At 36.9% G+C, this 288,358-nt stretch overlaps 1 protein-coding gene across 2 annotated transcripts; it reads left to right on the top strand.

The window, feature by feature from the left end:
• Positions 1-90,959: 90,959 nt before the first annotated feature.
• Positions 90,960-282,195, top strand: LOC150092514 (MOB kinase activator 2-like). 2 transcript variants are annotated; one of them, XM_090414652.1, is made up of 5 exons: positions 90,960-91,063; positions 240,547-240,710; positions 267,824-267,920; positions 270,632-270,756; positions 281,448-282,195. In XM_090414652.1, exons 1-5 carry the CDS (start codon positions 91,017-91,019, stop codon positions 282,005-282,007), a joined length of 993 nt encoding a protein of 330 aa, XP_090270778.1. In that variant the 5' UTR covers positions 90,960-91,016; the 3' UTR covers positions 282,008-282,195. The 2 variants fall into 2 exon arrangements, with proteins under 2 accessions (XP_090270778.1, XP_090270779.1); XM_090414653.1 differs by lacking the exon at positions 90,960-91,063 and adding an exon at positions 112,580-112,990.
• Positions 282,196-288,358: the final 6,163 nt, after the last annotated feature.

The following is a 288,358-nucleotide window of genomic DNA, read 5'->3' as shown; positions in this document are numbered from 1 at the left end:
ACCGAAGGAAGAATCTCAGTCGCAAAAGAGAAAATACTGTCATTTCCGTCTAAGTCTGGTGGATGTTTGCTTTGGATCTTGTTATAATGCTATAGCATTATTCTCTTTCTCCTATTTAATGGCTTCGAAGTTTGAAACAAGATTGATTTATTTCACACGAGTGGGATTGATCTTTCTTTTTATCGCAATAGATTTACTTTGACATCTATTTGAATAGCTGTAGGTCTTACGATATGCATATAAGCCTACTACTGTCTCAGCAGTCCATATTGGAAAACGATTGTTTCAGGGGAGTGCTGGAACAGTAGCTTCCAACATGTGGTTGCTTTGTGGTTTAAAGGCGAAGAGTTGTTGGCCGAGAATTTGCAGTGCGATGTAAAATTTTGGTATAATGATATTTTATTAAATGTAAACAGTCATGCAGATATCTGAGGAACTCTGCCTGTATGTGGAGACTGTTTAAAAGGAATTTACCGAATTCATTTGCATATATAACTGGAGCAGTGACCGAAGGCATTTCGATTTCAGCGCAGGATTCTTCGATAAGGAACTGCCAGCTATTTCCCACATTGCTAGTGTTTTATTAATATTGTATCGTTGTTGGCAAGGTAACATTACGCGTCTCTGTTGCATTCAATATATTTTTTGTTGGGACATGTAAATATGAAAATATCTGTCCCTCCCCCCCCCCCACACACGTATCTCCTTCGTGACGTCGGATGCTTGTCAAGAGTTAGTGTAAATGCCACAGACTAGACACTAGTTTTTGTAGATACTGTGAACAGCAGTTAAATTATTTCTCACAATTAATGTCATTTAGTGCTTTTTAAGTATACTAATGGACGTTTACATTAATTAGGTTAATAGTGAATGTGCCGGTCTGTAAACATTTGTCTTCATTTCTTATCCAGAGGATAGACGTGCTCTCTCATTATAATTAGTCAAGCATACTTTTCGTTCGAGGTAATGTTACGTTCCACTTATTGAAACACCAACCAGGCATGATTCTGACATACGACTGAAAAGCCCGAGAAAATTACTTTCATCAAGACTGGATTTGAATTCGCTCAGGTTTTTTCCCAGTCTAGTGACATGTGGCGAAACTACTTCATTGAACAGGCCTGCCTTATAAGCTAAATTCTTCTTTGTCTTCTCTTTATTTTTTTCCCCGAACATCCAGAACTACAGGTATGCTTTCCAGTAGCAATGTTTATTTATTTTTTAATTCAGACATGTATTTTTGTTAAAGGAAAATAAAGATGTTCATTTCTGTCTTCTGAAGAACTGTTACAATGGCTTGCACTAAGTGAAATAATGACAGAGAGAAAAAAAAATATCCCCAATACTCACGTCATCGATTGGTACACACAAGTTGGGTGACATAGCAACTGAGTCAATGAACTCATTAGCACATGCGTTGCCTATCAACCAATAGACCAACTAATAGCAACCAATAAAAATAATAATACGCACACGCATACAATGCATAACTTCAGAATGCCTTTGTGCTATAATTGTGATGCATGTATATAAAGGCAAATATCGTTCTGTATTTGCTTTTCTCATACTCTAGCTTTGTTTGCCAACATAACCAAATGGATAAGAAAACGTTGCAAATTTAGAAGTAAGCAAACATATGAAAAATATAATCCCTTCCCCTAGTACTCTTAGTGGGACAATTAATCTTCCTCTCCAAGTGCAATGATTCGTCCTCAATGTTTATTGCAGAATATTTGAAGTTTGGTAATACATCCTTAAATATGCACGTAAAACTTCAAAGCTGAACAAATAGGTTTAAAAAGTTTCAGTTTCTCTAATTCAGTTTCTCTCTCTCTCTCTCTCTCTCTCTCTCTCTCTCTCTCTCTCTCTCTCGTGTGTGTGTGTCACACACAGAGCAACATTTGAGCAACAGACTGACGGGACTAATATTTGCTTGTCTGATTCACATTCGCGTTATGTGGTCCAACTATAATACATCGTTACTTATGTCAAATATTATTTTGATATGGGTTTTTAAGCAACGTAATGAACTTCTAAAAGACAGTATTTTATCAAGTGCCCCAAGGAGCTAGTAAAATGACAGTCATTTTTTATTTATCATTTTTAACTAAACGAAGAAAAACAATTTTCAACGAGAAACCGAAGTTGCTGTTCGCGATAACATTTCTTATATCATACAGATGCACAATGCAGATCTCTTCGTTTGCTTTTTTAATAAAATACTGATTTTATCCTTCTTTGACTTGATGAAAATTCTCAAGTCTAAATCTTTTCAGGTGTAAAAATTCGATGTTGCCAAAATAAATTATCTAAAAACATCGAATTTTAACGGTAGGAATTCACCTAAATTTTCTTGTAAAAATGTATATTTTAGTTCTCTATGTAAAGCTATCTGTATAAAAAGCAAAATAAGCCGAAAGAGAATTAACTCGCTCATTGTTTAAGAAGGGATGTAGAAGTATTGAAACCAGGAGCATCGCCCGAAATTCGGCATGTCTTTTGAAGATTGTGTGCAAGACCCATCGCAGGTGACCTTCAAGGTCAATACTGAAAGGGCGCGGCGCGAATCAAAAAGAAAGGCCCGTAGGCAAGATTAAGGCAGTAAAGGGAGGAAGTAAGATTGTCGGCGAATTTTCGAGAAACATTATACAGGGTTCTCCAAACTACTAGCAAGACTCGCACGGGGACGCTAGGGGTCCCCAAAACTTAATCAAATGTGCAGGGACTCTGGTGTATAAAAGGGTTGTTTCGAAGATGAGAAGGGCTTCCTTTTCTTCATCCTGAGTGATGCATCCACGAGAGATCGAGAACCGAGGTGTAAATTCCGGTGGGGAAGACGGAGAGGCTCGACCACTGATAGTTGTTCCAGTCACAGCCGAAGATATCCAGAGGTGATAAGTTAAGGAGAAGTCTTGCCGTATTGGTCCTGACGTCGAGTAAGCACGCGACTTCTTGACCTACGCAGAGATCCTTCGCCGGACAGTTCAAGACGCAAGAAAAGCCTACCCTATATCCCGCCTGCTGCCGCGGCTATTCATCGGTGCCCTATAACGCTTCAAGGAGAATTCCAAAACACGGAACGGAGGAGAGAACCCCCCCCCCTCGAGCGCCGGAATAAGGAAAAAAGGACGGAAGACACATGCAAGATTGGAAGAGACCCATGTGAGTCTATTTATTCATAATTTGTTTGTGATTTAAGAAAGAATTCCCTATCGAACTGCTAAATTGTCTAGTTAAGGAGACAGTATTTATAGTGTTAACATTTCTCATAAAAGTGCAAAATTGCTAATGAGTGAAACATGAGTGCAGTTAATTTCCCTTGGAGAAAAGACTGAGCTATTGAAATTTCTTTGATTGATTATATATGTATTCATGATTGAATTTTGTGCTAGAGTATGTTCCTGATATCATACCATTGGAATGTTTGAAACCCAATGAGGTGGATTGTATAAATATTATTGCCTAGATTATGATTAAGTACTTGAAAGGAATGAGATTCTGAGAGAGATATTTGTATACATGTATGTTGTATTTTGATAGATACTAAATTGGGAATGTCAAGCGCACCTAACCAATTCATGTTATGTGTATAACTTCCTGATAGTTGTAATATAAAGTATGTTGTTTGAAAGTCTAAGTGCGAAAGAATATAGAAACCAATTTGAATGAGTGAGAAAGACTAAGAATTCCCTTTCATAAATGAATCTTGTGACTACATGTGATATGTATAATTATTTGATCAGAAATTAAACTTGCTATTGTTGATAAAAATAGTTGTCCGATTCAATCTTTTTTGCAATGCACTGATCCAAAAAAAAAAAAAAATATTTCGGACCTGATAGTGGAACCCCAATGATTAGTAGTGATTTATGAGTAAATTTTGCCATGACTGCAAACCTTGGCTAAAATTGGATATAAGTGATTAATTGATCTACTAGGGTATAAAAACTTTCTTTTGCCTATAGGGGAATTTCAGAGGCGCAGTCTTCAATCAAATAAATATCTGGAGATCCCAGGCAAGAAAAATTATAATTATTGTAGAACAATAAAGAAGGGAAATAATAGAAAACGAATATTAAATTAAAGAAACATATATAAGCTAAAATATAAGCTTATATAGAGAACAGTACTCCCATATTATTACACAAGCTTTCTTTAAAATAACGATTGGATGGTGTTTCTGTCTCTGGCTGATAACGACACATTACCAAACATCCTACTGAAAATCGAAATTAAGATATTCAACAGGAGTTAGCACTAGCACTGCAGTGAAAATGAATGACAACCAAGATAACTTCTGGCAAAGGTGGAGCAGTCCCATTTGCTATCGAAAACATAAATATTGTGGAGTTCTATCCATCCAGTGCTATATCAAATCCTTCATCGTCATTAATTACCTTACTCTTCGTCACACTAAAATTCTAGATCAGCTAATGACCTTTTATGCCCACGTTTAAATGAGTTTTGATCATTCCTTTCTTTGGAACAGGATAATGCTGTGACTGCATATGCAAGTATTTACATGCCTACATATGCCGACTCCGGTGATTCATGCAGTGAAACATCGAATAAAGACAGTGGACAGTAGAATGGGAGCCTATAGTGACCAGATCAAGATCAAGATAAGATAAGGAATCGTGACGTGATTGGTTGATGACGTCATTGTGTGCATGGCTTCATGGGTCTGGAATGTTTGGAATTTCCCTGTGGGCATATGTGTCACTGGCTTCAGCTCTTGTGTTTTGGTTCGCGTATGGGATTATAGGTGATGGTAGAGATAAGGATTCGTGTTGTGATTGGTGGTGCACTAGTGACAAGATGAAGATCAAGATAAGATAAGGAATGGTGACGTGGGTGTGTGTTGTTTTCAGATGTAGATAAGTGACGTCATTTGTTATTTGTAAATAAATGTCGTCATTTGTTATTTGTAAATAAGTGACGTTGTTGTTTTGAATGGAAAGGATGATATTAGTGGATAAGAAATCATGTCGTGATTGGTGGGACACTTCTGACAAGATCAAGATCAAGATAAGATAAGGAATCGTGACGTGAATGTTTGTTATGAGATGTAGATAAGTGATGTCATTTGTTAGTTGTAAATAAGTGACGTTATTGTTTTGAAAGGAAAGGATGATTTTAGTGGTTAAGTAATCGTCTCGTGATTGGTGGGACACTTCTGACAAGATCAAGATCAAGATAACATTAGGATTCGTGACGTGAATGTTTGTTGTTATTGAGTTTGGAATGATAATTTAATTTAACTATATTCTATGTCACACAAACATACAGTTTTTTTTTTCTTCTATAGATGGTTGTACTAATTTTCCAATACATTTTGGGTATTTCTTTCCTGTTAAAGTGTGGGAATTCTTAGAGAAAGTCGTGATGGCTCTCGTGTTTCGAGCTTTTCTGAATTATTAATTATATACTTAAAGTACCTGTCATTAAACACACACACACACACACACACACACACACACATACACATTAGACATAAAAATCGCTAATGTGTCCATGTTCATACTCTAATATATACCCTATGATTATTCTTATGGGGAAAAAAAATACTATTCAGTATTAGAATTACACTTACCAAACAACATGCGATCAGTTATGTTTAAGTTAAAAAAGTACTTACAGCTTTCCAGATGACTCTTCTAAATACGAATATTTCAAAATAGTTCAATTTTATATCCACAACACAACACAAACACAAAAACCACAAAGAATGAAATTTCTGTAAATACTGTAACCTGAACTAGTTACTTCGTCCTTTTGATTACAGACCGTAGATGCTGTGGTTTCGTCATTTGCAATATCCTCCAGCGAGCGGTTTTCTTCAAAGGGGGATGACATGAGTCACATCCGTAAATTGGGTAGCATTTCCTCAAGTTTGGATATTTCTCAAATAATTACATATGACTAAGGAATTAGTATCAAGATGTTTGAATAACACATATCCTAAAATTATTCATTCTTCGTTACCGTCGGGATTCATTGGTGTTGTTAATTAATGCTTACATTTAATTTTATTTAGAGTAGTATCCGATTGGTTGTCTGTATTAATTCTTTCCCACTTGGGAAAGTCTATGCGCCGTTTTGTTTAGGGTAAGTGTTATTTCCGGTTTCGAATTCCGATTGCTGTTAGAGTATGGAATTCAGACAAGTGAAATTTTTATTATTTTTTTTTCAATTGATTCGTTATTTTCTGTATTTTACTTTTACAGGTCATATTCTAACAGAATAACTGAGCAGAATTAATAAATATATAAAGTATATGAGAATTTATTTCCAACACTGTATATTTCTGATTAAGTCTTACCTTTTAAGGTATCTATCTTATCCGGTCGCCTTTTGTTGTACGTAGGTGAGAAATCGTGTGTTTTGTTTTGAACTCTTGGTTTCCGTTGGGAAATTACCAATATAACTATTAATTTTACCTTCAATTCCTTGTGCTCTTAACCTATTTCTGTAAGTAGAATTTATTTGTGAATTATTTTCCCACACTGTTAATTTTCATTCATTAACCTTGTTTGTAGATAACGAACAAATAAGACTTTTAATTCAATGAATCAAAAAAAAAAAATTCTCTGGTTACTTTGTGGCATGAAATTTCACAAGGGGAAAAAAAAAAAAAAAAAAAGTTATCTTCCTTCTTAAATTTGTATAACACATATACGACACCCAATTTGTTCATTTAAATTTACACATTTTATTGAACGAAATATTATTTACAAATTGTATTTACTGAATCTAACAATACAGAAAATAAATAAATTGAAAAATACATCAAAGATTCTTCCATGGTTGTGGAATTGCCATCGTATGGTTTTGACAATGTGACTCTCATCTGAAAGTTAATTTTTCGTTTGGCGTTCGTTGGGAATTTATTACTGTAGTAAAATTAAGGGTTGTGTATTTATTTCTTTGAAACCAATACGTATACTTCAGAGAATTATTAAAAGCACAGAATCTTTCGTTATGTTTCCAAAAGCATTTAAAAGTACATGTTATGTTTTCACGTTTTGGGCATCCAATTTCATTTAAATCAAGAACAGGCTTCCCTATTAACTTCGTTAATGTTTTTGATTTTTCTCTTCCTTTGGCAAGTAATATATGATATTTGCTTGTTGATTCTATCATCCCATCTCTTAGTTTGTCCAAAGCTAGTGAACCAATTTCCCACTTCAGCTGATGGTTATATTTTATTAACCAAGAATTCTGTTTTTTAACTCTTTCAGGTAATTCTTTCCTACTACAAGGTGATTTTGTCACTGCATATCTTACACTAATTCCATCAGAAATACAAATTTCTTTAGGAAATAAATTTGAACTCTTATTCAACAAAAATTGTACATCAATTATCCCAATGATAACTGAAAATTCGTATTTTTCACCCACTGTCGATTTTTCATAATCGTTTTCCTTCATTCTTCTTCTTCGATTACTTCATATGGCACCACAAATAAATAGTTATTTATTATTATTTCACTGATTATTAGGTCTGATCATATACTTTATGGTAACATTCGTTTACAAAATTCTAAACAATTAGAACTTTTCACAAAGAAACTTTCAAAGAATTTGTGGCTCACCCATTATTTTTGCATTACCAAACACATCACAAAACAGCAGCTGCAGTAGATGAACGATTACCTTAAGTCCAAAGTCACTCGACTCTCTGGTATTTTCTTATAGTACTGTTTACACTTACCATCCCCTACCCTGACCGTTCCTTCAAAAATGAACCTTTTGCGCAGATGACTCAACGACATGTTTTCACATGCTGTTGGATATACTGTTGGTGTGTTTTTATCTTACTTTGTGTAGGGAAAGGTAAAATTTGTGTATGTGTTATCTGTAGAGTACAAACATTTTCTCTATGCCAAACTTTAAAGAAGTGTTAAACTCACGTTTTGTTGGTTTAATTAGGTGCTTCTCTATTTCTCTCTCTCTCTCTCTCTCTGTAAAAATAACCAAATTCTAACAGTTCGGATTTTCGATTATGTGAACGATTTGTTTTCAGATAACTCAAATAATGTCAATAGGTAGCATTAGACAATTTCTAAAATAATCAATACATGGATTTTCGTTTTCAACACTTTTTTTTTCCTCTCCTGGCATTAATTTCACAGTTGTGATTTTTTAAAAATAATTAAACAGAATTGCATTAAGATATAAAGTTGTGGATTTAAATATCAAGATCTAATCAGAATAACTGAGTAAAAATTCACTGTGGAAAAACACAACAACAAAAACACACATCTTTGTTCATTTAAGTTTACAAATGCACATTTTATTTTGCTGAAATACTATTTACAAGTATATTCACTGAGAAAAATTCGAAACATGTAATTACCTAAAAATATTTCACAATATTTAGTTTAGACTCTTAACATTTTCCAAAGAGTTCAATGAATAAAATTTTTGTTACTCACTGTTTCTTGGTTACATTACATCAAAATAGCTGCTCACGCAAAAGAATTTTTAAATCAGATACCATGGTAACCACACTTCCATACGTTTGATATTGTGTCAGTCTGGAAATGACACCATGCCTCGCTAAGCATTCTGTGTATTCTTTTGTCAGCAAATATACACAAACAGTTTTTGTAAAATGTTCGTAAATGTCCCAAAATAAAGAATCTTTATCGAATTGGATAAAAACTTTAAAGTCTAATTTTACCATTGATGAATTTAAATGTTGAGCAATAATTTTTCCCATTATACGGACAGATGGTAATTCAGTTTCCAAAAATAGTAAATGATTATCAATGTCGTACATTTTTGTTGAAAATCTCTCAGCTTCTTCACAACTAATAGAAAAAACCTTACTTCCATCAGCTCCTGTATCATCAAGTATTAGTTCCCCATCTTGGCATTTCAGAATATAACAATCACCGAGGTCCATTTCGTAGTCAACTCTTCTTTGCAAGTAGCCGAGGATATCAGACCACTTCCTGCATAATTTTTCCCAAGTGGTCCGGGATAAATACATCACAATGTACGTGTCTTCTAAAATAATAATCGGTTTCCATCCTTTTAGAGCTAGGTGAAGAGTTTTGTCTCGTGCTATTTTCCTGAAGAAAGAAAATTTCAATGACTTTTGTGGCTCACCCATTATTTTACTTTACTTTACTTTCCTGGATACCAATCACCACAACACAATACGATAACTTCACAGGATGAATGAATTGTCGTAACTGCAAAAACACTTGACTCATTTATTTCTCCTTATAGTACTGTTTACCTGACCCTTAACCCTGACCGTTCCTTCCAAAATGAAACTTTTGCACAGATGATTCATGGACATGTTTCTACATGGTGTTGGATAAACCATGACGACAATGACGGATGTGTGTCACCCTGGGAAAATTCCGAGATATCTTATCTCAAAAACATCACCCACAATTCCATAGCCAAACAAAACATGACAACAATGTCGTTATGTGTTTGGATATTTCTGGGGAACATATGTCTCTCATACTGTGATATCACAGAGGGTGACAGATGTCTTCCCTGCAATGCTCCCCCACCTAACCCCATCACCCTAGTCTCTCACCATCCCCTCTCCTCCAGAAGATGTCTGCTCAGCCTAGTGGAGATGAGTGAGCTCATCGTTTGCGGATATCTTTTAGTGATGTCACCTCCAATTGATACTGATAACTTTTTTGGGAAAAAAATAAATTTAAAAAACTGGTTTTTTATGATAACTTTTTAGGGAAAAAATGCATTTTTTATGAAAACTTTTTTGGAAAAAAAATAAAAAAACGCGTTTTTTTATTCTTAAAAAAAGTGTTGAAAACGAAAATCCATTTATTGATTATTTTAGAAATTGTCTAATGCTACCTATTGACATTATTTGAGTTATCTGAAAACAAATCGTTCACATAATCGAAAATCCGAACTGTTAGAATTTGGTTATTTTTACAGAGAGAGAGAGAGAGAGAGAGAGAGAGAGAGAGAGAGAGAGAGAGAGAAATAGAGAAGCACCTAATTAAACCAACAAAACGTGAGTTTAACACTTCTTTAAAGTTTGGCATAGAGAAAATGTTTGGACTCTACAGATAACACATATACAAATTTTAGCTTTCCCTACACAAAGTAAGATAAAAACACACCAACAGTATATCCAACAGCATGTGAAAACATGTCGTTGAGTCATCTGCGCAAAGGTTCATTTTTGAAGGAACGGTCAGGGTAGGGGATGGTAAGTGTAAACAGTACTATAAGAAAATACCAGAGAGTCGAGTGACTTTGGACTTAAGGTAATCGTTCATCTACTGCAGCTGCTGTTTTGTGATTTGTGTTTGGTAATGCAAAAATAATGGGTGAGCCACAAATTCTTTGAAAGTTTCTTTGTGAAAAGTTCTAATTGTTTAGAATTTTGTAAACGAATGTTACCATAAAGTATATGATCAGACCTAATAATCAGTGAAATAATAATAAATAACTATTTATTTGTGGTGCCATATGAAGTAATCGAAGAAGAAGAATGAAGGAAAACGATTATGAAAAATCGACAGTGGGTGAAAAATACGAATTTTCAGTTATCATTGGGATAATTGATGTACAATTTTTGTTGAATAAGAGTTCAAATTTATTTCCTAAAGAAATTTGTATTTCTGATGGAATTAGTGTAAGATATGCAGTGACAAAATCACCTTGTAGTTGGAAAGAATTACCTGAAAGAGTTAAAAAACAGAATTCTTGGTTAATAAAATATAACCATCAGCTGAAGTGGGAAATTGGTTCACTAGCTTTGGACAAACTAAGAGATGGGATGATAGAATCAACATGCAAATATCATATATTACTTGCCAAAGGAAGAGAAAAATCAAAAACATTAACGAAGTTAATAGGGAAGCCTGTTCTTGATTTAAATGAAATTGGATGCCCGAAACGTGAAAACATAACGTGTACTTTTAAATGCTTTTGGAAACATAACGAAAGATTCTGTGCTTTTAATAATTCTCTGAAGTATACGTATTGGTTTCAAAGAAATAAATACACAACCCTTAATTTTACTACAGTAATAAATTCCCAACGAACGCCAAACGAAAAATTAACTTTCAGATGAGAGTCACATTGTCAAAACCATACGATGGCAATTCCACAACCATGGAAGAATCTTTGATGTATTTTTCAATTTATTTATTTTCTGTATTGTTAGATTCAGTAAATACAATTTGTAAATAATATTTCGTTCAATAAAATGTGTAAATTTAAATGAACAAATTGGGTGTCGTATATGTGTTATACAAATTTAAGAAGGAAGATAACTTTTTTTTTTTTTTTTTTTCCCCTTGTGAAATTTCATGCCACAAAGTAACCAGAGAATTTTTTTTTTTTGATTCATTGAATTAAAAGTCTTATTTGTTCGTTATCTACAAACAAGGTTAATGAATGAAAATTAACAGTGTGGGAAAATAATTCACAAATAAATTCTACTTACAGAAATAGGTTAAGAGCACAAGGAATTGAAGGTAAAATTAATAGTTATATTGGTAATTTCCCAACGGAAACCAAGAGTTCAAAACAAAACACACGATTTCTCACCTACGTACAACAAAAGGCGACCGGATAAGATAGATACCTTAAAAGGTAAGACTTAATCAGAAATATACAGTGTTGGAAATAAATTCTCATATACTTTATATATTTATTAATTCTGCTCAGTTATTCTGTTAGAATATGACCTGTAAAAGTAAAATACAGAAAATAACGAATCAATTGAAAAAAAAATAATAAAAATTTCACTTGTCTGAATTCCATACTCTAACAGCAATCGGAATTCGAAACCGGAAATAACACTTACCCTAAACAAAACGGCGCATAGACTTTCCCAAGTGGGAAAGAATTAATACAGACAACCAATCGGATACTACTCTAAATTAAAATTAAATGTAAGCATTAATTAACAACACCAATGAATCCCGACGGTAACGAAGAATGAATAATTTTAGGATATGTGTTATTCAAACATCTTGATAGTAAGTCCTTAGTCATATGTAATTATTTGAGAAATATCCAAACTTGAGGAAATGCTACCCAATTTACGGATGTGACTCATGTCATCCCCCTTTGAAGAACACCACTCGCTGGAGGATATTGCAAATGACTATATATGGCAAATGACAAAGGACGAAGTAACTAGTTCAGGTTACAGTATTTACAGAAATTTCATTCTTTGTGGTTTTTGTGTTTGTGTTGTGTTGTGGATATAAAATTGAACTATTTTGGAATATTCGTATTTAGAAGAGTCATCTGGAAAGCTGTAAGTACTTTTTTAACTTAAACATAACTGATCGCATGTTGTTAGGTAAGTGTAATTCTAATACTGAATAGTATTTTTTTTTCCCCATAAGAATAATCATAGGGTATATATTAGAGTATGAACATGGACACATTAGCGATTTTTATGTCTAATGTGTATGTGTGTGTGTGTGTGTGTTTAAGGACAGGTACTTTAAGTATATAATTAATTATTCAGAAAAGCTCGAAACACGAGAGCCATCACGACTTTCTCTAAGAATTCCCACACTTTAACAGGAAAGAAATACCCAAAATGTATTGGAAAATTAGTACAACCATCTATAGAAGAAAAAAAACTGTATGTTTGTGTGACATAGAATATAGTTAAATTAAATTATCATTCCAAACTCAATAACAACAAACATTCACGTCACGAATCCTAATGTTATCTTGATCTTGATCTTGTCAGAAGTGTCCCACCAATCACGAGACGATTACTTAACCACTAAAATCATCCTTTCCTTTCAAAACAATAACGTCACTTATTTACAACTAACAAATGACATCACTTATCTACATCTCATAACAACAAACATTCACGTCACGATTCCTTATCTTATCTTGATCTTGATCTTGTCAGAAGTGTTCCACCAATCACGACACGATTTCTTATCCACTAATATCATCCTTTCCATTCAAAACAACAACGTCACTTATTTACAAATAACAAATGACGACATTTATTTACAAATAACAAATGACGTCACTTATCTACATCTGAAAACAATACACACCCACGTCACCATTCCTTATCTTATCTTGATCTTCATCTTGTCACTAGTGCACCACCAATCACAACACGAATCCTTATCTCTACCATCACCCATAATCCCATACGCGAACCAAAAGACAAGAGCTGAAGCCAGTGACACATATGAATTCCAAACATTCCAGACACATGAAGCCATGCACACAATGACGTCATCGACCAATCACGTCACGATTCCTTATCTTATCTTGATCTTGATCTGGTCACTATAGGCTCCCATTCTACTCTGTGGACTTATTTTGAACAACTTTTTCACATTGTCATAGTTTCCATCATCTTCAACGTTGGGTGTAACTAAGTTTCCTCCCATTTGACAAATACACAGCTTGGAAAGAAATTAATGGACACCCCCCCCCCCATGGGCAAGGTTCATCTTGTTATGTAACGAGTCATGTATTTGTAGCCGGTATACATTAGAGCGATGTGATGCTAAGAAGTCAGTGCAACTGTGTCCGGATGAAATGCCTTCGAGAAGGGAACTGACGAGGCGCTGTGATAGCATGCCATGTTGCAATCCTATCTGTTCAGCAAAGTGTTGACCAAATTAGACCATCCCAGGTCAACAATCAGTGATGCCATAGTGAAAAGGAAGCATATGAAGTCAAGTGCTACCTGCAGTACATGACCCACCATACTCACCGAATGTGTCCGTAGGGTGCTACGAAGGATTCTATGTAAAAACCGCCCATTCGTTAGCCGACACGTTGAATGCGGATTTCCGGGCATCGACTGAAACACGAATCTGCACAAAATCATTCAGAACCGAGGATCACAACATGGGTTTCCATGGTAGGACCGCAATATGCAAGCCCTACATTACCAGAACCAACATGCAGCGTCGTTTTCAGTGGTACAAAGAGTGTACAGTGGAACGTGGAAGCTTAGAAAGTTGTGCTATGGAGTGACGAATCACTCTATACACTCTACCGTCCGAGCAGATGGACAGGTGAACGTATCTTACCAGAGTGTTTAACCCCAACTATGAAATTCGGACGTGGCGGTATGATGATATGGTCCTCTTTTTCCTGGGTTGGCCTTGGACCTCTGTTTGTGGTGCCACAAACATTGAACTATGAGATGTATCTGAACATTCTAGACAATGTAGTACTTCCTACTTTGTGGTGCTGAAGGAGACAATGGTCAGTTACAATTACGTAACTGATTATTGTCTCTTTCAGCAAGACAATGCACCATGTCATAAGGCTGCTGCTGTAACTGCGTGGTTTGTGGACATGAACGTCGCTACTCTTGATTGGCCTTCACAGAGCCCTGATCTCAACCCTATTGAACACCTCTTGGATGAACTGGAGCATCGGGTGAAGTCAAAGGACGTTCACTCCACAATAGTCCAGGACCTCATTACATGTCTACAGGAAGAATGGTCCAAAATTCATATTGATCGCTATCATATGCTTGTGGAAAGTATGCCCATAGGATTGCTGCGGTCATCGCAACGAAAGGAGGTCCTACATCTTATAAGGAGAGCGCCATGGCCGTTGACTTCTTTCCAAGCATTTTATAGTATCAGTTTGAATTTCAGAAAAGGCACGAACGCTTACCTCTGTTGGATTCGTTTTGTGTGTTCGTCCGTCTCTACGCATGCAAGTTATCTTAGGGCTCTATGTTGATATACTTTATATTAGCATTTGAAATTCTTATGAAAATTTGTTGAACCATTCCAATTCTTGTTTCAGTTTGGTCTTGTTTGGAGGTCCAATGGGGAAAACGTGTCGAAATTATCTATTGAAACAACTTCACTGTGACTGGAGGAAATTTAACGAAACAAATCTACGTGTTTCAATGGGATCAATTTTACTTGCAAAATTTAACAAACGATTCGAAATGATACTAATCAATTCGCCCTAACTGGAATTTAGCATTTATATTAGAATTTCGATTTCATTGCGACGAATTATGCAAACAAAATTATATCCGTTCTGTATATAAGTTTGTTTTGCATCATCCAAAAAATTTGAACCCGGTTTAGCTTATTTGTACATAGGCTAAAACGGGTTTAAATATCATAAACTCGCTGTAACTTTTGAAATGGTGATAAGTTTTTTTACATACGTGCCACCACTTGATGGAGCTCTTTGAATAATTCAAATTCACATGCTTCATGATAGAAAGCAATGGAAACATCGACTGTTGAAAATTCAACTGTGAACAGTTTCAAAACTGTGTACAATAAAGCTCGCAGCTGCAATCTACTAGCTATATTGGATTTCGTTTATTGAAAAATTACAGGTTTTCATGTGGAATTTTTAAAGTAGTATATACTTTATGAAGTGAATTTTCATTTAATTGTGCCATTAAATGGTCCACTTGGATGCAAAATCAAAATTTTGTCCGGAATACAACTGTTGTGGTCATGAATGTTGCTATTATTACAGTAAAGCTACTTACGAAACACCTTTTTATGATTGTTACCCACAATCCTTTCTTTACTTTGTTTTTCTGTAATAACTTATTCTGATGTTTTAATATTTATAATCCTTAATCCTTCTAAATTTTCATTCTTCTTCTTCTTCCTTTCATTTGATATCCTTCGTCTGTATTTAATAAGTATCATAATATAGTCTGCAGCATGCTCAGTTGCAGTCAGATTTCTATTATATCCGATTCATCTCTTCTGTCAGTAACGAAAATGCTTGGCAAGTTACTGAGTTTATTTATGTCGTTATACTCCCCAACCTCATATTTTTTGGCTTTTAAAGCAGTGCCACTTTCCTGAGTAATATTTTCACTTACTCTTCATTAATTACATGAGTATTTTGACCCGTGCTTCTACCACAAGCACTTTCTTTCTTTAGTGAAGTTAACTTACTCAACCGACACTCTTATGTCAAAAGACTGTGCTGAATTTAGATTGTATACCAGAAATAGTTAGAATGCCATGATAGTCATATATTAGTTGATGGGATTGCAACACAATTAGGGCATGTGATCAACTGTGTCTTTTCTTGCTCTTAATTCTTCTCAAAGGTGCTCTTTAAGTCACCTTTGAGAAGTGGACAATTTCCCCGTATAAGGTTCAGATCCGAAACACTGTCAGAAATGGATTCAACTTCAGGAATGTCAAACGTTCGATGCCCATAATTTTCGGGGAATAGACAAGGAATTGCAATCCAAACCAGAAGACCTTTCCCCTCCCCCACACCATAACACCACACTTAACAAACGAGATGGTAGATTTTGGTAAATAACATTCCCCTCTAAGTCATACTCAAACACAGATACCGAGGTTATAGAATTCAGTCCGTAATGTTCTGGCAGAAACCTCTAAATTTGAAAACGACGCTCCTGGTTAGCAGAATCCACCGATGTACGATGGGAGGAATGCCCCCCCCCCCTTTAGCACTCTCTCCTGTCCCTGTAAAATAATAACAATTGTTTAAGCATTAAATGAAAAGTATTCATATTATTTTACTTGTAAGAACAAAATTTAATTTGGTATGCAGAATACACATAACAGAAAAAGAAGATATATAAAATTAAAAAAAAAAAAAAAAAACGAATTGCGAAAACTGTTGGATTGCCCTTGCAGGTAGAACCCAACAACATTCTCAAGCTCGAACGCGAGCATGATAGACGCTGTGCCAATTCCTAGCGCATGATATCTTCCAAAGTCGAAACTCGTGACAGACCATTTTTTTAGGAGCAGAAGGAACTGATGTCCTTTTTCGAGTGGTCCAGCGTATCCATTCTCCAGCAAACAGAGTGCGGGTTCGAATCCTCCGTCAACATTGATGTTTAAGAATGTCTTTATGTAAGAGATGAATTTTTCGTCCCTCTGAATAGGCAAACTGGATTGTTGAAGCCGGATTTAATTGACCTGGTTAAGAAGACGTCACATTTTTAGTATTGAGTTCGGCTGACAATATATATCTATTGCTTGTGACTGGTCCGTAAACACACACTGATCCACAGTCAAAAATATACACTTCAGATCCCTCATTGGAGGGCTCAACCTGTCCTAAGGGACGGATGAGGGAATCCCACACGACAACAAGAAGAGATGAATTTCATCGCCAGTGTGTAATCTCGCTTATTGAAAGCCTGAAGTGGCTTGAAAAACTTCCATGTTTAGTTTCTGGAGCAGGATTTCCCGATTATATAATAAATAAATAAATGAAGCTTTATTCCATCCACGACACTTCATGTTTACAAATTTTCGTAGTTGGGAGCAAGGCTCTCTAAACCACTCGCCACGGGCGAGGTATCAGGACATTTTAGAGGCGACTAAATTTTTCAGCCTCACTGCATTCAAAATGTGTGGCCTTATATTCTCCGCATAATTTAGACATTTTTTTTAATTTTAAAATATCATCTCATTATTATTATTATTGTTCCGGGAAACTCCAAGGAGTCGACAGACTCATCGAGGGAGGCCCTAACATCATGTCAAGAACAACTATTCAACATTCACACAGTATCTATCATACCTTGCCTTGAACTCATTCACGGTCGTAGCACCCACAACAGACTCTGGAAGCTTATTCCACTCATTTACCACTCTCCAAGTAAAGAACCTAGCTCTAACACCCTTGTCAACCACGCTCTTGCCCAGCTTCCATGCATGGCCCCTAGTCCTCCCACCACCAGTCATATTTTCAAAAATATCTTCTGGATCAATCTTATAAAAACCCTTCAGTAATTTGAATGTCTCAATCATATCACCCCTCCTTCGCCTATCGTCCAATTTCTGCAACCCACAAATCTTCAACCTATTCTCATAAGGTTCATTCCACAGACCTGCTATCGTCTCTGGACCCTCTCCACTTCCTCCCCATCACGAAGAAACCCTGGTGCCCATAGCTGGGCACAGAAGTCCAGATGGGGTCTTATCAAGGCTCGATACAGAGGAACAACAACTTGTTCGTCTCTGCATGTTAAAGTATTTTTCAGAAGCCAAGTGATTTGGTGAGCTGTTTTAGTTACTTTTGCAATGTGCCCCCTGAACTTCAACTCCCTATCCACCAACTCTTCCAAATCCCTGGCCTCATCAATCTCCTGGAGTATGGTTCCACCAATGCGATATACTGCTGCTATTCTTTTCACCCCAAAGTGCATAACCTTACACTTTACCACATTAAATTGACATCCATTTTTCCTAGCCCAGTCCTCCAAACTATCCAAATCATCCTGTAAAATTTTGACATCCTGTGCACTCACAATTGCTCTACCCAACTTTGCATCATCAGCAAACAAGTGAACACTTCCTCTCAGATCCTTTCCAATATCATTGATGAACAAATTGAAAAGCAGTGGTCCAAGAACAGAGCCCTGTGGCACTCCACTAGTCACAAGACGTCTTTTAGACTCCACTCCTGAATAAACCACTCTTTGATATCTCTCCTTCAACCACCCTCTTATCCATCTCACCAACCCTATATCTATACCCATCTGCTCCAGTTTACTGATTAGGGTTCCATGTGGTATCCTATCAAAGGCCTTGGCAAGGTCCAGTAGTATCACTGTAAACCCATTACCCCTATCCAGTTCAGCCGTCGCTGTGTTATAAAACGTGAGCAAGTTACTGAGGCATGATCTACCCTTCACAAAACCATGTTGTCCCCCATACAATATCCTCATCTATCCAATCCTGTATTCTTTTCTTGACTAATTTCTCTAAGACCTTGACAATGATTCCTGATATGCTAATCGGTCGGTAATTTACAACAGCAGTCTTGGGACCACCTTTATGCAGTGGAACTATTTTCCCCTCTTTTCACCCGCTCGGGACTAACCCAGACCCGAGACTCAAATTAAACAAAATGGTCAAGGGTACTGACAATTCTTTAGCTGCTTCTCGTACAACACGAGCTGGTATACCATCCAATCCCACAGATGTATTGACATTGAGGTTATGCAATAGACTACTCACCTCCACTTCATTAACCACAATTCCCGTATAATCTACTGGTTTATTCGTTTCTGCAATGTCACCACCTGGATGATATACTTTTGCAAAGTGCTCACTCAGTAACTCAACTATCTCAACTGATTCAGTTACCTCCCTACCATCGGCATTCTTTAAAATCAATTTGCCATGTACATTTTTCCTTTTACTTGCTACATATCTAAAAAACTGTTTAGGATTCTCTTTAGCCTGCATGGCCAATGTTCTTTCGTAATCCTTTTTTGCTTTTCTTACCACACTCGTCACCCTTCTGGCCTGCGCTTTATACCGTTCATGTGCCTGCCGGTCACCCTTCTCCTTAAATTCCCTCCATAGTTGTTTCTTTTTTTGCAACTCAAGCTTAATGGTGTTATTCATCCATTTAACCCCTACTTGATTTATTATTCGGACTCTAGGTATACAGTCAGCCATTGCTTCATGCAAGCACTTCTTAACTACCTCCCATGCACTATCAACTTCTAGTCCTTGCAGTTGTACATGCCATGACACTGAACCAATCAAACTCCTAAGCTTGTCATACTTTCCAGCCCGATAATTCCACATGTACCCTGTCTTAATTGAAAATTCTACACCTTTAGCCGCCTCCCAAGTTAAGACCCTATGATCACTCTCACCGATTGTTGGCAATGTGGTCATATTTGTTACAGCCAAATCCTCAGATGTAATTACTAGGTCAAGCACTCTCTGGCCCCTAGTATTTTCCATTACATGCTGTCGCAGATAGTTATCCCTTAATAACCGCATAAAATCCAGTTCCTTCCTCCCGTGTGTCCTCTCCTCACTCCAATCAATGCGACCATAGTTGAAATCTCCCATAATAATCACCCTCCTTCCACCCATTTCTTCTATTTGCTTGTTCATACTGTCACCACCATCTTTTCCATCACCTGGTCTATAGCAGCACCCAACTGTATATTTAGTTCTGCTAGCCACAATCTCACACCAAATGGCCTCAAATGTGCTCTTTTCTCTATCCTGCAATTCAACTTCTATTCTCCTTGGCTGGAGCTCATCAGCTATCATCAACAACACTCCTCCCCCCATTTTATTCTCTCTGTCATTCCTGAACACACTATACCCATCACATTCAATCCCACTAGTTTTTTTTTTCAATTTTTCAGGCTCTCTAAACCACTCGCCACGGGCGAGGTATCAGGAAATTTTAGAGGCGACTAAATTTTTCAGCCTCACTGCATTCAAAATGTGTGGCCTTATATTCTCCGCATAATTTAGACATTTTTTTTAATTTTAAAATATCATCTCATTATTTGATATATTATGATAACTTCAAGTTATTTGATCACGAGCGACCTTCTAATTAAGAAGTTTCATTTTCAATCAGGAAATATTGTCTTATATACTTAATAAGCTAATTTCTTTGTCCTTGCCCAAAGTTAGTTTGAACGGAGATACTCTCAAATATGCCTTGCCGCTGTTTCCGAAATCTAAAGAATTCCTATCTATTACAACATGCGGCATTATTCTGTTATAAGTTAAAACCTACCCTGCGTCCACAGATTAATTTTGAAATAAATAGTCGGATATTCTCAAACAGCGTTTTATTTTTCATAACTTGTGGGTCATGACCATTCCTACAAAAATCATTGATACCATTAAACCAAACAATAGTTTAAGAAGATCGCTTTTCATTTGTTTCACTGCCAAATGTAATTCTCCCCACGCACTCTTTCATTAATCCTAAAGTAGGAATGCAGTTGTAATGTAGTATTTTCACAATTCATTACATGAATTATCTTATGTAATTATGTACTTGAAAATACATAATAAAAAGACTTTTTAATAGGGTTATTAAAAAAAACCCATTATCTTGCAAAGACGAATCGGAGACCTGAATGTGTTATTGACATGACATCGTGAAAAGCTATTCTGGCTCCGCTGCTACTTCACCATTTTCTGTTGTTTTTGTAGCGTTGTTTGTTTTTCCTATTAAATTTTTTATGAATAATTTATATAAATGCATCTTTCATTGTGGATAATAAATGAAAGGAAATTATGCGAAGTACACTTTTTAGTCTTGTGAAGTGCAAACTTGAAGATGAAGGTAAGGGACCAGAAAGTATTAAAACACTTGAGAAGAGAGTTCTATTGTGCCATCAACTAAAAACATTAAGCACGTCATTCAAGACAAATGACTCAAGGAATTCAAGTGGCTTTTATGAAGGCGAAGTTTCATTCTGTAATCTTTAAAAAAATATCCTTGGACTGATGACAGAAATTCTAGATTACTACAAGGTGTTCGAGGCTTCTATAAAGCGGAGAAGACATTTAGGTTTCATGAGCCTTCAGTTTTCACAAGGAAAAAAATGCTCTGACCCACTCTTGGTTAAAATCGCTCGTGAAAGATAACTCTAGCTACTTTCCAACGAAACAAAATGTTTAAATACTTGAAGAGCCTTTCTAACACAGCTTGTTTATGAAGATAAATCCCATAAACCATTGATTGACTTCAAAAAGTTATACGCTCAGTAACAGAACATCACGAAAATGTAAAGAATTTGTGTCGATTATTGCTGATGTCGTTAAACAGTTAAGGAAATGAAAGACCATCTAGATGCATCTTCAGATATTTCAAAATGAGGAGAAACTCATCCATTATATGAAATGCATACATAAAAATCGGAAGAAGCATTTATTTTCATAATTTTTCTCCAGTGTAGTTTGATAGAGACAGAGAGACAAATGAATAAATTCTTCTTGTCATGGAAGAATAGTAATTGGTTAGCAGGCAAGTAGAATAGGGGGAAAATGCAATAGCGACAAAATTAAAGAGTGACATGCCATATCTCACAAATGTTTGCACATAATTTGAATTTGGTTGTTTTAAATCCTGTTATTAGTGATTTTAATGATTACTGCAATCAAAGAGATAACATTTCATCCTTATTAATGAGACTTCAGGTGTAAAAACGAAACGTAATAGACAAATTTAAAGATTAACAAAACGCGACAACCACCATGCAGCTATATAATAATCTGGTGATTTTTTAAAAATATTTTTAATTATGAGTTGCATTTCTGAGGACGTTGTGCTTGTTTACTCATTCACGTGCACATATTTGGCTAGCTCTGGCCAGGATGTATTCCGACAGGTTGATACTTGGGTTTTAGATCCAATAAGTTTTCTAAGGATTCCCAAATTCTTCTCTCCGATATATACAGGGTGTTCGGGATAAATTTGACATATTTATAATTAATTATATTTTTCCGTAAGTTACATGTATTAACACACACTTCTCTTCATTTAAAAGTTTGGACCCTTCTTCATTCATATACAAGATGTCAGAAAGGATGGATAGCTGGAACCCACCTGAATCATGGAAGAGAATAACTTGTATCATGATGATTCGTGCCCGCCATCAAAATAAGGATATTACGACTGCTGCCCAATGCTCCCTGAATACAGTAAAAACAATCAGGCATGAACTAGAGACTTGCAATGGTGACTACGAGGATGTAGCAAGAAGAAAGATCCCTAGCAGACGATCTGATTGCGTTCGTACAGCAGAATTCCTCGCAAATCTGCAGGAACAGGTGTTGAAGAACCCTGACATTGGAATTCGGGCTTTGTTCGTGGAGTTGCTAACTGTAGTCAAGCCCTGGATAACAAGGGTAGCCAATGGTAGGCCGTATGTATGGCAGCAGGATTCGGCCCCTTGCCACACCTCTGGGAAAAGTCAAAAATGGTTGTCTGAAAATTTCTACGACTTCACCAGTCCAAATGTTTGGCCTCCAAACTCCCCAGACCTTAACCCCATGGATTATTTTGTATGGGGCGCAGTTGAAAAAGACACCAATCGCACTTCCAGTAATACAAAAGCCCAGTTAATGGATAAAATTAAAACAGTTTTTGCGGCCCTTCCCAGGGAGACTGTAGCATCAGCTTGTTCGAGGTTCCGAAGCAGAATTGAAGCTGTGATCGATGCTAATGGTGGTTATTTTGAGTAAATCTTGTTGATAGTATTGTAATTAACTCTGCCTGTAATGTTTTTTTGTCAATTCATTAAATTTAATAGATACAAAGAAGATTTTCTTTTTCCTTACGAAACTGTCAAATTTATCCCGAACACCCTGTAAATATAAGAGTTTATTACATATACATACCTTTTACCGCAATTCATATTATTGGCGAGTAATTTTTTTTTGTAACCAGCAGATTTAAGTGGTATTTCTGGAGCCCTGGGTGGGTGTCGAATAAAAAAATCATTCGCCGGTAAATATAAATCGACATATTTTTTGATATCTACCTGCACATGAAGTTGCTCATGAAGGGGATGTACGCATGTGGCGAATAACGCTTGAAGGAGCAGAAGCACATCCACCTGACTACCTATTCTGATGATCAAGTGCATGACGCTTGTATTTTGCCACGAATCTCACTGAGCCTTGGATTCTTATTGAAGTGTGATATCGCATGATATCACACTTCGCTGCACTTGAATGCTGAAAAAAAGAAAAAATATATTGATTTTAGTCAAAATTTCTGGATTAAATAAGTCTTTAACCATCCAAGGCACTATTTATGCTACTGACTCCCAGCTTTGGGTTTCAAAATGAGATATGAATTCGAAGATGTTCTTCACAGCATTATTCCAGGTGGCGATCATGGTATCACCGTAGACCAAAAGCAGATCAAATGAACATTTGATTTGCTTTATTCGTTTATTCGCCTTATGAAGTTGTCTCCTTAGCGCAGTCGGGAGAACGAAATGTGCACTTGGAAAGATACAGATTCGAGTACTATCAAAAAAAAGGTTTATCAATCGAAGCAGAGTTATCTGGTCTCAGACGTAAGTTTTTTTTTTTTCTTTCTGAAAAGAGGAGTTCGCCATTCAGTGAACACACCTATTTGGCAGACACCACACTTGCATGTACTTATGATATTAGCTGCATCGCTGTTAATTCTGAACATTTCAACCAAATCTAAGAAGTTGCTGTCTGTGCTTGGTACAGGAAGTGTTGTAATGACATATTTCTTTGTCCCTCAACGTTCTCTGTTGATTGTGTCTGCACCGAAATGACACATCAACTCTCGAAGATGCTGGAAAATTAACGATAACTTGAAGCCTTAATAATTGTCGGATTTACCCGGAATACAGTCCATACAGTTCTAATCCTATTAATGTGAATTTAATTTCGAGGCACTATTTTTGTTATTATGTTATTATTCCAAGTGAAATGGTATAATTTGTTTATATTTAAGTGTTTGGTCATTTTAGCACTTCAATGTATTTTAATATTCATTCAGATGCATGACGTTTTTCTCATTTAGCAGAATATATTCCATTTGAGATCCACTTATTTTTTGGGAACACATCTGACTTTTACTTTAAATTCAAAATCGTCAATTAAAATTATGATACGTATTTGGTTCCGCAACCTTGCGGCCACGAATGATTCGGCTCTCGATATGCGTAGGCATAACACCGAACTAACAGAAGAGACGCATAGCGAAGTTCTCGTATGTTTATTAGTTCATTTTACGGTTCTGCTATCAGTGTTTTAATCTCATTGGTTCTCTTCATTGGTACTGAGGAACCTGGTATTTAGTTGATAAGGCAGTTTAATAGAATTTATACGCATTGGTTGGGTCACCCTGTAAAGGTTGCTTCTCCTACGGGGATTTGGAATGTACACAAAAAACATCTGTACAGTTGGGGGAAATATTAAAATGCTCGAAAAACTGTTCGTTTAAGTAACTCCAAACTTCAACAATTAGAAATTTGATTTTTCTTCATTTTTGTGTTTAAGAATAATAAAAAATATCTTAAATCTTTTGATTATTATTGTTAATATTTTAAAGATGAATGTTCAGCTAACGAGAAAATTTTATATTTACCCAAATTAAAAATCAAAAGAAATTGATTCACTTTGTTAACGTCGTTGTATCCTTCTAATTTCTTAACTTATATACTTCTTTAACCTCTATTATCTTTTCTTGTGTGTAGCCTAACTAGATTCTACCTAGGGTTATTTCCTTTTCAGATACTGGCAAATTTGTATTTATACTGCGCCAGCCAGTATCCTATAACAGGAATTTATTCAAGTTCAGGGAAATATTCCTAGATTCATTGGCATACACTCTAACACACTTAAATAGATATCAGTACTTTGCAGTCGTGACTAATGATCTATTCTTAAACATATATATATATATATATATATATATATATATATATATATATATATATATATATATATATATATATATATATATATATATATATATATATATATATATATATATATATATATACACTAAAATTTCTCCCGCTATGGTTCTAATTTTATAAGTAGTAATTTGATATCTCGAATTCAGGCATGACTCAGGCATATGCAATAAAACATGTAATTGTCATTTAGTTCCAATAAACAACTAAATTGAATGAAAATACTAAAACTTCTAAATCTCATCCTAAGATAGTTAAACAATTCTAAAATTATCAAATTCACTTGGATAGATCAAAGTATTAATCATACAAAACAATGGAAAGCAATGACAATATCACACTAAATTAGAATCCTCTCATGCATGCTATTCATGACAGCAAATTCTGTTTGACAATTCCTTGTCCAACAGAATTTGCTGTCTCAAAATACGAAATCTTATCAATGTTCTCTAAGGATTGTCCACATTACTTAATCAAACACAAATTTTTATCTTCTATCACTTCCCTAACAAATAACAAAGATCTCTGCATTACCCAGTTCTTTCGGAAGGTCTATTAACTAACGAAAGAAAAGAGTGATAGAGTTAGGATGGTGAGTCTGTTGCCGCGGTATGACAGAGAGGAGTTTAGAAGGAGGGCCATAATCGCAAATGACTTTATGTGCAGGTTATGCAGACGGTGTTGTGTGGAATTCGTGGACATGTGGAATGAGTTTGATGGGCGAAAGGATTTATACAAGATGGATGGCCTGCATTTGAATGGATTTGGTGTGCGGAGACTGGAAAAAGTGTTGCTGGATGAAGTGAAAATGGATGTGTAGAACCAGGGAAACTAGAACTACCAAGGAGGGGGGGGGATATGCGGACATCAGTGAGACAGTTGAATGTAAGAATGTATATATAATGTACCCGAGCCAGTACTAAGGACAAGGAATCGGAATGGGATAGTTAGAATAACGCATCAAGATAGGGGTGGGACAAAGAGACCTCTGCATTTCATGTATACTAATGCCAAGAGTATTAGGAACAAGAAGGAAAATTTTTTTGCCTTCATTGGCTCTTCCTGGCCACAGGTTATTGGCATTAGTGAAACATGGCTGACGGAAGATGATATAGTTAGTGGGACATAATGTGTAGGTTATAGTGTGTTTAGAAGGGACAGAGAGAATAAAATGGGGAGAGGAGTGTTATTGATGATAGCTGATGAACTGCAGCCAAGGAGAATTGAAGTTGTATCGCAGGATAGTGAATAGAGCTCATTTGAGGGTATTTGGTGTGAGATTGAGACTGGCAGAACAAAATATACAGTTGGGTGCTGCTATAGACCAGGTGATGGAATAGATGGTGGAGATAGTATGCATAAACAAATTGATGAAATGAGTGGAAGGAGGGTAATTATTATGGGGGATTTCAACTATGGTAACATTGATTGGAAGGAGTAGAGGACACATGTGAGGAAGGAAATGGATTTTATTCAATTATTAAAGGATAACTATCTGAGATAGCATGTAATTGAAAATACTAGGGGTGTGAGAGTGCTTGACCTGGTAACAGCATCTGAGAATTTGACTGTAATGAATATGACCATGTTGCCACCTATTGGTGAGAGTGATCATACGGTCTTGACCTTATGCTCACTCTCACTTTATGTTCATAAGGTGAAAATTCGACACCTTTAGCCATCTGGGAGGTGGCTAAAGGTGTCGAATTTTCGATTAAGACAGGGTATATGTGGAATTACCGGGCTGGCAAGTATGACAAGCTTTGGAGATTGCTTGGATCAGTGCCATGGCATGTACAACTGCAAGGGCTGGATGTCCATAGAGCATGGGAAGTGGTCAAGGATCATTTACAGGAGGTTATGGCTGATTGTATACCTAGGATCCGAATAGTAAAACAAATAGGGGTTAAATTGATGAATAACACCATTAAGCTTGAGCTGCAAAAAAAGAAACAAATGTGGAGGGAATTTAAACAAAGAGGTGACCTTCAGGCACACGAACGGTATAAAGTGCAGGCCAGAAGGGTAACGAGTGTGGTAAAAAAAAGAAAAAGTGGACTATGAAAGGAAACTAGCTATGCAAGCTAAAGAGAATCCCAACCAGTTCTTTCAGTATGCTGCAAGCAAAAAAAAAAAACTGTACACGGCAAAATGATTTTAAGGAATGACGATGGTAAGGAGGTCACTGAATCAATCGATATAGTGGAATTATTGAGCGAGCACTTTGCAAAAGTATATTATCCAGGTGGTGACATTGAAAAAATGTAGGAACCATTAGTTTATACGGGAATTGTGATGAATGAAGTGGAGGTGAATAATCTATTACAGAACCTTAATGTGAATACATCTGTGGGATTGGATGGTATACCGGCACGAGTTTTACGTGAAGCGGCTAAAGAATTATCAGTGCCCTTGACCATGTTGTTTAATCTGAGTCTTGGGTCTGGTTTAGTCCCGAGCGTGTGGAAAGAGGGGAAAATGGTTCCACTGCATAAAGGAGGATCCAAGACTACTGTTGCAAAATACTGATCAGCATATCAGAGTCGTTGTCAAGGTCTTGGAGAAAGTAGTCAAGGGAAAAATACAGGAATGGATTGATGATAATGAGATACTGTATGGGGAACAGCATGGCTTTGTGAAGGGTAGATCATGCCTCAGTAACTTGCTCACGTTTTATAACACAGTGACGGCTGAACTGTATAAGGTTAATGGGTTTACAGTGATACTGATGTACCTGGCTAAGGCATTTGACAGGATACCACATGGAATTCTAATCCGTAAACTTCAACATATGGGAATGGATATAGGGTTGGTGAGATGGATAGGTGGGTGGTTGATGGAGAGATATCAGAGGATAGTTTATTCAGGAGTAGAGTCCAAAAGGCGGCCTGTGACCAGTGGTGTGCCGCAGGGTTCTGTTCTTGGACACTGCTGTTTAATTTGTTCATTAACGATATAGGGAATGATCTAAGAGGAACAATTCATTTGTTCGCTGATGATGCAAAGTTGGGTAGGGCAATAGTGCAGAGGATGTCAAAATCTTGCAGGACGACTTGGATAGATTGGAGTTCTGGGCTAAGGAGAATGGATGTCAATTTAATGTGACAAAATGTAAGGTTATGCATTTTGGCGTGAAAAGATTAGCAGCAGTATATACCACATTGGTGGAACTGTACTGCAGGAGATTGATGAGGCCAGGGACTTGGGAGTATTGGTGGATAGGGAGATGAAGTTTAGGGGGCACATTGCAAAAGTGGCTAAAACAGCTCATCGACTCACTTGGTTGTTGAAAAATACTTTGACGATCAGAGACAAGCAAGTTATTGTACCTCTGTACCGATCCTTGATAAGACCTCATCTCAACTACTGTGCCCAGATTTGGTCACCTAGGTTTCTTCTTGATGGGAAGGAGGTGGAGAGGATCTAGAGGCGAGTGACCAAGGTAATAGCAGGTCTATGGAATGAACCTTATGAGAACAGGTTGAAGATTTGTGAGTTGCAGAAATTAGTTGATAAGCGGAAAAGGGGAGATATGATTGAGACATACAAATTTCTAAAGGGTTTCTATAGGATTAATTCAGAGGATATTTTTGAGATCAGGGCTGGTGGTGGGAGAGCTAGAGGACACCTGTGGAAGCTGGGAAAGAGTGTGGTTAGCACAGGTGTTAGAGCTGGGTTCTTTACTTTTAGAGTGGTAAATGAGTGGAATAAGCTGACAGAGTCTGTTGTGGGTGCTATGACGGTGAGTGAGTTCAAGGCAAGGTATAATATATACTGTGAGAATGTCGTATAGTTGTGTGGACATGGTGTTTAGGGCCTCCCTCGATGAATCTAAGGACTCCCTGGAGTCGCCCGTAATAATAATAATAATAATAATAATAACTACCACGTGTTGTTCTGGTTATCCTTCGATCGGCTATTTCGGCGCCTGGCTTATGGCTATGTCGTCCTTTCTACTGTTGCCGGACTCGAAGTATTTTCTTCCGCGACTGAGGGCTATCTCCTCTCCTTTCCGATGGGACATCCAGCGACTGGTACGATTCTGCATAAGCTGATGATTCGCGTACTGCTCCGCGTGGTATTTTCTTCAGCATAATCAGGAAAATGGCCCGCTGGCCGACATCGTAGAACCCTGTTTCGTCCTTTCTCCAACCACCGGTCAAGAATCCTCGAGATGAAATCCGGAACAAAAGAAAAAGCCTTGCAATATGGCGCGCCTTGCCTTATATTCTGTGTTCTAGCACCCTCTTTTTGCTGTATCCTTTTTTTCGCATGACCCTTAGTTTTAATACCCTTAAGATGATCTTTACTCTCCCTATTGCTGTTAAGTGCTGTCTTCGAGGAAAGCGTGCTTAAGTAATTTTCCGCGTACTCTTTAGCCTCTGGCGTTACGACCGATACGTGCGTTTCATACGCGACCTTTGCACTGTTACTCATTACCTGTCTTGGGACTTACGTTATTTGAGACAGCTTAATAGGACACAAATTTAAGCTAATATTTCTTTTACATAGAATCATTAATCTGACATAATTCTCTAGTTTAGTTTTCCGTTTTGGACTACAAATATTTCTAATACAATTCACATATTAATACACACATTCTCTTATACAACAAACCGGGTCTTTCTGCTGGTGTGCAGGTATTATCTTAAATTAGTTAGAATTTTCATGTTAGATTCTGAATGAACAACTTCTTAGAAAATCCTCCATTCAGGATCTAACAACTTGAGCTTGAAACTTTGAAAACAACAAATATTTGCACTAAAAGTTTTACACAAGTGTCATAATTACCCGTTCGTTTCAGATTATGTTTTCTACGTTTACTTCGGTCTTCGAAGAGGAGACCAGTTCCCATCAATCAAAAGATCCTTGAGAATAAGTAGAGCATGCGTTTTCTAATACTCTCTTCATAGTTATCAGCTTAGCAAAATTTGTTCACGGACTACCGTGTTCAGAAAGCAACACCCACAGGAAAGCGCGTCGCGAGAGTGAAAGGCCTCTCTTATCGTGGCGGTGGAGGACCTCTTCATGATGAAGAGCTGTGTTCATTCCGTGCTGCGTTTTACTCCTGAAATATTGCTTTGGGGATGGAAGCTCTCGCTGAAGAAGAAAAAAATCTGCTGACTGTGCTCAAATGAATTCTGTTCGTGAGATGCCTATAGATAACCTATTTTGACTTGAATTTTTTCTTCAGACACTTGTGCATAAGAGCATCGTATTAAATAATTTGGGTAAAAAAAAGGACCCGAGCAACCATCTCATATCTGCTGACCCACAAGTAGAGCCTCTTATTCTAGACTAAACATTACGGGAAAGGATCCTCATTCTTTTGTGCTAATTTTGTTAAGAAAACTTGCAAAAGTTTATTGTGATCACACGAACTCTGTCTGTAATGCTCCTTTTTCGCTGATTTTCTCTTTAGCGTTGTCAGCGATTTAAAAAAAAAAGTTTAGTGGAATTGCATACTTATCTAAACAATCTCTCTCTCTTTTCCATGTACTGTACATGTATAGAGAGAGGTCTAATTTCATGACACTACATGTAGACTTCCACTGAGCCATTATTTTACATTCATTTACAAGTAAATGATTGCCGTATGCTTTACTAGCTTTGTGTCGTAATGATCATGGATGTGCTTAAATGTGGCGAAAGAAGAAACGCCAACAGGAGAAATTGTTAACTCCATTTTGTATGACACGAGGAGATATCAGCAACGTGAGAGTAAAGTACGAGAAGGAAAAAACAAATAGCCAGGAATTGGCAAGCTGAAGTGAATTGCACCCCTGAACTCGCCAGTATCTTTCATCAGCTCTTAAGCATTACAAAATATTTATTATAAATTTAAATAAATGTTTTGAGTGATGGTTAGACGAAGCCCTTTGGTTGGAAAGACCTAGTTTGATTCCAGTCCAAGACGTGAGGAACTTTTATCCGGTCTCTTTCGACTAAAGGCGAGTTAGCCAGTCTTATACTGAGATAGGGTTTTTTTCACCCGAAAACTCGGGTTTTTCGTCCCCAGAACAGGCAAACCGGCCCTGTGAACACAAACTTCTACTCATAAAAATTGTTCTCCCCCTCCCTGTACCCAGCGCCAGACTCTGCGACAAGTTCGGTTGGGGTTTCCCACAGTCGCATAATCATAGCCGACCCTGCACCTCAGCGGAATAAAAGCGCTACGAAGAAGTGATGGTTTTCCACCCGATAGTTTCAGATAGTGGCAACAAAATTACTGTCGCGATTATTTTAAAATTAAAGGATTTAGTTCAATGTTATGGCATTTTAATTTGTTAACACGGGTCTTATGAAAGGAACGTATTCGAAGCCGAATTTCAGTTGCATACTTGCCCAGTCATCATTATTTTTGCGGATCTTTTCTCACTTATATGTAATAAGTGTTTTTAGATCTTAATATTCATTAACACATATTATAGTGTTAGAAATTTAAAACTTTATACTGTTTAGGAAAAAATATATTTCGCACATGTTGTTAAAAATCAAGTTTCGGATATCTGATTTAAGTCTTTCCCTCAAATAAAAGTTGAGTTGCTAATTTTTATCTTCCGACCGCATTATGAAACCATATCGATTCATTAAAATGTATTGAGTGTTGATAGTGCACGCACATTTCGAATGACTATTGTACAGTTTGCATATACAGGGTGTTCGGGATAAATTTGACAGTTTCGTAAGAAAAAAGAAAATCTTCTTTGTATCTATTAAATTTAATGAATTGACAAAAAACATTACAGGCAGAGTTAACTACAATACTATCAACAAGATTTACTCAAAATAACCACCATTAGCATCGATCACAGCTTCAATTCTGCTTCGGAACCTCGAACAAGCTGATGCTACAGTCTCCCTGGGAAGGGCCGCAAAAACTGTTTTAATTTTATCCATTAACTGGGCTTTTGTATTACTGGAAGTGCGATTGGTGTCTTTTTCAACTGCGCCCCATACAAAATAATCCATGGGGTTAAGGTCTGGGGAGTTTGGAGGCCAAACATTTGGACTGGTGAAGTCGTAGAAATTTTCAGACAACCATTTTTGACTTTTCCCAGAGGTGTGGCAAGGGGCCGAATCCTGCTGCCATACATACGGCCTACCATTGGCTACCCTTGTTATCCAGGGCTTGACTACAGTTTGCAACTCCACGAACAAAGCCCGAATTCCAATGTCAGGGTTCTTCAACACCTGTTCCTGCAGATTTGCGAGGAATTCTGCTGTACGAACGCAATCAGATCGTCTGCTAGGGATCTTTCTTCTAGCTACATCCTCGTAGTCACTATTGCAAGTCTCTAGTTCATGCCTGATTGTTTTTACTGTATTCAGGGAGCATTGGGCAGCAGTCGTAATATCCTTATTTTGATGGCGGGCACGAATCATCATGATACAAGTTATTCTCTTCCATGATTCAGGTGGGATCCAGCTATCCATCCTTTCTGACATCTTGTATATGAATGAAGAAGGGTCCAAACTTTTAAATGAAGAGAAGTGTGTGTTAATACATGTAACTTACGGAAAAATATAATTAATTATAAATATGTCAAATTTATCCCGAACACCCTGTATATCATAGATCCGTTACGTTAGGTAACTGAGAACTTAAATGAAATAAAAATCTTGATTTGGTAAACGATCCTCATTATTTAAAAAAATTAGGTCGTTAATTTTTTCTTAGACCATCTTTTCTCTTGATATGAAAGAATTTTCATTATCTTGGCAAAGTTTAGGACAGCATATATAGATATTCAGATATTGAAGCTGTTTTCATTTACCAGTGCAATTAACAGACAGTTTCTAGTTACAATGAGTTAATATTAAGACCTAGAATTTTAGCAGAGGAACACTCTAGATGTGAGAGATTATATGGATGAGGATCGGTGGGTTGAAATGAAAATGTTTACTTTTCAGCAATACGTGAATGCAAATACAGCTTAGTTCATTTTATTTCACGCAATAAAGCAGCTAGAATTCTGTAATCATTAAATTCAATTAAAATAAGTATTTTCTCAAGTCTGTGCAGCCATATCGAAATGGCATTTGTATTCATAGACCTAGGCTGTCTGGAAAACGGTCGTGGTAATTTCAATTCTGGTCGCCGACTAGAGGAGCTTTTCCTGAACCTATTTACGACTGGCTTCAAGGTTGGTAGATCTATGGCCAGGCTAAGTAAGGTATTACTTCCCCCACACTATTTCAAACAATAATATATTTAGTGTTGTAATGACCACGAGATGGCAGTTATTACCATACTCTCTTACCCGATGCATATTAGAGTGACTGAAATGAAAATGTTGCGATTAAGCTAAATAATGCTATATGTGAATATTATAAAGGCAATCGGACTGATTTCATTCTTATGGAATTATACTTGAAATTCGAGAAGAAAGCAAAGAAAGATGGCAACAATAAAGAATAATTTTTTCACATTCTTTTTATGCTTTACATTTTAAGCGTAAGAAGTTTAAAAAAGAATCTTAACTGTATTTCTCATGATGGCCTATCATGCTAAAGCTAAATGATACTTTCCGAAAAATAAATAATTCGCTAACGTCTTTTATTCGCTAAAGGAAGCAGACGCTAACTTAACTAACTTTTGAAGAAGAGTGGAAGTCGTTTTCCACCCTTAGTCATCACAATTGTTAGCTCAAGGCTATCAGTCACTCTAATATGCATCGGGTAAGAGAGTATGGTAATAACTGCCATCTCGTGGTCATTACAACACTAAATATATTATTGTTTGAAATAGTGTGGGGGAAGTAATACCTTACTTAGCCTGGCCATAGATCTACCAACCTTGAAGCCAGTCGTAAATAGGTTCAGGAAAACTCCTCTAGTCGGCGACCAGAATTGAAATTACCACGACGTTTTCCAGACAGCCTAGGTCTATGAATACAAATGCCATTTCGATATGGCTGCACAGACTTGAGAAAATACTTATTTTAATTGAATTTAATGATTACAGAATTCAAGCTGCTTTATTGCGTGAAATAAAATGAACTAAGCTGTATTTGCATTCACGTATTGCTGAAAAGTAAACGCTCCGTATAATTACTTTTTGTCGTGACTTTATTTCGTTCGGAATAATTATAATACCGTACGGTTTTTATTTATTATGAAACTAAACTGAAAAATCGGAATTACCTTTCTGGCCAACATAATAATTGGTTTAACGAGTTACTGTTTAATATTATCTGAATCGGTTCATCTCTTCGCATAAAGAGGATTCGAATGGGAGTATTTTAAGTGGTTTGGCACTATAAAAACGGACAACCTGTGATCGCACTTCCTGTTTTCCAAAAATGATTGGTTCAGTTTCATTTTTAATAAAATCTTTTCGCATTTTTTAATAAATCAGCGACGTACGAGCTATTTGTTTACAGCGAATTACTGTCTTCGAAAAATATTTTAGTATTCTGAATTAACCTTTTTTTTTTTTTTTCAAAATTGAAATTTTAGTATTTCAAACCTTGTCACAGAAAAAAAAGTTTCTAGTTTTATGCTTTTAATAAATTTATTGTTTTCTTTACTAATAAGCCATGTTTACGTTATTTTAGTATTTAATAATTAAAATTAATAATCAAAGTAATTAAAGTACTTTGTGTTTTTTCTGGCGATAGCACATTTTCTTAGCTCTTTCGGTTTTTCCATAGGAATATCATAATTACTATTCTGTCCATTAATATTTCATTCAGAATTCCTTACATTAACAGTAAAATACTGTCGGTTATCCCTTGATGAATCTCTTTCTGTATTATTGCATTTCTGGACCTCTGCTCGCGCTCATTCGAGCTCAAAACTTGCAATCAGTGTCTCTGTAACGTGCAGCTGCTTATCTTGATCGTTGAATGATCACCTAAAATTGGCTCTTTCGATTCTGCGGTAAGACAGCCCTGTTCAGTTAGACGCCACAGATTTACGTGATACTGATTTATTAGTAGCTATCTTCGTAGAAAGAGATGTTAGCTTAGTACAGTGTTGCAACGCACGACACAATGAGAGATGCAGTAGTTCGGAACTAGAAATGTGTACTGTTTAAGGAATTATTTTGCATATGCTAATATGAAATAAGAAAAATTGAACTTCTTAAATCTTATATATTAGAATGTGTTAATTTTCAAAAACAATAAATCATTCTTTGAGAGACCATAGCAAATCAACATTCCAATAGTAGGAAAAATTGACATTAAATAAAGATCATTTAAAGAGAAAAGTGGATCAATTTGTTCTATTATGTCAAATAAACGCTAAAGAATTATTTTCTGGTGGGCCATGCGTCATATTCTTCAGAATGGGATAGGCAACCAAGCTCATCATCTCAAAAATATCAGATAAATGAAGAAACAGAGAAATACCTCCTGTCTGCGAATGCGATTAGATGGAATTTGCGATGGAGGCAATCTATTAAACAGATTGCCATCTTCTAGATATCATCAAGCATTCTTAGAGAGGTTTTGGTACGTCACACCAGATGTGAGAGAAGTATACTTCAAGGTTGAGCGGATTAGGGATTAATAATGTGTTAGAAGTTCACAGACGAGAGATAGAAATAGTATTTTGAACGAAAGAACACACTAAGCTTTTAGTAGATTGACGGGGACTATGGGTGTGTTTCATTAGCATTTAAATTCAAATTAGTTTTATTCCCTTGAAAACGGTGTAATCAGTGTTGAAAATATTGGTTATGGCAGATCTTGAAGCTCGAATCATTGCAACACTAGAAGATTTCTCAAATGAATGACAATGGAGAATATTGTCATCAGCAAAACTATGTACGTGATTTGATTAGTGAGAAAATGTCATTTATGTGTATAGGAGGGAAGGGGTATTAACGAAAGAACAGATCCTAAGGATATTTCGTTAATGACAAATCTGATGATAGAAAACTATCCATTATAGCACGCATTGAACGATATAAGGGAGACTGAAATGGTATCTTGGTAAGAAGACCATCTATGCTGGACTGGATCAAATGTTTAGGAAATGGTTTAGTTGAAGAGCGGGTTTCTTCAGAGCTTTCCATGATTGGTGTCCAAAGTTGGTCTGTTGGCTCGGCCGAAACAGAAATAGAAAAATATGATGCTTTACTTTAATTTTTCTCTTAAATTATTTTAAATATTTTAAAAAGTATATAATATTAAGCATGTATAGTATTGTTCCTCTCCTCCGAAATCTCCCTCGACATGATAATAATGACGAGAAATATTCATTATCATCAAAGTCATTTAAATATGACGTAAACGAAAAAAAAACCTTCCAATTGCATTTCGATTTTATTTATCTACATTTGTAATTAGTTCGCATAATTTTATTTTTTCAAAATTATTTAACTTTAAAATGTAAGAGAAATGCAACTATTTCTTTCCTCTCATGCCGCTGTTAATTACTGAAAATACACCTCACATTATACTTGAGCAAAAGATGCTTTCGTCAACCCTTTCCCAAATACCAGCTAACTCACTCTAGTACTGAGGAATAGCAAAACTGTAAACCATCTCCTATTAGTATTTCCATTTAAAAATATGAGGGGTGCTTAAGGGTCAGAGCTGTATAACTGGGGGGAAACCTCCACGTAGCCTTTAAAGGAATGCGGAGAACCGACCAGGGCTTCTGACCTAATGTCCAATCCTCACCTTCTCGTGGTGCACCCTGTTGGGTATCTACCTGGATACTGAACGAACGAGGATGGGCTGGCAATTTGGGATTTAGCTGACTAAATTGTATTCTTTTTGGCTTAAACCAATATACAAAATGATACATGACAAAATTTCAAGCCGGCTGGGGCGTCGCCCGGTTAAACAAGGCCCCTCGTTGTTTTCGCCAGGGAACCAGGGCGAACAGCGAAAAGTCAGCTACTGGAACAAATCTGAAAACACACCACAACTCAACATCACAAGAGTTCAAGATTGGTACTACCAACATAACAAGCCTAAATGGAAAACAAATGGAGCTAGCTGAGGAATTAGATAAGCACCAGATCGACATAATAAGGGTGACTGAAATACTGGTGAGATATTTCTGAGCAATAAATACAAAATGTTATATTCAGGCAATGACAATCAAGGAAAAGAAGGAGTAGCCATAGTATTCAACACAAAATACGAGGCTAATCTTCTTGAATGGCAGTCAGTCTCAAGTAGAGTAATGTGGGCAAATATCAGAATGGGGAATTGGACAATGAGACTTATTTGTGCCTATGGTCCAACAGAAGGTTCTACTAAGGTAGAAGTGGAAGAATATTTTGAGACTCTAGAGAAAGCTACTGACACAATGAAAAAGGAAAAGTTGGTCCTTGTTGGGGATCTAAATAGCAGACTAGGAAGTGATTGTCAGACATACAAAAATATTTTGGGAAAATTTGGAGAAAAGAGCAAGGCTAATAATAATTGCAAATGCACATTGGATTTCTGCTGAGGACTTGGACTGGTTATTACTAACACAATGTTCCAACTTATATAAAAATGTGCACAAATTCACATGGAGAGAAGAAGAAAGGAATAAGAAAAATCTCATTGACTATGTTATTGTTGATAGTGATGTTTTCTCCCTGGTGCAGGACACCAGAATGTACAGAGGATTTGAAATTGAAAGCGATCACTATTTAGTCTTGAACAGGATAAAACTGAACTTCATGTTGAAAAGAATGATATGTAAGAAAGTTTTAAAGCGAATAAAAGTTGATCAGCTCTCCGATGTGAACTGTAGACTAAAATGCACAAAGATTATTGAAGAAAAGATGAAAGAGTTTGAGAACAAGAACCAAACCTTGGAGATTCAGTGGCAAACCTTGAAGAAAGCCCTGATTGATTCAGCTAGAGAGGCATGTGGTGAGGTTGTCTGCAAGGATAGAGAAATCAGAACTCCCTGGTGGACACAGGAAGTTAAAGAGGCAGTGAAGGAAAAGAAGAAAGCATATCAAAAGTTCCTGACAAATAAGTCAGCTTGTGCTCTTAGAGAATACAGAGACAAATGTAAGAAAGTTAAACACTGTGTAAAGCTAGCTAAACAAATGTCATGGGAGGACTTTGGCAAGAACGTAGAAAATAAATATCAAGAAGGTGGTAAGATATTCTGGAGGTTGTTCAAGGAGCTTAGAAATGGAGGAGAGAGTGCTGTAAAAGGAGTCAGCGATGATAAAAGTGACATGAAAACGGGGGAGGGGGGGAAGATATCCTTGAAGTATGGAGTAATTACTTCGAAAAATTGTTAAATGAAACAAGCAGTGATAGCACAGTGGTAAAAAACACTCCACAGGAATACAGTCAGGAATACATATCCATACTTGAAGTAGAGAAAGCCATCAAAGGCTTGAAATGTGGAAAGGCAGCAGGAGTAGATGGTTTTATACCACCATACCAGAAATGCTGACGTATGGTGGTATAAAAGTCTTACAGTGGCTGCACTGCATAGTTCAGAAGGCCTGGACAGAGGGACGAATTCCTGATGATTGGAGTAGAGTTGTAATAGTACCAATATATAAAAGAAAAATAAAACTGAATGTGTGAAATACAGAGGTATTTCCCTACTGAGTGTTCCGGGCAAGATTTATGCCAGTATGCTTGAGAAACGGTTTAGAAGAATTGTGGAAGAAAAGCGTGGTGAAGAACAAGCTGGATTCAGGCCAAGTAAAGGCTGTCAGGATCAGATCTTCAATTTTCGACAAATAGTTGAGAAAGCATGGGAATATAACAAAGATCTGTATTTAAGTTTTGTCGATTTGGAAAAGGCATATGACAAGGTGCCAAGAGAGAAACTATTCAATACTCTACAGTTATATGGTGTCAATGGGGCATTATATCAAGCAATACTTAGTCTTTATTTGAGTTGCAAGTCAGCAGTTAGAATTGAAGGAAGTACAGGAAGATGGTTTACTGTTAAATCTGGTGTGAGACAAGGATGTACATTATCCCCTCTGTTATTCATCATCTATATGGATCACATTATTAAGGAAAGTGGAATAAACGTGATATCAGAATTGAAGATGTTAATGTCAGCACTTTGCTTTATGCGGACGATGTTATACTTCTAAATAAATTCGCTACAAGTTTGCAAGATTCCCTGTCTAAATTGAATAACTGTTGTAATAGATATGGTATGAAGGTCAGCAATAAAAAGACAAAGACAATGAAAATAGGTAGAATCGTTGAAAATGTCAACTGTGTTGTGAATGGAGAACCTGTGGAACAAATAAAACATTTCAGCTACTTGGGCACGATGATTTTTAGTGAAGACGGTAAATTAAATATAAAAATAGACAACAGAATCAGCAAAGCTGGTATGGTGGGAAGTCAATTGAATAAATTCACATGGAATAAGAGAGAAATTAGTCGGAACACTAAATTAGCTGTCTACAATACGGTGTTCAAACCAGTTTTAACTTATGGATCTGAGAGCTGTGTCAGAAGTAAAACACTTGACCAAAGACCAGAGACTGCAGATATGAGAGTCCTGAGAAAAATGAGGGGCACGAACAGATTTCATCAATGACAATATCATATTAAAAACGAGGATATTAGAAAAGAACTTGACATTGTCAGCATCCAGGAATGCGTTAGCAGAGCTAATCTCAGGTGGTATGGTCACTTAAACAGAATGGGTGAGGTAAGATTAGCAAAGCAAATGTTCTCTGCCAGGTTGGCAGCAAAACGACCCAGAGGAAGACCAAGATATAGGTGGATTGATACGTACAAAGTGCCTTAGACGATAGAAATATAAGATCTGATAATGTTGGAGTCTTGACAAGTAACAGACTGATTTGGAGGAAAATTGTAGATTGGAAGTTAGTAATGATGTTAATTTTTCATGTAGTACTATCATATCCTGTACACCCCCTTGAGGGTACATGGCAGGAATTTTGATGATGATGATGTTTAAAAATACGACTAAGCATAAATTAAGAATGAATTTTTAAGAATAAATGTAGCAATTGCTTACTCTAAGGAATGCATTAAACTTAACTATCTTCTGATTTATTGATATTTGTCGCTCTGATAGAAGGTGCGTTTTATGGTTTTCTTTTTTTTTTCTTTTCTTTTTTTTTGGTTTTAATATTTAATTATTATTGCAAGTAGGAATTTAGAGAGTATGTTAAGAGGAAAAAAAGTAATATTCCTATCATGAACTGATTTTTGCAAATTGTTATTTGGAGTGTGTCTATGATTGGTTTAATGGAAGTGCCCAGAAAATATTTAATGAAATCTTAGTCTCGTCTCCATTTTTAGTGGGGGGGGGGGGGAGGTAGAGAAGGTAGTGCAAAAATTGCGCTATTCTTCTGTTTTTATTTATGGCTAATTCTTTAGGTTTTTCCAACAGTGACTTCAAGATTAACAATACAACACAACTTCTTTTTGGTAGCTTTTCCTCTGAAAATGTCACAGTTCCCATTTATAGCAGCAATGACCTAAAATAATAAAGTTATAACTCATAAGCTTATATCATTAAAGGCCTCAAGGTCTCTTACGCACTTCAAATTTCTCCTATTAAATGAGAGCAGAAAAAAGCGAATGCTCTGACTTTTGATGTTCTATACCTTAATGCAGGGATAAGTTAGGAATTTAATGATCAAGAGCCATAAAAGACAAAAAAAGGGGGAAAAAGCGATACGTAAATCATCATTATCATTATTAAGAGAGACCTCCAAGGAGTCAGGGACTCATCGAGGGGCGCCACATACTACACACACCAGCTATCATGCCTATTCTTGAATTCATTCACACTGCTTGCACTAACAACATCCAATGGCAATTCATTCCAATCACGCACCACCCTCTGAGAAAAAAATCTAGCCCTCACTCCCTTCAGCAGCATTCATTCTCAGCTTCCAAGGATGCCCTCTCATTCTTTCCCCTCCCTCCATAAATTGAAAAATTTCATCAATTGACATCCTCTATAAACCTTTCAGAAGTTTGTAAGTCAATCATATCACCCTCTTTCTCCTGTTTGCTAGTGTCTGCAGTCTACAAATTCTAAATATGTCTTCATAATCACTTTCACAATCCTGATATTTGTGATCTTTGCTACATGGCCCCTGAACTTCAACTTGCTATCTACTAACATTACAAAGATCCATAGCCTCATCAGTTTCTTCTAGCATAATCCCACCAATGGAATACGACAAGTGCATGATTTTTCATTTACTGACATTGAACTAACATCCATTTTCCCATGTGCACTCAGATCATTCTGCAAGTACTACATATGGGCATCTTTCCTGATTACTCTTTGCACCATCAACAAGCTGTCAAATCCTTTCCAATGTCATTAACGTTCTGATTGAATAACAGTGGACCAAGAACTGATCCTTGTGGTACGCCACTGGGTACTTTAAATCTTGCAGATTCACATCCTCCGTATACCACTTTTGGTATCTGTCAGCCAGCCATCCTCTTATCCACGCTAATATTTTATAAAATCCAAATCCATATTCTCCAATTTATGCAACAGTCTACCATGTTGTATTCTGTCAAAAGCCATAGAAAATCGAAAAGTATCATGGTGTATCCGTTCCCGTTGTCTAGTTCAGCGCTTCCCAAACTTATGGATGCCAAGGCCCCCTTTGGAAAAATTAAAATATTTCAGGCCCACCCATCGAAAAAAAATCGTAATACAGACATATATTATTATAATATTTATTGTATTTATATTCAATACAATTTATATTCAAGATTTTGATTTGTAATATTTTTTGTGTTACTTATCAATACCTTTGAAACGAAACTTATATGAATAAGCATATGTTTACTAATATTCATTAATCGCCGAAATACACAAGAAGCAAAATTAGTGAACCAACACCGTGTGATTTTTCCATTAAAATATAAAAAAGAACAAAAAAAGAAATAATAAATAATAAAAATTAAATACGTTTCTTTTAAGGTTAAAAAAATCTACATAGTCTTAAAACATTTAAATGTTTTCATTATTTCACGGGTACCCTCAACAAAACTTACGGCCCCCAAGGGGGCCACGGCCCACAGTTTAGGAAGCGCTGGTCTAGTTCAATGATAACATTATTACAGAATGTGATCAAGTTGCTAACACATGTCCTTTCCTTAGTAAATCCATGTTGCTTATTGCATAGTAGAGATTCACTGTCAACTCATTTTTGAATGCGAGCCCTAACTTCTTCTTTCACTACGCGTTATTCCCGCTTCCTATGCAGGGTCCGCGTGTTACTTAGATGCGACTTCTTGTTAGTACCACTCCCAACCGACCTGTCGCCTAGCCTGCCGCTGATGGGGGGGGGGGGTATATTTTGACTGTAGTAGCGTATGTTCATGGGGCCGGTTTGCCTGCTTGCGGGATGAAAAACGCCAGATAAACTGGCGGAAAAAACCCTACAGCCCACGCCCAAGACCGGCTAACTTGGCTATGGCTGAGGAAGATCCTCAAATTCCTCACGTCTTCGACGGGAATCGAACCTGGGACACTCCTTCCCCAGTCATATGGTTGCGAAGCTCAAAGCCACTAGGCTAACCGCGCGGGCGAATGCGAGCCCTAACTAATTTTTCAAAATTTTCACCACCACGCCTGAAATACTGATTGGTTGATAGTTGGATACGTTGGTCTTTGCACCACCCTTGTGCAAAGGGATTACTTACCATACATTTTTTCAGTTCTTTCGGAAACTTCTCTGTTTTGAAACTCAAATTATATAGCCTAGTCAAAGAAATAACCAGTTTAGCGGAACACTCTTTTAGCACCCCTGCTGATATTCCATCAGTCTCTATTGCTGAATTCTTATTCAGTTTGTGAAACAGTTCTAATACCTCCTCTTTTAAACGTAAGTTTCTTCATCTAGTGAAGCGGTAGTAGTGAACTCAAAGTTACATACACCAGTTTGATAGCTGTTTAGCAAAATTGCTACTCATTAGTTGAACAACCTCTATCTGTCACCCTCATACCATCTGTATTCAGTAGAGTTATTCTTTCTTTTACTTGCAGCATATCGATAAAATTCTCGTGAGTTGTCTTTAGCCTGCAGAGCTAGTTTCTTTTCATACTCAGACATACCTTTCCGTACAACAGTTGTGACTCTTCTGGCCTCCTGCTTATAATTTTCATAACGGACAGACAGCATCCCTATGTACACGGTATTCCTTCCATTTCATCCTTTTCGTACGAATCTTTTGCTCAATAAGATTACGCATCCATTTGACTCCTATCTTATTTATTCTTTGAACTTTCGGGACTCATTTCAATGTTTCATCATTTAAGTATTTTTAAATGCTTCCCATACACTGTCGATATTCTTTCCATCCGACAACCGATACTATTGCACTGAACTCGGTATAACCCTCAGTTGGTCATAATTTCCTGCTTTATAGTTCAACATGTAACTTTTTCTAAATGGAAAATTAATAAACTTAGTCACTTCCCAAGTGAGTACCGTATGATCACTGTCACCAACCGGAGGCAGAATAGTTACGTCTTTAAATGAAACGTCCTGTGACACTATAATCAAATCTAACACTCGAGTGTCACATGTTGCTTGAGGAAGATAGGTCTCGCAACAGTTCAATAAATTCAATTTCATTCTTCTCATGAGATTTTACTGCTATCCAATCAATATTTGGATAATTAAAGTCCCCCATTATGATTACTCTTTTCGCTTCCATCGTCTCTAGTTGCTGATGCATTTATTCATCACTAGCAACCGATTCACCAGGTCTGCAACAACATCCTGTTAGATTCCACCTCACACCAAACGGCTGCACACTCGCTAGCACATGAAATACTGTTAGTGGCAATACTACAATCATAGGTCTCAACTCTAAATGGATTCTAGTAATCCGATATCATTAGCAACATGACCCTCCTCTCTATACTTCCTAAAAATACTATACCCTTTACACTCGATACCAGTTAGCATGTCTAATTCTGGTAGCCGGGACTCACTAATGTCTACAATCTAAGGTCCCAACATATTGACAAAGGCAACAAAATCTACCCCTTTGTTTCTAATACTCCTAGCATTCGTGTACAGACATAATAATCTACCTGAATGTTCTTTTGTATACTTTTGTTTGCAGTCTGCACGACACAGTTAGACAACTTGCGGACAGTGGCGCACCCAGGGAGGGGGCCAAGGCCCCCTCAAAAAACAAAAACAAAAATGTTTTTTAACTTTTTCGGAGTTTTTTTATTTTTTTTATACTAGAAAATTTTCTAATATACTTTTCCTAATTAAAATTCAATTTTTATTTATGTTGTGTCATGTATTCTATTTCAAAAATGCTTATGAGTTAGGGGTCACATAAGGTAAGAGAACCCCATAGCATGTTTCTCAACCTATGGTCCGCGGACCACAGGTGGTTCACATGCTTAAATTAACCAAATAAATCTATATATTTTAATTATCCAAACAAAATAAATTAAAACTGTAAAACTAAGTAAGTAAAAATTATTAAAATAAAATGAAAACTTAAAAAACAAAACAAAAAAAATTGCGGCAGAATGTTCATTCTGCCACTATTTTAATTTGCAACGGCAGAAGGACGAGTAATAAAAGAGGGGTGAAGTGAAAAACAATATGGTTTTATTGTTTCCTCCTTCCCTTGCTGTTTTGTCAGATTTAAAGTGACATGTGTTATCCACATGACCACATTTCTACCAATTGCTTGTTGTTTATTATTTTTATTGTTGAAGGGTTTCCTCCTTCAACCAAGGCTCAATATATCTTCAGAAATACTAAGTAATAGTTAGACAAAATGTGTTGTGAGTTAATTCCAGTATTTATATATTTTTCGGAAATCGCGCGAAAAGCAAGCTGAAAATTGAGTTGAAATGCTAACTCTCTTCAACCTGATTCCAATAATATGTGAAACTGCCATAACACCATTCACTATATATATATATATATATCTTAGTTTTAACACTTTTACGAATTTTAACAATTTCGGTTGAATTTTATTGCTGCCGAGCGGACTCACATAATCTAATTAATAACAATAGTTTTTAGTTAGATACTGTGTTTGTCGGTGCAACATATGGTTTTGCTTGAGTCTATACATACAGCATAGTTTCTGTATGAGGGGACATGTGATTCATTAATTAGTGTCGTTTTTATCCCAGTTGTCTCTAATTGCACTATTTGTCGAGAAATATATTGCGCAGACTGCTTATACCTTGTTCACTGACATAATAAAAGTACTTGTACTTGTTGTGTTTCTTGCCTCTGCAATATAGTGGGGGAGGGCGTGTTGTTTACCGTGGGAGCAAGTTATTATCGCCCTGCTCTGAACGTGTTTCAGCTTTTTTTCATTTGCGATGTACATGCGAAACTTTTTAATTTCTTTTTTCGAAAAGTAAAATCAGGGGTGAGAGTTATATGCGAGTAAGTACGGTATTTCTATTATGGATAAGTCATTGCCTTCTTTAAACGGAAAAATATCTCGGATGACAGTGATAATACAAAACGAGTTTGTAATGACAGTTTGTGTGTAGTTTCTGAAGAGAAAAAGGTCTGTAACGAATCCACAGAAACACAGGATTCCCATCAGTTGCAATGCGATAATATTAATACGCTTAACGGAAGGAAAGATTTGCTGACTTGCTGGACACTCGACCAGTGAATCGCATTCAAAGGTAAATACAATTGTTTAGATTGTAGGAACATTTTTCTGTTTTGTGACTTTTCTCCCTTTACGGTAATTATGCTTACATTATTGTGTTATTATTAAAAAAATGTTTACGGTTTTGAATGTGTTTATCAAGTCAATATCAACAGTAGTCTGATTACGAACGCTTGATGAAAGGGACAGGGAGGTTTGGAGCTTTCCGGATAGTATTCAAAAGGTAAATACAATTGGTTATTTTGTATAGGGCCCCGAAACTTATTACTTTAGGATTTAACCACTGGGAAAGGGTTTGTGTCCGCCTCAAAACTCTGAAACAGAATTTGGAAACATTTTCCGAATAACTTTTTATAAGAAATTTCTGTGATTTCACAATCCATTTCAAGCTTACAGTCACGAGAACGACCTTTTTATCGAAAAAAGATCAGCTAATTGAGCTTTCAAGTGACAGTGGGCTTAAAATGCAATTCCGTGATCGTGGTTTGGCTCGATTCTGGATCTCGCCTTCAGTGAGAAGTGAATTTCCCGAATTATTTGAAGAAGTCGAAAATCGTCATGCAGTTTTCTGCAACCTATCTTTGCGAGAAACGATTTTCATCGCTCCTTCAAATAAAAACAAAACACAGAATTCGTCTTAGTGTGTGTGCCGATCTTCGACTGAAGTTGACCAATATTGAGCCAGATATCCAGCAACTCTCCAAGGGCCGAGAAGCTCAACCATCTCATTGAAAGTAAGTAGTAACATAATTATGTCATTTTATTTATTTGTTTCATAAAAATTAAAACTTTGTTTTAATTTTTATCCACAAAAGTTTTAATTTTTATCCACAAAATTTAATTTTTTATCTCTCCAGCCAAAAGGCTGCGAGTTCGAATCCCGCCATGTGGATGGATGTTTGTGATTGTCTGTGAAAATACTAGTCGTAGTGGTCGGCGGTAAACAGCGTTGGTGTAGATGATGATGATGATTGTAGTTGTGGTCGTGTAGACAGAGAATTGTAGATTAGGTGCCCTTCCTCGATATGTCTTTGGACTACCTGGAGATGTTATGTAATAATAATATCGACAAGCTTTATATGTTCATTGTGCATCACATAGTTTGAATTTGGCACTTGGAAATTCTATATCTGTGACAAATAGGAAATTGCATTGGCATAATTGAAAAGGTACACAATTTCTTCAATACCCCTAAAAGACAGGACGTCCTTGTTGCTTTTAATATTATAATATTAATATCTTTTAAGATTTATAATATATTTATTTAGCTTGAAAAAAATATTTGCGTGCACCTTACCACTGTCTAAAATAATGCAAAAATCTGACAGCGACCTCTTAATTGCCCTAAATTTTGTTGATGATGTTGTAACTCCATTAAATACCGTTCGTGAAACACCAGATTCTTCATTTAAAGATATTTACGATGAAGCATGTATAAAAGCCGATAATTTTAATATTGACATTAAAAAGCCAAGGACTTCAGTCACTTCATCAAAACAAACATTAAGGTCCAATGCTCCAGCCGATTCTGTAGAAAAGTATTTCAGGAGAACTATTTCATTCTATTTATTGACCAAATATTCACTAAACTTCATGAACGTTTCACTCAGCACCGCAACATTTTGAAATATATTTTTTTCTCTTCTATCAAATGGAAAAGATGCTCCAACAGCGAGTGCAATGGAAGATGTTCGTCAATTGTGTGAATTTTATGCCGGTGATTTGCCCTATACAAATCCAGCAATTTTGAACGCCGAATTCAAGTTGTGGTATAAGAAATTTGGAAAACCGTTTGCAATAGCTCCATGCAAAAATGCCGTTGATGCAGTTTCAAAGTGTGACAAAATATTTGCAACGCTTCCGGTAACAACATGCGTCAGCGAAAGGTCATTTTCTAACTTACGCCTTTTAAAAACCTATTTAAGATCTACCATGACGCAATCACGATTGAACGGACTGACTTTGCTATACACACACACACACACACACACACACACACACACACACACACACACACACACACACACACACACACACACACACACACACACACACACACACACACACACACACACACATTAATGTAACCACGACTGAAATAATTCAAGAGCTTTGTAAAAGGAAAAGAAAACTGGATTTTATTCTTTAAATCAATTTTTATAATTACCTAATGAATTTTATTGAATGAATGAAATTTAGCGAATTTTAGTTGAACGGATAAAAATATTTTTAATGCAAATTCATTGTATTAAAAATATTTTTATCCGTTCAACTCCCCCCCCCCTCCCCAAGATTAAATCCTAGGTGCGCCAACTGCTTGCGGATCTCTATTCTTCTCTTAGTGCCTTACACATATAGACATTTTTGCACACCTTTGATGGGTCCGAACCAGACGAACACAAAGTCGAAATCGTTCTCTCCTCCTAATCCATGATAATGCCCATTCCCGTCATTAACACTGTTATATAAAATTGTCGCTCTTACACTCATATTCTGACTATTCCTCCCCTTATAATTTAGTTTTCCTGTCTCTGTATGTTTGCTCTCATACCAGTTATTAGTTTTTCAAGACTCCTGATACCAAACGCATTCAGGCGCAGGACCGTCCCTCTTATACAAATTGAATCTTCCCTCAAACTCATTCCTCACATCCAAAAACTCACCCATTCCTTCTTCGCAGCCTAAGCATCGAATCGTTTGTCATCACAGCCCATCTTGGTAATTCATTTTTATCAAATCGAGGGAATATACTTACTATTTTCACTCTTCACTCTCGCCTCTTCCAACAACCCTTTCATGTCCTTTTTCGTACTGAACTTATCACTAGTTAAGTTCGGTACCTACAATTATGATCCCATTTACTTTTCTTTTGTGATTTTGAATTGCATGTGCTATATTTTTAATTTTAGCTCCTAGAAAACTTAACGTTATAACCTGCTCATCAACAGCATGTTTTATGATAGAGTCGCCATACAAAATGACATCCTTTTTACAAACACCGTTACTTTCCTGATTTTCGTTATTATTACTTACTTGATTCCGTGCTTTGTTGTTTCTTATTTTCCTGTTTAATTTTCTTATCCTTCCTATGTTCATTCAAACGCCGCTCGACTTTCCGTAATTCCACGTCGTCTCTCTGATAATCTGCATTAACCTTGCTGTTTTGGACTTTAATTCGTTTTCAATCACTCCCTCAATGTCCTCCTTAGCGAGGCAAGCCTTCTTATTATCGACTACTTCGCTGCCCTTCTCAGTTACGCTTCTTGTGCGTTTTTGGCGCCCATTTTAAACTATATTTAATATTGCAATATTTTAACAAAAATATGTTATGAAACTCTAAATACACTAAAAACACGAATATATACACCAACATACTATAAAACACTAATTTTCTAAGGAAAAACCCAAAAAAACAGATAAAAATCACTAACTTTACACGAGCGCCAAATTCGCCGACCAATCACTATGTGGTTATACTGAATTATACTTCATTAAAAAACCTAACGCTTGTTAAAAATAAACAGTGCCACTTTATACAATAAGTTTGTATTGATGATGATAATAGTAGTAAAAATCGCTCGCTTCACACATTATGTATGTTTTCGTTAGTGAGGTATCTTTCGTCAGCTGGAACAAAAAGTAATTAAAAATTCTTCTGACAAATATTGCTTTATGACACAACTGTAATAGATCTAAAGCATATACGGTATGTAAAACTCAGTATCTGTTTGTTTGTTCTCTTTTCAAATTTGCACTGTCGTACACATCGCTACCAGATTTTGAATGCCTCATTAGACTAGTCGAAGGCAATAGATTACGTGCGAATCCTTTTTTTTTTTTAATCCCAGAATAATTCTCTTATTACTCTCAGTAAGGTATGAATACGTGTTATAAAGAGAATTTACGTTTTTGACACTAGATGGAGCCACGAGCTATATAGATCTATATTTTCATACACGGTAGATCTAAATTAAAAATAATAGACTTAACCTTAACTCTACCCAATTTTAAAGTTTATATAAATTGTTAAATAGAAAAAAAAAAAGGATTCGGCTAAATCAGTTAAAGATAAATATGAAAGCTAAATTTAAAACGAGTACGAAAGGTTATTTATAAAAAATTCTAGATGATTAAGACGAGTTACATTGATCTATTTAACGATCAACAGAACCAAAAACTGGAAAACAGTCTCGTATTGCATGGTGCCTGCTATTACTGTTTTCAAAATCGCATTCTAAAAGATATATATACACAGTGGCGCACCCAGGATTTAATCTTTGTAGGGGGGGGGGATTTGAACGGATAAAAATATTTTTAATACAATGAATTTGCATTAAAATATTTTTATCCGTTCAACTAAAATTCGTTAAATTTCATTCATTCAATAAAATTCATTAAATGAAATTCATTAGGTGATTATAAAAATTTATTTAAAGAATAAAATCCAGTTTTCTTTTCTTTTTACAAAGCTCTTGAATTATTTCAGTCGTGGTTACATTAATCTCTCTCTCTCTCTCTGTGTGTGTGTGTGTGTGTGTGTGTGTGTGTGTGTGTGTGTGTGTGTGTGTGTGTGTGTGTGTGTGTGTGTGTGTGTGTGTGTGTGTGTGTGTGTGTGTGTGTGTGTGTGTGTGTAGCAAAGCCAGTCCGTTCAATCGTGATTGTGTCATGGTAGATTTTAAATAGGTTTTTAAAAGGCGTAAGTTAGAAAATGACCTTTCACTGGCACATGTTGTAATTGAAAGCGTTGCAAATATTCTTAATAAGCTATAGATGTTAGGATATATCATTTTGTCACACTTTGAAACTGCATCAACGGCATTTTTGCATGGAGCTATTGCAAACGGTTTTCCAAATTTCTTATACCACAACTTGAATTTGGCGTTCAAAATTGCTGGATTTGTATAGGACAAATCACCGGCATAAAATTCACACAATTGACGAAAATCTTCCATTGCACTTGCTGTTGGAGCATCTTTTCCATTTGATAGAAGAGAAAAAAATATATTTCAAAATGTTGCGGTGCTGAGTGAAACGTTCATGAAGTTTAGTGAATATTTGGTCAATAAATAGAATGAAATAGTTCTCCTGAAATACTTTTCTACAGAATCGGCTGGAGCATTGGACCTTAATGTTTGTTTTGATGAAGTGACTGAAGTCCTTGGCTTTTTAATGTCAATATTAAAATTATCGGCTTTTATACATACTTCATCGTAAATATCTTTAAATGAAGAATCTGGTGTTTCACGAACGGTATTTAATGGAGTTACAACATCATCAACAAAATTTAGGGCAATTAAGAGGTCGCTGTCAGATTTTTGCATTATTTTGGACAATGGTAAGGTGCACGCAAATATTTTTTGCAAACTAAATAAATATATGATAAATCTTAAAAGATATTAATATTATAATATTAAAAGCAACAAGGACGTCCTGTCTTTTAGGGGTATTGAAGAAATTGTGTACCTTTTCAATTATGCCAATGCAATTTCTTATTTGTCACAGATATAGCATTTCCAAGTGCCAAATTCAAACTATGTGATGCACAATGAACATATAAAGCTTGTCGATATTATTATTACATAACACCTCCAGGTAGTCCAAAGACATATCGAGGAAGGGCACCTACTCTACAATCATCATCATCATCTACACCAACGCTGTTTACCGCCGACCACTACGACTAGTATTTTCACAGACAATCACAAACACCCATGCACATGGCAGGATTCGAACTCGCAGGCTTTTTGCTGGAGAGTCGGCCATCCAGGCCGGATATATAGATAAAAAATTTAATTTTGTGGATAAAAATAAAAACAAAGTTTTAATTTTTATGAAACAAATAAATAAAATGACATAATTATGTTAATATGAAATTAATGTGAAATTAATACCAGGAACGGGGACACAAAAAAGTTTTGAAAACTGATATTCATGTATTGATTATTTTAGAAATTGTCTAATGCTACCTATTGACATTGTTTGAGTTACCTGAAAACAATTCGTTCACATAATCTAAAATCCGAAATGTTAAAATTTGGTTGTTTTACAGAGATATAGTAGATAATTAACCCAAAAATGATTTAAACTCTTAAAGATTGGTATAGAAAAAATGTTTGTACTCTCCAGATAACACATATACAAATTTTACCTTTTCCCACAAAAAGTAAGATAAAAACACACCAACAGTATATCCAGCAGCATGTGAAAACATGTCGTTGAGTCATCTGCGCAAAAGGTTCATTTTTGAAGGAACGATCAGGGTAGGGAACAGTAAGGGTAAACAGTACTATAAGAAAAAAACTATATAGTCAAGTGACTTTGGACTTAAGGTAATCATTCATTCACTGCAGCTGCTGTTTTGTGTTGTGATGTTTTGTGTTTGGTAATGTACAAATAACTGGTGAGCCACAAATTCTTTGAAAGTTTCTTTGTGAAAAGTTCTAATTGTTCAGAATTTTGTAACAGAAAGTTAACATAAAATATACGATTAGCTAATAATCAGTGAAATAATAATAATAATAATAATAATAATAATAAATAACTATTTATTTGTGGTGCCATATGAAGTAATCTAAGAAGAAGAAGAATGAAGGAAAACGTTTATGAAAAATCAACAGTGGGTGAAAAATAAGAATTTTCTGTTATCATTGGGATAATTGATTGCCAATTTCTTTTGAAAAGGACTTCAAATTTATTTCCTAAAGAAATTTGTATTTCTGATGGAATTATTGTAAATTATACATTGACAAAATCACCTTGTCGTTGGAAAGAATTACCTGAAAGAGTTAAAAAATAGAATTCTTGATTAATAAAATATAACCATCAAATGAAGTGGGAAATTGGTTCACTATCTCTGGACAAACTAAGAAATTGGATGATAGAATCAACATGTAAATATCAAATATTACTCACCAAAGGAAGAGAAAAATCAAAAACATTAACGAAGTTAATAGGGAGGCCTGTTCTTGATTTAAATGAAATTGGATGTCCAAAACGTGAAAACATAACGTGTACTTTTAAATGCTTTTGGAAACATAACAAAAGATTCTGTGCTTTTAATAATTCTCAGAAGTATATGTATTGGCTTAAAAAAATAAATATGCAACCCTTAATTTTACTATAGTAATAAATTCCCAATGATCACCAGATGAAAATTAACTTTTAGATGAGAGTCAGATTGTCAAAAACCACATGATGGCAATTCCACAAGCATGGGAAGAAGCTTTGGACAATAGTGCAAATTTAACAATAAGAAGATTAAGGAACAAAATAAAAATATATTGTATTTTTCACTTTATTTATTTCTGTATGTTAGATTCAGTAAATACAATTTGTAAATAATATTTCATTCAAATAAAATGTGTAAATTTAAATGAACAATTGGGTGTCGTTGATGTGTTATACAAATTTAAGTAAGACCACTACATTTTTTTCCTTGTGAAATTTCATGCAAATACTAACCAGAGAATTTTTTTTTGACTCACTGAATTGTAAGTCTTATTTGTTCATACAAGCCATCAAATATTTCAAGGAACTGTCAACTCTTGGAAGTGAAAGGAATAATCGGGTATTAAATTAATAGCCAGAATTTTAGTGGGGAAGATTTCACTTGAATAGTTACAATACTGTAAGAATTTGGCTATTTTACAGAGCCATTTGTTAATAATATTACAGTAAAATAAAAGGTAACATAGAAATTAACAAAGTATATATTACAGAGCTAACATTCATTTTAAACAATAAGAAATAACTATTTATTTGTTGTGCTGGCAAAAGAAATTTCTAAAAGAAAACACAATGGCGAGTTCAAAACCTTGTTTGTCGCATATCTGTTACTTAAAATTACTAATTATAAAGAAAAAAATAAATAAAATAAATTAATTTCAATTACAGAAATAGGTTAAGAGCACAAGGAACCGCAGGTAAAATTAATAGTCAATATTGGTTTTAAAAAAATAAATGTAAGCATTAATTTACTACAGCAATAATTTTCCACTGGAACGAAGAGTTCCAACTTAAACACATGATTTCTCACCAACGTACAACAAAATTGGCGACCAGACAAGAGAGATTGCAGAGCTAATATTCATTTGAAACAAATTCCAGTTTCCTAGCTACACAAAATGTAATCAAACAAACAAGCCATCTACTTGAAAACAATAACTGTATAAAATCCTTAATCAGGAATGAATAATTTTAGGATATGTGTCATCACAATCATGTGAATGCTAATCACATAGTCATATGTAAGTATTTCAGAAACATCCAAACTTGGGAAAATGATACCTTTTGAACAATACCGCAATTTACGGATGTGACTCATGTCATATTCATGAAAAGATCCCTTTGAAGAATACCGCTCGCTCGGGGATATTACTCATGATGATAACATAGCATGATCCTATGGGCTGAAATCTAAAGGAAGAAGTACTCAACTATTTCAGGTTACCGTATTTACAGAAATTTCGTTCTTTCTGGTTTTTATTTGTGTTGTGATGTGTATATAAATTTCAACTATTTTGGAATATTCGCATTTAGAAGAGCCATTCTGGAAAGATAGTAAGTAATTTTAATTATCATTAGAATTTCTAGAATACATACAAAAGGTTTTGTAATCCATTTAACTGTGCATTTATCTTAATTTATTTTAAAATGCCATAGAGACACTAGCATATAATTAAATTATTCATAAAAGCTTGGAGCACAGCTGCCACTAGACTCTACTCTACTCTAAGAATTCCCACCCTTTAACAGGAAAGAAATACCCCAAAATGTATTGGAAAATTAGTACACACATCTATAGACAACCAAACAGAAAACATGATGACAATGACGGATGTGTGTCACCCTGGGAAAATTCCCAGATATCTTATCTCAGAAACATCACCCACAATTCCATTCACAGACAGTGGTGATGTCTGTAAATTCCTATTTTTGCATATTATATTGTAAATAATATCTGTGCAATTTTCGAAATCGCCATGAATTCACACACAATTTGTTTATTTATTTATTTATTAAACTTCAAGATCTTAATTTTAGACAAATCAAAATATTCGGATGAATTATGAATAAAATATGAATTTGAATTAGAATATGAATATAGAAGAATATACGGATGAGCTATGGAAAAAAAACTATGTTTGAGTGACATTAGCATATAATTAAATTATTCAGAAAATCCTGAACACGACTGCCATCACGACTCTACTTTACTCTAAGAATTCCCACCTTTAACAGGAAAGAAGTACCCCAAAATGTATTGGAAAATTAGTACACCCATCTATAGACAACCAAACAAAACATGACGACAATGACGGATGTGTGTCACCCTGGAAAAATTCCAAGATATCTTATCTCAGAAACATTGCCCACAATTCCATAGCCAAACCAAAACACCATGTGATATAATTGAGAGACATATGTTCACCAGAAATTTCCAAACACAACGTCACGATTCTTATCTCTAAATATCACCCATAATGCAATAAGTGAACCAAAAACACCACGTGATGTCCCTGACAGATGAGGGCCCAGCGAAATTCCAAACATTCCAAACTCTATAACAACAAACATCCATGTCACGATTCCTTATCTTATCTTGATCTTGTCAGAAGTGTCCCACCAATCACGATACTATTTCTTATACACTAATATATCTCCCTTTCCATTCAAAACAATAACGTCACTTATTTACAAATAACAAATGACGTCACTTATCTCCATCTGATAACAACAAACATTCACGTCACGATTCCTTATCTTGATCTTGCTAGAAGTGCACCACCAATCACGACACAAATCCTTATCTCTAATATATCTTCCTTTCCATTCAAAACAATAACGTCACTTATTTACAACTAACAAATGACGTCACTTATCTACGTCTCATAACAACACACACCCACGTCACGATTCCTTATCTTATCTTGATCTTGATCTTGTCAGAAGTGCACCACCAATCACAACACGAATCCTTATCTCTACCATCACCCATAATTCCATATGCGAACCAAAACACAAGAACTCACGTCAGTGACACATATGCCCCCAGAGAAATTCCTAACATTCCAATCTCATGACGTCACGACCACAATGACGTCATCAAATAAACAACCAATCACGTCACGATTCCTTATCTTATCTTGATCTTGTCAGAAGTGACCAGATTACTACTTACCTTGTGCCTGTAAACTAGCTTACTTTGGACAGACAGGCAGGTCAGCATCTATTCGGTTAGAAGAACACAGATCTTACATCTGCAAAAGCAATTATGGTCATCTGGCCTTGCAGACCATGTTTTGGATACTACTCACAGGAACTCCTGAAAAAAAAATGACCATGCTCCAACATAGTAAATTCAAAAGAGAAAGACTGTTTTTTGAATCTGCGTCGGCACTCAGGAATCAACCTAATTTAAACAAATACGGTTGTATTAAACTTCCCAAAATTTGGGGAACATTAATTATTAGATATCCCTCTTTACATCCTAGGCCACCTGCAAATGCCCATACAGGGTGCACCACCTAGATACAACTTTAGTTTCACTCACTGCTGTATTGCTTTTATGTATGTGTGTTGTTACAAAAAGTTTTTTGTAATCCCTGAAGATGTCTCTGTGACAGACGAAATATTGGAAGTATTAAAATCATTTTTAATCCTTTCTCAGTGCTGATAATTATTCCATTAACACTTTCATTGCCAAGCTGAAAATTGGAATTTCGTGTGGTGGCCAAATTTTTTTTATTTTTTTATTTAGTTAGCGACGTCCACGCGATAACGCGTGATCGGCCGTTTGGTGAGAACTCGCATCGCGTGATTGGCAATGAACGTGTTAAACCACCAACATGAATTCTGCACAGCACTTAAGCCTCAACACACGGAAACAGGTAAGTCAAGTTTGCACTTGAAGTATTTTCAGGTCTTAGGCAACTCGTGGTAAAGGTGGAGTAAGCTCTGATCACTTTCCTTAGTATCTCCCATAATGCAAAGCACATCTCCTTGCAGACATGTATGATGCTATGCATTAAGGGAAGGGCCACTACCCAGACCGGTTTCGACCTTTATAGGTAAAATTTATAAGTTCTGCATTACTTCAACCTTGGCATCTCAGGGTCTGGCTCCCACTGACGAGACCTCAATAAAGGTCGAAACCGATCTGGGTAGTGGCCCTTCCCTTAATGCATAGCATCATATCAGATCTACTTCTATCAGATAGCTCACTGTTCGTGAGGATAGGCGACTTCTTCTATATTTTATTATTGATGCTAGAGTACCTCCTGTTTCTTTCTCTCTTTTTTTGTTTTATCTGTTCTAGCCCTTCTATAATATCAATGACCATCTTTCACTAACATGGGGATAACAGTATATGGCACTTGCTTTTCTTATTTCACAGATCTTTTGCGATGTGCCAAAAATATTAACAAGCACTGCTACCATTACTTTTGAATGTCGATATTTGTGCTACTTTATAGCGTCACAGCAAAATAATAGAGTAAAACCTATATTCGATCAAAAGAAAATAAACTACCTTTACAGATCTTACAATGGACAGCAACCAAATCTTCAAACTAGACAAAATCCCTCCCCCTTCTCTCTCTCTCTCTCTCTCTCTCTCTCTCTCTCTCTCTTCATGCAAGAATTCTATGGCTTTTCTTAGCAAATTATTAGCATTACACATAAAGTGGACTATCTTTTTCACGCTAGGTTACCTCTTTCTCCCAAATAATTCATTCTAACTTGGAATGCTTTTCTCGTATTTGAGGTAATCTCCCTAAAACCCACTTAAAATATTCTTTGTTTTTTTGTTCAGAACAGGCCTTTGCGCTAGTTAATTATTTTCCTTTCACTGGATCGCATACACTGATTTTATGTTGCATGTGTAGGTACTTTCCTGGTTGTTCATTTAAAACTGCATTTGTAATTCACCACGTTCTCCAGATCTGCTAAACTGTGCTAAAGAGATCCTCCTCCATTTTTCTCAATATTTACTCCACTATAATATATAAACTATATATGTGTTTGTATAATTTTTTCGTGTATGGACCATCACAATGCTGCTTACAGCACTTGTTATGCTACTGATAAACATATTCTAAAATACAAGAAAATAAGCCGTCCAGATGACTTTTACAGAAAGATTAAAATGCTTCTAATTCTTTACAGAAGTTGAATACCTGGTTATATTTTTCAATTGCAAATAATATTAATTTATATACTTCATTTCAGATTAATCTTTGTACATTAATAAGAGGCGAACTGTTGCGAAATCGTATTGAGCGTCCAGCAGTACTTTTATTTCATTGTAAGAAATAGAAACTCAATAATGAGAGACTATCAAAACAGCACGTATCCAGCTTCACTACTCTGTACACCACTTGTTGAGAAAGTGGGGGAAACTTACTTTGTCAAGCAAGACTTGCATAAATCATTTTTGCAGTATGAGTGGAATTTTCTAATCCATTGGGTATAATTTCGTTTTTCCCATTGCTTGCGAAGGCGTGAGCAATACTTCGCTAGAAATTTTGTGATTTGCTGTTGGGCGGATGTGTGAATTGATCTGCCAGTTTACTTTAAGCAACATTACCTGCTATGGTGTGTGTGTGTGTTCCCTTAGAAATGCTTGTACACAGATAACAGCAGAGTGGTGATTACTTTATTTGGAAACAGTCTTGATTGTCATGTTTTAAATAAAATATTTTAAAATGTATTTATTCTATCACCTCGATTTCAGTAACTGCTGCTCTTTTGACTTCCTGTCTAGGCGGAGGAGTTACCAACTCAAGATTCTCTGGAGAATTGATTGGAAATCAGTGTGTTCCTACCTTGGAATGGTCCTTTAAATTCACAGTTTTCCAAATAGAATTTTATACATTTCTTCATTGACCATGTATATTGATGAAACCTTTTTTTTTTTTTTTTGTAGAGTGTACATTGCGGATGAGATTTTTGTTATATAATCGAGAATAATTTTAAATTTAGGTTGGGATTCCATGAAGAGTACTCGGACAAGGTGTACTATTGTACTGTGAATAGGAATACGGACTATTTTGTTAGCTCCTCCTTGTCAATTGGATCGATTTGGGTTCATTCCCCGAGAACCATAAGTTATACAGTGCCCATCACGTGAAAAATATTTGCGTGGTGAGAAAACTGCCACAAATATCTGTCTGGATATTTTCGACATTTTTCAAGTTTAATTGAAAATTTCCTAATTATTCACATGCATGCCACTGGCATGTTAAGAATATAAAATTGCATCACGCACCAGATATATGCTACTGCTGTAGGGTATGGAATAATCTTAATTAATCTGAGTACAACATAATATTTAACTCTGACTAGTTAATAAACAAAAATTCATTTCATGTAAAAGTTAATATAATTTTAAGTCATAAATTCACATAGAGATATAATTACATGTACTGTAGATAATTTCAGCATTCACATAGCCATACATAAACAAAAGCGGTATCTGTAAACATTACTTTAAGTTTGTCCTTCAACAGCTGTAAATGCTTGACAATAACAGATAAATTACAGATTATTTTGCCCAAATAAATGAAACATTTGTTTCATATCTTTGTGCGTACATGTAAGTGTACATATATCCAGTTATTTTTATAACTAGATGTATTTGTAGACTGATAATTAATCTGATTTTTTAAGGACGGATATGATTCTTGCATTGTTCAGCAAATGAACTTTTTGGTGCTGCCATCTATAGTTTAAAACTCTCAGTTTGTGTCCTAAAAAGTTTGCACTTATTACAACATTTACAATACGTTTAAAACGCCTTCTCAGTTTTTTTTCTCTGATAAACAAAATGTATTTTTTAAATAGCATTAAATAGCACCCTCCTCTATAAGCAATTTCAGTAACTGAAGTAGTTGTTTTTTTTTCACTTTATTCCCAAATCAATTTGTAATAAAACGATAAGAAGGGGTGTATAAAAAGATACCTTTTCGAGATTACGTGCACGTATTAATAGCATTGCATAACACTTAAACAAGCTTGTGAGGCCAGTGGCAACTGGTCATGCACACCAGTCATGAACAGGAAATAACAAAACTTTTATAGTAACGTAGCTGCCGCTGCATTCCAACATAAAGCTAATTAGGTTTTGACTAATTCAAATTTCTGTATATTAAAAAAGAGTATTGAATATTGATATAACATGCCGGCCTGGGTATGTGTTTCTGGAGATAGGAACGACAGAGTACTTGAAACCGAAGCTGATTGAGTCAAAAAATATTATTTTCAAAAAAAAAAAATAAATAAAATAAAATAAAATATTGAGGATGAAGAATTAATGTGAGCATAGAAATATATATCCTAAATGAAACATGAATAGACCCAATAACGAATAAAATAATGAATCAAATTTTAAAAGTTCAAGAGAATTTCAATAAACTTAAGAAGTAAAAAAAGAACCAAAATTGTAAAAAAAAAATATTTAAAAAATGTAATATATATATATATATATATATATATATATATATATATATATATATATATATATATATATCAGATTTTAGATAGAGAAAACTAACCATGAGCTTGCCGTTTAAGAAATAATGTATTAAGAGGAGTTCGGGGCACCCTGAACTCCTCTTAAAAGCTATATAAAAGCTTTGTTATTTCTTGTTCAGTGTCTAAAATTAGGAGCTACACTAAAAATATTAATAATCAGAAAATCCTAAGCATCAACTCTGCACCTGTTTTAATTAAATTTTTAATCTTATGTTTTCAATTAATTTTTCGTAAGATAGCACCCTTTTTTTCCCCTAGGAAATGTGATGATCAGCCGATGCTTGCCTCCTGGTATACTCTGTGCACATAACGCATGTCCTGCCGGTTATCATGTCATGTAAATGATTATGCGATGGAATATAAGTAACATCCATGTACCAATATGCGTATGCATACAGTAAAGTGAACGCACCGAGCTTGAGAGTGTAATGAGAGTAGAGCACCACATGGCTGATCTTTCCACAGGAGGTGTAGTCCATCGCTGCAACGCCGGAATACACTACTGTTCAAAAGCTAAGAACGAACTACATTTTTACCTGTATATGAAAAAAAAAATTCATGACGACAGCCAAAAGTGGACATAAATTTATTGCCAGCATACTAATAAATTATATTACACAAAACAGTGTTATAAATTTCTTACAAATTAAATTGCAATACGTTTTTGGCAAAAGTTACAAATTTCCTAAGGACGTAGTTAAGGATTTACTGTACAGTGCTTACAGAAATCTATGCGGAGAGACATTTAAGGATGTAATATGTCCACCCCGAACTGCAATGCAGCTCTAACAGCGTCGTACCATGCTTAGCACCAGGTGATTCAGTGGTTCTCGAAGCAAACTGGCTCACTTCTCCTTCAGAGCAAGGATACATGAATTCTTCACCTACAGCACCACGGAACAATCGAACATGATGTTGAAGAACTTCGATGCAATGTCGTTCACTAGTCATGTCCCTTTTTTAGCACTTGTAGCTCGGTGCTTCCATTAAGCGTAATACCTCCCCAAACCATAAACCCAGCACTGCGGTATCTATTCCCTTGAAGGACATTTTCACGATGGTAAGCAGTACCACTTTCACGCTAGGTCAAATGTCGTCTTGAATCGGAGGAAAGAGGAAATGGGTTAATGCACTCTTTAAGGAGTACATTAGCCCATTGGTGTCTTGTCCAATTTTTATGGATACAATACCACTGAAAACCTGCTCTACGATGAGCTACGTATAAAGGGGCACAGACTACAGGCTGTCGGGCGTATAAGCCTACTTGTTGTAGACGTCTTGCCACAATTTGTCGAGATATCTGCGTACCTGTGCCTGAATGGAGCCGACTTGCAAGCTGACCTGCCGTGGTGCGTCGATTATGCTTTGATGTTATAACAAAAAAAAAAAAAAAATTGTCTTCATGCGCCGTGGTAGAGCGAAGCAACCTCTGAGCAAATGTCTCCAACACATTCCTTTGGCTTGAAACGCTGCGCAGAGCCTGGATACAACGCTATGTGAGATTCCAAACTCTCTGGCAATATCAGTAATTCTGCAGCCTTCTTCAAGCTTTCTGATGATATTTCCCCGCTTGAAATCATCTAGTGATGTCTTCGAGACATTACAAGACATCTAAGTTTGCAACTTTATTCCTTCACGAAAAGAGCTTCCTTCAAACATAATTCGCTTAGCGCAGCCTTTTGGTTTTTATCCTGTTGAGTGCCTCCACGTGACCCATTTGCGCGTGATTCCAAAAGTTGAATGTGAACCCTCTTTCTACTCTTAATTGTCAGCTATACAAATTGCCACAAACTGATTCGCCTGAATTTGCGGTTGTAATATTCAGAAATAGTGCTCGTCCTTAGCTTTTGGACGCCAGTGTATCTATCAAAGTTATCTGGCAGAAAACATGCCTAGGACACTCGAAGTATGCACCAAGGTCACACATAAGCCACCTTGTTATTAGTTTGGTAAAATAGTAAACATTTACTGTTGGTAGTAATATGGTACCTTCATGTGGGATCAATATTTCATTGCAAAGAACATGGATACTTTTCTTCACCTTTATTTTTTCGGGTTTACTTAATTATTTTTTCGATTATTTGTAATTAATCGCCTTTGTGGTCTAAGTTTAATTGAACCAAACTTTAAGTATTCTTTTTAATCGCTCGCAATATCATTGGAGATGGAAAACAAATGGAGCCAAGTAGTTCCAGGATTCTTCCATGTGGTGGCTTTTGATATTTCTAAGGTCTCCCTTATGATTTTCTTCCTGCCCTTTGTCTTTAGATTGCCATCTTCCTCTTTGGTCGTTCATTACGTGTCATGACGGATGGCTTGATCTCATCCTGATCTATAAACATTGCACCCACAGTTTCCAAAAAAAAAAAAAAACTAAATATTATTTTTCGTTCAAAACACTACTTCTTCCTGCTCTACTCCTGATACTTTCAATCTTAAATCCGGCAACCCTACAATATTTTTTCTCACATTTTGGATGATGCTCTTAAAAGCAGCAAAGATTTTTTGCTGTATCCATAGGAGGTCAGTCCGTCTAATGCTTGATCCCTTTCTCACATACACTGCTTGGAAAGAAGTCAACGGACACCAACGTGTGAGGAACAAACAGCCATGGCGCCCACCTTAATAAGATGTAGGGCCTCCTTTCGCTGCGATGACTGCAGCAATCCTACGGGGAATATTTCCTAGAAGCGTACGATAGCGATCAGTGGAAATTTTTGACCATACTTCCTGTAGGAATGTAATGAGGTCCTGGAATTTTGTGGGACGGACGCTCCTTGACCCTCACCCTTCAGTTCAGTAGAGTTGAGATCAGGGCTCTGTGAAGCCCAATCAAGTGTGGTGACGTTCATATCCACACACAACGCAGTTACGGCATCATCCTTATGACGCTGTCTTGCTGAAAGAGACAGTGGTCAATTCCGTAAGTGGAAAGCATTGCATTGTGCAGAATGTTCAGATACCTCTCGGAGTTCAATGTTCGTAGCACCACAAACACAGGTCCGAGACCAAACCAATGAAAACATTACCATACCATCACACGGCCACCTCCGAATTCCATGGTTGAAGTTACGCACTCTGGTAAGAGACGTTCGCTGGTCATGGCTACACCCACACCTGCTTGGTAACGGGTGTAGTTTGATTCGTCGCTTCATAACACGGCTTTCCAAGCTTCTATGTCCCGCTGTACACGCTCTTTGTACCACTGAAGACGACGTTGCATGTTGGTTCGGGTAATGCGAGACTTGCATATTGCGATCCTATCACGGAAATCCATGCTGTGAGCTTCGGTTCTGAATGTTTTTGTGCAGATTCGTGTTCCAGTCGATGTCCAGAATTCTGCATTCAACGTGTCGGCTGACCGACGAATGGCCGTTTTACCATATCCTTCGTAGCACCCTGCGGTCACTTTCGATCGTCCACTGTGGGTAACACTCACTGATTCCCTTCGCTTCCATCTGAGAATGGTGTCACTGATTGTTAACCGAGGATGGCCCAATTTGTGAACAATTTGCCTAACAGATAGGCTTGCAACATGGTATCCTATCGTAATTACTCTTTCAAACTCTGTCAGTTCCCTTCTCTCAGCTATTTCACCCGGACGTAGTTGCACTGACCTGGATGCACCATATTCCTCCAATTTATACCTCTACAAACATAACTCGTTATATGGCATTGTGCATCTTGCCCGTGGGAGTGACTTCTTTCCATTGACTTCTTTCCAGGCAGCGTACACACATTCCCTCCAATCAGTTTTTAGATAGGCGCTCTGTTTCTGCATCATGTCTTTTTATAGGTACTTTCATGACATTGTTTCACCGAACTATCCACCACCACGACCATTTTTCCGCTTTTCTGCAATAATGAAAGACTACTACTGGTCAGTGGTCAGCATCCATACTCAGTTCATTTTCACACACAGCTTTCTGGCTTGTAATTTTCTTCATTCGTTTCTCTACTTTTTGAAACAGGCTTCCTCCATACTGTTTTTCCCAATATCACAACTCCTGTGTAGCCAAGAGTCCATCCCAACCTTGTATAACATTTTCGGAAAGAGTCAGTACGTTAGTTGTAGCGACCAACGTCCGAATTCACTACTACGAGTAACAACCGTTTTGGAGGAATAGCCTGTGTTGTGATAAGTATTAAGACACGGCCTCCCTTTTAAAATAATATATGGTGATATGAATATGTTGTCGTCACACGTGGCCTGTACTACAAAATACTTGGAAGTAGGTACTTTTTAGTGTTTGGTGGAACATTGCTACTTTGCTTATACGTGATCCGAAGTGAGTATTGACATGTTTATTGACACAGCGCAAAATTTCTTTCTTCTATTCCTCTTATCTTCTTACATGAAGTGTGGGTATTTCCAGAGCATTTGAGCGAGTCTTCCGTGCTTGACCTGCTTACCAAATTAATGTCTGAAAGTCTGCCTTCTATCCTTTGCAGGCGAATCACCTATTTTCATCTCTGGTTATTCGCTGTGTGTTATGATGGGGAGATCTTCTCGTCGTGCTGTGCTACCTCAGGCCTCCATACTCTTTCCAATGCCTATACATAAATGATTCTCTCTCTCTCGCTCACTAACCTCCAATTCTACCCGTAGTGTTGCTGACGAGAGTGCACTCTGTTCGTCTTTTTCATTTGACACACCTTGCTCTGATGAAGCATTCAGGTATATTCCAACTTTTTTAAGGTATTTTTTTTTCCCAAATCCTGTGCCTTAATTACTGATCTGGCTTGCCATTCTCCACTGAAATGATTCAACTTCGTCAAATCAATGCTACTAAAGCACAATTATATTTTTTCTTACGAAAAATCTTATTTTTTCACAAGGACGATCTCATTTCACTTCTCGTCCTCATTCTCTAAAAACTTGGTGTTTTCCAATCACGACACTGCTTCTCATATGTACAGACAGTAATGCAGTATTCTGCTTATTCTATTGCGAAAAAGAAATGTGCCATAAGTAAACAGTGTGATTTGCACTGCTGTAGAATTTCTGCTTTTTGTGCTTATGAACAAATTACACTGACCGGTCCTGTGTGTAAATCCTTTCAGCCGAGCCGTACGTTATGCGACTTGTGTTGGCTCGTATTGCTAATGACAAAAGTGACCCTGAAAACAGACGCCTGCAGATTAAGGCTATTATCGTAATTTTAGCAGGCTACACTGCATGAGCTTTTATCGTCAGTTATATATGAGGAAAAAATGAACCGAAAAAAGAAAAAAAAAAAGACTTACGTCGTAACATGCTCGGTAATTTTTTCTATGTCAGCAGTTCTAACTTTCTTTTGCAATTGCGCTCCTTGATGAGATTACCGGAGAAGTCAAGAATATGATCGCCATGGCAACAATTTTTTTTTTTCCCCTTCTCTCTTTGTCAAATAATCCTCGCGAGCTTAACTCGGCCACTTTAGCGTTACACTTTCGAAATTCGCCGAACGCAACTGAACCAAGACTGCAAATCGGCTTCATAAAATAAATCAGGCAGTGGTTGAGATTTTAAGTGCTGATCATAAAACTTTCTCCTGCGTTTTGAAAACGGAATCGAGTTTCATTCGAAGAACTCCACTGAGGTATAACTACAAATGATTGGATGAAATATTTATTGACACTTTCGTTTTATTTATTACTATTAGATGGAAAACTGTTTCTCTTCTGGTGCAAATTGCAGAAATTACTTTTATTAAATTTAATCCTCCCATCACGCTCCCTTGTGCTTTGCTAGATTAGATACAACACGCCTAATGCCTAACGGGAACATAAGTCCTGTTCTAAAAGAAATCAAAAGTGATCCAATTCTTGGTTCCCATCTGCAACAGCCAACTTGCAGCATCAACTCCATGCTGATATAATTGACGCTTTCTCACACGAGCAACGGTGCAGGAAGCCAGAAGCAGATGACGTTAAATTTAATAGAAATGAAAGAAAATTTAAAGAAATATATAAAATCAATGGAGGTTTTAAAGCACAAGATGTTTCAAAAAGAATGAACCCCTAAAATAAACTTAAAATAACTTTTAAATTACTATTTTTTGTTTTATTACGCATGTAAAATAAATAGCATCGTAGTGTAAAGGCACATTTTTATTACTATTTACTCTCTTTTTTTTTTTTTTTACTTTTGGAAAGAAGAAGAAAATAAAAACAGCTGTGCATTTCGTGTCCTTGCACTTAAGCCATTGAAGGTCGATCCCGGTGAAAATGGATCGTCAGTCTGAGTGACCGAGTGAGCATTTCTTGTCTGCAATCAGCGAACCAAAGCTGTAGTTCCTGAAAGCCGAAATCGTCTCAAAAATATAATTCGTTCTCGCATTATTTACTTCTTAATTCATTCTTAATCCATTAACCCTTTCTGGGCGCAATTACCGTAAAAATCATGGGATCCGTAGTAATCATATCGTTAATTTACAAACTTGAAAGCTTTCTGAGCTTCCTCCCCTAATCTTCATTGGACAGAAGCAGAATGTTCATCTGGAATAGAAACACAGCGCCGAAGCGTACTCATATAATTTTCGTCAGAATAATCAACTTAGGAAATATGCAGAATTACCGTAAAATTACCGTGGGCACAATTAAGTAATTTCGTTCTGTTTCGTAATCATGAATACTTCTGCTCTACCACCAACCCGACTCCATGAATCCCCTACGCAATGAATCAGGAATTTCAAGCTCAGATGAAACTTATTATAATAAATAAGTCGCAGGCGCCCAAATTGTCGACGACAATATAACGGAACTTCAGTACTCTATGGATGGCCCTTTTGGAGTGTGCCCCGTCAAGGTGTGTGCCCTTGAAACTCTCAAGGCACACACCTTGACGATTCTGAGTTACACAAAAGTAACGATTGATGAGAATTTGTTAGTGAATGGTAGAAACCTGTTATTATTAAGACATCTGTTATAAGCAATAGCAGTATAACGGAGGTGGTTACTACATAACAGTGTGGCAAACAAAAGGTTAGAAAGTCAGCTGAAAATCCCGTATCACCGAGTTAGATCGTTTTCAGCAATATTATTGGAGAAACGTCTGATTTTTTAAGTAAAGCATGAGGAATGTCTTACTTGAACTAAGAAAATAAGAAGTTGGCAGATTAATGTATAGCTTCTGTTATCATCAGGCAACCTAACGGCTTCGTTCAGACTTCTGAACTGTGGAACACTATTACGAAGGCCCCTGTAGCTATTTCATATCAACACGTTATTGGTTCGAGTTTGCGTGCATTCTTCGCTGGCTTGCTTTTGCAATACCAGTAAACAAAGCGTCAGATTTCTTTTTAAAAAGTGCAGTTGTGGATTTGAGAATACATCGCTTTTAACACTTTTACATTATATATTATCATATTAGGATTGGTTGGAATTTTGTCCAATGCGGCTGAAACTGAGGCCAACACACTACATCTGTTAATCGTTATGTTCTCTTCAGTTGGTATGTCTCTTTTCTGGATTAAAAAAGTGTTTCACGAAGGGAAATCCCTTCCCTCCTTCCTTCTGTGAGATCCAATAACTCACCTTCAGTCGAGACGCTGTTAGATGGGCTACTCGCATTCTAGACGGATGCGAGCCGAGCTCGTTCAATACTTAACTGAGTATTGAATAGTTTTGAGAATGAAGCAGATAAATGCTACGTGTGGAGGGGAGGTTAAATTTTTTTAAAAAAATTAAATAATAAGAAGTGTGCGGGTGTTGTATCAGTTTGTATAGTTCATTTAATTTGGACTAACGATTTATTCATATTGTCGCCAAGCAAGATTATTAGCATTTTAGTAGAATTGTCTCCCCGCATATTTGTTGAATAGTTTGCATTGATAATGTGTCTCGAATCTCAGATAGGTCAGATAATAGTCAAGAAACGTGTTATGGATATTGTTCATTTTACTGATAAATTCTGAACGATAGTTATTATCCAGTTCACACGGAAATTAAGGATGATAATAATAAAAAGCGTGCTGGGTGTATTAGCTGATGATGATGACTAGTTTGTACAATGAGGATTAACTTTTAAATCATATTAGGACTAAGGAGGGTTATTGTAACATGCTTTATCTCCCGCTGTGCTGTGTTGCTGAATAAAATGTCTGGTGTTATTGCTGCTAAGTCACTAGAGCGACTAATTAAGTGGGAAGAGGCGTTTTATGGATATTGTTAATTTTTGTAGACATTCAAGTAAAAGAGTGATTAGATAATACAAAATTCCACTCTAAACATGGTAATATTTGGTTATACAAAAATCAAGAATGAGAAGGAATACAAGGGAGACATTATGAATGAGACATCCTTTCCGATTGGTGAATGAGAAAGATAACTTCCTGATCAATAGTTGCCTCAGTGATGCTAATATATAGCTTAACCTGTTGGTGTTGTCTTTTCAAAGGGTGCCCGATGTTTTCCTTTATGAAAACATATATGTAGTCTAAAATACTATTTTAAGTAGTTGAGAGTTAATTCGATGGCAATCCCCGATGGATTTAAGTCTCCTGGTGGTAATTTGAAGGAATAATATTTTCACGCGAAACATAATAATCTTTATTTGTGAGATCTGCCTATCGTCGATCCTCTGAGTATGAACTCGAAGGATGGGGCAACTTCAGTCGGTTCTAATGCCGAAATAGAGCATCGTGTACGGTTGATTTAACCAGTAGTTAAAAGGGTTTCGTCAGCAAGAAAATCACTGGCTGGTTAATCGATAAAACGTGTGTCCTCGCGGTGATTTAATGTGACCGAACGCAATGCATTTCCTGGAATCGACCTCGGATGAACCACCCACACGTCTTATACTTGAAATCCATTTTAAGCGTAAAAGTAATTTCTTTGGCGCTTGTCTCACGTCTTGCAAATCTTACGGGAATTAAATGATCTTTTAGTTGACGAAAAGTTATACAATTTCTCAGTTTTTGTTATAAACAGACCAGTGTGATTGCTGCATTCTTTCATTCAAATCCAAACTGCTTTTCTCCTTCGCTTTGCTCTCCTCGAGAGAGAGAGAGATTAATAAGGGTCACGTCATTGTATTGGGCTACGTAAATTTTCCGATGTCCTTGACGGTCACTTATATGCGATCATCTCCCACCGTGCTGAATTGTGCGCTTAATTTCGGCCCCGAATTCCAAGAAATAGCACTTATCAGATAACTTTCCACTTACCACGATGGTCGCTTCGTCATGCTCGCGAGATATGACAATTAACGTAGCGTGACATGCCAGACTGCAGGTTTTAGTATTATTTTGAATGTTACCTTGGCAACGCCGAACCGTATTGGCTATTGCGTAATACACGAATAACGGACTGGCGAACTTGTTTTTCCCGGGCAGCAGTTACAAAATCTAACACCTGCCGACGGTGGTGCCCAAATCTGGAGGGTCACGCGATGGCCCTTTCGAAACAGTAAAGTTTGATTTGCAACTTACTGTACTAATCTATTATTAGTGGGGTAATCTTTTTTTTTAATTCAATCTAAAGAAAATCGTTAATATTTAACTCAAAAAATGCATACAATTTGTGTATTCCTCAAATTAATTGCTCAAAAACATCTGTTCCATTAGTAATAAGTTCAGCCCTGCGCGTCCAGTTGCGATGTACTTCACCTTTAAATTCAGCGTGAACTGTTCTTTCCCCACTTTATTTTTTAAAAATAAAGAACACGAATCTGCATAAAAACAGTCAGAACCGAGGCTCATAACATGGGTTTCCATAGTAGAACCACAACACACAAGCCCCGCATTACCAAACCAACATGCAGCGTCGTCTTCAGTGGTGCAAAGAGGGTGTACAGTGGAACGTGGAAGCTCGGAAAGCTGTGTTATGGAGCGACGAATCACGCCACGCCCTCTACCGAGCATATGGACGTGTGTGGGTGTGCCGGATACCCGGTGAACGTCTTTTACTAGAATGCGTGTGATGGTATGATCCTGTTTTTCCTAGTTTGGGTTCGGACCTCTGTTTGTGGGAACAAGAACATTGAACTCCAAGAGGTATCTGGTCATCGTGGACAAAGCAGTGCTTCCTACTTTGTGGCGTTTCTACGAAACCGACCATTGTCTCTTTCAGCAAGACAATACATCGTGTCATAAGGCTGCTGCTGTAACTGAGTGGTTTGTGGACATGAACGTCACCACACTTCACTGGCCTCCAAGAGGCCTGATTTCAACCCTATTGACCATCTGTGGGATGAAGTCTAGTGAGGTCAAGGGACGTCCTTCCCACAACATTCAATTACTTCATTGCATGCCTACAGGGAGTATGGCCCAAAAGTTTCACTGAATGCTATCGCATACTTGTAGAAAGTATGCTACGTAGGATTGCTGCGGTGATCGTAGCGAAAGGAGCTCCTACATCTTATAAGGTGAGCGCCATGGCTGTTTGTTCTTCACACTATGGTGTCCGTTGACTTCTTTAAAAGCAGTGTATATTTCTTTGCATATCACAGCGCTCTAAGAAGAGCTGCAGATAAAAGTTAAGGGGATAAAAATCCCTTATATCAACCTCGCCAGAAAAAAATAGCCCCTTTGGCTTTTCATCTTAGTTAAGAGCTGCAGATATTGTTCAATGCCATAAAAAGCAACAAAGGATGAACCTGTGGATATTGAATCACATATGAAAGTGGTTATAATATCATTTTCTTTATATTGTTCTTTATATATTATCTCTCTTGGAGAAAGCTCTCTTTTTTTCTCTGAGCAAGAAAGCTTTCGCTATGCTACATGTAGAAAATCATCGTCATTTATTCATATAACAACTCATGGAGATAAAGTTGCTCTTTTTCTGCCATATGGTAAATGTCAGATGGCTCATGAACCTCATCATCAAAAAGAAGTTTGATTAAGTATTGCCAAAACCTTTTTTTGGTCTTCTTCAATGTCCATTAATTCGCCTGTGGAGAGGAGAGAGCAAGGGCACTGAACGTAGATGTCTAAGTTGATATCCCAACAATCTCAGTTAATTTTTCGAAATTCTTTCTCTTAGAGGTTTTGCTGGCTTTCTTCAAGTACAGTATTAACAATGCGACCTCGCCATATACACTGCTCAAAACAGTTAGGGGATATTTTAGTTTCTGTCGGATAATTATAAATTTCTGCAAATAATTATAACTATTGGGCACTTTATACATTAATAAATATTTCTTACTTACGGATAGGGTGTAATTGATGAGATATTTTTTAAATAATCGATATTTATTACAAATTTAACAAATTATACATTTTAGCATGAAATAGTTTTAACAAGAACAGCCAAAAACGCCTTTGTTAATTTTTAATAGGGCATATGTTCTCCATTAACAGCCAAAACAGCGGTACATCTTGATTGCATGGACAGGATAAGATGATCAAACAGTTCCTGTGGGATATTTCCTCACTCTTCTGTGAGAGCAATTTCTAGCTCTTGAAGCGATCGTGGTGGCACCAGTCGAGCAGAAACGCGCCTACCTAAAGCATACCAGGCATGTTCGATTGGATTACAATCCGGTGAACAGGCAGGCCCGTCCATTCGTTCAATACCTTCTTCCTCAAACCACTCTTGTACCAAATTTGCACGGTGTAAACGAGCACCGTCATCCATAAAAATGAATTCTTGGCGAATTGCAGCAGCATATGGACGAACTATAGGTTCCAAAATCTCATCGCGATACCTTTGGGCTGTTAAGGAACCGTTTCTGATAAAATAGAGATCAATATGGCTACCTATACGTATTCCAGCCCATACCATCGAACTCCCACCTTGATGTTGGAGTCTTTCACGAACAAACTGTGGATTATTTCTTGTTCCACTTTCACGCCATATCAAGTACGTCGGTTATCTGGTTGCACACTGAACTTGGACTCGTCACTAAAAACTACACGAGCTCAATCCTCATTCGTCCAATTGCGGTGTTCCTGTGCTCAAATTCTTTGGACCCTTTTGTGATTTGCAGTGTTGTGTAATGCAAACCATTGGTCTTCGATCATATACAGCTATGGTATGAAGACGATTTCGTACTGTCTGTGTCGATACCAGCTTCCCTGTTGCTGCGGTAAGTTCGCTTCGAAGTTGTGATGCGTTAAGTGTTCGATTTCTTCTGGTAAGTAATGGCAAATACTGATCGTCTCTTGGAGTTGTTGGGCAACCTTGACCTTGTCTTCGGCAAACATTTCCCGTCTCCAGAAAGCGATTCCAAAGTCGCGAAATTACGCTTTGAGATACACGACACGCTAGAGCAACAACTTGCTGCGTTTGTCCTTCTTCTAATCGACCAATGCTCTCCAAGCTATGGATTCCGGGATATCATGTTGCTCTACCATTTTTAACAAAATAATGGGTGACACAAGTTTGCAATTGAAGTGACAATTATGCATTGTGGAAGTGAGTGCAATAAGCCACGTTTTTATACCCCTCATATGCTAATACTACTAAGACACGTTTCGACAAGTCTTAACATGATTTTTGTACGCAGTTGCGTGTTCTACACTGTTGTATGTTAAGAATATCTTAAAATAAATGTGTTACATTTGAAAATTATTTTTATAACTTGATAATTTACAAGAAAGCCAAAATATCCCGTAATTGTTTTGAGCAGTGTATATCCTAGTATTGTTCGAAGGTATTTTGTCGCAAATCTATTGATGATATTAATGCTCGTCGAGTAGTAATGTTCTGCGTCTGAGCACCGTATATAAATATGGTTTGACTCGTGGTTGATACAAACGAATTTTGGTATTTTGTAATGATGAGACTGGATTTCCAGATATAAGTTAGACTTTTATGGAATTGAATCGACTACTTACGTGGGGTTTGTCCTGCCGAAAACCTTGGAGAGTTATTCCGTACCCATTTCTTGTGAGTCAGAATACATAATTATGGGTAATGATATAAGGATATGGAATCAAACGTTCTCCCTGAAGAACTCCAGAGAAAGCTTACAATCATATGATATCAAAGGGTATGCCATAATAACTGAGAATCGTGAACAGCTTTTTTGTCTGTTGATTAAATTCATAGCTTTTGAGAAATCTATGAAGTACATTAATGGATTAAAGGTGTTTATACCTTGCTCCTTTTAAGACAGAGGATGTGTTCAACAGTGCTTTTTTTTTATAAAAAAAAGGAAACCTGCTTGGCTTTTGAGTATAAGAGATCTTAGATGTGGTTCCATTAGGTTTAAAAGTCCTGTTATAGATTTTCAGTGTGGTAGAAAGTAGTATGTGATTCCATCTAATTTTCTAGGTTATTTAGATTGCCTTGTTTGGGTATTGATATTATTAGGCCTTCTCTCCACTCTGACGGAATATTGGGTGTAGCTGGAGCTGTGTTACCAATATTTAGCAGTCGTTTCCAAAACTCTTTATCTCCGTGTTTAATAACCTCTGCTGTTACACCATCCAGTCCAGGTGCTTTCTCATTCTTTTGGATTTTAGTACAGTCATATTCTTGCATTGTAAAATTGTTACGCCTAATGGGAAGTTATTTTGGATTATTATTACTGGCAAAGCATCTGTAGTCAAGTTCACTGACGAGTTATTGAATAATTTTTCGAAGTAGTTCTTCAACACTCGGAAGTCATTTACGCTTTCAGGTATATGATGGCGTTTTCAGATTTTATTCTTAGTGTTTTGGGCTTCCTTTCTTTTGTGAATAAGGATTAGCTACCCGATACATTTCTCTTGTTTTATGGGCATTTTGATAAGTTCTAATCTTTGACGGATAGCTTGAATATGGATTTCCTTGTCATTTCGAAAGGTCATATATACTTGATTATGTAGCAAAATCGGAGTACTGTTAGAAACACAAAATACGTAAAGACTACATACTCTTCAACAAAGAAACTGATCAAGTAATCAAGGGATCTTCCCCCCCCCCCCCCAAATAAAACATTTAAAATCATTTGTTTGTTCTCTCTCTCTCTCTCTCTCTCTCTCAAAGTAATTAAAACGCTTGATTGTATAAAATACATTTTAAAAATCGAAACTGTGCCCTTCTTTTACGTACGCCGGAGTCAAATGTTTTGAAAAAATCGCAGAGATCATGAATCCCCTCTCCTCCTCCAATTTTCTCTTATTGAAAACATGAACCGGGATCTGATTCGAGTCACTTGGGATTGTCAAACCTGTTGACTCTCAAGCATGCATAAAAATTAGAGGGCCTCTGTAGGAACTACGAGAATTTCGACATTTGTCCCCTTAGAACGACGTAAGTTCCATCTCGGACATGGGAAATCTTCATCCGGCAAAATAGGCAACCCGGCAAGAAGAAGTATTACACGCAGACATAATATACTGACCTCACACCCTCAGTTGCTTCAGTCGTAATTAAAAACCAAAGTGGACTGTGAAAAGCACTGAAAAATCAATTTTTACCGTTCGTTGGCTGTTATAACTGAACAATGAATCACCACTTTTTTCCTCTTTTTGTATGCGATAGGAGTTTAATTATTTACAAGTCATCCCGAAGAAGCTACTTATAATAAATAAAGAAACATTACTGCAGTATGTTTATTAACACCAATGTACCGCGTGAAATTTTCTGATTGATCTTATCTCGTATTAATGATCAAAATTTCAGTTCAATTATTTGACCAGTGGGATTGTTCTCACTAATTTTAGAGACGATTAACGTTTTCGTTATGTTGATGCAATAAATACATCCTTACTGTAGTGTCATTTATTCCTTGAGAAAGTCATATGAAACTCTCGTGATTTGTGACAGGTTAATGACTTCGCTCGACCTGAAATGAAACCAAACACTCTAAAAAAGTCTTCTTTTTTTATCATTTCGGTCCTCTTTTGAAGCGTGACTCTCCTTCTCGCAACACTCCAACTATGTTTCCGCGAAACGTCAACACGAAGAGATCTCACTGCTTAAGATCTGCTGGAAGAACAAGGCAAATCGAAGAAAAAAGACGATCTTTTTTGGATTTCATTGCATTTATTTATATTGCATTTAATGAAGCGAGAGATCATTAGAGGGTGATTTCTTGATCACCGGAAACTGTTCCACCCAGACAAATGAGCCACCCGTCATTAGTTCAAGACAGTGATGTGACACTGAATTGAGTCACCGCAGAGATAGAAAGGGCCATTTGCTCTAATTAACCACGCGGTAGGGAGTGAGGGGTAGCGGTGATCGGCACAGGTGCTCTTGAAGTTCATTGGCCCACTTGAGAAAACCATTTCGGCTTTTGTATGGAGACATCTTAATTGCTGCCGTACACAATTAATGCTTACTTGATGTCGCCATTATGTTAGAACCGGAAGGGCGTCTTTGTAGAATTTGACAAAGCAGGTTTACTTTTTCGACCACTTGCTGATCGCGCATAAGTTTTTCTTGGTCTTCTGCAGAGGTTTTGTTGTTCATTGATTTCAAATCTAAATTATGTTTTAAACAAATTCAGTTTCTAAAATCAGAATACCACATAAACTTATTCGATAATCTTATATCCTGTTTTAGTACTTCTTAGAAAGGCATAAGGTTTTAACTGAACTTTTTAATCTGCAAAAATAAGCAACAAACGTTATATGCGTACAGTACATAAGCTAAAAACGTTAAATGGTTCTAACAAAGAGTGGAATTCGCTCTGGAATTAAATTTCTTGGTATGGGGGTTCTTTCCCCCTGTTCCTCAAACGTCCCTTAAAACTGGTTGAACCCTCCTAATAAGGGAATTATGTATTTTATGACTGTAAATCCGTATGTGTTCACGGGCTGGTTTACCTGTTCTGAGGGACGAAAAACCTGAGTTTCCAGGTGAAAAACTCCCTACCACCGTATATGAGACCGGCTAACTCACCTTTCGTCAAAAGAAACTATAAAGGTTCCTCATGTCGTGGCCGGGAATCGAACCCAGGTATTTCCACCTATACTGACTGAGCTAGGGAGGCTCTCTGGAATTAAATTATTACGAAAGACACTTTTTTGACTATGATTAGAATAATTTTCTTACTTACTAATGATCTTTTCCCTAACAGGTATGCTTTGCAGAATTTCAAAATTTGTTCCAGTTGATCCCAGTATTTTTATTTATTTATTGATAATAATGTAACTCGAGACTGTAGTCCTGTTTTTTTCTACTTTGTAATAACATGAAGCTGAATTTCATCGGTTCCAGGCAGATGGATATTTGACATGCGTACGTTAAGCCCATTTAAAATCTCGTGAGTGCTCCTCATTTTGCTCGTTCCTTATTTGAAAATAAGGTATGAGCGCTCAGTCTGTGGGCATAGCGAACAATAGTGAACCGTACCAAATGTTATTTGGTACGGTTTATTATTTCCGTATTGTTCATTTTGTTCGAAGTAGTGTGGAACGGATGATCACTCCTTTTAAGTGTAATTCTAACAGACGCGTTCGCTCGCGCATATTCCCACTGTGATAAGTTGTTCGAATTGAAGGCATAACTGTTCATCGTTTGTGGTAAATCTTGATAAAATCGGATATCATTTACTAAACTACACACGTTTAGGATTCGGTTGTCTAATATTTTGATCACTTTTGATTACACTGGGATGGCCAATATTTCGGAAAGGTGTAATCTGACAACTGGTGGCAGAAATCTGCTTCTTCGTTGCAAACATTAGCTTTGATTCCTAATGACGTGTGGGTTTTTGTGATGCCCTATCAGGCTAATAGCTTATAGGACTATTTTGTTGTTATTTTATTAAAGTGCAATATTTTACGTTATAAAATTTACGTTTCTCAAACCTTTTAGCCCTTAGGCGTGCAATAAGTAAAATGATTATGAGTTCCGATTTCGTTTTTTGCATCCTCCCCGAAAGGATGTATGGCTGTGGGTATTTAGTGTTAGTGCCACTTCAAGCCTCCATTAAGCAAGGTAGTGGTTGAATTTCTTCTGCCACCTGAAGACATTCGCAAACATCCATGTCTATCCCGGTGAGATTCGAATTCAGAACCTGTTGGTTACACTGAACACTCTGCCATTCATCCGGCAATTTATTATCTATTGCTTGTTTAATTTTAATTCTTTATGCGAAGTGTTTTATTAATAAAATATTGATGAATTTCTTATTTGTGAAGAAACATTCGAACACCCTGATAGAATATTCACACCTGCTTTCTACTGGTGGACTATCAAGTTCGTTATTCATTATATTCCAGAAATGTGGTTCGACTGGTCTAAAGCGTATTTCATTTTTGATGATATAAGGGTGAAATCTGAGAACTTTCTCAAACTGCTTTAAAGATAATGTTTTACGTCTCGCATTATTATCAGGAATGAACATCCCTTTCAAAATCTTTAACCTCACTCTCTCCTATTTGAATGCGCTACAGTAAATAAACTGATCCTGTGGCTGATACACTGCGTTTGCTAAGAGCGAATGGAGTATGTGGTTCTGGTTCGAAACACGGAGAAGAAGCTTTAAATGCTTCCGAAGATTTTACTTTTTTTTTTTTTTTTGAATGAATGGACATTTTAAAGTTGCACTTGATAAGTTAATAACGCCTGTCTGTGCAGCAATTCGTTGCGAAAAGTATACACGCTGTCTGTTATGCGTAATTTATAAACCTTCGCGTGTGTTTTAGGGGAGAAAGCCGATGGTCACTTTCTCATCCTTTGATACCCTTTTTCTCCTTTCGTGATGCGATGTAACCTTCGAATAAAAGCCAACAGGAAGTAGTTCATGCGAACCCGACGTGTACGCACGCATACTCCTTGAACCGTTTTTGAATTTGATCCGTTCATAAGCTTCTGCAGCTACACAGTGGATGATTACGAAAATCTTTGCATGTCTGTGAACGTGGTCCATCCCCTTACCCTCCACTTTCCACCTCTTCCTTCTTTCCGTGCTCTGATAGCCATCTATAGACGCTTTTCAAAGGAAAGGAAGTGCATTGTTCCTACTCTACATCCACCACTTCCCTTCCGGCCCAGTTTCATATAATTATTTTCTTTTTCGCACTAGGGAGTTTGCATTTATTTCTTGGGATGACAGTAAAATTAGGTTTTTCATAAATCATATAGAGGTTTATCTTGTTAGCAGTGAGCTGTTAAGTCTTACTTCCGATTTGGAAAAGAAACAATTAAATTTTATTTTTTTTTAAAGGAAAAATTGGTTGAGGGGACGAAAAACATGAAAATATTTGGTTTCAAAACACCAGACTTTTATCACGAAAAATACACTTAGTTGGATAAAACTGTCTTCCACCTTGATATTCTGAAATGATGCTCGATTAATTTTTTAATTGGTAATTTAATGCTTTACATGATTAAGGAGTTCTATCGACAAGCAATGTAGCTGTGTGATCTTATAAACCTTTTCGCTGTTCGTTCGCCACCTGCTATGCCAATAACGGTCGATGAGTCACGTCAGGTGTTTCAAGGACATCTGATAGACAGGCTGAATTTCCCCACCTGTCAGCCGTAAAGGTGTGTGTTGTGTTCTATGTGACACATAAGGCGATAATTTCTGATTGTGTGTATGGTGGTATCATATTTATCGTTTCAATGTAGATATGGTGGACTTTTACTTGCACTTCTTTCCTTTTTTGTGCGTTTATTATTAACCCATAGAGTTCGTATGTTGCTTGAAGATTTTAATAGCTAATGCTGTATGGTACTTGGTGCCACTCAGTTTCTTGCTGTGCAGTCCTGAAAGATAATCTTGATTATGAGTAGAGCAGAGAAAAATTCTACTTCACTCGCGACGAGAAAAATAACTTTAGAAACCACACGTAAAAAATAGAATTACTTTATTTTAATTAAAAGAGCATTTTCATTGAATAACATTCTAGCTACTACTACTACTACTACTATCTTACCTAGTCATGCACTTTGCACGGTCTTTAACTGTCGAGCACACAGAGTGAATTAGCGTCCCTCTTTACATCACGCAACGTTTCGAGACCAGATTAGCATATTCCAATAAGGCGTCACGCAAATTGTACCTACTAAAGTTTAATTAGGCTCTCTTCGCAACAGTTCTGCGATGTGATACTTCAACTATAGTTTCATAGTCTCTCCGTATAAAATCGGAGTTGTATTCATATGTGTATAATGTAAAACTTCTGTTCATATGCAATTCTCCGAATTAAGTTAATATCTTTAGGCTTAAACAAAGAGTATGGTCTAATTCATTCAAAAAATCACCTGTTCACAGACATATTTCCTCGCCCGACTTCAAACTGAAAATTACTGAGAGTTATTACACCACCAATAGTCGCTAATTGCCGCCTCTCGACCATACTTGGACAGAGCGTAGCGTAAGCCAGTTTGTGGTTATCCAGCATTTATTTATAAGTGGGTTTTGGAGCGCTTACAACTGTTTTTAATAAATTAGAATCAAGTAGTAATTTGGAGAATGAAGATTCTCCAAAATAGAATCACTCTCTTTTTCTCTCTTTCGGAGGATTTTAGGTGAAATTGTCTCTAGTTGCTGAGTTCTCATACATCCATTTTCTGCAACATCTGCTGACCCTGTCTTCAGAACGATGTCCCAGTTTCATTTAATTTTTTAATGCAAATTCCACCAGCGAAAGAGTGTAAAACTATAATTACTACCATGGTGGCATTGGAGTTAGGCATTCTTGCTTGCCATCTGGAAGCTGCTCTACAGAATGATATGGAATTCATTCATTCATCTTCAAGGCCCACTTTTTACCATATCAATCCACCTATATTTTGGTCTTCCTCTGGGTCGTTTTCCTGCCAACCTGGCAGAGAACACTTGTTTTGCTAATCTTACCATACCATACGCTAACCATACCACCTGAGATTAACTCTGCTGACGCATTCCTGGATGATGACAATGTCAAGTTCTTTCCTAATATCCTCGTTTTTAATATGATATTGCCATCTGTTCGTGCCCCTAATTTTTCTCAGGACTCTCATATCTGCAGGCTCTAGTCTTTGATCAAGTGATTTCCTTGTGATCTAGCTCTCGGATCCATAAGTTAAAACTGGTTTCAACACTGTCTGGTATACAGCTAATTTAGTGTTCTGACTAATTTCTCTCTTATTCCATATGCATTTATTCAATTGACTTCCTACCATACCAGCTTTGTTGATTCTGTTGTCTATTTCCATATTTAATTTACCATCTTCAGTAAAAATCGTGCTTAAGTAGCTGAAATGTTTTACTTGTTCCACAGGTTCTCCATTCACAACACAGTTGACATTTTCAATGATTCTGCCTATTTTCATTGTCTTTGCCTTGTTATTGCTGACCTTCATACCATATCTATTACAACAGCTATTCAATTTAGTCAGAGAATCTTGCAGACTTGTAGCGGATTTATTTAGAAGTATAACATCATCCGCATAAAGCAAAGAGCTGACATTAACATCTCCAATTTTGATATCATGTTTAATACCACTTTCCTTCATAATGTGATCCATATAGATAATGAATACAGAGGGGATAATGTACATCCTTGTCTCACACCAGATTTAACATTAAACCATCTTCCTGTACTTACTTCAATTCTAACTGCTGAATTAACACTTTATTCACATCACGTATACAAATTATACATATTATACTATTCAACTTGTATAATTCTGACAATATTTCATAATACAATTCAATGCACAGTGCAATATTACAAAATAAAATTCAAGTATTCCTATCATATTCTGTTGGTACTAACACTTATTTTGGCTATTATTTTATTATGGTTAATAAAAAGTTTTCTCATATATGCAAGCAGAAAATAATATATTTCGAATGGTTTCATAGTTATGATAAGTAACTGGTTTAGAGTAATGTAAGTTACTTAATGCAAATATGTGTAACCAAGGGCCGTAGCCATACTGGTTGCTAGAGAAGTAATTAGCTCAAAACAGACACTGAGAGTCCGGGGACCGCATTCAAAGAGGGCTCTCTTACCAGTTATAATAATGTACATGTTGATATTTTAATACCTAATTGAATGAAACAATTTGTAAATCAATAAATTTGAATTACAACTCAAATAAAGACTAAGTATTGCTTGATACAATGCCGCATTGACACCATATCAATGTAGCGTATTGAATAGCTTCTCTCTCTCTTGGCACCTTGTAATATGCCTTTTCTAGATCTACAAAACTTAAATACAGATCTTTCTTATATTCCCATGATTTCTCAACTATTTGTCGTAAAGTGAAGATCTGATCTTGACAGCCTCTATTTGGCCTGAATCCAGCTTGTTCTTCGCTAAGCTGTTCTTCCGTTTCTCAAGTATACTTGCATAAATCTTACCCAGGAACACTCAGTAGGGAAATTCTACTTTAATTCTCACATTCAGTTTTATTTCCCTTTTTATATATGGGTACTATGAGAGCTCTACTCCAATCATTGGGAATTCGTTCCTCTGTCCAAGCCTTCTGAACTATGCAATGCCACTACTGTAAGATTTTTATACCTCCATACTTCAGCATTTCTGGTCGAATATCATCTACTCCTGCTGCCTTTCCACATTTCAAGCCTTTGATGGCTTTTTCTACTTCAAGTATGGATATGTATTCCTGACTGCATGCCTGGTCAGTGTTTTTTACCACTGTGCTGTCATCACTGTTTGTTTCATTTAGAAATTTTTCAAAGTAATTACTCCATACTTCAAGGATATCTTTTTCTGCAGTTTTCATGTCACCTTTATCATCTCTAATTCCTTTTACAGCACTCTTTCCTCCATTTCTGAGCTTCTTCAACAACCTCCAGAATATCTTGCCACCTTCTTGATATTTATTTTCTATGTTCTTGCCAAAATCCTCCCATGACTTTTGTTTAGCTAGTTTTACACAGTGTTTAACTTTCTTACATTTGTCTCTGTATTCTCTAAGAGCACAAGCTGACTTATTTGCCAGGAACTTTTGATATGCTTTCTTCTTTTCCTTGATTGCCTCTTTAACTTCCTGTGTCCACCATGGAGTTCTGATTTTTCTATCCTTGCAGATAACCTCGCCGCATGCCTCTGGCTTTATCAGTCAGTGTTTTCTTCAAGGTTTGCCATTGAATCTCCAAGGTTTGGTTCCTGTTCTCAAACGCTTTCATTTTTTCTTCAATAATCTTTGTGTATTTTAGTCTCTACAGTTCACATCTAAAGCTGCTCAACTTTTATTCGTTTTGAAACTTTCTTACATGTTCTTCTTTTCAAAATGAAATTGAGTTTTATCCTGCTCAAGCCGAAGAGTCCATTTAGACTCAGATTTAGTCTAAATGTACTCTTCATTTACAAATAATCTTTCATGGATGGAACAACAAAAGCAGGACGAGTATCATCTAGGACTGCATTGTCAGAGCTTTGGATCAGCTTTGAATGTTGAGTTTTTAACTAAGTGAGCAGAAGTACCTTTAGGATTTAATTTAAAGTTGCAGAAGCTACTTCCAATTCGAGAATCTGACTTCAACTGACACAAGTCGCATTTTATTATCAGTGATGCTTCTTTTGATTTTTACTCCATGATTTTTCCATTCTTCTTTCCGTTTTTGGATCCAATCATTTATTGACTATAGTTGACAATTTTCTTTGATTCGTGTGTTTCTCATTTTGTTTAAGATTGCTATACGTTCAGCTACTTCAATAATTCCTTATTAAAGTAGCTGATTGCTAATTCCTTATTGTTTTCATCTCAACGTTTTCATTTATTTGTGTAGAAGTGTTTTCTTAATTGGGAGTTGCCTAAACATGCCACTGATTTGTATAGGCTTCTCATATGTAGGAGTGCGATATAAAAGAAATCCGAGATTATCTGTGGAGGAGTCATTAAAAGTTAGAAGCGTGAATCTGACCACATGGATGGATTGAAACGCTAGAGAGAGAGGAAAATAGTTGTGCATTCCTGCGTTGTTATTCAAGTCTATAAACGAGGCAGTCAGATCTTCCATAACTACAGTTGAGGAAGTTTGGAATTGGGACAAAATAGCCAAAGCTGTCTGGGCAGTGTATTTATGTCTCTTAATTGCCTGTGTTCTTTTGTCCGGTTCGCCTGATTTTGGAGATGAAAATACCTTTCATCTTCAAATGATATTTGGAAATTTACCTACTGATGAAAAGCTTTTATAAAAGGTCTCTGAACCGAGACCTTTCAACCAAAGAACATCGTCGATACGACTGAGCTCATCTGTTTTCCAGCATAAACGTCTAGCTGAGGGGTTTATGCTAGAACATTTACGTACTGCACTCCATAGACTTGGTTTCTGACGAATGTCGCACCCAAATATTATTCCTAAACATTAAACATTACCTAGAGTACACTAGTACTACTGGTGGACCAATGATGTTTTCTTCTGTTGTTATTATTTTTTACTTTTTTTTTTTTTTTGTTCATTTTTCCCCAGTCCGGAAACCCTGCTCTACAGACCAAACACGAAACTTTTTCAAGCTACTTCTGACTTCCAATAAGAAGGGCTCACACTGGGCGATGGATTTCAACTCTCATCTAAACACAGCCACGAACATCCGAGCTAATGGCAGGATTCGAACCCACAGCTCGTTAGTTGAAGAGTGGATACGCTAACCCAGTGTTTCTCAACGTGGGGCGTACGCCCCACAAGGGGGAAATTTAAAGATTTTGGGGGGGGCAATTAGAAAATGTACATGTACATATTTATTCATATTTATATTATACTTTTTCAGAATTTGGCTGACTATTATGCTAGAGGGGGGCATCAAAATCTTTGAGACGTGAGGTGGGGCATGATCCAAAAAAGGTTGAGAAAAGCTGCGCTAACCGCTTGTCCAACTAGACCTGAAAATCAGCGATTGGAGAGGAATGCTTCGACTGATGAACCATCCTTCTCAAATCGGGTGGGCGAGTTTGAATGTGGCTTCTATCATGTGGTGTTCTTTCCCTTCTTGATTTAAAGAAGTTTTTAAGACAAGGATGTGATATTAACCAATGAAATGAAATGTGGTCAACAGAATTATCAAAAATTACGCTCAAAGAGTAGTAGTGGTGCTGGGACCGCTGAAATTAGTTCGTGCATTTTTTTAAAATTAGTTCTGTAGATTTCAGAGATTATTTCTTCATCAGATCTTGTTTATCATTGATATAATATAGAAAAAATTCAATACTGCCTTACTCTACTCTTTTTTTTTTTATTTTAGTTCTAAACGCCATGAAAATTTTACCATTCTCATTGTGGGTCTGTCAAAGAGTTTGTTGGAATACTTCACTTTACCGAGGGAAGATTACACGTCTTTTACGATGATTCAAAGAGTTGAACAATAGAATGCCAAAATGATCTTAATATTTTTTTCATGATTAAGATGAACGTCGGAGATCCTTTTCCGACGTTCATCTTCAGCGAGTTCATTCTTCGGGCATTCTTTTAGATATTGGTAAAAAAAAAAGCAAAAATACTTGCAAATACTCAGAAATTGACTTTTTCTCCTAAAAGCGCCGTACTGTTACAAACACTCTCAAGTTTCGCCTAGTCTGCTTGTTATTCGGCCGGTCGCTTCAGTCGTTGCATGTGATTGATTAGTCATACCTATAGTAGGCCATGGCGTACAACTTAGCTGCCCCCTCCTCCTGCGACGCCTCCTTGGTTTTATTCCAGAGCGGCTCTTCCTGAGTTTCATAAAGCAAAGCTGAGGCTGAGTTAGACAGTTTCAAGTGGATTTATGTGTTTATTTAATGTCAACATCTGTTTGTTTGTTTTAAGTGAGTGAGGAAAGAGAATAGTTTAAATCTGTTACTCTGGTATGAACTCGGCTGACTTACACATCAGACGAAAAATCTATATGATGAATTTGAAACTGGGGCTTTCTTACCAAAGGGAGCGAAGCGTATCGTTTTTTCAGCTACATTTCAGAGATCGTTTTAGGCAGAGATGAAAAGGATTATTTTTTTTCATCAACCACCACTTTTGTGCGCGTTTGCCCATTAACTTATGCCTATCGTCGCACACACACACACACACACCCTAACATCTGATGTGGTTGATTGGATTACTTTCGCACTATTCCGAGTCAGTCACTCTTCTGGCTACAGAGTTTCAGTAATAAGATCTCCCGGTTTACCGTTCCTAATTCATAATTAATAAATCAATGTTCTGCTTATCCAGAAACATGTCTTGAACAGTTCCACACAGTGTAACGTAAATCCAGTAGAAATAAATACATACTCTGATCACGAACAGAGGAACTAATAACACAATTTCTGATAAATGAAGGAAGCACGATTCATGGCATAACATTGATTCCGGACCATTCACTTATGCAGTCAAGTCTTACTCGTTTCATACCTATTCTTACTACCACTAACTCGTACCCTCAACTTCTCCTGTGGATTTGAATATACTTGCAAATAAAGAATAGCCAGTCTTGTGGAGATTAACAGAATTAAGAATACTGCACTATATGTTAAATTAAGACTTCAATGAGAGCTGCGCGATTTGTTCAACCCTCGAAATAACCCAAACACACGAATACATTTCGAGTATGCACAAAAATGCAAGCTCCTAATTCTTATTTTAAGCTCCATTCTTTGCGCATTGCTTTCTCTTATCGATAATTGATGCAAATGATGCGATCGAACTTTATTTATCTCATCTCCTTCTCTCACATCATTCTAATGCGGCTAGTAGATTATACGGATTTGAAATCAAATGGATAGAGAGAGACCGAAAGAAACAAAATGAAATTAATGGTATTTTATACGTGGCACGATAGAGCAAATGATTTATGATGACAAATTAGTGAAAAAAAAAATTCTCTGAGTCGACTGCATTACCTCACCCAGAAAGTGAGTAATCTTTCCAAGTCACGTTTTCCATGAGACACTGCTAAAGAAATGACTTAAGCGGAAGTTGGTAGCTGGTGGGAAACTTGCAGAGAACCGGTAAGATATATATTACTAACCGATGATTCAGTGTTTTTGTCGCAGCCTTGAATTGCCATGGTTACCCAAACAATCGTATCTTCTGCAGTCATGGTGACTTACGACTACAGTTTGATGACCGGAGGGTTGCTGATAAACAGGTATACTCTCTCAAAGCAGAGTCACGTGCTTCCATCTGCAGCCATGCTCCACATTAGCCGGAGAAAAATGCCAATATTTGAAACAGCGGCCGATGGTTTCGTGATCTGTTTGGGGTCGCAGACAGTCTCCTTTTAATGTCTAAAGAATACGAAGACCAATTTAAGGACTGCGTCATATCAGATAGAAAGAGTGAGGAAGGAGTCGTTGCTATTAGCAGATCATCCCTAGGTATATTTGATTAGTACTGTCAACTTGACAGTTTTCATTATTGGATTCCTAGATTAAGCATTTTCTGTTCCTCTGGAGAAAGGATTAAAAGCAATGTTACATACCTTAAACAAAATGCAAGATATCCAAAATTCGCAGCGAATGATTAACAATACTTCGGGAACGATAACTGCTCTACTGTCTTTCTGAAAGTACCATTTTGAAAAACGAATTACAGGGAGGTTAACTTAAATGCATTTGTTTACATATCGTGCTTTCCTATAAATGTTTTAATTTAAATCACCGCGGGAGAGGGGGTTGCCGAAATCGACAATCAAGTATTGTGATCAATACACCGACGTGCAGGGAACTCCCATCGCTAAGTAGCTTTTTGAGAGTACAGATCGTATAAGATGGACTGGCCTGTCCCATCTTCTACTCTCAAACTGTTAAAGTAGGTTCACATACAAGCACATGAATGTATCAATTCTCAGTTCTCGCATTTTATAGCTACCAGTATTCTTTGATTCTTCGTCTTAAAGTAGTTCTCATAAAGCGAAACTTTATGAGAACACAGACAAACGACCAGACAATATACACAATACGTTCCCCTTCGTCCTTGACTTAATAAGTAACCATACTTTTCGACCTTTCTGAGTATGGAGTAGTGACCTATAATTGAACCTAAATCTCCAAACTATGTAGGTTTCAACCTCATTGAGGACTTTAAAGTGATTTTTCCCTAAGATTTGTTCTCCAGTGTGAAGCTAATCGCTCTGATGAGAAATCATGTGACTGTTTTCATCTCAAGGCAGAAATCTTATCCAGTTTATATTTACAGATACGGCACCCAGACAAATCGTGACATGTGCTGCCTTTCGACTAAGATAAAAATCGAGTTCTCATTGCTCTCTCAGAAATGAATAATTCCTAAAGCCCTTCTTATTCAGTTCATGAAGAATCTTACTTTTCAATACTGTCTTCTGACGAAATAGTTGGGTATTCTAGTAAGGAAAAGAGAACAGGCCACCCAAAACTTTGCGTCGTTTTTTTATGAAAAAACACCTCGATTCTCTAAGGACCAGCATTTAACGCTTGCATTGGCGATGGGGCTCTTGTCAAAAAAAAGTCAGAAATTTGGAAAATGAATTGCGACACAATCGGACCTTTCCATTCCTAGAATCAGCTATGATTCTAGGACACAAACAATTTATAGTTACAATAAAAAGGGGAAATTTTCAGTTTCAATGACAGCAGGGGACATCATTTTTAATTGAGCACGAGGCCGAAGCCGCACTTTAATTATCTGATCTCGCATTACAAGAAAACACAATACTTCCACGAAACTGCGTCGTTCTCATTGGCTACCACACTCTCAATTCTCAAATTGAATGGCTCGGAAGACTTCTGATCATCATTATGAAGGGAAAATTTCCCCAAAATGCGAAATTTTTCTTCCTGTGTTTTATGAAGCACCAAAAAAGGATAAAGGTGAGTTAGAGGATTGTTATCGTTAAGCAAAAGCTTCACGTTTTAGATTAGTCTTGCTTCGCGTCCGCTGCAGGCTTGCAAACAGCACATGTAATTTAAATTTGCTATTTGACCATTTAGGATAGGAAGTTCATTTGTATTGGCGCAGCGTGAAGTTCCTGCTGCATGATGAAGCTTACACAAAATCTTTCCCTTAGAAGATTGTCTTATAATTTTACGTGGCTCCTTTCAAGTGCCACGAGAGTGACGATCGTTATTTGTGAGATTACTGACAACCTGGTGAACCGCTGCTTATTCCAGTATTTTCATTAACAACAACACAGAAAACAACAGAGATAATTCCTGATCAAATGGCTAACCATTATTGATAACCTCCAAGATTCTTCCCAGCTCTACCAGGAAAATTGCTGTACAAACTTCCACAAGACAAATCCTGAGTATAGAATCCTAGTTTCCTGAACTCGTACACCCAGTATCTCGGGAAGAGATACAAATAGCCTTAAAACTTACCAAGAATGGCAAAGCTGCAGGAGTGGATGGTTATACTCCCTGAGTTCCTAAAACATCTTGGTCAACGTGGCCAAACATGGCTGGCTGCCCTTTTCTCAGAAATCATCATGACTGGTAAACTACCAAAGCTATGGCGGGAAGCCAAAATAATTGCCGTGCCCAAACCAGGGAAAGATCCAAATGATGTGAAAAACCTGTGACCTATCGCCTTGCTTTGCTCCACCTTTAAGCTCTTTGAAAGAATTCTCCTTAAAATAATTTCACCACTCATCGAAAGAGCGCTCCCTACTGAACAAGCTGGCTTCAGGCTAGGAAGAAGTTGCTGTGACCAAGTCCTGGCCCTGAACTCAAATTGAAGCAGGCTTCCAGAAGAAACTTAAATCTGGAGCCACTTTCATTGATATAACATCTGCTTATGACACTGTCTGGATCAGGGGCCTCCTCCTAAAACTAGGAAATATTATAAAGTGTAAAAAACTTTACAACTTTTTGATTCTATTCTCTCGACAGAAAGATCCGGGTCCATATTGGCGGAAAAAAGAGCAGGCCTAGATTCCTTCACAACGGTCTTTCTCAGGGCTCTGTGTTATCCCTTATACTTTTTAACATCTACGTGTATGATCTACCTCATACCAGATCAAACAAGTATATGTATGCCGATGACCTAGCGATCCTTCGTCAACCTACCTCCTTTCCCAACCTGGAATCACTCTTGAACACAGACCTGAACATCCTGGAAGAGTACTTCAAGCAGTGGAACTTGAAGCCAAATCCAACAAAAATTGTGTCCTCAGTATTCCACCTGTACAATGCAGAGGCGAATCGACAACTCAACCTTCCTTTCTGTAGAAAAATAGTAGAATATGAGCCTCACCCAAAATACCTTGGGGTGAGCATGGACAGAAGCCTAGCCGATAAAAGGCACATCATCAACCTCTCCATTAAAATTAAAACCAGAAACAATATCATTTCAAGGCTTGCTGGAACAACCTGGGGTTGTGGTGCAGAAGTCCTAAGGTCGTCTGCACTAGCCCTCGCCTTGTCTGCAGCAGAATATTGTGCCCCTGTTCGGGAAAGAAGTACACACAAACATTATAGACACCCAGCTAAACTTTACCATGCTCACAATTAGTGGGACAGTGAGAATCACCCCTCTCTCCTGGCTGCCTGTTCTATCTAACATTGCTCCACCACACATACGGAGAAGACAAGCCTCGATTAAGGAATTTAATAAAGCAATGAGCAACCCACTCCTAACCCTACACCAGACTCTCATAAACCCACCTAGTCTTCGCCTCAAATCTAGAAAGCCTCTCTGATCCATGGACGAACTCTCTTCAGCTGCGCTGCCATCTGACATATGGAGAGAATACTGGTCCAACAAACGTCTTCCTGGTAGAGGATCCCTGTACTTCGCAGCCTGATTTTGGTCTTCAAAGGAAGATTTGGTCTTCCATAAACAGGATCAGAACTAGTCAGGGAAAATGTAGCTATCTTCTACATAAATGGGGGCTGTCAGAATCAATTGTGATTCTCTCTCTCCCGTACACTCATATTGTGTACGACTGCCCAAGGCGCCAATTTCACGGTGGTGGCAGGACATCCACAAAGTGACAGATGAGGCCTTAAATTGGCTTTCCAGCCTGGACCTTGGTCTGTAGTTGATGTGGCGGTGGTTATGGAGGAAACAGAAAATGACTGTCCCGTCTCACCACGAAGACGTTATTCTCGTAGTCACTTTCATAGTCCTCGTCATGGTATCAACAGAACTCCTCCTCATGTTAGAAGATGATGTAATGTGCTCTCTAATTAAACCTAGGATACTGCTACATTTATGTTGTGAAGTGTTGTGAGAACATGCAGCCTTGTCATACCTGTTACAGTGGGACGATAATTGCCCCTGGCTTGATTATTACAAGTTACTTTTGCTTTATTTAAAAAAAAAAAAAAAGAAGGAAAGACTTAGAAAGCTGGTTGTGCCTTTTATGTAATGAACTTTTATATGTTAAAATTTTCATCATTTGTTGCTGGAAATTGTGATTGTATTTTTCGTTTACCAGTTTCAAGCATAAATAAATAAATTAATGATGAGCGACTTAAAATTAAGGCAGCAATAAAGAAAAAGAAAAATAGAACTTGAAACTCGTTACACAACACATCTGGAAAGTTGCGCGTATTGAGGAATAGCAAATCCCATTTATGGGATTTGCTTTTCCCTTTGTTTTCGGTATTTTCTCTCTCTCTCTCTCTCTCTCTCTCTCTCTCTCTCTCTGTCTCTCTGATTAAACGAGTGAATCATTTTTTTCAACAACAATATGGCTTGCAGTGTTTATCATTTGGTCTTCACTCTTTAGAGCTGAAGTGGTACAAGTGTACGATGATAGCACGCCAGATAACTACATGAAGTCTCTGGTATCATTTCAGGCAACACTAATCATTGGAGAGTCATGTGTAAGTGTAGCCTATGAGGCTGCTGTCTCTGATAAGGTAAGTTGTTGGCATGTTTGTACCTTTCTGTATTTCAGTTGAATGAGTGCTTTCCACTTAAAAGGAATCTGTACACCTGGAAAGGATCGGAGAACAATTTATCAGCGGAAGGAAGTATAAGGATGTCATCGTTTAAAGACACAGTGGCTCGTTTTCCTGCTTTTCTCAGGTCTGTAATTTTTATTTAGTGATTCACGACAAGTGTATGTTCCTCGAAGTATTGAAAGATAAAGAGGGGGAATAATCACAATAAAAAAAAAGTTCGTGCGCTTATTTTTGTGCATAAGATTTTACTAAAATGTATTTGTACTTTTTTGGTACCTTCAGATTTATCAATCATCATATAATAACCAGAAAGAGCTTGTTTAAATGACAGCCAAACAGCATGTGGGTTGGAGAGAATGTTCTGTTAACATCGTCTGTCGTTGTTGTTGGGCTAGATGAGCGATTATCGAATGGGCCTCTGCTCCCACGTTTCACACGCGGCTGCAGTACGAGATGTTTTTTCAGCGAATAATAACTGATATAGTCGAAAGAGAGTTTTAGGCTTAGTATCAGGTTATATGAACAGTTGTTAAAAGAATAGGCATTTACCGAAGACATGCTGCTGGCTCAAATATATATATCATACTTCGCTTTCTCGAAGTATGATGAGCCATAACGTCGTGCTCGAGGCTGGGATTACAGAGTGTGGCAATCTTGCGCAATTCCACATAACGCAAATATCCTGGATTGTGTGCAACACTGCCGTGTGGAGACAACTAGCCTCTGTGACTAAGTCCTTGCTGTACAGTACCAGAGTGTATGCAATAGCGATTGAAATCGCTTTCCTGCGAAAGGGTTCATCACACTATTGATGTGAGAATTACCTTTATCACTCGTCTATCCTAAACACTCAAACCTCTCACGAACAATGCCGCTCATTTCGTCTTTTCATAACCTGTATTTTTTATCCATGGTCTTGGGTTTTTTTCGTAAACTTATTTTTACAGCGGCTTGTTTGACGCTCGCCCACTTCACCGCCTCACTTTTTGTCTGGACTGGTTTGTTGGGATGCAGTATTTAGTAGGTATTTGCATTCCTCATAGATACAGTTATCGGCACTGCACGCCCTCTCTGTTGATGTTCTGTTCAACCAGGCCATCATAACAACCATAACTGCAGCTACCGAACACAATGAACTCGTTATATTAACATACCTTTACTGTTGACTGTGCAAGCTGTCAAGTTCATAAAACTCATGATGCAATGCAAATAAATGGCAACATTTATTTATAAGAATAAATGTGAGGAGACCTTTAGCCATAATGTAAATAATGTTTTGATAATAATAATAATAATCCACAGGAGTCATACTAGAGTGCTACGTTGTTAGACTTTTTTTATGTCATTTTGTGGTACTAAAAATGATACTCAAGAGTCGGTGTCATAATACTGGTTTTGATTATAATATCAAAATATCATTGTAAAACTTTACTGTACTAAACGACTTTCTACTAGTTACTGGTTTCGTTGAATGGTTAGCGCACACGCTGTCCAGTCACCACCTGCTTGCTGGAATCCCCTCATGAACATTGATGTTGTGGATGTCTTTAGGCGAGACATGAATGTCATGGTCCGGTGGGTGTGAGGACGTCCCCCTCCCCCGCTTGGAGCTCTGAAGTGGCTTGAAAAAGTTCCACGTGTGGTCTGTAGAACAGGATTTCCAGATTACGTAAAGAATAAATAAAAAAAAAACAGAAAAAATAAATAAAATAAAAATCTCTTATCCCAACCACGATTACGAATATACTATAGGTTTATGACCTTTCATGTGTGGGAGTCACGTAAAAATTATGCCAAACGGTCTCAACCATACTTTGTCTTTTAGTGAATTGGAAGGACGAGACCTGAAGCAGTATCGCATCACATCGCATCACCCTTCCTCCCCCCTTCAACTTTATTGCGATGATACTCGCCGACAGGTGATGTTCTGGAGCTGTTCTCCAAATTGCAAATATTTTTGGTTCTAATGACCTCTCATTCAAAATGTGATAGCTCGTAGTTCGGTAGACATTGTGATGCTCTTGAATCATGAGGATCCCTTGATCATTATAATTCCTATTTGCAGAGTTAAGAGAGCTGAAGCGCTCTTAAGGACATTACCTGTGCGCTGTGCAAGCATTTCTAGATTAATCAGTTTAAGCGATGGCTCAATCTCACTTGGGGTTTCGATGTCAGTTTTTGTGAAGACGAATTATGCAAAATACTTTAAAAGCTTCCGAAGTCTAGTGTGAATTCCCTTTCTGCTGAATGTTTCTGGACTGGTATATTCGCCATTAATCACGGTCAAACATTGACCTCATGCGGTCCCAATTATTTTGGACCGCATGAGGTCAATATTGTGCCCAAAAAGGGAAGTAGCGACTATCGTATTTTTCTTTGAAAGCCTTTCTCTGCTTCGCACTGCAATGAATCCTGGAGTGTGCTGCTCTTCCTCCTGCAGACTTTTACGCCCCCTCACACTCTCGGCGACTGTTCTGACCAACTTGAATGCTGCACTTTAAATTCCGTTGAGTATCTGCGGAATCGTTCCTTGAAATCCTTGTCAAGTAGTAGCAATTTCTGTCATCAAAAGGCAACATCACAACTAATAAATTAAAACCTAATATAAAAGCAGTAGATTGCTGTCACTCGAAAACATTAAAAATGAAAGTCGCTTACGCATTTGTTGTTGTGCACAAAGTCTGTTATATGAGACCGAACAGACTGGATAAGAAACACACGCACGCACACGCAAGGTTATGCCCTCATAATATGAAAGCAGAGATAATCTCTAACAAAATAAAAGAATGAGCGAGTGTTATTAGTCTTTTGTTGATAGAGAGAAATTAAAGATTATTGGAGCCAAGCACTGTGGACATCGTTGAGGAAAGATGCTAATGAAGTGACGATAACAAGAAAGTTTATTCTCTCTCTCTCTCTCTCTCTCTTTTCCACTCACTCGCTCAAGGTGATCTTTTAAATTCGAATATTCTGCGTCATTACTATTTGCACATTTCTTCGCTTTAGTGGATAATTAATTTGTTTCTTATTTTAAAATATATAATAATTATAAAAAAGCATTATTTCCAAATGAAATTATTTCTAATAAATAAACAATATTTGTGTTAAAGATACCAAGTAATTTTATAACCTTGGTTTTAATCCTTTTTCCCAAGCAAACAAACAGACAAGTAAGTCAAGTTTGCGCCTGAACGTGGTTCAAGGCTTATGGTGGTGCAACACCAAGGCAACTCGTGGTAAAGATGGATTAAGTTCTGATCACTTTCCTTAGTATTTCCCATAAATGTAAAACACATCTCCTAGGAGATGAATGATGTTATACATTATGGTGGGGGTCACAACCCAGACCAGTTTCAACCTTTATTGAGGTCTCATCAGTGAATAGGCAGCCTCTGAAATGCAAAGGTTTAAGTAATACAGAGCTTATCAATTTTTCCTATGCAAGTTTCCACAAGGTGCTTTGACCTTATTAATTAAGAATCTCCGGATGAGAGAAAGATGTGAAAAGTTTTTTTACCTTGGGTATAATATATGTTAAAGATACCAAGTAATTTTATAACCTTGGTTTTAATACTTTTTCCCAAGTAAGCAAACAGACAAGTAAGTCAAGTTTGCGCCTGAACGTGGTTCAAAACTTATGGTGGTGGTGCAACACCAAGGCAACTCGTGGTAAAGATGGATTAAGTTCTGATCACTTTCCTTAGTATTTCCCATAATTAATAAGGTAAAAACACCTTGTGGCAACTTGCATAGATAAAATTGATAAGCTCTGTATTGTAAGACCTTGGCATTTCAGGGTCTGCCTACTCACTGATGAGACCTCAATAAAGGTTGAAACCGGTCTGGGTAGTGACCCCCACCCATAATGTATAACATCATATATCTCCTAGGAGATGTGTTTTACATTTATGGCAAATACTAAGGAAAGTGATCAGAACTTAATCCATCTTTATCACGAGTTTCCTTGGTGTTGCACCACCACCATAAGTCTTGAACCACGTTTTCAGACGCAAACTTGACTTACTTGTCTGTTTGCTTACTTGGGAAAAAGAATTAAAACCAAGGTTATAAAATTACTTGGTATCTTTAACATATATTATACCCAAGGTAAAAACCTTTTCACAAACAATATTTGTTTTTCAAGTTTATAAGATTGTCAAAAACATTATCTTAAAAAAATTCGCCAATCATAATCGTGTATCAGAATGTCTGAATTATGATTATTGAAAAAAACTGTTTTTACATTAGTCCGAAAGTTTTACGCGCCATGAGAGATGGAATTCTTTTATCCTTTTCACTTTTCGCTGACGAAAAGCTGTTTCAGAACGCTACTTAAAATGTTAGAAATGAAGGAAGACTCACAACGACGAGCGATTCCCATTTTATGGTTATCGCATTTCCATCTATTGTTTGCGCATTGTTTTCTGCGGCCTGTCTTCCCAGTATCTTAAAGTTACTTTCTCTTTATGTTATTATTATTATTAAGAGAGACCTCCAGGGAGTCAGAGACTCATCGAGGGAGTCCACATACCACACACACCAGCTATCATACTTATTCTTGAATTCATTCGCACTGCTTGCACTCACAACATCCAATGGCAATCCATTCCAATCACGCACCACCCTCTGAGAGAAAAATCTAGCCCTCACCCCCTTCTTGGCGGCCTTCGTTCTCATCTTCCAAGGATGCCCTCTCGTCCTTTCCCCACCATCCATAAATTGAAAACTTCCATCAATTGAAATCTTGTATGACCCTTGCAGAAGTTTGTAAGTCTCTATCATATGACATCTTTTTCTCCTGTTTGCTAGTGTCTGCAGTCTACAAATTCTCAATCTGTCTTCATAATCAGTATTCCAAATCCTGATATCATTTTTAACACTCTCCTTTGTACTCTCTCCAATATATCAGAATCACAACGGAAACCAGCAGACCAGACCTGCGCACAATAGTCCAAGTGAGGTCTTATCAAGGCCTTGTAAAGACGCAAAATAACATCCTTATCTTTACATGTGAACGTTCGATTCAGCATTGTGATTATCTTTTGAGTTGTATTTGCAATCTTTGTCACATGGCCCCTGAACTTCAACTTCCTATCTATTAACACTCCAAGATCCTTAGCCTCATCAGTTTCTTCTAGCCTAATCCCACCAATATAATACGACATTAGATATCTAATAATACCGAAGTGAATGGCTATACATTTACTGACATTAACTGACACCCATTTTTCCATGCCCACAATTCCAGCCTATTCAAACCATTCTGCAAGTACTGCATATCAGCAGCATTCCTGATTACCCTACCTATCTTTGCATCATCAGAAAATAGCTGTATGTCGCTTGTCAAATCCTTTCCCATATCATTAATGTACAGATTGAATAACAGTGGACCAAGCACTGATCCTTGTGGTACACCACTTGTTACCTTAAACCTTGCAGACTCAAATCCCCCGTATACCACTTTTTGATATCTGTCAGTCAGCCATCCTCTTATCCATACACATATATATATATATATATATATAAAGATAAAGTAACTTTATGACTATATGAAGGTCTGACTATATGTCTTTCTCTCTCTCTCTCGATGCCTATAATCTTGGCACTTAGTATATACACACACACCAGCCACTGAATTAGGAATATTTATGCAGATGTACGTAAACGTCACTAACGCAGAGTATATGTATTCAAAATACTTGATCACATGCATCACACGTGTTCTAGGCAACTATGTAAGAATGCTGCTGGTCAGTAATCGTCAACAGTGTTGGAAAAACAAAGGATCTTTCCGAATTCGATAAAGGACTTATTGTGAGTGACCGTCTGCCTGGAGTTACGATTTTGAAAATAGCAGAGCTGACTGGTTTTTCAAAACGTGAGATATGAAGAGTGTTTAATCAGTGAATTAATTGAATTAAAAAAATTGAATAACAAACAGAACTTCCTGTGTGTAGAAGTTGATCGAAGTATTCAATGAAGGCTGTTCTTGACCCATATCTCACTGAACTATGCGCAGAGAATTGAAGAGGGTCGGTACTGGCAGGCGCATGCCTATACGAAACCGAAAATATACGAAAATTTTTTAATATAGTGGCCGGTATGCGTACCTTCACAGGTACAATAATAAACTGCATTTAAATGAACATTACCATGTTTATAAATGCAGGCGGAAATAGTATGAAGGGAACGAAAGCTCTTTTCTGTATTACAAAGACAGAAGAAAGATGACATGTTTGTAGAGTGCATCTCCTCTTGGCACAGAGGGTTCTTCTTTATATAAACCCATTTTCAAATCAATTATAATTTTTAGCATGTTTGTTTCTATTTGAATTTCAGTTGTGATTTAATGCTTGTAGATGTTTACATCGAGCATGAGTGCTGTGTGGATGATTTCTAGCTCATCCTTCTAACGAATGAGCTAAGCAGTCCGTCTCATATTGACATTTGAATTTGATGGAGGAGATGAGTTATTACTTCGAGGACCTGCCATTATGCTAATATCCATCTAGTTATCGATCATTGGCTTACTTTCCCCTCAGCGAACAAGTTTCTCGTACTTTTCTTCACATCATATTTCGTAAAGTTGCTATGGAATTCTGTTCCACTTTCAGCATTTTACTGCGTGGTCAAGTATTGCCGATGCAAATATCAGCAATATCTCGATGTAGCCATGTGCACAAAAGATGACATCACAGTAAAAGCCCTTTCGTGTGTTGGAAAATCGTAAATAGCATTTCACTTTTTGAAAATGCAGACTTTCACATGCATGTACTTCCATTGAAATGGCCGATTTGCAAATGACTTTTGATACTTGTGTTAGTAAACTTCATTTTCTGAAATGACTGTAAAAAAGATGCATTAATAGTTTTCTATAAATCTATTTGTAATTTAAGGTTTCATTGTTCATTTGTTTCATCCTCTGTTATTCACGAAGCTTCTCGGAGGATTCTATTACTCCCCCCCCCCCCAGAAACCAGTAAATCGCATTTCACCTTATGTACAGAAATATGTTTTTTTTTTTAAATATCATTTTACTTTTTATAGACCGAATAAAAGTACAAATATCCAAATTCAGTCTAGAAATACATAAAGAACTTTTAACGTTTTGCCTGAAATAATTCTAAAGAGGATTCGATGCAAAAAAAAAAAAACTATGATTTTGCGGAAGCTCCAATTTAGGACAAATATTTACACATAGCAGAGGGTAAACAGAGTTATTCTTCATTTCGTATGATTTAACAAATGCGGGCGGAAGAGAAGAATACTCCGAGCATTCAGTCTAAATTAATACTGATATAAAGTATGAACCCGATTGACTCTTTTATTCTGGATTAGTTAACACTAATTGCCCATAGAATTCCATTGCTTTTAAACTGCATTCACTGGAAAAAAACCTTATAATTGTATGAGCTTGTTTTCATAAAAAAAATTACAAACTGAAGTAATCAAAATTATATTCCTTATGTTTTACTTATGTTTGTATCCGGTCTAAAATGTATAAAATTCAATATGCAGATACTAGCCTCCGTGGTTCGCTTGTTATTGACAATGCTGTTCTGCTGAAAAGACTTGGAATCAAATTCCGTCCAGATTGCATTTGAAACAGATCTTATAAAAGGGTCTTTTTGGACGGAAGGTGAATTACAAAACGAACAGTCAGCTAAGAAAGCATTCTTTTGACGAGCATAGCAGACAATACAGATAGGGTTAACTGTCCTATCGTGGCATGGCATTACTCAGGTTTATATGGAGTTATGTTATTGAGCTGTGACAAGTCTTAAGCTTAACGTATTAAGGGAGAGATAATGATGAAATATATATATGTGTGTATGTGGGGGAGGGAGGCAGAAATGAATGCAAATACATGCGAATGCCATCCTTCAGTGTTTCGTTGATGTCAAACGCTATCCAGACATACGCGCCGTATGTAATCTCTCCAAAGAATCGAATCATGTGCTGAGATCTAGACTTCTCGATGGCCATTACAGCGAGTGTGGAGGTGTTGGCGATGCTCGAACAGGGCATCGCTCAGGAAATGGCAATTCAAGAACACTTGAGTCATTAAGACATAAGCAGTACTGCGCTGCTACAGCAATGCATCATCTTTTATGGCCAGAGTGTGTGGGGGGGGGGCGGGGGAATTCGTATCCTGATGGGTGTGCTCACTTACAGGACCTGCGAAGAAGCCAGGGCCAATCCATTGTCAGTTGTTGACTGCTGGGTTCATCATCACATGTCACAGCCCTGTCCAATCTCTTCAAGATAATTAGGATTTTATTTGCACCAGAAGAACATATTTTTCCAAAGCTTACTGCGAAGATGTGTGCGCACCCATTAACGAACTGCCCGCTTTAAAACGAAGCACATTTTTATTTATTTTGTTGTTTTACTGTGACGGGCGCATATTCCTCTGTGGAATGCCGAGCTCTGCAGATTTTGTTTTATAGTAGATGTCTTGGTTAACAAATGATCGATTCTTCGGTATTTTAGAATCGTCACGGATGCTGCCAGTCTCAAACATCTTCCTCGCCCATGTTCGGATGTCGTTTATGAATTTATTCCGTGCTGTTCAAATGTTACACTAGTAACAGTGTTCCTGTGCATGTTATAAATCGTTCTTCAACTGAATTCACTTGTATCGGCCATCATGTCCAGTCCGAAAGAGGAGGGGAAAGCAGTTGATTTTTTGTACTTTTGTATCAGAAACTCTTCGTCCTGGTTTAAAGGTCTTCATGCTTTCGATATTGCATAAGCAGAACCAAAATATTTCTTTAAACGCCGCTACGACACCCGCTTCTTTAAAACCAGACGTGCTGAAATCTTTAACGAGATGTTTGGAAATTAATAAGCCATGTAATTCTTATCCATCGCAGATAAACCTGAATTTTAATCAGAATGTAATGGCGTGTAACGTGCCATTTAAATTATGATGGCGTTGCGAACCCTGTTTACGGAATCCGCCTTTCTTAGTTGCATATTACGTTTTAACTAGTCGAGGTGCTGGGCGTTGTAATTAAAACTGATTAATAGTTTTATCCAAAAACTAATAATGCGCCTAAGTGGCAATGAATCGTCGAGTTTCCAGATTGGCCGTGATCTTAATTAGGCATTCTGCCAGCTCGCTCTGGCGCCCATAAAAATGGGCGATGGTGACGGATGACCTCATCGTTTATTATGCAGCCTCGCTTATTACACAATACCATTTGGATTTAACAAGGTTTTGTTTCGATTTGTGCAGTAAATGAAAACCCAGTTTCGGTTCACAGTCGACAGCTGTAAGCATGTTCCGACTGCGTGTGTGAGGTCAGGGAAACGCATTCGATTATAAAGCAGTAATTATAATGTCACAGCACGGCAGAGGCCAGTTTCGCGATTCCCGCTGTTCTCTGGCATAACTGGGTTAGCAGCAGGTAATTGTGCGATAGCTGAGTGGCCCGGAGACCTTGAGCATCTCTTTTATTAAATTTGACTGAGCACATCGCAAGATTTATAGCTCAATTTCATGTACAGTGCTGGCATTTTACTACCTCAGTTTCGCAAGGATAGCGAGCGAGACCAATAATTTGTCAAATAACATGAAGGTGTTTAAGCAGCATGTTCAGCTCGTTTGACAGAAGATTGCCACGGAGGAGGCTACGAAAATATCGAAAACTGTTTATTCTCCTTTTGTCAATTCTCCAGTGTTTAGAGAAGCAGATTTGCCTCAATGTACGACGACTGATATCACACTTCCGTGCTTATTAATCCTTTCGGAAGTGCGACATCCAACGAAACCAACGTAAACGTACGGCGTATGTGTGTGTTTATATTAATGTTAACATTATTCTGAAAGTAGAACGGCCCCTTAAGCGATTGTTGTTCGTTTAGCACCACATACAAACAATCTCTCTCAGCGTTTAAGTATGCATTTATCTGCGATTGTCGTGTTCTTCTTAGTCCACGTGCATCTTTATTCCTTTTCTATATACTGTATATATATATATTATCGTCTTTAATTCGTCTATACTTTTTTATGGTTTTTATACCAATGTGTAAAATCCTCAATATTGTATATTGAAGTAGCATAGCTGAAACTTTGCAGATCTTAATTAATTAAGATTTGCAAAGTCTTAGATCGAAAACTACGATCTAAGAGTTTCATGAAACTCTTAGATCGTAGTTTTCTATCTCAGAGTTTCGCATACTGGCTATAAAATAATAAGGGATTTTTATCCCCTTAATTTAATTAACTTCGCCAGAAAAAATAGCCGTTTGGCTTTTTATCTGAGTTATAATTTATGGGCACACCTTTCTGGCATTCGTATAGTGAAGGTATGTAAGTTCTTTTCACTTATCTTGATTGGGGGATGTTGATTCATTCAATCCAATACCCTTGGAGGGTAATGGATGGCAATGCTGTACCAATGAAGTTTAACTGAGGTTCGGCTGTTGCTGTTACCCCCAGGGGCGCTGAGATTCGAGAGTTTTGAGTTCGCTCTCTTAGGGTTTTTGCCTTAAGTGAGCAATTTGAGTCTCCGGGGAAAGTGTTCTCCTGCACGCCCGCTGAGGGGCTTTGTCGGTGAATTATTTTCCTCGGAATTTGAGCGGTTCTGCTCAGGAGTCGGGGAGCCCATCGGGGTGCTAGGATGGGGCGGCCGTCAATGAGTGGAACCAACGCTGAGACATGGACGGTCTTTCGCCCACTATGGAGTGGCCTAGAGATCGTCCGATTTTTTGAGATTTTACCCTTTACTTACTAATCAGGGTAATGGATGGCAATGCTGTAGCTAATGAAGTTCTAACTGAGGCTCGGCTATTGCTGTTACCCTCCTGCCATGATCAGAGCTTTAATAGCTCAATAACACCTTATCCCTACACTGTCCTCTACAGATAACGGGGAAGATGAAAAGCATTCTTGCTTCGCCCCTTTAAGCCAGTCCTTATAAGGAAATAAGGACTTTGATATCGTGGTGAGATGCGGTGATGATTAATAACCTTGGAGGGTAATGAATGGCAATGCTGTAGCCAATGAAGTTCTAACTGAGGCTCGGCTATTGCTGTTACCCTCCTGCCATGATCAGAGCTTTAATTGCTCAATAACCTTATCCCTACACTGTCCTCTACAGATAACGGGGATGATGAAAAGCATTCTTGCTTCGCCCCTTTAAGCCCGTCCTTATAAGGACTTTGATATCATCCAGGTCTACCTACTCACTGATGAGACCTCAAAAAAGGTCGAAACCGGTCTGGGTAGTGACCTCTCCTCATGATGTAAAGGAGTATTACATCTGCTAGGAGCTGTGTGTTTTTACATTATGAGAAAATATCAAGAGTAGTGAGGGAGCTTGCTCCACCTTTGCTTCGAGTTGGGTTGGTGTGGTACTACCAGGTGGTCACTTACGCTTGGATTCGCCGATAGTTCGTCGGCATGAAACTCTTAGATCGTAGTTTTCGATCTTAGAGTTTCGCATACTGGCTGTAAAATAATAAGGGATTTTTATCCCTTTAATTTAATTAACTTCGCCAGAAAAAATAGCCGTTTGGCCTTTTATATTTAGACCATATTAAAACGTCCGCGTGCAAAAAGCTTTTAAAATCAAACCCGCAGATGCACAAGTTAAGCCTTGGGATGAAAATCAATAGACTGTATTTAATGAGCATTTAACAGAAAACATTCGCAGATATCGAACAAATGTAGGATTTAAACTAGTAGATTATTTATTTCACACACACACACACACCTATTCGCGTTGAATTAGTGTTTTTTCATTTACACACACACACACACACTTTCGGGTTTTTTTTTTTCAATGTTAGAATTGTAACTACGTAACGTACCCGTTATGGAAAGTGAAGTAATGAAGGTAGAAATGGCTTTGTGGCAGAGTTACCACAACAACAAAACTGCACGTGATAATAAAATGTTCCTTGCGAATAACATTCCATCCAGTCGCTTTACAACACTGAGTACATCCTTTCCACAAGTCTTTTTTATTTATTTTAGGTAGCTAACGGAATTCATATCCTTTCATGACAGATGTTCCAGGAACTGAATCGTTTGAACCACGTAAGCGGGTGAATACGCTCAAGTTCGCCATGGCCACGTCACTCAATTGACTTAGCGAGCATGGATGTCACTGGGTACTCCTACCACATAATTTTATATGGTTTTCACAATATCTACAAAGTGAAAAACCATAAAAAGTTTATACTTAAGTTTTTAACATCCGGTTATTTACCATCAAGTTAAAGATTCAGTCATGAAAAAGAAATAAAAGCACTCGGAAATTTCTTGGCTAGTAAATTAGTATGCGCTTTCGAGATGGAGAAATAAATGCAAGAAACTTATGTAAAAATAGCTAATCAAAAGTCATGGGAAGAAGATACTGTAAAAAGATAAATATCGTGAAATGGATAAAATATTACGGAGGCCATTGAAAAGTTAGAAATGGAGGAACTCTAAAAAAGGAAAAGATGGTCATACGAGAAATATAGATGAAAGATATTCTGAATGTTTGGAGTAACAACTTGGAAGGATAAAGATTGCTGAATGAAACAAGAAATTACAGAACTAGAGGAATGCAATCTGGAGCACTGATTACTTGAGGCAGGGGGGAAAAAAAGCTGATTTGTGAAAATGGATCTTCTGTATAATTCAGAAGATCCGTTCTGGACGATTGAAGTAGAGCTCTCGTAGAAAGATAAAAAAAATTGTAAAAAGATAAAACTGTTTGTGAGGATTATAAAGGAATTTCGCTACTGAGTATTTCAGGTAAGATTTATGCAAACGTAATTGAGAAAAAACGAGGAAAACTGGAAGAGAAACTTGGAGAGAAAGGAGTTAGTGCCAAATAGGGATTGCCAGAGTCAGATTTCCACTTTAAGACAGAGATAGTCGAGAAATCATTGGAATATTAAACGAGAATGACATAAATAGCAAGCTTTGACATAAGAGTCACGGCCATAACTCTCTCATGGATTTTCTTAATCATCTCAATAATCAGCATCCTAATATAAAATTCACAATAGAACTTGAATATGACAATTCCCTACCATTCCTGGATATAAAACTTTCACGCTGCTCTGGAAAATTTAGAATCTCTAAATTTTCCAGAGCATCTTCACAGTCAGTCCTATTATTTTCCTCCACAAAAACTTGGAACTATTTCTACCTTGGGACATAGAGCGCGCTCTCTTCTGAATGACCCAGAGATGAACTTCAAAAAGAAATTAATTACCTCTCTCATGTCTTTAGACAAAATTGATATTCTGATAAAACCATTAAAAACTTTATTCTAAATCCTCCTAGCCACCGCACTGAAGAAATAACTAACTTTAAGGGTAACATCTCCATCCCATACATCAGTTCAGTTTCCAAAAAATTAGCTAAACTTCTTAAAAAGTATAATACCAGGACCTTATTCACCACACTTCCAAAAATCCGCTCGCTAGTAAGCCATCCAAAGCCTCGTCATCATAATCTGAAGTATCATGGCGTATATAAGATATCGGGTGATTGTAATATCCCTTATTTTGGTCAAACAAATAAATCTATTGAATTACGTATGGAGGAACACAAGAGAGACATTTCTTACAAAAGAACACATGCCAGTGCCTTGTCTAGTCATGTTCTTTTCTCGAACAATCCTGATGATGAACACCAGGGTCATTCAGTCTGCTGGGATAGATCCGAAAACATCATTCGTTGCCATGATGAGTTTGAGAAAAAAATTGTGGAGTCCAGAGAAATTATCCTTAATTGTGAACATTTAAATAACAATTTGAGCTACAACATCCCTGATAGTCACTCTGCTGTTGTTCGGTACCGGCGTTCGCCAGAGTCTGCAAACACGCGCTCAACAAACGATGCCACGTTTGTAAGAACAACTTAAATGGAAATACAACGTTTTTTCGTGTCAATTATGTAGTGCAATTTTCCTGTGCTTCACAGCTTTAAACTTCACTGTTTTTATTACTGTTTCCTATTCTTAGACGACACCTGAAGAAGGCTGTCAAAAGTCGAAACTACTTGTGTTTTTATTTCAATAAAGCTTACTATTATTCTCGGTTTTAGTCATTAAATCTTTTTATTAAAAAAAAAAAAATATATATATATATATATATACAAAGTCTGTTCAAAACACCTCACTTGTATACGCATAGGGCATTATATATAGCATTATGTGTCCTATATATACATCCTGTCTGGAGAGAGAGAGAGAGAGAGAGAGAGAGAGAGAGGTTGTATAGTGTTATGTATGCCTGAGTCACTGTCGAGGCTGTTGTTAGGGCTGATCTTAAGCCATTTGGACCGATTTGACCCAATGGAACGCCTGCTCTATGTCATGTCGCAAAACACTTAAATTGTGAAGATTTTATTGAACAAAAAAACACAAAAATTTCTTCATAATGAATTAAACTTTTTTTTTTGGGGGGGGGGGAGGAAGTCAAATCAATAAATATGAAATTTTTAATATTGTTTACTAACATACATTTCCTACACCTAAGTATCTGAAATTTCCAAAATTATTCCATTTGAGCTTTCATATACCTCGGGTTCGGTCCTTGGACCATTGTTGTTCGGTCTATACATAACGACATCAAACAGGGTCTAACATCAGATGTGCAATTGTTTGCCGATGATGTGAAGATAGGCAGGGTGATCAGGGATGCTACTGATATTCAACAATTACAAAATGATTTGAATGGACTGGAAATCTGGGCAAACGAAAATGGCTATCAGTTTAATGTTAGTGAGTGTGGATTTATGTACTTTGCCGTGATTAGAATTCCAGCAGCATATTATATTGGCGGGGTTAAGCCACAAGAAACTGAAGGGGAAAGGGATCTTGGTGTATTGGTGGATGGGAATTTGAAGTGCAAGGGTCACATGGTAAGAGTTCAAATACAACTCAGAGGATAATTGCCATGTTGAAGCGAACATTGACATGTAAGGATAAGGAAGTCATTTTGCCTCTATAAGGCTTTGATAGGACCACGCTTGGATTACTGTGCGCAGATTTGGTCTCCCGAGTTCCAAGGGAATAAAGAAACTGTAGAAACGGTGCAAAGAAGAGTTACAAAGATTATATCCGGATTATGGGATTTAGATTATGAGGACAGATTGCGAGTATGTGGATTACAGACTGGTTAACAGGAGAAAGAGGGGTGATGTGATAGAGGTCTATAAACCTTTGAATGGGTGTTATCGGATATCAACTGATGAAATTTTTCGTTTTATGGAAGGTGGGGAGAGAACACAGGGCCTTCCATGGAAGTTAAGTTTGTTTACAGTCAAGAAAGGGGTAAGAGCTAGGTTTTTCTCCCGGAAAGCAGTGAGTGAGTGGAATAATTTGCCCTTACAGGTAGTGAGTGCATCTACGGTAAATGAATTTAAGGGAAAGTATGATAACTAGTTTGGGTGATTTATAGCCTTCTTGACTCCCTGGAGGTCTCAAATAATAATAATAATAATAATAATAATAATAATAATAATAATAATAATAATAATAATAATAATAATAATAATAAAATAGCTAGCATGTCTCTAATCTGATAACATTTCTAAGAGTCCGTCTCCTTCCACAGCATGTTCCACTTCTTCTTTTTCTGTTTAACTCTGAAATAATCGCATGAGTATAAACCCAAATAAACGGAGTGCGCTCTGGTTTAAATTTGAAACGAATTTCATCTGCTGTCTCTACTGAACCTCCAGTTCTGAAAACCTTTCGTCCGCTTTCACTTCTTATCCCTGAAACTCGATTTCCAGCAGTCCAGCTACCCCAACAATGAACTCATCTTCCTTGGCGAATTTAATATCCACAACTTCAACTAGCTCCCTTTTCCTCTTCCATTAACCAAGCTACAAGAGACGCTGGGATTTTTGCTGTTAGTAGTGACCTAACAGCTAAATTTATGGAAATTAAATCTGCGAAGCAGAACACCTGATAAACCTCTCCATTCACCAAAGCTCAAGCTCTGTTTTTTTTTCTTAACACGTTCATTGCCAATCGCGCGATGCGAGTTCTCACCAGACGGCCGATCACGCGTTATCGCGTGGACGTCGCTAACTAAATAAAAAAGTAAAAAAAATTTGGCCACCACACGAAATTCCAATTTTCAGCTTGGCAATGAAAGTGTTAAAGAGTTCTCTATCCAGGCACACTGCCGAGGTGACCACTCGTCTTGGTAGTTCACATCACAATCTCATCTAAGTTTCATCTCTTCGCTCTCTCCTCATCTATTCACAGCCCGGTGACCTTTAGCACCACAACACCAAGTGGAATATCCCAGAGTTACTTCTCATTTCCATGGATTGGTGCAATCTTGTTACAGAAATTATGCACGTTGAAAATAGGACCTTCATCTCACGCTGGTAAAAGTTCTCACCCAATACCTAATACAGAGACAAATGTAAGAAAGAAAAGCACTGTGTAAAAGCAACTAAACAAAAGTCATCGGAAGACTTTGGAAAGAAAATAGAAAAATAAATATCGGGAAGGTGGCAAAATATTCTGCAGGGGATTGAAAAAGCTTGAAATTGAGGAAAAAGTCCTGTAAAAGGAATCGATGATAAAGGTGATATGAAAACTGAAGATATTCTAGCTAGAAAAATTTATTTGAAAGATTGCTAAATGAAATAAGCAGTGATAGTACAGTGGTAAAAAACACTCAACAGGTATACAGTCAGGAATACATATCCATACTTGAACTACAAAAAGTCGTCAAAAACCTGAAATGTGGAAAGACAGCTGGAGTACATTATAATCGACCAGAAATGCTCAAGTGTGGAGGTATAAAAGTCTTACAGTGGCTGCACTGCATAGTTCACAGGGACGAATTCCACATAATTGGAGTAGAGTTCTCATAGTACCCATCTATAAATAAGAGAATAAAGCTGCTGAATGTGAGAATTACAGAATAATTTCTCTACCGAGTGTTCCTGCTAAGAATAATGCAAGTATTCTTGAGAAATTGTGATGGAGAAGCTTGGAGATGGACAAGCTGGGTTCAGGCCAAACAGAGATTGACAAGATCAGATTTTCACTTTAAGACAAATAGTTGAAAAATCATGGGAATATAACAAAGATCTGTATTTAAGTTTTGTAGATCTGGAAAAGGCATATGACAAGGTGTCCAGAGAGAAGCTATTCAAAATGATCCAGTTATACGGTGTAAACATTATATCAAGAAATATATAATCTCTGTTTAAGCTGTAAATCAGCAGTTAGACTTGAAGGAGGTAGAGGAAGATGGTTTGATGTTAAATCAGGTGTGAGATGGGAGCATATATAGCTCAGTAGAAGTGGCGTTTGCACTATACGACGCTTGACCGCACGACGAAAGACTTTGGTTCTATTCTAGTCGCCGACTAGAGGAACCTTTGCCAGCCTGGCTGGCTGAGTGGTTAGCGTATCCGTTCTCCAGTAAAAAGGCTGCGGGTTCGAATCCCGTCATGGGCATATATGTTTGTGATTGTCTGTGAAAATACTAGTAGTGGTGGTCGGCGATAGTTGGCGTAGATGCGGTTCGTTGTAGATGGAGTTGGTGATGGAGACGGAGAGCTGTAGAGCAAGTGCTCTCCCTCGATGAGTCCATGGACTCCCTGGAGGTGTCATGTGATAATAATAATACAAGGGTGCATATTACCTCCACTGTTATTCATTATCTATATGGATCACATTATTAAGGAAAGTGGTATTAAATCTGATATCAAATTTGGTGATGTTAATCTCAGCTCTTTACTTTATACAGATAATGTTATACTTTTAAATAAAGCCAGTACAAGTTTGTAAGATTCCTTAAATTTAATAACTGCTGTAATAAATTTGGTATGAAAATCAGCAATAAAATTACAAAGACAATGAAAACAGGCAGAAACATTGAAAACATCAACTGCATTTTGAACGGAGAAGCTATAGAACAAGTAAAATAGTTCAGCTATTTAGGCACAATTTTAGTGAAGAAAGCAGATTAAGTGTAGAAATAGACAGCAGAATCAGCAAAGCTGGTATGGTAGGAAGTTAGTCGAATAAATTTATATGGAATAAGAGAGAGATTGGTCAAAACATTAAATTAGCTGTATACAACTGGGTTAGAAATAAATTTCTTGATCAGAAAAACCACAGATATGAGATTCCTGAGAAAGATGAGTACTGAACAGGTATCAATGGCAATATCATATTAAAAACGAGGCTATTAGAAAAGAACCTGATATTGTTAGCATTGTGTGTAAGCAGAGCTAATCTCAGGTGGTATGGTCACTAAATAGAATGGGCGAAGAAAGATTAGCAAAACAAGTGTTCTCTGCCAGGGTTGACAGGGAAAAACCCAGAGGAAGACCAAGATATAGGTGGATTAATACGGTAAAAAGTTCCTTAAAAGACAGAAATATATAAGATCGGAAGTTAGTAATGATGTAAATTTTTCATGTAGCACTATCATAATTATCTTGAGGGTGCATATCACGAATTTGATTATGATAGTTCTTCAAGGAGTGTGACACAGATATCTCTGTTTTTTTTAAACCCTATCGTAAGTGGCTTGAAACAAAAACTCCAGCTTCATTCACAGCCTATACTCTAAGCTACAAACCTTGCAAAACCATAATTAACAGGCAGTCCGACTTTGAAAGGATTGAATGTAGTACTCACCTTCTGCACCAATGTGAGTCGTTCCCTCTGATCTATTGTAAAAACTGTTTGGCGCAATTTTTGCCTATCTGCTTGTTCTTTTCTGTCTTTGGGTGATGTTGTAATATTGCCCAAATGGCAATATCACGCCATCACCCAAAGATAAAGCTGATATCCTGCCATCATCCTTCTCATCCAACTTTTGCGAAGATGACCAAGGTAAATAAACTCTTATTTTACCTGGAACATTGCTTCACATGTTTTAATAAAATAAGCGATGATTTTCCTCCTGTTGCCATTCATCCACCAGAAATATCAGAAGAATCTTGTACAACCTGGATGCCAAAAAAATTCTTTTGGTTTCGATGATATGATCCTGAACTTACGCCTGTTCTTTGTCATCTCCACACTAGTTGACTTCCGCCCCACTGCATGAAACAAGTCCCTATGTAGCTAATTTCACAACAATTAATAAATTACCATCAAAGTATTTACATATTGTTCTCGACTCTCTAAAGAAGAAGGTTATCGACAGTGAACTTCTTTGACACCTAAGGAACTATCAACCAATATGAATTTCGCCAATATTCATAGTAGATCTCCTTGCTTACAACACGAGCCTCTGGACATACCACGGACAAGTATGGAGAAATCTGTGCTGTTGTGCGAGACACTTCAAGGCATTTGATAGAATTTGGCATCAAGAGCTTATGAGTATATGGCTATCGTATGGTCTGCGTTCACCTTTTTGTCATCGGATTGCCATTTCTCTCTCTTTCTTTTTCTCTCTAGTTGTTCACTGCATAACGGTGAAGGTGTTGCTTCTTTCTGCTTTTCCTATTAATGCAGGTGTTCCCTAATGCTCTGTTATTTCAACTACTTTTCCTTTTATAATAATTGTCCTCTCTCTGACCTCAAACCCAATAAACAATTTTGTTGATGATAGCACACTTTCCTCTCATACGCGTACAACAAATCCTGCAACTTTCAATCTCAAGCTTCTAGATCATCTGCCTTAAAACACTGATTTTTCATACCATGCTTCAGCAGAGTGATAACAACCTAGTCACTTTCAATGGTCCTAAAAATATTTTGTCATTCTCTCCCCCTTAAAACACCTTTGGATCATCTACCCTTATCTTTGCTAATGCTCAGCTCAACAGTCAAGATTAGATCTAACTTTTCAGACTATTTCTTACTTCGCGTATTTCCTGGCATAATCACGTCACTTTTTCCAAGGAGTGTGACACAGATATCCCTGTTTAAAAAAAAAAAAGCATCGTAAGTGGCTTGAAACAAAAACTCCATCTTCATTCACAGCCTATACTCTAACCTACAAACCTTGCAAAACCATAACAGGAAGTCTGACTTTGACCAAAAAAAAAAGGCTATGTATCCTTTTTTTGTTCAAGACGGGCATCCTTGGAATACTGCTTTCACAAGGCGGTGCACCTAAGACCTCTCTAAAAGTTGGTGATGCTGTTCAGATGAGAGCATTTCAGTTGATTAATGATTCCTCTCTCTCTCTCTCTCTCTTTCTCTCTCTCTCTCTCTCTCTCTCTCTCTCTCTCTCTCTCTCTCTCTCTCTCTCTCTCTCTCTCTCTCTCTCTCTCTCTCTCTCTCTCACACAGACTTTCTTCAGCCACTGTCTCAGAGATGGTCAGTTGGGGCTTTAATGCAGATTCTTCCATGGGCGCATTTCAGCACAACACGAGCAGCTGCTGCCCAACATTCTTTTACAGTTGAATTAGTGACTCACCGAACTTGTAATTCCCATTTCTCTTTCATGAAATAGTCCCTGAAGACTACAACTCGAACTATACTGAAAGAATATGTTCGTTTAGGTTCCCACATCCCACGTTTATTTGTTATAGGCCTTGTGACCTCTCAGTATGGATACATGTGTATGACAAATACCATTTGTAATATATGTGTAGTAACAAATTTTCATACAAATTTGTTACATACAGTACTTATTCAGTTTTGTTACACTGTCCTGAAAGGATTTACTTAGAAGTATGAAGTAAAGTGCTGAGTTTAAAGTGTTCGATTTTATATCTGTTTTTTGTCATACCGTAATGTGATAAATACAGATGATCAATGGCATAGGAGAAAGCTTGCACCCTTATATTACACCTGATTTCATATCAAACCATCTCTCTCTCTCTCTCTCTCTCTCTCTCTCTCTCTCTCTCTCTCATATATATATATATATATATATATTCGTGATTTCCATTTGGGAAATTTTATAATTCGACAGTTCAGTTCTAAAAAGCGTTCGCATATTCTGACAGTTTCATTTTTTGCGATGCTAAATATGGGGGGTGGGGGTGGGGGAGTGGAAGAAAATATTGCATTGCTGAATATAAGATTTAATTAATCGTTTAGTCGATTTTTATGAGAACCGCTGCTCTCATTAAAATCGACCCTCTATTAATAATAGCCGTAAGTAATGAGGAAGGGAGAAAGAGAGAGAGAGAGAGAGATGAAGCAGAAAGAGGGACATACGAAATTCATTTTCCACTTCATGCACGTTTTTTGCGCCCGTAACCCAAAAAGCAGCAGAAACGTGCTGCCAATCTATAATAACGGACGATTTTTCAAATGGCGTTATAAATAGATGTAAGGCCACACCACACAGTCAATGCGGCATAAAAAAAAAAGTTTCAAGGACACCTATTGGAAATGTCATAGAATCGGTGCACGAATAGTGCACATGGCGAGGTTCCCAGTTTGACTCTTTTTATATTATTATTTTTTCGAGTGACCGTTGTTAGTTTCAGGATTGACAAAATCACGCGTATATTTTTCTGAAAACGTCGATTCAAATATTTAAAACGCTCTCTGTCCGCTGAGTGACAACGCGATGAATACCTATTTCCACCAGAGGGCACCTCTGCCGCCAGTACATTTATTATGCAACCACCGTAGATAGCGACGGCATGTCAAGAGTGCGTTGTGGTAGGAGCACGTAGTTTCCTCGCTAAAGGTAGCATGATCTAGTTTGAGTGAGTGGAGGATGTGATCGCGCGAGTCAACGTTCTTAGAAAAGAAGCGACTACGCTGGTCTTCGGAAAAGTTTCCTCGTGAGGTCAAAATCATACTGAGGTCAGAATAGCCGACGATATCGGATTTCCAGAGGAAATTGTAAACTGGTGCATGTTTACATAATTGTTGGATTGGAGCGAGAACGTGTGTAGTTGTTTACACACACACAACTTGTTTAGTTGATCTGCCTTTTGGCCTGCCCCGACGTAACCAGATTGTTTATTGTGAAAACAGCTTCCCTCTTTCTCCCCTTCTTTCTCTTTCTCTCTCTTTCTTTCCTTCTGTCTTTTCTTATCCCTCTTCCGGTCGAGAACTGCGCGGGACAAATAGAAGTTTAAGGCCTTCATGAAGTATTGGTTTAACGGAATGTTCGTATTGAATTTCGTTTGGTGAGTCTCTTTTTATATTTATCTTTTATTTTGCTAATATTGGCTTTTCGAAAACATGATTAATTGAGCCTGGATTTTTTTAAAACACCAAATGAGCACACACACACACACACACACACACACACACACACACACACACACACACACACACACACACACACACACACACACACACACACACACACACACACACACACACACACACACACACACACACACACAGAGAGAGAGAGAGAGAGAGAGAGAGAGAATGTATATATAATTTATTAATTAATCCTTAGTTATTTTATAAACGTTTCAAATTTTTATATGAATAAGAAACTATTAAGTTTTTAAGTTTTAAATGTAAATAAATACAATAATAATTTGACAATAACTAACTAGTTACTGTCTGCCGGTATCATAAATATGAAATTATTCCAAAAAGACATTTTTTCTAGTGATAAAAAACCAGTTTTGTGAATTCATTTAACGCCGATCACAGCGTTACATTTGAAATACAGTAATACACATTAATTAATTGTTACTATGGTAATTACAATTGCGATCTGTGTTAAAAAAAAGTGTATTTATTATTAAAAAGTTAAGATTTTTGTTGATTTTCCTACATAAATGGCGTTTTGAAAATTTCTTTTCAATTCAATTTTTGCTTTCGTATTCATCTTCTAGTTTCTTAGTAAAATAGATTTTACTAAATTCAGAGAAGTCGAAATGCTGTAAATATTGCTTTTTTTTTTTTTTACTTGGACATTTTTATTATCCAAATACAGTTATTACGTAATTCCATAAACGAATGCATTACATCATTCTTAAAGAACTCAATGAACTGTAAATATACCCCTACCGGATCTTTTTTGCACGATACGTTTTCACATTACCAATGTAAACTTACTTGAGGCCGCAGGTACTACATAATTTTTATTATTCCCTTTTCGCCTTGTTCAATTATATACCGAGTTGGTCCAATCCATAATCGGCGTTGTAATACTATTAGTGTAATATAGTATTATCTTTTATAATAATTATCCTCTTGCTTTGTATTTTTTTTCTCTATTAAACCAAGAAAAATTAATGAACAGGACATTTTTGCTTTGCTTGTTACGTTTATGGCGCTTGTTACCGTCTGCTGTACTGTAGGTCACTATAGCAACACTCACGCATACGCCTTTGCCCTTAGCAACCGAAATTGAAGTCCCATATTGAATGGTTTGTTCTAGACGAATATTGCTGTTTGGGATCATTTTGTATTACTAACAAAAGCATTTTCAATGTGCTTTAAAATTTCAAAGTAATTATTTTAATGTTGCTATTGTACTGGTATTCTGTTTGAAAAAAAAAAAGTTGGTCAAACTCACAACACCATAAAATAACTGGAAATATTAGTTGCGTATACTAATTTGAATTAATATTTGTGTTTTGCACGTAATTTAGAATTTTATTTATTTGCAATTCCCAAATTTCGTTTTAACTGCTGGTCTCTAGCTTTTATTATAAGCTGCATTCGACACCAATCCTTATTTATTTTTCTCTTCCTAATTATAATTCCCCAGCATGACTGGGACTGTTCTGTGCAGGTTGTTCCGTTAATAGATTTCTAAACAGATACGCTCATATTGAGGTCAGAAGGAAATGTGTTACTGCTAGTTATTACAAAGACATTTTTGTACGTTGCATTTTTATGATGAAAACAAAAAACAAAAAACAACCCTCTTATGTCCCCTAATGTTGCATATTACAGTTTATGAACTGAAAGGGTTCTTTGATGTTCTTACATATCATTACATATTGTGCATATGAAAGAAACCTAAACTATACGTGATTATGAGGATTTAGGCGCTTTACCTCGAGCGCCTACATAGTGCAATCGTAAGAAACGAAGATGAAAAAATCCTAGCCAGTTTCTTTTCTTCCTTCCGCACATGCGCAGTGCATTTGTGTGCGCGCGCTATGCTTGATCAAATTTCCTTTTCCAGAAAATTCTTAAATATGCATACGCGCATAATTTGCTGATTTCTGAGATGGTTACAAAATGTTTGCATATTTCTACGTGTAGCTTTAGAGCACTTTGTCCCGCAGTCTTAAACACCCTTTCCTGGCGTTTAAAAAAAAAAAAAAAAAAGCATTTTTGTCGGAATATGTGATTATCGGAACCAGGACATGTTTTTGCTTGCATCCGAGTTAGTGATGGCTGCTTTCTGAGCTGTAACCAGAGCAAGGGCGGCCAGTATTTCTTTTTATTAATGAAACTGACTGTTTGGCAAGACATTGCATCAGCCCAATAAGAAAATAAATAATTATGGGGAATAACTTAATAAATAAAACTTGCTAAAGAAATTTTAATATTGCTGTTATTGAGTTGTGTTGCGACAAACCTGGCTTTATGTTCACCTACGCTTGGTAATGATAAGGGGTTTAATTCTGTCATCAGAGTCTGGATGTGGGACCTCCCTTTTTTGAACTCTGCTTTTTCTGTTCCATAGGAGAAAAATATCAGTTCCAGTTTTCACGAAACTTCAGTTTCAAAGTGCTAATAGTATGGACTGGATCGGATGAAGGTGTTTCCATCTAAAGAGTGGTTGTCGTTATGAACTGCGCAGTGGAGGCCCTCATTTTGAAAATGTGTTATCATACGCATGTTTGTCGTCGTTTTAAATTTAATGTTTCTTTTCTTAAATGACTTGAGTGTGATTTTTTCTCTCTGGTTATTCCATGCGTATTATATATAATAAACTGCTAAGATATATCCTGACCTATGCTTGAAGTATAAAAAGACTTGCCACCTTTTAGTGATAAAGTACGCAATACAGAACGTGCTGATGTACATGCCAGTATATATTATTTCGACTAATTCAAAAAAAAAATTTTCCTTATATATACAAGTAGAAAGAAAAATATCATTCCCTATTTCAACTAATTTCATTTTTTTAAACCCTGCTGTAACTATTTTTAGACTTTAGTAAATATTTTTGTAGTTTTCCGCAGGCTAATTCTATCTTCCTTAAACTTTAAGCCGCTGGAAAATGGATTATTTGAGTTAAATACAAAGCCAAAGTGCATGTTTTGCCACACTGATAATATTAACATTTCGAATTCCTACTTGAGATTTTTTCCCCTTTCCTTCTCTTTTTGTGTTTCCCAGGCAAGAATAAGCACTGTTCTAGTCCACACCACATAGGGAAAAAAAAAAAAAAAAAAAAAAAAAAAAAAAAGGCGTCACAAGATTGCTGTCCGGATGGGCAGCACCCTCTTGACAATTTCTACATTTCTTGCACCACCTGCGTGCACTCTTTGTGTTTTTAGGTGTTTTGCAAGCGGAAACAGAAATGGTTACCAAGAAGCAGAAATAGTTTTCTGAATGGTTCACGTTGGCGACATACCCTTCTATAACCTGTCTGCGTCTTTGTTGAGCTTACGAAAGACTGTTGCATGCAGAAGGGAGGCGATATCAGCCTGACGACCGACCTCATGACCGCCACTGTAAAAATAAAAAAAGGGTTATGTTAGGAAACTGCAGGATGTTCAGAGGAAACAAAAGTTGCAAGCAAATATTAAGAGCAGCTGAAATGTTTTTATTTTTAATCCGGAAACTCTCTCTCTCTCTCTCTGTGTGTGTGTGTGTGTGTGTGTGTGTGTGTGTGTGTGTGTGTGTGTGTGTGTGTGTGTGTGTGTGTGTGTGTGTGTGTGTGTGCGTGCGTGCGTGCGTGCGCGCGCGCGCGCGCTCGTGTAGCTGAAGTAGTTAAATTCGAAAAATTCAATCAATTTCTTTTTCGCAGTAATTCACAAGTCTTTCTTCTTAAAATAACTCGGTGCACGACAACTTGTTTGTTTACTGTTGATGGGAGAAAAGATAGGTGAGCATAAATCTGGCACCTCCACTCCGACTGCCCCACTTAGCGTACAGAAAATAAACAAGCGTCCACTCGAACCCATATACAGGCACATCGTGGTCGAAAATATGACACTGGGGAAGTGTACCTATGACTGACCCCGTTTTTGTTCGCATTGCGGTAGTCGATGCTGCTCCACACTGTTTAATTAGAAGGATTAATTTATATTTACGTAACGTAGACGAGCACTGCTTCCCAGCACTGTAATTAGCCATCGCAACCTCTAGTAAACACCACGTGAGAGCCTTCCCAGAAAAACTAAAATTAGTTCGCTGATTAATTTATTTCAAGCTTATTGTTTTAATACAGGAAGAGAGAGAGAGAGAGAGAGAGAGAGAGAGAGAGAGAGAGAGAGAGAGAGAGAGAGAGAGAGAGAGAGAGAGAGTCCTTTCAGTTGAAATATTTACTGGTGTGGTATTTGTTCACGCATACATTTTAACGTAACTGCTCTAGAAGGTTTCGCAATCGGGAAGAAAGATAGTTGATGTAATCTCTGCTCACTTTTTGACTTCATTCTTGAACACTGGTCGAAAAATAAACTCAAGCTATCGAATTAGGGACTCGCCATTACAGCAGAAAGTGTACAAAATACAAAGAATGTTAGGCTGGTAACTTGGATACAATAATTGTTTGTTATATGCATTTTATTGCCATAATAAAAGTCAAATCTACTTTACCGAGAGCATAAATCGTTTCAGTTGCGAGTGACAGATCAGCACTTTCAGTAAATCAACTAAAGGAAGTCCTTGAAAAGGAAACGTTTTAAGGACAGTATTCTCGAGAATGATTCTTTTCAGTACAGGAATCTAAAATTTTTGTGGATTGGGGTTCGTTTTAAATTTTTTTGGGTTGCTATATTTATCAATAACACTTTTTTCATTACGTTTCTACTAAAAATTAAACTATGCTTCCTTTTTTTTTCTGAAACTAAAAACAGTTTGAGATGCTGGGACGACCCTCCATTATATATGCGGGAATTAAAAATATCTTTTGAAAATTGTAAACCGAAAGAAATAGTTAGTAGCATTTTACATATTCCAGGAAAAAAGTTGCCCGAACTGATAATCAGCTACTTCTCGAGAGCTTCAAGTTATGGTAACCTGGGCGAATTTTCAACCACACCCGCTAACTTTTTGTTTGCTCGTGAGTGAACTTTACAAGCTTATCTGAATAGCGAAGTTCCAAAGTTCACTGACTTGTCATAAAAATGAAGTCGCCCTTCTGTCTCCCTGTGAGGGTGACTCACTGTGTGGCGGATTCGTAGGAGCCTTTAGAGGAGTGCTGCAACGATGACATAACTTGAGGAGAGTTGCGAACAGTCTTACTGAATGAGGGGGAGAACGAAAGGAATCATATTTCTCTGTTAAGTAGTTATACCACAAGTACGAAAATGTTCTCAAGTTCCTCCCTTCAGTCCCATATTCTGTCTTGTGTTTCCTTCACCTACACTGCTACGGAAAAAAATATGTTTTCCACTAAGGTTTTATGTAGCGTACTTGAGTTCCACTCAAACTATCGTGTGTTTAGTCCCATGGGATGCTAAGTTCTATAAGATGTTCTTTAGCCACTTCAGGCCTCCAGTAATCTCGTATCGAATAGGGAAAATCTTCTACTACTAAAAGTGTTCACATCCATTGCCACATCGGGTTTCTAGCCGCAATTGTTTGTTGCAACTGGATACGCTGTTCCCAGGCTAACTGGGAACAGCGTATCCAACGTATCCAACAGCAGTTCTGCTTCTCAAAACTGCTGCACAAAAATTACTCAGCATTTAATTACATTTCGAGTAGTTTTGTGCGATATCCTCTCATACAATGAGAAACATACAGGATATAAAATATAGAAATACTAAGTTATTTTTATTAAACAAATTGCGTTTTCGCTTTGTGTCCTTTTGTAGCACATTCGCGAGAACAACCCAACACGACATTGTCCGGATCTTAAGCTGGGTCGCGAGGATTATTTATAAGGACTTTGCAACCAGAGGTGAGTTAGTTGGTCTCATACAGAGTTGGAGTTTTTTATCCGACAAAGCGGCCAAGGAGCACGCACAATTTAGACATCATACATTGGTTTCATTGCGGCTTAAACTGCATTGAAACCAAACGAACTCTTACTTTATTTAGAGTCCATAAATTCTGCAAAAGTAAAGGATGTAATGAAACCAGGATATCCATTTTTTTTTCGCACACTTGATCAGCAGTTAGTTAATGTCTACAGGGTCGAAGCGTGTATGCTCTTGTAATGATGGGGGGGGGGGGGGAGAGAAACTGAATTAGTTTGGTTTAAAGACAAATTGGCATTCAGTATGCTGTTTTTAATGTGGTGGGAAGTCCACTATCAAATGCAGGAAAGAGGGATACCAGTGTATCTTGAAGTGATGCTACGGTATAAAATGTGAGAGTAGAAGGAAAAGGTATCATCCATGGGATACCACAAAGGATTTTCGCTTATTATGTTTCATAGAACCACTCTTCCCAGGAGTGTGTGGCAGTCTTAAGGAACTCTCGTTAATAAGATAGTGCCTTCTTGATTTTTTGCAGAATGTCCAAATCAGTATTTTCTAGCAAGTGGGGAAAGGGTTTGGGTGAGACCTCGAGGACACTTCGCTCCGTTGGATTGCTCGTATCCGAATTCAAGGAAAAGGTTGACCAGCATCTGTTACATCTGCTATCGATATGTTGCACTTGATCCAACACGAACCTAGATCCTGGTTTTTGCGTCGTCATTATAGATAGACTCGCATCAAATCGGGTTGGAATTTCACCAAAAACGTTTTTTTTTTTTTTTTTTTTTTTATGGCATTTCCACTCGTTTCTGACGTTTTTCCAATCCATTTAACTATTTTTGTAAACGATGTTAAAAAATAGCGAACTTTTTAACGATTTTTGTTAACAGAAAGAAATTAGTAGTCAAACCTCAACCGTAGCGTAGCAGAAGCAGTGAGTCTATTCGGAAACATTTCCGTGTCTCGAATTTTTACGATGCGAGAGCGATTTCACAGCCAAATAATATATTAAAAAAAAATGTAAAAAAAAAGTTTGATAACTTTACACTCATGTGGGTTATGAATTCGTTTAAAATGTATACGTTAGAAGCCATTTGGAAGTCAGCAATGACCTTGGCTGTAATTTTCGCTGCAGTGATACCAAAGATGCAGTTGCAGCCTGAGCTGATATGCCATAAACTTTTCCCTTTGGAATGTTAAAATACGCAACACCCTTCTTCGGAGTAATCTACAAATCACAAAGTCCTCGAAAGAGATGAAATGATTCCCAGTTTCTATTTTCTGCATTCATTTTGATCATGCTATTATTTTTGGAGAATTTTACTTTTGGATATTATCTGAATTCAGTCCTCTCATCCAAACTTTTAAGCCTTTTCTTTTTATATAAAGAATGCAATTCCGATATTGTGGCACAATAGCTTCTTAGGCAATCGAGGATGAAGAAAAGGCCGCACGTAAAGCGCCACAGACTTAAATAAACGAAACCGCTGATCTTCAGAAGCACACACAAAGTGGTGCGCATATGTTAATTGTATTAAGAATAATTTATTTATTAATATTTAAAAACTTATTCTTGATTTGTGGGGAGGGGAGTATGCAATTATGGATAGATAATAACAATGCTATGAAAGTAAAACATACATACAAGAAACATATACAAGCTTAGAATTCATCAACTACTTATTTCACTTTTCTGGGTTTACCACAGAAAAGGATTTATCATTATTACTATTTTCTACTTCCATGAGCAAAAAAAAAAAAAACTAATAATAATAACCTTAACGGCAAGCACCAGAAATGGCGAATAGCAAATTCAAGAATCGGAATATATTTTTTTTACATAACAAAGAAACAATTCCGGAAACTAAAGCAACAGCAAAGTCTTAATTCGCTGTGTTCTCCAAAACTTAGTATAGGGAATACTTATAAAGTAAAACATAAGAACAGGATTAAGTCGATTACAGTTACCATCTAAGGCTATGAGGCCAATATATCGCATAGGTTCTTCTGGTTGGTTGCAGAATGAAAATCGCATTCGCTTCTCTGTACTACTAACTAACTCGTCTTCACCTGAAAAGCTCTTATAGTTAGGTTCCTCTGGTTCTAGACGGAATGCAAACCCACTGCTATACCTCAGCACACGCTGTATATGAACGAGAGTTATTTGATCTACAAGGCAAATTAGGTTGTTGGATGATTGTTTAGTATCTCATTGAGCAACAAAAGCCATCGAGGCCAGTACATCACCGTACGTATTTCCTAGTTGTCTTTCAACTATTGTATGATTTCTCCGGTTCATCTGTGTATTTTTTGGGCCGAAAAACCAGTATTTTTATTCTTTATTTTCGTAATTTGTTATTGATTGTGGGGATACTTTGCATGCAATCTTTGTATATAAGGAGTAAATGAAAAAAAAAATTCTATGCCGTGTGAATATTGAATATTTACAGCATTTAGTTTATGATTGGAAAACCAGAACAATCGCGAAGGAGCTCACTGAGATCAGCTAACATATCTGATTGAAATTGCCCCCCCGAAGAGTGTCCAAGCACAGATGAGAACCGATCAAACTAAAACACTCGTAATCCTCGGCAGCGACGTTGGCCCATTTTTGAAATGGACATTCTAAATATAGAGTGCTAAGACTTTCAAATTGGAAAGCCGTGTACTTATCCTTCATTCCAAGAAGTGATGTTGAAATTTCTGTCAATCATGGAAAAAAAAAAAGGAAATTAAATACAACAAGTTTTTTTTTTTTCTTGCTGGATTGAATTTTGCCTTTCGTATGAGTTAGAAAACTTAGAAACCTTTCAGTTATCGATTTCCATAATAATATTTCAGACCACTTATCTCTAACAACGATCTATCCCGCCAGCAGGCTGTGGGTTCGAATTCCACACTGGGTATGATGTTGGTGATTTTCTTTAGGTGAGTGATCATTTCCGTGTGAGACCAAATGACACAAAACTAGAATGCCATCGAGTTACTTCGGCATTAGTTTGAAATTGTTATTGATGACAGTAGCTCGACCGCATGCGTGTGCGTCGGTCATTCTGTAGTGACCTATAGGTGGCGTTTCTGCAACGCTGTACTGCTTACGCAAGTGTAATAAAATTTCCGAGCCAAGTAATCCATCTGATAATTTCTACTTCAAATGTTGAACGAAGGAAAATGAAAAAAATATTTCCCTCATCATTGCAGTATGATTTCGATCTTGCAACAACATAAATTACGATGTGAAATACGAGAGATTATTTGTTCCAATAAAAATGCTATCTCCTGGGACGATCGAAAGGTCACACACACTAGCAACAGTTTTGTTTATAGGATTGAATAATCATTGATCTTCTCTTCCTCCAGCCTTATCATCTGTTCGGTTAAAAATAATTGCTTAGCGTCTAGACCTTCGTCTTTAGGCATTTGATGTAATGTCTCGTGTCATACACTAGTTATATGAATTCTTTAGTGGTGAGTTGGTGGTGGAAAGTGAAATTGTAGGCATCCTTTCTCTAGTTGTTCAAAACGTGCTAAATAGATTGCACTCACCGAAACACTGTTCTTATTATATTTCTGCCATTTCATGACGCTTATGACATGCATTTAACTTAAGATGTTTAGTAATTTTTACATTAAAACAATCATTTGAATTTTTTTACGAAACTATTCGTTGCTAATATAATAAATGTCATTATATACATATTTGCTGTATTAGCAACCAAATATTATTCAACCATCACTAACTTGTTTTGGATATTCTTACTAGCTGTGCTATATCATGGCTTCTTGTTTGCGTTTCGGGTAAGATGAGTCACTGCTTTGTGAGGTCATGCTGCCAACAAGAAAAAAAAGAAGAGGAGAAAAAAAAGATGGAACTGCAAACCTGTATTCATACGACGCGGTCGTTAGTTACTCTTCTAAACGTGTGCACGCTGGGCAGTCGGAGTGTTGTCGCCTGTGCGAAACCATTCAGAACTGGGTTAAGACACCACGCCTGGATCCGATGACGCAACGTATTTTACTTGCATGCGACTTATCTTAGAACAGGTTCCACGTCCTCGAGTTTTTGTTTGGGCGTTTCTGTGGGGACTCGTTTGTTTCAGTCTCGGTTGATGTCTACTTGTTAGTACGAGGACAATGCGGAAAGTTCAATGCCGTTATTCAAGGGAAGTGGATTGAATAATACTTTAAGAACTCTTAGCGTTAATGACGGCTAGTTCCTATTAATCTGGGAAGAAAAGAGAAGGGGAGGAAACATTTCATTAAAACCCATTTTCAAAAGAGGCCTTTATGGAATCTTCCTCCTCCTATTCATCCCAGATGTTACACTGTAGGCATTGCTCGCCTCGATTCTTCCCTCCTGCCAAGTACCAGCTGGAATTTTAAGGAAACAATAATCAAAGTTCAAAATGGGAATTCATGCAAATCTTTAAACACCTGCTTAAGGAGTTTTAAAACATCACTAATAAAGTCCGTAGAGAACGAAACTCGAATACAAAGTCGATTGAGAAAAAAAAACTCTTCAAAAAGAATCTTTCAGAACTAAGCAAGTAAAATTACTGTCATGAAATGTACACTGCGTTTCAAAAATTATCCAAACGCTTCCGTTTTCTCGAACATTGCTTAGTAGTAGATGAAACTACCTGGCACTAGAGAGGTATACTTCACGTAAATTCATGGATGCATGCCGAATGCCGTTAGCGTGACATACGTGCACAGCGTGTACATTATAGTTCCGTTGGTTCTAAGTTAAGTGTTTTCCTGAGCGAGGTGTTCATAAACTGTCGAATTCATGAAATTGCAGCGCATTTAAATCATCTGAGATTAACGATGGCTGAACTCATTAAAATACGAAAACGTGGTGCTACAAAAGAAAGACAAATGCAGTCAAGCAGACCGCAGGTTGATGGAAAGGGATAGAAGACGAACAGAAATTCTTCCAACACTTAAAGATATCAATGAGTGGATTAAAAGAAAGCAGAAGATTATCTTATAAATTCAATAATAATTTTGTCACAGTCAGCGAAACCTCGAATGCCACTCGTGCTCTTAAAAGAAACGATAGTTTCAGGTATATTTATGTTAGGAATTGGCCCCATGACCAGATCTCCTCCTTCCTTTTGTATATCCCTATTTATTTCATTCGTTTATTTCTCAAAATACTCTTTCCATCTATCTAACACATCCATTTCTTCATACAGAACAGTACCATCCTCTCCCTTGATCATCATAGCTTGGTATGTATCTTTAATTTTCCATTTCTTTTGTCTGGCTATCCTGGGGGACCTTTTGACACCTTCATTATCCAGACTTTCATACAGGTTAGCATAAGCTTCAGCTTTGGACGTTGCTACTGCTCTTTTTGCCTTTTTCTTTTCTTTACTGTATTCTATTCCCATGTGGCCGTTACCTATGTATCATCCAGTCTGTTAAATGCGATCTCAGTGGTTTAGTGTAATCGCGAAGGTGTTGCGACATCTTCCTTCTATTGTAAAGCTGGATTCGCATTCTCTTCAAGCGAAAGTGAATTAGCCTATCACAGAGGTGGTAGAGGTTTTCATCATGGAGACCAAGGTATGGTTTGCAGGTTATGCAGACGGTGTAGTGTGGAATTTGTGGACGTGTAGAATGAGTTTGATGGGCAAAAGGATTTATACAAGATGGGTGGCCTGCATTTTAATGGATTTGGTGTGCGGAGACTGGAAAAAGTGTTGCTGGATGAAGTGAAAATGGATGTGCAGAACCAGGGAAACTAGAACTACCAAGGAGGGGGGGGAGTGGATATGCGGACATCAGTGAGACAGTTGAGTGTAAGAATGTATATAATGTATCCGAGCCAGCACTAAGGACAAGAAATCGGAATGGGACAGTTAGAATAACGCATCAAGATAGGGGTGGGACAAAGGGATCACTGCATTTCATGTATACTAATGCCAGGAATATTAGGAACAAGAAAGAAGAATTTTTGTTCTTGATTGGCTCTTCCTGGCCACAGGTTATTGGCATTAGTGAAACATGGCTGACCGAAGATAATATAGTTAGTGGGATAGAATGTGTAGGTTATAGTGTGTTTAGGAGGGACAGAGAGAATAAAATGGGGGGAGAAGTGTTATTGATGATAGCTGATGAACTGCAGCCAAGCAGAATTGAAGTTGTATTGCAGGATAGTGAAAAGAGCTCATTTGAGGCTATTTAGTGTGAGATTGAGACTGGCAGAACAAAATATACAGTTGGGTGCTGCTATAGATCAGGTGATGGAATAGATGGTGGAGATGGTATGCATAAACAAATTGATGAAATGAGTGGAAGGAGGGTAATTATTATGGAGGATTTCAGCTATGGTAACATTGATTGGAAGGAGGAGAGGACACATGGGAGGAAGGAATTGGATTTTATTCAATTATTAAGGGATAACTATCTGAGACAGCATGTAATTGAAAATACTAGGGGTGTGAGAGTGCTTGACCTGGTAATAGCATCTGAGAATTTGACTGTAATGAATATGACCATGTTGCCACCTATTGGTGAGAGTGATCATACGGTCTTGATCATAAGGTCACCTGGGAGGTGGCTAAAGGTGTGGAATTTTCGATTAAGACAGGGTATAGGTGGAATTACCATGCTGGCAAGTATGACAAGCTCAAGAGATTGCTTGGATCAGTGCCATGGCATGAAAACTGCAAGGGCTGGATGTCCATAGAGCATGGGAAGTGGTCAAGGAGCATTTACAGGAGGTTATGGCTGATTGTATACCTAGGGTCCGAATAGTAAATCAAGTGGGGGTTAAATGGATGAATTTAACCCCCACTTGATTAAGCTTGATTAAACACCATTAAGCTTGAGCTGCAAAAAAAAAAAAAACAACTGTGGAGGGAATTTAAAGAGAAAGGTGACCTGCAGGCACACAAACAGTATAAAGCGCAGGTCAGCAGAGTAGCGAGTGTGGTATAAAAAGCAAAAGCGGATTATGAAAGGAAACTAGCTATGCAAGCTAAAGAGAATCCCAAACAGTTCTTTCAATATGCCGCATGCAAAAAAAAAAAAAAAAACTGTACACGGCAGAATGATTTTAAGGAATGACGATGGTAAGGAGGTCACTGAATCAGTCGATATAGTGGAATTACTGAGCGAGCACTTTGCAAGAGTATATCATCCAGGTGGTGACATTGAAAAAATGAAAGAACCATTAGTTTATATGAGAATTGTGATGAATGAAGTGGAGGTGAATAATCTATTGCAAAACCTTAATGTGAATACATCTGTGGTATTGGATGGTATACCGGCACGAGTCTTAAGTGAAGCGGCTAAAGAATTATCAGTGCCCTTGACCATGTTGTTTAATCTGAGTCTTGGGTCTGGTTTAATCTCGAAGGTGTGGAAAGAGGGGAAAATAGTTCCACTGCATAAAGGAGGATCCAAGACTACTGTTGCAAATTACCGACCGATCAGCATATCAGGAGTCGTTGTCAAGGTCTTGGAGAAAGTAGTCAAGGGGAAAATACAGGAATGGATTGATGAAAATGAGATACTGTACAGGGGACAGCATGGCTTTGTGAAGGGTAGATCATGCCTCAGTAATTTGCTCAAGTTTTATAACACAGTGACGACTGAACTGGATAAGGGTAATGGGTTTACAGTGATACTGCTGGACCTGTCTAAGGCATTTGACAGAATACCACATGGAATTCTAATCCGTAAACTACAACATATGGGAATGGATATAGGGTTGGTGAGATGGATAGGTGGGTGGTTGATGGAGAGATATCAGAGATTACTTTATTCAGGAGTAGCGTTTAAAAGACGGTCTGCGACTAGTGGTGTGCCGCAGGGTTCTGTTCTTGGACCACTGCTGTTTAATTTGTTTATTAACGACATAGGGTAGGATCTAAGAGGAACAATTCATTTGTTCGCTGATGATGCAAAGTTAGGTACGGCAATAGTGAATGCAGAAGATGTCAAAATCTTGCAGGAAGACTTGGATAGATTGGAGTTCTGTGCTGAGGAGAATGGATGTCAATTTAATGTGACAAAATGTAAGGTTATGCATTTTGGGGTGAAAAGATTAGCAGCAGTATACCACATTAGTGGAACTGTAATCCATGAGATTGATGAGGCCAGGCACTTGGGAGTGTTGGTGGATAGGGAGATGAAGTTTAGGGGGCACATTGCAAAAGTGGCTAAATCAGCTCATCAACTCACTTGGTTGTTGAAAAATACTTTGACGATCAGATACCTCTGTTCCGAGCCTTGATAAGACCTCATCTCAGCTACTGTGCCCAGAGTTGGTCACCGAGGTTTCTTCTTGATGGGGAGGAGGTGGAGAGGATCCAGAGGCGAGTGACCAATATGATAGCAGGTCTATGGAATGAACCTTATGAAAACAGGTTGAAGATTTGTGGGTTGCAGAAATTGGTTGATAGGCGTAAAAGGGAAGTATGATTGAGATATTCAAATTGCTGAAGGGTTTCTATAGGATTAATTCAGAGGATATTTTTGAGATCAGGACTGGTGGTGGGAGAACTAGGGGACATCTATGGAAGCTGGGCAAGAGTGTGGTTAGCAAGGGTGTTAAAGCAGGGTTCTTTACTTTTAGAGTGGCAAATGATTAGAATAAGCTGCCAGAGTCTGTTGTGGGTACTATGACAGTGAATGAGTTCAAGGCGAGGTATGATAGATACTGTGAGAATGTCGAATAGTTGGATGGACATGATGTTAAGGGCCTCCCCTCGATGAGTCTAAGGACTCCCTGGAGTCGCCCGTAATAATAATAATAATAATAATAATAATGATACACTGGCCTCATGGCCTCAGTTGCTTCGGCTGTAAGTACAATCAAACCGACTTCATTCAACGCAGTGCTGTATAATGTGTGTGTGTGGGGGGGGGAGATACTTCCCTGCTTTGAAGTGGAAGGGGAGCCCTTGTTGCAACTACAGGGAAAATGAATAAACGTTAGATTGGTACTCCGGACTATTCTACTTTGTCTAGCCATGGCAGTTTCATGAAATATAAGCAGTTTAAGTATTGCTGTGATGGTGTATCATGTTATTGTGCCAATGGCTACGGTGGCAGTTAATGGGAGTGCAAAGGTTAGTACAGAAAACTGATCTGCACGGTGTAGAGCATTTCGAAGTCTGCAGAGGATAAGACATCCAACTTTATTACTGAACTGACTGTTGTAGTGTTCTAGAAATATTGATGTTCATTCATCATCCTTTATTGGAAAGTCTGCCCAGTTTAGTGACATCTATAATAGCTGCCATGGAAGAATAAAAGTCTGCGAAAATAAAGGCTCGGTGAAATACTCATTTTCTTGTAATTTTTTTATTTTAATTATTATTAATTTATTTTCAATTTTAGTACATTTAATGTACTGGTAACAGTGGAATCCAGTTACTGTATCACTACGGCAGAATTTCATTTATCATTATAGTAGGGCTAGCTTAGTTTTCTATTTGAAAAATATTTTTGATCAGGCAGCTGATCTCGCGGCGAGGAAGGATCCTTCTGGAAGCAGACATGTGTTCTTTTGCATAATAAGACAATTCACCGACGAAGAATAACGCAAAGTAATTTTAAGGTATAAAAGCAAGCTGCATGACATTTGAACGTTGCTTAATAGGATTCTTGTAATTTATTTTTGGGACATGAAACTGATTGCAACAATTTCCATAAAGACTTGCCACGTGGAATGTGTCTAAAACTTTGAATTTTGGTGCGGCGGAAATATGCCCTTCAAATGCTTGGTCTGAACCGAACAATTCGATCTGTTGCTTGCCATAAAATGTCGAAAGAGTCCCTTGATATAAAAAAAAAAGTTCCACGTTTCTGTTGATAAGTCATTCACCAGCAAAACTTTCCATGGTAGAAGTTTCTTGCAATTAACGTGCAAATCCACAGCTGCTGTTTCTTTTTCTTTTTTTTTGTCTACTTTTATTCTTATATTGGTTTTTCATTTATACAGTTATATTGAAATGCTATTCGTGCTAGGTTGACTATTATCAAGTTGTCTGAGATTAACATACGAGGGGGCTGAAAAGTTCTCATAAACACTTGGAACATAAATGACTGTTTTGTGCAACAAGGGAAAGAATTTTTTCTCTGAGGATTGCCAACGATGTGGCAGCGTTGTAACAAGTGATGATACTTCGTGGGGAATATGTAGAATGTGTAAGTTACGTGGTTCTATCTCAATTCCTTCATGGCGATTATCAAAACTTCTCAACATCCCCTCGTAATGATTTATTCGTTAATCCAAAGCATATTTTCAAAATGTACTTTGGTTGACTTACTAGATTGTACTTTGAAATCTTGCATTGCTTTTTATGGCCCAGAGTGATTCACACAAAATGTTTCAAATTGCAATACGCTTCCCAAAGGACTGAGAATATTTGCTTCACGTAAAACTTGCATATTTTCCTTTGTTAACTTTTATACATTTTTTATGGAGTGCAGAGTTCTATCTTGCTTTGTGTTAGGCTGACAATAGTCCCTTCTGTCAACTTACAAGCACATCGCTGTGCACGGCACACCTAGAGAAGGTTTTCAAAGAAATTCTGTCGAAACAGACTTCCTTGGGATCACGGGAGCGTTAAGCTGTTTGTGTATTAGATCACTCCCTTCCGGTTAAGCATACGCTTTGTTATGAACGCATAATAAGAAAGGGAAGTGTGCCATTGCTGTATTACTATTTTTATTTCAGGACTTCCTCGTGTCATTTTGATTCTGTCTGGTGCACCATTCTCGATCCTTCAATTGCAAACTATCACTGAAACAAGAAAAACTCTTGCTTCACTTAGCGCAGTTTTCGAATGGAGAGAGAGGATAGCAGAGGTGTCTGGCTCTCCGCACACGTGCCTGCGTGTCGGGTGATAACATTTCGAACAGGTCGTCCAGGTGAGTTCAGAGGGAGGGGAGAGAACTTTGGAGAAAAGAATCATTCATCTGTTGTTCTCTTGCACACGCGTCGCTGCTTTGTTAAAGTGGCGTAACTGGACCGACGGTGAGCTACTGTAGTGTCTTCTCCTGGGGGTGAGGAGCGGGGCCACTGACCCCCCTTCCTCTTCCTTACGATCTCGACGTCGTTCACTTCCTCCTGCTTTCTCAGCTGCTGTCGACAGCTGCGCGCAATCACCACTGGAGAGGACCGAGAAGAGATTTAAATAACAAGAGAACGCAGTTTCAGCTGCGATGGCGCTCGTGTGTGTGCGTGCGTGCTCGTGTTGGCTTATCTGGTGAAATTTTACGGCCAAATGGCAAATAACAGCACCCATTATATGTATGCATAAACCTGTGTTTCTGAGAAGATTGCCATTCTTTTATTATTATAATTTCGGTTCTTGCAGGGTGCATTTTTTGTTGTTCCTTTATAAAACCTGTTTGTTGTTCTGGATTCTATGCAAAGCAATGGCACGCACCATTGCTTTGTTAAAGTAATGCAACCCAAACTGCGATATTTGAACAAAAGAAAAAAAATTAATATAGGTCTGGTTTCAAACATGATTTCCCCATTTCTATCATTACAGTCCATTATTAGAGCTAATATGTATCAGTAAATGAATAAAACTGTAAAATAATAACCTTAATACCTTCCGAGAAGATTGCCATTCTTTTATTATTATAATTTCTGTTCTTGCAGTGTGTATTTCATAATAAAATGAACAGTTTTGAACCTTCGCAACTAGCATTTGCAAAGCTAAAGCAGTTCTGCATATTCTGCACTCCAACGTAAAATGCAGAAATAATCACTTTGTCTGGAGATCTCTATCAGCTAGTGCACACGTTAATGGAGTCCACATACCCTTCTGAAGAGAGGCTGTCGTTTTCTAACTTCATTCCGACAAAAAAAAAGCATCTTAAATGTGTGAAACCACGAACCGACGTTCATTTTATTTGATACTAAACCTTTAGAAATTCATCTCTCGCTGTGTATCATGAGAGTGGCAGGAACTGAAAGGCATTTGTGCACATTTAAAAAGAAGTTGAATGTAATTGTTTGTATACTCCCCATTCATTTGTATTAGGGGTTCATGTCAAAAAATTCTGTGCGATCTAATCGTCTGTGGACATTTCTGCTAGAATTAATTCAGTTCGACCAAAAAACTCTGGGATAAAAATGAGCTTAAAACAAGATGCCATTGTTTTAAGTTCGCGATGAAATTTGTTAACATAATGAAACTTTAATCTGTTGGGAAGAAAAAAAAGTCGAAGATGTGCTAACAATTAACATTAGATCACGTAATGGTTGGATGAGGGATACAGTTCGGCGAGAATAAGGGCAGCCTCATCCATCCTACGGCATCGTTTTTGTGCGATCTGCGTCCGCAAAACAAAGAAATTGGCTTCTCACCTAAATCCTGAATGATCTTGTTAGTCGCTGTGCGCTTGTGGCTGGTTACTGAGTGGTTGTTGTTGTGTACAAACACGTGATCGGATAGCCCGAACAGAAACACGTGCTTTGGCTTAACGCCAAACATCTCCAAAACGCGAAGCACGTGCTTTGTTTGCTTTTACTGCACTTCATGTTTGTTCTTTTTTTGCTTAGAAAATGTTCCTGAGGATGGAAGTAACGCACACACGATGCTGTTATCTCCCTTTGATCACGTGAATGAAATTCGATTTCCTACTACTTTTAGTCCGTTAAAGCTTTCTTAATTATCCTGTGATCACGAGAAGTTTGAATGTACTTGTAGTCCGCAACTGATTCATTTCCTTCATATTCGACTTGTGTAGCAACAGCAAGCGGATTAGACTTGAAAAGTTTCATGTTTGATCTCTAGACTAGGGTTTGTGGATTATCTAATCCTTAACCCACTTATGGTACCTATGTTAATGTACTGTAGGACAACAGTCTTTCCTGGGTGGGATGTAAATCTGGAAACCAGATATTTGGTAAGAAATAAAATGGAACTCAAGTATTTCAGAAACTAGTCAGTGGAAAAACGATTGCCTTTTACAGCGGATAAGGTTGTACTTGATCGTTTAAGTAAAGATGAATTTGCTTCCTGAAAAACGAGGTGAATATTGGCAAAACTGAAAATCGTACACATTTGCTATAATGTTAGAAGCTTTGTTGAAAATGTATTCGCGTTCCTTCTTGCTTAACGAACTGCCATAAGAAAATACGTCCCGAAGAAAAACGATAGCACAAAATGTTATGATGACCTATCTGTCATTTTAATAAATAAATAAAAAGTTTCGTTTGAGGCGACACGTAAATTGGACGTAATATTTCCGTGATAACAGTTTTTTTTCGCTTTTAGTGTCTGTTATCATCTCCTTCTGAGTTGGTAAAATGCTCCCAACATCCAACTTACGCCATCAACATTCTTCTCGATTAATTTAGCGAACCTCAAGGATTAATTATTAGGAATTATGTTGAGTGGATGACTTGTGTTTTGTCGCATAACACGTGGATTTCGGTCGGAGGGTGGAAGGACCTATGCATTCGGGTTAACTGAATATCGTGCCAAGAAAATCTTTGTTTTTAACCTTGAATTGAGAATTTCTGGAAGGATAAGTTCGCATTCTTCACCCAACGACAACAAACCCGCTTTGAAATCGAACAGCGTTGTGCAGTCGTGATTACAGAGGTGTCATTACGACGTGCTAGTTGTAGTACTGCAGCGATGTTATTGCGGAAGCGAACCGTATATATATTACGACTGACCAGGTCACGATGGCAACAGTAATATATATACGTTTCGCTAATAGTCCTGGTGGTTCATATCCGTTATTTTGTGTGCGCATTCATGTACCGCGTGCACCCCTAATGTTCCTTTCATGGGGAGCCTTTCGCGTGCAAAAGCGCAGGGGCCACTCGATCTCCTGCAAGGTGATCGCTTCGTGTGGGTTCTGTTTTTAAGGCACGTCCGAGAGAAGGGATGACCAACGAAGATTGAACTGCTTCGAGTCATCTGTGTCAAGGTTCTCCAAGAGAAACGCAATATCTCGTGTTGTTGCATGCAGACATTTGACACCTGTGAACCATAAATCCGCCATCTCCTCCCTTCTCTATCCAGCCCGCACTGCATTTCATCTAAAATGGAAAACGGGGCTTCGGAAAAGCTGCCTTGAAATTATTTTACTTGGAAAGTGTTATACACACTGTTTAACATAGCAAAACTTTGTGAAAGGGGTGTCCTCCTTTTTTTTTTATTCCACATTTCCATAACTAACGTGAAAAAGAAAGCATCGGCGCTTATTGTTGTTATACATCCCCCAATGCTTGTTTATATACGAGAGTTGTCTGAAAAGTTCTCGAACATAGATGGGAATACTATCGGCACGATTTTTTTTCTAAGTTAGTACATCTGTAATAAGCATTCATGTGAAATTGCAAGTTATTCTATGAAGTAGTTTGTTTCATACAGCTGTCTGAAGCAAAAGTGTTGTCTGTATCCCTTGAAATGGATAAAATTGAGTAACGTGCAGTTATAAAATTCTTTGTAAAAGAAGGTTTAACACCAAAAGAAATTCATTCGAAGTTCACAAAAGTTTATGGGCACTCTTCTTCTTCGTTTTCGACAATTGCGAAATGGGCTGCCGAGTTTAAACGTGGCCGTACCAGCCTTGAAGATGATCCACGTGAAGGACGTCCAAAAAAGTGTAACAACAGAAATCATTGATCGTGCACGATATGGTATTGGATGACTCGCGAGTCCAAGTGAATGAAATTGCTGTAGGCATTTCAAAAGAACGTGTAGGATATATTTTCCATGAAGAATTGCAAATGAAAAGGTTTTGCACAAGATGGGTGCCGCTCTTGCTCACATCAGATCAAAAACGCACTCGCATTAAAATCTCTGAACAGTGCTTGGAGCATTTTAACAAGAATAAAACTGATTTTGTGCGTCGATTTATTACTATGGATGAGACTTCGATTCACCATTACACACGAGAATCCAAACAGCAGTGAAAACTGTGGACTGAAGTCGGTTGTTCAGCGCCATAGAACACAAAGTCGGTTCCATCAGCAGGAAAGGTCATGGCCTCGGTGTTTTGGGATGCTAAAGCTATTTTTTTTATTAATTATCTTGAAAAGGGTAAAACAATAACCGGAGAATATTATTCCGATCTTTTAACCAGACTAGTGAAAAAATTCGTGAGAAAAAACCCGGTTTGCAGAAGAAAAAAAATCATCTTTCATCAGGACAATGCACCTGCCCACAAAGGTGTTTTGGCAACGGGAAAATTAAGGGATCTGCACTATGAATTGTTGGAACCTGCACCCTATTCCCCAGACTTGGCTCGCTCTGACTTCTATCTCTTCCCAAAACTAAAACTTCCTCACTGGTCTGCGTTTTTCTTCGAATCAAGAGGTGATTGCAGCTGTAGAGGGATGTTTTGCAGATCTTACTGAGAACCATTACAGGGATGGGATAATGGCGCTGGAGCATCGCTGGAATAAATGTATTAGTCTTATGGGAGATTATGTTGAAAAATAAAAATAATTTTGAAATTATAAATTCGTTTTTTCATTGTGAGACCGAGAACTTTTCAGACCACCCTCGTATACGATAAAGTGCAGTGCAATGCAAGAATTTGTGTTTGCATTATTCTGCTACTGAGTTGCTTTGTCATCCTCCTAACATTTTTATGAATTTACTGTAATAAAAAAGCAATCTCCTCCAACGTGGATGGAATCGCAATTATGGATGAGGAATTTCTTTTTGAATTCTTGTCTGGAATGGCTCTAAAAAGTGGTTTCGTAGGATAGTAAAGTATAACGAGTTCGTGACCACAAGTTCATCGGTAAAGTGTCTGAGCTGACTGACGCCTTCTTCTTCATCTACTGAAGAAATTCCCATTAACGAATGTTTTTTAATTCCTGGATAAAAATTTGTTGCTTACAAGTCCTGTTGCCACACTGATCGATAACTTGGTATTTGCCTCTGCAATATCGGTAGACGCGACTGTTTGTTTGACTCGAAAAGAATGCTTCTACGAAAATGAAAACACTTGTTCCAGTCTGGAGACACAAGTTATCTCAAGGCTGGATCAACAATTCCTTTATTTTTTTTTCCGAAAAAAAAAAAAAGAAAGGAAAGCAATGATGCCGAAAAAATCCCAAGATTTTTTCGGCATCATTGCTGGAGTCTTTAAATGACTCTGCGATTGTGTTTATTAAGTGTCCTGCAAATGCTTTTTCTGTGACGTCGCGTTTGAAGTCTTCGGATATTTACATGAAAGTGTATTTCGGTGCGTCTTTATCAGTAACCCACGCCGAAACAGGTTTCGTAGCTGACTTTGAAGAAGGAACATGCAAGAAGAGAAAATGCCTCATGAAACTGTGAACGACCTTGCTTTCAAAGAGGGCGCTCTTAAAAAGGGAGTTGGGGGAAGTACATGAACTGTACGTGGCCTTTCCGAGCTTAATAGATTACTCAACAGCGGGTATATTCGCCATCTCTAATTGGACTGCTGTGTCAACAAAGCATCGTCGTCTTCCCGTCCACGGTTTAACCATCTTTCTCCTCTACTAAACACACAAGCCATTACAGGAGTTGTGCTTTCTTTCTTTCGGATTCTTAGGAAACTTTTGATCCGTCGTTGTGTTATCTAAACAAAAATATACACAGGTTCTTATCTATTTGTTTATCTCTTTTATATTTGAAAAATATAAATGGGTTATATATCAACTAAGCAAACATTTTGTTATTTTTAAATTCAAGTTTAATAATATTGGGGTGCTGATGGTTATTAACTGCTCACATTATTCCTGCTATAAGCTGTTGTGAAAGTGGACGTTTGAACTGCGATTATCCTGAATTATTCGGACAGACATGGTCTTGAGAATACGGTAATAAACGATAAAAATAAAGTATCTTTAGAAAGTCATAGTCAACCTAACTTTAGACCACTTAGGATTGTCCTTCATAAATATTTCTTCTCTCAGTGACGAAATGTTGTAGCTCTGTGATAAAATGCCTGCAACTACTTTTCTATCAGTCCCTCGGAGTGTGATAATTTTGCACACACTCCGAGGGACTGCTATATGTGTGTGCACACTTACACAAGACATCCGATTAGGAGTTGGCTAACAGTGTTCTCGAACCACAGTCTACCAGATGCTTTATTTCGTGGACCATTACGTACGTTCAAAGAGTTCCGTGATTGATCAGAAACTTTACATAGTAGGGGTGTCCAAAATGTCACAGGATATTATCGTCTGTATTCTAGTAACTGTGATGGTCTCAGTTACTAGATGGTCTCAGGGGAGGGTTTCAATTGTAGCAGATTATCAAACACCCAAACTATCGTGATATATCAGCATTGTGGTGATAATATCCGACTCAGAATAGATATCTCCTGTTCCTAAGTGGAGATACTACCTCAAATAAAGAGTGGGGATAACATTGAGGTTTGCTAGTCAGTTGTTTCGTGGTTGTGATGATATGTTGCCTTTCATCTTTCCTTATTTCCATACGTCACTGAACATTCGACTCGAGAAGACCGAACTATTTTGCAATAACATATCGACTTCTGATCGAAATGGTCGCCGAAGATGACTCCAAATGCCCACGGCCGCTTCATTGCAATCTTTTCCAGTTTCACTCACATCGCTGCTGTTCAATGCATACTTGGTCTCATCTGCGTGTGGATTTCAGAACCACATTAGGTTACTATGACGACCAGCTTCATTATATCGAAAACGGTAAGGGTAGCGTGTCAAACTAATGTCTTTCACATAAAATCCAGCTGATTTTATAAACGTGTTAATCAGCTAAACTGAGCAGTAAGATTCGCAAATTAACTGAATAATGCACCGAGAATGTTCGCTAAATGTCCAGACTGACTTCCCTGCATGGAAACTCGGTTGGCCATTACCACTCAACGCATGTGGTGGGACACAATAAACATGCCGCATCCAAAGTGATCCTCTTCAGTATCTAACATACTGGTCTAGAAGCGAAAAACAACAGTGTATTGCTTTGAAATTTTTCTTCCAACTGCTGACAAATGGCAACTGAATTATACGATGTGCCTCTAGAGCGCTCCAGCCAGAAGCGATGTTTTCCGATTGTTGAAATAGCTGATGGAAGGTAGAAAGAGAATTGTAAGGAAAAAAGAGTTCACAGTGTGTGTGTGTGTGTGTGTGTGTGTGTGTGTGTGTGTGTGTGTGTGTGTGTGTGTGTGTGTGTGTGTGTGTGTGTGTGAAGGAACACATTGGTGTCACAGAACAGCGCTGCAGTTCTGTTCTCGAGACCCCGATTACGTGCACCCACACCCACACACACACATACCTATGAGTAGAAGACATCAGCATATCAAAGCCGCTGATTGGAAGCTACATTACGATAGCCAAAGACTTCTTTTCACTTCTTGCCCTAGAAAAATCGAATAAGTAGCACATTCATCATCCCTGACCTCGTCCCACGCGACTTCCTTTTTGACCCCACTGTTCAATAACGAATACGTGAATGTCTGAAGGTCCTGAGAAAGGTATTAAAGCTATTGAGGCGACTTTGAAGGGCGTATCAAATGATGTGTTCGAAGAGGGCGGACAGCACGCATGCGGACGTTAATGCGGTGCACTATTTGCATATCAGTAATGAAAAAAAGTTGTGGGGATGTAAACAAGTTTGCTACCAATATGCCAACGGTGTGGTGTAGTTTAGTCGTAAGACTAAATAATAGGAGACTCACGCTATGCAACAAGTTTCTCCACTCGAATTTTTCCGTATTGCCAAATTTCGGAGTCAAAAATTACGTATGTGATGAACTTTCACATTTTAATTTGAGATGGCTTTGCATATTTCTTTCTACTTTTCTTTAATTCGAGATCTTACCATCAACTGCCTGCTTGCGTGACATTAAGATTCCAGTTGCTGTTTTATTAAAGCAGCTTGTTTATCTATATTATTTGAACACAATATTTCATTTTTCTTTCTGTTTTACACGAATGACGATCGCTCTTTCGCCGATATTATGCATTTTCTTTATCGCTCTCCGGAGCTTTGTTTTGTGTTTTCATAACGCTGTTGTTTGAAGATTGTTGTCAGTTGTGCAATGCCCTTCTCCATAAATACTCAATTGTGGAGAGTCTATTGTTGGGTTATCAATTAATGTTCGTGTTTGTTTATGATATATGCCTTTCAGCTATAGGGAAATCATGCGGCTTAAAAAAAAAATGCCTGATTCTTATCGATATCTTATATATCGCGAAAATGACCATAAAAATTTCCTCTTCCATAGAAGAGGAAATACCTTAATATTTCCTCTTCTCTGAGACAAGGAAGTACACATCCATGCTTATGTTTTCGTGTCAAGAATATTTCAGAACTAAGTGAATAATAATAACATCACTTGACAGATTTATTTGTTATTTCCTTCAGAATGTACTTTTTCCTCACATTCATGAGAATGTTCTTAACATCTTCCAATCCGCATCCTTTTATCTTCAAATTTAGCTTCTGTAATGTAACAGAAGTCTGCACGGATAAACGTTTGATCCACGATGGTGAGGGAACTTTATTTTCCTCACTGGAATGAATTGAAACTATTGTGGCTTGTGTTGATTCTTCTTGAAGGATAAACCAATCTCCGTTGCGAAAAATTGAGATCACGCGCTTCAGATTCTTGGTGGCATTCGTTTCATACTATCTAAACAATATTGGTCAATTAAAAAGCTGAATTAGTCGAACTAATTCGTTCCTGTTTTGTGTGGGGAATTTTTCTTCTTTATCGAGCTTAATCTCATGCTTTGTCTTCGTTTCCAAATCGCTTTGAACACCCATCGCTGGTAAAAATCAATTTGAGAAGAATAAGCTAAAAGGGCGCAGATTTGCAAACATTGAAGACGTCCAAGCGAATGCATTTCGGAAAATTATACGAGTGTGTAAGAAACGCATCGATTGCAAAATCCCATGAAAAGAAATGAGACATTTAAAAAAAATGGTGTTATTTTTATTTACTTAGTTCTAGAATATTTTAGACACCTCTTGCAGCAAATGTATGCTCATCTTCAACTTGAGAGGTTTCTCCGTTAATACAATTCGTTTCCCGCTGATCGAATAAGTTGACACGTATTTGCGAGCCTCAGTTTCTGTAAAAGTCTGCACATGAGGATGTTTTTCTTTGTGCATGTGTGCGTAAAGTATTATTTCTTAGGAAAATGCAGCTCATTGGCCTTTTAGATCATTCATTTCAGTTTCTTGAAATTGTTACTCCTTTTGCTTTGAAACTTACACACAAGAGTCACTAAGTAAGTTCGACATTCTTTAGAATTTTCAGTGAATCTCTGAAACACTTTTAATATCTCATATAAATTAAAGATGAAACAGAATCACTAATGCAATGCGATGATAATGATAAACTGACTTGAAATATATTATACGTTATACCACAAATATAGTAATAATAATTCCTCGACTACTTCATACTAGTGACCTATCCCACAGCACAGCACAAGTAAGCTTGCTAAGACAAGGAGGTACGCTGATTTTTTTTTTTTAACCTTCTCACTTAAAAGGCTATAAACCTATCGTATATTATACTTTAGGTAAGAAAATTGTATAATAATCCGGAACCTAGCTCTACAGACCATACTCGGCACGCTTAAAGGAGCTCGGGCTTCATGGGGTTGGTGTGACACCAAAGAATGAAACTCATTTACCACCCAAAGCCATCCTCAAATTTCAATACCTGCACTGGATTCAAACGAAGTTGGAAAACAAAGATACTACTACTCGGGTGGACCAATGGCTGTTATTATACAGCAAAGGTAACGGGACTTCCAGCAAAGTGTCATGGTATGTTGCAATATCACGCTAATATAGCGACATGCCATATTATCGAAGTGGGAAAAAATAAAGCAGCATGTTACTATGATAAAGAGCCAATAAGCTATTCTTTCCGGTGGCATAAATTAAGTTAAGGGGATAATAAATCCCTCATTATTTTACAGCCGGATACGCAAACTCGGAGATCGAAATCTAAAGAGTTTCATGCCGAAGAACTATCGGCATATAGTACAACACTAGGGCAATTCGTGTCAAAGGTGGAGCAAGCTCCACCTTTGTAATACCCAAGTGATGACTTACGCTTGGACTCGCCGATAGTTCTTCGGCATGAAACTCTTCAGATTTCGATCTCCGAGTTTGCGTATCCGGCTGTAAAATAATGAGGGATTTATTATCTCCTTAACTTAAAGCAGCATGTGTTCTTCACCTCGTACATAGTGGTGCCAAACACTCCCGCAGTACGCGCGTTCGAATTGTGTGAGTTTGTTGTAATTCCATAGTTGGACCATTGAAACCAGACTGCTCTGAATTGTAGTACACACTTTCAAATCAGATGACTGTTTGGGAATGGCATCTGATTTGAAAGATTTGATTTGAATGGCTTCTAGAGAATGTTAGAGAAGTGTGTGGTTTCCTCTGTTATGTGATGGCGGTGGTGTGTGGATGCTTCGGATTTGGACGATACCCATTACTGCAGTGCCAGCGAAAAATAAACACTGAATGTTTTATCAGAATTCTGGACCAACACCTCGATGATTCTATGTACGGTCAACCAACTTGGATATGTAATGTAATATGGACATGTAATGAACCATATTATATTACAAGAGCTGGATTTAAAATATTAGATCTGCTAGCACACAGTCCCTATCTGAAGACCATAAAATACTTTTTCGTACGAGTTAGATGATTTGAAGAGGGCTTCAACACTTTCAACTGCACTACAGAAGGAACTCTTAATATCAGCGCCCATGTACTGATGTCAGCTCACGAGAGTTCAGTTCTTTTGCTACCAAAGTGGGTGAACGTGTATTGAGTTTGTGAACTACTAATGTACCGAAGATTTTTTCAAAGTAATGTATATTCACGATGATGAGATACATACTTCGGTGTTTTCTCTTCTTGGAGGGATGGGGTAGGGGAAACATCCGTCCCACAGGCTGAAGAATTTAATACCAATAACTGCAAGGGTCAAATAAGCAGCTGCCAATCGCGGAACTTAATTGTTAATTTTTTTTTGTTTCTTAGTCTTCCATAATGAAAGTCCAGTAGTATTTTTTGTTCCCCTACAAAACATATTTATCTCGTTTAATTTTTTTTTCAAAAGTCCCCTGTTTTTTTTAATAAAAAAATTTCCAGCAGGTATTCTCTTGCTTAGATTCTGGAGTTTATGAAGCGTGTCTTTTTTAATGTAAAAAGACGAATAATAAATATTTACTTTTATTACAAGCCATTAATCTGCTTTTCTCGAAAACAGAAAAAGTTATTTGAATCGCAAGTTGGTCATAACCCTGTTTCTATGAATGTTCGCATGAATTGAGTTTAGATATTAAATGCATATTGAATCCACATATAATACTGCAGCATTCAGTGTTGAAGTGCCTCAAGGATATAGGGTGAAGGTTTATTAATGACGTGTCTATTCATTCCATAAATTGCCTTTCGTTCGACGATTTAATTATGTAGCACAATCCCGCTTTGTGCTGTCAAATCGCACTAGAAAGAGGAAGTGATTCACGAGGGAGAACCTCCTGCTTCAGTAATAGCAGAGACCATCTGCACGTCCGGGAGAATGGCTTTACAGTAATCTTCCTTGGAGTAAATCTCAGTCAGCAGGTACTCGCTGAGAATGGAACGAAAAAATGACTCGGGCGCATCACCTTAGCTAGGACTTTGACCTCCACCTACGTGAAATCATCCTCTTGCAGTTTGAACTCTATAGCGTGACCCCGACAGCTAAGCCTCTGTCTACTCGCAGTCTAAGTTTTTATTTACGGCTTCCCAGCCCATTTTTGTCAGTAGCTATTGACAAATGACGAGAGACACTGAGAGTGTGTGGCTAAATAAAATGGGAGATTTTACGTGAAGTTTGAAAAAAAAAATGCTTAAAGAGACCAAAAGAAATTCTTAACTGCTCTTTTATTCGCATTCCAACTTATCAGCTTTTCTCGAAAAGTCAAATAGACAGTAAATATTTTACTAATCACGAGTTTTTTAAAATTCATTTTTAAACAATTCACATTATTTTTTTTATTCATCTGACTAAATTAATTGGGAAAAAATTCTTTAACAAAACGTCTGAAGCTATTGGTTGGTGCATTTTGCTTTTAAGATTTTAAAGAACATTTTTTATCTGTTATTAAAATATTTTCATTTAGATGAGTTCACATCTCCGAAAGATTAAAAACATCAAGAAAGGTATCATTTGTAGTAAAAATCTTTTTTTTAGACCTGTTATTATCCTTCAGTTTATATTTATTCTGAATTCAAAACGTGTAAAACGAAACTAAATTAAATTTATGTTTTAAAAGTCTGAGAAGCTTCACATTTCTTCACTAGAACTAATATTTATTGTAAGGTTAAGTTTTACGGAGAGTTAATCTCGTCCCACCTTACTTTTTCGCTTTAATCATCGTGGCAAACCTGTTTCGGGTTGAAGGACATCAGGAACTCGAAGTTGACTAATGGACGATTTAAAGTGTCGAAACGCTTATTTTAACAAATACAAAATTGAGTGGTTTTTCATTTGTACTGTTTGCAAATCTCCTAACTTTCTTTAAAGTAAGGTTATTTGGCCATGAACCTTGAAAACTTCCATGTAGTTGTGAGTTGGCGTGCATTTTTGTGGGCAGTAGAAATTCGGCCACTGAATATGTTAAAGACTTCGTGGATCCCTGAACAGTTTTGAGCACTTCCCCTAATACTGTTAGTTAAATGAACAGATTTACTTCGTAATATCAATATACTGAATTTCATTAAATAATTACACCAAGCAGGTGTGAAACACTGCTCAACGAAGGGTACAGGAAGTACCAAAAAAAAAAAAAAAAAGCGCTGTCCAAATTATGCATGCTTCCATTGGAGGCTTGAATTAAAATATGAAAGTGAGGTCATCATCGTTTGCTATTGTTTTTTCTTGCGTGTTTTATTTAATGTTAAGACTCGCTTTTAAATATGTTGGCATACATTTAACGCCACATTTACTGCCGACTTCGGTGAACTGTAACGAGCAATTAGTCTATATTTCTTCACCAAAATTCTGACTCTGCTAGTTTCGGGACCATTACGACACCTATAAATGTCTGCATAAGCTGCTGCATGCTTAGATTGGCTTACATTCAAAGCGACCATTATCTTTATCTTGGGTATCGTATTACGACCGCTCATCACTATCTGGATCGCTCAACACTTCTACTTTTCGAGCTTGCTGACCTTGGACTTTCGTTGATATAGTTGCCACGCGAACTTTGTATAACCCAGAAAGCAAGAATGTTCCTCAGCAGATAGGTTCTCAAATGCTAAAAATCTGTACAAACGCCAGTACAGTATTGTGAATAATATTCATTCAGAATTTGGATAAAAATCAAATAATAATTAGCTTCAGTAAGCAGAAATCTTATACACCTATATATAAAATGATATTACGAAATCATTTGCAAAATGACCTTTTCCAAATGGGGATTGCATTTCTAAAACCTTTGACTTAAAGGGATCAAAAGAATTGTTGCTATTCAATATGAAAAGGAAGTACGACCTGAAGGAAATGTCCTTCTCTGAATGGTACTTCTTTGAAGTTGAATTCTTGGTACGTTTACATAAAAAATTAAGAATTCTGCAACTTTAGCAGAGACTGGTTAATTCCTTGAGAGCTAACAACTGAGTACTAAATGACGCGATGCTGTCAAATTTAAATTTAGACTATTCCCATAATGTCAGATTTTCTTTCATTCGGTGGTCTTTTGTGAAACGTTTACTTTCCTGTGTTATTTTGTTTGTTTATTTCCTGTGGAATTTTATTTTGTTAAAATCAAGATTGCAAAATGGCGGACTTTCTGGTATTAATATTTTTGACAACCTTTTTTGTATTATCTCAGTATATTTAAATAGTAGACGAATTCGTCGCTCGCTGTGATGTCACCACTATGCTTACTGAAGGCATGAAATGGATTGGGAAAAAATTATACGTTTGGCCTCTAGAGCAGGATTTCCGGTTCGTCTAAACCTTAGCCAATCCATGGTATTAATGGTAGGTTTCATAAACTTCTATGAGTGAGATTCACAAAAAAAAAAAAAAACTAGTAATAATAATAATAATTTTATGTAATTAGCATAACGAAAAGCTTTTCCAATCAAATCTATGGACTAAACGGAAGTTCCAATTAACGATTTTTAATTAGAACTCGCAGGTAAATACAGTATCCCTTGATTAGAGTATGGGTATATTTTAATAACTTTTAATTAAATTCTCGTGGTGATCTCTCAAATGCGCATTATAAAACCAGTGAGCTGCTCAACGGTCTCTTTGTGCACATAAAGCGCAATAAATTCTTCAGCAGGAAAAAAACAGAACTCTTGCGAATATATAAACTCGACTTTTATAGTACGAGTACACAAAACTGCATGAGTAGCTTGCTAATTGTATATACAAGAAGCGAAGTCCGTTAAGTTTTTATCTGATCCATTTGAAATCAGAATGGAAGTGCGAATTTTGATTGGAATTCGAATATCAAATTTCATTATCTTATATCGAGGCAGACGCATTATTAATCTGATTTTAATGGTTTTGCCGTTATTTTGGCCCCACAATAAGTTGTCCCCCACAAACGAATACTGAGATGGCTGGATCAGTTTTTTTATGGAGCTTCCCAACACAGCATTTCAATAAAATCATTGCGTTTAGAACCGAGGGGCATCGCTTATGGACGATGAAAACAAATCGAATTGGCGCTTAAGCATTTTGCAAAAAGGACTTAAATATGCAAATTATAGTATCCGGGTCCTACGTAAATAGAGGGTGGTCACCAGATGGTATAAAAAAATGCCCAGATACGCTTGGGATTTGTCGCACATGATTACGGTGAACTTTTTTTACATATACCTTCGGGAGGCCACCTTCGTTCTTGCCAGGGCGTGGAGGTGAACCAGTAGATTAATTCTCCCTTATCTGCACAGTTCCGTTGTCTGTGTAAAATTAACGACCACAATGACCTGGCAGGGAGCCAGGGACGGAAATGTGGGCTTGAATCTGTCACATCTCAACGAGGATGTGCAGGTGAATGTACGTTTCCGTGAAACTTTTTTTGTGAAGATGATATTTAAAAAAAGTCACCAAGGTATTTCGTCTCTATATTGCACAGAAATCAAAACAATAATATAAAATAAACGGACAGCAGCATTCAGTATCATTGCGACACTTTGCTCGAATATTAATGACAGAGCTAGTTCACGATTAAATGCAGTAATCAACACTGCATTGATGCTTTGTTAGGAAAAGAGGGAAATCAACTGAATGTTCTGAATCTAGTGACAGTCACCTTGTTGTCCAGGTCTTGGAAATCTTTACATCTCACATTTTGGTAGAGAAAATCTCATACATTTAAAAGCAAGCATTTCTAGTCCTTGTGGTTAGAAAGGTTGACCATGAGGCTCCAGTTGACTTTCGCAGATAAAGCAACTGATTTCCATTTTCGTCATTAATTCCCTCCCCCTTCCATTTCCCTTGACCATCTCAGTTCTTTCCCCCCCCCTCCAATCGCTGCGAGCATATCATTCTCTGTCGGCATAGCCCTGATTCTCCTTGTCTGCTACAACTTTTCAGCGATGGCTGTTGTTCAATCATAGCGAGCTCTGCATTATACTTGTCGAATCCGAGTATTGTTTGGCTTCTGTGTAGCAGTTCTTCCATGGAAATCGAGACTGGAGTATGGAGCGGTTTCCCAACATAAACTTCTACGGCTGTAGATGTTCGAGTTTCGAGTTGAAAATATCGCTGTCAGGAAAGCACAACGCTTTTCACTATCACCTTCCTGTTTTTTGATGACGTCAGCTTCAACTGATTTAATTTCTTAAATTACTATGTATGCCCATGATAACACCCCGTCGCAAGTCGGATAACTCTAAACCACGTCTCATTTCCAATATTTTACACAAGCACAATCACTTACATGCACCTTTACTAGTAAAGAGCATTTGACAAAAATGGAAGTGTTTTCATATAATTGTTGCAGGTTGGTGTTTGTAGAAGGAAGAAAGTTTCGTGCTTGGTAATTATTAGCTCCAGGAAATGTGGAGCAAGTCTCATTTGCTAACACCTCGAAAAACTTCGATTTCTTTAAACTTTCCTTTACTTGGTTTACAAACAAAACTTCACGAAATATTAGAACAGTGTTTTGAAGGACGTCATTCGTATGCTGTTCCGAACTAAAATGACTTAAGGAAATTTATTTACTAAAAGATGTGTTATTAATATCTCATTAATTCTTTTTGCACGCATTGCAGAAAGTCCATTCATATGCACATAATCGGGAAAAAAATTAAAATAGAAAACTAGACCAGCCTCTTACTTGGATTTTAAATAAGAGCTTCGAATGGAACGAACATATTCAGATGACAGTGAAAGATGATTCTTTTTAAGGTGAATTAACCTTTGATTTCGTCATCTGACTTGGCCAGGCCTCTTATTTTCATAAGAAAACGCCTTGTCTCATATTCTCTTAAAAGTTCCAAGCCTAGCTGAATATTTCATGTGCCATTTATTTATAGTTTTCCCTGAAATACAATATAGTGTACACGGATGACATTGACGGAAGATTGTTCTGTAATAGGAGTTATGGTTTGGAGAGAGTCTTCTGATGATGTTTCAGAGTTCTAGAAGGAAGACAGGAATATCTGAAATAAAATACAGCCACTTATGTTCTTTTTTCCTCTCTTATTTTATTTCCTTCTTCATCAATAAGATATATTACAGTCCAGTAAACACAAAAACTGATCTTGTGTTTACTGACTGTAAGAATTCATTACAAAATGTAAAGAATTGTCAAACTCTGAGAAAAGTTAAAACATATTTTGGCGTCGTTTGAAGGATGTTTACAAATACTTTGAAAATCAAATCGGAATTCGTGACTGCGGAAAATGGATAATTATGCAACTAAATGATGTACGCGAAAGAGAAAAGAAGCAAGGAAAGAATGGAGATTTACCTCAAAAAGAGTTTTTGAGTGTGAAACCGGTTTCGTCTATCGCACACTATTTGATATAATATTCAGACCTCATTGAGTAATGTCAAGAATTTAGTACTGGATTTTGAAACTTTCGTGCTGTCCTTCATTGCTGCAGCAAATAAATTTAAATCAGAATGGAAAATAGTGTTTTATCCCTTTTTTTTTTATTTTACCCCCTTGAAACGGAGTCGAGCTTCACAACTACCCCCCCCCATTCCACAGTTTGGAAACCATCGTTTTAACCCGACTGATCCGTTAACCCCAGATATAAATATTTAACTTCATTCTATCTTTATTTCTCCATCTTACTAATAGATATTTTCAAACATAAGTTTCTTTTTTTATATTAGGTTGTTTCTGAGTGGGCTTTACAAGCATTCATGCCTTGTAAAAATTCGAACCCATAACCTTGTTCGACAGATTAATCGATGGTTTATAAACTGAGCTAAATCAGATACATTTGTCAGAGTGTGTCCCAGCATTTCGTTTTTTGCTACGTTAGAACTCTTTCAAACGAGTTCTTAGTCTACACTTCTGCCCAACTTCATTGTATCATAAATTAGTTGTTTTGTTTTTATGTTAGGCAATCTAACTTTAGTTGGTTCATTAACAAACAAATAAATCGAACGTTAAAGATGACAAATGCAAACTACGCATGAGGTTACTGAAAATTATTGTTGGGATTGATACAGACTTCGTAAACATAATATAGAAAATTATATTAAGGAATTATTGTATATGTGCTTCTGATTACATGGTTATCACGTTGCTTGGCTTTGATATTTATTTTCAGTGTAGTCCGAGACACCAATGTTAACTACCATTGCTACGCCTTCCCCAACTAAGATTCCTTTGAGTTCCTCAATTTGTACCATCAATCCTCAGGTGCCTTACTATCATGGAGGGTTTTTGGTACAACAGTCCCGAAATCCTTTTGATTTCGCGAAGGACATTCCCGGACCAATAATTGTGGAACTAAGCGGCTCAAGTTACCAGTAGAATGTAATTTTCTGAACGGTCTAAGACTTGATCTGCCCTACATACTGAAGTAGTCTGTAGGTTAGAACCAAACTCTTTAAAAATGGAAACAAAAAAACGACTTATGAATCAGAGGGCTAACCTCCCTTGCCTTGATGAACACCTCAGTTTTCAACGTAATTTCTTCGTTTCAGTTCGATTTCGGGACTGTTGTACCTAAACAAAAATTAAATTTTGGACTTCTGATCCGTTTTTGGCGTTAACGTGGACTGTTGTTTGGTTGGCCGCAGAACGCTTCACCAAAAAATAGTAAATAACAGCTGATTAGACCGAAGATGCATACTGTACAACAACAAAAAAAAAAGGTGATGCGTGTGTGTCGGAGGTTCCTGTTTCCTTTGTTAGTCCTAGTATCGCAATTACACACTTCACACTAGACTCTTGTGTGTGACTGTAGAAGACCTTAATTAAGATATCTCATTATAAAAACAGAGCGAAGCAGTCTCCGTAATGCAAGAATCTTTGAAGTTTTCGTTTCAGTAATCTCGCTATGCTTGTAAAAAAACAGAAGCACGCTACACTTCGCCCCTAATGATTCCTGGGGTGGTAATGCGGCCCAACTCAAGTCGAAATACCTCTCCCAGAGTGAAAATTTACGGTTTGCTGAGCACAGTCGGAAAGTTTACGCTGTGCACTTATTAGAACTTCTAAAGTATAAAATTAGGGTATGGAAATATAGTCCGGAAAGCGAGTTTATGATAATGGGTCTTACACCTGAGATCATTGCTGCAGATTGCCTCGGCTGGTGGCGAATTTTTTCTTGTCACACTTTCAAAATTAGATCGGTGAAATGCGATTGCTTTTGCCAAGCGGGGAAAGATTGGCAAGAAGGGGAAAAGTGGTATCAAGGCGCGACTAATTTCAGCGCGTATTGCAGAAACTAATCCACACAAAAAAAGCTGTCGAAGCAGACAACACGGAATTTTCCTTATTACGAAAATTTGATTAACTTGGTGAGAAAATTAATTTTGCAAAGTTAGGTTATTACTCTGTTCGGCAGATGAAAAATTGGATTTTGATGAAATGTGTAGAACTCGAATGGAGGAGACGAGGAAGTATTCGCCTTAAATTCGTAAAATACGAAGACCTAGTTTATTTATAATAGCCCAGTGAAAGAGCTTTTATAATGCGCCATGAAATGCAGCCTCTAAGCTGAATTGTACTTTGTATTCAGTGATGGAATAATATTCGGATGAAAAATGTATTATCCAATGTCTGCTTAACACTGGGAAGGAGGGGGGGTCACCAATCCGGTGTGGCAATTTTGCGAACAGATCGCAACATTACAGAACGTGACTACAATGTAAATTCCCTTTTTACCTTTCGATGATATCGAGGTCATTTTTGTGAAGTGCGTCATACTGTTTAGGTGCGAGGTCTGAAAAATGTGTTGGGAAATCGAGTAATTATTTCCCCAGTTATGTCTTTCTTTCTTTTATTTCAGACCATGTTTATACACCAAACAACAATATTTCTTCTGTTTTCTGCAGTAAATATTTGCTAAGTGAAATGACGTTTTCCAGGACTTAACGTAAAAGTATATTAAGTATAATTACGTGATGATACTTAATTAAAGAAGAAAGTGCTAAATATGGACTTAAACTAAACCTCAAAAAGACAAAAGTTATGGCAACATGTGAACTTAATGATTTTGAAGTAGATGGGGAGAAAATGGAAGCAGTTAACAATTTTGTGTTCCTAGGATCCCGAATTGATAAAGATGGTTATTGTACTGAAGAAGTTAGAAGAAGATTATTACTCGGAAAGAAAGAAATGACAGATTTATGCAAGATCTTTAAAGATAAAGATATTAGCCTCACAACAAAAATCAGAATCTTGAAAGTAATGGTATTCCCTGTGGTGCTGTATGGATGTGAAAGTTGCACCCTGAGAAAGAGTGAAAGAAGGAAGATAGATGCTTTTGAATCTATGGTTTGGATAAAGCCAGATTGCTCCCTCGAAGCTATGATCATCAAGCAAAAATTGTCATACTTCGGACATATTATGATGACAGTCTGGAGAAGATGCTTGCTAAAGTTGATGGAAGCAGGAGAAGAGGAAGACCAAGAATTAGATGGGTGGATGGAGTTAAAGACGCAACTGGAGTGCGCTTAGAAGTTCTGAAAGACATGGCCAGGGACAGATCGGAATGGAGAGTGTATCTTCATGGAGTCGTCAGGAGTCGGAAACGACTCGATGGATCATAACACACACACACACACACACACACACACACACACACACACACACACACACACAATTACGTGATGGGTGAGGTTGTTGGAGGGGCTGTTTAGATCACGCGGCAAAGGTGAGTGAATTATGTCTGCAAATTTCGTGTGTTCGGTTTGCATGTTATGTGGGATGAAAAACCGGATATTCATATTTCGGAATAAAATCTTCCACCCTCCGTGCGAAACCGACCGTCTAATGACGGCCGGTTTCGTACGGAGGCACTCGCCTGAAGGTGAAGAGGATATGAGTTCCAAGATTAGCTTGATTGGGGTTCTCATTATATTGAAGAACTTTTCGACATTGAAAGTGAGAAAGTCATAGACGAAAATGAAGTAGAATTAATAAGAATTTTTTTGACTTATTAATAACGCAATAAGTAAAAACGTTTAGTATTTTAATCCACTAAATCGCCTGCAGTAACTGAGATATTTTCAAGGATAAAGATAACAAAGTGAAATTGAACAAGAACACGAAATTTCAAGTAAATATTCAAATATTTTGACTTCACCCTTTTAGATTAGGAGTGTTTTGTAGAGCACAAGCATATTTTCAGAATAATGTTTCGCTATAAACGTGGGGTCTTTTGAGATACCATCTTTTCCTTTAGTGTTACACGGTGATCAGCATTCATTTCAAACAAATTATGGAGACTACAACCATGTTAAAAATAATTACTTTAATTTCCTGACGTTTCTACCTTCATATAAGGTCATCATCTGGAGTATACACATATATATATATATATATACAGAGACAACCTAAATTACATTTCACATAGTATGCTGAAGAGACAATGATTTGATCAACGGTTATTCTACTGGCCTGACCTCTAGTGAAAAAATAAAATAAATAAATGAAATAAAATAAAATAACTACATCAAAGCTATATTTTGTTATGACATCAGAGAAAAAAATGGAAGGCACATATTCTACCCGCATAACCTTTCTCCCTAAGAGTTAGTTATAAATAGGACTATAGGTAATCCAGGATCTTAAATCTAATATAACAGCCCATGTTAAATTAGGACATCACTTTTGTTGTAATAACTCTATAGGAGAAAAAAATTCTCTGATGTTGTTCATAAACAGAATATAGTTTTGATGTAGTTATTTTAGTTCATTTCAGTTATTTATTTTATTTTTTCACTAAAGATCAGGCCAGTAGAATAACGGTTGATCAAATCATTCTCTCTTTGGCATACTGTGTGAAATTTAATATAGCTTGTCTTTGTATATATGTGTATACTCCAGATGATGACCTTCATATGAAGGACGAAACGTCGGGAAATTAAAATAATTATTTCTAGCACGATTGTAGAGTCCATTTTGAGCTAACAGTTTTTCTCCGTCTTTCTTCGTGTAGGGTGTGTGTGTGGCCCGCTAATACTTTGTCCATGTTGGTTCATAATTACCTCCGTTCAACTGCAGATCTATCAGACTCCTCATCATAAGAGGGAGCTTCGACTCCTGTTATACTCCTGGCACTGATGGTGGTGGTATGCAGTTAAGAGCAGCTCGTTTAAATATCGCTTTCTAAGCAGTTTGTATTTGATACTTATTGAGTGTTTTTTAAATATTCTTTTTCAGAAACTCCTTTAATGTAAGGAACTACGACTGCTTTCAGCTAATTTCGCTCTCTTAATGTGCCTGCTAATAGATTCAGGATTAATCTTCTTATTTTTAGGATCATTATCAGTGAAACCATTAAAATGTATTGCAATTCTAAAAAGAATTGCAATACATTTTGCAATTCTAACAATACGTTGTAATAGTTTCACTAATTGTGCATACGGATGCTAAAAAAAGTAAAATTATTCAGTTGGGTGGTTAAATATTGGCCTAATAACAGACGGACGAATACAGAAGAATTGGATACTCCAAAACCGTAGTTCCTTACGTTAAAAGAGGCTCTGAAAAAAAATTCTCAATAAAAATTATTACAAACTGCTTATAAGCCGATATTTAAACGAGCTTCTCTTATCGACTGGCCAAAAGTCCACCCCTTATCAGTACAAGGAGTGTACGTGTATTTAGTCAACTCCCTTATGAAGGGTCTGGCGGATCTGCAACTAAACCAAGAAAACACCAAAATTATATAATTATGAACCAATATGAGCCAAAGGGACTATGGTGCTCGACACCCTACATGCCCGTAAGACGAAGAAAATGGTTACCCTAAAAACATCACCCTTAAAGAGGAAGAATTATTCTGGAAAATACCTCGGCTGTTGTAGGCGAATCGACAGATTAAAATATTAATTATTTTACTTATTGCGTTGTTAATAAGTCATAAGACGTGTCTTTTTAAATATACAGCCAACATAATTTAAATAAGCAGAATTAAGAATTGTTCTGATAAGAAATATAAAGCGGAAAAGATGTTATTGACTCGGATTACGCGCTCATAAAATAGTTCGTCATTTCCAACAATTCTTTTAATTGCTTTGTAAGTTAAATACGAATGCATGGCTTATTGAAACTGCTGTTCAGAATTCAGTTTCCGAAACTATAGAAAGCAGTATAACGTATTATTCAGTTGGTATTCAATTTTTATTTCTTAAACCTTTCTGAGATTTTTTTAACGAATACGGTGTTAAACATTTGTGTTTTTAGTGAGCAATTTTACATTTAAAAAATATTTAAAAAAAAAAAAACATATATAATGATTCAATTTGAGAGCTTCGTATCCGATTATTAAATTAATCAATGAAGAAAATATGCAACGTTTCAGGGTTTTTTGCTGTGGACACTGTTGCAAACTAAATTCTAATTTGCAATTAGAATTTAGATTGATTTTGCGGTTTACTACAGACGACTAATTTTTTCATGGCGGCTGTTATATTTCTGGTGCTTTGTAAATCATACCGAAGAGACTTAAAAATATTAAGATGAATATTAAATTTGGATGGGAAGAGAAAATTCTGTTGTATTTTGCTCCATTCATTCATGAACGTATATAGCGTCTTCATTTCTAATTGATCCGTTGAATTAGTTACATGAAGGGTGCAAATAAAATAAACCATAATAGAAGAAAGTTTTGATTGTCTAAACTTCAGTACCTGGCTCCACCCAGTTCGAAAATTGTGAAAAAAAAAAAAAACCCACTTCGATTGGCATCTCCGAGTGAAATAGTCTTTTCGATGCTGTCGAAGGCAGGCATTCTCGTAAAAAATCAACAGGCTATATTCTTAACATTTCTAAACATGTGAATGGTGAAAATGCAACATTTAGCATTTTGTCGTATACCAAATTTCCATAAAACACCTGAGCATCAACAACCACACACGTTACGCACTTTAACCCAAGTCTATTTTTATTCCTGAAATTTTCGATTTTTGCTGTTCACGTGGTGTTCGTTATTACTGTTTCGTATCCCTGAGATGGGAGGCTACTTACTGAAAAATGTTCGGAAATTGTGGGTTCTGTTCGGATGCTTTACTTTGCAAATTGCTGATGTTTTTCCACAGGATGAACACCGCTGCTCTTGTAACTTTGAACCACGGTACATGCGTGGGGGTGAGATACGTACGAACTGATCTCGCGAGGAAACGGGCATGCTATCTCCGGCACACCATTTCCGTTCATTGTTTTATACGGACGGGCAAGTCTGTCTGCAATTTTGCCACTTCGTGTAGCCGGAAAAACTAAGAAACTATTGTCGACCGTAAACAGAGCACGAAGTGAACTTTCCCGTGTCGCCCATTCGTACTACTTTGTTGCCTCAACACCGGTTTCCAGGGGGGTACGAAGCGTTTCTGCACGAGTGGCCATTGTGGGTCCAACTGAAGTGTCGCAATCGTCAGCAGTGCGTTTCTGCCATGTAGTGGGCGATAATCCGACCAAAATTGGTTCTCTTCTGATATTCATGAGAAAAAATATTTACTTCCGAAGATTTTTAAACTTGCATTATTAGTGAGAAGTCTTTTGGTCTGTTATTTTTAGCCCTCGCTTCTATTTTGGGGATCGTGCTTGTAAATGTGTACGTTTTCTCAGACTGGTTTGCTTGTTTTGTGAGAAGCAAAAATTCTTTCTGTCGCCTAAGACCAACGAACTTAACCCTTCCTGAAAAACACCGACAAGATGCCTTCCCTCAGATGCGATTCGACCCTCGCTCTCTTTCTAGGACAAATGACGAAACCATTCAGCTACTGAAGCCCTAATATTAAAAGTTCTCTGGATTTTAAAACTTCCTGCCCTTAAAATATTGAATCAAGAGTATACCCATTTCCTAAGCGTAGGGAAGTCGGTCGGTTGCGCAAAACCCGTACTCGAGCAAAGTTTCTTTCTCAAATCTGAAATCTAACTGACAGTGTCGAGAAATGAACGGAAGTGTAAAGTTTATGACAAGGAATCATTTGAATGCGATGACTACATTTTGGACCAAAACACTAATCAAAAATGGAATGGCTAAGTCCAAAAAGGCAAATAAAAAAGACGATAAGGAATTGAATCAACACGATGAATAAAAATAAAACAAAACATGCAAAGATAAATGATGGTGCGTTGTTATCCCACAAAAAACAATTCTACCAGGAAGAAACTGAACAAAATTACATGAACAAAGAAATAGCGTGTTGAAAATAAAAATCCCAGTTGGGGATTACAGAGGAAAATACAGAGGAAAATTTTAATTTAATCACTACTGAAAATGTATAAGCAAAAGATGAAAAAAAATTAAAAAATAAAAACCTGTCAAAGAAAACAAAATCTTGTGCGAAAAACATCACAAGTTAATTAAACTAAAAGAAATGCAAAAATAAATAAAATAATCAGGAACAATATTGAAGAAGATAAAATGATAAACGAAACAATAGACAATAGTAAATACGAAAGTATTACTGAACAATCTCGCAATAAGAAAAAAGAGAAATTAAAGTAGGCGTAAATGGAATGATATTAAAGATAAAAAAGGCACACTAGATAGAAACATGACAGTTTTGCTGCGAAAGAGCGATTGGAGGAATATTAACAGTAAAATACTAAATCATTTTTGATATGCGGATGACGTCATGGTAATAAGTTAGGAACAAAATAGAAGTAAAAAACGACTGAAACTAAATACATTTTTATATAAAGTAAGATTGCATATAAGTAGAGAAAATTAAAAATGACAAGTAGTGAAGTAAACCAGATGAGAAAAAGTAACAGTAGATAATAAACCACGTGCAATATCATTCATACCTGGGAAAAACTTGTACCCTCGCAGAGAGAAGCGCCTTTATAGAAATAAGAGAAGACTTCCGATAGCTTCTGACAAACTGAAAGAAAAAAACAAATCCCGCAGTGGATTTTCTACAAACAATGTGTTTTCTCTGTTATCACGTCCGGATTAGAGACATGGCCCATGTAAAACAAATGCTGTAAGAATGAGAAAAACGAAAAATAAAACATCGGATTGTAAGACAAAGAATGAAGATAAAGAGGAGGGGGGAAGTTACTTGGGAATTGGATTTTAAAATTAAAGTGGAAATGGAAGGGAACATCGCAAGGAAGAAAAAAATTACCTGTGTACAACGACCATCACCCGATTTCCTACGAAAGAAGATGATTGAGTGAATACCAGAGAGAAAGAAGATGGAAGGATGATCTAGCGATGGCTGGAAAACGCTTGCATCGGGAGATCAAGAGAGGAAAGTGGAGACAAATTGGGGGAGGCTTAGAACCAAAAGTGGTTACACAAAGGGTTTGCAAAAGTTTGCCAACCTGGTTGGCCAAGGGATTAGCGTATCCGCTCTCCAACCACCAGGTCTCGCGGGTTCGAATCCCGACATGGATATGGATGCGTGCGATTGTCTTCAGGCGGGAGATGAACTTCTTCGCCTGGTGTGAGATCAATCCTCGCATATTGGAGGCCTGAAATTGCGTGGAAAAGTTCCATGTTGGGAGCTGCAGTAGGGATCCAGGACCATGGAAAAATATAAAAATAGGAAAAAAATCCTTAGCCTATCCACGGTACGAATGTACTGTAAGTTTAGAAAGCCTTTCGTGAGTGGGAGCCACAGTAAAAATAAATAAATCTCGGGGGAAAAAAATTAGTATATCTTTACTTACTTCCCACTTCGTCGAAGCGTAAAGCACGTGAATTTGAAATGCGATGGATAGCAACTTTACACACACACAGCGTGGCTTAGTAGGCAGCAGTGACCACCCTCTCGGCTTGATTGTCGTCGCAACAGAAGAAGAGTCTTTAGGAAGTTTTTCAAGTGAAGGGGAATTAGTCGAAATCCGGTGGATCTTGCTCCCTGAACGTTGGATTTTTTCATCAGAATAACTTCAGCGTGCAGGAGAACACGTGCATTTTCCCAGATGCACACACTTTCGGTCACAATGACTTTGTCTCAATGTGGACAACAGTCAAGTCAACCTTCTTCCTACAAAGCGAAGAAACAAAAGATCTTTAAAAAAAATGGAAACGATAAACATTTTTGTTATTGTTTTTTCCTTAGTAAATAAGCATTCAGAATATAAAAATAAAATAAAATAAAAAATAAGTAATAAGCAAGCACTAACTTGTGATATGAATGAGTACTCTCTTATGAACACGATGTGATAACTCCAGATCCCCAAACATACTTTTTTTTTTGTTTTCCTTTTGTAATATTAAAATTGCTCGCAATTTCACGAAAATAAAGCTATCGCCCAAAAAAATACATAGAGCCGAAAAGATAAAAACATTTGACTTCATTTCCGTACAGTAATATTCACAAGAATGAACCCTCTTCGTTTTTACATATTTTGAATTCGCAATTGGCGATTCAGTTGCCCCCAAGCGGACAAATGGTAAGCTTCACTTTCGGCTGCAAGGCTGTATTTTATTTTATTTTATTTTATTTTTTTTTTATTTCTTCCAGGGATCTCTGATCCAAACTGCTTGAAGCCTTAAAATACATCACATTGAAAGGTCAAATAGGGTTCTCAACAGGATCACGTGTTTCAAGAATGCTGTTTCATGGGAGTCAGTTCGTGACAAAGGGAAGCAAGCTCAGTGTACGTGTTCTGAGCTCACCTTTCTTGGTGCTATCGTCCGTTCGTTCGGCTGAGAAATAAATTCATTAAATGAACGTTAAGCGAATTGACCTCCTTAAACGCTTTTGAATAGTCCACTAAATGGAACCAACAGAGTGACATTTTGTTTCTTACACACACGAATTCTGTCTGTCGTATGCTTTATTATTTCAATGTACTCTTTGGATTTAATGCAATCCTTTTTTTAAGATAATCCTTTTATAGAAGATTATAAAAATAAATAAATAAAAACAGTAGAAAAACGTATTACGTATTATTGACATGAGATGCGTCAGTTTACGATACCGTAACGATGAACTTTACTTTTCCTTGGGAAACTAGAATTCGGGTGAGTGAAATACCTCAATTCTATTGATATCTGTATAGCCTTAAGTTGCGTAGCGTTGTTGCATTTTGTTGCGATTGTGTTTCGCAGTTTTTGTTGTTCTGTCAGGAATCGCGTCACGAACACATTCGTGTTTTATGGATCTCTTTCCTTCTTTGGCTGCCTCTCATACTTTGCCTCCTCCCATATCTTATCGTCCAAGCATTGCGATTCTATTGCGTACTTATCGTATTCTGGAATGGAGGATGTTACTTTGAAATACAAACACGACGTTACATGCAGAGTTGGGGGGATAAGAGAAGATCCGATTAGAAAATAAATACTAGCCCAAGGGTGAAAGCTAGATAGCGTAACATTTCCAAATGTGTACGTTGCTGTTCGGCAAACTGACGAGAAAAATCAGAGCTTTGATTACACACGTGAAAGTAGTTCGCGGTGAAAGAACCCTCGACTCCCTTGGGGGTGAAGGTTCTAGACGGTTTTCCTCGAGAAGGAACATCGATAGATTGTGTTACGTGAACTGACGCAATCAGAACATGACTAAGTAGAACGTGCAGACATACAAATCCCTGGCGGTATGTGCGCCGGGAATGTAAATCTCACCGCGAAAAAAGATTCCGTCAACGCTTACTTCCCGAAATGCACGCCGCTATAAATGAAACAAATGAACAGAATACAAGTCTAAACTACCACTAATTTTTGCAGCACAGCGGAGAAGCAAGGCAGCTGCGCTGAGCTTTCGTTTGTTTTTAAGTTCTTGACGAAGCATCGAAGCTTATGAGACCAGTCCAGTCTAATGATGTATGTTAATTATATGCGTTTTTTTGCGGCTACACTTGTTTTACTGAAGGAAAATCAATTGCACTTCCCCCTCTGGATAGTTTACCTTCCGTTGAAAGGCTCCTGTCCTAAATTGGATTCGAACCCAGGTCTTTCCAGGCAAAGAAAAATTTCGCGTCGTCGCAGGGACGGCCTTGTTTAGGATTTCAAATGATATTGCTATAATGGTGTAATAATGCAGATCTATTATTTTGCTCACTGCCTAGCAAATCTAAAGAAATGTTTTAATTTCTTTTTATGGTTTATGGTTATTTAATATCTGTTCATGGTTTCCCAAAGATTGGAGAAGTCAAATCTGAAGTCAAACATGCCCCTGCTTGTTTAGTAATGTAACTATCGAATGAAACTATTTATCCTTTGTTGGATTTAAAAAAGAAATTCACTTTTATTGAATTAATATAATCGTGAAAGTATATATGTGTGTCTGTCTGTCTGGCGATTTCAGACATGAAAGGCTATAGACCTCTAGGCGATGCGCGGTTGCAAGCGCGAATCAACTTCAAATTCATGCCTCTATAGTGAACTGCTTAGAAAATACACGCGACAGACAGAGATTGTCTGAAAGGAGAGTAGAAGATAAAAAATGTGCAAAAATTAAGATCATTCTGTGAATTGAGAGTCAAAAACTGTGAATGGATGTCGATATTAATAAAGATGTAACACGTGACAGATTGTTGAGAGAAGGAAATTCTGCTTTAAAATTGATGTCTGCCACGAACTCTCCTTCATATCAGTGAAGTGAGAAAAATCCCATAAATATTTTCCTTACATCGCTTGTAATCCTTGGGAACCCCGGACTATTTCAGAGAATACGCAGAATGAAGAATGAGCAACAGAAGCTTGTTTGACGGACCTCTGCGTGGGCGTGAAATTGCCGACCAGTTTCGCTTCGTCTTTTTATAGGTTTAGAGGAAAGTGGAAGAATTATGGGTGCCAGCTCCGGTGAACACTCTCGCTCCAGGAACATTTCTAGAAAAGGCATATAGAAGAAAAAAGGCCGTCACAGAGAGAGAGAGAGAGAGAGAGAGAGAGAGAGAGAAAGAGGAAGTGATGTGCTGACCGAAAAGAACATTCGTCATTCAGTCTATTTGCTCTCTTCTGAACAGAATCAGGAAATCCAGTGCTTTAAAACTCTATTACAAGCGCACTGCTTCAACCTAAAAAAAAAAAAAAAAAAATCACGAAAATGTGCTTTACTACAAAAGTACTTTAAAAATTCTTATCCACTTCTGTTAGGAACTTTCTTTTTGAGATTTTTAAATTGTATTGTTGGCTTATTTTGTTTAATTCGTAGTAAACTGATTTTTGAAGGTCATCTTCGTTGTATCGATAACAGTTCTGGTTAACTGGATACCTTGTTTTATTGTTGTTTTCAATATTTTAATAATCTAATATATATTGAAAAGAGTTGGAGATGAGGTACATTCCTGTCTGACTCCCTGATTTATTTGTCTGTCAACATTCCAACATTATCAGAGCTTTTACTGTATCAATTCATCCAGATCTTCATCTTCTCAGTCTTTTCCTCCCATCTTCGCTTCCAACACCTGTCTTTGCTAACGTGTCTTGACTCATTCTATTTAAGTGGCCTTTAACCACCTTAGATCAGCTCTGCTCACGCATTCTTGAATGCTGACAACGTTGAGTTCCTTCTTAATGTCTCCATTTTAAATATAATTCTGCAATTGATACCATCTATTCACTCCCTTAATTTTCCCCCGATTTAACTCTATATATATAGTTTCTAGTCTTTAATCAACTCTTTTTAACCCATCTGTCAGATATATGTTAAAATTGGCTTGAATGCTGTCTTGTATGTTGATTAATTTTCCTCTTATTATTATTCCAGCTTTGTTAATTCTCTTGTCTATTTCCAGATTTAATTTGCATCTTCACTAAAAATTGTGCCTAAATAGCTGAAATGTTTTACTTGTTCTATACGTTCTCCATTGGATGCTGTTGATGTTTGAATGTTTCTGCCCATTTCATTGTCTTTTTATTGCTGACCATCGTACCAAATTTTTTACTGTTATTATACAGCGGTTTAGTTAAAGAATTCTGCCACATTTCACTTGATTTATTTAGGTAGAACATCATCTGCATAAACATCTCCAATTTTGATATCAGGTTTAATGCCGCCTTTGCCGACGCATGGCTTTTCTACCCCAAGCATTGATGTATACTCTGACTTCATCTTTCTTGTCATCAATCCTTCAATAGCATTTCTTGCTTCATTTAAGTCTTTCGAAGTAATTATTCCAGGCATCTAGAATATCCTTCAGTTTTTATGTCACCTTTATCTTTCATTCCTTGTACAGCACTCTTCCTTTCATTTCTTCAGTAACTTTAATAACATTCCTCCCCTTTTTGATTTTCATCTTCTGTAGTTGTTTAATCCCATGATTTTTGTTTAGCTATTTTTACGCATTATTTTTCTTTCTTACATTTTTCTCTGTAATTTCTCAGAGCACATTCTGATTTACTGCAGGAAATATGCTTTGTTCGTTTCATGACTGCCTATTTGGATTCACATCCGTAGATTCTGTTAATTTGGGGATAGACACACCAAACAAGCCCGCTAATACTACACGAATGTGTGGACTTTGGAAAAATTTTAGAGGAAATTGTTTTTTGCATATTTTTTGGGTCTTTTTTTTCCCTTCAGAGTAGGAATGTGAAGGCTTGTGTTATTTTTCATGATACAGAAGGATTGAGGGGCATGCAGTAAACAGAAAAGCGCACAAGTCTTTTGTATCTAGTTTGATCTTAACATTTCTCCCATCTCCTACATGTTTGCTTCCAGACACAATCCTCTCCTTCCTTCAATAGTAAATATGATGAGTTTTTCCGTGCTTTATATTCATGGCAGATGTCATCATCTATGAATTGGTTCATTCGGTAGCGTCTCCCTAAAGCTATGAGAATGACTCATTGATTGGGAACACTTGAGTCGAATCTCGTCTACGACTGGAGAAACATGAATAAGAAATTCGCAGCAGATGATGAATTTTCCGGTCTCCATACTCGGGCGGAAGCGGAGATGTTTCTGCGGAAAAGTAGAATTCCCTCGTAGACAAAACAGACACGCTGACAGAAATTCACGTGACTCAATCTTAGTTTCTTGGCATAATACAAACAACAAAAACAACTGCTTACTAAAGGGCTCAAGTAGTTGTAATCACGTTTATGATCCAAAGTATAAGGCTCCATCTCCTTATTACTTAGCCTTTAGTCGCTTTTTTTTTTCATCCTGGAAGTTATACCCCACCCGATCCCACCTTTTCTAATAAATAAATAAAAACGGGGCCATGAGGGGGAAGTTGCTGTCGAAGTATCGTTTCATCACTTTGTTCGTATCCTCTTCAAATAACGAAGCCATTGAATTTTTATATTAAAATAAATTAAAGACTTAGTTCTGTATGTTAGTCAAGTAGATAATAGTTTAATATCCGACGTTTCACTGACTGATATCTGTCAGCATTTTCAAAGGAAAGGATACACTGGTAAGCAATAGAAAGTAACAAAAACTAGGAAACTAACCGACAGTTCTGAAACCATTGAATGTTCTTCACCAGCTGGAAACTCGCCGATCACCTCAGTTATCAGCAGCTCCTCTGGATGTCGTCTGGGCCATTTATCTCCAGTTGGCGGTGGATCCAGACGGAATGCCTATATGGGCGATCCAGAAATCCCACAGCAACTGTGAGTTAAAATTCACAACTCACAAGTACCGAAGCTTGCTTCTGACAGTTTCAGTGTATTTGATTATATCTGGAAGGCTGACGCCCTGCAAACTGTTTCTTTTCCCTTTGCAATTGGTATCTGCCTCAGTACATGCCAATAGTGGACAGCTTTCTATCTTGAAAACTCGTTAGTAATCCCCAGGCCACAGTTCTTTCACTCTCCCTTTTCCTCCTCCTCTGCTCTTCTACAATTCCTGTCACTTACCACAACTGTTACTCGTACTTTTTTCTCATCGCCTTTTTTCTCTTTCTCATTTGTAAACATTGTATTAGGCAAACGGCGAAAGCACCAAGAATATCCACAACCAGTGCAGTAAAGAAATCCACCGTCACGTTGCCATTTTACTCTTCACCAAATCCTCCAGCATGATTAAATATTTCCTCTCGTACTGATGTTTGTTCACTGGCGACAAAAACACGTCACATCCCCAAGTGTTCTGAAAACTTGCCTCTCATTTCACCATTCAAACCCCAACCACCCTTAGAACAATGTTTTCACATTTGGGGACGGAAATGCAACTTTTGATTCTGTTCAAAGGGCAATTCAGCTAACTAAAGACCACCCTTCTGTCAGAAAATCAATGCTTTATCTATGAGGGAATCCTACATAGTTTTTAATACTGCTTTTGATTATACTTTTTATTATGCAAAGGTATTCTATTGTCTTTTTTCTATTCGTAGGCGCTGTCCAACTCAGTTAGTATCCATACTGCCTTGCCTTTGGTGTATGTCTATAAAAACGCGAGCAGCAGCTTCATATCCAGTCACAGTCATTTCATCTAGCTTCCCTTTTCCTTCTTTCATACCTTCTACATATATTCATTGGAACAGTTTGCCCTCAATTTCCCCCCAAGTATTATAATCTTCAACTGTCCAGGAAAATCGTGAAGAATGTCATTTTCTGTTCTCATTGGTATCGCTTACCGGTACTAATGAGCTAATCTTTGGCAACCTCTCAGTGTTTATATATGTGTGGGAGGGGGAGTTGATACCTGAGAAATACCCTCCTCTATAGACAGGTCTACGAAACTGTTTCGTGACTAAGAGAAACACGAAGGTAGTTCTTTTATACTTAGTGGGATTTCTTTAACACCTGTCATAAATTTCGTGTTCTTGTTCCCTCTGCTCAGTCACGTTTATCTCACCCCAGGGGACTATAAAACTAAGAGGGACTTTTCAGAATACTTCGAATATCTTTCACGTAGTATTGTACGTTTAGTTCTTTTAAGGAAAGTTTCCTTTCTTCTCGATTGGCATAATTTTCCTTAATAATATGTGACCATCTTTCCTCGAAGGTCAGATCGTGCCACTATGACTTAAAGCATGGGAATTCAGTTCTTTTAAAAAGGGGAGAAAAATTATCCTGTTTTTATTACTGATAGTATCTATGAGCATTACTTAGGAGATAATTGCTGGACGACCGCTAAGCCTGTGGGTATCCAGTAAGAGAAATGCGAACTTAACAAAGTAAGATTGCAAAGAGCTAGTCAGGATGCGATGACTAACTGCTCGGGCACCAGCGACTTTTCGATCTTTATCGTAATTTAGTGGCGATGTTTTATCTTAGCAGTTTGCTATGGGGAAGTATCTCCCCTAGGCGTGTTAAGGAATTTTGGAGAAAAAAAGGAAACGCTAGTCATCGAGAATTTACCAGTTGTGAGTTGAAGAAAACTACGATTGCAAAACTGAACGAATCCATAATAGCACTCTCAGTTGTAATTATTGCAGAATTCTGATCCCCGTTTTCAATTTCTAACCTGTTTTTTAGTAAGTTAAGAACTGCTGAAATTTAAAATGAGAAGGTCGATGGCGTAACTTGAAGCTCAGTAATTGTACTTGTGGGAATTTTGAAATAAAAGTAGATCCGAATAAAGAAAACTCAACTATTCTGCAGGGCCAAACTCTCTAATAATGGGCAGCAAATTTATTGCTAACACGAGATATTTCTGTTGAAGGTTTTTCCTGAGGAAACTCTCAATCAAGAGGCGCTAATTAAGCTGAGCTGTCCGGTCACTTTTCGGCATCAGAGATGCTCGCTGTTTCTTAATAAATTACGACATCTTGAGTAATCTTCCATGTATTGATTAATGCCCTTTTAGCATCGCATCCGTGCTCATAGAAGTGTACCGAGCTAATTGAAAGAGCGAAGGTATTATCCTTTCTCTTTTTCTTTTAATTGTGTTCTCTGAAATATTGAAGCAAGCTTGGCTTCCTCCATTATCACATTTCGATTTCTCTTTTGTTTTGCATCCCTTAATAAAGATAGAAATTCTTTGTCTAGCAGGTGTCTCGCTTTAAAGGTGAAAATGTAGGACACGGATCTTGAATAACAATACGACCCTTTTTTTGTTAAATAGATGTACACATTAGGCTTATTCACATTTCAGTAACATGAAAAGGCTTAATTTTAAGTCGCATTCATTAAACTTGCATGAAGATAAGAGCATATCAGGTTAATGATTTGAATTACACTTCACCGACGATAGACCTCCCTCTTAACATATGTAAAAGTGTTTTGATTTCAGTTTATCATTGAAAGGATGCTAACAAAAATGTTTTAAATTAATTAATAAATCTACACGGAAGTTTCTAATTTTATCTCTTGTCTATTTATCCGTTTCTTTTTTCTTTTATATGCTAACAAATGGAAAGAAAATGGTGAAAACCTGTTTAAATGCTGAACTCATAAATATTGCATTTGGTGTATAGATGTCTCATTACGTTCAACATATAATTGCACTATATTTCAAGCGTAAAATGACTATTTCCTTTAGCCTTATTCAGCATGGGTACTGTGTCTGATTTCCGGCTTCAATCCACTAATGATAAATCCCCCCTGGCGGTGTCGGGTCATTGTCCAGTTTTCTTTGGACTATGCTCTGACGTTTCGGCTCGCTGCATTATTCATTTGCGTATTGCCTTGGAACATCCACCGTTAAGGCGACACGTTTTGAAGCACCGATTTCCTCATATATTGGTTTGCTATTGTATAAATGTAACGCCCGCTTTAGCAAGTGTCCGCTTCAAGCCTGAGAAGATACATCAGAAATGCTGGAAAACAATCAAATTTGTGAGGCTTCTTGTTACAAGTGCTTGTTTTGGGCTTTATTGCTTGGGAAATTTTCTCTCTCTCCCCAGCTGTGTATTGATTCTGTATTCTGTTTATGTTGTGGCTTATTATGCTATTTTCGTAGACAAAAACAGAAGAAAATGCAAATTCTCTATCACTGTACATACAGTCTCTAAATAAAGCACTTTTATGAGATTTTATCACGTAGTAAGTACGTTTCCTTATTGGCGAGATTATATTTCGATAGCGCACTGAGATATTGCTCGTAGATATTTCCCTGATGCAATTACAGATAGCGAAAACTATTGTATCTGTCATACTTCGTTATTTTAAGGAACAAATTTGCTCTTCCTCCTTTAATGGGATAGAATTTTGCTGGTTTCTTCCACGAAAATCCTCCGTGCGACTGGAAAGTGCAAGGACCTTCACGATGTGCTTTCACGATACGTCTGCTGCGAATAGCTGTCAGAATCGTATAATTCCATCAGAGCGTAAACGTGATGGGAACATTTCTGTTGATGTCCGTAAACCACGAGACCTTGATTGTCGGTGACGACCCGCATAGGGAAAAGCAGAGTTCGAATCTCATTGAAGAACTTTTTTTTTTCAGTTTTTCACTTGCAGTTGAACTAATCACTTTTCAGGAGAGTGGAGTACTGGGGTTTTCCTGGAGAAATATTATTTATCCTGGAAAACTTTTATTTTTAAAAGAAACTCATCCGACAACTATAAGATTTACTGGGATGTCAGTTGTACTTGGATCGCCTTATTCAGTTTTTTGAAAATAATCAATTCACATTTTTTGGCTTCTTCTATTCCTAAACTAAGGAGTAAAGACGTAATTGCTTTAAGAGTGTTTTTCTATTTTTACAGAAACACGAAATTAGTGAATTAATTGATGGGGAAACAGATTTAAATGAAGAGGAAGTGGTACCTATAATAAACTATGCATAAAAATGTATTTCTCAGTAGATTTGAATTGAGGCCTTTGCAAGCAAATGGGCCCGTCTCATTTTGCTTTGGTTCGGATCAAGCAACTAAGACCACTAGGCAGGTGGACCACGTAAATTTCTTGGTCTGTTGGTCTGTTTTCCGGGATGAAAAACTGAGTTTCTTGAAGGAAAAACTTCCACCTCCGTATGAAATCAGCTGACTCATCTTCATCTGAAAAATCTTTTATAAAAGATTCCACTCGTTCTGCACGGAATTCGAACCCAGGGCTTGGAAGAGGGGCAAATGTCGCCACTCCATTGTAACTGTTTTATGGATTGCACCACGGAAACTAGGTAGGCAGCAGTGTGTAACCGCAATGAATTACAGGTAACCCTATAACGTGGTACTTATACAACACGGTTTCGATAAAAAAACAGGGTCTACAAAAGACCGTGTTTTTATCGAAAAAATATCGCGTATGTAGTTATAAGAAGCGAATTTATATTAGGGGAAATACCCTTTAGCATGCATGTACCTCAATTGTTTACCGTATAAAACGTTTATTGTTGAAAATTATCTTCGTTTTCTGCCAGGAAAGCGCATTAAAATTCATAAGTGTGTTCATCTCAAGCTGAACACTTTATTTTCTGGTGAGTTACATGCAATATGTAATGCTTTTTTTATGTAAAAAATTATTTTTATAGTAATGGCCACTTTTTGCGATATGGTTGAAAACGAAATTAGTGAATTAATTGATGGGGAAACAGATTTAAATGAGGAGGAACTAGTACACTTAATAGATGACGTCGAACCAAATGGCGGGGAAAGTTCTGAAGAAGATCCTGATTGTGATGAATCCGTTAAAGAATTCAGTTTAAAGAAATTAGCAGAAGGATTGGACTTGGCAAGAAAGTTAGGGAGCTATTTTACGGATAATGATCCCTCAATGGAGCGCTCCAGAAAATTCAGGAGACAACTGGATATTTGTTTAGCTCCATATTATGTATGAACTTAATAAGAACTTGCAGCATAGTGGTAAGCAAGGTCTTATTACTGACTTCTTGATAACTAAACCTGCCGAAGTATGCAATGAGAATTACACAGATGATGTCCAAGAGATTTCAAGTGATGACGACGTAGGGTCACTCGTAAATAAAGAACATCTACGAAATGTTAGTTTTGAAGAGAGTGATGACGATTCAAATATAACTTTATTTTATTTTGCCTAAAACATTTATGCATTATGTGCAATGAAGTTTACGTACAATTTGTATTTTTATAAGTTTATACTACGTATTTGTTTCATAGTTTATATGGTTTCTTAACTTACATGAATTACCTGAATTAAATAAAAATATTTTTTGTTGGATATGTCATTGTTGTTTATATAATTAAAAAACACAAAAACGACTTCGGATCATAACCCTACTTTTTCTGTGTGATCTGAGTCTCGCATAACGCGGCATTTCTCTGGAACCTAACATCCGCGTTATACGAGGGTTACTTGCGTATATACAATGTGTTTTATTAAACAAACATTTCTGCGATGTCATTGAATATGAGAAATATTCAGTTTTTTATCTGCTATGCCGAATAAAAAACAAATTTACCAGCAGTTTGAAATTCTAACATGTCCCCTGTTTGTTTTTTTAACTTCAAATAACCTGCATTTTTTTTTTAAAAAAAGAGGACATATTTTGGTATTTTGTGCTTTTCCTGTTTCATAGCGTATCGTAAGATTAAAGCCATCAAAGCGCCGTTTTCCATGAATCGAGTAAGTTGTCTTTGATAAAGCTTCATGCTCCAGATATCATCATTACCTGTGACCAAAGCTCCAACGAGGATGACTACCAACTCACCCATATCCTGTTGTCATCGACACTCGTACACTAGTCTTTTGTTCAGCGATGTTTGATGCACCCACGTGCACCAGTGTGTCTGTTCTGAGAATGAACGTGCGTTGAGGGCGAGGAGAGAAGGAAGTGGATAAGAAACTGGAACTGCAAGGGAAATAAATCTCTCATGGAAGCTCGAGAAAGACTGATTAATTATGGACGTAAACGCTATGGGGTAGTTAGTAAGCACGCAGATAATTTAGCGAATCAGCCATTGAACCTCTGATGTAAACGGGTGGGGGAGGAAAAAAAAACCATCCGTTTTATGACCTAATTAGTCTATTTGGGATTTGCAGCAGTGGTTATAAATTAGTTTCAAAAACGTAATGTTTTTAGCACAAGCGTTAATTGAAAATTAGCTAATGGTTTAGAACAGTCCTTTGGACTCTTCAAAATTGAGCTGACGCATTCTGGGTAACGCACCAGCATTCCGCGATGTCCAACAACCGTCTGTGGGTTGTGATTACTGGTTTCAACCTGGCTAGGAGTTCAGTAAAAGGCGATTGTAATTAGGGAATATGTTCTCTTAACAAGTAGGTATTAGGATAAGAGACCATCAAGTTCGTTTTGTATACAGACGTCATCTAAAATCAATTTGGGATACAGTAATGCGATTTTGCAACAAAACGAAGAATAATTGAATAGTGGAGCCTCGAACTAGGGGAAGTTTGTTTTCTTTCTCCGAAAGATTTGTCGAACACTTAACATGATAAAGGGGATTGATTTAGAAACGCGACGAACACGATTCAAGAATCCTGAGCAATGAAAATTGCATTACCATCCAACATAGTTAGGATTTAAGATTTATACATGTAAATCATAAATCGCACATGCTTTTTTTTAAATTTAGTTTAGAATGATATGCCAGGTACATTTCGAGTTATATGTCATATCATTTGAATGTGTATAAAATAAAAATCGTGAAGTGAATTTAGACAATGCACGAGGGAGGAAATGCATTCGCCTGTTTTTCTGTTCCGTCTCAGAATTCTTCGCCAGTTTTGAACAGTTTGTACATTTATCTTAGAAATGAAAGGTAGTTCTAAGTTTACCATACACCTTTTTCTTTTAATTATTTTTTTCCTATTGAGATTCGAAAGATTTGAGGTAATTGCTGCACACTTTCAATGTGGGGTTTCCCCATTTCCTCCACCGTCCCTTAAGACTGGTTGATCCCTCCTCATGAGGGATTAAGTATGTATTTTATGACCGTAGACCCGTGTGTGTTCACGGGCTGGTTTGCCTGTTCGAAGGGATGAAAAACCCAAGTTTCCGGGTGAAAAAAACCCTATAAAGACCGGCTAACTCACCTTTAGTCGAAAGAGACCAGATAAAGGTTCCTCACGTCATGGACAGGAATCGAACCCAGGTCTCTCCGACCAAAGGGCTTCGTCTATACCGACTGAGCTACGGAAGCCCACGTGCAATTAACAAATATAATACCCTAGTCTCTCCTTATTAGTTATTCAGGGGAATTCCAGTCAAAGCAAGAAAAATCCTGGTGCCCCCCCCGTATGAAACCGACTAATTCACCTTCATTTGGAAAGTCCTGATAAAGAAGTCTTAGACGGAATTCGAACCCAGATCTTTCCAACCAAGAGGCACCGAGTGAGATACGAAGACTGTTATCGTGTACTTTAAAGGCATTGTGATCACGCAGTGCACTTTGTATTGTTATATTCGAGTGGTTGTTGCCAGTGTTACGCTGTCGCAATCGTGAGAAAAATTCAATCTAATTGATATTCTCTTGGGTACCTAACGAGTGCTAAGTGTGTGTGTGGGGGGGGGGGGGGTTGAATAGTCGCATTCCACTCCCATATTATGTATTTTTCATGATCTGATTCAAGCTGTTGTTAAACTAAACGTTTATTTAAAAAAATAAATTCGCAGGCCTTTCAGTATACTTTAGTCTCCGTTCTGCGTTATTACTGTTGCCCACCGTAGGGAAGTCTTGTATTCCTGCAAGCAAACTTTTTTTTTGGTATTTTCGATAAGTCGGTTCAGTTCGCTAGAAATCTCGTCGGCAGTGAAGCGTTTTTGATTTAACAGTTCTTTCAACTTACAGCAGATGGAGGTCTGCAGGTTCACGTGAAGATTGTACGGGCAATGTAATAAAAAATAAAATAACACCAGCAAAACTCCAGAATTTTTATCCCTCATATTAAACATAACAACACACACACATTCTCCGTAAAAGCAATCGCGGAGGTGAACGCTTTCGAACTGTAATCCCTGTAACCATCTGATTTAAAGAGTGTCTTGATTCAGCATTCCATACCGAATTCTCCGACGTTTTGCTGCGCAATTACACGAACTCTCATAGAAGTCGAATCCAAATATTGTTTGACTCGTGCAAAGCCGAACACAATCGTGCTAGTTTCCGTTTGTCCACGAGAGTGTTTCTTAAATTTCTCGTCTCCGCGAGTCCATTTTTGAATGCCACAAGTGACATCCAGCACTGTGCTGACTAATACGGCATTCCGTGATAACAGCTCGGTGAAAGTAGGTCAACTAACCCATCCTTGCTACCCTGTACGTCCATTGAGCATGCATCGCATCCCTGCCTTTACAATGTGCCACTTGGTTCGTCATCGGTGCGACTAGTGTTTGAAAAAAAAAAAAAAAAAAAAATGGGGATGTCCTCGTGATGTACGGAGTCCATCTGGGGGTGGCAACCATGAACTCCACGAATTACTCAAGTTGATTCTTCCTGCTTGCATTGTAAATATAATGTTTATCGGTTTAACGAATTTTTTAAGGCTTGTCGTTATTTTTTTTTTTACTTAATTGCGGTCGGATTAATTTTCTTCGAGCAGTCGCGAGCAATCATCGATTTTCGGTTGAAAGGTTTACTTAAACATTTTCGCACTAAAGAAAGAAAAAATAAGAACGTATTAAGCAGCTGAAGAATACATCTTTTGCGCAAAAAGATGTATTCGTCAGCTGCTTAGAAGAATGCATTTAGGTAGTGACACAAATGTGCGCATGCATTGTGTCTTTTACGCATTATAATCTGTGTAGGTATTATGTTGAAGACAGTAGTTGCTTTCAGTCGTAAGAATAATGACGTGTGGGTCGAATTATGGGAGAAACGATTGTGTCGACAGCCAGTTACTGTTTGCAGTGCTAATTATAGACCACTTTAAGAATCGTGAAAAAAAAAAAAAAAAATGAAATTCTCCGTGAACGTGTCTATCAGATGTTTACGAATCTTCAGAAATGTGGCAGACGACAGACAGCCCTGTCACGTGAACGTAACACCAGAAGACTTTTCGTGACGCCTCTGGCCACAGCAGTACCGCACTGTATCTTCCGCGGAGCTCAGCCTTACCGTGAATCATGGCGTGACCTTGCCGTATCTTTCATTAGGGTAGACCTTGCTAAATCATTCCCGTGCTGCTTAGTTCCGCTGTCCACGTTCGGAAAGTGTACCTGGAGGCACTTGTTACGGCTGGTGACAGGACAAATTGATAATCATCGAATTAGGGAGGAGTGAGCGACGGTATCGGTTCTGGTGGAAGAGAAAGTATACGAGCATTACGTGCGGCTCCAATATCAGCTTACAGACGTCCGCTGGGCTCGCTAATAAAGCATCCCCACCGGAGAGTGCATGGAAAGTATACCGTGTGCATTTGCTTTGATTCCCAGACATCAGATGAAGCTTCCTCCATTTGCATAAAAGCTGTCTTAACGAAAATCACTCCAACATAATGCGCGATCCGTCTGATATTTATTTCCAAACTCCTCTGGGAATTAGCTAATGACGATTACAAGAAACCTGCCCCCCCCCCCCCCCGAGATGTATTTTTTTCCAACAATTTTTTTTTATAATACAAATAATACAAAATAATAAAAATAATACAAAACATGATTTGGTTTATCTTATCATAGAATTTTATCTGGTATTTTTTTAATAAATATCGAGAGGATAAAATATTACCCAATAATACTGATATTATGACATCAGCAAAATAATTTTTGTTGTTTTCGTAGACACTGAACTATTTTTTGTCTCACTAATTGCTCTGCTGTTGCAGTCGATCCGGTACCTCCTCTCAGGAAGTATCGTCCATACCACCAAAGTTCACCAATGTCTGGATGCTTTAAGTTTCAATATTAGTGATGGATTCGATATTTTAAACCCGGTATATTTGCTAATGAATTTTAAGATGTTCTACTCAGGCCAACCAAATTGGTCTGACGGTTGGGCTACGGAGTCACCATCGTATGGGGCATACATATCAAGCATGCATTTGTCTGCGGTAAACCTTATAATTGGGGGGCGGGGGGAAGCTTGTAAAGAAATTGAGAATAATTAAAATTAAGGAGGGGAATCAAATTCACTTTCCAAGTTTCTTAAAAAAAAATACGACACATCAACGCTAAGTTTTGAATTTTTGATTTCATATGCAGAAAGAAGGGAATAAAAAGATAAAGGAAAATGTCGATAGTATTGCTTAAAGTAAAAGAACATGGCTTTCGCAATGCACGTTAATATCTCCCCACATCGTCAGATTTCTTGAAAGATTTACATCGCAATAGTGGGTCAGGTCAAGGAAATGCGATCTTCCACATAAGGCATGCTTTGGGTGAAACCTAAAAAAAAAAATGAAACCTTTCCAAGTACGGATTTGTTTTTTTTTGTTTTTTTTTTCTTCCCCGAAGTTAGTTAATCAGTGACAACACAAACCTATCGTTTCCAGTCGGTAACTCCATTATGCGACCCTCCGAACACCCACCCCACTCGGTAACAGCTGCTTCGTTTCGGAATCAACCTAGTTAACGCGCTCTCCCGGATGTGGACGGACTCGTATTAGCATGCCGCTAATGGAAAGTAGGGAGCTGTTTCGCCATGCCGTGTCGAAACCCTTTAACGCGCGTTAAATATTGCGCAACTCTCCGAGCCACGTCACCTGTTATTAACGTGTGTGTGCGACACCAAGGCTGGCATTTAATGGTGCTAGCCTTGTTTTTAAACAAACTTTGTTTCAACAAAAATAACACACGCGCTGCTTTGTGTTTGGGTGACGAAACTGCTGCATGGGTTTCGACACTCGAGAATACCTTCGTGCAGATAAGTGAGTTTCGAATTCCTGATCTCGCAAAAAAGGCCAACAACACTTGAAATTAGAATTGGGAGGCATTAAAAATGGGATGGAACGGACCTGCCTGCTTTTCTATAGACAGTGACTACATTTTTATTAGGGCCTATTAAATAATGAAGTGTTATTTAATAAATAATTAAACATTTGTCCGTTCCACTGTGGAGTTTTTCGCTTCGGTTGGTAATGAGGGCATCGTTTGTTGCGGATCCATTTAAGGTTGACCTCAACTTGTCAGCGGCGCGTTATACCCTGAATGGGAGTGCATCGTCCATCTTCTCTCTCATCAGACGAGACCACGCATGTTAACAGAGTGTGTAAGGGACCGTCTTGTGTGGCAACAAAGGCGAACAATTTCGCATTCACCGCATTAGTGCTCGACTGACGCGAATAGAATGCTTTGAAGCAAAGACTCGTCGTCCCTCAATATGCAAATGACAAGACGATGAAAATGCCTGCTGGCGCTACCGAATGGTCTTTTTTTTTAAGCGGGCATCCCACAGACGTGCCATCTATTGAGCCGTTCGAAAGACTCGACGACGCACTTTCAACCATCGGTCCATTACGTTTCTAAAATCTTGCTAACCGTGAGGAAAGCAGCGCCGAGTCCACCGCGCTTGACCTAGCGTGTGTTAATGACCTGTCAGCTGTGTGCGCACGATTATTACGAGCGATACAAACGGTGATGAGTGTCCCGCTTTATTACACGGTCGCTGTTTAATATGTTACCTAGCAACGCCAACTGCACAGAGTTCGTTGTCCACCAGAGCAGTCATAAGCAATAACCCTCTGGTGCAGTTCCTCACACGCGTTCTGGTTGGCCCGTGCATTTCGCTGGCAGAAAGTCGGTGAAATACAAAAATAGGAATTGTCCATGTTAAGGTGGTTGACGGTTCTTCAAACGACTTGACGTTTCCAGCATGTTTTTGTTTTAAAAAAATTAAGAAAGAAAATAAATGTGCACTGACTTCCATTTTTGTCTTCCTTATGACGTAACTTTCCAGGAAATAACTGATAAAAGATCATAACACGATTGATGGGGGGGGGGGGGGTAAAGGAACGACACTGTCAACTATCTTTAAGATTTAGGGGGCTCAGGGTTATTTGGGGGTAATCTCCTGCTGAGCTAACATGCATGAAAACATTCGTTATAATTGTGAATTATAACAAATATTTTTACTTTTTGTGGGACCCCCAAACGCAAGAACACTTTCATGGAAATGTGCAAAATAACACAAGTCCATCGTGGCTCTGAACAGCGTATGATATGTCTGTGAATAAACCTTTCGTTTCCACAAATGGGCATCTTCTTGTTGCATGTCTTTCCTTCAGTGTGTGCATTCGTAGCAGCTATGAATATTTCGGGCAGTTGCGTGTTCAAAGATGTTCCGAAGTGTAATGGAAAACGTCGAAATGTTACTTTGCATGTAGTTATAAAAGAGGGGAAGACAGATCTCTCAGAATAAAAAATAAATAAATTTTCGAATTCTCAAAGCATTCTCAAAAAAAGATGAATGTACAGTATTTTATTTCACGCAGAGACTGTATTTGAGATTTCGTAAAAATGAATTGAGTGTGCATCATACCTATGACGAAATGCACTTAAAATGGTCCTCAAGTATGTCTGATTGTTTTCTCAAACTCTGAACCTGAGTTATAGAGGTCTTTTTAATACGAATCCCAATATGAAAGCCTGTTAGCTGGTGTGCCATTATGTTTAGAAGGTAAATAGGCATCGAACTCTGTTTCACTAGAAATCCTTGACTACACGGGAAGATGTTACGTCTTTTCTTTCAATGCTAAGAAAACCGCACCTGACATTTGCCTCTGCAGTCCTACCTTTTCTCTTCATACCGACCCCAAATACCTAACTTAACGTGTGGGGGGGATCACATTGGTCCCCTCACAATACATTGCGAAACCCCACTTCTCTATAATAACACACCTACAGTTTCCGAAAAAGATTTTTACTCGCCATCGTAATCTTCTCCCAAGAAAACCAGCGGTTCTTTTAATGTACTTTAATAAACAAACAGTTGTCGATTGATCCGATAACCACTTTTTGTCCATTTGCCAACTTTTTCTCCATTTCGCTCTATCAGAACACCAGGGACCAAAAGTAATTTGGCCCAACAAGATCGAAGGCCTTTTCACAATTACTTTTTCGATGAACAATTTGCCGAAGGGACTTCTGATTCAGTGAAAATAGCTGCAAGCCTCCTTTACCGCTTCTTTGTCAGCCTTGTCTCATCCCCCTCAAAAGAACCGACGACACCAATTTGGTATAAAACAATCTATTTTGTCATTGTACTATCCGCAAACGAACGGTCGGTCGTCTTTAGATGGTTTTTTTTTTTTTTTCTGTTGTATTCTGAGTAGCCTTGCATTGTTTCAATTACTTTCTTTCAGATGAACTCCAATGGCTATTTAAGAGAATATTCTTTATGAAATATATGAATTCCGGTCAATAATATACGCTCTCTTGTGTGCTCAGTATTGTGCTAAAAAAAAAAAAAAAAAAAAGCCTCTGTGTTGGGAGGGGGGGGGATTAGAAGAGGAAGAACTGTTATTGCCTTTTACACACTATTTTAAGAAAGTAGCTTAAATAAAGACCACGAACTTAGTCTTCAAAATAATGGATTCTCATTTTAAAATGTCCAACGTATTCTTGGTATTTTTACATCAACCCTCACACGCGAGAGGGTTCAACACGTAGCATGACAATGAATGCGGTGAGGAGAGTGGTACAAAACAACTAAGGATGCTAGTTTTTTTTTTTTATGGCTTTTTATGATTCGTCAATAACAACCACATTATAATAAGGAATCATTTAAATATAAATTTGTGTAACTCTTATTTTAGGATACTGAAATATTTTTTCCCCCTCCTAAACGATGTAAGAAAGCACGATATAACATTTCTGTACAAAAAGACACCGGCGAAGTTTCATAATTTAGCACAAATCGCTTCACAGATTTGGATTCATCTCTTTTTGATGTTGTGCACATATCTGTTGGCTGGTTGATTATTGGGTCTTTTTCCTAATCAGTTATTACTTAGGCACCTTACTGTTTCTGCGGACTCTAATTTAGGTCACCAACTTTTCTCTCCCCTAGTCAGGTTTCCGATAATTAAAGTCCTATGCAAGTACCTCCTGGCACAGCTGTAGGTCTTTTGTTCGTTAGGCATTCGGCCCACTGTTACATGACCCAGTGTTGGGGTTTCGTTCACTGTGAGTTTTAAGAACTGTTTGGCTGTACGCAGAATCCGGTAACATTGCCCTTCTGTGAACCTATAAATGAAAAAAAATAAACAAATACCCTTTTGTTCCAAAGAAAGATTTGTTCAGCGAGCGAAGTAGTCAAAGGGTGCAAGCCGTGTTATCCCAGTGATTCGGCTTTGAAGCACTCTTATAAGGATGTGACATTTGAGAAATTTAACTCGTATACAGTTCAGATGAAGAGAGAATTAAACTCGCCGAAATACAGAACGCTAGTAACAAATCACTTGCTTTTGTGAAAGAAAGCTTTGAACTGCATCAAGGAAGGACGAGTTGATTCGTTGGATGGTGCTGAGATGGAGGAGCTGTCTGTTTCCAAATCAACCCGTTTCGTATTGGCAAGAACCCCCTTGCTTGGTTCACTTCATTCGGTAAATGAAGCTAAAGATTCAGTCGTTTCGTAGTGAACAATGTTCGGATATAATACAGAAAGTGCGATTCATTTATCGAATCATCACTTTGCACTTAAAAACTTTGGACGTAAACTTTTCTTTTTCTAAAAAAAAAAAGAAGTAAAAGTCTTTCCCATAGTTACCTTCGAGTGCCGGAACCCAGGAAGGAGAGGATCCTGCTTGGCACGACTTTCTTTCCCCCCTATGAGAAAGCTAATCTTAAAATTTTGTAGGGAGAGTGTGACCCTGAATTTTCCCCTTCTGAAAGGGCATTATTGTATCTCGAGCATTCTCCGTCCCCCTCTTCCCTCCGACCTGTTGGTCGATTAAAGAAAGGGAAAACACAAGGAAAGTTTTTTTTTTTTTTTTTCCGCTCTTCATCCACCTCCGAACTCGTCTAGAAAGCATTTTTCAAAACAGTCAACAAACGTGGAGCAAACGCTTGATGGATGTCCTGCCACTTTTTCTGTATGCACAAAAACGAAAGCTCTCTCGTATGAAGCGTGCGTCCTTGCCCGCAGCAGAAACCGTAGATAAATTCGGTGTTCGAAGTTCAGTTTTCGCGAGTACAAAACTCTGAACTTCTTGAATTTTCTGACCTGTGGCGTGTTTACTTTTTTTCGGCCGTCCCCAAATGGATATCAAGAAGAACAACGCAGTTTGTTTACGGTAGTTTATTTACTTCCTTGTTTGCTCGCGCAGGCACACCACTCGGCTTCTGTATGGTAACTGCCGGTTGCACATTGAGACAGCCGACCAGAAAGCCTTGACCTCAGCTCACTTCTTGAGAAAATGCCGTATCATGCGTATGATGTAACATGTTGTCTAACGATCGGTACGTCAACCGAATGTGTGGCGTGCTGTGTACGTCATGGCTGTTTGGGGGATTGAAACTGGGATGGGGAGTGGGGGGGAAGCAAAGCAGGATGACTAAATACTGATCGTGACTGCCGATATCCGGCTGTAGCAAATATTGGAAGTGCCGTCGTGTACGATGAAAAATAAATTCAACTCGCGCAACAGATAAACCAACATGTTGTATGTGAATGGAGGAAACTTATGCTTTGTTCAAGCACATAATCAGGTTTTGTACAGATATTAAGCAGGAAAAGGGGAATTAGGGATTACCTGCTGTTGTCAGTATAAATGATCGATTTTCTTATCATTCTCCTTTGGTGTAGCTATGATTTTGAAAATTTGAATTCTGTTATTATTTAGAAAGCTTCGAACTATTCTATTTAAAATGTAATAGAGTTAAGTGACTAAATGATGTTGGAGATGCATTAAGTTTCTATTTATTTTAAACAGATTTTGAAATAGATTGTTTCTGGTCACACGAGGAATATTTCTTCTCAGCATCGATATTGATGCGGAGAAGATGCAACGGATAATCATGTCCTCTCTCTGACTCTTCTCCATTAATCACTTTCGGCGCTTCTTCCTACTTTCAACCATTTTGGCATTACCACAATTTCTTGATATAAATAACTTGACATCCCTCCATTCCAGTTTTTGTGACTCCTGTTGAAGACAGATTTCATATTAAATGAAGCAAAATCAACACTTCTTATCAACGCTCTGCGGTTTGGTTTGACTTTGTCATTACAAATCTTGTAGATCATAAAGTTGCATTTTGATTTATTTGGCGATCCCATGAACCCAGCCTTCGTAGCACAGTCAAGAAAAAATATTTTTAAGGGCTTCGGAACTGAAGGCGACCTAACCAGTCTCGTATGGACTTTCTTCTAGAAGGAAAGTTAACTTGGGATTTTACTCCTGGAAAACGAAGAACCAAGCAATTATTCTACTAGATATACACTCTGCTTGTAGTTCTGATTTGAGTGGCGAACAACTGCTTGGCAATTCTTTTTATTCTGTGACAGTAGCTTCCGCGGACCTGAATTCTCTGAGTGTCAGTAGGATGTCTCGTTCACCTCCTATACACGCGTATTAAGAGAATGTGCATTCGAAATATTGCATGGAATCCTGTATGTTGATGCTTGGCAGCTAATCGGGGTTTCTTTCTTTGGTTATCTATAGTTTGGGCAACTATTTTTCCAGTAGGAGTGTGTTGTATTTTCGTAAGATGTTTACTAATCAGGAGATGACTATACTTTTCTTCACAAATCATGTTTCTGAAAAGCAGATGATTAGTGACGAAATGCGAAAGTTTTTCTTTCATCTATTTTGGATTAACAGACCTTCAGAATAATGGAGGTCTTGCTTTCGGAGCGTGCGATGAACGTATTTATAATTTCTTGCTTCTGTTCTAAGTGATGGCCGAGTTATTAGAACTTTTCCAAAGTGTAGGGAGCGACTTCCTCCATTTCTGTTGTGAATTTTCGTTTCGATGTGTACAGTTCATGTACTGGAGGATTTCATCTGATCCAAACTGCGAACAACACGTTATCTACGTCTTCAAGTTTATATCTTCAGTGCTTGCTCCTGGAATGAATTGGTCACAGATGGCGACGGAGGTTGGCAAGGGAGGTCACAGCCTCCCTTGCCAACTTTGCTTTCTGTTTGTAGTTCGTCGCTCCGCGTGAAGAAGCCCAACTTTTATGCGCCCGATTTAAACATTTAAAAAATATACATCTGTGTTCAATATATCTTCCTCTAGCTATTACTGTAACTTGATGGCAGCCAGCATTACTTTTAGTGGCAAATAAATCAAATTAACTACTGTTAATGGAGAAAATCTTATCTGTAAAGTATTTGTAAGCTGTAATGCTTGAGTCTGAGAAGTAACAGATTGTCGGTGGAAACATTAAACTGATTCGGAGGCATCTATGAAAACAACTGAGCCGAGTTCAACAATCTGAGGTAAGTCATAAGTACACACACACGGAATCATGAGTTCTTTTCGTAGTACAAGGAACGTATTATTGCCAAAATCGTGCCAGTATCTTACTCTCAAATGCCGGATGGATTTCGGTGAAATTTGGTTTGATCCATCAATCTTCAAGGCTAACAAGAAACTTTTTTCCCAACAGAGAAAAAAATTGCTATCAGAGGCTCATTCTCTAACATAACTGAAGAAACTATACATAAACTGTCGGGCACAGTGTAACCAAAGTAAAATTTATCTTCAGTAAAAGTACAAAATACAAGATCCCTAAAAGCACTGTATTTGAAATATAGCTTTTCGCAACGTACACTGCTAGTTTTTCGGCAATCTATACACACAGACACGTTTCTTATATGTGAAATTCCACTTGTCTTTTACATAATAAATGCAAAAAATATCCGAAATACGTGCTTAAGGGTACTGGAAAAAGAGGAGCTCTCTTGACATGTCCAAAGTGACATACCGTATTAGAAATTGTTTGAAGCACGTGTCATAAATCAGCTGAAGGGCATGCGTATGGATACGAAAGCTCACATTTCTATATTAACAGATGTGAAAAGCATAGCGTTTAGTTTCAAACTAGGTTAAGCGGTTTTAATATATTCGACAGTAATGGCAGGAATTTTTTCCCGAGTTTTGAGTTATACTGTGCCTTGGCAAAAGAGAAAAGTTATGGACATCTTATAGAAATCGATAGCCCTTCGAATTTAGTGCGTTGTTGGATAAATGCATCTAACACAGGGTGACAATCTGTCATTTTGTCGTGAACAGTATGGTACGAATAGACTATTTTAGCAAATTTCCGAGCGGTCTTCTTTGTATCTCTCCAAAAACAGCAACTATTATTTTAAATGCCTTAAAAGCAGGTCTAAAACGTTATGTTTGAAATATTCGCGTGCAGGCAACATTCACGTGTCGAATGCAGGTTAATGACATGTCCACACATTAGCTGTGAGTTAAACCATTTCACGATTTGACTGAAAACTAAGTGGCAGGGAAAGGAACACTGGAGTCCCGAGCTGATCAATGCATAATGCGTTTACAAGAGGCTTTATACTTCCTTTACCTCCAGGCCATGTGGTAATGTCATTTAATCTTCGAGGTGCTGACTAGCTCGGTTGATCATATTTGCATCCTGCGTGGGCATGCTCATAGAGCAGCGTTGCAGGGATCATTCGTACAGTTTACAGGCCAACCTCTCTCTCACACAAGAGTAATGTTTCCTGGATGCAGACTGTTGGAACACACGGAGGTTTGTGTTGCCTCGAGAGAAGTGCTTCGATCAACTAACTCTTCGGCTTGCATTCATTATTTAACAGAACAGGATGTTGCCACTTGCATGTGGATGGAGCAAGCAAACGCTGTACTTAAACATCTTAAGTGGGTCTGTAGCGTTCAGAATAATAGACAAAGCATATTTGGATCTCAATCACACAGGAAATTTACTTCAAGGATTCTTTTAATCTGCGATATTTGGCGAGATAAACGTACGTAAGTGTATCCTATACGTTCTGTGTTGTTAATAAGAAGGGATGATTAATATTTGTTTATTTTCATCCCGAACTGAATAGCAGCATCCGTATATGAAAACACGTGCAGAATAACTGCCCAAAATGCATTCAGTAGAGAGCAGAGGTGAAGTTAATGGACAAAGTGGCCTCCCGCAATGAGGGCACGAAATTCCATGAAGGTGCCAAGGAATCAGCAAATGTCGATGATTATTGTGACACGACACTAGTTCTCTTTTGTTGGGTTTAAGCAGCAAAGTAGTTATTTATCTAGTAAGCCATTGAAGTAATTGCTTAGCAGGGGAGTGAAGTTAAGATAAAATAATGTAAAAGATTTTCTTCCCTTTCAAAATGATAGCTTTTACAAAAACAACAAACAAAACTGACGATCAAAATTCCACCTCTAAACAGATTCAACTCGTATTATGTGAAGTCTGCTCTTATGTCAAAGTTCGCAGTAATTTTCCAGCAAACTTAGGGAAAGCAGAATTATGTGTGCATGATTCCTAAAAACACTTCTGGGTGCAGTTGCTGTGACAGCGATTAGCAAACGCACTTTACAGTTATTTTCTTACTTAGCATTTTCTGTTTTTTGAAACTACATCCCATCTTGTGTTGAATTTTTTCTTGACAATTATTCATAAGACTATTACACCTCTTTACTGATATACCACATCAACAACGTGATGACGTCCAATACATCAGTACAATTGCGATTCCTTTTGTCAGCAACATTTCCAAAAAATTAGCTAACCTTTTAAAACCATATAAGATCAGAGTGGCATTCAAACCAATCAACACTATTCGGAAATTTTTAAGATCACCAAAAGATCCTCACCCATTCTACAAGTACTCTGGAGTATATAATATACCTTGCTCATGTGGTATTAGTTACGTAGGTCAGACCTCTAGAAGCTTTGAAACGAGAAAGAAAGAAAGAACACATAGGATATGTCAGAAATAACAGACAAGACATCTCAGGCCTTTCATGCCACTTTGCCTCTACTAACCATCACATTGAGTGGGATAAGAGCCTTATGCCATACATAGAAGATAACTACCATTCAAGAACCTTTAAAGAAGCAGCGACAGTCGCCCGTAAAACTGAAAACCTAAACAAGAATCAAGGTCTAATTTTACCAGAAATTTGGAAAACTTTTATCAGATCATTAAACATCAAAGAAATGAACTTTCATAACAATTACGTCATGAGCCATAACGAATAAATCACGTTAACGAGACACGCACATTGTCACGCACAATACCAATTTTTTGTATCTTATAACCATCAGTTATAACCTAGTCTGTAACCTTCATTTTTATGAAAGTTACAGACTAGGTTTACTAGTTTGTATTCCCTGAGGATGCCAATAGAAAAATTGGCGAAACATGTAGGAGGATAAAATAAAGCTACTTGACAAAGATTATATAAAAAAAAAGTGTAATAGTCTTACATCCCATCTTTTTGGCGTCCTCAGTTGAAAATGTCTTATGAAGGTTCCTCGCTCGCATTCTGGATGGGAAATGAGCCCCGTGGTTTCAACCAAAAGGCACATACTGAGTAATGGCGATGCTTTGTTTATACCGAGCAACAAGTAAACTGAGAAGCCCAGATTGAATTCAGTGTTTCTGAATCAAAGGACTTCGCTTTCGCTTTTTTGGGCATTTTCATAATTTCTCCATGCCTTAGATGAACATCCTCAAACCATTGGTCGTCTTTACGAGATATTTCATGTACCCCCCCCCCCGGAGCGTTGTACAGATTTTTTCCTTTTTGTAAAGTTAAATTTATGAAGAAGGTTTTAAATTGCAAATAATCCTTATTACAGTGAACAAATACGTGCAGTAGTTCATGAATAATAATAACTCCTCGCAAATCTGTCTTCGTTTGCCACAACAGACTGGTTCTGTCCGAAGCGTTGACGTGTATGAACTAACTGAAATGATTATTTATTTGGTTTGAATCATCACGGAATCGACAAAACAGTTCGCAGTTAAAAAATGAAGCTCGTTTTAGTTTTAAGAATTACTGTCATTGATCTTTCAGAATCATTTATGCAGTCGTCCTTTTGTTTCTTCGTTTTTTTTTTGCTTTCTTTCATCGCGGTTTCCACAAGTGATCGCTCTGTAGAGGAATGGGAGACTGTGTTTTAAGAATCAAAACTCTTTCTTCCTGGATCATTCAGAAGGAAGTAACAACACCAAAAGTTTATCATTAGTCAAATTTGTTAATAAAATCGATTGGTTTTTATCTCATATGTTTCAGTTATCTTTTCCATTCCTGTTTTTATCGTTCGCTATCCCTTTCACGCTGCGGGCAATAAGAAAGTTCGGGTTCTGAGTCAGATCAGATAATTGCAGTCATTTATGATTCATCTATCGGGGAAAAACATTTTAGTTCGGCAATAAATAAAAGTGGAAAACGCATCAGAATTTAACAGTTCGTTTCGATTTGTTGCTTTAGATGGCCGAGAATGTGAAATCATGAAATGTAAGAAATAAAAAACTGCAGTCCGATGATTCGCCTTTCTCTTAAGCCTGAAGCTTCATTTTTTGTCTTAGCAAAAACTTTTATTTCTCCCCTCTCTTTTCCCATCCTAACAGGAACTTCTGCAAATTTGCTTATCAAAGTGCTTTAACATTGATTTTAGTAGTGTTCATGTGCAGCACGGTTGCTATCTTTCTGTATCTTGGAGGAAGCAAACGAATATTTACTGATTGCAAATGGCTTTTCCTGTTAAAGGTAGCAAAAAAAAAAAAAAAGAGCTAGCCGAGTCTGCCTTGAAATAAAATCAGCTTGGGTTTTATAGCTTGAGTTTGTGAAATACATAACATAATAAGAGGGATCGTACAGTTTATCGTATTTCGTTTTTAGCAACGACTGACATTTGATCAAAATTGCTTTTTGTAGTCTGTTATGATATTTAGCCGATCGCACTGGAAGCTCAGGTAAACGATGCGTTTCAGTATCGGGTTGAATCTGTAGAATAATTTGTTACTTAAAAAAAAAAAAAAAATAAGGAATCTCTTGGCTTTTTTTCCTTTTCTCCCTCGAGACAAACAAGCCTGATATTCGAATGCGCAGTGTTTCCAACAAATCACTCAGTCCTGAACTGTTTTGGTTAGAATGGGATTTCTCATCAAATGGTTTATAACTAACCTTTTCAAGCTTAGTTCTTTAATTTTCTGATTTACTCTTCTTTTTTTTTTTTTTTTTTTTTTGTCCATTTTTCGCTTTAATTTCCTTTTTCTGATGCCTGTTAAATTATCCTTTCTGATTTCGTTCAGCATTTATCTAGCAAGCATTTCTTTCTCTCTCTTTCCAGTTAGCCTGTTAGGAATTCGTCTATTGACGAAGTTAATAACTTTATTTTATGCAAGCTCAGTTTTCTTTTTGCATTAAAAGGCAGATCGTCAGGAAACCACACGCACTTAACAGACATAACACGTGCATATAACGAATGGCCTTGTAGCTTTGGTTGCCTCTTCCGTAATTCGAACCAAAACCAATTCAAACTCAATGTGTGATTTCTGCAGAGGCTGTTACTCTTGCTGTTAGCGACGTTACTCTTAACTGTCCTAAACTTGTTTATGTTAGTGATAGGGGTGTGCCGTACTCTGACACGACTCGCCATGGTATCCTTTCATTCAAGGTAGCATGTGTAAGGCAAAATATCACATTTTGCTGATGACCATTTGTTTCACTGTGATGAACTGGCAATTACTTAATCTGATGAAATTTGCAGATCACTGATTGTTTTATTTTATTTTTTCCTTTTTTCGGTTGGCCGTTGGAGTGTTATTTAGCGGTTTCATTGATAAATTAAACTCCAAGCGATTGTGCAACTGTTTCCTTGTTAACGAGCAAAGTAATGGTAGTGGCGCCATCTATTATCAAGGAATGGTTATGAAATCAGTGTCGTTCTGTGCCAACTGATCGAAGTTAAATACAGTATTTGTGACGCTAGCTAGTTATGGTTACCTTCAGAAATAACTTTAAAAATGATTAAATAATTTATGTATTATGAAAATTGACTGCGTTGTGTTTATAAATCGATACCCTTTTACTGAACAGCAACAGAATAAACTGGAAATGGGACATGCAGCTTGATTTGTACAAGGGTGTGATCATAGGCTGCTACCGTATTAGTCATCAGCTGTGGCTGCTGAAACACAATGGTGAAAAGCAACCCAAAAACAGTCAGGCAGACTACAGAAGAAACATTTATGGAAAAGAATACATGCTGGGAAAGGTTATGCGTTTCATCAATAGATTACCTCAGCCAGGAGTTCAAGTTGTCTACTTGAAAGTAACCTCTACAGTACGTATCTGTAGAGGTTACGTTCTTTACCGAATTCCGTTTCGACAAAAGAGTTGCTGCCTAATCACGGAACGTTGTTAACCGCTGAACGCTGTGTCTATTCTTGGCCAATGGGGTGCTAACAGTTGTGAAAATAAAAGGATTACAAAACACTCTGGTGTCCATCATAATTTTTGCACTATAGTGTACGTGTGCTTCTCGCTTGAAACAAACGAAATTTGTGAAGTCTTCTTTTGACGAAATAGAAGATCATTTCAATTCGATGATTTAATCTTCTTATCCAATATCGGAATTCCGTTTGATCTTCATCTTTGACCTCAACAAACACAAACCAATTCTTTCTGAACTACATCGTGTTTCCACTCATAGAGAAATAGAATAAAATTTCAGATTTGTGTTTTAAAGTACAGACTAAGATTCTGCTCTATACTGGTTTATTGTTTGCACTGAGAATCCAAGATTTTTTGTTGTTGACTTTTATGGAAACTTTAAACTGTCTTAGTTTGCTTGCTGAGTGTTGCGCCATCGCCATCCCTACCTAGAAAGTTATTACACCATCTCCTGCTAACCTCGAAAATCCACGAGAAAGCAGAGTTGAAATTTTATGCTTCTTCTTCTGTTTGTCCGTCCCCTTTCAGGCCAGGTTTATGTTTCTCACGCCGAAGTTTCTATCATTCTTTAGCGTGGCTCCGAATGCAAACAAACTGATAAGCGATACCCGCTTCCCTGGACCTGCAGGTAGTCGCTAAGTGCACGCACCACTTACGGAGATCGTCGCATCGTATCGCAGATGTTCATCAGTCGCCGATTGGTCGGAATGACGAACATGTGTTGCCGTTCCTACTCATCATCGTTTCAGGCAGCCTTGATAGCACGCGTTTCCAATCGATGGCGGTCCGAGTGTGTTTGCTTCTCTTAAACTTTGTGCCGATTTGGAATAGCGATAAAGCCACGCGATGGGAATTGCCTAAATGTGTTTAATCATTACTCGCGAACCGCCTGGCTTCTTCTCAAGGGTCCGACGGGCTAACAGCCTTTGACAGATCATTTATCTTCCTTCTTTGCGTCAGCGTGTGCATCTCAAGAAAAACATCCGAATTGGAGGAGCGTTCATATAGTTTTAATTATTCTTACACTCATTAGAACATAAACGAAGGATTTTGAAGGGAAAAAAAACGGAAAAATAAATTTAAATCTACAAATTTAGACGATCAATGAATATTTCCTCAAGGACCAGAAAGTGGATAAAGTAAAAAACTTTTTTTCTTTCTTTTCTTTGAGAAAAGGCTAAATTAATTTTTGTGGAAAAACTAGATGTACTCCAAGTTCTCTTAATGCACGTGGAAGGAGGAGATTCCTATTCAGTCATTTTCGTCGTAGTGTCCTTGATGTTAACCCCGCCCTTGCTCAATGAAATACAGGATGACAAAAAATATATTTGCATTTCAAAATGCAAGCACATTTCTTGAAATAAGTGAACCATAATTCTGGAACTTTAGTTCCAATATACCTCTTACTAGCCAACATAAAAAATATGCAAACGAAGAATGAACTCAAGACTTATACAAGCTTTAATTAGGCACAACTGCCAACTAAATTGGCTTTTTATTTCAATGTGTTCCAATATCTATTGGATTCAGAGTATGAACCGAATTTTGCAGAAACAAATAATATTTTAATAAAATGAAGTCTGGTTTCGATAATTTGATGTTTGTGCATAATTTTTTGTTATAAATTTCCTGTTTAGTAAATGAAATGCATAATAAGTATAGACATTCAAAATTTTATGAATTTACTTCCTATGAGCGGACTCGAACAACACATTAATACCCCCATTAGTCAGCGATAATATATCGTGCCTAGATAATGTTCGGAGAACTTTAAGTAGAAACAAACTTCAAGCAACACTTCTACTCTAACTTCTCACAGATCGCTTTCCAATCGGAAAGGAGTTCGCGAGGTTAGATTTGATTAAGTAACAACTGCAAGTAAAAATCAAAGACAGAAACCATCCTTTACCCAACAGTTAACCATTGAGTTCTGAAACAAAACTTAAGCATTGTCTCTTGGAAAGAGATAACGAGAGAAACAAATATTGATAACTCCTATCATAAATTTATTGAGATATTAAGTGGTAAAATAGAAGACTCAGAGATATAAAAAATAGACAAAGTGAAAGAAACTAACCCCTGGATTACACAGGATATCAGACACGACATAAAAATTAGAGATAAAGTGTATAAAAAGTTTAAACATTATCCACACAATCAAAATTATGAGCACAGTTTCAAGTACTGTAGAAATCTAGTACGCTATAAATTAAAGGCAACCAGAAAACGAATGCTATAGAAATAAATTCCTAAAATGCTAAGACAGCTCCTGGCAACAATCGAAGTTTGTGACTCAATCGGCAGCGATGTGCTTCAACGAATCCTTCCTAAAGGTATCAATGAGAATGGAGAAAACGAAGACAATGATTAGCTGAAGAATTCAACGGTCACTCAGTCAGCGAAACCTACTAAGGAATGTTAAAACCACTCTTGGGAATTATACTGCTTAAAGAAAAACTCGGCGTTTTTTTTTCTCCACTTGTGAAAACGAAATCAAAATTGTCATAAATAGCCTAAAAACAAACAAAATTTCAGGATACGATGGTACATTAACACTAACATTGTGAAAGAATGCCAAATATACATTATGGAACCCCTAATGTATAACGGTAAGTATTTTTAACTTATCACTGATGACAGACACGTTTCCATCGGAATTTAAGAAGTCCGTAGTTGTGCTGATTTACAAAAAAGGAAACAAAAATTATAATTAAATTGAAATATATATTGATCCTTAATTGACCATATAAACATCTAATACCAACAAGTTTCGCCGACAGGGCTGTCTGGCTTCTTCGAGACTTATAACGATAAGAGAAAAAACTCAAAGTGGCTAGTCCAGAGAAAATGGAGTAACACTAATCGAAACAACGAAACAGAAATTACTTGAAAATTGCACACCAATCTCCCTTCTTCTGGATTTTCTCTTCGAACATAGAATGCTGATCTTTTTAAAGTACCAAACTGGTTCCATTCAAGCAAACTTAGTCTGAATGTCTTAAAAAGCTAAATATGTAAATTTTCATTTGCCAAATACAACGTATTAAATGAATTTCTGCATACGATTATTTTTACCTGATTGGAATTATAGTTGTATGGAAACAGTAAAAGCGAATGTAATTACTTATTTGGGATTAAAAATTAATTGTAATTTAAGTTGGAAACCACACATCACCGATGTTGTAAATAAAGTGAGGATTATGTTAAACAGACTTTACTACCGAAATAGATTCTTAAATTTAAATATGTCAAAAATATTATATTCTGCCTGGATTCAAAGCCCACCACAATATGGTATATTAATTATTTAAAGGAAATAAAGTAAAGAGCCAATAGGCTTCATTTCGGCGATGTAAAATATTTTAAATAAGGGGATATTAAATCCCACATTGTTTTAAAACCGAATAAGAAACTCAAAGATCGGAATCAAAGAGTTTCATGCCGAATATAGTATAACTATAAACGTATCGGCGACTACTAGCGTAAGCTAAAGCACGTAGTTCCAATATGTAGTACAAACTAGGGCAACTCGTTGCAAAGGTGGGAAAAGTTCTGATCTCAATAAAGATTGAAACCGGTCTGGGTAGTGACCTCCCACCATAATGTATAATATCATACATCTCCTAGGAGATGGGTTTTACCAGAGCCGGCACTAGGGTCTTTGCCGCCCGCATGCAATGTCCATCTAAGCGCCCCCTGTAACGATCTGGGCGTGTGTGGTTCTTTTACGATAATAAAAATTTTAATTATTTAAAATTTCTTAAATAAATTTTGGCAGAACAACCACACGTTGGTTCGCTAAATGTAACGAACCGGGGGTGTTGACTAGGCAGGATAATCCTTAAAAACAAGAATATTCAAAAAATTCTCAAAAGTTAAAGCAAATTTTGATAAAGCCACTTCACTTTAATCGCTGAATATAATGATACAGAGATTATAGCCTTCTCACCGACCCGAATCGCTAACAAAATTAAAATGAATTTTAATTAAAGTTAAAATTTATTTGAACTAAAGTTTAAAAAATTCTTGCATTTTACAAGTTACTAAATTCTTAGTAACTTGTAAAAAATTTTTTAATAATTTTTATAAGTGGAACTATCTTTTAGAAAAATAAAAGAAACTCAAGATAGATGAGAAAATAAGAAAATAATTCAGAAATAATTAGAACATTTAATATAAGTATTCAATAAATAACATCTTTACAGAATAACAGAAAATAAATTAAATTACATAAATATTCTTGAAATTTTTTTACATAAAAATTTTAGGATTTTTATTTCATATTCATAAAATTAGAAATAATGGTCTTGACGTCTAATTCCGCACATACTGTATATCATTTTCAATAGCTATTAACGCCAAACTAACAAGCCTTTTTTGTGACATACTTGTTCTTAAGTAGGTTTTAATCAATTTCAACTTGGAAAAGGAACGTTCACCGCTCGCTACACTAACAGTTAAGGTTAATAGTATTCTTAAAGCAATTGAAAAGTTCGGGAAAGATAAATTATTGGACACAATAAAATTAAGAATATCGAAAGGGTTTTGAATATTTAAATTATCCTTTAGAAAAATATCCTGGAAAGCACATAACTCGTCATATAGTTCTATTGCATTTACGTCTTTATTGTCGCCGTCCTTCAAGAGAATCTCTAAATCGTCACAATTTTTTCGTAAATCTTCCTTATTAATTTGTAGTATACAAGAAATTGAAATTATCATAATATGTTTTTAGTTGTTCAAAACGTTCTATTAACGAACACATTGCAACGTGTAGAAGTGTATAAAACACATTCACTCTAAATTTATCTTCTAGCGATTGTGGCGTTTCGTCATGATGCTCATAGTCAAATTGTCGTGTCTTCTTTCGTCGTCGGACTTCCGTACCAGTTTTAAATTCTTGTTCTCCGTCCACCTCTTCACTCAGTTCTTTTGCCGTTTTAGAACTTCTTTAAAATTTGTATCTGATCGATACTCTTGTAAAAATATTTTTAAGTTTTCGATAGATTCTAAAGCAAGTTCATAATTTTGTAAAAATTTTCGAATTTGATTCCGAATTTCATTCGGAATCAAATTCGAAATCAAATTTCGAATTTGATTCCGAATGAAACTTCGGAATCAAATTCCAAAGTTTCATTCGGAATTTGATTCCGAATGAAACTCTTCGGAATCAAAGAGTTTCATTCGGCATGAAACTCTTTGATTCCGATCTTTGAGTTTCTTATTCGGTTTTAAAACAATGTGGGAGTTAATATCCCCTTAATTAAAATAATGGTATATTAACTTGGAGAGGAATCTATCGCACTACGCTGAAACCTCTAGTTTCGACTCAGATTAAAGAAATTCACAAATCTTAACAAGTACAGAGACACTGCAACGTGCAATAAACACGCCATGCTAAACATGCTATTCATAAAAAACAACGAATACATAAATAGCAAACAAGATGCTTTCCTTAGTAGACCTAAGGACAGAAAATATATAGTTTCTAAATCAAACAAAGAAGCACTGCAAAAACATACTTATTTAGGCCCAAAAATAATCGATACCCTATCTTTGACAATAAGAAATAAAACCAGAACAAATTCAAAAATATAATCAAAATTTTTTATTTTTATACAGAAAGGGAAAAAAACTCTGCTTAAAATAGTTATATGAATTATTTAGGGAATCGTTTCTAGCAGATTGATTTATTCAAGGATCTAATCTCATGTAAAATGTAAAATCTGTAACTTTATGTGTATTTTAAACTTGGACGAGCTGTTACCTTTAGGTCACACATATCATTATCAAAAAATTGTTTTCTAAAATATTAAATTTAGGGGGGGGGGGTGGAGAATGTGCTATTTCAAGCTACTTCAGTTGGTCATACCAACACGTAAGTTAAGATATACAATGGCCTCGTAGTCTGAGTGGCTTTGGCCGTAGCCGTATTTCAACTAAACTCAGACCCGCTAAGCAAGACAGTGGTAGTACTACACTGGGCAATGAAGTCCATGCCACAATGGAATTCGAGTATGTTGGTCAGAGCGACAAATGATGTTGTTGTAGGCATAGTTACAATATCTCAGACCATGAGCCAGTTATATCCTGCTGATAATTGTTGTTCTCTGGCTTTTTTTTCCTTCCTTTATTTTCCTTATAAAGGTCCCCACCCCCAAGGTGGAATTCGACTCAGGTCTTTCCGAATAAAGAACACAATCGTTCCCTCCTGACTACGCTTCTAAGGCCTTTTAAAATTCTTATTCTGTTATTTGAGCAATAAAGTGAAACTGGACGAAGATAGTATCGTCAATGTTTGGAACAACAATTTTAAGTAATCTTGGTGGAGTTGGGTTGTTTTGAACTAAGGCCGAAACAGCTAAGACTACGGACTAGGGTGTTATCTGTTATATTGTGTTTGTTCTTTTTTTTGTTGGAAACCCTGGTAGTGTCTCCATATCAAACCGGCTAACTCACTTTCACCCAAAAAATCATTTTGAAGATGTGTTTTGCTTCCTAAGACGGAATTCGAAAACCTGGATCTCTCCAAACGACGGCCATCGTCGATACTAACTGAATTAAAAATTTACTTAATTACTTAATTTTAATACACTGAGAAATGAATTGGTATATTTTAATCAACTAGGGGAAAAAAGCGGACAAATTTTACTCTTTCCGACTTTGCACTTGGTGAAAAGGTTTATGAGGAACTAAATAACTAAACCAAAATCCCTTGACCTTCATTTAGAGCCTCTTATCTTAATATGGCCGGTAAAGCGATTCTCTTAAAGTGGTTATGGTAATAATTCTGCGAAGTTAACAACCATTAGAGATGAGGAAACTCATTTAAAGGCTGTTCTCAAGTGTAATGATGTCCCGTAAAGGCCCAGAACCAGCACAGCTGCTTTCCCACTACGAAAACGGAAGTAGGTCATAGAAGTTGCTATGGCTGCACTTGAAAATTACGGCGTGGAGATATTAGTGAGGTCTCTGTGCTGCATGGACAAGACTTTGAGTCGAACGGCAGGTATTTAGCGATAAATGCGGCTTCGTACAACGTCGGCTCAATCGTGTTTTTGGCATGGCGCCGCCTGACGCTATCATTGTTTTAGTTTGCTTTGTACGATAACAGCCCTGGGATTTCTCTTCTGAGCTAGAGACGGTAATTATGGATAAAGCTCTTTTGCAATTAGTTTCCATGGTTACATCCTAAACACTGATCACTCAGAGTGAGGTATCTCATTCTTTATCGCACATGTGACGTTACCATTATTCTGATAGCTTACATGGGCATTGTTTTAAAACCAGATTTTATTTATTTTATTCGCTAAAGCAAGAGAACTCCGAAAGGAGGGCACCTAGAATGACCTCTACTACTGATGCACGATCTCTTATCCCGCAAAGCACGGGACTGGGTGGAATTTTTAAAGAACATCGTGATCTTTTTATTTCTTCTGACGATAAAGTTGATAACACTCAAGCTTATTATTATACCAGACTTGCATCAGTCCATCGTCTCAAAGCATGTGCAATTGCCCATCTCCTTAAAGTTTTTTTTCTTTCTTTTACTTGGACGTGGGTTATCTGCTTTTCAGCAATGAAGAAAGGAAACAACAAATGGGACGATCGCTCCCCCCCCCCCCTCCTTTAAACGAATATCCAAGCATAAATGTTTGAGGATGTTCGTTGAAGGAATCAATGGATAAAAAGGAAGAAAATAAATGAGCTTTGAATAAGTTAAAGATTGGGTGGTAGTGAAGCATCTGATCATTCGTACAAACAGCTGGCTAACACCAAGAATGGTATCACATGAGATACTGAATATGAAAAATCTTCCTTAGTTTATGAAACATAAATCCAAACAATCTAATACCGGTGATTCGAGCCGAACGTACCGGAACCTGATTTTGTTACTAAAACCGAAACTGGTGCACTTCAACAAACTCTAGTAAAGATCCCCAAAACTTCTGTAAAATTCGTCCTGCCAGAGCGGGTTAGAAACATGTCACAAAACTGGAAACATCAGTACGGTTATCATTATAAGCTGGGCGCAGTCTGAGGAATGTTTTTGGTCGATTCAATTAGCAACACTGTTTTTCACTTTTACCTGCGATGGTCTCCCATCCATCAGTTAATTTTCTGCATCATTTTATCGCTTCTCCATCGCTGCGCTTATTAGTACGACAGTGCATTCGAAGATTTTCCTAAAGGGAACTAATTTTTGCTTTGGCGTTGTCATCGATGGCTTGGGTCTGGCAATGATAGTACTCAAAGAGTTCTTTATGATCAGAGTGACTTGATTGACAATCAGTTTATAAAAAAATAAGCAGAACGGTGACCAATTTATTTATAAAATACGGTACTCTTTTGACTTATTTGACCCTTTTTCTATCATCAATGCATTTCGATGGGGGAAGAATCATCGACGGCCTCGATAACCCTCCCTTCACCTTTCCTGACCCGGATTTTGTAATTCCACTCCTTGGCTGGACATTGTCTTCCGGTAATGGGGTATGAAGCAAGTTCCGGGTCATGTGAGCTGCGAATGTGTTGAGGAACAATGGCTGATGGCGAACATTGGAAATGTTTTGAGGTTAGCCTGGTTTGTGCTCACCTTCGCCATTCATGCAGGTTCTTAGCATTCTTTGAAACGAAGGAGTAGATCGCCAGCTGTTTTCTTTATTGGTGAGGAATGCGAAAGATCTTCATATGCACTTTTATTCAAGAGATTATGCACGAGAATAAAAGGCGAACATTTCTTATTTGTGTGTGCCTTTCGGTATGATAAATGTTCTTACTCAGGCATTTAAGATACGAAATTTACTCGTACTTTAATTTTTGCTTGATACTTTTATCAAAATTAATATTGACCCCCTTCGCCTGTGGTATTGATTACCTCCGTGTAGGATTAAGTACCAAACTTTTCTCGCAAGTAATTAAATAGTCATTCCGTGCCTTGCTCTCATATCCGAAATGCATCTTAAAATACGACATAGAACTCGAGGCTTGCTTGACGATTCTTTCAGCATTTGCGATGTGGCCAAGGACAATCCTCTAATTCTACAAAACAGTAGGCCACGCCTGTCCTATCGGGCAAAACGCCAAATAAGCGTTTCTTTCTCTTTTTTTTCGTTTTGTTTGACCTACTTCGGTCATTAAGATACACCTGGATTCGCGGAACAGCACCATTATTCTGAGTAATTTGTTTCTGCAGATGTTAAGAATATTTTTATACTCCCTGCATCATCAGGGGACGTGTACTTATTGAAAGGGGATAAACGTTAATATGACGTACGTGTACTGTGACGTTCAAACGTTAAAAAGCTACTATTATCTATCGAAGTAAAATAATAATAAATCGTTACATATGAATGTGCTCCGTTTACTTTTATGTGCCGATTTAAAACCACGATTTAAAACCACGTCTAAATATCTAATCCAGATATTTAGACGTAGGTGAACCTCAGTGATTAATTAATGCGAGCTGGCAATCAAAAGGCACAAATTGAAGTTGTAGCTGCCTTAATAATTAAATGAGGTATTTTGGTGCGAAACTGACAGCTCATCTTCAGTGTAACTGACAGTTCAATGGATCAGTTACGCTGAAGAGATGATTTGCAAGTTTGGGATCAAATATCCAATTATTTAATCACTGATAAAGTTTTGTTGTATCTTGGATTGCTTTCAAATTCATAGGAAAAATATTTTTTTAATAAAAATTCTAATTTTGTGGTTACGTATTATCAAAACATTTTTCGGAATTTTCGGTTTGTCCCACCAAGAGCTCTATGCGAACTAGCAACATCTTAACCTATGGAAAACCTAGTAAATTGTTTAGCCTTCATCTAGTTACGCACGCACTCACCCCCATGGTAAATGGAATTCACCAGTAACACCTGTGTCTGATAATTGTTGGCAAGCATTAGCTTTTTGAACAAGCTTCGTTTAAGTGCGTGCGTGATTATATGCAATGGTCGTGGCCTGGGCGAATGGAATAAATGGACCTCAGAACTTCGTATGCCGAGATCACTTGCCTGTCGCACCCTGCCGATAAGAATATATCGGAAACAGTCGTCCAAAGGCATATTTCTCGGAAATAGAATGATGAATAAAATCAATGTCCGATATGTGGCTGGAAACCGTCCATCGATACGATGGATGGTCTAGAGATCTGCCGAATCGGAAAGTCCACTAGAGTAGTCCAAATGGCTACTCATCGAACCTGCAAAAACAGCACTTAAGTGAGAATTCGGTTCTTGGTGTTCGGACCATTTCCACTTTGTCATACATGAATCAACAAGTTAATTAATTTTATAATGTTTTCCCTTTCCATTTGCTGAGCTAATTAATAGCACATCTGTGCGTTAGATGGTGTATGCTTATCTTCTCTTCCCATTTTTCTGTTGGACTAAACTTCCTATCACAGCCAGCGTCCTAAATTAGTTACAACATCTCTGTGTAATGAAAACGTTGGGGCACAGCTGAGAACTAGGAACTGAGGCGGAGCGAGAAGGAGTTTATTCTATGGAATTTCCCCTCAAAAAACTCCAAATTGCAGGCAGCGTCAGTATCGAATTGTTTTCATTCCAAATAGCGGACTGTTCACTTTGAAATAACAGTAAGCATCGCTGATGATACTGGCTCATAGCAGTGGGCCTTCATTGATAAGTGTGGCTAAGCCACATTGGGTCAGTATTTGTACCTGGCGGGTGATCACCTCAAATATAGCAGCTGTCGTTTGACAGTGTGGAGCAGCTAGATTGTTGAATGCAGAAATGGAGGTGATTGGAATGATCATCCGGTATGAGCCCAACACCATACTTACTGGAGGCCAGAAGTGGTTTGTAAAAAACAACAACAGTAATTAAAATGAATAGTGAGGGATCTTGCTCCACCTTTGCTTCGAATTGCCTTCGCCGATAGTTTTTCGGCATTGAAACTCATACATCGTAGTTCTCGATCTTGAGTTTCACTTACTGGCTATATAACAACATAGGATTTTTATCCCTTTAAAAAACAACAACATTGTTCTGTGTTTGTAGAAGTGATTTCTTGTACTTCATATTTACATCCCTTTCATGGATGGGACTATCATTTAAACAAGTAAAGAAATTACTGCATACACCCATAAAACTTTCCATACAAGTATTCTTTAGTAATTTTATTTTATGTATATGGACCACTTTAATGCTTATTTTACATTAAAGTGGTCCATATACTGGGGAGCGGGGATAAATAATTTATTATTATTATTATTACATGACACCTCCAGGGAGTCCAAAGACTTATCGAAGGAGAGCACTTACTCCACAACTCTCGTCTACACCATTCAATCCACCAACTACAACGAACTACTTTCATCATCCACACCAATGCCATCTACCGTCCACCATCACTAGTATTTTCACAGACAATCACAAACATCCATGCCCACTGCGGGATTCGAACCCGCAGCCTTATGGCTGGAGAGCGGATACGCTGGCCGAGTGGTTAGCGTATTAATTTTCTGAAATAAAAACGGAATTATAACAAAAGCAAAACACCTGTGTCTTTTTTTTATTATTATTCTCAAAAGAATCAGGAAAGGTCTTTTTAGCCATAATCTTTGGAAACTGGGGTGGGGGTGGAAGGTGATATCCGTCCTTAGCTATCATCGAAAGCTAAGTCCAGGGCTATCGATAATTTTAGCATCACTGGGACGAGAGTATGGAGAGAGACACTGCCGCTATCTTATGATCAATAGCTATGAAAATCCAATTATATTTCGCTACGGCGTATCTTTTGCACCACCTCTCAACATTAGGCTTAGCATATTTTTCTACAGTTTTTCCCAGTTGTGGAAAATATTTCCGACAAAATTAAGCAAAACAGAATATTAGAAAACGAATCCACCTTGAAATAAGATGATTGAGGATTTAACCATTCTCGTGACATTCAGTTTAAGTAGAAATGGTTATAATACCATTCTCTTTTCGAAACTTCAACAGAAAGTTCTTTATTAATTAATTAATAACATAAAAATCATTTCTTCTGTAACCGATGTCTCTATCAGAATTTGGTAGAGGACGGTATACTAGTTGAGCGACCTCGTTACTCGTCTCATATAGATTTGATGTATGACAACCTAATCACCAGAACAAATGTGCTTCACGGTTTGTGAGAATTAGACTTTGTTTTTCCATCTTAGTATTTCAGTTGTTTTGTCACACATTCTAATATCGAAGCACAGATGGATCTGTCTCTGTATGTTGCACTTTTATTATTCAAGTAGTTATAGCAACGGGACATAAATTAGCTCCACTGGTTTGGCTAGATAACCACCTTTGCGGATAAAGTTGGCAACTGCATCTTTTGACGCATGCGTATTTTATTCCCTTTTCTGCAAGAAACATTCTGGCGTGTGAGTTGTATAATACTCGCGTTGTTCAGTTTTATGACTGTCATAGTATTATAAGTTTTTTGTGTCCAAGGAGATTACACTCAATACGCCTTTGCTATTATGTTAATCGGATTGAAACATAACTGACCAGATTGGCCTTACTCGTTTGTCAACATGCCTTATTTTCTCAGTCCACAACTGCACTGCAGTTATGGAAGTAATTCGAGTAGATCGTAAAAAGTTATTGCTTACTTCTTCGGGTTTAAATCAAACTTGAAATGCGTTGATAAATTCTAGTCAGGAAGTTTTATTAAATTTCAGCGACATTCACCCAACCTGAATGGATATGTTACATGCACAACAGATAAAGACCACAGCTGTTCTCACTTTAAATCCAAACGCAAAGTAAGAAATTCCTTATAACCTACATCAGTTCAAGTGACTGTAATATATCCCTACTGCTAGAAAAAACGATTATATTATTTTTTTAGAACATTATTAGTGGTCAAATAAATAAACTTGGCATTCATACCTTTGATCACATTTATAAACTTCTTTCTGCGAACTCTCCGATGCCATTTGGAGCAATCGCTAAAATGTCGACCATTGAGGAACTTGGTCTCCACTTCAGGAGAGATTGCGTTTTCGAAGAACAATGATCCAAGTAATGGAATGGCAAATTTTCCATTGATTTAACTTTTTATTTATTTATATTTGCAAATTCAGCATCAGCTGCAAGGTCGTTATCGGCCATTGCATACAGAATGCAAATAAAAGCTTGGAACTGCATCTGATAACGCTTTGAATATGTTGCCAAATGTTCAACTAAACATGTATTGAAGCTTTCACTAATTGGATTTTAGTAAAATTTTCTAGGCTCTGATCTAGATAGCAGTCATATACAATTTGACACCACTGCTTTAAATAGAAAACTCATTTTAACAATTTTCAAAGGGAAACAATATTTCCTTTCTGTGCCATGTTATTATCGTTATTGTTATTACCCAAGGACTCATCATGGGAGGACACACACTGTACACCACACAACCCACCATGGACACTATCTGATTCTCTATCTGCATTCTGTGCTGCTATGCACCATCTACGTACTACCATCTACCTGCCCGCTAAGAGTACTTTTGTCTGTTATTCTATATTAGATGTATTCGCATGTTATGTATTCGAGAACTACTATTCACTTAAAATTTGTATTATTTCCAACTTCATTTAATTGCAAAGAAAGAAATAGCTTATTATGCCCATTATATATAATCGAGAGCCTGTGTAGTTCAGTGGATGTGGCGTTTGCACACGGCGCTTGGCCGCACGAAGGAAAACTTGGTTTCGAGTCTAGTCGGCGACTAGTGGAAATTTTTCTAAGCCTTTTTTCGACTGATTCCCGAGTTAGTCGATCTCTGGCGGGTTTTTCCTCCCGGAAACTCGGGTTTTTCGTCCTGTAAACTCAAGAAAATCGACCGTAGAACCCACATTATGTCAGACATTAAATATATTGTGTTAGGGTTAGGGACCACGAGATGGCGGCACATTTGAGCCGTCTCTCTTCACTGTGTTCCGCTAAATTAGTGATAGCCTTGGGCCATCTATCTCCGATTGGTACCAGTGGAGATTGAACTGCCCACTCAGTCTCCAAAAGTTAGATACGGCTAAATGGCCTCGCCTACTCCCGTATACGGGAATAAAAAGGCGTCAGCTGATTTTTTTTTTTTTTATATAATCGAGAATGACCATCATAATGACTGGATAGTATACAGTCATTATGATGTTTCTTGATTTTTGTTTTAATTTTTTAATAAGAATTATTACAAAAGAAAATGGAAACTGACTGCCAAATGAAACAATATTGGCTTGAGATATGGTTCGTTCCCTCTCCGAAGGCAGGAAATCCTCCCTCTTTCTTCCCTTAGCGTAACTTTGCTCGCCATTTACAGTTGGGTCTGAAATCAAAAATAGAATTCTGCTATCAGCTGACTTATAAATTAGCAGGACGAGTTTATGTTACTTTGCATAGCTTTGAACAAAAGTGAAGTGAATTGTTGTAATCCTAGAAGGCCTGGGCGTAGTTTCTGGATTATTAATTGATTTGGTTTTACGCTGACAGATCGGATTATTAGCAGCGCATTTCGATTGTTCATCTATCATTTATATTGAATATTCGGATGGGAGTCTCCGCAGCTAGTTGGTTTAGACGGAGTCTTTTGATTGGAAAGATCTAGTCGAATCTCGTGAAGAACCTTATCAGGACTTTTCAACGAAAGGTAAGTTATGATCTCATTATGAAGGTGGAGGGTTTTTTGTTCTTCTAAACAGGAGGAACGAAATGTAGATTTGTATTCAAGCCGGTTTGAATACATATCTACAGACATAGAATACAGTTGAACAAGGAAGGCAACGGGAAACCATCTTCTTCTATAATAATTCCCTAACAATGTACAATTTCCACCCCACTAACCATTGGGTTGAGGGAAAACATGTTCGGATCGGGAAGAAGTTATTGGCAAGATCTTTGTTAGACAAGATTTTCATCAACGTTGTTATGATTATTTGAGGATTAGCTTTCTTTGTTAGAAAGCTAATCCTGCACCAATATCGTATAAAATAGCGAATATAAAGTAGGTCCAGAATAATTAAGGTTATTGACGCTTAATTATCTAAATGATTTTATCAACACATAACGACCAGCATGGGGTTCTCTTTCTTTCTTATCTAGGGCAGCGCTCAGAAAAGTTAGAAAGAGAGAAATGTTTGCCTGGCCGCTATTATTGGCACTCGATTCGAATTCACAACTAATTTCTAAAAGCGGCACCTATAGCTGCTGAAAGTCTTTTGTCTCACCTCATTTCTAAGGAAGGAACAGAATGATCCCCCCCCTTCCCCTCTGCCCATTTCACTTAGTGGGCATATTGTTGGTAGAACCTGTCGGAACCAGTTTTTCCACGGGTCAGTGGCCTCTTCCTCGCACTTACTTCCGCTTTCATTCATCATTATAATTAGTACACTGTGCATACACACACACACACACACACTTGCATGCAAGGATCGAAAGAGTCACTAATCCTGCACCAACCTCGAGAACAATTGATTGCATGAACATATTCGTGTGTATGCAGTCAACATGAAACTTGAAAATAAGAAACGTCTCCGTTTGAAAAGCCTGCAGTTGAGAAGCTAACTAGGGTTACTCCCGTGAGATTTTTTCGCTGTTATCTGAGCACACAATACTGAACGACAAAAGAAGAAAAAAATCTTTTTAATACTATGTTTTGTTTAAAAGTAATAAAGATTTGATAAAATATGTGTCAGGAGTCACGGCAGTGACTCTTAAAAATGAGAACCGAGGGGAGTCATCGACTGTTCTTATTACAAGAATCATTAAGGCCAAATCCAACTCTGCTTCCGGATAAGTTCCCAAATTCTCAACTGGTGTCTCTCTTGTGAAGTCGGTCTTAAGTTTCATGCCCTCTTCCTTTAATAATTATAAAAAAACCTCAGTATTATAAAAATTATAATTACTATTTTGTAATCAAACTTTAATTATAGTTAAGTTTAATATAAAAATATTGTAATTAAATTTAACAAAAATGTGTAATGAAATTATAACAGTCTGCTTTATGCACCGCTAGGAGGAGCTACAAGAAATGTTTTTTTCTTGGAGTTTTCCCTCGAAGTTCGTATTTAATTTTCAAGTTGAGTATGGATGTGGTGTTAGCTTGTTAGTTCACGTACTGCTGGACGAGGTCCATCCCCAAGGACGATCCTCGTCATTGATGACGAGGATTTTAGTTCAGTAGTTGATACTGCTGTATCAACTACTGAACTATAAAATAATTTCCATTTCTGTTTAAAACACGACACAAGCTCGAGATTATCGTAAGGAAGGAGCATCGACCAGTGCAGTTATGCTTTCGAATATCCGAGAATAAAATTTTTCGTAATCTGAAAAGCAATACGGAATAAATGAGTTCTGTACCTCTTTCAGATGGAGTGCATTGTGTAAACTACATGATGATGAAACCGTTAGTGTCATTGAGCCTGAACAACTGGTGCAATCTCTCATCTGGGTAAGACATTTCGAAAGGACATCCGGACAGGTCTGATTTGAATACTGTTTCAGTAAAAACAGCTTTCAAATGATAACCGAAAAACATACTGTGTTTAAATTATGTTAAATATCCATGATTTTGTAAAAAAAATAAACATATTAAAAGTCGTAAAATATCTGATTCTCAATAGAGAATCAGATGTTTCTCTATTGATAGAGAAACATCTGATTGATAGATCGTAGAGTGTTTCTTGTTGGGATGGCCTTTTGTGCCAAGCAATAGTTCCTAATGAATCGAGACACGAAGCATCCATTTATGCACCAGTTTATTTTTAAGTAACGAGCATTGCTTTTTTATGATTATCGCATGGCCCCACCATGTAGTCCCATGACTCATCGCAGAAGGCTACTTGACGCTGTACACTGCATTTACTGCCCTCCACTACATAATAGTTTCGGTTAACTTTGTGTATACTCTGTCTACTTTGTCTGTTTTGCAGAAAGATAACCCCGAGTTTCTAGGAGAAAAAAAATCGAACTTGGGTCTTTATCTAACCGAAGGGCGCATTGTTCTGTTGTTTTTCCATCTGCGCTTCTGAGGTGGCAGTGAAATGCTTTAGATGATAACTTGAGAAGACATTTTAGGTACGCATGGAGAATGGTAGACGCATTTAATTGGTTTCGAAACAACTTTCTATAAGGAAAACACCAGAATTCAACGAGAATGCCTAATCTCCCTTCCAACATGCATGGTTTCAATCGTGTGGTGACTGCTGCCTCACTGTCACAAATACAAACCTCAACTTTTGCTGTATTGCGCAGTTTTCTTACCTTTAGCACGCAATAAAGATGCTTCCGTGGCTTGTGTGTGTGTGTGCGTATGTTGACGTCAGAAAGGACATCCGACCATAAAACGAGTTCCAGCTATTATTGGCATTCCCAAGGAAGTCAGCCTCGGAATAGCGAACAACCAGTTAAGTTCCTTTTATTTATTCAATAAAGACCGAGTTGGCATCTTAGTTTTGGTTACGCTTCCTACGGCTAAAAAAGAGAAACGAACTGATAATGGCTTTAGTGCATGCACCTTAGGCAAATATTAGTTCTCGTTATCACAATTCAGGAGACAATTTTATACTTGTAAAAGGACAATAGTGCTCTAACAATGTTTGAAGATAGCTTTATTATCGCCGTCTTTTATTATCAAATGTTGAATATTGCCAAAGGAGGATTTGGAGTTGTTTTTTTAACTACTGGAAAACTTTTATTTGTGCCTATTATTAAACATTTCCTCTATTAAAAAATTCCAAGACTTTTGTAATTAATGCTTCTAAAGTTTATTTTTCAGTGAAAATTAGGGGTAAGTTGAAATCGCAATTCGTGTTTGATCCCAGTCCACGCGAATATTTCACCTGGTAAAGAATTCAGCCATAAATTACTTAATTCTGTGTTTCAGATTTAGAAAGTCACCCTCTCCGAGCTCTGTCCCTAACTAACACGCATAATAAATACTCCACAAAATGCAACAAATAGCTATCTTCTCTATCGTTATAATCCAAAAGAAATCGTATCTTGGTTTTATAATATACATAACTAGCATTATTAGTAATTTACATAATGGTCTATTTCAATATGTTTACTGATCCTTTTTATTATCGAAGTATAAAAATTCATTCGATGAATATTGGATACCGGAAAGATAACATTTTAATCGTCAAAGCGAACTTTTTTTCTGCCGCTGTTGATGTGAGGTGGGGTGCACGAAAGTATGCCCCTATCCTTGTTTTACCTTCACTGAATTTTAAAGAGGGTTACGAAGAACCAACGGCTGTTTTATCTCCGCGTAGAGCACTTTGGCTAGTAACGCTGGTTGTAAGTTGTAATATCTTTAGATTTTGCCTACGGATATTCCATGGTCTCATTTTTAAGCCTTTGACTCGCCCTTTGAAAAGTGTTCAAAATTTGTATCACTTTTCAAACGTCATTTGAAAATGGACATTTTCAAATTACATTTTTTTTATTTGTTTTTATAAATTCATAAAAATTCGGTCAAATCCGAGAACCTTTTATCGTTTCCTGACTGGTGTTCATTGGCTCATTTAACATTACATATTTATTTATTATTACGTGACACCTCCAAGGATTCATCGCGCGAGGGCGCTCTGCTGCACTATACACAACTCACCACGTCCCCTACTTTTTTTGAAGAAAAGCGATAAAACTTATACAGATTATATAGCTCCAATGAATATAAACTGTTCATTGATTGTATTCAACAAATAATGCGAGAGAAGTCTTGCTTTTTTTTTGCAGAATGATACATATTTATTGTCTAACATGTTTAAGCCCATCTCTTCTTCATTGTCATAAAATCCCACCATCAAAGCTTACCTTGAAGTGTTCTCCGCATTCTAATAACATCACGTGATTATGTCAATATTATGCTGTCATAGTTACTCGGCCGTGTGTGTGTGTGTGTGTGTGGAAAGTTTGTATGCTAATTTTTCCATGTCCACAGTAGCAGCCATTTAAAGTGATTAGGGGCGAAACTCCACAACGTAAAAAGAAATTCTGGATTTGATGCGGAAATTGCTGACAGGAAGGGCGTTTAGGAGATGAAGAATAGATAGATAGATGTAACACAGCGATGATAATTATGTAAAGTAAAGAAGGATATCTGCTTCAACAAAAATACTTCTCAGAAAAGTTCCCATACAAATAATAATAATTAAGTAGTAACATGACCATGAAGTTGTATAATAATCCTTGAAAGAATTATTGTACCATGACGTTGCTTAGCATCGCTTTCCAAGAGTTTTGGAAGCGTTTTCTTCTTTAAATTTCTTAAATTTTGCATTAGGAATAGCCATTAAATATTTTTGGATCACGTCCGAAACTTACCGAAAATCGCAAACGCTACCTTTTGTCGTTAGTTCACACGGCATGGAAAGTCTCGGAGCTGCATCAAGACGTCTCTGCTTTACGAGAAAACAACTCGGTGGAAATGGCATATTAAAAAAAAATCAATAACAAAACGAGAAAAGTTCAGTACGAAATCAGTTAACTTAATATGAAGATCGCAGGAAGTATAATCTAAGCTACTAATCGAGTTCCCTTACGACTTGATGAAATTAGGTTTTGGCGAATGGAGCTAACAACTCCCAAAGATCGAAATCTGCCTACTTAGTAGGAAAACTTGTTATGTTTACTAGTATTTCTGTCAATTACTATCAGAGTTAAATTATATTAGCATCTCAAAAATGTGACATCCGAGGAGAAAGAGAGAATTCTGATAAAAATTGAGTTAATAACTTCGGTCTGGTCTACACCTCTAAAAATAATAGATAAAAAGCTCATTTGTTTGACAAAGAAAAATTTCCAAAAGTAAAGGTTAAACGTCTCACGATTGTTTTATGGAGTAATATATAATTGGCTTTATCTTGTAAATGTTCATTTTACGTACTTTATTTTAGTGTTATTCAAGAAAAGTCGGATTATCTACCATTTAGCAATCGTGCATTCCTAATAACCAGTATGTTTTTACTTTAAGCTTTAAATTCAGCTTATAACAAATACAAATTACTTAAATCGCAAAACACTGCCGGAAAAAAAAAGGATTCTGATCATAGTACTTTTCTCGACACCATTCACTTTTTAACGCTAAAGACAAAACGGATTTGTTACCCTTGCAATAAGTTTAAAGTAGAGCCTAGAAGAATTTCAAGACTTATGACCCTACATAATGATGTTAGTGGGCTTACTGAAGAAGCCGATGTACATGGATTTGTCCAGTTACTTCATCGTTGAATCCATCGCAAATTAACGACACAAACTGAGAAATTAAATTTGCAAAGGATGATTTTGTCTACGAACTCAGCAACTTATAAGCGATTCGGATATGCCGTGTTCGATTAAAATGTAGATGAGATACATTTAACTGAGGATGAAAATTGCAAAGACCAATATATGAAGAAGAATTATTTTGTTATTCTGCTTTGGCTTTCAATACACTGGTGTATTGTATACACTGGTGTCTAAAACTAACGACGAACACTATTTCTGAAGATTACAACCCAAATTCAGAAGAATTGGTTTTTTGTAAATTTGTATAACTGACGATTTCGAGTAGAAAGCGGATACACATTCAGATTTTCGAATCGCGCGCAAAGGGGTTACGTCAGTGTTTCTCAACGTGAGGCGTATGCCCCACAGGGGGGCAATTAGAAAATGTACATGCACATATTTATACATATTTATATTATACTTTTTCAGAACTTGGCTGACTATTATGCTAGAGGGGGGGAGCATCAAAATCTTCGAGACGTTGAGGTGCGGTATCAAGATCTTTGAGACGTTGAGGTAAGGGCATGATCCAAAAAACGTTGAGAAACACTGGGTTACGTGGTAGCACTCAACAGGATAAAAACCAAAAGGCTGCGCTAAGCGAACTGTGTTTGAAGGAAGCTCTTTTCGTGAAGCCATCCAAGTTGCAAACTTGGATGACTTGTAATGTTTCGCAAACCTGGGGAAGAATTTTTGGAAAGCTTGAAGAAGACCGCAGAATTACTGATATTGCCAGACAGTTTAGAATTTCACATAGCGTTATGTTAAGGCTCTGGCAGCGTTTCAAACCAATGGAATGTGTTTCAGACGTTTGCTAAGAGGTCATCCTCGCTCTACCATGGAGCATGAAGACAGATTTTTTTGTTAAAAGAGCAAACGTAACTGACGCCCCACGTCAGGTCAGCTTACAAGTCAACTCCATTCAAACGCGGATATCTCGACAAACTGTGGCGTGACATCTACGACAAGTATACCCGAAGTCCTGTAGTGTGCGTCCCTCTGTCCACAGCTCATCTTAGAACACGATTTCAGTGGTTTTGTATCCATAAAAATTAGACAAGACTCTCATCTGTAAAGAGTACGTTAGCCCAATGGCTAACGTACTCTTTACCGATTTCGAGAATATTCTTGAAAGGGATAGACACGGCGGTGCTGGGGTCATGGTGTGGGGAGACATTATGCTTAATGGACGCACCGCTACAAGTGCCGGAAAAAGGGACTATGACTGGTGAACCATTTTCGAACGAAGTTCGTCATCATCGTGTTCGATTGTTCTGTGGTTCTGTAGGCGAAGAATTAATTTTTATGGATGACAATCCATAAGAAAAGAAATTTCTGAATACCGAGGATATTAATCAAATCGAGTGACCAGCATGCTATCCAGATCAGATCATAACTTGATAGAACACGTTTGGGACTCAATAGGGGGACGCATTGCTGCTCGAAATTCCCGTCCAGAAAAATAAAACAAGGCCTTATCCTTGCTCCGAAGGAGGAGTGGGCCAGTTTGCTTCAAGAACTCCTCAATTACTTGGTGCTAAGCATTGTGAGAGCTGCATCTCAGTTGGGAGTGAACGTATTCCATACTTAAATGTCTCTCCGCATAGTTTTCTGTGAGCACTGTACATTACTTCCTTAACTACGTCCTTAGGAAATTTGTGACTTTTACCAAAAACATATTGCAATTTAATTTGTATTTGTTCGAAATTTATAACACATTGTTTGTGTATTATAATTTATTAGTATTCTAGCAATAGATTTATGTCCACATTTGGCTGTAATCATGAAAAAATCTGTAGTCACGATATACAGGTAAAAATGTAGTTCGTCCTTAGCTTATGGACACCAGTGTAGTTATGCAGTTGCACGTTCTCTGATATCTGATTTTTACTGAAGAAAGCAAGTGCTAGCTGTGGTACTCGATGACAGTTGAGTAGGATCCTTCATAACGAACAACTTCAGCGGATAGATTTCCATCGGGGCATCAATCGCGGTGATATTTGCTTTCCGTTAGCCAAGACTTGTGCAAGGTTCATACACATTGATGAAAGAAACCTTTTTTAAACTGAATGTTAGTTATCCAGTCTCATATGGAGGTGGCTGGATTTTTCTCCTTGAAACTCGGTTTCTTAATCTGGCTAAATAGTCTAACCAATCCAAGAATACGCAAAACTAACAGACATAATACAACTAAGGCTACGATGAAACCAACCCATATACGTTATAAACAAGCAAAATTAGTTTTAAGTAAGGGACGGTGATCTCCCCCAATTAACCAGCATCCAGCCGGGAAGGGAGGGCTGTTATAAGCATCGGAGGAAACTGTGCACTTTATAAGTTCTGACTAAATATCTATAATTAGAATATCGTTGATTATCTCTGTGTGCAACTATAGATCTTCGGGTACTACGAAGTGAGGAATCGCTTGAAGAAATTGGTTTCCCATCATTTATCTGAAAACAAATGAATAATCCAAAGATGTTTTCATGCTTGTGTGAAAGTTTTCATAAAACGCGCACTGTCTTATTTATAATATCTTTAAAGACAGAAGTGTTTGAACTGGATCTGATAGGCTTGGTAGAGACAGAAATTGTTAGATAAAGAGTGAACTATGAATTTGCGATTTGTGTGTAATCAGGTAAGAGAATAACAGCGAAGTGAAAGCTTTTCAATGTGATTACAATACAAGTATGTACTCAACGAAACAAACCTATTAGAACAACGCAGTAATAATACGATTCATCTTTGATATTTACAGAAACAATGGTTCTTGTAGCATTTAGCACTGTTCACCAAAATGTGAAGAATGTACATAGTATACACTGCTTGAAAAGAAGTTAACGGACACTACAGCGTGAGGCACAAACAGCTATGGCGCCCACATTAATACAATGCAGGACTTCCTTTCGCTGCGATGACTGCAGCAATCCTACAGAAATTTCGACCATACTTCCTGTACGCATCTAATGAGGTCCTGGACGGAAGTCTCTTGACCTCCCCTGAAGCTCCACTTCATCCCACAGATGTTCAATAGGATTCAGATCAGGGCTCTTTGGAGGGCAGTCAAATGTGGTAACATTCATGTCCACAAACAACGCAGTTACAGCAGCAACCTTAGGACATGTGCATTGTCTTGCTAAAAGAGACAGGTCAGTTTCGTGAAAACGTCACAAAGTAGGAAGCATTGCATTATCTGGAATGTTCAGATGCCTCTCGGAGTTCAATGTTCGTGGCACCACAAACAGAGGTCCGAATCCAAACCAGGAAAAACAGGACCGTAGCATCATATCCCCACCTCCGAATTTCATAGTCGGGGTTACGCCCTCTGGTAAGAGACGTTCACCATCCGCGTGATTAGTCGCTCCATGCCGACCTGGTTGGCCAAGTGGTTAGCATATCCGCTCTTCTGCCAAAGACTAAAGGTTCCAATCCCGCCGTGGGCATGGATGTTTGTGATTGTCTGTGAAAATACTAGTGGTAGTGATGGTGGGCGGTAGATGTTGTTGGTGTAGTTGCGGTTCGTTGTAGTTGGTGGATTGAGTGGTGGAGACAGAGCTGTAGAGTAGGTACTCTCCCTCGAGGAGTCTTTGGACTCCTTGGAGGTGTCACGTAACTAATAAAAAATAATAACACACTTTTGCAAGCTTCTACATCCCACTGTACACGCTCCTTGCACCGCTGAAAACAACGTTGTATGTTGGTTCGAGTAATATGGGGCTTGCATATTGCAGTCCTACTGTGGAAACCCATGTCATGAGCCTTGGCTCTGCATGTTTTTGTGCAGATTAGTATTCCAGTCGATGCCAAAAACTCCTCATTCAACGTGTTGGCCTATAAATGGCGGTTTTTGCATATTATCCTTCGTATCACCCTAGGGCCACGTTCAATGAGTTGTTTATTGCGGGTAGCACTTGCAATTGACTCCCTGCGCTTCCATCTCATGTTAGTATTACTAATTGTTTACCTGAGATGGCCCAATTTGTCAACAACTTGCTAAACGGATAGGCCTGCAACATGGCATCCTATTACAAACGCTCTGTCAGTTCCCTTCGCGCAGCCATTTCACCCGGACGTAGTTGCACTGACTTGGGAGCATCATATTCCTCCAATTTATACCGGTTACAAGCACGTGACTCATTACATGGCACGGTGCACCTTGCCCATGGGACTGTCCGTTGACTTCTTTCCAAGCAGTGTATTTCCTGATTATGCAACTGGTTCACAGTTGATTCTCACGTTTAAAACATTCCCAGTGACTCACTCTTTTTATTTGAGCACTTCATAGCAATCGTTGCAGTGTATTTGAAATCTGAATTAATTGTTTGGCTAGATTCTTAATGCATCGATCTTTTGAGATCATAAATTGTTTGAATCGAAACTTGCATTCGATCTGTTCTAGCTCTTGCTGACTCCTTTAGTAAGATGTGTTAAGAACGATGTGTCTCCAGTGATGAAAATAATAATAATAAAAATAATAAAATAATCCTAAACTGCAGCTTGATTTTAATATACGCCAATTTTTGTTCTTTGAGGTGTTTTTTCGCAAAGTTGAGATGGAAAGTTCTTTAAGCAATATTTGTTTTATGTTACATAAAAGAGCTCATTTTGATTCCTCTTAATTATATACACAGTTAGTAGCCACTGAATTGGAAACTTTTGCTCAGATGTACTATATAAACATCACTTACGCAGCGTATTTGCAAAATACTTGGTAAAGTGCATCACCAACACGTGTTCTAGGCAGCTGTTTAAGAATGCTCGTGGCCAGTGATCGTCAATAGGGTTGATCACAACGGGAAAAACAAAAGATCATTCAGAGTTCGATAAAGAGATTATTGTGGGTGCCTGTCTGGCTTGAGCCACGATTTTGAAAACAGCAGAGCCGATTGTTTTCCCAAATAGTGAGATATCCAAGGTGTTTAATCAGTGGTAAAATAACCCACATTGCTTGTCTAAGAGGCATAACTGTAGTCCTAACACAGTCTGTCAGGAACGCGATCGTCGTCGGCTGAGAAGGCTTGTACAGACAAACAGAACTTCGTGCATGCAGCGATTGACCGAAGCGTTTAATGAAGGCTGTTCCCGATCCATACCTCACAGTCCAATGGGCAGGTAATTGAAGAGGATCGGTATTGGCAGTCTCATGCCTATACGTAAAATAAGTTTCTAATTCACTGGCCGGTATGTATGTACATCTGCACGTATGTGTATGTACGTGTGTATAATTTATGTATAATTTAAATTTGTGTGTATATATTTATATGAAAATAATTTTTAATATAAATATATTCAAAAAATCTTCAATAAATGATTAGATGGGTGCGATGGTAGATCTAGCGTTTCGCTAGGTGTCATTCAAAATCCTTCACCTGTCATATAACAGGCGTATTGCTGGTTCGCCATCACTGCCCTTGTCAGTAGTTAGTTCGCCTGTTTGGTAATCCGACCCTGAACTGAACACACAATCAAGAAATAACTGAAGCTTGTTTCTTGAAAGCCACAGTTCACTTGGAATGTTGTTTTGTTAGAACAATGTTTGTCTTCATGCATATTGTGGCCTCAGTGCTTTACAATATCATCTGTCAGTTTCCTTGAACTAGATCCCTCAGAAAAGATTAATTGTGACCTCCGTAAGGTTAACCATTCATCTTTCAGCAAGTTATTTTTTTTTAGAAGGCCGAGGGTGGAGGACTAATTCATCGTACTTCGTGCGTTACAATTCTCCCCCTCTTCCCCCCACTCTTATGTTTACGGATGTTTCGGAATGCGCGGTTTTTCGAATAATTTAAATTTTTTCGTTTATCTCAGGTCGCGTCTCTAGATCAGATTTTTATTATAATAAGATCAATTTAGGATATGGCCTGAAGCATATATGAAGTAGTGACCCATAACCCGCTGTTTACAAATCATATGGTTTGATGGTGCAAGACTCATCAACATTACAACTCGTTAAAATCTTTTATAAATCAAAATCTGTTGTAGATGGGTGCGATGGTAGATCTAGCGTTTCGCTAGGTGTCATTCAAAATCCTTCACCTATGAGGAGCTTGTGGAGCAGACAGCCTCTCCGTTTTGTCACTAACAGGCTAGTTTTGCGTGATGAAAAACAGGCAAATCGGCCCCAGAGAACTCTCACAATATCAGATGAAAAGCCTATCGCTTCCGTATGATACATTGACTAATTTTCCTTTATTCGTGATATTCAGCACTCAAGAACAAATCTCGTATGCTCTGGATACTAGGGATTTTATGATGCCATATTTTTGGGATGGTTGTGGGCTGGCCTGATGTATTGCGGAAATAACGACCTGAAAAGGTTGGTTTCCGGTTTATTAGAGCAGCATTTAATAACAAGTAGAACTCCCGTTTGCGGGAGTTCTACTTGTTAAGATCGGCCTATTCTCTGTGGCATTGATTCGAAGAACCTCCTGTACGGATCGACCGATGTATAGGGGGGTCACTGTCCTGGATAAAAATGACTGAATCCTACAGCACCGACGCTGCTGTAGCTGTGGCCAGAATTGCTTATCATATCGCAATACCTCTCGACAGTAACCGAGCAGGTCAAAGGACCCGACTGGCGAATGGCTTCAAAGAAGATTGGTTCAATGATAAACAAAGCTGTAAACCCTCACCAGACAATAACTTTTGGTGAATGCGAAGTAATTTGTTGGATTGCTGCGGGTTTTGCGTACTCCATAGCCAGCAGTGAATATTCGCTGCTCCTTCCAGGTGAAAGTGAACCTCATCTCCCCCACAAAATCAACACAGCCACTTAGCGTCCAACTCCACTTTAGCAAGGAATGTTAAACTAAATGTCAATCGAAAGTCCTGCGGGTGCAACTTCTGTGTCAGGGTTATCTTAAATGGGTAAAAATGCAGAATCTTCTTAGAATTTTCCGGACAGTTGTGTAAGGCACAGTCTTGATACGGCACGTGCATTGCAGGAACCAAAGCTGTTATTCATGCCTACTCCATAAGCCACTTCACTCACTTGTGAACTAATTGGTTTGTAATCTCTGCCAGGTCGAACTCCCAACGATCCCGTTTCCTCAAAACAACTAATCGTTCGTCGCAGAGCACGTGGAGATAGTCGGCCTCGTCCACATTCGTTCAGGCGACGAAATTCGCGGAGTGCAACAACAGTATTGCAATTGCTTAGGATATACATCTCACGAGCAAAGTACTTTGGGGAAAAATTAATGCCATCACTGTGGATGGTATTCCTGACCATACCCATAACTACGATCCTAATAATAATAAAGATTCCAGTTAGTACTTAGGAGGATGACCTCGAGATACTGGCTGCTGTTTACAAAGTGATTCGATTCTTTGTCGATGTGGTTAGCTAAGTGATAGGGGTTCACTTTCCATAACAATAGAAAAGGAGGAATAGAGGTGACTGAGATCGTTGCGTTTGGAATCCTCAAAATGCTCGAGGACATGAAACTGAGAATGAGTCAGTAGCTAATAGGAGACCTGCCATAACTGTATATTTGAAAAGAGAGTATAAGAAGAGGGAAACTGTGTGAGCACTGTGCTGAAAGTTGTTTGATATTCTGGTGAGTAGGCGAACTTTCTTGTTGCTGATGGCAAACATCTTGGCATTCTTGCCTGATGGATCAGTGCAGTTTCAGAGGGGAAACTATGGATTTGTTGTAAACGATAGTTCATAGGACGATGACATCACTCTTCGGATATTTGTAATGCAGAAAGTTGAAGTTGTAGTGATTGTCAGGGTTTGGAGAGCAGTAGGCACATCAAATTAATGTAAGGCAAGGAAATTTCGAACTATAATATATTCAAATGGGAATTCGAGTTTTGCATTCTTTGACATGAGATGTTAGTTTTGATGAGTGCACGTGCAATGCTTTGTGGCAGTAAGAATTGTATATGATATAGTTTAGGCAGTAGACTCCGTTAGGAATAATAGTACCTGATTGTCTGCAGAAGATTCACTGACCATACTAACCTGTAGTAGTGTGCACACGTAAGAGACCACTGCGAAATCCGATCACCTGTCAGGATTTTTGGATTTGTTTGTACTAAAGCTGTCACGGTCACTTCTAATCTATTAGTGTTTTTTTAGCATTGCCATTCAAATATTGTACGTTAATAGCGTGTGAGATGGCACAGCTAAAAAAACTCATTGCAAGTGACACTTAATTCTCGGTGAAAAAGTGAATGTCACTTCTGTATCAGCGACAGCACTGAACATGGCTACCGAAAGTGAATTCAGTTTCTGATATCGTTAAATAAAACCGATGGAAAAATCCGTTCCTCAATTGCGAAATCAATAAACATAAATTCGATTGCTGTGTACAAGATGACTCTTGGTTTATCAGCTTTCTTATTGAGTGATGTGTGTGTGTATGGGCGTACGCAACGCACGATCCTCCTTTCGTGCAGACTGCATAAGGGCGCTCTTGATACCCATGCGATTACCCTACAATGATTAGATGGCAAACGCAGAAAAGTCTTACTAATTGTATTCTAACTTCAGTTTTATTAGATCTCCTTCCCACACAAACGCTTTTGGCAATAATAGGACTTCACGAATAGTATCACAAAGACCTGCTTTGCCTGTTATTAAAAACGAGTATTATCGTTAAAGCGCTAATTAAAATTCTAATTAGTAGGCATTGAAGATTACATGCAGAATATTGGGGTATCCGAATTGCATGCTAGGGAGGGACTCTCATCTCGCTAAATGCCAACTCTTCCTACGGTATTAATGAGTGAGCACCGATGCTGTTTGACGTATCTAATTATGTGCGAAGGTCGTCCGAAGTTTATTTGAAAGTAAACACCTACCGTTATGGAATTAATCACACAAACCACGAGACAGTTTAATGCTAGCGCAACAGATGCACGCAATTCCAGTTCGTTCCTCTTAATCCCAAACTATTTCATCTTTTTTATTTTATATATTTTTATTGTATATTCTGAAAGATCCGATTATTTGTATCTTTCAGGTAATAAAGTTGTTGCTTTAGGGTATAACTAAAACTGAGCCAGAATGTCAAATATCGCATCATGTATTTTAGCTTCCGAAATGTGTAATTGGGAGGCATATTCTGAAGTTTTCTTTCAATTTACTTTGTGGAAGTACTTGGAGACGTTTAGTTATTTTCTGTTCTTGTTTTAAAGATTTAAAAGATTCGTGGGCAAGAATAATAAGTATTAAAAACTCCCTTTGTTTTAATAAAACGCTACAGATTAACAGGGAAGGCCACAATATATTCTCTATATCGACTATAGGAAGATTATTTTAGTTTTCAAAAAGTGGAAATCCTCGTTAAATAAACAGCCGAAGAAGTCGCCCACAAATAGCCAAACGGCGAAGGATTGCGAGCATTTTATGGAATTAGTAGCGTCAGTATTCCTGTGTTTAAATCTAAGTAGTTCAAGGAATATTCAGTGATAAGACGTATTATTATGTAGGAGTGAAGATGTTAACATGCGTGAACACTTCGATGTGACACTTTTCTTCAAGGACGTCTTCCAGCTGCATTTGTTTGATAATATCCCGTGCTGCATGAGTTCTGCTCGCCCATTTCTTATTGAATTGGAGTGACCTACTTAATTTAGATATGCCTGTTAAGTTGAGGGTATAGGTTGTTCGGAGATCAGATAGCTTGGTTATCCTGATGTCATCGTTTTATTTTCTGTTTGTAATCATAAGGTCAAGAACGAAAGTGCTGTGTCGGCGCGCATGTCCAAACTGCACCTGCGACACAAAAGTATTTGAGAGGGAGGGGAGGGGAGAGGACAAAATGCGTCGACTATGAATCTGCACTTTTTCTTCTGTGTGTAGGGTGGGTCAGCAAACACGTCCTGATTATTCTGTGGACTGGAGTACGGATATACCTGGGTTACACAACAGGGACCAGGACGTGCTCGATAGAAAGACCGCCACTGACTTACGTAAATGGCAATAATTATATGCTTTCTCCACTTCCCCTTGAAAGTAGGGAACATCTTGTACATATTCTCCTGTACATGTTCTCGCTCTTGTTATAGAAAGGAGTGGACGAACTTTGGTCAAAGTCTGCTTCCTTTGGTTCCGTTCCCTGTTTGCATTTCACCATCGAGGAGTAGGCAAGGCCGATAGCAGCCTTTCTCTGATAACAAAGTTTTATCTTTGGCTTGGCGGCCTCTTGCTTCTCGGACCGCTTCATACACCCTCAGAAAAAGCGGCGATTCGCAGCACGTGCCACAAAGGATGAGTGAAGATGTGTATACCTGTGGATACATCAGGTGCTTGGATTGCTTGCAAATAGAATTATGGATACTGTCGTTGGGGTGTTGACGAGATCGGTGGAGTTTGCTTTCACTACCTTATGTCCCAGGTATTTATAGTTCTGCTCTGTACAGATAATCATGTGTGTGTGTGTAATAGAGTGCGTGTTAGTCATGCTTAGAGATCAAACGGTTATTAACAGCTGGCTATAAGGAGGTTTCTCTCTCTCTCTCTCTCTCTCTCTCTCTCTCTCTCTCTCTCTCTCTCTCTCTCTCTCTCTCTCTCTCACACACACACACACACACACACACACACACACACACACACACACACACACACACACACACACACACACACACACACACACACACACACACACACACACAGCACTCTTGTTATGTGTGTGGTCATAATAGAGCAAGCATTGTGTTAGTGCAGGTACAAATGATTTTTTCCCCTTTTCTTTGTTACAACAAATATTTATCATTTACAAATTGGCATATAGAATCTATGTACTTTAAAGTTTAGTGTGTTTTTTTTTTAGTAAACTAGGATCATGTTTCATTCATTTAACATGTTTGTTTTCCAGCTTATTTAATCCATAGTCTGTCTACCTACTAATATATGAATCAGCAATCTTTTTTTAATCGGAATTGTCACAGAAAAGTGTGAAAGAACTCCAGATGAAAACTCAAGTATTTGAGATTAGCATTTTGGGGAAAATACAAGACAGCAGGATTTTAAAAAGAAAGTAATAGGTTCATTTTTTAGCCTCATTCTCCACAGATTTTTGTGAGAACCAGATGCAATCAAGACGAGTTAGTTATTTAAATAATTGGACACTCACCTTTTGCATCTGTTGTGTGTGTGTGTGTGTGTGTGTGTGTGTGTGTGTGTGTGTGTGTGTGTGGGTGTGTGTGTGTGTGTGTGTGCGCGCGCGAACATTGCTGATATATGGCATACGTACGAACCACATCGGTTTCGGAGCCTGTACGCCTCATCCTTAAAAAATTACACATACAGAGACACACACACACACACACACACTGCACGCAAGGTTATCACTATCACTTTGGAGGACTTCTTTATTGTATTTAATGTTTGTTACTAATTCATAATAAATAGTACTAAAAGGTAATTTATTTAAAAAAAAATTGTACCCCTTACTGTCCCAGGGGTGGAGGACATAGTAAAATCACAATCTACTCCCTTTGGGAAATGAAAGATATTAGGCTCATTTATTAATTTTCAGTGTCGTTAGAACATTTATTGATTTATTTTAAAATTTATCCATTCATTGATTTTTTGTTGCATTTGTAATTCCAAGTTATATTCATATGAATGGAGATGTCATTAGAATCCACACTCCCTCTACACTCATACTGTGTAATTGAAGGTTCCTGGACGGTTGAGGGGTGGAAGTCTCTTGACCTCGCCAGAAGCTGCAGTTCATCCGAACAAATGTTAAATACGGTTGAGATCAGGCTCTATGGAGGTCAGTCAAGTGTGGTGATATTCATGTCCAGAAACTACGCAGTTACTGCAGCAGCCTTAAGTACCTTGTATTTCAGCAAGACAAGGTACTTATGGTACCTTGTCTTGCTGAAAGAGACAATGGTCGTTCCGTAGAAACGTCACAAAGTAGGATATATTGCAATGTTCAGATACTTCTTGGAGTTCAGTGTTTGTGGCACCACAAACGGAGGCCCGAAGCCAAACCAGGAAAAACAGGACCATACCAGCACACCACCATCTCTGAATTTCATAGTTAGGGTTACGCACCCTTGTAAGAGACGTTCACCGGACATACCACACCCATCCATTTGCTTGGTAGCGGGTGTTACGTGATTCGTCACTCCATAATACAGATTTCCAAGCTTGTGCGTCCCGCTGTACACGCTCTTTGCACAACTGAAGACGACGCTGTATTTGGGTAATGTGGGGCTTGCATATTGCGGTCCTACCATGGATACCCATATTGCGAGCCTTGGTTCTGAATGGTTTTGTGCTGATTCGTATTCCAGTGGACGTCCAGATCTCTGCATTCAGCGGATCAGCCAACAATCCCTGGCCACAAGTTATTGGCATTAGTGAGACATGGCTAACAGAAGATGATATAGTTTGTGGGATAGAATGTGAGGGGTATAATGTGTTCAGGAAAGAGAGAGAAACGAATAGGGGAGGAGTATTACTGATGATAGCTGATGAACTGCAGCCAAAGAGAATAGAAGTTCAACTTCAGTATAGTGAAAATAGCACATTTGAGGCTATCTGGTGTGAGATTGAGGTCAGCAGAACAAAATTTACAGTTGGGTGCTGCTATAGACCAGGCGATGGAATAGATGATGGGGACAGATACATAGGCAAATAGACTCAATGAGTGGAGGACAGGTAATTATTATGGGGTATTTCAACTATGCTAACATTGATTGGAGGGAGGAGAGGACAAATGGGAGGAAGAAAATTAATTTTATGCAGTTACTAAGTGATAACTACCTGGGACAGCATGTAATGGAATATACCAGGGGTTCGAGAGTGCTTGACGTAGTAATTGCATCTGAGAATTGACTATTATGAATATGACCATACTGTCACCAATTGGTGAGAGTGATCATAAGGTCTTGACCTGGGAAGTGGCTAAATGTGTGGAATTTTCAATTAAGACAGGGTACATGTGGAATTACCGGGCTGGTAAGTATGACGAGCTTAGGAGATTGCCTGGATCAGTGCTATGACATGGGAAGTGGTTAAGGAGCGTTTGAGGGAGGTAATGGCTGACTGCATACCTGGAGTCCAGAGAGTAAATCAAGTGTGAGCTAAATGGATGAATAACACCATTAAGCTTGATCTGCAAAAAAAAAAAGAAAGAAACAATTGTGGATGACATTTTTAAGGAGAAAGGTGACTTGCAGACACACGAACAGTACAAAGCACAGGATAGAAAGGTAACTAGTGTGGTAAGAAAAGCAAAAGCAGATTATGAAAGTAAATTAGCAATGCAAGCTAAAGAGATCCCAAACAGTTCTTTCGATATGCTGCAAGTAAAAGAAAAATGAATACGGCAAAATGATTCTAAGGAATGCCGATGGCAGGGAGGTAACTGAATCAGATGAAATAGTAGAATTACTAAGCGAACACTTTGCAAGAGTATATCATCCAGGCTGTGATAGTGCAGGAATGAGAGAACGAATGGCTGATTCAGGAATTGAAGTGAATGAAATGGACGTGAATAGTATATTACGGAACCTTAATGTAAATACATCTGTGGGATTGGATGGTATACCAGCTCGAGTCTTACGTGAAGCGGCAAAGGAAATTTCACTTCCCTTCACCATATTATTTAAGTCGCAGCTCTGGGTTGGTTCCGAGGGAGTGGAAAGATGGGAAATAATTCCATTGCATAAAGGAGTTTCCAAGACTGCTGTTGCAAATTACCGACCGATCAGCATATCAGGAATCGTTGTGAAGGTTTTGGAGATATTAGTCAAGAGAAAAATGCAGGACTGGATAGATGAAAATAGGATATTATATGGAAGACAGTGTGGTTTTTTGAAGGGTAGATCATGCCTCAGTAACTTGTTCACGTTTTATAATACAGTGACGGCTGATATGGATTAGGGTAATGGATTTACAGTGATACTGTTGGACTTTGCTAAGGCTTTGACAGGATACCACATGGAATTCTAATCAGTATACTGCAGCACATGGGGATGGATATAGGGTTGGTGAGATGGATAGGAGGGTGATTGATGGAGAGATATCAGAGAGTAATTTATTCAGGAGTGGAGTCCAAAAGAAGGCCTGTAACTAGTGTTGTGCCGCAGGTTCTGTTCTTGGATCACTGCTATTTAATTTGTTCATTAATGATATAGGAAAGGATCTGAGAGGAACAGTTCATTTGTTTGCGGATGATGCGAAGTTGGGTAGGGCAATGGTGAATGCACATGATGTCAAAATTTTGCAGTATGATTTGGATAAATTGGCAGACTGGGATAAAGTTTAATGTAGCAAAGTGTGAGGTTATGCATTTTGGGGTGAAAGGATTAGCAACAGTATACCACATTGGTGGAACTGTACTCCAGGATAATAATAATAATAATAATAATTATTATTATTATTATTTGTAGCACCCGATGGTCGCGTTCGATAAGTATGGTGGGTCATCCACTTCAGGCAGCACTTGCAGTTGACTCCTTGCGCTTCCATCTCAATATGGTATCACTCATTGTTGACCTGGAATGGCCCAATTTGTTAACAATTTGCCGAACAGATGGGCCTGCAACATGCCATCCTATCACAATGGTTCTTTCAAACTTTCACTTCCCTTCTCGGAACCATTTCACCCGAACACAGTTGCAGTAACTTGGGAGCATCATAATATCCACCAATTTATACCGGCTACCAACACGTGACTGGTTACTTGGCACGATGCACCTTATCCATGGGGGTGTTCGTTGATTTTTTCTAAGCAGTGTCTTGATACACTGGATGACTGTTACCCAATTTTGAGTTCAAAATATTGACGATCTTTCTTCCCTCTATTACTTTGTTTGGAAACCTTCTTACTTTTACAGATAAAATTGCAAGTGCACATTAGTGATTAGCTCTCTCTTCAGCCCCCCCCTCTCTCTCTCTCTGCTTCACCATGGGAGGAGAGAGAGACGACGAGGATGCAGATTAAAAAAATAAAAAGAAAGATAATTCAGAAAAATCCGATCGATGGAATTTTAAAATCAGTACTTAAAATTAAAAATCGTCTGATGCCTTTTAATTCTTCAAAGGTTAAGAGCTCTTAACCTTTAAAGTCGTAATCTAAATAGGTGAAGAAACGATCTCTATCTTCAGCGGTCATCAATAGCGGATTCCATGGCCATCGATAACTTAAGATATCGGGAAGAGAATAAGACGTACTGCCATATTGTGATCCTAAACCCTAGCACCTCGTATTGCTATCTAAAATAACAGAAGTACTACGGTTTTTCAGAAATGCTGACTTAAAAACAGTTTCACAGATTGTAAACCCTACTTGCATGTTCTGGAAATTGACTAACTATGTAACCAAAAAAAAAAAAAAAACAGTCTAGGAAAAAAAAGCCAAGAAAAAAATTTTTTCTCTATTCGATGACTAGAATCAAACCTAACGTTTCTTCTAGAGACTTAACATTATGTCCATAAACGTTGCCAAGAGGCTTCATTGACATTAAAAGCAGTAGTTTGAAATGTTAAATATATAATACTGTGAAGTCCTAAGGCCTTAGATTTTTTTTTTATTATAATAATAAATATCACCTACATTTAAAAGCTTATGCAAACGGTATAGCTAGTTTATATTTTCGATAAGAATATCAAAACGACATAAAAGTTTTTACTTCATCACTAGACACATTAAATATAGTTCTTTTGATTATTATTTCAAAAATAAGAAGATTAGCTGGACTCAAATATCTGGATTTATATTAATAATAAACATTACATAGGCATAGTATTCCTTCTGCCTCTTTTGTAGATGGTCATGCTCATTCTTATAACTCCTCTTTGGCTTTTACAACTAATTACAGAAATTAAATAACAGACATAATATTCTCCCTCCTCCATTTTAACATTTTAACTTCTAATTCAGCATTCATGAGACTAACTTCGATAATCTATAAAGCTTATGATTTCAGATTTTGTAATGGTAAAACGCTTGAGTAAATACAGCTAGAAGTTACAACGTTATGAATAAAATCGCCCACTTTTCATAGCTTTTAGCAATCCACCCAAAGCCCGCTTTCTGAAAAACTCTTTCAGAATTGGTTGCAAAATTCATCTCTGTTGAATGACTGCTCATGAAACGTGTTGGCAAGTGTGATCAGCAGTGGCTATTCAGGAGACCCATTTATGGTACAAATAACCATGAAGTAAGGCTGTCTTAACACTCAACATCGATAACCTATACGATGGAGGAGAAATTTTTTTTAACATTAAGAAGCTCCACTTTAAAACAAAAACGTCACATGTTGAACTCCAGTGTGGTGACGACAGTTTAATTTTCTCTCGGTCTGAAACCGAACTTAAGTTACTGTTGACATTTTCAAAAAGCCTATGACAGAATTATTTTAAGTATAAACATCGAAAAACATTAATGCATCGCTAACCTTCTCTAGCTGATTTCGCGCAGGTACCTGTCATTCAGATGAATGGAAAAACCCTGAAAAAGTGAACCATTTTTCTCCTATCTTGGTACCCATCTCAATAAATGCTGAAGATGAGGAATTCACTGTAGTTTGAAACTCCCTAGAGAAGTTTTGGACGTTTAAAAAACGAATTTATGGTGACTGAAACTTCCCTATTGCAACCGATCTGTTGATTTATAGGACTGTTATCTTCTAACTTGCTGTAATGTTGCGAAACGTGGAGCACATAATGCAGAAACCTGGAAAACTACCACAAATGCTGTATTTCAAGAATTCTGAAGGTTGAGAGGAGGAACATACTGGAGCATCACATAATCATTGCCTCAATACTGTACCAGCATTAAGTCAACAATTATCCACCACCTCTCTGGAATTGGTCTACCATACAAAGCAGATCCACTCTCCACTTGTTTTAAAGAGTATCTTGTCAGCCTTTGGATCTGGAACTTCATATGTGCTTGCAGGAGTGTGCATACCATAATGTGGAAGTGTATTTTATGCCAATATGCTGTGCAAAATCAATTGTAGTGACGTCACCAGTCGATTTAAGAATGAAAAATCAAAGAGATTTAATTTTTCATTCGAAGTCTTGTACATGTAGAGGTTTAGAAGTTTTATACCACTGCATAAAGGAAGTCAAAGCAGTGGTATTATCTTCTAATGCAGTTTTCATGTGTGCTTCTTTCCTTATGTGAAGAAAGAAGCAGGTGAAATACTCTTTTTGGTATGTATAAAGCAGAAAACTTTGCAGGAGCTTAGCATTCGTGTTTATTGTGGCTTTTTATGGGGAATTTCATTGCGGTTGTAGTACTTTTTTTTTTTATGAATAAATGACGTTATGCTGTACGCATTTATAATCACCTCAGTTTGGTATCATATTTAGGCAATCTTTTGCAAAGTAATTATACCTGCTAGAGATGAGATGTTTTACTCCTGCCCACTAAAGAAAAAAAAACACAAAAAACTTACTTATATTTGTGTAATTTGCAACGATATTCGATAGAACAGCACGTGACTAATTGATATTGAAATTACAGGAACGGGAATGGATAGTAGGATGTTAGCCTACATATTATAAAATATGTACAGCCACTGTTGTTTAACTAATATATGTTGGCGATATGTTAAAAGTTTGAAAAACGATATGGAGTTCTTTGAAGATAATGCAGAATTGTAAAAAGTAATAGAAGAGCTCCAATTGTTGGAACACATGAATAAGCTTGTGATGTGGAGTAAAGAGTGATAATATCCGTTTGAATTTGCCAAGAGTAGGTTTGAACTTTGGCCAGAAGAAATGGAATGCAAATTACTGTTGGGGGAGTTATGCTCTACCGGGAAGTGCAGATAGAGAGCTAGTGATGATGGTGGTTTAAGGCAGTGCTTCCCAAACTTCAGGATGTCATGGCCCCCTTTGCAAAAATTCAAACATTTCACGGCCGCCCCCCTCTAAAAAAATCGGAATAGAGAGATATATTATTATAATATTTATTGCATTTATATTCAATACAAATTTCAATACAACACAGCGAATATTGCAAAAATCAAATGCATATATTACATTTTTTTGCCTCTTACCGGTTGGTTCTAAAGACAATGCGGCTGTTCTGGTAAAATATGAAATACTGTTTTTTTTTTTTTGTTTTTTTTTGAGTCTGTTTCTGCTTCTTCTGACTGTTCGCGGGATTTTTTTTTTTTTTTTATCAGTCACTTATCCATCTCAAGGTTAAACTTTTTAACGTAGAATAGATCAAATAATATCACCACTTACCGATACTGGCACACCACAGACTGATAACATGAAATTAGTGAATTCTCTTTTGTGACTTTTCTCCCTTTACGGTAATTAAGCCTAACGCGAAACAGACAGCAAAGGCAGGTTATTAAAAAGTGCATATGATTGGTGCGATATTAACAAAAGATCGCGCAACCAAAAGATAAAAGCACAGCTGACAATTGAGTTGAAATGCTAACTCTCTTCAACCGAATTCCATATGTGAAACTGCCATAACATTCATTATACATATATATTACTTAGTTTTAACACTTTTGCGAATTTTAACACGTTCGGTTGAATTTTATTGCTGCCTTGGGAAATAGAACTCGCACACATCTAATTAATAACAATAGTTTTTAGTTAGATACTGTGTTTGCCCATGCAAAATATGGTTTTGTTTCAGTCTATACAGCATATTTTCTGTATGAGGGGACATGTGATTCATTAATTAGTGTGTTTTTATCCCAGTTGTCTCCAATTGCACTATTTGTTGAGAAATATATTACACAGACTCCTCATACCTTATTCACTGGCATAATAAAAGTACTTGTTTTTATTGCCTCTGCAGTATAGTGGCTGTTAGAGAGGGCCTGTTGTTTACCACTACAAGTGAGTTACTATTATTACTATTATTATTACTATTATTACGGAAAACTCCAGGGAGTCATTAGACTCATCGAGGGAGGCCCCAAATCATATTCATCACAACTATTCGACATTCATACAGTATCTATCATATCTCGCCTTAAACTCATTCACTGTCACAGCATCAACCACAGACTCAGGGAGCGCATTCCACTCATTCACTACTCTAAAAGTAAAGAAACCAGCTCTAACACCTTTACTAACCACACTTTTGCCCAGTTTCCATGGATGTCCCCTAGTCCTCCCACAACCAGCCCTGTTCTCAAAAATATCCTCTGAATTAATTTTATAGAAACCCTTCAGTAATTTGAATGTCTCAATCATATCTCCCCTCCTCCGCCTATCAACCAATTTTTGCAACCCACAAATCTTCAACCTGTTCTCATAAGGTTCATTCCACAGACCTGCTATCATCTTGGTCACTCGCCTCTGGATCCTCTCCGCCTCCTCCTGATCAAGAAGAAACCTAGGTGACCAAATCTGAGCACAGTAGTCGAGATGGGGTCTTATCAAGGCTCGATACAGAGGAACAATAACCTGCTTGTCTCTGCATGTCAAATCAGCTCATCAACCAAGTGATTTGATGAGCTGATTTGGCCACTTTTGCAATGTGTCCCCTAAATTTCATTTCCTCATCCACCAACACTCCTAAATCACGTGTCTCATCAATTTCCTGGAGCACGGTTCCACCAATGCAGTAAACTGCCAGCAATCTTTTCAACCCCAAAATGCATAACCTTACATTTTGCCACATTAAATTGACATCCATTCTCCTTAGCTCAGACCTCCAATCTATCCAAATCATCCTGCAAAATTTTGACGTCATCTGCATTCACTATTGCCCTACCCAACTTCGCATCATCCGCAAACAAATGAACTGTTCGTCACAGATCCTTTCCTATATCATTTATGAACAAATTAAACAACAGTGGTCCAAGAACAGATCCTTGTGGCACACCACTAGTCACAGGCCGTCTTGTGGACTCTACTCCTGAGTAAACCACTCTCTGATATTTCTCCGTCAACCACCCTCCTATCCATCTCACCAACCCTATGTCCATCCCCATATGCTGCAATTTACTGATTAGAATTCCATGTGGTATCCTGTCAAAGGCCTTAGCAAGGTCCAGTAGAATCACTGTAAACCCATTACCCTTATCCAGTTCAGCTGTCACTGTATTATAATACGTGAGCAAGTTACTGAGGCATGTGTGAAGTTTCATGTGTGAAGTATATGCGAAACTTTTATTGGTAACAGAAAACTAGCTCGGATGACAGTGATAATATAAAACGAGTTTTGGTATGTATATAAAGTCAATATCAACAGTCCCTGATTACGAACGCCGCGTGATGAAAGGGCCAGGAAGATTTGGAGCTTCCTTGGATAGCATTCGAAATAAATACAATTAGCCACTGCTTTGAAATGAAACATATGAATAAACAATATTTACTAATATTCATTAAGCGCCGAAATACGCAGGAAGCAAAGTTTGTGAACCAACACCAATGTGTGAATATTTCCATTAAAATATAAAAAATAACAAAAAAAGAAATAATAAATAATAAAGGTTAAATACGTTTCTTTTAAAATAAAAAAAATCTACTTAGTCTTAAAACATTTTAAATTTGTTTTCATTATTTCACGGCCTCCCTCAACAAAACCTACGGCCCACAGTTTGGGAAGCGCTGGTTTAAGGGACACACTTACAGTTATAAATGACATCTAGAAGATTGTTGCGTTGTCAAGAACGATGCTGACAAGTAGGATAAACAGTGTGCTCTATTGTGTAAAGATGTAATTAGGCCATACCTATATTACTATGCATAAAATATCATATGAATATCTAGGAAATACCGAAATTTTCGAGAGGATTCAACGGTTATTGGTTGAAATTGTATAAGCATTGGTAGATGCTGAGTGTGTACGAGTAAATAGGGTGAAGGAGTGTGGCTTGCAGAACTTAGTAATAGGAAGAGATTGAGGCTTCATTGTTGGTGACAGGGGCTTATCAAACAGTTGTAGGGAGACGTACAGGACAGTGGATGATGAAAGAACATAAGGTTATCCCATAAAGCTGTATAACCATGTTGACAGAAAGGTAGTGAATATAATGGAGTTTGGTGGATGCATGGAATGAGTGTACCAAACTTAATAAATGAAGATTAATCATTTATGAAGCAAGTGAACAAAGACTGTTTTACCAATTAATACCATGAGTTTCGAGTTTCGCTATTTGTGAAACTGAGGTCGTTAATGATTTACTTATTCTGATGTGTATCACTACCTAGCCTATTGGAGGCCATGAAAAAAAAAATAATAATCAATCTATGTTTGATTACTACTGCAGTATTACTCAGCTTATCTAACCTTCTCCTATATGCCATAGATTTTCTACCTTTCGAGAAGGAAATTGACATAAAATAATGAACAAATAAAGAGTTTTGTTTTTGAAATGAAAAAATGAAAGCCTTGGCTTTCATTAAACAGTTATTTTAAATCGTTTACACATCTGAAAAGTTACCAGAATACATTCAGCACTAACTTTTTTGGTGATATCATTGACAGGTATCTTCCATGCCTCCTCGTACTTATTCAGTGCTGCCTACAATTCTAAGACTTCCGAGAGAGAGAGAGAGAGAGAGAGAGAGAGAGAGAGAGAGAGAGAGAGAGAGTATAGCAGACAACTACTGCCATGTTGTATTTCTAAATCCTAAATAGTACTGTCTGAAATAGTGTGAGTTCTACTATCGATTTCTCTGAGTGGCAGGTTTAAAAGCCTGAGTTTACAGGATGGGAAAAAAAACCTACTTTTTTTTTTCCAAAGACTGATGACTGACTTGGAAACGGGCTGGGGAAAAAGTCGAAGAAAGGACGGTTAAGTTAGTGACTAAAATCGAACCAATAATGGCCTTTCTTCTGACCGTCTATAACTATGGAAGCAGAAGTGTTACTGCAAGTCTACACTTTCCCTTACTCTATGGGTAGGGATGCACAGACCGCGGGGCCGCATGCTGCCCTTCGTTGATTTTCTGGCGGCCCACCTCACTGTGTATTATTTTAACTTTAACAAGTTACACGATAGGTAATTTTTAAAAATGGTACATGCGCAAAGCAAAGTTGCAGTGACGTCACGATTGCCTGTCTACTTACGATAATCGGTTAGTAATAATGTTAACAAATTTTATAATTCGTCTATTTGTCATATGAGTATTTTGTTTTCGTAGGTGCGGTTGCTACAATTAATTATCACCCCTAGGAAATGGTAAAAAATAAATTCTACAATGGATAAAGCAGGGCCAAGTAGGAAACGCAAACTACAGGATGAAAAATGGCAGTTTCAGGATAGCTGGACCGAAAAATATAGTTTTGTGCAGTCGTTTAATAATATCGTGCGCTTGATTTGCAAAAGTGCTGTAACCATACCAAAAGAATACAATATAAGGAGACACTATGAAAGTCTGCATTCTACATTTTCAAATCTACCCGAAGAACTACGTAAACAAAAGATTTCATTTTTGAAACGAGAATTGACAGGTCAGCAAGGGATATTTACAAAACCTATTCAAGATTCGGAAATCGCCACAGAAATAAGTTTTGAAATATCTCGCCTTATAGCAAAAAGGTGCCGACCATTTACAGACGGAGATTTCGTTAAAGATTGCCTTGAGATAGCTGCTAAAAAAATTTGTCCTGAATTAGCCAAAAATGTTGAGAAAATTCAGTTAAATAGGATGACTGTGCAAAGAAGAATTACTGCAATGTCGGAAAATGTAAAGGACCAATTAGCATCTTATTCAAAGAAATTTGACTATTTTTCATTAGCTATTGATGAATCAACTGACATTACTTCCACAGCCCAGTTGTTAATATTTGCACGTGGAATAACGCAAGAGTTTGAGGTAAGTGAGGAGCTGATCGGAATGAGTTCATTGTCAGATCAAACGAAAGGTAATGACATGTTCGCTGGGCTTTTGGAACAGTGTTCCAAAATTGATTTAGATCCGACAAAATTATCAGGTATGACGACTGACGGAGCTCCTTCCATGATAGGAGCTAATTCTGGATTGGTAACATTATTGAAACAGCATTTGGGACGGCACGACGATGAGTTGATACAATTCCACTGTATAATCCACCAGGAGAGCTTGTGCCCTAAGAAACTTGGATTTGAACATGTCATGAAAGTTGTGGTTTCAACGATTAATTTTATAAAATGCCGTGACCTTAATCACCGACAATTTAAAAAGTTTCTTGAAGACATTGAAAGTGAATATGGTGACTTAATTTTTTACACAGAAGTGAAGTGGCTAAGTCGTGGACAAACATTGGAGCGGTTCCTAAATTTAATTGATGAAATTGAAATCTTCACGACTGAAAAAAAAAAAAAAAAAAAAAAAATCCCTGACAAAAAATCCGGATTGGTTATGTGACTTAGCCTTTCTGCTTGACATTACTAATCATTTAAATACATTAAATACGCTACTTCGGGGCAAAGATCAATTGGTTACGCAACTTTACGGCCACATTTTGTCTTTTCAGTTCAAGTTAAATCTATTTCAAATCCAACTGAAGTCAGGGAATTACATCCATTTCCTAATTATAAGAAAGTTTCTGAAGAGTTCAATGTCAACTTCAAAACTGTGTATGTTGAAAAGATTGATAACTTGATATCAGCCTTCAAGGATCGGTTTTCTGATGTTAAAAAAGTGAAACCGTTGCTAGATTTATTTAGCAATCTTTTGCCATTTTGCTCGAAAATGCACCCGAATCAGCACAGCTTGAACTCATCGACATTCAAAACGATGAGAGCCTGCGAAATAAATTTAACGAAGGCAATTTATTAAACTTCTATCGTTGTGTCGATAAAAACAGTTATAAATGGTTGCTAGATAATGCATTAAAATGTGCAAGCCTCTTTGGCTCAACATATATTTGTGAACAAACTTTTTCAGTCATGAATATTAACAAATCGAAAAATAGGAACCGCTTGAGTGATGAAAATTTAGAATCAATTTTGCGGTTGGCTACTACAAAACTCGAACCAGATATTAAAACAATTGTGAAATCAATGCAATGTCACGCATCAAATTAAATTCATTTACTTTTTATTACCTTTTTTGTAACAATTATGATAGGTATAAATAAAATAAACAATATATGGTAGATAACTTTCAAGTTTTTTTTTGGCGGCCCTCCTATAAGTAACAGTGGAACTATGCGGCCCTCGGCCTTAACAAGTTTGTGCATCCCTGCTCTATGGCAACGTTTCTGTTTCCATGATGACAGAACCGCTAGAAAATCGTTATTGATTCTAGTCTCGAACTAAACAACTTTTTTCTTCGCCTTTTTGTACTGATTCTTAACTTATTTTATCTTTGCAAACCAGTTTCTAAAAGTTAGAGATAAAGCAACTATGACTGCTTTATCTCTAACCCTCTGAAGAATGAAAAGAAGACAGAGGTCCATGACATTTCCTTTTGATGAATAAAAGACGTTACAGGATTTATTGTATTTTTGACGTTAGACGTTTTCTCTAGGAACTCGGTTTTCTCATCCTGTAACTCAGAAAAATGTACCATATAACTCAAGATATCGCACATTAATACGAGTTAGATTAGAAACACAAAATGAGAGCACAGAACAACGAAATCCTCATATCGTTTTTGTTCACGCGCCGCCTGGAAATTATTCGAATCTTCCAGCTATCGTATTAATATGGAACTAATCTACAAACTTATTTGCAATCAGATGGCGTTAATGTACAGTCTACTTCCTTTATGGAATAAAAAAAGGGCTGATTTGTTTTTCATTTATAAAGACACGTAACCGATAACTTAAATATTTCAAAATGAAGATTGTATACATTAAAAAACATTACTTTTTTAACTTTTTTCTGCGATGAATTCTTATATCACATATCAGTTTTGTCTTGGCAAATGAGCTCTTGAGCAGAACAACAATGATTGCTGTTTCTTAAAGATAAGTAAAGTAATAAACGCTCAATAAGTTAATATTTGCTACAAAATTGAATTGTATAATAAAAATTTGTTTTTAAGCTACATACTCTAAATAAAAAATTAATAATGCAAAATAAAATAATTGGAAATGATTCAAGGATCACATACAAAGTTTATTTTGTTCCTGAATCTAATTTTATAATATGTCCTTTCTCCTCCATAAAGAAAGTGGACACCTCTCTTGTCATCTTTTCTTGACTTCACGCCCAATAAGTTACAAGCCATATAACATGATAGTGTCATGTGCAGGCAAGGGCTTAAGTGGAAAAAAAAGGAATCTCTTAAAGAGTTTTTGTAAAGCTGGGAGTTATATTCAATATGGGAAGACTACCGAACAACAGAGGTAGATTAAATGAAAGAAGTAGATGAGAAGTTGGCTCTCGATATGTTTTGAGTTGGACTGTATGTGGATACTGACCAGTGGCTTTACTGGTTGGACATCAGTTTGATGGAGCAGTGCCCATGAAAGTAAATAAAAATATATAATGCGGTGACAGAACACTTATGAGAAAGTGACTGGTGGGAGTCTGTGGGTGTGGAGGTGTGTGTGTGCGAGAGAGAGAGAGTTAGAGGGAGAGAGAGAGCAATCCACCTGTTATGCTGGTTGCCCTTTCTATATACAATCAAGAAGTCTTAGGGCTATTTCAGGTGCACCACCCAGAATATGAGAACAATATTCTATGGTTGGTTGGATTTAGAATTTAAAAAATGCTAACAGTTGATTAGCAAAGTAGTGTTTTGAATAAAAATAACACCCATGGGTGTTATTTTTATTCAATTATTCAAGGATAAACTGGATATGAAACGTTGTGAAAAACTGATCCTGAATGAAAATCAGAACATAAGCAAAAATAAGAGAAAGTGACATAGGATCTTTTTTCTAAGTAATAAGAACTGTGCTTCAATAGCATTGAAATTCGCTAAGTTCTAGTCATTCCAATGAGCAGAACTGTTTAACACATCGGTGTTTAACACATTGGTTATGAAAAGGTTTGAATTTTCAGTCCTTTCAGTACTACAAGGTTTCTAGAATAAAGAAGAGAAATTCAGAATACTGTTATCAGCAAAATTATGAATAGGAGTTGAAGTTGGAGAGAGAGAAGATCGGAGATGTAAATTATTCCGCCTTGCATCTTCTGTAAAGGAGGAATCTTTTGTATAGTACCCTGCAGCACTCCACTGATAAAGAAATCTGACGAAAGGAACCATCCCACATCTTGCAATGAATTACCAGACAGAAGCAAGCAATCCAATCACATGTCATGATGGAGACCATAAAATGATAACTTGTTTGGAAGGCCTTGAGGCCAGACATGATTAGATTCCTTGGAAATATCTCGACCAAAGCTGGGCAAGGGTAGCGAAGAGATCTGGAGGCTAGTTATTGATTACCTTCTCCGTCACTTTCGAGAGTATCTAGTGAGAGAAATGGCGGGGATTATTTGATGACTGGCTTTTACCTCCCTTTTATGCAACAGGCTGCACGAAGACATTCACCCATGGTACTGGTAGATACCAGATAAATATGACAACTTATATAGGCGGAACATTAATAGGTGTTAATTGTGGAGCCCAAGTTTTCAGAACAACTGGAGGAATGCCGTCTGGACCAGGAGACTGAGTATCAAAACTACTTAGGATTTTTCTGATGCTCTCTGGCGAAAGATCAGAGAATGAATGAATTTTGAAGTAAATGATCTGTCTTTATTATCCAAACAAGAGTTTAACAAAACGATGGGAGCCTGCCTTATCTTTGAGCGATCTTACTATGGAAACATCAGAATGCGAACGGTAGGGAAAAAAGTAGAAGTCGGGCACAAGAGCCTTACCGAGTGACCAGATGACTCAACAACCATCATCTGTACAGCATTAGAGAAGAGGAACAGAAAAAACTGGAGATCGTCCGGGGAAAATGGCAATAACCATTTCGTGCCTCTAATACGGATGGCAGTGGTATTTTGCTGGGTGGTAAAACACATCTATTGCCTAGAGATTTAGTTCCCATTTCCTCTGCTAAGAAAGAAAGATATAAGGTGGCAATAAGTTACTAAAACATGACATTCCTTTAGTAAACCGATGTTACTCATTGCAAAGTTTCAAAGATTCACTGTCAACCCATTTCTGAATGCGAGCTATAACCAATTTTTCCAAAATCTTCACCACCACTCCTGAGATACTAATTGGTCGATAGTTGGACACATTGGTCTTTGCACCACCACAGGAATGGAAGGAGTGTATGGTAATTCCAATGCACAAGGGTGGTGTGCATTGGAATTCCCATATATTCCTTCCATTCCTGTGGAGTCTAGCTTGTTCTGAGACTCATATTAAACAGCCTGATCAAAGGAATGGCCAGTTCAACTGAACACGTTTACACTCGTGCTGATATCCCGTCAGTCCCCATTGCTGAATTCTTATTCAGTTTGTGCAACAGCTCTAATACTTCATCCTCATAGACCTGAGTTTCTTCATCCGGTGAAGAGGTAGCAATCAGCTCAATGTAACGTACACCAGGTTGATAGCTTTTAACAAAATGGGCACTAATTAGTTGAACAATCTCTTCTGCAACTGTAACCCTCACACCATCTGCATTTATAGGAGTTATTCTTTCATGTTCATTCTTTTATTACTTGCAGCATATCGACAGAATTCTTGTGGGCTGGTGGGCTGTCTTTAGCACACAGAGCCAGTTTCTTTTCATCACCATCATCATGATTAGTGTTCTGTCTCTTGACAGATCCAATGGTATAACTCAGCAGATTCTCTTCCCCCAATTTCCTCTGTCTCTTGCTTCCTCCTTCATTTCCTGATATCTTCTTGTTCCCATTATATCATCATCAAGCATCGTTAGTCGTCTTCTTCCTCTTGGTCGCTTTCCTTCAATTTTCCCTTCTATCATTCTTTTCAGTAGGCTGTCTCCTCTTAATACATGTCCTATCCAGTTATGCTTTCTTCTTCTTATGGTCTTTAGTAAATTCCTTTCTTCTTCCACTCTTTGTAATACTTCTTCATTGGTGATTTTTTCAGTCCACTTTATTTTCTCCATTCTTCTCTATAACCACATTTCAAATGCCTCGAACATTTTAGCTTCTTTCTTCCTAATTGTCAATGTTTCTGACCCATATAAGGTCATACTCCAAATATAGCACTTAATAAGCCTCTTTAGATTTTTATTCATTTTATTAAAAAACGGATTTTTCTTGCTTGTGTAGCTCAGTAGAAGTGGCGTTTGCACTCTACGGGCTTGATCGCACGAAGAAAGGATTTGGTGGTTCAAATCTAGTCGCCGAATAGAGGAAATTTTTCTAAGCCTTTTTTCGACCGTTTCCGAGTAAATCGATCTCTGGCACGGGCTAGCGGGTTTTTTCTCCCGGAAACTCGAGTTTTTCGTCCCGTAAACTCAAGAAAATCGACCGTCGAACCCACGCTATTTTCAGACATTAAAAATATTGTGTTAGGGTTAGGGACCACGAAATGGCGGCACTAACTTGCCGCCTTCTTCACATGGAAATAAAAGAAAGAATTAATAAAGGAGATTGAATTGAACTGCCCACTCAGTCTCCAAAAGTTAGATACGGTAAAAGCCCCGCCTATTCTCTATACGGGAACAAATAGGCATTAGTTGATTTTTTTTTCTTGCTATAAAAGGCATATTTTCCTTTATTAATTCTTTCTTTTATTTCCATGTCACATTTTCCATTTTCTTGTATTATACTACCAAGGTATTTGTATTGTCTCACTTGCTCTACACTTTCTCCATTCATCATCACGTTGATACTTCCTGGTTTCCTGAAGACTCTCATCACTTTTGTTTTCTTTGCGTTAATTTTCATACTATATTTCTTGCATATATTTTCAAATTTTTGCATTAGGTGCTGTAGTTCATCTTCGGTATTAGCTAATATTGCTTGATCATCTGCAAATCTAATATTTTGTATTGTTCTTTCTCCAATAGTGATTCCTCTTTCCTCTTCATAAAATGCTTCTTTTATCATTTCTTCTGCAAATATATTGAAGAGCGTTGGTGACAGGCAGCATCCCTGTCTTACATTTCTGCCAATCACACATTTTTTTTTTAGTTTTTCCTACTTTTATCTTTATTATGGCCGTCTTGTTCATATATAATTCAGCTATTAACCTTCGGTCTCTCCAACCTAAACCTATTTTGCGTAATATTTCCATCAGATTTTCCCATTTCACCATGTCAAATGCTTTTTCAAGGTCGATGAAACAAATATAAACTTCTTTATTTACTTCTATATTCCTTTCGCATATGGTCCTCATTACTCCAATTGCATCTCTGGTTCCTCTGTCTTTTCTAAATCCAAATTGATCAACCCCCAGAAAATACTCCACTCTATTATACAATCTTTGATTTAATATTCTTAGCAGTACTTTGGAGGCATGTGAGAGTATGCTTATAGTTCTGTAGTCACTGCACTTAGCAGGATTGCTTTTCTTTTCAATTGGTATAATAATACTCTCTGTGAAATCTTTAGGCCATACTCCTGTTTTGTAAATGAGTTGCAGAGTTTCCATGTTTCTGTTATGCCGTTGTATAACAGAAACATGGAAATTTAGGATTTCACTAGGTATTCCATCCACTCCTTCCATCTTTCCACTTTTTAATTCTTTATTTGCTGTTTCTACTTCTCTCTTTAGTATTTCAGGACCTCTTTCTTCTGTTGAGATTTCATTTTGCTCTTCCAATTCAATTTTTGTTGGTCTTTCATTTTTTGCGTAAAGTTCTTCGATGTATTCCTTCCATCTTTCACCCTGTATTTCAATATTATAAATCAGTTTTCCTTGCTTATCTTCTAATGGCAGATTTCTTATGCTTTTTTTTAATATTTGTAATTTCTTTTGCTTTTTCAAAGATTTTATCATATCGCCGCCTTTTTTCCATTTCTTCAATTTCTTTACATTCTGCTTTTAACCATTCCTCTCTTGATTTATCAGTTTCTCTTCTCAGTTCACATCATTCTTATGCAAAAAGTATTCCTTCCACATCATCCGTTTCTTATGAATGAATTTCTTGCTTAATATGATTCCACATCCATTTGACTCCTGCCCTATTTATTCTTCGAACTGTCGGGACACACATTCTGATATCGCATTATTTAAGTATTCTTTAAATGCTTCCCATGCAATGTCTAGATTCTTCCCATCTAGCAACCGATCCCATTCTACTAAACTCAGTATACTCCTCAGTTGGTCATAATTTCCTGCTTTGTAGTTCAGCATGTAACCTTTTCTGAATGGAACATTCATAAACCTAGTCACTTCCCAAGTGAGTACTGCATAATCACTGTCACAAGCCGGAGGCAGAATAGTTACGTCTTTTACTGAAATATAATAATAATATTTTTGCAAAAAGGCCTCTGCATCCCTATGGAAATGATATTTGCATCCATAGCACTAGGCAGTCTGAAAAAAAGGACCGTTCTAAGTTCATTCTGGTCGCCGACTAGAAGAACTTATTCTGAGCTTTTCTTCGACAGTTTCTCGAGTGAGTCTATCTCTGGCACTGGAAAGCGATTCCTCCCCGCCCCCCTGTAAACTTCAAAAAATCGACTGTAGAACCCACATTATTTCAGATATTAATATTAATATATACAGCCTTAGAGTGGAGGACCGCGAGGTGGCGGCACTTATCTACCTCTTTTCACCGGATGCTTTGTTAGTGATAGATTTGGATCAGCTATCCCTGATTGTCTACCTGTGGAGATTAAATCGTCCCCTCAATCTCCAAAAGTTAGATAAGGCTAATACTGTCTTGCTTATTTCCTATAAGGAATAAAATATGGTAGTAGCAGATTTATTTATTTTATTTGATATTAATGTTTTGCATTGATAAAGTTAATACTGAAAAATTAATTTTATTTTAATTAACACGAAAAAAAAAACATAAGGAATAAGTAATACTATTACTTATCCCTTATGATTGATGGCCTGAATATTACAGGCCATTATTAAGTTAATTACAAAGCAGGACGCGAACAATGGATTTTATTTTGAAGAAATCTCTTATGCCACAAGTATCTCTTAAACAACTGAAAATTTAATCACTTTCACTACGTAATCAATGGCACAAAACTGTTTGATTAATTTCATATTTTACCGCTATCACTTATGTACGAAAAATGACTGTATATGAATTTTTTTTTTTTTCTTCCGGAAACTTGGATTTTTTTTACGCTTGCAAAACGCTGGAGAATACAGTGATTAACAGAAAAAACTGTATAGTGTGCAGGAGATGGTGCGAGCAGATGATGTATTGTGCAGCATTATAAAAATATAACTGCAATATGTAATTATATGCAGACTCGTCATATACCACTAAGCAACTAAGGCAGTGCTTAGGAGCGACAAGTTTGAAAGCCGCAAAATTTTATCTCAACCGTAAAATCTCCAGGCCCCCCCCCCCCACACACACACACACCTTTAATTTTACTATATTCTTGAATTTCACGGCTGCAAAATAGTGCTTACCTAAGGGGTATCATATACTCGAACAACGGTTCTTCTATTTCTAGGATTAGCGATGACTGCATTATCCTCGTAGAATGGCAGTACAAATTTAATAGCAAATTAAATTCATGCTGGTAGCATGGAAAATTTGTTTTGAACGTTGGTAGTTAAAAATGTTAATATTTTCCATTGGGGATATGTTATGTTATGTGGAATAGTCCTCACAATTCCTTATGTTTCGTTATTGGTAGTTTGTTTCATGGTAACATCTTAAAATCAGATTAATTACAGTACATTTACATTTCAAATTAAAACTAAGTTTTTTATTTTTATTTTTAAAGAACATTCGAACATTCATTATTTGAATATGGTATTTTAAGCATTATAACAAAAATATATTTTATTCTCTATTTCTTCAAGAAATATGATGTAAACACCGATGAGTCACATAACTAACACCAGTAACCATGATTTATGCTTGAAAACAGTCTTGAAAACTAAGATTGAAGAACAAGAACCAAATTTGAAGAAAGCTATCATGTCAGCTGAAACCTTAAAGGTGCTTATACAAGACATAGATACTGGCTCCAGTACATAGTCCATGTCATTTGACTCACATGCCTTTAAGGGTAGAAATAACTACTACTTGAAATATTTGACTTAGTTGTATTTATTTAAAAATTACATAAATTGTACATGAAATTGTGCAATAACAAATATTATGATAAAAAAGCAAGGGGCTAAGATTGGATAGCATGTTGGAGGCTTAATGGATTTTTTACAACACGCAAAAAGAATTAAAATAGAATTTAATACTTCCTGTATTTCGTCCTAGTCACTAGGACATCTACGGGGATTACAAAAACAATTAATGTAACATGCACACAAATATCATATAATACTAAGCCCAACCACGTGGGTGACACTAAAGTCCTATCTAGGTGGAGCGCCCTCTAAGGGCGGTTGTAGGTGGCCTGGAATGTAAGGTGGGACCTCTGGTGACGAGTGTTTCCCAAATCTTCGGAAGCTTAATGCAACCGTATTTATTAAGATTTGGTTGGTTTCTGAGAGCTGCTGCTGCTTCTAAGAAAAGTCTCTCTTTCTTGAATTTGCTGTGGTGGAGCATGGTGGTTTTCTTCCATGATACCCTGTGGGTGGTGTCCAAAATATGGTCAGCCAAGCCTGAATGGCCATAGTTTTGTTTACAGATGTAAGACTTGTGTTCGTCCAGGTGGATGGATGCTGATCTGCCTGTCTGTCTGTCCAAAGTACGCCAGCTTACAGGAACAGGGTACTTTGTAAACTCCAGGCAGAGAGAGAGAGAGGAGGGAGCTGATCTTTCGTAGAACGGATAAGGGTGGCAAGTTTGCGGTGGGGCTTATATGTCGTGTGTAGGTTGTACTTTTCTAGAATCTTGGCTATTTTTTCGGATGTGCCACGGATGTAGGGTATGGTGATGGCATTTTTAAAATCTTGTTGAAAAAAAAAAAAAATTAAAAAAAATAATAATAATAATTAGTTTCTCCCCCTTTCCCCGTCCTTCTCGTCAACAAGATTTTAAAAATGCCATCACCATACCCTACATCCGTGGCACCTCCGAAAAAATAGCCAAGATTCTAAAAAAGTACAACCTACACACAGCATATAAGCCCCACCGCAAACTTGCTACCCATATCCATTCTATGAAAGATCAGCTCCCTCCTCTCTCTCTCTCTCTCTGCCTGGAGTTTACAAAGTACCTTGTTTCTGTAAGCTGGCGTACTTTGGAGAGACAGGCAGATCAGCATCCATCCACCTAGAGGAACACAAGTCTTACATCTGTAAACACAACTATGGCCATTCAGGCTTGGCTGACCATGTTTTGGACACCACCCACAGGGTATCATGGAAGAAAACCACCATGCTCCACCACAGCAAATTCAAGAAAGAGGGACTTTTCTTAGAAGCAGCAGCAGCTCTCAGAAACCAACCAAATCTTAATAAATACGGTTGCATTAAGCTTCCGAAGATTTGGGAAACACTCGTCACCAGAGGTCCCACCTTACATTCCAGGCCACCTACAACCGCCCTTAGAGGGCACTCCACCTAGATAGGACTTTAGTGTCACCCACGTGGTTGGGCTTAGTATTGTATGATATTTGTGTGCATGTTACATTAATTGTTTTTGTAATCCCCATAGATGTCCTAGTGACTAGGACGAAATACAGGAAGTATTAAATTCTATTTTAATTCTTTTTGAGTGATGTAAAAAATCCATTAAGCCTCCAACTTGATGTCCTCACAGCAATTAAGCCTCTACACACGAAGATTGGATAGGACTATGGAATGCTTCTGAGGATAGATTGAAGGTCTTTGGGTTACAAAGACTATTTCATAGATGGAGAAGAGGGGATATAATAGAAACATATAAATTATTAAATTTTCAGTACATGACAGGAATGCAGATAAGGGCCACTCTTGTAAACTGTGTTAGAATGAAATTAGCAAGGATATGACAAATATTTTTTTTTTTCATCTAGAGTGGGAAATTGTTTTTTTTTTTTTTCTTCTAGAGTGGGAAATTGGTTGCCATAGTTGGTTTTGTGAGTGCTTTGCAGATTAAAGGAGAACAGCAAGAAGGTTAGGATCATAAAAATAACAGAATGTTAGCAATCTCAGTTAAGGAGTGTAATATCAGAGCTTTTCTTGTGAAGTTTTTTTATAATTCCCCCTCCCTATGAAATGTTGGAAAATATCACTTTAGGTCTCATTTGTACCCAAGAAATCAAACATGATATCTTTAAAACCACTTTGAGCCTCCAATAAGCAGGTGATGAAAATTATCTACCATCCAAAATGTGTATTTTTGCAAACTTTGATCACTTTCAAAACTTTTTAAACTTTGCACACATTATGTTTCCTACTTGCTAGAAAATGATGATGGATGTTTATTGTCTTTTTTTTCTGTGTTTATGATTTTTATTATTGAAAAGCTTGAATTTAATACACCAGGATGATACTAGTAGTGATTTTGTTAATGGACAGCTATTGCAATGCATGTCTTATTTTTGCTTTTTGCATTTCTTCTTATTTTTCTAATTTTTGGAAGGTTTTAGCAGCCATTTGCTACGAACTGTTATAAAACAGATCTGAACAAGTTTAGAATTTTTTTTGTTGCGATTTTTAAAGTTTGTTTTTATTTTATATTAAAAATTAATTTATTCATTTGCAGTCTGAATTAATTAGTGCCTTTATATTTTCATAAAGTTTGTTTTTAAATATGGTTATTGACTTGTTCTTTTAATGAAAAATAAAATGAACATATCCAGATTTTTATGTAATTAAAATTCCTCATTTCTGATTAGTAATAATAAAGTAAATCTTGCATTTTAGATCTTATCTGGGCTGATTAGTTTAGTTCATAAACTTATACATTGACTAATATTTTGAACATCCTCAACTTTAGGAAGGCTAGACGTAAGGATAAAGATGCAACGGTTCCTTCACAGGATGATCCCAAACTTTATCTTGAATCAGCAGTACTAGAATCCACAGTACCAGAATCAAAATTGCGCGAAATAGTTGAATTACCATCTGGTTTGGAATACAATGAGTGGCTGGCCTCTCATAGTAAGTACTATACTTTTTTTTTTTTCCCAATAGTTTTCATTTATTGCTAAAATAGAAATAAAATAATTCAAAAGGAAAAGTTAAGAACCATTTACAGAGGTCTCTTGATTTAAAATTTAAAAGCCAGCCTGGTTGGCCGAGTGGTTAGTGTATCCGCTCTACAGCCAAAAGGCTGCTGGTTCGAATCCCGCTATGGGCATGGATATTTGTGATTGTCTGTGAAAAATACTAGTAGTGCTGGTGGACAGTAGATGACGTTGGTGTAGATGATGAAGGTGACTGATGGAGAGTTGTAGAGTAGGTGCCCTCCCTTGATGAGTCTTGGACTCCCTGGAGGTGTCAAATAATAATAATAATAATAAAATAATCAGAATCAGCTAACTAGTTATTGTATCTAATTTTATAGGTGTGGGTGGGTAGATAACAACCCCAGAATGGGGTACTACTTTTATGAAATATTTTTTTAAATTGGACCAGTTGCTCACGATTATGTTTTCTTATCTTAACTTTTATAATATATTGTAATAGAGATTGAGAAAAAATATTTTTATTTATACTTATAAATTTTTTATATTTTAATATGTTTGAAGAGAAAGATTTATAAACTGCAGTATTGCGATCTCCAAAATTGAGAGGTAACAGCAACCACCTAGTTTACTAATTTATTTATTTAGTGAATGATGTACAGAAAGTGATAAGAGAATGAACAAATGGAACTATTACATAAAACAGAAAGACATCATAATGTAACAGATTCTGAATTCACAATGAAGCTTCAGGTTAGGTTTAACATGAAAAAAGTTTGTAAAAGTTCCAGGATAAGGGTACACAGGGCAGTCACTAATGGTCTGGGCCAAACTGTTGCAATCTCAGTATGGAGAGCCAATCCATTTCCTTTTGCAATGCATATGTTTGCATCTCCAATGTCCTGCTCTATTCTGGTTACATTGATGTGTTCTAAGGTTAGAACCCTTTAGTCTGGCACAGTGGCGTAGCTAGAGCTGTTGCCGCCCGGGGCGGTCCCTGAGTTTGCTGCCCGGGGTGATTCCTGAGTTTGCCGCCCCTCTCAATACACACCAAAAATACTACAGAAATTCAAAACGACGTATAGGGAAATAAATTAAAACACTATGTTTAGTTTTGAAGTAAAACTTTAATTTCAACATTCTAAAATGTTATTTTTCTTGCTTTTCTGTTAGCAAAATCGTCAATGACATTGGCAAAATCTATTTCATAGTAATGTAGGTAATTCTCAATCAAATTTTATTTAGAAAAACTCCTCTCACAACTAGCAACATTTACAGCAATTGTGAGGAAATTCACAGTAGTATTACAATATTTGGAAATGAGTTCTCGAGACTGTATTTTAGAATTAACTGCAAAAGTTCCAAAAGGTTCAAAGTGCTGCCTGGGTCAGACCGCCCTCTCCGCACCCCCCCCCCCCCTAGCTATGCCACTAGTCTGGCAGTTTGATCAGGAATAGTAACATGTAAGATCAGAGGTGTGTGTTTGCCAGTATAGCTTGCAGGCAGATGTGATATCAGAGGTGTTATGCATATTTGCATAGCAGTTCTCCAGGCAGATCACCTAGATTTCATTCTCAAAATAGTTGTGTGGGAAATATCTCCACATATGGTTCAAGTCAAATTCTTGGCTTTACTCCATAGGTTGCCTAAGCTCTTTTTCTCCATAATGGAGAAGTAATGTGTTGTTAACTGTTGGAAGCCAGTAAGTTAGTGTAGATCGTATTGTTCCAAAGATAAATCTCATGGCTTGGTTCAGATGGACATCAGTCATTACGATGCCACACTGGGGTACAGTATCCTGCTGTGGGATACACTAATGCCAAAGCTGTTGTGCATAGTGTACTGCAACTTCACTTCATAAAGAGCATGTCAGTTTCTGAAAGATGTTATTGTGAGTTTTAAATTTGTCAGTAATGTTTATCAAGTGATTTTTGAAGGTCGCTCCAAGATACTTTGGGTTCTATTGTATTTTACCATGCTATTTCTAAAGTTGAATTTAGGAGCGTTGTTTGATTGGCTGTTATTTAAATGGGAAACAGTAACTTCAGTTTTCTACAGATTGGGTTGTAAGCACCACTGTTTAGTGCAGTTTTTTTTTTTTTTTTTTTTTTAATGCTTTCTGTTAGTATATTCTCTCCAACTTAAAAGGAAGTGCTCTGGGTTGTAATTACAATATCATCTGCATATATCAATCTCCGCGAGACAGTGGTAGGGATGTCATAGGTGTAGTGACTGAAAAAACAGTGAGGCTAGTACAGATCCTTATGAGCAAATTCCATAAGCTAATAAATGGAAATAAATTCCATTCCTTAGCTTATGGATTTTACTTTTGAAGTCATTAAAACTTATCTGAAAACCAGCTATTTGGCAGCATCTTATTTACAAGATTAGCAGTCTTGTATATGACATGCTGTTTATCAATCATACACTTCAGTGCACTTAGAAACATGCTTTGTTTCTTTGGAATAGTATATGACATATTATAATCACGTCTCCTGACCTAGCTATTCCACTTATGATAATTAGGCAAAAATTATTATCAATATACTGTATATTTATAAGTGACTGTGATATTTATTTGGTTACATATTTTGTAACGAAGGCAATAAGTGGAATAGTTAGGCCAGGAGACTTGATCGCAATATGTCATATACTATTCCAAAGAAGGCAAGGAAGGAATACATAATTATTATTATTACTATTAATAAGAGAGACCTCCAGAGAGTCAGGGACTCATTGAGGATGGCCACATGCTACACGCACCAGCTATCATACCTATTCTTGAATTCATTCACACTGCTTGCACACACACAGCATCCAATGGCAATCCATTCCAATCATGCACCAACCTATGAGAGAGAAAAATCTAGCTCTCACTCCGTTCTTAGTGGCATTCATTCTCAGCTTCCACGGATGCTCTATTGTCCTTTTCCTACAAACCATACAATGAAAACTTCCATAAACCGAAATCATATATGACCCTTGCAGAAGTTTGTAAGCCTCAAACATATCACCCATCTTTCTTCTGTTTGCTAGCATCTGCAGTCCACAAATTCTCAATCTGTCTTCATAATCAGTATTCCACAATCCCGTTATCATTTTTAACACTCTCCTTTGCACTATATCCACCCTATCAGAATCACAGCAGAAAACAGGAGACCAGACCTGCACACAGTAGTCAAGGTGAGATCATAGCAAGGCCTTGTAAAGAGGCAAAATGATATTCTTATCTTTACATGCAAAAGTTTGTTTCAGAATTGCAATTATCTTTTGAATTGTATTTGTAATCTTTGCTACATGGCCAATGAACAACTTCCTACCTACCAACACTCCAAGATTCCTAGCCTGATCAATTTCATCTAGAATAATCTCACCAATAGAATATGATGTTGGGTATCTAATCACACCAAAGTGGTTGACTTTGCCTTTACTGATATTGAACTGACATCCATTTTCACATGCCCACAATTCCAGCTTATTCAAATCATTCTGCAAAAACTGCATATCAGCAGCATTCCTGATTACCCTACCTATCTTTACATCATCAACAAATAGCTATGTCACCTGTCAAATCTTTCCCAATATCATTAATGTACAGTTTGAATAACACTGCACCAAAAACGGATCTTAAATCTTAAAAGTTACCTTAAATCTTGCATACTCACATTCCCTGTATACCACTTTTTTATATGTCAGACAGCCATCCTCTTATCCACACTAATATTTTATACTCCGAACCCATATTCTCCAATTTATGCAACATTATTCCATGCTGTAATGTGGCAAAAGACTTAGCAAAATGTAAAAGTATCATGGTGTATCCATTCCCCTTGTCTAGTTCAATGGTAACATTATTATAGAATGTGAGCAAGTTGCTAAAACATGACCTTCCCTTAGTAAACCCATGCTGTTCATTGCAAAATAGAGATTCATCAACCCATTTCTGAATGCAAGCCCTAAACTTTTTCCAAAATCTTCAGCACCACTCTTGAGATACTGATTGGTCGATAGTTGGATACATTGACCAATCAGTCTGTTCTGAGACTCAAATTATATAGCCTGGTCAAAGGAGTAGCCACTTCAACTGAACTCTTAGCACCTAAGCTGATATCCCATTGGTTCCTATTACTGAATTCTTATTCAGTTTGTGCAGCAGCTCTAATACCTCCTCTTCATACACCTGAATTTCTTCATTCAGTGAAGAGACTCAGCAGTGAAGTCAATGTTACATACACCAGGTTAAAAGCTTTTAGCAAAATGGGCACTCAGTTGAACAACTTCTTCTGCATCTGTCACCCTTACACCATATGCAATCAGGAGATTTATTCTTTCATATTCATTCTTTCTTTTACTTGCAGCATATCAATAAAATTCTTGTGGGCTGTCTTTAGCTTGCAGAGCCAGTTTCTTTTCACACTCAGACTTAGCTTTCTGTACAGCAGCTGCGATTATTCTACCTGCTTCTTATAATTTTCATAACAGATATTATCCTTATGCACGCAGTATTCCTTCCACATCATCCATTTTTTACGAATATCTTGTTTAATAAGATTACACATCCATTTGACTCCTACCCTATTTATTCTTTGAACTCTTGAGACACATTCTGATATTGCAGAATTTAAGTAGTTTTTAAATGCTTACCATGCACTGTCAATATTCTTCCCATCCAGCTGCCGATAGCATTTTGCTGAACTCAGTATACTCCTCAGTTGACCTTTTTCTGAATGCAACATTCATAAACTTAGTCATTTCCCAAATGAGTATCACGTGATCGTTGTCACCAACCAAAGACAGAATAGGTATGTCTTTAACTAAAATATGCTCTGACACTATAATCAAATCTAACACTCTTTGACCTCAAGTGTCACATGCTGCTGGAGGAAGTTGTTTTGCAACAGCTCAAGAAATTCAGTTTCTTTCTTCTCGTGAGATTTTTCTGCTACCCAATCAATATTTGGATAATTAAAGTCTCCATTATGATTACTTTTTTGTGCCCATCTTCTCTATTTGGTGTTGCATTTCTTCATCAAGAGCAACTGATCCATCAGGTCTGTAACGATACCTTACCATGAAATTGATCTTGTTAGATTCCACTTCACACCAAATGGTTTCAAATTCACTGCCACATGAAATACTGTTACTAGTACTACAATCATAGGTCTCAACACTAACTGGATTCAAGTCATCCGATATCATTGTCAGCATTCCTAAAAATACTGTATACACTCAATACTAGTTAGTATGTCTGATTCTGATAGCCAGGTCTCACTAATGCCTACAATCTGAGGTCCCAACATAGTGACCAAGGCAACAAATTTTGCCCCTTTGTTTCTGATACTCCTAGCATTCCTGTATAGATATAATAATCTACCTGCATGTTCTTTTCTTTTGTATATTCTTGTCTGCAGTCTGCATGACACAGTGGAACAACTCACAGATCTCTATTCTTCTCTAATGTCTTATGCATGTAGACATCTTGGCACACGTTTGATGGGTATGAACCAGACGAACACAAAGTCAAAATAATTCTCTCCTCGTAATCATTTCCATGGTGATGCCCATCCCATCATTAACACAATATATAACATTGTCACTCTTACACTCGTATTCTTTTACTATTAAAACTAATTAAAACTAAATTAAAACTATAAAACTAATAACATACCAGTTATTAGTTTTTCAAGACTCCTGATACCGGACTCATTCAGGTGTAGTCCGTCCCTCTTATATAAATCTAATCTTCCCTAACACTCACTCCACACATCCTAAAACTTGCATCCATTTCTTCTACAATGGCTGTGCATCGAATCGTTTGCCATTATAGCCCATCTTCTTAATTTTTATTGTATTCAGGTAATATACTTACTATTTTCACTTTCTCACTCTTCACTCTTGCCTCTTCCAACAACCCTTTCACGTCCTCTCTCATACTGAACTTATCACTAGTTAAGTCGTAAGTATCTGCTACAATTACGATCTCTTTTCCTTTTCTTTCTGTTTTTGAACTGCTTGCGTTATACTTTTTAATTTTTGCTTCTGGAAAACTTGAAGTTATAACTTGCTCATCAACTCATGCTTTATGATAGAGTTGCCATACCAAATAACATCCTTCTTTTTACAAACATTACTTACTGACTTACCTGATTCCTTGCTTTGTTGTTTCTTATTTTATTTTCCTCCCTATGTTGATTTAAATGCCTCTCAACTTTCAGTAACACTCTTGTATGGTCTCTTTCTTTCTCTCTGATAATCTGCTTTAATTTTGTTATTTTGAACCAATAATCTCCAATATCTCCAAAAATCAATAACCTCCTCAATGTCTCCAAAGACCTCCTTAGTGGGGCAAGCCTTCTTATTCTCGACTTCACTGTTCTTCTTAGCATTACGTTTCTTGTGCATTTTTGGTGCGGTTTCAAACTATATTTATTATTGTAATATCTTAACAAAAGTATGTTATAAAACACTAAAAACACAAATCTACACTAATATACTATAAAACACTAATTTTCTAAGGGCAAAACACAATAAAACAGATAAGTCACTAGTTTTACACAACTCTACATTCACCATTACAATTACATAATATTTTCATTCTTGTTTTAAAAGTATATAAATACTATGTATTCCCTTCCTTTCCTTGCCATCTTTGGAATAGTACATGACATATTTCAGTCAAGTCGTGTTCAACTTATTGCAGCATGATCACAATGAGTGGAAGGAGGCCAAGTTAATTCCATTATGCACCGTTTGAACTAGGACTGATGCAGTGAGTCATAGATTAATAAATATTTCTGGATTGGTCATTAAAGTACTAGAGAGGCTGGTTAGGATCTACATGCAGAGGTAAAGTGCATTAAGCAGAAAAGGTGAATGAATTAATTATCCTTTTCTGTTTATATGAAACCGACATGTAGTGGAAGGTACTTATATAAGCAATCAAACCACCATCCATCCCAACAGTACAGCATCCTCAAAACACACACACACACAAACACGCACACACACACAAGGCTATTTGTTCTAATGACACAACCTTCACAACAGATTTGGTTATCTTCATGATACTTTTTTAGCCAGTTGCTGTGACCCTGTAAAAAAGATCATAACAAAATTATTCTCACTCCCAGTATTCAGGATACATTTGAAAAGATAACTGAAGTTCTTTGTAAATATAATCTTCAAATACTTTCAAACCACACTAGCAATCTTCGTATCTGAAGTATCAGCCTCATCCTTTTGCACAATATAATCCTGGAATGTATAAAGTTGCTTGTCATGCATCTTAGCCTAGTTTGAAGACTAGTCGATCTGTTAACAGCTACCTTGAAAAACATAAAAAACTATATTCACAGTCATCTGTATGACAAGTCAGAACTAGCAGACCATGCTCTGGATACTTCTTCACACAAGATTAAATGGAAGAAGACAAATGGGCTGCATAGAAGTTGTATAGGTCTGAGACTATTTTAGAATCAGCACATTATCTATATATTGAATGAATCAGTTAGAATCAGCATCAGCCATGTCCTTGTTAGAGATCTAAACATTAGCATTGGAAATGAATTGTTATTATTATTATTATCCAGGCCTCCATGGAGTCTTTTGACTCCATGGAGGCCTGGATAATAATAATTATCCGTGGGAGGTCGTTTATAGGAAACACAAAGTTTATCATACCACTCCTTGAACCCATTGACCGTTCCCGCTCCAACCACTCTCTCAGGCAATGCATTCCAAGGTTTAACCACCCTCCACGCAAAGAAACCACTCCTCACCCTCTTGTGCATAGCCTCCCTTTCGTAACTTCCAGGGATGGGATACCAGGAATACCAGACATAGAAATATTTTGGGAAAATTTGGAGAAAAGCAGAGCTAATAATAATAGTAAGTACCTGCCAGATCTCTGTTAAGGACATGAACTAATATCACTAATACCATGTTCCAACATAAAAATGGTACAAATTCACAAGACAAGACACATGAAATAAAAAAAGGCTCATTGGCTACGTTATTGTTTGATGGGATATCTTCATGCTGTTTGGGACACAAGCACATACATCGTCATCCTCATTAAGTTCTTGACATATACCCTTTGGGGGGGGAGCAGTTCAGGATCTTATGATAGTATTACACGACTACTAATCGACCTTATGATAGTATTACATTACTACTAACATCCTATCAACAATTTTCCTCCAGATTAGCCTGTTATTGTCAACATTCCAATATTATCAGATATTATATTTCTGTCTCTAAGGCACTTTTTACTGTATCAGTCCACCTACATCTTGTACTTCTTCTGGGTCTTTTTACTTGTATAGCTAATCTTTCTCCCATTCTGTTTAAGCAGCCATACCACCTGAGATTAGTTCTGCTAACACATCCTGAATGCTAACAATGTCAAGTTCTTTCCTAATCACCTCTTGTTTAATATGATACTGCCAGGGCCGTTTCTACATTTTGCAGGGCCCTGTGCGAAATGGAAAAGCCAGGCCCCCCTGAAAGTTAGTAACATTTATGGAAATTTTAAATGGAAGAATATCTTGTTAATTAATTAATTAAATCAAATATGAAAAATATTTATGCACATAAATAAACAAGTATGCTCTTTAGCATCAATTTAAGTAAAGGGAAAAAATTAGTTAAAAAGTAAATGTGTTTGTATGTACATGTTATATTATTTTATTATGTAAGTACACATTATCATATAAATACACCAGAACAATGATTTTTTAATAATATAAATAATAATGTAAAAATATGAAAAAATATCCATTTTTACTATAAAGAATGAAATATATGTATAACAACATATAAGATTTAAAAGAAATCTTAATATATTAAATTTTATTTAGCCTAATGCACTTATCAATAAAATCATTTATAATGCTATCAAAATTAAAATTTTTTGCAATTTCATGCTCTATAGATATTATTGCCAAGGATGACAAACGTTCTTGAGACACAGAAGATCGCAAATAGGTTATTATTAATTTTAATTTGGAAAATGACCTTTCTGCTGATGCGACCGTAACTGGACTAGTCAATAATATTTTAAATGTCGTAGTACTATTTGGATAAATATCCAACAAATTATTTGCAATTATGAATTTTAAAATATTAATGGGTGCATCTTCTGGAACAATATTTCTAAAAATAATTAATTCATTATAAAATTCAAATTCATCAATCTTCTTCTTCTTCTTCTGCAGCTTCTCCCACTCAAGTGGGGTCACTGTTGATGATGAGTCTCCTCCACATCCTCCTATCTTTGGCTGTCACCACATCCAAGTTCTTCATCCTCAACTCCTCTTCTACCAACTCCCTCCATCTCTTCTTTGGCTACCCACGCTTCCTCCTTCCTTGCAAATCCATCTGCATGACCCTTCTTCCCACATATTCGTCCTCTCTCCTCATCATATGACCAAACCATCTCAACCTTGCCTCCTGTATCTTCTCTCCTAAGTTCGTAACTTTCACTGTTCCCCTCACATAGTCATTTCTCAGACGATCCTTTTGGTCACACTGCACATCCACCTAAGCATTCTCATCTCTGCTGCTTCCATCCTGCTGATGTTATTTTTCCTCAGGGCCACAGTTTCTATAGCGTACATCATAGCTGGCCTCACTACTGTCCTATAGATTTTGCCTTTCCGATTGATCGGCACTCTCTTATCTCATAACACTCCAGCCATCTCTCTCCAGTTCCTCCAACCCGCTTGTATCCTGCACCCCACTTCCTTCTCAGCTCCTCCATCTTCTTCCACTGTTGAACCTAAATATCTAAAGTCCCTCACCTTCCTGATGACATTTCCTTCCAGCTCCAGATCTGGCTCCTGCCCACTGTGCAACACATATACTCTGTCTTACTTCTGCTCAGTCTCATACCTCTCTCTTCCAGTACTTTTCTCCATCTTTCCAGTTTAGTTCCTGCTTCTTCTCTTGAATCTGCACACAGCAAGATGTCATTTGCATACAACATTGTCCAAGGCGCATCTTCTCTCACCTCCTCCGTCACCACCTCCATCACAATATTAAACAGAAACGGACTTAATGCTGACCCTTGATGCAAGCCAACTGTTACTTAAACTTTCTGTCTGTCCCAGACAGGTCCGAACACTTGTCTTCACATTTCTGTACATCTCCTGCACCAACCTGACATATTTCTCCGGAACCTTCTTCTCCCTCAGACACCTCCAGACTTCTTGTCTTGGCACTCTATCGTATGCTTTCTCCAGATCAATAAATGCCAGATGTAGCTCCCGTTGTTTCTCTCGAAACTTTTCCATCATCTGCCATAACCCAAAGATAGAATCTGTTGTTGATCTACCAGGCATGAAGCCAAATTGTTCCTTTGCAATCTCCACCTCCTTCCTCTATCTTCCATCAAGAATCCTTTCTAGGATTTTCATTGTGTGTGACATCAACTTTATTCCTCTGTAATTTTTAGTCTTGTGCATCCCCTTTACCCTTGTAGATGGGGACGAGAGTATTTTCCTTCCATTCCTCAGATATATTTTCCTGTTGGCAAACTTTCATGAACAGGTCCCACAGCAGGTCAATTCCCTCTCCCCCCCAGTGCCTTCCATGCCTCCACTGGAATCCTATCGGGGCCCACCGATTTTCCATTCCTCATCCTCTTCATGGCTTCGGTCACTTCCACTCTACTGATATTCTGCACCATCCCCTCAGAAGGTTGCCCATCTTCTCTGTGAGTCCTTGCATTTTCCTCATTCAAAAGTCCCTCAAAGTATATTCTCCATCTGTTTCTTATGTCTACATTCCTCCATAATACTCTTCCTTCAGCATCTTTTATCTGCTTCACATGTAAGATGTCCTTTGCTGCTTTATTTCTACATTTTGCCAATCGATAAATCTTTCTCTGTCCTTCCTTTGTATCTAATTGATCATAAAGGTCTTGATATGCCATGGCCTTCGCCTGTGCCACAACTCTCTTGGCTTCTTGCTTTCTCTCTCTGTACACCTCTCTATCCTCTTCAAGATTCATCAATATCTGTATTTAATTTTTGATACAGCTGTTTGCAGCAAAATTTTAATTCATTTTCTGTCATTTTTCTTATTAATTTCATATCATAAAGAAATCCAAATGATTTTTAGTGAATTTCATACAATTCAAATCTTTTTTTAACAGATTGTAGAGCAGTATCTAAAATTACAAAAAAGAAATTTATCCTAAAATTATCTTTGTTATCACCTATGTGTGATTCATCAGGCGTTTCATAATCAAAAAATACTTTTCTTCGACGTACTTGACTTTCTTTAAATTTAATTTCTATTTCTAATAGATTTGACAGTTCTTTAGCAATCTCAAAACAGCTATCAAATCCTGATATTCTCTGCTATTCAAAGTACTGCACTAACTGTTTAATATACTTAGTTGCTACGTCTATGGGAATTTTTGCATTTTGTAATACTTTACTTACTAAATTAACTTTTGACAAAAGCTCATACCAAATTACAAGGCTTAGTATAAACTCAAATGAATCTATTTGTTCATATATTGAAACCACTTCCACTTTGATAGTATTATCTGATACAGTTTTAAATAATTCTTTTAGTGCATTTAAAAATTCTGGAATTTGTAAACGTACAGCTCTAACTGATTCTATGCTACATTCCCATCTTGTTTCACATAACGGTTTTGGAGTTAATTGTTTAACATATTTCTTTAATATGTCCCAACATGAAGTTGAGGCAGCAAATAATGTATATAATTTTTATATAATATTAAAAAATTTTATTGCTATAACTGATGATTTTGCGACATCCCCTAAAATCAAATTTAAATTATGACAGGCGCAAGGAGGATAAAATGCCTTTTCTTTTTTATTTAAAATTTAAGCACAGATTCCCTTATATACTCCTTTCATATTCGCTCCGTTATCATACCCTTGCCTTTAAAGATACCAAGTTCTTTTAAATATGAACCTGGTTTTTTACTCCATTTCCCAAGCAAACAGACAAGTCAGTCAAGTTTGCACCTGCAAGTCTAGCTGACCCTGCACGTAGTGCAAGTCCAAGGCAACTCGTGGTATCTTGTATTGGTAACTTGTATGGTAACTTGTGTTGGTAAAATATTTATAAGCTCTGTATTACTTAAAACTTAGTATTTCTTAGCCTGGCTCCCACTGATGAGACCTCAATAAAGGTCGAAACCAGTCTGGGTAGTGGCCCCTTGCCTTTAATACATAGCATCATACATCTTCTCCAGGAGATGTGCTTTGCATTAAGGTTAAATAAGAATATTGATCAGAGCTTATTCTACCTTTACCACGAGTTGCCTTGGACTTGCACTACGTGCAGGGTCAGCTAGACTTGCAACACTTGCAGGCACAAACTTGACTGACTTGTCTGTTTGCTTACTTGGGAAATGGAGTAAAAAACCAGGTTCATATTTAAAATAACTTGGTATCTTTAACATATATTATACCCAAGGTAAAAAACTTTCTACATCATACCCTTACCCTCTACAATCTGACAATTTAAGATTTAATTTATTCAAAAGTGATTTTATATTTTCATATATACCTTTACCAGTAGTGTCATTAGTTGTTAAAAACATCAAAAAGTGTTCATGAATTTCAATATCTGTTTCAAATATATGTAAAAATCTAAAAATTACTGAAATTTGCTCCTGATGACTAACATCAGGAGTACAATCGAGAATTATTGAATGGTACTTTGCCTGTCGTATCATGTTTACAATATTTTGTTGAATTTTGGTTCCCATATCAACAATTCATTCATTTTGCACAATGGGTGATAGATACGAAATTTGTTTCTTACCTATATTTTTTTTCCCGAACATCGCATTAAATGATCTTTTAAAAGTGGATCAAATTCTGCAATTAATTCTATGATTCCAAAAAAAATGACCAGTATGGGCTGTGTACAAAGTATCAAAATTACCTCCAAAGGCTAAATTATGTTCGGATAAATAAAGAATTACTGCTACTATTCGTCTTAAAACATTTCTAAACCGTTCTACTTAAAATTTTATGACATTTTGATTTGCCTGATCAATTGTATTGTGATTTTTTAAATTACATTTCATTTGTGTCCATGAATATGTGCATTTCATGTGCACTGGATTTCGTTCGTGCGACTTTAATCTTTCACTTACATGTCGCCAGTCAGAAAAGCCATTATTAGATAAAAAATTATCATCAGAAGAAAATAATTTGCAACAAAATCAAAAAATAGAGTTGGAAGAGTTTGAATATACAAGCCATCTTCTGTTTTGCTTCTCTCCGTTTGCAATTGTCCTAACATAGTGAGCTGTGGAAAAACACCTCTTGTTGTCATCTTTTGGAAAATCATTTTCAGTCGGAGAAGACGGTGGACCACGTTGTATAATTTGTGTTAGTGTTGCATTGTTCAAAAGTATGGGCCATGTTGCTGGATCATCAATAGTAAATAGTTCACCTTCCTCTGGTGTCTCAGTTTTAGGGTCTTCAATACTCACTGTTTGACCAAATGCGTCATGTTCTCCGCTTCCTTTGAGTATTTCAGAACTCTCATTATTAATTAATTGAAGCTGAAGAACTGTTTGTAGTTATTTCAGAACTCCCGTTATCAACTGATATATCTGAACAAATATATGAGTTCAACTTCATAAATTTAAACAGTGAATTTCTTTGACGATCCTCATTTTTCTTGTTTTCACTTTCGTTTTTCATGCCCACTTGGGTATTTTCTTCCATAATAATCTCTCTCACGACTAGTCTACTCTAGAATTAAATACGATAGATTTAATTATAAAATAAGTTAATAAATTAAAACAAAATTACTTACCTGATAAATAAAATATATCTAAAATAGATAATATTAGAAAATAAATAAATCTAATATAGATTGAAAACTTCTATTGAAGAAATATTCTTATGTCGGATAACCTAAAACCAGTTTACAAAATATATTTTTAAAGATGTTTTGCAAGTAATGTCACATAAAAAAATTGCCATGACAGTACGTGTATATACTTACTTGTTCATAAAATCATAAACTAAAATAAAAAAACTCCTTAAAATTATTAGAAACACCTGTTTTATAATGCACTTTTCCCTATTTAACACTGTTGTACGATATTGTTATATACCTTAGAGTAATTTCAAATACTACCTCTCTAATGCTGCGATCTTATTTCGCTTACTATAACAACACTAGTTGGTTGTAAAATTTTATACATATATTTTCTATATAATAATATTTTTATATAATAATTACAATATTAATTTATATAATAATTTTAAAAAATAATTGATTTTCTTTTTTCAATTTTGTGAACTTTGCGGGGGCCCTGTGCCACCACACACCCATGAATATGGCCTTCGATACTGCCATCGATGCCATCTGTTCAGTGCCCTAATCTTTCTCAGGATTCTCATATCTGTGGTTCTTTGATCAAGATTTTTGTTTCTGATCCAGTTCTCAGATCCATAAGTTAAAATTGGTTTGAATTTGAACACTGTCTTGTATACAGCTAGTTTAGTGTTTTCACTAATCTCTCTCTTATTCAGTATAAATGTATTCATTTCACTTCCTGTTATATCAGCTTGTTAATTCTGTTGTCTATTTCCAAATTTCATTTGCTATCTTTACTAAAAATTGTGCATAAATAGCTGAAAAGCAGTTGATATTTTCAATGCTTCTGCCTATTTTCATTGTCTTTGTCTTGTTATTGCTGACCTTCAATACCATTTCTATTACAACAGTTATTCAATTTAGTAGGGGAATCTCGTAGATTTGTAGCAGATTTATTTAGAAGTATAACATCATCTACCTAAAGCAAGGAGCTGAGATAAACATCTTCAATTTTGATATAATGTTTAATACCACATTCCTTCATAATGGGATCCATATAGATAATGAATAACAAAGGGGATAATGTACATTCTTGTCTGACACCAGATTTAACATTAAACCATCTTCCTGTACTTCCTTCAATTCTAACTGCTGACTTACAACTCAAATAAAGACTAAGTGTTTCTTGATATAATGCCCCATTGACACCATCCAACTGTAGTGTTTTGAATAGCTTCTCTCTTGGCATTGTACGCCTTTTCCAGATCCACAAAACTTAAATATGTATCTTTGTTATATTTTCATGATATCTCAACTATTTGTCGTAAAGTGAAAATCTGATTTTCAACAGCCTTTATTCTTAACTGTTCTTAACTAGGCTTCCCTCCTGCAATCCTTCTCAACAGTTTTTCGAGTATACTTGTATAAATCTTACCAAGAACACTCAGTAGAGAAATACCTCCTGTAATTCTCACATTCAGTTTTATTTCCCTATTTATATATGGACACTATGAGAGCTCTACTCCAATCATCTGGAATTTGGCCCTCTGTCCAGGTCTTTTGAACTATGCAGTACAGCCACTATAAGACTTTTATACCTCCATATGTGAGCATTTCTGGTTGAATATCATCTACTGCAGCTGCCTTTCTACATTTCAGGCTTTTGATGGCTTTTTCTACTTCGAGTATGGATATTATTCCTGATTGCATGCCTGGTCAGTGTTTTTTACTACAGTGCTGTCACTGATTGAGCAATTAGCAATTTTTCGAATTACTCCATAAATCAAGGATATCTTTTTCTCCAGTTTTCATATCACCTTTATCATATCTGATTCCTTTTACAGCACTCTTTCCTCCATTTCTGAGCTTTTTCAACAACCTCCAGAATATCTTTGCCACCTTCTTGATATTTATTTTCTATGTTCTTACAAAAGTATTCCCATGACTTTTGTTTAGCTAGTTTTACACAGTGTTTAGCTTTCTTACATTTGTTTCTGTATTCTCTAAGAGCACAAGCTGACTTATTTGCCAGGAACTTTTGATATGCTTAATTCTTTTTCTTTACTGCCTCTTTAACTTCCTGTGTCCACCATTGAGTTCTGATTTTTCTATCCTTGCAGACAATCTCACCACATGCCTCTCTGACTGAATCAATCAGTGTTTTCTTCAGGGCTTGCTACTCAATCTCAAAGGTTTGGTTCCTGTTCTCAAACTCTTTCATTTTTTCTTCAATAATGTTTGTGTATTTTTGGTCTTCATTTCACAGCTGCTCAACTTGTATTTGCTTTAAAACTTTCTTCCGTGTTCTTCTTTTCAATATGAAATTCAAATTTATCGTGGTCAAGACTAAATGGTGATCACTTCCAATTTCAAATCCTCTGTACACTCTAGTGTCCTGCACCAGGGAGAAGACATCACTATCAGCAATAACATATTCAATGAGACTTTTCTTATTCCATGCCTCATCTCTCCATGTGAATTTGTGCATATTTTTATGTTTTTGGAACATTGTGTTAGTAATAACCAGTCCATGTCCTGAGCAGAAATCCAACAGGTATTTGCCATTATTATTAGCTTTGCTCTTTTCTCCAAATTTTCCGAAAATATTTTTGTATGTCTGACAATCATTTTTTAATCTGCTATTTAGATCCCCAACAAGGACCAACTTTTCCTTTTTCATTGTGTCATTTGCCTTCTCTAAAGCTTCAAAATATTCCTCCACTTCTATCTTATGTGGGACCATAGGCACAAACAAGTCTCATTGTCAAGTTCCCCATTCTGATATTTGCCCACATCACTCTACTTGATACTGCCTGTCATTCAAGAAGATTAGCCTTGTATTTAGTGTTGAATAATATGGCTACACCTTCTTTTCCTTGATTTTCATTTCCTGAATATAACATTTTGTATTTATTGCTCAGAAAGATCTCACCAGTTTAATCTTTTTTGTTTCAGTCACTCCTATTATGTTAATCTGGTACTTATCCAATTCCTCAGCTAGCTCCATTTCTTTGCCATTCAAGCTTCTTATGTTGATAGTACTGATCTTGGACTGTGGTGATGTTCAGTGGGGTGTGTTTTTGGATTTGTTCCTGTAGCTGATTTTTTGCTGTTCACCCTGGATCCCTGGCAAAAACAACAGGGGCTTTGTTTAACACTGCAATGCTCAAGGTAGTGAAATTCTGTCATGTTGTACCATCATTTGAAATTTTGGTTTTAAGCCAATAAGAATACAATTTGGTTGGCTAAATCTCAAATTGCCAGCCCATCCTCGTTTGTTCAGTATTCGGGTAGATACCTAACAGGCTGCACCATGAGAAGGTGAGGATTGGACATTAGGTCAGAAGCCCTGGCAGGTTCTCCGCATTCCTTTAAAGGCTATGTGGAGGTCTCCTCTCAGTTATATAGCTTTGACCCTTAGCACCCCTAATAATTTTGTTATTATTATTACATAACACCTCTGTAGAATATGAGGACTCATTACAGGAGTTCTCTGATTTACTTGTTTTGTGGGGGGAAAAAATCCTATATTTCCAGGAGGAACACCCTCTATTTTCATGAGATCAGCTGGCTCACCTTCATTTGAAAAAAAAAAAAAGTCCATATGAAGATACCTTCATCATGACAAGAATCAGGATGAAGTCATGATTCTTGTCACTCATCTTTTCCAATCCAAAATTGCATATTCCATCATTCTTACAACTCTGCTATGGAAGTGTTTATTTTTCAAAATAACTTTTTTTTAAATGTGAATCCTATGTATATAAGGCTGGAATCCTGTCATACATACATTAATACTGTGGATATGTTGAGAGTTAGATGATCCAGAGACCCTGCCTTAGAGACCACCAAGCATAGTTCATTTTGAGCCAATAAGCAAGGTTATGGTCTCACAGTGAGTGAAGAAATTTGCCTGCCACCTAAAGACAGTCATAAACATCCATGTCCATAATGTGATTTGAACCTATTTCTTATTGGAGTTGATTGGTCTCATGTTTGGGTGGGAGGATTTTCTTCCTGCAAAACAGATAAACTAGTCAGAGAGAGAACACACACATACACATTGATATGATTATCAAGCTATATAGGATGGTTAATCCTACCTCCTAGTTTCCTTTTTCTGTATCTTGAATATGACAAGCCATTGAGTCTAGCATGTGAACAGGAAAGATGAGATATATACACTTATTATATTTTGAATTGTCACTTAAACATACTTTATCACTTAAAAATACACTTTATCAACTCACAACATTCCTTTTTGTCAGTAGTGCACTCACTACTGACAAATAGCGCACCTGCATGTATTATTGACATAAAGGGATGTCGTGAGTTGATCATGTTTATCTAGATTTTGCATATACTTGTATATAAAGAAAGCGTTCATATATAAAGAAAGCAGAACACTTTTTTATATATAAAAAAGTGTTCTGCTTTATTTTTAGTATATTTTACAGCTCTTGTCTGGGGTCTTTCCCTCAGAGGCAAAGCTGCATGCCACTGGACGGGTCTCCGGGTGTCCCAGACAAAAAGGCAGCAATACTAACAGGACGTGGTGGGTTAGTAGGCAACTCCAGTAACTATAAAATGCCACAGAAGTCCAATGACGATATTGCTTCAGAGCGAGCTTAGGCCACCCTAAGCCTAAACATAACCTATATGCTCCTTCTTACATCTCTTCTTACATTTGAATATGATCAACCTGATATTATAGACCAGAAATGGACAGCATCAGTTCAACAGTGCAGATCATTCCAAGGATCTGATATTGATTCAGACCACAGCTTAGTGATTGTGAATATAAGACTAAAGCAGAAGTGCAAAGAAAAGTTCCAAAAAGCTAAAGACATCTAAATGAAGACAGGCTAAGAACAGCCTATCAGGGCATACTGGAAATTAAGCTTAAGATCACAGGTGAAAAACAAAATATAAATACAAGAGCAGACGATTGATTACAGTACTGAAAAAAAGTGGTATGCTAAAATATGTGGGAGAAATATGGTGCAGAGTGAACGTTTGTTGCTAAATTTGCTCCTGTCTTATACTTAAATGTAAGTAATTGTGTCACCTTTAAAATGTGCTCAAATTAATCATCTCAGTAATATCAAAAAATAGAGGTATTAATTATCAAAATCTATTCAGTGGTTTCTGTAAACTAGTTCTTCAAAAAATTCAAGCCACGTGTTGCATCAACTGCCATTCTCACCTTGATGTTACCTATTAATCCTCCTTCAAGGATTAATAGGTAACAGCTGAGATATGTCCATCACCAGCTGCAAAAGCTGTAAAGGTAAGATAGATGAAAACTACTCCTATGCTTACAGGATGATAATATACGCGGCATTCCAAAGAACATTGAAGAATGCCGTGTATATTATCATCCTGTAAGTATAGGAGTAGCAGAATCTAAATTTCGTAAAATGTCTAAGGACAAGAAATTAAAATTGAAATGTCAGATTTGTATCAATACTTCTCCCAAAAATGACCTTAAAACTCAAACTAAACTAAATAGAAGCAACGGTGGTTTAGATTTAACTAAGGCAGTAAACAAAGATGATGGAGAAGCTGACGTTAGGGCTTTCTTAAGAAACTTCAAGGAACAGATCTTAGAAGACTTAAATGCCATCACAGTTGAAATTAAAAATGATAACTCCGTGATAAGAAGGGAAATTTAAACCCTATTTAAAGCTGAAATAAATGATCTGAAGGCATCGCTGGAGTATAGTTTTTCGTGCATTCAAGATCTTAAGAATAAAGCCGAATGCAACGAAAAGCTAATTAAAGATCTCTGCACTAAAAACACAGAACTAACAAACAAAAATAAAATACTAAAAGCTCAAATGAGTGATCTGAAATGGGAAGTTAGTGAAATTCAACAGTGCTCCAGGATGAACAATATCGAATTAAATGGTCTACCAGAAGCTCAGAATGAAAATTTGCATACTATAACTGAAAAACTGGTGAATCTACTTGAGTAAAAAGAGAAGATATCATGCACATCCACAAAGTAACCACCAACAGAAAAACTGAGATCAAGCCAGTTATTATTCAGCTAGAAAGCAAGAGTACTAAAAATAAATGGATGACAGAGGCAAGAAAACTCAATATCACAACTCAACAAATTGATGAACAGTTAAAACCGGTGTCCGTCTACATAAATGAACACTTGACTAAACTTAATAAGCAACTTCTTTATGAAGCAAAACAAAAGAGAGCAAGTGGTGCAGTCAAATATGTATGGGTAAGAAATGGTAAACTATTCATGAGAAAGAATGACAACACTAAAGTGATACGGATAAAAACACCGGACAATCTCAACAAACTCAAACAAAGAAGGCAGTAAATCTAAATGTTACCTATGAATAATTGGAGCAATGAAAACCTAATGGATTTAGGATTTGACACGAATAGCTTAGATTCTGATAAACCTGTAAACTGTAACCTCTGTTAAAAAATTTTTTCACATTACTACAAACTCATCCAAGAATTTCAACATATATCACATCAATATTAGATCGATAAGGTCAAATTTTGATAATTTAATGTTTCTTTCTACAGAGATCCAATCATATATAGATGTACTAGTCTTAAGTGAAATATGGATCAAACAACTTGAGGTTGATCATTATTCTATCGCAGATTATGATATGCATTATGATTTTGTCACAACTATAATCGTTCAGGTGGATTAATTCTATATGCTAGAAAAAATATTTATAAATTTCACAGACTGGAATCAGAAATGCAAAGCGCTGAAACTGTAATGATTTATGACACAGCAATGAATATACTTATATTTGCTATATACCATGCATGCAATGGCCCAGTAGATATCTTTCTATCAGAGCTAAATAATGTCTTAAAAACCTTAAAACATGACAATATTATACTAATGGGGGATATAAATTTGGACCTTTATAAGAGTAATAATAAAACTGAAGAATATAAAAATATATTATCTACTCATGGGTTTCTTGCTTACATCGATGGCAATACGAGAGAAGTGTGCAACTCGACAAATTGCATTGATCACATATTCATAAGAAACAGAATAGCCTGTGAGGTATCCACTGCAATCTACATTAGCAAAATAACAGATCACCATTCAATACTTTTGAAACTATCCATACCTAATAGTGTTGACATGAGCTGCACTGGTAGTCATAAAAAATTTGTAATTGTCACCAATTATAATAAATTTGAGATTACATAAAACATTATCAACTGCCACAAACCGACGTATTAGACAAAAATCAATTATATGATGAATTTATCAAAATGATTAAATATGCAGACAGTAAATCGCAATATCAAAGAACAGTTACTACAAAAAAGCACGTTCACAGACACACTGGATAACAGATTAACTAAAAAATATGATAAGGACAAAAGAGAAGCTCTACTATAAGCATAGAAAAAAATCTATACAATTTAAATTTTGAGCACGACTATAAAAATTTCGCTAAACACCCAAAGGAAAAAATAAAACAGGCAAAAGAACATTATCTGCTATCGAAATTTCTTTCTTGTTATAATGATAAGTAAAGAATGGAGGTTGGTTAATATGATAATAGGCAACACAAAGCAGAAAATGCAAGAATTCCCAGAGGGCAATGACATCACTGATATACTTAACATAATGAACAAACACTTTACCAATGGCAGTTGTGTTTTCGACCCTGCAGAAAGGGCAAAGTATGTGAGTCACCTTCCGTGGATTAAGAATTCAATGTATCTATACGCAGTAAACGAAGATGAAGTAAACAGTAGTAATCGGATTAAAAAAAGGGAAAAAGTGGGATGGGACAACATAAATGTTAAAAAACTAAACATTATCATTAAACATAAATTACGATTCTTCACAAATATCATTAATAAATCCTTTGAACATGGTAAATTTATAGAACACTTAAAGTCTGCTTCAGTTGTACCGCTATTTAAAGGAGAAAACAGAAATGAAATTAAAAATTATAGACCAATATCTATACTATCCACAATCTCAAAGGTTATCGAAATCCTGATAAAAACACTTAAATAGCTATTTAAATACAATATCCTTTTACTCAACTAATCAATATGGGTTTAGATCCGGATGCAATACTGAAAAAGCGCTATTGGAGTTTCATAAAACGGTCTATAGTGGAATAAATGAAGGAATGCACACAGCAGCCATTTTTCTTGATATATCTAAAGCGTTCAACTGTGTTCATCATGATCTATTGCTACTGAAAATGTCCAAATACGGCATTAGAGGAATTACTAATGACTGGTTCAGATCCTATCTGAATAATAGAAAACAATATGCCAGCTATGATACATTTAAAAGCACAACAAACATAATAAAATACGTAGTCCCGCAAGGGTCGGTACTAGGACCCATCCTATTATTATTGTTATTATTATTATTATTTCGGGCGACTCCAGGAGTCCTTAGACTCATCGAGGGAGGCCCTAAACATCATGTCCACACAACTATGCGATTACATTCTCACAGTATCTATCATACCTTGTCTTGAACTCGTTCACCGTCATAGCACCCACAACAGACTCTGGCAGCTTATTCCACTCATTTACCACTCTAAAAGTAAAGAACCCAGCTCTAACACCCCTGCTAACCACACTCTTGCCCAGCTTCCATAGGTGTCCCCTAGTTCTCCCACCACCAGTCCTGATCTCAAAAATATCCTCTGAATTAATCCTATAGAATCCCTTTAGCAATTTGAATGTCTCAATCATATCTCCCCTCCTCCGCCTATCAACTAGTTTCACTAGTTTCAGGTGGATTCTTTTGGAAACGTTTGGAAACAGGTGGAAACTTTTTGGCAAAATGATATCCTTTGCTGATGATACGGCATTAGTATACACTGAAACAACACTTGAAGATCTAAAAAATCGGATTAATAGTGACATGTTAAAACTAAGTATATGGTTTAGCAACAATGGACTTAACATTAATACCAATAAAATGAGATATATGTACTTTACATTAACAGATAAATTAGACCACAGTATAACTATAAAATGGCATGAAAGGAAATGTAGTGACAATCTAAATTGTAAATGTAGCTTAATCAAAAAAAACAAAATCCGTCAGGTATTTGGGCCTTCATATCCATAGCAATTTGAAGTGGAACTCCCACACCACTTTCACAGCAAATAAGTTCAGGTTCATAATTAACAGAATATATTATGTTAAAAAATTTGTAAATACAGCATTCTTAAGATGTTTATACTATTCCTGGGTAAATTCCTCACTGCAATATGGCATTACCTGTTGGGGCGGAAACTATTATAACAGTCTGCTTCCATTAATAAAAATACAAAACAGAATAATTAGAGCCATAACTACTACTGACTTCACACATTCAACCAATGACCTGTATATCATTCATAATATTCTACCACTTCAGAAACTATATCTCTATGGTTGTCTGTTATATGTAAAAAGAAACACTGAAACTTTCTTGGTATATAATATAGACTATGGATTGCGCTGCAGTCGAAACATGCTGGTAGTATCCAAGGCTAACAAAGAAATTTTTCATAAATCCTTCGAGTACATAGCAACAAGCAGCTATAATAAACTTCCAAATGAAATTACATCTATAACCTCAGAATATGCATTCAGAAAAAGATGGAGAGACTACCTCATGGGATTAAACAACGTTGACAATTTCTTTAAACATATAGTATAAGAGATCATTATAACTCATATATCATAACCAATTAAGGTATTGATTTACAAATTAGTTCATTCAATTAGGCATTAATATATTAACATGTACATCATTATAACTGGTAAGGTATCCCTCATAGATGTGGTCCCTGGACTCTCAGTGACTGTTTTGAGCTAATTACTTTTCTAGTAACCAGTATGGATTCAGCCCTTGGTTACACATAAATACATTAACTAACTTACATTATTCTAAAACCAGTAACTTATCATCAACTATGAAACCATTCAAAATATATTATACTCTACTTGGAGATTGGTTTGCCACTAGTCAAGGCACAAGACAAGGGAACCCAGGATCACCAATATGAGAAAACTTTTTATTAACTGTAATAAAATAATAGCCAAAATAAGTGTTAGTACCAACAGAATATGATAGTAATACTAATTTTATTCTATAATATTGTACTGTACATTGAATTGTATTGTGAAATATTGTACATTGAATTATACAAGTTGAATTGTATAATATGTATATCTTGTATATGTAATGTGAATAATAATAAACTGTTAAATTGGTTGTAAAAGAAATGCATAAATTATATAATGAAATATAGAGATCGGGGTAGGCCCCTGAAGAGTGGAAAAAATCAGTCTTCGTTGTTCTTCATAAGAAAGACAGTCTTTCAGAATGCACTAATGAGTTATCTTAGCAAAGTGCTGATGAAAATATTTACAAAATGCCTGAAGGGTCACATGGAGGCACGTCCTCCTGATGAGCAAGCCAGATTTCAAAAAGATCCAAGTACAGTGCAACAAATTCTTGCACTAAGACTAATAGCAGAAAAAGCTCAAAGAAAGAACAAAAAGAATATGCTGCTGTTTTGTGTACTTCCAAAACACCTTTGATAATATTGACCGAAATATAACATGGGCAGTCTTGGATTCCTATGGGGTGGACAACAAATTGATCTGCCTGTTGAAAGATATAAACAGCCAAGCACAAGCAACAATCAAGATAGCAAGTATGACTGGAGATTGGTTTGGCACAAGACAAGGGAATCCCGCATCACCAATCATCTTCATCACACATCTGGGAAGAACACTAGATAAGATTAAAGAAGAAGGTGGAGGCATTTCAAGAAACGGCATGTAAATAAACTATACTACCTCTACTTTGCAGAAGACATCGTCCTGATTGAACAAGATGCAGCATGGCTGGAACAGACACTGATAACACTGTATGCAAAAGGAAAAAAATATGGATTATGTCAATTTTGAAAAAACTAAAACAATGATATTCAGACAACAGGAGTTACTGAACAAAGTTATCATAGAAGGATTTCAACTGGAAAATATGGAACACTTCACGTATCTTGGGTGCCATATCACACATGACTTGGACCCAAAAAAAAATGTAAAAATTAGAATAGCCAGAGCAACACTACCTTAAAAGCTATGGACGAAATATGGAAGAGCCGAGCTATAAAGATACACACTAAACTGCATATTTTGGAAACCTGTATCTTCAACAGCATGTTCTATGGATGTGAGGCCTGGGTACTCCTGAGAGAATTTGAAAGGAGGATGTTAGCATTTGAGAGGAAGTGCTATAGAAAGATCTTGAGAATAAGCTGGATCCAGAAAGTGAACAATGAGGAAATATATAGATGAATACAACCAAAAGAAAACCTGATCCAGAAAATAATCAAAAGGAAACTGTGTCTATTTGACCATATATGTAGAATGAACAATGTGAGAAAATTATAAATGCTGCTGTTTGGGATGATTGAAGAAAGAACAAAAGAGGAAGACAAAACAGAGAATGGGGTGATGACATCGTCAAATAGCATTAGATACCTATGGGCATTGAACCCATTGTTGAACACTCATCTTTCATACTACATCCATTTTGCTCATCTTTCATACTAAATACTCATATTTTTTTAAATTTGCTATCGTACTAAATGTTCATAAACTCAATCATCTGCTTTGACTGCTCATGCAGATTGTAATAAAATTTATGAGATCACTTTAGGTTTAAATTGGACCATATTTCTTTGCAAACTTAGACAAAACATTCAAAATTATATGTTACAAACAATAGTGAACAAGCTAAAAATGACAATGGGTTTATCTGGTGTGATAATTAATGAAGTCCCTATGTAAGAAAGCTGTTGTGAAAGAGCATTCTTGTAATGGATGATTGTTTTGGATCATTTCCATTTTATTGTATGTTTGACTTCCATATAATTTTCTGCTTTTATTTTCTTGTAATGATATAAGACAATCGGAATATAAAAATAATAAAGCATAATGTTTCCTCACTCACACACACACACACCAAAAAAATAAAATAATAATAAATTCAAGGGTAGAAAGTGGCACTTAAGAATTTCTTATTTTTTTATGCTGCTTTTATGTTTTGCAATGTTGTATTTTGGCACATAAGACTCACTGTTATATTTATTGTGAAGCATAATATCTTCTTCTTTCTTTCAGAAAGGAAATTGATTTTCTTACAGGTTCTCTTCTTTAGCTTTATTTTCTGTTTGCAGGTGCAGGAGTGAAAAGCAGAATTTTATTCAAAAGTAAAAGTCAGATTTTGAATTTTAAAAGTATTACATTATTTTATATGTCCACATAGTAACACAAGTAAATATTAGGTAAAAACTTTTCACATTTGCCAATATATCACATGCCATAATAACAGAAAGCAGTCAGAAATGCATCATCAGGTTATTTCGAAATATAGTCACTAAAACAGTAATGGCCTTGACAATGCATTCTTATATATTCAGCAGTGCAGGATATAAAATAAACTATGTTTATTTTATTACTTTCTCAGTTTTCTTTCATGACATACACTGTTTTTGAGTTTTCTTTCATGGCAGTGTATGTATGTCATGAAAGAGAATTGAGAAAATATCTATTATGTATATTATTTCTTTCTTGATTGTATACATCAGTATGAAGAAATTTTCTTTCATATCCGAGTATAAAAGTCAGACAATATTTGGAAATCAAGGCATTTTACGGATTACAGTTAAATAGAATGATAGGCATATCATGAAAAAGCCTGAATTTTGGTCACCGTGACCAAACACGTCTACCTTAAGAGCAAATAGAAGCAAATTATTTGTGAGATCTATTTTGGTGGTGACAGGAGATCTACTTACATCATTCAGGACTTTTTAGTATGTTATTTAAGGTTGACTAAATAATCAGCACTTCCAGTTTACAAAACTTTATGAACTTTGTACAAACAGTTAGCATTTTAGGTTTTTTTATCTCTATAAATTGTACACTATAAAACAACCTAAAACACTAACTGTAACAAAACAATGTAACAAAAGGTATGTTCGATTACACTCATTTTGTTGCATTAATAATTTTTGAGTTGTTACAATTGTTACCATTTGATTATACTCTGCCAAATTATAACGTACTGCAATATTACTTAATTTCCTTATGTAATGTCTCTTTCCTTGAAACATTATTTACCCTTGATATAGCACACTATGAACTTTCATATTCCTGTATTCAAATTTGTATAGAGATTACTAAAACCAATTTTTGTATTTTAGCTATTTCATTCTTTGACCACATTAATATGATTTATGGAACGGTGTCAGAATTCTGTACTATGTCAGGATGTCCGGATATGATGGGTCCCTGTGGCAGGTGAGGACTGCTTTAATGTTATTCCTTACTTATTTTCAGCATAAAACATGACTTATGAGTTATATAAATTATTATTGTTATTATTCAGGCCTCCATGGAGTCAAAAGACTCATCGTGGGAGGTCCTTTCTAAGAAACACAAGTCTATCAAGACTCATCGAGGGCGGTTCCTCCTAGGAAACAAAGTCTATCATACCACTCCTTAAATGCATTGACCATTCTCGCTCTCACCACTCCATCAGGCAATGCATTCCATGGTTCAACCACCCTCCATGCAAAGAAACCACTCCTAACCTTTTTCTCACAGTTTCCTTTCTTAACTTCCAGGGATGGCTCCTTTGTCATGACTCCTTCCCGCTGTTCAGTACCATATATTAATATATAAAAGATACTTAACAAAATATGCTTACATTTAAGTCATTTTGCCATGTGAAGCAACAGTAGAAATTCACAGATTTGTCTAAGATTTGTTACTAATTTGTCAAATGCTCTAATTCTTCCAACTGTCAAATGTGTGAACCAAAATATTCTCTCTCTTGTATGTAGCTACCATGCTGACCTGGTTGGTAGAGAGGACAGTACTCCTACTCTGCAACCAATAGGTAGGGTATGTCAGCATTTATGCCGACATGTCTGCATTTTGATAATGAAAATATCTGCCAGTGTTGAAAGGCTCTTTTCATTAATACAAGCTCAGTGGACCAAGGAAAGAAATAGACTTACCATAGAATCTGCAAAAGGACTTGCTATAGTTAAATTTAATTACAGACATTTTACATGTAAAAATATTATTATTATTATTATCCAGGCCTCCATGGAGTCAAAAGACTCATCATGGGAGGTCCTTCCTAAGAAACACAAAGTCTATCAAGACTCATTGTGGGGAGGTCTCCCCTAAGAAACACAAAGTCTATCATACCACTCCTTAAACTCGTTGATCGTTCTCGCTCTCAGCACTCCATCAGGCAATGCATTCCATGTTTCAACCACCCTCCATGCAAAGAAACCACTCCTCGTCCTCTTGCTCACGGTTTCCTTTCGTAACTTCCAGGGATGGCCTCTTGTCATCACTCCTTCCCACTGTTCAACCAAGCAAAAGAACTCTCCAGTGTAAACCCTGTAACCACCTTTCAACAGTTTAAAAGTCTCAATCATATCACCTCTCCTTCTTCTATCCACCAAACTCTGCAGTCCACGTTCCCTCAGCCGTTGTTCGACTATTTGTGTCGAAACAAAGAACTGCTGAAGAAAATTAGGTCTAGTGAAAAATATGCATGGGCTGCAAAGTAATGTATGTAGTGTGATAAGTCTAATTCTTTTTCATGTAGGCCTACTCTTGTTTCATAAGACTTATGACGACACTTAAAATCTCATATTTTTGTACATTCTAATAAGCATCTAATTAATGAAAAGCTTACAAAGGTAAAGATTTCAAACATATGTATTTATTTTTGTGTTAGATGTTTGTGTATGGAACGAGTTGGTCAGGCAATGGGGTGTTAGCATTTTGGAATTTTAGAATATGGTAACCCTACTGATAGATAGGTCATGGGTTTGAATTCCAGTCCAGGCATGGATGTTAGTCAGTGTTATGTGGTAGATGAATTTCATCCCTAGTGTGAGATCATAAGGTTCTTGAAAAAGTTGGGTTTCAGGATTACTACCCTTAGCCCACCATGGTGTTAATGTATGATAGGTATACGACCTTTCAGGTGAAATCCATAATATATATATATATATATATATACACACACGTGTGTGTGTGTAAAGAGTACATTTAGTGTAATCATTACCAGAGCTACTAAAGAGTTGTTGATGTGCAATACATAGCCTCTCGCAGTCAAATCATCCCCTACCTTCTAGCAGCATAGCTTGTTTCCTGGTGAGCATTGCTGGGGAATGCAGTGAGAGTTTGCCACCTCTCACTGCATTCCCCACTTCCTCTTTATCTCTTCCTCACAATGAACCACAACCAAAGTTGGAGGAAATGCCAACTAGACATCTAGGTGATAGATGTCTTTCATCATCCAGTGAAATACCACCACTTTGCTTATTAGAGACATGAAGTGGCTGCAGTCATGTTTGGTCACTAAAGCAAGAGTTCTGGTTTCTTTCCCCATCCTTGATACAGCATTTTATTGCTGTAGCAAGAATACAGCAATAAAATGGTTCTGCAGGCTAGCCGCTGGATAGTACATGGGACCAAACCAGTTACTAATGAATATGGAGGCTTCCCGATCAACCAGTGTTAAATCCCGCAGTCATATTTTGCCATTTCGTGACTGAAGGGAGACCAAATACGGTGACTGCAGGGGGAACTGTTGAGGCCACATATGGATAGGAGACTGAGTTCCCTCTGTGTGGATAGTATGTTTGTGAGTTTGCCTCCTCTCACTGCATTCCCCACTTCCTCTTTATCTCTTCCTCACAATGAACCACAACCCAAAGAAATGCAATTTTACTGTGGATCTCAAAAATTCTCCCACAAAAAATTGTTCAAAAAAACTCATAACTAATAACACATTAATTTGAAAGAAAATTGCTATTAGGAAGCTGGTAATAATGCAGAATTAATTATTTGGTACTGTCATAGTATCCAGTATACCTCTTGAAGGTTTATATCTGGAATTGATGATGATGAATATGTTAACTTAAATTGCTCAGTTTGTAATACATTTTTTTTTTTTAATTTTTTTATTATTACTGTTGTAGGCAATATTTATGGTTTGATGAAAAAGGGAAAAAGTGCAAAGTAGCAGCTCCCCAATATATAGATTATGTGATGACATTTACACAGAAAACTGTATATGACGAATCAATCTTTCCAACAAAATTTGGTAAGTCTTAAGTAACATATTTATTTAAATGAAATGCTTTTATATGCACATGCATTTATAAGCATTTTGTTTATATGTACTGTATTCATATGCAATAAATCTACGTGTTTAAAAATTCTTAATAACAATTGCAGTTTCTGCGGATGTTTTCAATAATTAGCTAGCAGTAATTGTTCAAAAAAATTAATTATGCATATCAGTTTAATGCTGCTTAAATAATAGAAAAATCATATAAGAAAATAAAAATCATGTTTTATGGTTATATTATCATGCTCACATCCCTTATCAATGTGGTCAGGCTCATTTTTCCTGCTAACAGCTGCATTAGTCTACCTGCTCCTACACTGTCTTGTAAATGCTATAGTAATATTCCTGCACATTGCTGTATCTGTGAAAGTAACTGCTCTCTTCTAATGCTTACTAATGTTATTTTTTGATAATTCACACACACACACACACACATTCCATACTTTCTGCTGTTTGTTCCTAATTATATCCAGCATGAGTGGAAAAACATAACAATTGATCTTTTCCTTCATGGTCACACAGTGATCCAACATTCGTTATTAAAAATTATGGAAACAACGTCTGTGTTATAGAAAAACTTCAGTTCTACTATAACATATGTTGAGTAATTAGTACATTTTGCTCTCTAGCTTAATACATATCTTAATGATTTGTAACCAAATATATAATAATAACAGGACTCTAGCTTTGATGTAGTAATTTTTTCCTCCACTGGAGGACAGGCCAGTTGTTTTAATGGTTGTATATTCCAGATAATGACCTTGATATGAAGGTCGAAACATTGAGTGATTATTTTGGTTTATATTAAACTGAAGGTTTACTATAACACAGTAATTTTTTCCATAATTTTTAATAATGAATAACAGTTGATCTCTTTCCCCTCCCCCCCCCTCTCAGAGGGTTTCCCTTTTTTGCAAATCAGACCAACTGATCTTAGAATAGGTGGTTAAAAGGCATAATATACTGACCTCACATTTTGGCTGCAATTCTAACTAACCAATCCAATTCACAACCATTGTACTTCTCTCCATTATAAATGAAACACTTTATGCATATTTTACTTTCTGGACTGACTAATTAGGTTACATTCTATATTATTATTATTATTACATAGCACCTCCAGGGAGTCCTAAGACTCATCGAGGGATGGCACCTGCTCTACATCTCACCATCTCCGTCATCATCTACACCAGCACCATCTACTGCCTACCACCACCACTAGTGTTTTCACAGACAATCACAAACATCCATGCCCATGGTGGGATTCGAACCCACAGCCTTTTGGCTGGAGAGCGGATATGCTAACCACTCGGCCGACCAGGCCCAGGCTGGCATATGCCTTGACATGTTATCACATTTCATTCATCAGTGGCCTTAACAGGCACTTAAGCACCCATGGCCTTCCAAGTATCCTTAGATTTCCTAACCATAATATGAGGATAAGGCAGTTATCCCTATGCCTCTGAATATTCTTGTCTGTAAATTGCATGTGTTCTACTGGCTGGTTTGTCTGTTTTGAGGGACGGAAAACCCGAGTTTTCGGGAGGAAAAAACCTCTACCTCCATATGAAACTGACTAACTCTCCTTTCATTGAAAGAAACCAGATAAAGGTTCCTCACATCACTGACAGAAATCGAACCCAGGTTTTTCTGACTAAACCATGCTATTACATGTATGTTAAAATCAAGCAAAGCCACACACACAGCTTATAGCTCTCTGCTGAAAAGGACCACTTCAGATTTTATAGTATTTATAAATTTAAGATGCTCTGCCAGAAATTATAAACCAAAAGGAACTTCCCATTATGTGTAGCAGTTTACAATGCAAGAATTTGAAACTTCACTAAAAACCCAAAAGAATGAGAAAAAGCCTGAATTTGGTGGTGTAACAGCATAGGTTATTAAAAGATGGAGATAAAGAGCTTTGGAAACAGTTGTTAAATATCTGTAATACAGCTGTAGCTACATCCAATATTCCATCACAATGGAGTGAAGGCCTTATAATACCAGTGCCCAAAAAAAGGCCATCTGAACAACTCAGAAAATTACAGAGGAATCACACTGCATCCTACCACACGGAAAATCTATAACAGGATAATTCTAAACTGAATTGAACCACGTGTAACACCTCTTCTACTTAAAAATGAAGCAAGTTTCTTGAAAAACAGAAGCACTATTGAGCACATCCAATGCCTTAGAAGGTTGCTAAAAGGATCAAGAGAGATAACAACCTTCCCTTAATCTTATTAACTTCATGGATTTCTCAAAAACCTTTGATTCAATATTTGAAAAAGGACATTAAAAATTCTGAATTATTATGGCATACCATTGAAATTAATCAAAGCAATAGTAGAATCATACCAGAACTATTATGCAAGAGTAATGGGTTAATGGAGAGATGATGAAGTTTTCCCGTTTCCACTGGAGTTCTTCAGGGAGACTCTTTGGGGCCATATCTTTTTATTATTACTCTTGATTTGTAATCTATGTTTTGCAGAATTTGTACTAATTGACTCCATCATTCACACTGCCTAAAACCACTTAGATAATTTATAGAAATGCAGCACTGGTTGGCAGTCAACAGTAGTTAAATTAAAGTCTTAAAGAACAGAATAGAGGAAATATTAGGCTAAATGACCACATTCTTGAAGAAGTAAATGATTTTCATTACCTTAGTTCCTACATCAATACTCTACCAGACATAGTGAAAAGAGAGCACTCTTCAATTCTATAAAAGTCTAACTAATATTTGAAAATCCAATTTCATCATCACATATACCAAAATTCATCTGTGCACCAGTCAAGCTATAATTCCATATGGTGCTCAGGCATAGAACATGACTACTCAAACAAGCAATTAATTATTATTATATGACATTTCCAGGAAGGTCAAAGACTCATCGAGGAAAGGCTATACAACTCTCTGTCTCCAGCACTCAATCCACCAACTACAAAGAATCGCAACTACACGAACACCATCTACTGCCCACCTTCAACACAGCAGGATTTGAACCCGCAGCCTTTTGGCTGGAAAGCAGATACGCTAACCACTCGTCCAACCAGGCCTGCAAACTTCTTTTGGAAGATGAGGTTCATTAACCATCTGACATTTACCTTTTGGTCCAAAACAGAGCAACTTGGTTCACTTTCATCCAATAGACTTTATCTCCATGAGTTTTTGGTTTATGAATATTTCTGTGGGGTGCTTAAGGGTCAAAGCTGTATAACTGAGAGGAGACCTCCACATAGCCTTTAAAGGAATGTGGAGAACCGACCAGGGCTTCTGACCTAATGTCCAATCCTCACCTTCTCGTGGTGCACCCTGTTGGATATCTACCTGGATACTGAACGAAAGAGGATGGGCTGGCAATTTGGGATTTAGCCGACCAAATTGTATTCTTATTGGCTTAAACCAATATAGAAAATGATGGTACAACATGACAAAATTTCATGCCAGCTGGTGCGTCGCCTGGTTAAACAAGGCCCCCGTTGTTTTCGCCAGGGAACCAGGGCGAACAGCGAAAAGTCAGCTACTGGAACAAATCTGAAAGCACACCCCAACTCAACATCACCAGAGTTAAAGATCGGTACTATCAACATAAGAAGCCTGAATGGCAAAGAAATGGAGCTAGCGGAGGAATTAGATAAGTACCAGATCGACATAATAGGGATGACTGAAACAGAAAAGACAAAAACTGGTGAGATCTTTCTGAACAATAAATACAAAATGTTATATTCAGGAAATGACAATCAAGGAAAAGAATGAGTAGCCATACTATTCAACACAAAATATAAGGCTAATCTTCTTGAATGGCAGGCAGTCTCAAGTAGAGTGATGTGGGCAAATATCAGAATGGGGAATTGGACAATGAGACTTATTTGTGCCTATGGTCCCACAGAAGGTTCTACTAAGATAGAAGTGGAGGAATTTTTTGAAGCTTTAGAAAAAGCAACTGACACAATGAAAAAGGAAAAGTTGGTCCTTGTTGGGGATCTAAATAGCAGAGTAGGAAATGATTGTCAGACATACAAAAATAATTTGAGAAAATTTGGAGAAAACAGCAAAGCCAATAATACTGGCAAATACCTGTTGGATTTCTGCTCAGGACATGGACTGGTTATTACTAACACCATGTTCCAACATAAAAATGTGCACAAATTCACATGGAGAGAAGAGACAAAGAATAAGAAAAGTCTCATTGACTATGTTATTGTTGATAGTGGTGTTTTCTCCCTGGTGCAGGACACCAGAGTGTACAGAGGATTTGAAATTGAAAGGGATCACTATTTAGTCTTGAGCAGGATAAAACTGAATTTCGTATTCAAAAGAATAACATGTAAGAAAGTTTTAAAGCGAATAAAAGTTGAGCAGCTCTCAGATGTGAACTGTAGACTAAAATACACAAAGATTATTGAAGAAAAAATGAAAGAGTTTGAGAACAGGAACCAAACCTTGGAGATTCAGTGGTAAGCCTTGAAGAAAGCCCTGATTGATTCAGCTAGAGAGGCATGTGGTGAGGTTGTCTGCAAGGATAGAAAAATCAGAACTCCATGGTGGATACAGGAAGTTAAAGAGGCAGTGAAGGGAAAAGAAGAAAGCACATCAAAAGTTCCTGGCAAATAAGTCAGCTTGTGCTCTTAGAGAATATAGAGACAAATGTAAGAAAGCTAAACACTGTGTAAAACTAGCTAAACAAAAGTCATGGGAGGACTTTGGCAAGAACATAGAAAATAAATATCAAGAAGGTGGTAAGATATTCTGGAGGTTGTTGAAGAAGCTTAGAAATGAAGGAAATAGGCTGAGAAATGGAGGATAAAGGTGACATGAAAACAGGATAAAAATATATCCTTGAAGTATGGAGTAATTACTTTGAAAAATTGCTAAATGAAACAAGTAGTGATAGCACAGTGGTAAAAAACACTCAACAGGCATACAGTCAGGAATACATATCCATACTTGAAGTAGAAAAAGCCATCAAAGGCTTGAAATGTGGAAAGGCAGCAGAAGTAGATGATTTTCGACCAGAAACTGAAATATGGTAGTATAAAAGCCTTACAGTGGCTGCACTGCATAGTTCAGAAGGCCTGGACAGAGCAACGAATTCCTGATGATTGGAGTAGAGCTCTAATAGTACCCATATATAAAAAGGGAAATAAAACTGAATGTGAGAATTACAGAGGTATTTCTCTACTGAGTGTTCCTGGCAAGATCTATGCAAGCATACTTGAGAAACGGTTGAGAAGAATTGTGGAAGAAAAGCTTGGTGAAGAACAATCTGGATTCAGGCCAAATAGAGGCTGTCAGGATCAGATCTTCACTTTATGACAAATAGTTGAGAAAGCATGGGAATATAACAAAGATCTGTATTTATGTTTTGTCGATATGGAAAAGGCATATGACAAGGTGCCAAGAGAGAAGCTATTCAATACGCTACAGTTATATGGTGTCAATGGGGCATTATATTAAGCAATACTTTGTGTGTATTTGAGTTGCAAGTCAGCAGTTAGAATTCAAGGAAGTACACGAAGATGGTTTAATGTTAAATCTGGTGTGAGACAAGGATGTACATTATCCCCTCTGTTATTCATTATCTATATGGATCACATTATGAAGGAAAGTGGTATTAAACATGATATCAGAATTGGAGATGTTAATGTCAGCTCTTTGCTTTATGCAGACGATGTTATACTTCTAAATAAATCCACTACAAGTTTGCAAGAGTCCCTGACTAAATTGAATAACTGTTATAATAGATATGGTATGAAGGTCAGCATTAAAAAGACAAAGACAATGAAAATAGGTAGAATTATTGAAAATGTCAATTATGTTGTGAACGGGGAACCTGTGGAACAAGTAAAACATTTCAGCTACTTAGGCACGATGATTTTTAGTGAAGATGGTAAATTAAATATAGAAATAGACAACAGAATCAACAAAGCTGGTATGGTAGGAAGTCAATTGAATAAATTCATATGGAATAAGAGAGAAATTAGTTGGAACACTAAATTAGCTGTATAAAAGACAGTGTTCAAACCAGTTTTAACTTATCAATCTGAGAGCTGAGTCAGAAGTAAAACACTTGACCAGAGACTAGAGACCGCAGATATGAGAGTCCTGAGAAAGTTTCGAGGCGTGAACAGATGGCATCAATGGCAATATCATATTAAAAACGAGCATATTAGGAAAGAACTTGACATTGCCAGCATCCAGGAATGCATTAGCAGATCTAATCTCAGGTGGTATGGTCACCTAAACAGAATGGGCGAGGAAAGATTAGCAAAACAAGTGTTCTCTGCCAGGTTGGCAGCAAAACGACCCAGAGGAAGACCAAGATATAGGTGGATTGATACGGTACAAAGTGCCTCAGATGATAGAAATATAAGATCTGATAATATTGGAGTCTTGACAAGTAACAGACTGATTTGGAGGAAAATAGATAGGTAGATATTTGTAGATAGGAAGTTAGTAATGATGTAAATTTTTCACGTAGTATTATCATACACCCCTTGAGGGTAGATGTCAGGAATTTGATGATGAATATTTCTGTATATATATTTCCCTATTCATGCACGAATAAATTATGTTAAATTTTAAATTACAAAATAACATATGGCACATGATTAGTAGATGTGTTTATACAGTGAGAAATATGAAATTCAGTTGTTTAACTGTAAATGCTCAAAGAAAATTAGAAAATAAAGTTAGGGATTGTAACTTATAGAATGATATTACATTTTGGAATCACTGTAACAATACAAATTCCAAGAGCATTGGATTTACTACATTATCAGCTGAGTTTAAAAAAAAGTGTGTGTGTGGGGGGGGGGGGACATAATGGTTTTTGCTGCTTCAATAAATGTTGTTGTTGTTATGTTCCATCAAGTCGTTTTCAACTCCTGGTGATTCTATGAACATACATTCTCCATTCAGATCTGTCACTAGCCATATCTTTCAGAATTTCCAAGCACATTCCAGTTGCTTCTTTAACTCCATCCACCCATCTAATTCTTGGTTTTCCTCTTCTCCTGCTTCCATCAACTTTAGCAAGCATTATCATCTTCTCCAGACTGTCATTTGCTCGTATAATATGTCTGAAGTATGACAATTTTTGCTTGATGATCATAGCTTTGAGGGAGCAACCTGGCTTTATTCTGTCTATCACTGATTTATTGGTTTTTCTTTGCAGTCCATGTTATTCTTAGTAAGCGTCTCCAAACCCATAATTCAAAAGCATCTATCTTCCTTCTTTCACTCTTTCTCAGGGTCCAACTTTCCCATCCATACAGCACCACAGGGAATACCACTGCTTTCACGATTCTGATTTTTGTTGTGAGGCTAATATCTTTATCTTTAAAGATCTTGCTTAAATTTGTCATTGCTTTCTTTCCGAGTAATAATCTTCTAACTTCTTCAGTACAATAACCATCTTGATCAATTCAGGATCTAGGAGCACAAAATTGTTAACTGCTTCCATTTTCTCCCCATCTACTTCAAAATCATTAAGTTCACATGTTGCCATAACTTTTGTCTTTTTGAGGTTAAGTTGAAGACCATATTTAGCACTTTCTTCTTTAACTTTCATAATAAGTTCCTCCAAATCTTCTTTGCATTCTGCTAGCAAGGTGGTATCATCTGCATACCTCAAATTATTAATATTTTTTCCACCAATTTTAATTCCAACTGGAGACTCCTCCAGCCCTGCCGTTCTTAAAATATATTCGCTGTATAAGTTAAACAGGTACGGAGATAAAATGCATCCTTGTCACACCCCTTTACCTACTGTGAAATACTCAGTTTCTCCAAGATCTGTTCGGACAGTAGCTTCTTGTTCATAATAAAGATTCCTCAGAAGGATAATGAAATGCTCTGGTACTCCCATTTTTCTTAACATTCCGCAGTTTCACATGATCTACAGAGTCAAAGGCCTTGCTATAGTCAAGGAAACAAAGGTAGACATTCTTTTGATATTCCTGTGCTCTTTCTATTATCCATCTCACATTGGCGATTTGATCTCTTATTCCTCTAACGTTTTGAAATCCTGCTTGTTCATCTGATATTTCTCTCTTCATGAATGGTTCCAGTCTTTTCTGAATGATCTTAAGTAATACTTTACTTCTTTACTTGCATGAGAAATCAGTGCTATAGTTCTGTAATTCTCGCACTTTCTTGCATCACCTTTCTTCAATAAAGGTATATAAACTGATTTTTTCCATTCTCTAGGCCATTTAGTTGTGATCCAAATTTGCTGATATAGAGCTGTTAAAATTTTAACTGCCACTTCTCCCAGGACTTTGAGCAGCTCAATAGGTATTCCATCTCCTCCTGGTGCCTTCTTACTGGATAGCTGTTGCAGTGCCCACCTCACTTCACTCTCTAGTGGTACTGGCTCCTGTGTATAATCCTGCTCTTCAAATTTGTCAGTAATTTTAGAGTCCTTTCTGTAAAGAGCTTCTGTATATGCTTTCCATCTTTCTTTTATGTCTGCAGCTTCTGGAAGATATCCTTTGTGTTTACTTTTCAATATTGTCACCTTGGCACTAAACTTCCCTGTTAGTTCTCTGATCTTGAAAAGATCTCTTGTTTTGGTCTTCTGTTTGTTGGCATTCCTGGTTAAAGTATTTTTCCTTGTCTCTTCTGGCTTGTCATTGAAACTCTGCATTCAAATGCCTTACTTCCTGCAAATTTCCTGTGGCCTTCATTTTCCTCCTTTCCTGAGCAGTTTTGATGGCATCTTCTGACAGCCATTTAAACTTCTTACAAACTGTTGGAATATTCTTCTTTGTTTCTGTTTTAATTATATCTTTAATCTATCCATAGTTCATCTGGTTTTCTTTCACACAAATTGAGTGTGTTGAATCTGTTCTGTATACTAATATTGTATTCAGCTGGTATGTTTCCAAGATCATATCTGATCAACATTTGTGTTGTTTTCAGTTTCTGTAATATCACATGTATTGTAGCCACTAATAACTCATGGTCTGTTCCACAGTTTGCACCTGGAAAAGTCTTGATAGACTGAATTGTACTTCTCCATCTTCTTTGTCCAAGTATATAATCAATTTGATTTTTGTATTGTCCATCAGGTGATATCTATGTGTACAATCTTCTTTTGTGCTGTTTAAAGCAAGTGTTAGCAACAAACAAAGAATTCTCTGCACAAAATTCTACTAGTCTCTTCCCTGCAGTGTTATGAATACCTAAACCAAAACGACCTGTTATTCCTTGTTCCTCGGTCTCTCCCACTTTTGCATTCCAATCTCCGATAAGTAGCCATAAATTGCGCTTTGGTGTTGCATCTATTACTTGTAACTTGCCATCAAATTCTTCAATGTCTTCTTCTGGTGCCTCTGTAGTGGGTGCATAAACCTGAATGATGGTCATATTCATTGGATGTCCACTCACTCTGAGAGAAATGATTCTATCACTCACTGGATTATAACCTAATATATACCTAGCCATCTTTTTCCTGAGTAAGAAAGATACTCCATTTTTACAACTTGTCTCATGTCCTGAGTAATACACCATATAGTCCCATGACTGAAAATGGTCCATTCCTATCCATCTAAGTTCACTTATTCCCAATATATCCAGCTTCTTGCACTCCATTTCCATCTTTATTATTTCCAGCTTACCTTGGTTCATACTTCTAACATTCCAAGTTTCAATCCTGTGGTTTCTTGTGAAACAGGGAGCCTCCTTTTCCAACCAGCAACATCCGTGACCAAGCTTCCTTCCGGGTTTGACCTGGACACATCATAAAAACTAGTTCTACTTATGGAAGCCCTCTGTTCTTCCCCAGTTGCACGTTGGATGCCTTCAGGCCTGGAGGTCTTACCATCCAGCATCATATCGTACTTTCTCATTTTTGGCATGTTCATAGAATGTTCTTGGCAAGGTACAGTTCAGGTATACCATTGCCTTCCTCTGGAATAAGTATACTGCTGCAATATCTTTGCAGTCCTCTCATATTTTTGCTATGTTGTTATGCAGGATACAATTTAAATTTTTGCTATGTTGTTATGCAGGATACACTTTAAAAAGTGATATTTCTTTATGCTAACTGCTTTCTATATTTGAAGGTTGAATTTGGCAGAGTCACAGTATTTCTGTATTTGAGTCAGATCTCTCACTACAACTAGATAGTCAGTAATATTGCTGTTATTATTAAAAGATACCCAGTGAATAGCACAGAAAACTTCACTTCTTTAAGCATTATTGAGTTAAATAATTAAGTAAACTCTGCATAATTTTACATGAACATTGAAGCATTCTGAGGCTGCTTTCAGTCCTATATTGTATAAGATTGCTATTGCTTGGTAAAAAGTTACCAAGAACTTTTTTTTTTCATTTCATCTTTTCAAGATCTTTTAATCTTGAATACTACTAATAACTTGAAACATTTTTATAAGATTTTTCACCTATCTGTGCTGAGTCAGTTGTTTGCAGTCTCTAGTTTTTTGCCTACAAGATAAGTTGACCTACAGAACACTTGCACACACAGCAAACATGTTACATTAACGCATCATGGTCTTTCTCACCTGAAACACTGCAGCCTATTTGTTGAGAAGTAAAAATGAATTTTTTTTAATAATAATATTTTTATGCATATATACTGATATTATTTCTTAATATTAGCAACTAATAATTTGTTTGTTTATTTCAGATAAGGATTTCCCAAGTTCCTTTGAGTGCATAGTGAAGAAAATTCAGAGATTGCTATTTCATGTTTTGGCCCATATTTATCATGCCCACTTCAAGGAAATAGTGCTATTAAATTTGCATGCACACTTAAACTGTCTCTTTTCTCATTTCATGCTATTTAATGAATTCTTCAAGATGGTAGATGAGAAAGAGAGTGAAGTTTTACAGGATTTGGCATTAGCATTACAACTCTGTTCCAAGGAAAAGAGGATTAAAACAAATGTAGACTTAAAAGAAAAGAGTTTTGTAGCGTCTTCAGAAAAATCTGATGCTATAAACAATGAAATTAATGAGCATAATGACTATGTTATAAGCAAGCGACTACCTTCCTCTTCCTCCTCCTCTTCTTCAGTGTTCCACTCACAGTCATCACAGTCAATAGCGTCATCTATAACAGCTTTACATTCAAGGTCCAGTTTAGGAAGTCATTCCAGCACAGGCTCTTGTGCAATGGATTCTGCTCTGTATTCACTTTCTTCTTCAGCAACTTCCTATGGCTCTTCTCCACTCAAGTTCCAATAACTATTCAGGAAACATCAAGCTACTTGAATTATTTCCCTTACCATCCCTCCCATCCAAACAGAGAACTTAGTAATGCACTTCAGTTCAATCTGAATTATACTGAATACAAACTTATAATAAAAAAAAATACTACTAATAGCCTTAAAATATTTGAACATTTCTAGTTAAATAGCTCTAATAACTAATTAGATTTGCAGTATATGATGACAATTAATTAACACTTATGCATGCCTTAGCAAAACAAACAACTGAGTGCAAGTGCATTTCTCAGGAATAGTGTTCCTATAAGAACATATATTAGAAAAATACTGTAACCAAATGATACAGTAGTTATTGACATTTTTGAATTATGGTATAATTATGAGTTTTTTGATATTCATTCTAATTATATATTCTCCCTTAAGATGATAATTATTTGAATTGCTTCTGCAGTTTAAAAAAGAAGAGAGATTTGTAGAAATAGTATTTATTTTTGTACTGAATATTATATTTTAGAAAAATAGAAAATGGGAACTGATACTTCTTATTGATGACATAATTTTATACTATATAAAAAACCTAATTTATAGATTCTGCAGTGTGTGTTTTGAAATATTTTTTCTGCAAATTTATCTTTCCTGTTTCACACATCAGTTTGCTGTCATCAAGTTATAAGTACCTCGCATTGCTTTTGTATTTCTTCTCATGGCTAACTTGGTCGATGCAATTTTTTTGCTTCTGTCTTCTTCCTTCTCTGTGGTAGTTACTATAGCATTATTATTCATATAATTTTTATATCAATTGGAAATAGTAAAGAAATTATCTTCTATTAATGGGAGAATTGTAATGTAATAATGGTTTATGTTTGGCTTTGCTATCTGATTACAAGTTAATCGTGTGATCTTTTATCCCTCTTACATGTTAGGCTCAGTGGTTTGTCACTGAGTAATAGTCATGAGTTTGTCACTTGGTTTAGAAACTTGATTTATGCTCTGATAGGATATGCTGTGTCAGTCAATTGCATGCATTTTGTGGCTTTTTTTTTTTTTTTTTTCCTGAAGGTAAAACTCTGCTACATACATATTAAGGAGGCTCACTTACCTTTAGTGACAAACCTAGCCCTTTGCACCCAAAGAACATTATCATTACTAATTCCACCATAATATAGAGCCTCTTTATCAGCCAACATTTGTTTCACTTTTTTTTTTAATATACTCTACTACCACAATGCTTTGACCTTTTGTCAGTTTCATTTCATTTGCCTACACTGAAGTTGGTTTGTAATACACACACAACACTGAAAAATCTGTAATTTAACAGTATAATCTTAGTAAAATATCCTTACTGTGGTTATGTGTTTTCTTTTATTTCGACAGAAATATTAACTTCATCAAGTTTGAAGGCTGCAGCCCTTCTCTTACCCTTCATATATACTCACAGATGAAACCAATCATCTGAAATTTGAATTTTTCTAATTTAATCTTTATTCATTGCATTCTTTGACTTGGGTCACAATGAAATTATTATTATGATTATTATTGATACCACTGGTCTTCTTATGCTGCTGTACCATCATAGAAATCTCCAGAATGCAGCAAAGTCTATTATACTCACAATAAGTGAATAATAGATCTTTAAAGTATCTTTGTAGTCTACACCATTAAGTTCTACAAAAAAAGAAATAAGTAAATTGAACATCTAACAAAAGACATTCATCATTTTCTCACAATATTAAAGGTGAATACATTGTAAGTGGAGTAATTTTTTTGAACCACATGAAACTGCTTCCATTCTCTGTTTTGTTAGACATTTCATAGATGGCTCAGCAGGGCTCTTAAATCAAATATTTTTATTTTTTTCTTTATTATTGATAGATTTTTTACATTGATATTTTGCAATAAAATATCTAGAATTACTATAACAAATGATATCTCCATACCGGTATGAATCATCAACACAACTTGAGTTTTAAACCAAGAAAGGAAAACCTTATACTTCATTGATTAAATATATTTGCACTACTTCTCATCATCCAGCATCACATCTAATGCAGTTAATAGATGATACCGTTTAGTTGGCCAGACATGAATTCTGTTTCTCTAAAGACTTTTCACTGAAAGATGGGTTTGCCAACTACATGGAGCAAATCTCCTATTTAATATGAAGGTGGAATGTTTCTCCTATAATTTCTGATTTTTCATTCCATATAACATCCAAACCAAGCAGAACACAAAACATTTACAGATATAATCTAAGCAACCATTCCTTCCCCTTCCACATAATAGATACTAATTGACCGCTCCTTTTTAGGTAAGTTCAGAAGTAGACTACACTTTTTTAGATATGTTCAGAAGTGAACTACAGTTCACTTCTGAACTGTTTGGTGACATGCTTTGTTGGATAAATAGAGGTTTATTAAGTTGATCTTAAAATGACTGACTCCAGGATTTTTAGTAAATTGACAATTAACATGGCTATTAGAAGCTATTAATACTAGTTGAGATTTAGGGAATGTTTCACCTACTGCTGATTCTTAAACAGTTTATCTAATTTTTAATGACTTCTGTGTAGCACTTTCTTTTTCTTACATCTAATGCTGTGTGAAAGAGTGCTTAAAGCATGGTCTCCTAGTCTGGTTTGCCATAATTGATGGTGACATATACATTTCTTGAGTTCTCCAAGGTAGATATCAATAGATCTTCCTATCTCTCTGCCCACATTAAGTTCATAAATACAGGGCACATCATACTTTTTTTTGGATGTGAAAAGGATGGAGTTAGTCTATGTGAATGGATCAGAGTTGCTGGTTTGATATATGATTTAAATGTGGTGTAGAGTTTATATTTATTTAGAACTCTGGCTATTTTTTCAGATGTACTCTGGATTTAAGGGATGGTAATAATCTGTTCACTTTATATCAGAAAGCTATATCTTAAAAAAAAAAACAAGTTCAGCCATTACGATTAACTTTGATACTATTTGCTGCTGTACCACTAATAGAGACCCTTGATCAAGTCCCATATGTATTACAGAAAGGAAAAATATACAAACAACTGTATAGGACAACAGTGGCTTTCTCCTTTAGTTAGTTTCCACCTAAATACTTTGAAAATCAAACACTAAGCACACCAACACTCTGACTGTGCTATTTTTAGTGCATTTAAATAGCCAATATCCAAAAATCCACTTCATAATACAGAATCAAATAACTATCTGCTCTTCCTAGATACACTAATCAGACTTTTCAAATAGTACATTATCTTTTTCTATTTATAGAAAGTCAACACATACACACACTGGAAGATATTTACACAAAAACAATGATATCATCATTGTTTTTGTGTAAATATTTTCCAGTGTGTGTATGTGTTGACATCCAGCCCAACAATACAGTATCTTTAAAACATGCAGAGGCAGTGCTATTTGTTATAATGATGCTGCTCTTGCCAGTGAACTTACCTATTGCCACACGTTTTTAGCCACTGGCTATAACACACTTCTCCCATCACAAAAAAAAAAAAAAAAAAAAAAAAGAGAGATGCCACTTTTCTTAATATGCAAGATTACATCAAAACTGTTACCATCCCTTATAATCCAAGGCACATCTGAAAAGCTGGAGTTCTTAATAAATATAAGCTCTACACCACTCAAACTTAGAACTCATTTGGACTAAGGACAGACTCCATCCTGTTACACAACCAGGAGTGTATGGAATGCTACACTTGTGAGCTGGCTTACTATGTATAGATGGAGACAGAAAGATCTTTTTACATCTGCTTATGTCAGTAAAATACTTATGCTGTAACCATTATGATGAATTAGAACCAACAGACCATTCTTTATCCCTTCACACAAGAAGAAAATTAAAGTGCTACACAAAGGCTATTTTAAGTTGAAGAAACTGTTTTTGGAATCACAGCAGCTATGAAGCATTTCCAAAATCTCAACAAGTATGGTTGTATTAATTTACCAAAAATCTGGGTGTCAGTCATTTTAAGATCAACATAACACCTTGATGAAGAGAAACTTCTCTTCATCAAACAGTAGTTGGCACCAAATTAAGGCTTAAGTGCTTTGTGCTTGTTAGTTTTAAAACTGTTTCCTCCTAAATAAGTGATATATTTGTCACACTACACAAATCCTAACAATCTGTGCTCCATGGATGCTGGGTATAAAAACTAGCAAAACACTGCTAACACATAAGCTTATTTACTTATTAGAAGTTTTATAAATCGTGTTTATGGATGAATAACCATTTGTAGTTATTTATGATATGTTATACTTCACTTTTATTCTGATATTAGATTGTATTCCATAATTTTCATATTTGGAAAGCATCATAAAAGACTAGATGCTAGCTAAAAATATGTGAAACATAGCTAGCAGAATGATTCAGATAACAAAGCCAGAAGTAAATTAATATTATGCATGTCTTAAAATTAAGACAACTGTTTGTAAGAAGTATAGTTTTTTTTTTTAATTTTTATGTATTTATTTATTTTTATTGCATCAAGTTTTGCAGTAATTACTCTGCTCACATACAGTCAGATTTTGTCATTTCCAGTAATATAAAAATAATTAGATATGTCACCATCAATATTAATAAATGACATTTATCATTTATTGAGAAATTGGAGCTTATGAGGTTACCAGTAATCTGCATGTGTGTGTAAACAGTTTTTATTTGTTGGACTCCTTTTAGATGGGTGGGATGGTTATTAGGAAGTAAAGAGTGTGGTTTCAATATCTTTAAGCCATTGCTAACAGTACATCAAGCAGGACATGCCTTGTAATTATGAACTCTCACAAAGGGTTCATTGGTGCCTCTAAGCTGTGATTACTATATTTATTTTGGATTAGATGAATTTATCTTTTGTATAGATTCATGTGAAACACTGTATTCAGCCCATTCCTTGCAACGTGTATTTTTTTTTTTAATACTGTCTTATCCTGTGCTAAAAGTATCATTTAAATATATTAGATTTATTAACGATGTGATTCACTCAGTTCTTTAGGAGAGTATGCATTTGTTTAGCAATTATATTGTACGTTACCTAAAATTTCATTTTTCAGACTGTTTTTTCCTTTCTGAAAACTTTATATAGAAGATTAATTGGTTTCTTCTCATGCATGATAAAGCTGTCATTACAGCCAAAAAAAAAAGGGGAAAAAAAGTTATTATTCTTGTGGTCATAATCCGTTTGATCATCTCCAGAGCTAAGAATTTAAAAAGCTTTTAATAGCCTTTATCTGTGATACTGATGGACCTTTGTACAGATGAAGTTATGAATAGAATGTGATATATGTAGAAATATTACATATTTCTGATAAGAATTAAATTTTGAAAAGTGAATTCACAAATGGATTCCTTTCAACTTCATTAATGTTTATTGTGGTAAGTATCTTTTTTCTGTTAACAACTAGGAATGGTATTATTTATGATGTTAATGGAGTTGTGAGAGACAATAGTATGAATTAATCTGATTGAAAGAAATTATTAATTACTTATTCTTTCCAGATATATTCAGGGAGCAGGCTTCCCTTATATTATTAAAAACATGTCAATATTTTGCAGCTTGTTAACTTTTGTATATAATGAAAATCTATTTAAATATCAGTTATCATATATAGCATAGTTATTGGAATGTATAGGAAGACAAGTTATCCAATCTGTTTTTTTGTGAGTAGTAGTGTTAAATATACCTTTTGTAACTGTTTGAAAATCGTTTCTTTTCCTTCAGTTAGTATGGATTGTGAGTTAACACACAGCTAGCTCCAAATTCATAGTGCTAAGTAATAGCTCACCAGTAGCAAATGCAAACCTGTTTACTGATTAAGATGTTTATAGCCATCTAAGAGGACATGCTGAAAGTTGATATCTTGTTATGATGAATAAAGGGGCTGTCATATATTATTTTCCTTTGAAGTAATGGAATGTGTGAATTTTAAGTAAAAGAAAAACAAATAATATAGTTTAACATTTATTTATGAGAAACAAGTAACAAATAGTATACTGTATACACATGACATTTTCAGTGAGACATTGCAAAGACCATTATAATTGATAGCTTTCATGATATGTTTTCTTTATTTGTTTTTTCTTCCCTCACATCTTTTAGCGTTTCTGCTTTTATTTGATTTTTTTTTTAACTTTATTGTGGGATAAAACATTTATTAATCTTTACAAAGAATGTGTGTTCAGTTTTTTTTTTTTTTTTTTTTTTTGGGGGGGGGGGTTGAAATTATGATACATCAAATATCTATTATCCACAAGATATTCAAGGTTCTTTTTTGGAGTTGGGGAGAGGACATTTGCTGATGATATGCTTCATATATGCAATAAAAGTATTTTATTAAAATTAGTTTACAAAA

The sequence above is a fragment of the Typopeltis vanoorti genome, chromosome 25, assembly GCF_054136105.1.
Source record: "Typopeltis vanoorti isolate ZY-2024b chromosome 25, IOZ_Tvanoo_1.0, whole genome shotgun sequence".
NCBI classification, from domain to species: Eukaryota; Metazoa; Arthropoda; class Arachnida; order Uropygi; family Thelyphonidae; genus Typopeltis; species Typopeltis vanoorti.
The sequence above is the reverse complement of the archived record's forward strand: the minus strand, read 5'-3'. Positions and strand labels throughout refer to the sequence as shown.

Coding starts and splice junctions, on each gene's coding strand:
- LOC150092514 (XM_090414652.1), top strand. CDS start 91,017: ATGTCATCGTTTAAAGACACAGTGGCTCGTTTTCCTGCTTTTCTCAG. Junction 91,064..240,546: donor CGTTTTCCTGCTTTTCTCAG/GTCTGTAATTTT, acceptor CCTCAACTTTAG/GAAGGCTAGACGTAAGGATA. Junction 270,757..281,447: donor AATCTTTCCAACAAAATTTG/GTAAGTCTTAAG, acceptor TGTTTATTTCAG/ATAAGGATTTCCCAAGTTCC.